This window comes from Anabas testudineus, chromosome 13 (genome assembly GCF_900324465.2).
Source record: "Anabas testudineus chromosome 13, fAnaTes1.2, whole genome shotgun sequence".
NCBI lineage: Eukaryota > Metazoa > Chordata > Actinopteri > Anabantiformes > Anabantidae > Anabas > Anabas testudineus.
In genome coordinates, this window is record NC_046622.1 from 19,254,030 (window position 1) to 19,524,154 (window position 270,125).

The 270,125-nt window shown below is 41.9% G+C and overlaps 10 protein-coding genes across 19 annotated transcripts; 2 read left to right on the plus strand and 8 right to left on the minus strand.

Moving 5' to 3' along the window:
* Positions 1 to 1,467: 1,467 nt before the first annotated feature.
* schip1 (schwannomin interacting protein 1) lies at positions 1,468 to 172,868 on the minus strand. Of its 5 annotated transcripts, XM_026379151.1 has the most exons (15): positions 172,831 to 172,868; positions 172,517 to 172,610; positions 167,094 to 167,161; positions 166,807 to 166,893; positions 164,768 to 164,909; positions 120,156 to 120,220; positions 119,934 to 120,005; positions 119,680 to 119,812; positions 34,624 to 35,409; positions 12,239 to 12,357; positions 10,536 to 10,653; positions 9,684 to 9,881; positions 4,390 to 4,513; positions 3,710 to 3,803; positions 1,468 to 2,361 (listed from the first exon to the last, which is right to left on the minus strand). In XM_026379151.1, exons 1-15 carry the CDS (start codon positions 172,851 to 172,853, stop codon positions 2,310 to 2,312), a joined length of 2,175 nt encoding a protein of 724 aa, XP_026234936.1. In that variant the 5' UTR covers positions 172,854 to 172,868; the 3' UTR covers positions 1,468 to 2,309. The 5 variants fall into 5 exon arrangements, with proteins under 5 accessions (XP_026234936.1, XP_026234952.1, XP_026234944.1 ...); XM_026379167.1 differs by lacking the exons at positions 119,680 to 119,812; positions 119,934 to 120,005; positions 120,156 to 120,220; ... (3 more) ...; positions 172,517 to 172,610; positions 172,831 to 172,868 and adding an exon at positions 38,272 to 38,666; XM_026379159.1 differs by lacking the exons at positions 119,680 to 119,812; positions 119,934 to 120,005; positions 120,156 to 120,220; ... (3 more) ...; positions 172,517 to 172,610; positions 172,831 to 172,868 and adding an exon at positions 37,193 to 37,401.
* A 492-nt stretch (positions 172,869 to 173,360) lies between these two features.
* On the plus strand, positions 173,361 to 174,353 carry LOC113171711 (P2Y purinoceptor 3-like). Its single transcript, XM_026374305.1, has one exon. The coding sequence runs from the start codon at positions 173,361 to 173,363 to the stop codon at positions 174,351 to 174,353; it is 993 nt and encodes a 330-aa protein (XP_026230090.1).
* Positions 174,354 to 174,757: 404 nt separating this feature from the next.
* Positions 174,758 to 184,687, minus strand: mfsd1 (major facilitator superfamily domain containing 1). Of its 4 annotated transcripts, XM_026339714.1 has the most exons (17): positions 184,459 to 184,687; positions 184,203 to 184,255; positions 183,913 to 184,025; positions 183,776 to 183,818; positions 183,624 to 183,691; positions 183,361 to 183,469; positions 183,143 to 183,245; positions 182,555 to 182,653; positions 182,173 to 182,284; positions 180,525 to 180,581; positions 180,028 to 180,184; positions 179,655 to 179,752; positions 179,419 to 179,531; positions 178,324 to 178,371; positions 178,148 to 178,214; positions 175,338 to 175,443; positions 174,758 to 175,103 (listed from the first exon to the last, which is right to left on the minus strand). In XM_026339714.1, exons 1-17 carry the CDS (start codon positions 184,622 to 184,624, stop codon positions 175,044 to 175,046), a joined length of 1,572 nt encoding a protein of 523 aa, XP_026195499.1. In that variant the 5' UTR covers positions 184,625 to 184,687; the 3' UTR covers positions 174,758 to 175,043. The 4 variants fall into 4 exon arrangements, with proteins under 4 accessions (XP_026195499.1, XP_026195525.1, XP_026195517.1 ...); XM_026339740.1 differs by lacking the exons at positions 174,758 to 175,103; positions 175,338 to 175,443 and adding an exon at positions 175,610 to 177,034; XM_026339732.1 differs by lacking the exons at positions 174,758 to 175,103; positions 175,338 to 175,443 and adding an exon at positions 175,610 to 177,037.
* Positions 184,688 to 187,456: 2,769 nt separating this feature from the next.
* Positions 187,457 to 190,694, minus strand: LOC113164281 (P2Y purinoceptor 13-like). Of its 2 annotated transcripts, XM_026363521.1 has the most exons (5): positions 190,485 to 190,694; positions 190,155 to 190,270; positions 189,373 to 189,574; positions 188,890 to 189,279; positions 187,457 to 188,455 (listed from the first exon to the last, which is right to left on the minus strand). In XM_026363521.1, the coding sequence occupies exons 3-5, from the start codon at positions 189,553 to 189,555 to the stop codon at positions 188,009 to 188,011; spliced, it is 1,020 nt and encodes a 339-aa protein (XP_026219306.1). In that variant the 5' UTR covers positions 189,556 to 189,574; positions 190,155 to 190,270; positions 190,485 to 190,694; the 3' UTR covers positions 187,457 to 188,008. The 2 variants fall into 2 exon arrangements, with proteins under 2 accessions (XP_026219306.1, XP_026219296.1); XM_026363511.1 differs by lacking the exon at positions 190,155 to 190,270 and having other exon boundaries at positions 190,485 to 190,693.
* A 1,318-nt stretch (positions 190,695 to 192,012) lies between these two features.
* Positions 192,013 to 193,268, minus strand: LOC113171720 (P2Y purinoceptor 13-like). The gene is made up of 2 exons (XM_026374317.1): positions 193,163 to 193,268; positions 192,013 to 193,022 (listed from the first exon to the last, which is right to left on the minus strand). Exons 1-2 carry the CDS (start codon positions 193,266 to 193,268, stop codon positions 192,013 to 192,015), a joined length of 1,116 nt encoding a protein of 371 aa, XP_026230102.1.
* Positions 193,269 to 194,827: 1,559 nt separating this feature from the next.
* Positions 194,828 to 196,985, minus strand: LOC113171726 (P2Y purinoceptor 13-like). Its single transcript, XM_026374331.1, has 2 exons — positions 196,929 to 196,985; positions 194,828 to 195,813 (listed from the first exon to the last, which is right to left on the minus strand). The coding sequence occupies exon 2, from the start codon at positions 195,803 to 195,805 to the stop codon at positions 194,828 to 194,830; it is 978 nt and encodes a 325-aa protein (XP_026230116.1). The 5' UTR covers positions 195,806 to 195,813; positions 196,929 to 196,985.
* A 588-nt stretch (positions 196,986 to 197,573) lies between these two features.
* Positions 197,574 to 199,754, minus strand: LOC113165670 (P2Y purinoceptor 12-like). 2 transcript variants are annotated; one of them, XM_026365374.1, is made up of 4 exons: positions 199,652 to 199,754; positions 199,251 to 199,335; positions 198,843 to 199,103; positions 197,574 to 198,675 (listed from the first exon to the last, which is right to left on the minus strand). In XM_026365374.1, the coding sequence occupies exons 3-4, from the start codon at positions 199,092 to 199,094 to the stop codon at positions 197,830 to 197,832; spliced, it is 1,098 nt and encodes a 365-aa protein (XP_026221159.1). In that variant the 5' UTR covers positions 199,095 to 199,103; positions 199,251 to 199,335; positions 199,652 to 199,754; the 3' UTR covers positions 197,574 to 197,829. The 2 variants fall into 2 exon arrangements, with proteins under 2 accessions (XP_026221159.1, XP_026221151.1); XM_026365366.1 differs by lacking the exon at positions 199,251 to 199,335.
* A 7,078-nt stretch (positions 199,755 to 206,832) lies between these two features.
* Positions 206,833 to 220,132, minus strand: igsf10 (immunoglobulin superfamily, member 10). Its single transcript, XM_026379104.1, has 10 exons — positions 220,021 to 220,132; positions 219,486 to 219,747; positions 218,412 to 218,541; positions 217,820 to 218,210; positions 216,501 to 217,268; positions 214,543 to 216,309; positions 212,973 to 214,457; positions 211,694 to 212,597; positions 210,525 to 210,891; positions 206,833 to 210,432 (listed from the first exon to the last, which is right to left on the minus strand). The coding sequence occupies exons 2-10, from the start codon at positions 219,686 to 219,688 to the stop codon at positions 208,882 to 208,884; spliced, it is 7,566 nt and encodes a 2,521-aa protein (XP_026234889.1). The 5' UTR covers positions 219,689 to 219,747; positions 220,021 to 220,132; the 3' UTR covers positions 206,833 to 208,881.
* A 16,210-nt stretch (positions 220,133 to 236,342) lies between these two features.
* On the plus strand, positions 236,343 to 242,716 carry aadac (arylacetamide deacetylase). Its single transcript, XM_026379116.1, has 5 exons — positions 236,343 to 236,713; positions 237,772 to 237,994; positions 238,489 to 238,558; positions 239,718 to 239,889; positions 241,218 to 242,716. The coding sequence occupies exons 1-5, from the start codon at positions 236,573 to 236,575 to the stop codon at positions 241,839 to 241,841; spliced, it is 1,230 nt and encodes a 409-aa protein (XP_026234901.1). The 5' UTR covers positions 236,343 to 236,572; the 3' UTR covers positions 241,842 to 242,716.
* Positions 242,717 to 247,671: 4,955 nt separating this feature from the next.
* On the minus strand, positions 247,672 to 250,323 carry LOC113172854 (succinate receptor 1). Its single transcript, XM_026375887.1, has 3 exons — positions 250,107 to 250,323; positions 249,358 to 249,447; positions 247,672 to 249,280 (listed from the first exon to the last, which is right to left on the minus strand). Exons 2-3 carry the CDS (start codon positions 249,358 to 249,360, stop codon positions 248,312 to 248,314), a joined length of 972 nt encoding a protein of 323 aa, XP_026231672.1. The 5' UTR covers positions 249,361 to 249,447; positions 250,107 to 250,323; the 3' UTR covers positions 247,672 to 248,311.
* Between the last annotated feature and the right edge of the window lie 19,802 nt (positions 250,324 to 270,125).

Here is a 270,125-nt window from a genome sequence, read left to right on the forward strand (position 1 = left end):
CTTCAAGATACGTCAAGATACCAACATTTCTATGGGGAAGGTGTCACAAAGAATTCATCATAAATGCCACTTACTGTGTGATCAGGTCTAGTAGCTCTGTACTCAAGTGATGTACTCGATTACTTCTACTCGAGTACAACTGAAATACTTCCTCGACGCACTGTCGTAGCCTAAATACTATAAAGTAGTTTGAATTAGCTCCAGCTACAAAAGAGAGAAGATCCAACATATTCAACCAGTGCCAACGTAAAGTTATTCCAAAAAAGTACAGGGTGGCAAAACCAGCTTCAGATTTCATATTTGCAACAAATATTGTGTAATAATACAGCATGTGGGCCATTTTACATAGTGACACAGGGGAGCAGAGCTCTGAATGTAAATAAATCCTGGACTCTTCATCCGCTGTCAGTTCTCATCCATGAAAATGCAATAAAAATGCACTTTTAGGTAGAAATAGTTGGATCTACATAACAGAGAGAGAGAGAAAGATCAGATTGTAAGTTATACTTATGTAATGTAATGTAATTTATAACCTCTGTGAGTGTGTCACTAGTTTTGTTGTGGTTGAAATACACAAACTAATTTTGTTTGGCAAACTTATGACAAAGAGTTTGGTCATTCAGCTAACTTCTGTTTCCAAGATCAAGGCTGAACTTTCATTCTCAGGTAGAGTTTTTCCTGTTAGTACAGTATGTCAAAAAAAAAAAGGTGATTTTTTTTTTCTGAGAAAGTCACAAAACTCCAAATGAGAAAAATGTGAAACCAGCATTGATTCATGAAGCATTATGTCATCCTCTCCTTACATCCTCCAGGATCTGTGATCTCCAGTCGGCGTGTTTAACTGACTTTTGTAAAAAAAGTGCACTCTCTGAAACTAGTGGTCACTGAGAAGTCAACAGGAGTTTCCTGGCCTGTTTCTGTCTTCACCACAGGACTATCAAATACTGAAACTTACAACTGCTCTTTTAATACAGCATATACTCAAACCGTTGACCCACGGGGGGGAAGGGGGGGACTTCTTCACAGAAACATCATATTTTACATGAAAATAGGCATCGTATTCATTTATGTACTGAACTTTCAAGTCACACAGAATCATTTCTCTGCACTTATAACTGACCAGAGTTAAATAGTGTCAATTTTCATGTGAAAGAAAAAATTCCTAATTATGACATTAAAGGGGTTGTCCAAAATAAATAGAGTCCCTTTAAGAGCCGTCCGCCAATCCTAGTTAGAGACAAGACGAGCGAGAGACAAACAATGTCGTGATGAGGCAAGACTGAAACAGAAAGTGTTGAGTCATACTGTAATGTGGTGATGTCTTGAATTCTCACAGCAGTCATGACCAGTGATTAAACTTCATGTTCATTAGAAAGAGGAAGTTCAGCTGAAAGAACAAATTTATCCCGCAGAGATACACAAATGCACGCAAGAGCCAACATATATGAAACAAAGTTTATTCTTTATTTTACATATCTGTACATAAACATTTCTTCCCTCAAATAAAGTTTCTGAATACAATAGGATGAAAACAATATTAACACACTTATTCATTTCAAATGACTCGTGTCAGAAAATCAACATTCACAAGATGTTGAAGAGCAATTAGAGTGAACGTATTACCAAAAGCTACGACTCCACTACAAGGCAGGCATGTTTCCTTTACACTCTTTTAGCACCTTCAAATAAACATTTCTCAGTTGAAAACTACCATTTGTGCAGAATAAAAACAGGTCAAAATACTTGAAAATTACTGTCCAACTTAAAATGGTCTGAAGAAGTTAGTTTTCCATCATTTTTTTATACAGTGTTGTTTTTTTTTTTCTCAAGACTGACTTTCTACTAAATTTTTCACTATTGTTGAATTTTTTTTTCCCACACTTTTTGCGTTTGAACAGTTATAATTTAGTGGCGAATGTAGAAAGTTAAAAAGAAACCATAGCAAAGCAAGGCCGATCACTGCACAGGAAGCTGGGGACAGAATCCATGACAACACACAATCAGTTTCCTTTTCTCCCAGGAAGAAGGAGAAAGTGCTCCTCCGCTCTCGGTGTTGGGCGAAAAACCACAGAAGCAAATGAAAGAGGGTGACCTTCTTCTGTGCTGCTGTTACTGCTGGAGTCAGAGGTTTGGACAGGAAGGTGGACAGGGCGAGACAGGGAAGCAGGAAGGGGGGAAAATACTCGGGACAAGTGGGCAGGATTTGGATTGACACAGGGCAGAGGTTTAATGGCCGGAGGGGAAAAGTCTGGTTTGGAGCAGGGACTAAGCTTGGCAGAGGGGAGCAGGGTGGAGAGAGGACGGGCATCTTATTTGGATAGGGTCCTCTCAGCCAAATGTTTCTGCTGGCTCTGAGCATGCCTGGAAAAGAAAAAAGGACATATGATCATTTCAAGTAGAAATCTGGCGACATTTTGGATTTAAGAATATTTCATGAACACAAATATCTAAATTTTAGATCTTCAACACAATTCAACTGAACATTTTTATTGTGAGAACTTGTAAACAAGTGTTCTGACTTGAACTTTATTAACTTAAAAGATTTGAATGAATGACTAATAAAAAAAACAAAACAAAACAAAAAACAAAGAAATAAAACAAATCTTTCAAAAATCAACAAAGTTCCTGGGAGCTCCTTAATTTAAGTGTTTCAGAGGAAAATGGAAATTACCATTGTAAATGAAGACGCTAACACATTTAAATCACATAAACAAGACTAATATTTACACAACAAAACTTTTTGACACAGCTGATTATAGATATTAGATTTGTTGGTTCAGTGAATTCACATTAATTCAACAAACTACTAAAAGAGTTTACACGAGGTAAAGGTTTACACTCCGATTTTTGAGTTGATATATTTTACAGTGAAACAAGTGGTGACCCCATTGTTAGTGTCCAACAAATCTATTGAAAACACATGAGCGAGCCACATCGTTGTACTACGGCAGCTTTATTAGCACAAAGACAGTGATTGTACTTTATATTTAGAGCCAATCTCTGTTATTTGACTAATTGTTAAAGGGGAACTTTGCTGATTTCACACATCAGAGTCTGTTTACAACTGTCAGACAGTGGAGTAACACCTAACACTTCATACATGGAAAAAGTTACTTCAGTATTATATATTGAAGTATAAAGGCTATTGTGACTCTAGAAGGAGTGGGTAAATTGCCTCAAGTGAGGATGTCTCAAAGGTTAGGGTCGGTAACTTCAGTTTGTAAATGGAAAGGCTGTGGTTAGAAAGCAGTGAGCTACCCTTCAATTCTGCTGGAGGCTGATGATATGACTGAATGTGGTGTTTTGGGTAACATAGTCAACAGATAACATTGGGTTTGTGCCAGATCTTCCAGCTATTGACAGCTCTGTATGAGTGCAATGCTTAACCAGTGGAAACCATAGCAATAGAGAGATGATAAAATAATCCTACTGGTGATTAGATCTTTTTATGATGTTTGTTGAGTTTATGATGCTTAGAAAAAGCTTCACAGCTCAGTGCCGATGCTAAGGGGACTGACTGAGGCTGAGACCCACAGACATGGAAGGAAAGTACTGAGACGTTAGGAGACAGACATATTATTGATTTTGGTCTATTTTCAGTTAATGTCTTGACAATAAGACTATTTCCCACATTCATCTTTTTACCAAGGAGTTCTTTTTTTCTCTAATACACCAGATGAGTAAAACAGTAAAGTCAGTAAATCATCACCTGGTGAGGTCCTCTATTTCAACCAACATGGCATCCTGCTCCATGTGTAGCTCATCTCGCATGAGCAGCAACTGTACAAGCTCGTCATTCAGGCCTGGAGTGAAGAGACAGGAGAGGAGACCAAATTATGTCAGACTATGTGTGTATCAGTATGACCGAGCAGGAATTTGTCCACATTTAAACAGCACAATAGCCACACAAAGGCATCGAAAGCATTATGAGTATTGACAGTCAGACCACAGAGGCCATGGTTGTTTTCAAATCACATGTTTCAGCTATTGTTCCTTCAGCATTGCCAGAAAATATAAAGCCCCAACAAAAGAGATTTTGAGGGGAAAGTCTGTTTTGTAAGTAAAAACTAGCTCATCAAATTGGACTCAAGGGGATTTTTGGAGCTTCTTTATGTAAGATGAGAGATTATTCATCACACAGTACCAGGATCAATGATCTGTACAGAGCAGTAACAGTAAATGCTGAGGGGAAGCATCCACTGTGCAGTTCTTTGAACTGACTAACATATATAAAAGTACTTTCACATCCACTGAAAAGGGTAGGGGTCAGTATGCATGTGCATGTTTTTCCCCATTTGCTCTGTTGCTCATTTCTGCAAAGGAAAACCGAGATCTGGGGCTTGGTATTTGTGTGTATATATTTAGTACTCTACTGTGTGGTCAACTTACTCTCAATCTGTGAGTGCAGGTCATTGACTATAACCTGGAGCTGCCCCAGCGTCATGTCTCTCAAGTCGGTAGGCTTCAGGTTTCTTTTCATTAGACACTCATTGATGTGAGGCATGTGCGGAAGCTGCCGAAAAACATTCAGAGAGACAAGGACACATGAAGAAAAGCACAGGTTCACATAGTGATATATATATGTATATATGTATTTATATGTACGTCTGATCATCAGGTATTTGTTTAATTCATTTAAAAAAAAAAAGAATAATTTACTGTTGAAATAATGGACATTAATAAATAAATAATAAGATTCAAAATCAGTGATATTGGCAGTGAGAGTTCTGAGAGAATTGATTGTAGTGACATAGATGAATCAGTCAACTGGCACCTCTATTATTGTCATTTTGTACCATGTAACTATTTACTCACTGGAAAAGAATAATCAGCGACTCATGAGTGCAATTGAAAATAACGGCTTGTTGTGGTCGTGAAGTTGCTCGGATACAGTGAAAATCCACGATGACATCGATTACCATCAAAAAAATTTGCAAGTGGTGCCTGAACACGTGGGTTGTTGGTTTTTCTGTGAAAAACAACTGCTTCTAGGTCTTATGGCTTCTTCTGATAATGCCCCTGATGAAACAAGGGAATGTCACCTTATCTCCGTCAAGGTCACTTAGTGTGGGGAGTCTGTAAAGTCTGGGGATTTCAAATTGGCACTGCCACTTTGTCACAGTTGACACGTCAGCTCAGTGACTGTGAGGCTTACAGCAGCTTTGTCCTCTGGATGCCTTTTACCCCACATTGTAGTTGATTTGACCCCATAATTTAACGATTTTCCTTGTACTAGTATTTTGTCATTTAGCACAAAGTCTTGCTAAAAGGAATATTAGTAAAACATGAGTTCTTTGTAATCACAGACGAATCACAGGTGGAGTCACAATAAAAACTGAGAAATTACACTGTGCTTTGTGTCCCAGTACCACTCCCAGTTGCTCTGTTGTTGTCAGTCAACCTCCGTTTTATTGCAAATGCAATAAAATGAAATCAATCGATAAACAAAATCGCACTGTGTGCGCTGATGATGTGCTTTTTGTTTATCTGACTTTCCCTCTGAGGACTTGTATCCAACCTGTCTGCATTCTTTCTCTTTCCCTCCAACGCCCATTTTCGCTCTCCCTCCCTCTCTCACCTTCAGTCTTGACAAACAAAAGGTAGGACACGTGCCTCGCTCTTGCCCCACCGTCGGAGTTTGCTCACTACGTTCTCACTCTTTCACTTTCACATGTCACAGATACAACTAGACTGTGTCAGTTTCAGTTTTGAGTGACTGGACTTGAATAAAAGAGAAATGTGAAGCACAACATGACTAAGTGATGGGAAAGATTGTCGATTGGCGTTTGATGTGACTCAACGCGCTATGATGCCGACCACAGTGTTAGTTTTTGTAGTAGATTGACAAAAGTAGCAATTGCAAGTGCTCAATATCTGCAAACCAACCTCCAGCAATGAGTCGATATCATATCGAGGAAGTACAAGCTCTTCTCTGAATGACACTCAGAGAGAATTGAGGTTTTACAGTAGAATCAAAATGTCTCCCATTGAATTTCTTGAGCTGATTTTCAAGCATTTCATCCTAATTCTGTTTATATAGATTGAGGAAAACCTATATTTTTAGCTATTAACCCTCTTGTCTTTTATTTGACAATTTAGGCAAATCATTTCATTTCTTCTTCTTCTTCTTTCGGCTTTTCCCATCAGGGGTCGCCACAGCGAATCATCCTTTTCCACCTAAATCTATCATGAACATCTTCTACCCTAACACTAGCCAACCTCATGTCCTCTGTTAAGACATCCATATATCTCCTCCTTGGTCGTCCTCTTGCCCTCCTGCCTGGCAGCTCCATCTCCAACATCCTTCTACCAATATACTCACTATCCCTCCTCTGAACATGTCCGAACCATCTCAGTCTGGCCTCTCTGACTTTGTCGCTAACACAGGCAACGTGAGCTGTCCCTCTGATGTACTCGTTCCTTATTCTGTCTAACCTGGTCACTCCTAAGGAGAACCTCAACATCTTCATCTCTGCTACCTCCATCTCAGCCTCTTGTCTCTGTCTCACTGCTACCGTCTCTAACCCATAGAGCAGAGCTGGTCTCACCACTGTCTTGTACACCTTTCCTTTGAGTCTTGCTGACACTCTTTTGTCACACAACACTCCTGACACTTTCCTCCACCCGCTCCAACCTGCCTGCACTCGCCTCTTCACCTCTTTTCCACAGTCCCCATCACACTGAACTGTTGACCCCAAGAACTTAAACTCCTGTACCTTCTTCACCTCAGCCCCCTGTAACCTAACGCTTCTACCTGGATCCCTCTCGTTCAGACACATGTATTCTGTCTTACTACGACTGACCTTCATGCCTCTTCTTTCCAGAGCAAACCTCCACCTCTCCAGCTGTTCCTCTACCTGCTCTATACTCTCACTGCAAATTGCATTGTCATCCGCAAACATCATTGTCCAGGGAGATTCCTGTCTGACCTCATCTGTCAGCCTGTCCATCAACATAGCAAACAAGAAGGGACTTAAAGCTGATCCTTGGTGTAGTCCCACCTCCACCTTGAACTCCTCTGTCTGACCTACAGCACATCTCACCACCGTCATACTTCTCTCATACATGTCCTGAACTACTCTGACATACTTCTCTGCCACTCCAGACGACCTCATACAGTACCACAGCTCCTCCCTCGGCACCCTGTCATACGCCTTCTCTAAATCCACAAAGACACAATGCAGCTCCTTCTGACCATCTCTGTACTTTTCCATCAACATTCTCAAAGCAAAAATGGCATCAGTGGTGCTCTTACGGGGCATGAAAACAAACTGCTGCTCACAAATCTCCACCTTCTTCCTAAGCCTGGCTTCCACTACTCTTTCCCACAGCTTCATTGTGTGGCTCATCAACTTTATTCCTCTATAGTTGCTGCAGTTCTGCGTGTCACCCTTGTTCTTAAAGATCGGAACCAGAACACTTCTCCTCCATTCCTCAGGCATCTTCTCACTCTCTAGAATCTTATTGAACAAACTGGTTAGAAACTCCACTGCTGCCTCTCCTAAGCACTTCCACACCTCCACAGGTATGTCATCAGGATCAACAGCCTTTCCACTCTTCATCCTTTTCAAAGCCTTCCTAACCTCATCCTTTCCAATCTCTTCTATTTCCTGCTCCACAACATCAACATCTTCCTCCCTTCTTTCCCTGTCATTTTCCTCATTCATCAGCTCCTCAAAATACTCCTTCCATCTTTTCTGCACACTCTCCTGGGTTGTTAGTACCTTTCCATCTCTGTCCTTAATCACCCTTACCTGTTGCACATCCTTCCCATCTCTATCTCTCCGTCTGGCCAGCCTGTACAAGTCCTTCTCTCCTTCCTTTGTGTCTAACCTGTCATACAGCTCATCGTAAGCTTTCTGTTTGGCCTTTGCCACCTCCCTCTTCACTCTACGCTGCGCTTCCTTGTACTGCTGTCTACTTTCCTCAGTCCTTTCTACATCCCACTTCCTTCTAGCCAACCTCTTCCTCTGGATGCATTCCTGTACTTCCTCATTCCACCACCAAGTGTCTTTACCTTCTTTCCTCTTTCCAGATGACACACCTAGCACCTTCCTACCTGTTTCCCTGATAAAGGCAAATCATTTCATTTGTTTTACCTAATTATTTCAAATGCTTAACAGAGTATTCAAACACTCCAGGGCTAACTATTTTGACTTCTCACTTGCAAACTAGCAAGTTTTAATGCACTAAAACATGTGTTTAAAAGGTTTTATATCTGACTAGCATACACACTATCCACAGTTTAATAGATCTCTGTTGTTTTGGTCATTGCAGGTAGCTGAAGTGTTAATATATCGTAATATTCACTGTGTGTTCAGTCCAGATGTGACAGTGATGTCTTCTGACTGCTGAGCGCTGCTACATCCCTGCACACAGAAGTCAATGCTTTCCGGCGTATGAATTATAGATGGGCCCGGCCAAGCTGCCCTTCTCTTCTCTGAATAAGTAAAGTGGCTTCTGCCTGCAAATCTGGGTGGAAATATGGTGTGTGTGTGAGTTTGACAGCATCGGCATGAGCGTGTCGGCGTGTGCGCTTACGAGGACACAGTGAGGCAGAGAAAAATTGATGAATTAATGATGAGCAGGAACGTCATCACCTTCCTTTTTTATAGTATATGGGGGCAGAGGAAGAGAGTGAACAGAGGCGGGGGAGTGGGGAGGCTTCCTGTGACACATCACAATATATACCATATTAACTTCTCCATTAGTGACACTGTAACTCAACCCACCCATTAATTCTCATGTATTTTGACTGAACTGAAATCTGGACAGGCGTACGTCCTTTCATGACGGTGTTACGTGGCATTTACTGACATTGTGTTCAAAAAGCAAATGACAAAATGTTACATTGTGAGTATTGTTATGATAAATTTAATGACCTTGTCATTTATAGGAAGTCGTAGAAACAGACAGAGGTGTTAGAAAACACAAAGTCCCAAAGGTGCTGGATTACTCAAGTGCATCAACTAGGTGGCTAATGTCACAGCACAACACAAACACTGTGAAGAGTAAAACAGCTTTTGTCATCAGCAGAGCCACTGTAGAGCTTGTGTGGTCTAAAACCTGCTAAGGAAGTGAAGTTGTTTACTTGAGTCTGAGCATGAGGTGTATGCTGACAGCCTGTGAAATCATCCGATCACACTAACTCTACTGAGTAATCAACTTTATCCTGCAATAACAGCAACATATCATTAATGATATATTACATACAGTCTTATGGTATTATATATAGTCTATGTTAATTCATATAGCGAGGTGACCAGGTTGTGTTTTTTTCAGCTGGCAGATTTTATCATTTCACTATCAGCAACTTTGTCTGCTGTTGGGTGCTGGGCAGGCAGCATGCAGCAGGCTGTTAAAGCTGTAAACCTGAAGGGAACTAGTCTGGTGATAACCGTCTCACTACAAGCCACCTCTTTCTAGTGAACCATTGTCAATGTAAAAACAGTGAGGTGCTTTGAAATCACTTTGGAAGCTCAAAACTGTAAATACCCTTCCCCTCTTCTACATTTTAAATATGGATGGATCTCTTGGTTGTGGTGTGTCAGTTTTTGCATGCCAACCTTACTACACACTGAACTGTCAAAAATATGGGTGTGACGTACATGTAGAAAACCAGTTTATGTTTAGTCATGCTACATTTAGTCATTTAAACGTAGCACCACAATTCTGATACTGACCAGATCGGCCACTGGGGACTTCTTGCGATTCTGTTTCTCTACCTCCACCTGCATCTTGGCCATGGGCTTGGCCATTGCCAGGGCTAGCCTCGCTTCTGCCTGAAGCTTCTTCTGCCGACTCAGGAAGTCCATGTCCTCTAGAGACTCCGAGTCGTCCTCTGTGGTGTCCCTGTCCGAGTAGGACGAGCTTTGCTTGGACTGCATGGAGGAGTTGGTAGGAGCAGGAGGTAGAAATAACAAGTACAGGAAAGGTGGGATAAGAAATAAATAAGAGGGTAAACATGATAGGAAATGAGGGAGAAAAATGTGGAGTAGGAGTAAAAGAGAGGAGAGAAAGAGGAGAGACCAGGTCAGAGGATTAATGTTTGTGGATTACTGGCATTCTGTGGATTTCACACTTTGACACGACCATCATTGTACATCAAGTGGGACGTGAGGAGAACGAGAATGAACATGTAAAAAGATGATAATTCTCTCTTTCTTCTTCTCTTACTGGTAAACGTGTCCAAGGCTGACAGGAGGTTAATGTGGCCAGTCATCCATGGCCACGGCGAGCGTATTCCAATTCACCTCTCATTTGCTGCCCGCGCATTAGTTAACAGGCCAGAAAATGTTCACGAAGCACCCAAACCACCAGCGATCTCTCCGATTCATAATGAATACTTTCGCCTTTTCACTGCTTTCACTCTTGTTCTGTCTCAGTCTTGTTTTTACACACAATCACTTTCACACTATCACTCCAGTATGTATCAGCAACACGCTTTCTGTGTTTTTCATTCTTGAGAATCTCTGGAGAAATACTATAATAACTCTGTGTGAGTTTCAAAGTGCATACATGGTATCAGTGCATACCATGGGAGACAAAGGCGTGTCCAGACTGGTCTCTGTCTTGCTGTCATCTGCATCACTGTCCTTGTCACTGCCACTGTCGTTGACAAAACAGATTTGTAGGTTCATCCCACTCTGCAGCCTGCAGGGAGAGACAGATATAGACAGAGGTAGATTGAAACTGAGGGAGCCAAGTTAATATTAGCATAAATGTCAACCGATTCAGAACGGGGTCAAAACAGACAGTCAACAGCACTGCTAATAATACATCTGACCTTTGACGAGTTCAACAAAGCGGAGTTAGAGCGCTGTGAATATTCACGTTGTACTAAAACGTGTTAACGGAAGAAGTAAGTTAAAAAAAACAAAAAAACACAAACAAACTCTCAGCCAACACAAGCTGCCTTTAAGGCCAGAGCAAAGTGCTCACTGAGGATGAAATCAAAGGAGGGGCTGTGTTTTTAATCATCTCTCCTCTTGTCTTCAGTATCGATCCAGAAAGGTCTGGTAGGTCTGATCCAATCTGCCTGCGAACTGGTAGGGGGTGATTTTGAGTCATGCAGGAACAGAATGTCACTATGCGTAGATCCAGCCCACAGTGAATCAATAACCTGCTTATTCAGTGCAGTAATTACAAACAGAGCTGATTGATCACACAGCATAGATCCAATCAGTCCCAATTAAAATAGGACCTGAGTGGTCGATTTTTTTAATTTTTTTATTTTAGGAGAGGCAGTATCAGAAAGCAGCCTGTAACTCCAACTGAATCCACTGTAGGAGCCACTGAAGTGCGAATAAGTGACAGATGGTAGAGCCGGATTGATACAGAAGACAATATAAACGTAATACATCTAATTAAAATTGGTGAACATGTCCGCTCCTAAGTAGCAAGAGAAATGCAAAGCAGGAATGTCAAAGACATGTTTGTGGAGTAAGTAGAGTGGAAACAGACATAATTTATCTACAGGAGAGCACTGACAAGATGTTAAATGTCCACCTCCATCCAGGGCTTGGTTTTTAATCTTTAAAAGGCAAATGTATGAGATCACTATAATAACTCATCCGGATTCAAAACTCAGATATCGACAATACCATCCACTTTATAAACCTGTCTAATCTGGCCCTGTTACATTGTATTTACTCCCATCTCAGTCGAGCGTGTCGACACAATTCTGTCATCTGACTATGGGCACTATAGTCATCCATGAAGAATCATAGTCAGTCACCGTTGTTTTGCAGCACTATTGAGAAATGTTCATGATTCAAATCACAGGGTTACAAACTGTATTTCTAGAGCATTTATTTCCAGTAAGTTAGTGTGTAGGAGGCAGAGTGCAAATGTACAGTGTCTTTAGGGAAGTTACGAGTGAGTGCTGATTACGATCATTTATTCACACCGCACAAATCCTCTGTGCTTCCTGTCAACCTCTCTTCTTCTGTGTCTTTCCTTTCTTCACAGGTAGCCATGTCAGGAAATCTGGACTTTTCGATTTACACCCGCTACCCTGTTGTTCAACCAGTTAATGTTATTATTGTTTATATGTATACAGACAAAATGCATGTTCTCATTACAAAACTAGTCTACAAGTGTATTCAGTGTGATCTCTGAGTAGGGTGCCCTTTCAGCACATCCTTCTTCAGGGAAATTTCATGAAGACCATGAAAAGTGCTGGTCACATGGTTGCTAGTCAAGAAAGAAGAATTATAGCAGCTATTTTACAACTTACCGTGAGGACAGGCTGGGTTTGCCGCTCTTGCTGCAGCTGGTGTAGATGCCTGGCCCATCATCAAAGAAACTGCCCAGGGCCAACTTCTGCCTGATAGACTCCCTCTCATTCTTTTGGGCCTGCAACAAGAGATTAATGAGATGAGATTTTCTGATCTTCTTGACCTTGTAGTTTGACAGTGAAGTTGGGATCTTGGCAACTAGGTGGATGCTTGTTGTCGCCGCACCTTAAGCCCAGGCGCTTATACATAGTTTCTCGACGCTACATCCCCCTAAAACCGTTTCCTCGCGACTAGCTGTATGCACAAATAGACCTGCTGTTGCCAGGAGCACTTTGTGACAGTGCAAACAATGGGTGTAAATATACTTCTTCTTAATTTGCAGTAAGAAGTTCAGTGCCATCTCAACAGGCTCATGCAAAGTGTGGAGTCAGCTGAAGGAACGAAAAAAAAAAAAAAAAAAAGAAAAGTGTGAACTTTTGAAGTGGGGCTCATTATGCTGACGCTACCAGAATTCACCAGGAGGTGGTGCTGTTGTCTCAAATACCAGTGAGTACTCCAACCCACACACACACATACAAAGCAAGTGTTCTCTTACAAGTTTACATATGGTAAACTACAGAGGAAGAACTGTAACAGGCGTTTCATACATGCATCAATCTACATTTCGCTACACTACACAATCCCAGAGTTGCTCTACTTGGCCTCATCCCAATTCTGAATTCCTAACTCAGCGCAGCTCCAGCATCGGCAGCACTACACGCACGCTTTCACGCACACCAAATCCCCGCAGGATTTCTTGTCGGCGCTGATAGCAGGTAAACACATCCAACTGTTTGCACTGCAAACAACTAATAAGTAACTGAGGCTGCTTCTGATAAAATAGGAAGAGTTCAATTCTCTGTAGCACTTTGTGCACATGCTACTGAGGCACACAAATGCATTAGAGCCCAGATTTGTATAGACTGGACTCAGGAAGGAGTTCGGTCTGTTACACACTTACTAAATATGAAGGATGGAAGGACTGGAGAGAGACTAGAGAAATGTATTTGGATTACCTTGTTTAGCAAAGCATTACATATTGATGCTGTCCAATGGGATGTGAGGAAGAGATGGACAACACTAACAAGTCATCAGACATGTCAAAACAGTGGAGAGAATCCTGTGGATTGATCAGGTAAGAACGTGGCCCTGGCCTGGAGTTTAGATTATCAGATCTGTCTTATTGCCATTTTTACTCTTCTACTGCTCTTATTCATCTCTGTTCCTCGCGTTCCCACGCGCTCTCTACCCAGCTGATTCAGCCTCGTCAGTCATTCGTCCTGGGCTCTCTTCCCCCATTATCCTCAATTCCCCTTCATCTCCCTCCATCTCCACTTCTCTGCGTCAGCCTCGGGCCTCTGTGATTCTTCACATCAACCTGTCTCTCTGCGGTTCGTTCTGTTCTTTCCATCTCCAAATCGCTCATCACACCTTCACCTCGCTCCCACTCATTTTCTCAACTCCTTCGCTCGCTCCTCTCCTCTCTCTCTCTCTCTCTGTCTGTCTCTCTCCTGACAATTATGTGCAAGCGTTGTTGAGGGTGCCTCCACCAAGGACAAATTAACATAATCCCACTCCACACAAGAGTCCACAAGACGCACTTGGCCCTGCCAGCACACACACTGGCACCTAGAGGAACGGACCTAGCAATGCTCCTTTGTGTGTGTGTGTGTGTGTGTGTGTGTGTTTGATAGGTAGCCGGAGGAGTCGAACTGAATACACTTGAGAGTTTCAAGTCACTGCTTCAAAGGTGCAACAGTAGCCTGTGCAGGTCAAACACATTTCTGTACAAATGCATCACTCACACAAGCACGGCTACAAGCCAGCTGACACGCTGTCAGTCAAGTTACACCACTGAACAGCTGCCCCAAGCAGATACAAAGACCAGAAGCAGCAGGTTCCCTGAGAATTGTTAGCTGTCTGCTCCCTTCACGCAGTGAGGGCTGAGAAAAAACAACAACAGGGGTTGTGCCGAGGTGCAGGTGGGAAGGAAGTGTGAGACATTCAGCAGGGCTTCGCATTAGAATGCTGAGTAATCAAACAGCATCAGCGTCACCATAAACCTTACAGCTCAGTTTGGAAACCGTTTGCATATACAAGCCCACACACACACACACACACACACACACACACACACACACACACACACACTGCTAGAGGTTTGTGATGAACAGTGGTTTAACTCTATTCTCTCTCACAGTGGATAAATCCCAGATAGTTTAACCTGGAGACAGCTTTATGTCCAGTGATCAGAGTTGAGAGCTGTTTGTATATATGACGCATTATGTCCTTGACTAACTGACTAATTATTTACTGTAGAAAATGGCAAAATCAGCAGTTTATCTTTCCAAGGTGACAACTTTGAATGTTGAGTTAGGTTGAGAATTTCTTTCGCCTACTACTACAAACTACCACGGGTCTGCTGTCTGACAACACAACGCCCTGTCTTAAAACAAACATCATCTGCATGTCATACGGCGTGTTTGTGCCTGTGGGTGGGCTGTGTGTGGTAGAACAGTAACGCAAAACCATTTAGAAAAGGTGTGGAATATACCACTGAGAGGTGGAGGTGCAGAATGGGTAGTAAATACAGAACCGCCTCTCCTGCCACTCCTACAGACTTCATTTACCATCCCGTTGTTCACCTTCTGTATCATAGTGTTTAAATTTTATGTGCTATGATATCAATCTCTAAATGAACAAACAGTGAATTCTTTCATGTTTTGATTATTTATTATTCTTCCAGGTGCAATGTTTACCTGTCATAGGCTGAAAACACACTTTTGATTGGCCCACTCACTCAAAATTGTGATGCATAAGATTACAATAAGATTAATATTAACATTTCAGGCTGCACGTGTGAATAGGAGAGAGAGAGAGAGAGAGAGAATGAGTGACAGTCCTAACCACCTCCTTCATTTCCTGGCCTTGAGCACCAGAGCCTCACTGTTCAAATTAGATTGGGAGGAATGCAATTGGGCTAATTTGTGTTTTCCCTCAAATTCACTAAGCAATTTCCTCTGTTGAAAAACGCTCATTGACAAAGACATTTTCTCCTTCACTCTGCACTACAACCATTTATCCCCAGGCCCAGAGGGTCATTTAGTGCTGGCAAAGGACGACAGGGCGCTTGTTTTGAGCCCTCAAATCTTCCCTGAAAATCTATATTAGAGGAAGGAGATGAATTTAATTATCTGTGCTAACAAAGCGCATCCTCCTTCTCCCTCCCTCAAATTGCAGGCTCTTGTGGGTCAGAAATGGTTTCGCGGTGAAGACCTAACGTGCATAAATGTGAAAAGGGAATTCGAGTGTGCATTTCTCAGCGTGGCTACAGATTCTGAGCATTTCTCTGATTTCTAGCCTTCCTAATGTATTAGTAAATTACAAAAAGTATACTAAAAGGAAAATACTTTAAAAGAATTATTAATATTTCTTCCTCCCTTTCCTCTTTCCCTCCATTCCTTACTAAGTGCTCTCTCACTCATTTTGCACAATGGAGGCTTTTCACTGAATGAGACCTCACTCTAGAGACAAGAACCCACTGTTCACACCAAAAATACCAGACATGTGAGCTCAGGCTACATGTATTTATAGGTACAGCGCTTATAGAGTGAAGGCACGATATTACAGCGCACCTGTAAATGACTAAGTGTGTTTGGAAAAGCTGCCGGTGAGAGAAGTTTTCACAGAGGTTGTACTGATTGTATGTGTATCTCTGTGCTTCTCTGTCTCTCTGTGCGGGACTGCTTCTCTCTGATGTGTTTTCCAGGCCTGACAGTGAACTGCTGCTGAGCTCAAAGCTCTGCAAACAGATACAAGGTCACCGTTTCTCATATGTGAGTGTTTTGACTGTGCTATTTATCTTCACATTTCACACAGATGCTCGCGCTTGCTTTGTTAACTTCCGTTACCTTATGACAGAGACAGGCTGGTTGTTTTCCACTGTTTCCAAGGCTGTATCTATGCTATGCTGACAGACAGGAGAGTCCACAAGATTATCCCTCTGTCTTTGGTGGATAAAAATGTATGTGTATCGTCTTGTGCTGTCTGAAACCCAGGCAGTGCAACATTCCATCCCAGATAAGAGACCTGACCTCTGACCCTTCATATGCTTCAGTATCAGGTCAGTGCAAGGCTGTTCCTGTCACTCGGAAGAGAATGACTCTGCAAGTGGAGGAAAGCTGTACATGAGTGTGTATGAGCGGTGGTAAAAGAAGTGGGGGAGGGTTATAGTGGGATAAAGGGAAAAAAGGGCGGTGTGTGTGTGTGTGTGTTTGGGGGGGGGGGGTTATGACAAAGGGAGCGCGGAGAGATGCGGAGCATGAAGTGGGTTTAGGCAGGACAATAGGTCTCCAAGTGACATTTGAGCTTTCGTCTGCGAAAAGGCCACACTATGGATTTGTGGGAAAAAGATTGTGTTTTTTCTCCTAAAGAATGATAAAAAAGGATAAAAGGCCTACTTACACGCACCATTATGTCATAGCTTTGCCCCAAATATCTCAGCGGTTTAATACCCAAACTTTAAGCATTACATCAGCCTAGGTCTTGGCGTGTGTCGCAGAATACATAAAAGGAGGAAATATGGAGCAATATGCTTATTTTGTTTGTTTCTGAGTGTTAGAGGAGACATATCTATGTCGTACGAAGCTTAGTTTAACTTCCACAGCCAATCAGCTACTTCCAAATGAAACTAAATCTGCCCAAAGCTCGTTAATTACCATGTAATATGTTGTTCTGCTTGAAGTAATAAGTGTAACAGTGATACGTGTTAAGGTGTGTAATGTGCTGGACTGTTTCTTGGCTTGGTGCAGTCACTTCCTGGAGGCTTGTAGTCTCTGTGAGATTGCTGCTTCTGGCCATGGAAAAAGTCCAGCACATATCCCACTGCAAGCTGACATTTTCGCACTTCTGGATGGCTCAAACACACAAGATATCACATGTTCGTGAGTGAAGTTTAGAGATGCTGGTAGAAAAAAAAAAGGAAAGTGTCATCTTCTCAGAGAGCCAGGGATAGAGGGACAGAGAACACTTTAAAAAGCTTTATCTTCATCTAACTCTTGGTAAGAAAGAGAAGAAGTGTAACTATTCCTTTAACTGAACAAGACGAGAATGAAGCAGCAAGAATGAATTTCACTTATTAAAAATTAATTTAGAAACACGGAATAAGACACATACAAACAAGACATGGTCCTTTACCTCTTTGTAGTCATCACTGAGGTAGAGGCCGGCCACTTCCCTGATGACATTATCCACTCCACCACATCCATCCATACTATCCTTTCTATTCCCCGGTGAGTAGGTTAGTCTCGACCCACTACCGAGGTCCAGCGGTCAACACGCATCATATTCTCGGCCAGTCTTCTCCTGCCATGGTCTGACACAATAACAGAGAAAAAATCTACTCCACTGGCGGCTCGTCTTTTTCTAACATGCTGTGACACAGTCTCTTTCACTTCTCTGCGGTGTTTGGATACTCCACTCCGCTCCCTCTATAGGCTTCCTGCCTCTCCCACAGGACTGTGAAAGCACAGTGCTCGGAGGTAAGACCCCTCTAGACCCTCCCTACCTTCCACCCTCTGGTTATGGTGGCCTCTCACGACCACAAAGAGCTCAAGAGAAGAGGGAGAAACTCACACTGGTGTTTTTTTTCCTCCCTGTTTTCACGCCCTGATGTGAGGATAGCAGCTGCTCACCACCCGTTTGGAAAGAGACACCTCAGCGGCGGGATGGCCGCAGTTTATGGCAGTGTAACAGTTCCGTGTGCATGTGTGGATTTAGATGACTTCTGGTCTGTCTGTAGCCACCATGGACACAATGTCTCTATTTATTCTACCTCTGTTACACCAAAAACCCATTTCTGAATATTTCATTTTAAGCTTCCTAAACAAAAGCATGCGATTGTGTGTGTTTGTAAAAGAGAGATTAACTTAAAAATGTAGATTAGTCTACATATTAAAGGCAAAATGAATGTGAAAATCTGTGTTTATGTAACAGAGGAGGCAGTGTGCTGCCTTCCTGTAAAAATAATGCCTGGTCTGGACTCCAAAGGCAACAGCCCTGCAGCTCCAGCCAGCTAAATAAACTCTGACAGAGCACAATGGACCATTAGTCTGACACAAACACACACACACACACACACACACACACACACACACACACACACACACACACACACACACACACACACACACACACTTACATACACACATTGTTTCTTATGTCAGTGACTTACATTTTCAATCTGAGCTCTCCATGGTGTGTAATGATCTCATCTTTGTGAGACACTATCGACCGGTGAGTCATATATTTGTCATAGCCGCCCAGACAGAAAATTATATCCGCATATGGCTGCAGAATCACACTGCAGGAGAACATGACTTCACACACACACACACACACACACACACACACACACACACACACACACACACACACACACACACATACACACACACACAACAACAACAACAACTGGTTACACGGAAAAAAAACAATAAGCATGACAAGGAACTGGAAAGCTATTCGCCTGTTCACGCCAATAGAAACTCATAATTCAAATGCACAAAAACACTGAATTACACTGCTTCCATGGTGTGGTGGGATGGAGTTAGTGTGTCAATGGCTTAATTGTGTACGAAATGTCTGAAAAATGCCACATGTCATAGTATTTCCAAATCCAGGATAAATATTAATTTAAAATATCATAAGATATACAAAAGCAGCACATCCTGTTGGCTATAGAAGGTTTTAGATTAATAAACATAACTGTTCAGTACTGTTTTGACGTTGGTACTAAAGTCAAATACTATAGCAGGTTGGAATAAAAAAAGTTAGGTGCTAGTTTTTGAACCATCAAACCTCCACCTGCAGACAGATTCAGAGGATGAATCATACTGTCAGGGATCTAAAGGCAAGGATATCAGATAAGGAATAAAATAGCCAGCCAAGGACAAAAGGGTACACGACGAATGAGAGGAGAAAGATGAGAGGGAAGAGAACACCAAGTGAAACCGATGAAGATGAGTCACAATCATCCTCATACGCTGCTGAGAGAGACAGAGAGACAGAGAGAGAGGGAGAGGGAGAGAGTAGACGAGAGTAAAACAAGAAAAAGGAGTCAGAGATGAAGGTAGGTGGGGAATAATGCATTTGCATGATAACATCAAAGAGCACACACACACATACAAACACACACGCACACAAACACACACACACACACTGGGGTTAAATGAGAAAAATAGGAAGTGCATTTGATTCAGTGTTGATCCCTGAGGATTATGGGTAGAATACAGTGAATTGTCCGGCTGTCTCCTGAATTCACTCACACTGGACTGCTGCTGCCGGGGAACAGTACAGGAAACACACAAACACACACATGTGCCAATAAAACTGGAGCTTGTTGTGGGCGAGAGCCTCCTGTTCAGTGGGGCGTAGGGTGGGGCAGAGTCATCCCTGTTGGTTCTCCGCTTCATTACTGAGGCTGACTTCATAGTTAAAGTGAAGTCACTGATGATTCGAGAGGGAGAGGGGGTTAGGAGGTTACCTGGGTGACGTATACATATATACAGAGAGAAGAAGACTACTGCTGATGTAGTCAGCTGCATATTTGAGACACACACACACACACAAATGCAGGTTAAATCCTCTAGTGTAGATGATGGCCTGACTGTTGGATCAGCTGAGCGAGCGACACACACACACACACACACACAGAATGGCTTATTGTTCCAACTGAACAGAGGGTGACTGTGGGAGAGAGGGTTCCTGGCACCTCCTGTAAGCCTGGGATCCAAGGCCGGTGGCGCTGTGTGTGTGTGTGTGTGTGTGTGTGTGTGTGTGTGTCTGATCTGTGTGTATGTGTACTCGCTCTTTTTCCTCGTGTTTGTTTAGAACGGGCACACTGTTCCTCAACGTCCATGTGTACGCTTGTGTGATATTGTCACATTTGCCGGCACATATTGGAGGCACACCCGAGAGTCAGATGTGATCTTACTTTGGTAAGAGGAGGAAAAGAACGGGGGCTGCTGCCATAGCAACGTAGTGAGTATTTCTCCATGGCAATGCTCTGTGTCCCAAACAAATTGGGCAGCGAAAGGAGCATGGGGCGGCCCATCAGGAAGCCCGCTAACTCACACACAGGCCACTGTTCGAGAGAGCTGAAGTTTTGACAAATTGTATTACATTAGGACAAAGCCCAGTCGACGAAAAAGAGGTTTGCCGCACATTCAAAGTGTGATGCGGAGGAGCCAAACGATCACAAGTAACATAGTAGATTACTGTGGTGAAAAAAGTCAGAATTACAGTGTCCGTTTGTCTGGATAACATTAGATGAAATGGTTTAAGAAACAGTTTGTTTGTTTGGGAAAAGTGCACATTTCATTTGTATTAAGGATATAACAATAATAATGAGCTGGAGCTGGGACACGTTTAGCTTCACTAAGCATAATGACTACTGTAGAGTAGAACACAACTAGCTTGGCTCTGTCCAAAGTGGAAGTGCTCTAGGTACAGTGCCATATGTCACAAACCATCAGTCGTATCTACTGTACTGCTCCTCCTCATTAATAATTCATCAGGCCACACCTTGTATACTGTTACAGTGACACTGGAGCTCTCCTTCTCAGCTCTTAAGCTTGTAGACAAGTTTATGTTAATAATGTTAGTATGCACATCCTTACAAATGAGGAGGCTCCGGATTCAAGTTTCTAACTTCCTAAGACCCTGTCGTGCTGATAGCATTCCTACGGCCTGAGATGACACGGTGATGGTGGTCAGGCTGATAAATCCTGCCTCTACCCTTCTCCACCCGGCTGGTTCTTCTGCTGCTGACGGCAATATGGCACAGCGAGATTTATAGACTTACATGGGTATCTGAAAACAGGATGACATATTAAGACCTCAGCCTCTAGTGAGCCCACGGAACAACAGCGTGCTTTTAGCTCACTTAGGCACTTAATGGAATGAAGTACAGCATCAGGATGAAGGAGATGGCTGCAGCACACGATTGGTTATTCTTAAAAATCTTTTCCTCTATTTGGCCAAAATAGCTAAATTGACATTGCTTAAATTGGTTGATGGTTTTGGATGGCTATGGGTCAAATCATTTCTTTGTTGGCTCGACGGGGGTCAGCCTGTGACTTAATTGGCTAATGGCTTCTGACATTAAGTGGGAGCTTGCCTCGGATGTTATGGGGTAAACAACCAGGCAAGACAAACCGGCTTTTGAATGTTTCCTTTTCTTCCCTGCAGCTTCTTTTGGCTTTTCTTTCCTCCTTTGCCTTAAACCATCATCAACCAAAGACAAAACGACCACACCCTAATTAAAAGAAAGAAATAATGGCAACAATCAAAACAGAGATGCAGGCTCCAGGACATGGCCTGTCCTAAGAAGTAAACAAGGACCAACACCCTTTTTTCCACTTTATCTGTTTAATCCCCGTCCGTTTTATTCCCTCAATAAACCACCTTACTCGTTCCCTCTTCTCTGTTCTTCCCCCCATTGCCCTTTGCTTCTTTCCATCCCTCGGTGTGTGTGTGTGCATGTGTTACGTGTGTGTGTGTGTGAGGGGCGCTGTCTGCCTGCTGGTTGCCAGGTTACCAGTCTAATTGAGGGGCCTCTAGAGAGTTGCTGTTATCAGAGCCTGAACTCTCTGTTCTGCTTAGTGCTCTCATTCTTTCTCTTATTCACTCCAGCTCTCTTTTCTGGTACATCTCCTGATATAAATTCTATCGTTCAGAAACTTTTTTTCCCATTTGGCCTATATTATTTTCATCTAGATTGATTTAATTAAGTGTTGAATTCTCGTCACATGTCATCTCAACTGCTTCAGACGGATGTGCACCGCTCTCATCCCTCTCTTTTACCCATAACACCCTTCGCTTTCCTCAGCCCGTGTTGTCAATATGTCTCCTACTACTGATAATCTCTACCTTTCATCCGCTGTCTCCACCATCCCTTTAGCGTCACTTCTCTGGTTATCTGCTGCTCTTTCCTTCCTTGCTGCCATCTCTGTCACTCCATCTAGCTTTTATCTACTACAGAACATGGCAGGAAATCCTTATCCTGTTACGCAACTGATCGCTCATCCACACAAGCGCAAATCAAGCCTGCTGACATGCGAATGCAAATTTGCAGAACCACGATTAAAGCAAATGTTATGTTCGAATGAATTTGATGATGAAGACCTTTTCAACAGGTGAAATACCAGACAAGAGCTGACAAGATTTCCCGAACACGATGTCAAACAAGAGAATGTGCAAGGAAAAGATATGACACAACAACGCGTCCTGAAACTGAGCCGTGGTCTTCCGCTGATCAACCTGATGAATGCTAGATTACTGTCACAGTTCAGTGCAGACACCAAAAAAAGCTGCTCCTTTAAAAACTAAAAGAAGAGGTTCTGATTGGAGGACAGGATTCGCATTTCTCAAGCCTCCCGTTTCAAGTTGCACACTGAAAAATCATTCAAAGTAGACCCGTGAGGCCCATCCATCCCTCTGCGACCCTCGTGATTCTTTCTCATCGCTTCCTCTTCAGCTTTTTGAGCACTACTCCCATTGCTTTTACACTTGCTTCACCCGATCAAAGCAGCCCCATCTTTCCTCCTCGGTGCTTCCCCCCAGCATGTTCAGCTCATCTCGTTTTTGCCTTTCATCTACCTCTCCACTTGTTCTCACTCTCCTTCTCCACTGCATTGCAGACTTTCCTCCGTAACAGAACTGTGTTATAGAAAATCAGATGTACAGCTGTGATGTGCTGCTTTCCTTTAATCACAACTGCTTCACTCCTGTCAAATGTGATAAAAGTGGGGCACTGCTGTCACATATTCATTAATCACATATACTCGAAAACATGCAAGCACACAAACACACAGCCCTCCGAGCAGCCATACACATTTCAATTCTTTTTATCTCTATGCTGTCTCCAGAACACACATAATTACCTGCGTGTTCAACAGGAAACTCACAGCTTACATTTGCATTGCAGTGACATTATACACTTGCAGTTGCATGCACACCTCATGCCTTCTTGACATGGGCTGATGAGGCTGGATGTGGAGGAGGTGGAGGGGAAGTACGAGATTATTCCCTAGAATCAAGTGTTCTCTTAGCAACCGGCCAGCCATCAGATTCATAACACAGTCATGTAACCATAAAACACAGAGAAGTACTCCTACACACGTCTGATCTCTGAGTGAAAGACTCACACACGCACGCACAAATCCCACACATGTGCAACAATGTCCTAGTTCTAACCTGACATGCGAGGATTTATCATAGAACTGATGAAAACCTGAGATCCACATGAGCACAAAGCTACCACCAACAACAAAATCAACACATTAGCCTGTGTCCGTCAAATTGCCAAAGAAACTATTACATTTAATTACAGCAATGTGTTGCATGTTATTTAGCTCTGGGAACTACCTGGTAGGAGCAGTTTTCCTGGTGGACCATCCTTCACAGCATCCTAGAGCGGAGTTGGCTGAGCTGGGGGAACAGAAGTGGGACTGGGATAGAATTCCCAGCCCTGCAGCGGTATTCCACGGGCGAGGAGACGCGAGGCGAGGAGGGATCCCGTCCCAAACTAAAAATCAATCCCTGCTTGCCTCTTCTTATCCGTCAGCTCCCTCTCTGCTTTCTCAGTCTCCCTCTCTCTTTTCGACTTGTTTTCTGGTTTGTCAAAAGAGAAGGGCACGGTCTGATCACTGCTTCCCCAAAGCCCACAGAAGGAAGGGACGGAGAGAAGGGAGGAGGGGTGTGTGTGTGTGTGTGAGAGAGAGAGAAACAGAGTGGGAGGGAGGGGAGCAGCGAAAAGCAGAGTACATCTCCGGTCGCCTTTCTCTGTCTGGCTCACACTGAAATGGGGGAGGAGCTGTTGGGCTGAGCGTATGTAGAGTTGGCCAGTGGGGAGAGGGGATGGTGGAAAAGGGAGAAGGCGGGTGGATGAGGGTGGTGGTGTGGGCCAGGGTCGGGATGTCATTCTGCTGTTTCATACGGAGTCGTGCCAGACAGAGAGCGAGGAGAAGGGCAAATGAGGGACTATCATTCCTAAACTTTAATCTTAATCCCGATCTGTGGTGCCTGTCATCAGAGACAGAACGCTGTGATACTGTGAATCTCAAACTAAAACCGTGAACTTTATCAAACTGTTTCTGAATTGAACCAGTCACTTTCAAGCGTTAAGACGTGCCACTTAATCACGCTTGCTTCGTCGTTAACTCACTGCATAGCAATGCATAACGCACACAGCCTCCACCTCGTTCTCTGTGCCTCTCTTTGTAGGATTATAATCTCATAGTGGCAGATGGCTGGCCTATAATCCACATGCAGGTCAACCTAATCAGATAATCTCTGCCTTCTCCAACTCTCTATTCATTCCTTCATCCTGACATCGACCGTTCCTGTATCCCTTTGTTTTCTGACTTGTCCGTTCCTTTTGACCTGTAGAAGTATCTAATTTGTAGATTTTCATGACAATTTAGTAATAAAAAATAGTGAAATAAAATAAATTATACTTTTTTCATTTGTTTATTTTGTTGAAATGCTATATTTTAAATAAAATATGAGTAAAAGGGCACTAGAGAATCCCACTTTTGAAGTTTCATTGTTTTTTTATTTAAGTCTGTATTTTGCTTGTGTTCTGCTTCTCAGAGCAGCTGAACAGCTTCACACACAAGCAGAGAAAGTGACATTCTTATCCAGTTATCTTATACCTCTGTTCAGATGTGCTTTCTTTCTTTCTTTCTTTCTTTTTTGGGCAAAGTAGCCTGCTACATACATCTCCTGTTATCTCATCCTTCCTCTTATGCCAGATCGCTCTATCCAATATTGATCTGTGCTGGGTGACGCTGCTTTTCCTGATAAGACCACTCTTTGGTTTAATGACCTGGAAGTAGATCGATGGGCTCCCTGCTCTGATCTCTCGGCTCAAGCCTGCGCATCACCAGCTGTGGGTTGGCTTTCTGCGCGGTCTCAAGCTGGCGCAGACTGGAAGAGTGCCCATCCTGTCACAATAACCTTGGATATAAATCTGTGCGTGACATTGGGAATTGTTTTTCTTACAGTGAAAGACACCAAGTAGCCTTGTAAATGGACTCTTATGCTTATCATGGGTTTACTCGGTAAGTAGGGTGAAACAGTAAAGCCCAGAAATGGTATCAAAGTAGCGTGAATAGAAGAGGAAATTTGATGTCTGTGCTGCAGTCTTTCTGCTGAATTTGTTAGGTTAACAAAATATTATATTATCCAGTGTATGTGTGCACTTGCACACTGAGGCAAGTGCACACATACACGTGGGCAAGAAACTTTGATGTCCAACATCTGTGAGCCATGCCTTAGTACAAGATACAGCAACCCCCTTTCCCTCTCCTCTATCACTATGGCAGCAGTCAGTCTGAAAACAGCTCCCGCTGACCTTCACACGGTTGTCAAGGTTACAATCTGAGTCACAGCACAGGTGGAGGCCGAGCCAAGCGAGTCTTTATCCACTGGAAATGAAAACAATAACTGACACCACCCAACCTGTGCTGTGTGTAGCCCCATTCTGCTCAAATGACAAATGTGTTAGTCGCAAAGAATCAGCTTCCAAAAGTGTGATTATGTAAGTGGACCAAATCAAAGACGATTCAGGACAAACATCATTTAGTGGAGACACACACACAGTCGGTTTAGCCTCCCACACACTGGACACATTAGGAGATATTCCTGTGAGTTGGACAGTGTAAATCTAACACAAGTAGCTGGCTGCAAATAGTGTTTCTTTTTTTTTTATATGGCTGTATGCTGATATTCTAAAAAAGCCCAAATTCAACAGCAGTAAGTCATTTATTCCTACACAGACTAGGAGAAAGCGCCGTTATGTGTGTCACAGTCTCTGCGAGGGTGTTTCGTAGTGTACGCTGAGCGCCGGAGCAGCTCCTCTCATCCTCGTTTTCCTCCTCTCATCCCACACATCAAAACAACACTCGTGTGTATTTAACTCTGCTATGTGAGGATATTTATAGATGCAAACAGGAATAATGAATACCTAATCATAAGTCACTGATCACAGGGTGAGTAGCATGGTGGTTCATTCCACTGTAACTAGTGGGATACAGAGAAGACTGTGGGTATAAATAAAGTCCATAACTCGCCCGACACCTCATGGAAAATACATGGTTCTCAGTCATGCTGCGAATCCTCCTTCCTTTCCCTGACAAACAGCTTGCCCTCTCTCTTATGAGCCTCTGTGCCATCTACCCCTCCTTCCCTCTCTCTCTCTCTTTCTCTCTGTTGCCTTTCAATGTAACTACATTTACTTTCTTTTTGCTACTCCCCCGCCCCATCTTCATTCTCCTTCCCTCTCTTTCTCTTTTGCTGCCTCCCTCTCCGTCACAGCAGGACGAAGGGAGCGCAGATGCTTTTAGCGCGCTGACATTTTGTGCCAGTGTAAAAACACTGCATAGCAAAGCAGGTTGGCTCAGTGTGAGGGCCAGATTCTGGCGGTAATGAGCTCGCTCTGACAGGGAGGAACTGATGTGGAAGGCCAGTGAGTTCATGTGTGTGTGTGTGTATGTGTGTGTGCCTGCTCTTGTGATCAGTCACCGGAGGTTGTTCTAATGAGGACTATATGTCTACAGTCGGTGGTGGAAAGGCTGAGCGTGCTGTGACCACCAGGCTGCATTAATATTTGGTTCACGTGTATTAAATGTCTCACAACAAATGTGTGCACCAACTGAGTAAATGACTAACTGACCACTAATTACTCTTGTGCAATGACACAGTCCTATCTGAAAGGAGCTGTGAGTCACAGTAAATATTATGTAGGTGAGACCGACGAGATGTTTTTGTTTCTTGTTGTCTTGACTACTGAGCTGGTCTAGAGCTTAGTCCATTAACCGATTACTGGATAACATAAAAGTAATATTTTTTCAAGCAGTGGAAAACTGTCTCTGACTCCAGCTTTCAAATATAAAGATTTTATGGCCCACTTTGGAAAATTGTTTAATTTAAAAATGTTTTTCATTGTATTTTCTAACATTTTTATGGACTAAAACAGTTTCATAAATTCGAGAAATGTCAACTTGCTTCCTGTCATGTTTGATTCTAGCTGAAAGACGATGTCCAGGTGACATCATCTGGAGGAGTTTTTCAGTTCGAATTAGGGAAGGAGCAGACTACATCCTCTGTACAGTGAGCAAACATATGACATCATCTAAACTAAACAAGCTTCTCTTCCTTTCAGAAGAGGGGACCTGTTTTAACAGATTGGGTTTAATACCAACCATATACATGTACCAACAATTAGTCTCAGTCCTATATCAGTACCAATCACTCAGAGGGTTTAAATAATTTTACAAGCAAATATGCCAAATATTTCTTATTTCCACATTCTCAAATGTAATAATTCACAACCTTTGCTGTCTTATGTGACAGTAGTTTGAGTTCTGGGCTCTCGACTGCTGGTTGCACAAAAGGAGCAATAGGAACATATAATGTCCGGCTTAAGGAAACTCAACTCACATTGTACAAACAAAGCTATTAAATGATTAGGAAAATAACCTTCATGTGCAGTCCTATTTGGTGTGGTGGAATGATTATTATTGTGTTATGACTATGTGAGGAGATAAAAGCGGATCTGTGCTCTACAGCAACAGATGAAGCTCTCTACGTGACCTGGCACCACATCATGGTCTCTCTCTCTCCCTCTCACATGCACACAGTCACATGAACATACTAACAGCTTAGATAACACAGCGTTTGAAACTTGGAGACAAAATTACCCCTGGTTTGTTTGGAGTGTGCGTGTAGACGTGATTTAAATGTGCCTTGTATTTTTAGCCCGGTATAAACAGACCAAGTCTCCAGCTCTTACACACACACACCCACACCTCCAAACACAGGCTCTATAATTAGGTGCAGAGAAGAACTGTGTTTCGTGTTTCGGCTCCACCTAAACGAACATACCTCTCCACACACACACACACACACACACACACACACACACACACACACACACACACACACAGGGTCTGACTCAACCTTTTATTTACCTGACAGGAGACAGCAGAGGTGATGGATAGGAGTTTAAAATCCTTCACTACTCGGAAAACATAAACTCTCTCTCTGTCATTTTCAGCTTCTAGCTCTCCCTCTCTTTTTGTTGCCTCCTTGAAATAAATCTTGTTTTTTCTTTTATCGCCTTTGGCCCTTCTCTTTCTTATAAAGCCAGCCTGTGTGCGAGTATGTGTTTGTATGTGTGTACTTGGCTCGACTCTGTAGTGACTGTGGAGCATGAGGACTGACATAGAGATATAACATTAGAGGCTGTCTCTTCGCTGCTACATAAATCCCCATTTCCTCCACAGAACGCTCTGCCACTCATGGCCTGCCCTCTTTGATAATTTTCATGGGGTGAAGAGAGGGAACCAGGCTGATGGGGGTGGGGGGTGGGGGGGTGGGGGGGGGGTCTCCTGCTGCATATTGGCTCTGTGAAAACATTAGGCTATAATGCCTGACATTAGGCTGACAGCTTAAGGAAGAGGACAATTAGCAGGAAACACATGTGGGAATAGCAGTGAAAGACATGGGATGTCTGGAACACAGGGAGAAGAAGAAGAAGAAGGTGAAGGTTTGCAGCAGCGTAGTTAAACAGGTTTGAGGTTTGGTATGAGCCAAATCTGATTTCATCGTTGCATATGTTACTCATGCTGACGAGGGATATGACCTTTGATGAATCATGGGTGAATAAATCAGAGGGAGGGTGTGTTTGTGTGAACCAGACAAGTTAGTTGTGAAATGTGTAGCTGTGGGCTATGCCTCTCCACTCAACACATCTCCAATCTCAACTGACCCTTTGCTCCACCGGCACGTTGAGCATCTAGCTGGGGAATGTGCCTGTCTGTCTTGGTTCATCTACACTACAGCCCCTTTATTACCAGCTCAGATGTAAAGATGCTGTATGCTGCACTTTGACAGCTGATAAGAGCAACAATACCACTCCTGCTGTGACTTTCTATGAGACTTGAACTTCTTAACCCACACCTACCAGCCAGCAGGTCAAAGTAGCAACAAAATGACGTGTATGTGTATGCATGAGCGCTCGCAATATGAAAATTAGTATGGCAACACCAGGGATGTCAAACTTACTTCACCTTACAAGTTTTCATCTACTTCAAATATAATGAGTTCAATAGGCTCACAAAGCTTCTAAACTTATATCTTTGGGGCATGACACACCCAGCCGACAAGTAGCTGCCTGGAGCACTGGCTGGTGAGAGAGAGCTCACTAACAGACTGTTCAGACTTGAGGATCACTGATTTTTCCATTTAAGGGAGTTTCTTTTATAGTTTTGCCTCTGACTTGTCTCCACTAGCAAAAGACAATTGGCTGGCAATGCCAGAGCAAACCACTATGAAATGCCAGCTCACATATAGTGTGTTATCTATAACAAGAACATCTGAGCAAGTTTAGTGCTTTGTTTTGTGTCTCTTTGTGTTTTCTTTAGCGAGGTGGAAGCCACGCTCCTTTTTTACCTCCCCGCAGGTACATGTGCAATCAGTTGCCACTCGGGGCGGAGCGCTCGTGGTGTGTTTAAGTGCAAATTTTAACACAAAACCCGAGGTGACATGAGGTACCCAGGGGCAACACAAAGCTCATTATTTTGTCTTTGTCGTCGTTCTCCCAGCTCGACTTGGTGTGTCATACAATCTTTCTGTGCACCTCGAGCTAAAGGAACATACAAAACAGGTGTGCAGCAAAACGTTTTGCTTATTTAAAACAGGATTCAAATACATGTGCGCTGCATATTTCAGGGCATTCGTGCTTTGCCAGAAAAAAGCAAAGAAAGGGCTACCAAGCAGTAAGTCACATATGGTCAGAGTCCTGACAGCATGAACATAAAAACTCCAGAGACACATGTCACACCAGAGGAATGCACTGCCCTGGGCTCTACTTACAAACTATTTATCTTCTGATTTGAACCTGAACTGAAGGTTTGTATGGTATCACATTTACAGAACATGTAATGTTGAAAAGCGTCTGACAAACTGGACAGAAAGTTTTACAGGAGGGCTTCAGCTTTACCTGAGTTAAGTGCCCAACTTGCTGTGAGGAATCCAAGGTTAAGCTGAGAAGAAAAAGTGTCCACAGAAAAAAAAAAAAAAAACCCAACAACGCTACCAACACTGGCAGACCGTCAGGATCCCATGAGAAAACAAAACCATCCTTTGACTTAGTGAGGTGAGTGTGTGCATGTGTGTGTGTGTATCTGTGTGGATGGACTAACAGGAGACGACTTCACTCGGCAGCCAGTGCAGTCAGTAAGGAGTGTGTGTGTGTGTGTGTGTGTGTGTGTGTGTGTGTGTGTGTGTGTGTGTGTGAGCTTTGGTGTGCAGAGGGCCGGGCGTGTTTCAGCTGGTACCGGCACATACATGTACACACACATAAAGAGCTGTGGTTAAGCCTGGAGGAGGGCTGAAACAGACTCCGGAGCCTCCGCCGGCGCTCTCCACACCTGGTTAAAGTCCAGCCCCAACACAGAAGCCTCCACCCACCTCCTCCTACTAATATACCACTATACATTGACTGTCTTCTCTCTATTTCCCCGCCCCTCCCTGGCTCAAACTGTAACTCTGACCCCACATTCTTCCCGTGTCCTTCGTTCTCCTCCACCACATGGTCCGTTTCTATCCCCACTATCTCCTTTTTCTCCTCATTCAGGACCTAACTCCAGTGTGGCTACTTGACATTCATTGTTTCTAGCTATTTATATCCACTTAAACCACACTCTAGACTTCGCAAACCCTACAATTTCTTCTCACTCCCACCCTCGCCCTCTCTCCCTCTACGTGGCACAGTCTGGGTGAAGGTAGTAGTTAGGTTGTTAGTGGAGGGCGGCGAGCTCAGCTCAACTCCTGAACTTGTACATAATCACAGAGCACAGAGTGGAGTGAGGGAGAAACAGAAAAAAAAAAAAAGCTCTCCCTGTCTTTGCTCTTTTTCTAACCTCTCTGTTTCTTTCTCATCCTTTTATTTTCCACAGCCCTTGAGTGCTTTTCTAGGCCAGAACGCTGCACACTTGTACAATTTTGTTTGGCTCTTGACCTTTTTCTGTTTATATGACATACTCCAGCAACACTTTCCTATTAAGTAGATATTCATTGACCTGTTACTTTCTTTGACAGCTGGAAAAGGACAAAGGTAAATTGTCACATTTGTCCCAAAAGTGCAGAGTTAATGCAGGTAGAAGTTGGATGGATTTTTAAAAAAGCAGAGGGGCTTTACAGACTTTTGGTTAAAAAGTTTCCATCCTCATAAACTATTTGTTCTGATATAACATCTACAGTTACTATTTTCCCAATGTGCTGATCCAGATGTGCAGAAATGGGGCAATTCAACTTTAAAGCAGTAACACGACTTGACTGTGAGCTCATACCTGCACTTTTTAAAGTAGGTCCTGCAGGTTTCAGCACATACCCTACGTTTATAACCACCATTTGCCCAGGGGGTGTTTTTAAATTGTGTGAGTAAGTCTGGGTGTGTGTGCTCTGAGGTTGAAAAAGATGTAGCCTGTAGCCATAGAGCAGCAGTAAAATGCACCCTGTAAATACACAGGTACATTTCTGAGTAGAGATATCCATCCATGTAGTCTGACCATATCTCTGCCTATTTCACCTCCACACATGTGCAGAAGAATAATATTATTGTTTACTTTTCAGGGGTTCAGAGCTAACTGGAGGGTTTGGGGTACTGTTACCTCTGGTGTACTTGAGGTCCCTTTGGGCCCCTCTCTGCCACGTGCCTTCAGAATTCATTAGAAACATATTACAAACAGGTCAGCATGCCCTTTGGTCTTATGAATCCTGCTGACCCCACACGCAGGCGCTGAGATTACAGCAGACTGAAACCACACCCTAATTAAACACACCTGTACATCAACATAACTACTTCTTTAAAAACTGAGCTATGGAGAAGACCACATGTATTTCAGCTGAAGCTTTTCGTAGCACAGGACACAATACAATCTCCTGGAGAGCCTATAGTGCAAAAATCGATAGCTCTCCTAATGGTGTTTAAAACAATTTAAAGCCACAAATGGAGCTGGTGTAATTTTTTGAAAGACCTGCAAACTCTCCTGCACTGTAATTTATCCCTGTCCTGTATCAGGCACTGAAAGGGAGACTGTTGCCATAGAGATGAGCACAAGACAACCAATATGCAGACTGTCTGAGACTGGGGAGCAATTGATTTTAATCCAAACTTTTTAAAAATATATATATTATACAAGCCTGCAGCCACTGCAGACTAGCTGAACCAGTCAGCTACACTGTGGCCCGTCTTCCTGAAAGCACAGATGCTTTTGAAGCTCCACCGAAGCATGAATATCTGTGTCCCACTGGAGCCCGGTAACAACCCAGACAGACAGACCGGTCCATACACTAAAACATGCACAGTCTCGCTGGTGGTGGGCCCCGCCTGAGTGGATGTCTAAATATTTAACAACATTTTAAAAGCACTGGCCCCCTTTTCCTCCTGGGTGTCTGCTAAAGCCTGTAAATTTGCGAATTAAGAAATTCAGATACCCGCGTCTCAGACCAGAGACTGCAAATGTCTTGTGGGAATGTCTCAGTTCCTAAATTGCCACTTGACTGCTTCTGTGTTCTTGTTAGCAGAGGGCCAATACTGGCATTGCTTGTTTTACCAAATGTAGAAACTCAGAAATAGAACTACTTTCAGTAATGGATTGCACTGATGACATCCATATGATGGGAATTCCTGTACAGAAATAGTAAGCAAGACTAGGATTTTCCAGGATATGGGCTCGCGTCTCTCGTCTTTTTTCGGTTTATGTCTTTTGCCCTCTCTGAGCTGATGTTACACAGTGTATTCCAATTTTTTATCTACACCAGGCCTGTTTTTTTTTCTGAGGCCTATTTTTTTCTTTGTAATAGCAAAGGCAGCAGGAAACTGTGGAACTTAATCTTCATCAGGACCAGACTATCTGTATCTACTGAGCCAGGCCAAGTCTACCTTCATGCACACACACGTAAGACACCACAGGAGCCAAGAATGAGCATGTGTGTGAATCCATGTGTTTGTGTGCCTGCGTGCAGAACATAGTGGCTGCATGTAGAGATATAGGCTCTCTCTTCAGAGATTTACTTCCACCCAGGTCAATTATATTACAGCCCACTGCCTAGGGAGAGGGAGAGAGAGTGAGAAAAGGAGAGATGGAGACAGAGCAGACTTTGCCCAGACTAAAGCGAATCAGGAGGTGACCTTCCTGTTTAAGATGGACAACAGGTAATGAACGTTGACACAAACACACAAGCCATGTGGCCCTGCACTGCCTGCTCCTAAAGATACCATCTTCCTGTCCTTTCCTCCCTCCTTCCTTGTTCTCATCCCCCACTTCTCCCACTGCATTCCTGACATGCCTCAGGGAGACAGGGGGGGGGGGGGCTCCAGGACAGACAAACAAAGACACACAACACACTCACAATGACCCCGGCTACAGCCATTGTCTGTGTGCGCTTAAGAAATCAAAAGGTCTTGGTGCCTGTGTTACCAAAAGAGTCCAATCAGCCTTTCTCAAACACACATTTGCTCTCATTTAGTTTTATGTGACATAACAAATACACTGGTTTTGTATGTGCTGTAAACAATTTTCTCCTGCCCCTCCCAAATGCTTTTTAAGGGTTACACCCTTTTGGACCCAGCTATAAACCATAATTTCTGGCTTGGACTGTGATTTACACTGAGTGATGCCATAAGACTCCAAGTGAATCATAACATAACTGGGGTGGTATTAAGAGCCTGCAGCAGTTCTGTGCACAATGTCAATGCAACACTGACCCCCTCTGGTAGAAGCATCACATGGCCACAACAAGATTTTTAAAATATTAGGTTACATACACACACAAATAGGTTAGCAACCAATGTTTACTGTAAACATGCTGTCCACAGAAGAAAAACGATGTGCTAACATAACTCTTATAACTCAGTACTAATCTACTCTGATTACCTCCAACTGCATGAATGAACACGTCTGCTGATATTAGTTTGAATCTGAACTTCCAGCTACCTGCAGCCTCCACTTCCATGATGGTCAGGTTGATAGCTGGGCCACATAGCTTAGTGCTACATTAGCCCACTAATCCCTCTTCCTTACAACAGCTACCCTAACCTCATGCATCCTGACCCATCCTGCAGCTGACCCATGAGTCCGTCTCCTCTGATCCAGTGGGAAAATGATGCGTAGAAAAATTGTGACGTGTAAGATGACCTTTGACACGCAGCAGCAGAAAAGCTCAACATCAAATAATAAACAAACAAGACAAGACCACATAAAGAGAAACTCACTGAGGTGTAGTTGGTTTTGCCCATGTTGTGGTTCTGGATGTGGTTGAGGTTCTGGTTCTCCTGTTCTCTGCACTGCAGCCCAGCCAAGTGCCTCTCCAGGGCTGCCCAGTCCATGGTGGGCAAGGGCTCTTCCTCTACACCCTCCTCCTCTCTGTATCCTCCCATCCGTCCCCCAGTCCCTCCACTGCCTCCTCCTCCTCCACCACCTTCACCATCACCCCCGCCAGTGCTGCGGCTCCCCCTGCCTTGACTGGAGTTGCGTTGGCTGGGCTTGGAAGTTCCTGTGTCCCCCTGTGGTGTACTGGAGGTGTGGAGCTGGTTGCTCCTGGGCAAAATCAGGTTGCCGTTCTGTTTCAGTTCCTCTGGGACGGCTGCGACTGATGTGGCAGTGCGTCCACTCGGGGCAGGGAGGGGAGCGGTCTTTACATCCTGGAATTCTTCTGCGAGGCTGCGAATGTTCGGTGTCTTCCTGTAGCCTTCACCAAGGCTATCAACCCCCACCACGCCTCTTCCGCCTTGTTCCTGACCGGGAGGTTGTGGAGAGGTGTAGTCATCTCCATATTCACTCTCCCACTCCTCTATCACTTTCTTCTTATACTCTTGGTAGTCCTCGTCCTCCTCATAGTCCTCTAAGGTGACCAGGTCCAGCGAGGGGGAGGATTTGTAATCCTCCAAAGTGGCCAGGTCAAGAGAAGGGGAGCAAGGTGTAACCTTGTTGGAGTTTGACTCTGAGCTGGAGCGACTGGATGCGTCACTCCCAAGGTCCATGCCATCCTCCCGGTAATCCTGCAACGACAAAAAAAACAAAAGAAAGAATGAGACAGGGGGTGGGACAGAAGAAGGGAGAGGAGACGAAGCACTACAACACAGAGCGAGCAGAGAGAAAGGAAAGGAGGAAGGACAAGAGGAAAACTTCAAGAGAATTTAGGGAAGTGTGTAGATTTAGATTAGTCACACCAGTGATGTGGTTTGAAACCGGCAACCACAAAGCACTTCCTGTCCCGCAGGAACTTCCTTTCTGCACAGAATTTTGCAGCCACTGTCTCTTAAGGACTCATTTTCCAGTCTTCTCCTCTACAACTGCACGGCTACAAAGTCAGCTAGTCATGCTAGACTGGGGGATCTGACAAACGTTCCCTTTTTACATTCCTCTGTGCTGCCAAATTTGCACATGTGTGGGCTTGTGCAACATTCGAAACACACAACCAAAGAGGGGTCTTTGTGAGGTTGGATGGGCCATAATAATATCCCACCACCCGTTGCTACATCTGCACCACAGGGACATAACAGGAAGGGTGAGAGAGTGAGTGACACTGACACGCCAATACACGACACACCAAACCATGACACGAACAGATGAGTCCAGAGTTGCTGTCTAACCTTGGCTGTGTTGCTCCTGTGGCGCCCGAACTGACTGATTAGTTCACAGCTAATGAAAACGTCCGTGTTGTTTACAGCCCTCCACAAAGCTCCACCTGACCCGAGTCTTCTCTTGCCGAGTTATCAGTCTTTTCTCCACAGGAGCGCATTATCATAGCGCCTCACACCACTTTTAAAAGTTAATGAAAAGCAAGGAGCAGCAAAATTTCTCTCAGGGAAAAGAGAAATTAACGACACATTCCTACGTGATCTGCATTATGAGCTGCTCTGGAAAACAAATTAATTATGCAGACTGCTGAGTACTGGTTAAGACCACAATGCTTTACAGTAGCTTAGCCTTCTAAGAGGAGTCTGAGGAGAAGGAAACTGTGATAAATACAGTAGCATCTGATTGGTACAAAGCTTTCTTGAATTATATACCAGACCACACCTGTGCTGCTGACGTCAAAGGACAATGCAGGAAACATCTATGTTGGGAAAAGCAAACAGGGATGTGACTCAGCATCTTGGAGACGAGGTGCACAAACTGCTGATGCGGTGTGGAGACGTACTGTACTGTGAAGCCACTCGGTGCTGAAGGGGGGAACTTGTATTTCTGCACGAAATACTAACTAACAGGGTGAAGTAAATAGAAGTGGAGCTGCTGCTGAGGATGGCTGCACAAAAGGGTGGAAACAAAAGCCACAAGTGCCTTGACATCATGCCTAGTTGTCATTACACGGTTAAATCAGTGCTGTAAAAAAAATAAAACCTTGGTGACTCATTACTTCCACTGGAGTGGGATCTGAAGTGTATCCACATACACAGTTACCAGTATTTACTCACACAGAAACTACAATCCACTACTACTGCCTTCCTGTAGCACTGTTTTGCTTGTTATCTCTCAGCACAGGCACCAATGACATGTAAATTCCCCTATCAGGTCAGTTCCTTGTGAAACCCTTCTAGTTGTCTAATGGATGGGAGAGGACTTAAGGACACACGACATTACCAGCCTACTACTGGCCTAATACCCCCTAAATCGCTTAGACTGGGTCTCTCAGAGCAAAATGAGTACGGTCACGACTAATGAGGATTTACCAAAGATCATGTTTCAGCTTTAAGTGCCGCCTTGTTCCTCGCATTTTGCCACACAATGTGTGAGTGGATCAGTCCAGCTAGAGACACAGACAGAGGGAGAACAACCTACCGACGTGCTCATCAAACGCGCTGGATCCCTGCACGGTCACCAGTGAACCAGCCTGTCATCCTGGCTTTGTCGCCTTTCTAGTGCTATAAAAAGCCCCGGTTCAGGGGCCGGCCGGGTGCCTTTTCCCCTCTCCAAAGTAAGAGGAGCGCTAAGTAGAGGCAGAGGATCCGAGCGGCGGTCGAGCTTCAAATCTCGGACGCGGATCTCGTTCTTGAAGTGATCTTCCAATTTGCGCCGCGATCACTCAACGCCCGGTTTTCCAGATATGATCGCGTCAACACACGACGGTCACATGAGCTGGATTAAAATAATACAACTGTTAGAAGTGTGTGTGTGTGTGTGTGTGTGTGAGAGAGAGAGAAAGAGAGAGGAAGGTGCTGCAAGACAGCAGGCTGGAGCGGTAAAGCTGATCCTCTGTGGGATTAGCCGAAGCGCAGGCTGGATTTGGCCAACAAAATACATGCAAATTGACAGCTGCACCGAGCCCCACTCCGCAGCCGGTCGGGTGTGTGTGTGTGTGTGTGTGTGTGTGTGTGGAGGGCGTTTAATTTATGTCACAGACTACCCTCACAACTCAGCCCGTCGTTCTCTAGATGCTTTACGAGGGGCATCATCGCATACGCCCAGTCTGTGCGTGAACCGAGCGCACTCCGAGTGGCTCCTGTGCACGCATGACAGTTGCATAATTGCATCTGGCAGCGAACAGGCTGTAGTTTATTTTAAGGTGGACGTTTGATTGAAATAAATAAATAAATAAATAAATAAAAGAGACATCATTAGGGTTGTAAACATCTTGATAATGCACAGTCATTGACAGGCTGCTCAAATGATGTAATGTTCCCAAAAAAGTCCCGGGAGGGAAACTGATATCCCCTCGGCAACAGCGGGGACAGAAACGCCCAAAACGACAGCACCACACGGCGGGTGACACTCAGCAGCCTGGCCGCCAGTCGACACGCTATCATCGGTCAAAATTCAAGTGGCCGCCTGCGAGAATAAAAGCTGACCCGGGAGACGAGCTAAAAGTGAAAGAAAGCCCGGCTGCACCGTCGGTGCCGTGTAAACGAGCCGATACTCACTGTCATCATCTCTGTAGCTCTCCCTCCCGTCTCAAGACATGGCAAAGTGTAAATCCCAGCTGCGAGACAACGGCGACGGTGCTGACTTGGTGGACAGCAGCTTTATTCTAGGGGCGGGTGGCGCTGGGGCTGGCTTCGCCGGAGAAATGACAGAAAGCCGGTGGATGATTCAGTACAGTCATCGCTCTGAGTAGCCTGTCCACAGAGGAGACAACCGGAGTCTGGAGTCCTGACAGAGAAAATAACATGGATGTCTTAAAATCCCAGCAGGTCAGCGCCGCGTCTCTCCTTTCCTCCCCGGCACACAGGGAGATGCCCAACCAACAGTTGGCAACGTCAGCTGGAAAATGATCAGGCTCTGAGGAAAGTGCGTCCTCTTATATTGTGGGCTTACGCACGATTCAGAGCTTCCACTGAGCCGGACGGCCTCTATCTCTCAAGTATTACCAAGGAACAAGACCTAAGAGCGAGCGCAAACCAAGCAACGCTGCTGCTGCTGCTGCTGCTGCTGCTCCACAGCCGGCACCGGGTTTGTGTTTGTGGCGACTCTCTCTTCATATAAGCCGGCTCTCTGTCGCAGCCTGCAGCTCCGAGGAGAAAGTGACGACGACAGAACACAACTAAAGCCCAACCTTCTGCACCCACTGACCTTGCAAATGGTGGAGAGGCTGAGAGGAAATTGTCCGAGTGAATTATTAAACATACTTCTGGTGCTCTCAATTTAGAATATTTCCAGAGCAGTTTTCTGTCTTGGACTCAGAACAGAAGCAGGATCCCTGTCACAACTCATACTTGGTCTCACACAGCACATGCTGCCATCTTACACCAGATACACCTGTACAATCTAATGCAATCCAGTGCAACAGGCCTGTAATAAAGCCTTCCCTCTTGATGGCTACAAAGTTAAGTTCGTGTTGAGATTGTGTGACACAGATTAAAGATTCAGCTATTTTATATTAAAACTTTCCTTGGCAGCTACAGAAAACTGATTCCACATACCATCAAAGGTGAGAATAATAATAAAGGTGAAGCGTGGCACAAAGCATATTGTTCTATAAATCAACTCCAGCACAAAGGGTATGTAGCTCATCAAACACCTACACATAATATCTCACATATTACTTGGAAACGTCTGTATTAGATCAACAGAGCAGCACCAATCCCCAGCAGTAGAGAGTGCAAGATGAGAGAGTATCTATACACCATTAAAGGCCATCCACTGCCTTTCTAGCAGCCTACACTTTAAGGGGAAGGGATGCAACATTACCGCAGTAATGGGGCCAAGTGCAAATGACCATAATCAACACATATCCTGACACAGTACAGACTGAAAGGCGAACATTATAACCTTTACTGTTAGAATGACGATTTAATACAGTGTCACTGCACTGAATTACAATGAAGCTAAACTATTAGATGATTAATTGTAATAATAATTAGTCAATTAGTCAATTGGCAGGCGACAATAACCCCACCATAATGAAATAAATTACATTTTGGGATTGAATAGGCTACCACATTTCTTATTAAGGTGCCTCAAATATAAATAATGTTCTGGTATTTGATTAGAACACTTTTTATTTCATTTAATTATTATTATTATTATTTTTTAAATGATAACTGTTGGATTAAAAACAGTCTAGTAGATATACGAGTTAACAAACACACACACATACATTCAGAGATGGCAGCCGCAGTGTCAGAGCTGAAGAGGGGTTAACACCAGCATGACATGATATGTTCATGTTGCATTCTGTTTCCTCTCACAGCAGCTGCTAATTTACATACTCCGCAATGGAGAAAGTTAAATGTCACCGATAAATCCGCCTCATCCAGAGCAGGAGGAAAATGTCTGCAAAGCGTTTGTATTAAGAAAAATGATTCATTATTAGGATTTGGTTCAGTATCTCGTGAGAAGTAAGCTGAAAGTGCCACAAAAGTGCCACGTTGTAGAGCAGTGGTGTTTGGAATCTCTCAGTGGCTCCCAACTTTCTCTGCTCTGTACAACCAGCTTGGCACAACCTAGTTTGTAGTTGCCGAATGTAGATGCGAGCTGTCTTCTGATATTACGCTTTGAATGTATAATGGCAGCACAAAGGAGTTCATTCGTGCAATAACAGAGCAGCACTTCAAAGACCCCCTGGCTAAGCCTCGCCTCACACTACAGCAGGGACAGCACTAGTGGGCATCTCCCCAAAGAGGAGACAGCAGGAGTCCAGCATATTTCCACCACTCCCACCACCGCTTTCAACTTTCTTATCAGCGCTGCCGCTCCTCCTCTCTGCCTTTACTCCCTAATTCCCCAAACATTAATCGGTCATAGTGAAGTAAAGTGAGGAGTTGTAGAGTTAACAGAATGCCTCTGAGGAGGATAAGCTACTTTTGGGGGTTTTATCTCGGAGAGAATGGGGCTACTATAAGTTTAAACGCTCACCAGGCAATTAACATATAATTAACTTGTCAACAGGAAGCCAGTATTGTTCAGGTCACATACAGGCCTGCACTGAATTTGCTTTCTTTGAAGTTTCCATTCCCCTTTAGCGCCAAAGCCTTTCAAAACAGTTTCGACATGGCATCCTTCCCCTCAGTGGATAGTCTCACATAACAATAAAAGCAGCAACAGGCTCTGAGTCAAGAGGGCCAGATGAACATGATCAGTCACATCAAAGCTCCACGAGTCACGTCTTCATCGTACCTGGAAGAAGAACGGGATTTTAACTTCACTTCTGATGGAGGAAGTGGTCAAACAAAGTTCACCGTGCAAGTTTTTCCCCCCGTCCTGTTACAAAGCAGAGGTGCGCTCTGTGTCAAACTGCCATTCAATGCGGATTTACCAATCTCCGAGGGGCACAAACATGTGGAAAAAGATCTACAGTATCTAGGAAAGCTTTGCTCTATCTGCCCGTCTAACAGTCCATCCACGGCAACTATCTTGCAGGGATCACTGAAGGCCCATTACTGACATAGAGATAAAGCCAGAAAAAAGAATGCCCCTCAGATAATACCGAAAAGCCGGGGAACATCTTCCTCTGCTTATATCCGTCTCTCAGGCGTTTTAAAAAACAGGGAGCTCCTGACAGTTGGTGGGAAATTGAAACTGTCTCTGCCTCGTCAGGAACTCACCAACTCTAACGGAGAGACACAGAAAGTGACCTTGAATGATTCTCACTCTCTTCCCCTCTCACTTTTTTTTCTCACCCTCTCTCTTTTTCAGGGGGACCGTGGGGAAGGGCTCACCTTGAAATAAGACTTGGTTCGAAGCAGATGACAGAACTGTAAGAGTCAGAAACATGACTGTGAAACAAGGCCAGACCTACAGATGGGAAATGTCCTGCCTGGTTATGAGAGACACGGGGCCACAGGAGGCCAGACAATAGACTTGACACCCAGGTCTCTCACCATGTCACATCTTCTTCAGATAAAGATGACCCAGTGCAGGCTGTCATGAAAGAAATCGTCATACTTCACTGCAAACCTTTCATATGAATCCACATAAACCACATGTACTAAGCTCTGACAAAAGTGATGCCTACATGTAAGTAAATGAAAAATTGTAAACCCTTACAAAAATGCAGTAGACTGGGGATTTCTCTGTTTCTCTCTTGGTCAGACCTGCACATAACAGATCAGAAAACCTGGCCCAGGATGAATCTCCTTAGCATGACAGGGCTTTACATGTTCTACAAGTCCATTTGAAGAGGTAACTTCGCAACTTTAGCTTCCACATGGAGCTAATACAGCCACAGTTATTAAAAAGCAATATCACAGTGTTCACCTGTGAAATTTGACAAATTTGTACCATCACACACCATACATCATTATATTACAAACCCTATGTGGACACACACCTTTTTTCCCACATTAGCTGTAGACTAAGTGCCACACAAAGCAGCCTGTGCCTTGAGAAAGCAGCAGCAGGATGCAGACTGCGTGATGATAAATAGAGATGTCAGGTGGCCACAATAGAAGTCGAATCCTTAACTGGCCGACTGACCCGCTGCTCTAAATAGAATGGGTGGCCAAACTATTGAGACTGGCCATCAATCTCCCTCTGCAACAGAGTGATGATTTACTCCATTCAAATCACTGGGTGAGTAAATAGCAGGAACAATGCAGAGTGTGTGTGTGTGTGAATTTCCTTGTGTAGCTACGCGCATGGATCTGTGTGCAACATATTAACGTGTATGTACATTTGTATTTTATATGCGTTTTCATGTGCTATGGTGCATAACCATGCAACATCATTTTTTTCATGTAACAGTATTTACACAACCTGTTGATCTCCAGCACGTGTATTGGATTGCACCACTAATACCTGGCTCTAATACATTGATCCTCCATTTCATACTGTATACCCAGCCAACAATTTCACTTGCTAACGAAGTGTGAAATGAATTGTGAGAGCAACATCTTGTCCAATGTATGTATACAAGCACTCACAGCTATTAGATTCATTGGAATGGGAAGCACGTCAGGTTCCAGTCTGCAACATAGCGTATGCGGCATACAGCTTGTCGCGCAATAAGGACTTACCAAATTCGTTTAATTTAGCTTGGTTTATGGAGGCTAAATGGATCATTCAGTGGAAGGCTGTCTTTTAGCTTAGCATTCATCAAGAAGTCTTAACTCCAAACTAGCAATTATACAAAAGACCAGAATATGTACATATGGCCATAACCATAAAGAAAGTGAGGGTGGAAAACAAAGAGCAATAAATGTGATAAAGGAGGAGGCAACAGTATTACTTGAGGGGGGGAAGAAAGAGAATTACAGTGTTGAAGAAGTTGAGGAAGATGAAAATGTTGCTGATCGTAATCTTGACAAAGTGATTACGGCCATGCTTGTGCTGATGAAAATGATAGTTTCTAAGACTATAGTTATGAGTGATCATGATCATGTTGACAGACATGAATAATCTAAACCAATTTAGTCTGGATACATCTGAAATTGGACAAAACAGGAACCGAGAAGCATTTTCAGTAACAGTTAGGAGCTGAGAAATGTGAGAGAGACCAATGTTAAATCCAAACAGAGAGCTTTATGCTGTCGGAGGCGGGGGGTGGGGGGGCTGGGGAGTGGAACCTGCAGAGTTGTTAAAAGTCAGCCAAGTCATTAATGAAGTTATAACCAGAGCGACTGGTAGGAGATCTTAATCGTCTGCAAGAGTGGAGGGCCGAGACCAACTCCAGACCCATTTAGTCCACGGCACACTAATGCTATAATGGGAAAGTAAAATGGAAGGTTTGTAATCTGTTCAATTAGGCCAGTCTGGAGAGACGTCCTGTGGGGCTGAGGAGAGATTCAGGCCCAGGACCGTGTGCTGTTAATGATCATTTTCACCAATCACGAGGGAGACACCTTTATATGACGGACATGGCCCAAAAAGTACAAAATAATCATTTTATACTGTTTTTAAATGATCACATCTCTCAAACAGGATATATTTTAGGTCAAATGTTTTTTTTCCTCATGCTCTCACTTCCCCCTTTTGCTCTTTCAGCAACGCAGCAGAAAAGCTCAGCGCCTGTTAAAGTGTCAGACACAGAGATGGAGACGCTGAGAGTGTGTCAGGTCCCAATCCCCGGTCTGTAGCTCTCCTCTAGCCGCCTGCCTTGCTCCCCCGATCCACAACAGTTTCTGTGCCCTGTCAGCAGAGCTACGCATCCACCCTCCCTGTGCTTAGCCCCGCACCGCGCAGAGTGTAGATGTCCACACAATTTACTGCCCACACCAAATTGGATCACTTCTCTGGTGTTTTGTGCAGGCCTCACACCTGCTGTCTCTCATAAATGGATAAACACTCCGAGATTGGGGGAGAAGAAAGAAGGGAGGCAGTGGGAGTTGATTTAAGGAGCAAATTAAACCAGGACGGACTGAATGAGATAGAAAACAGAGGAAAAAGGTTTGTGTGGTTGAAATGGAAAAGTTGACTTCTCTTTCATTTTGCACCTAATCCCTTTTTGTGAGCGCACACATCTGTGAAAAGATTCTGCCTTGGAGCACAGGGTTGAAAAATAGGCCACTGAAATCATACTGTAATCTGCAGGTTTCAGAACTGCCCCCACATCAACATGGCCACTGATGATCTACAGCTTGCTCAGTTTGACCTCAGAGGCGGCCATATATTCTGCCAGGTTACCAGAGTGTTTCTGAGGTTGAGCACTATTTGATGTCTGATCCGCTGTGAGGTGACAGAGTGACAAGTCCATTTTTATAGCTGAGTCGAAGGTGCATAGCTCATTACAGTAACAGGGGAAATGATGCGTGTGTCTATGTTTTGATAATATATTACCTGCATGCATGTTGACCCTGAGAGACACTTGCAAGTGGAGGCACACTGTCTAGATCAATTATTGATCCCTCCTGGACTGCTAGGTGTGAGATACTACAGCATCGCACTCAGACATGGTCTCATAATTCATCATTCCAGAGACAGCAAAAGAGCAGCAACAGTGCGATTGTGCCGTCACTCCAGGAGCAAACCCGATGCTGTGAGCACAAGTGTTTATTGTGGCTCGATTATGTTCAACGCCTTATTTACTTTCACTTTCAGGAAAGGCTGCTGCACAATGGTTCGGCATAGGGAACTAAAACTAACTTACGGAAAGGTTGTCTTAATATTTGTGGGTGAGCAAACTGTTGTCTCAGCATGAGATGTGGGATAAGTGGGATTTAGAAAATCTGTTCATCGTTTAGGTTAGGTTGTACAAACTATAGTCATTATGTAAAGTACAGTGTAAACACACGTGAATATGTGCATTATACATGATATATGTGTACCAATGTACAAATACATATCTCAAAGTTCCTTTAAGGCAGTGTTTTGTTTTAATTGTCTTTGTGAACTATTAATTTGCAGCCATCTGGCCTTCCTTAGTTTTTGCTGTTTTTTAGTAACTAAAGTCAGTAAAGCAGAAAATTGTCATTCAGACAGTGTAACTTCTGAAATTACTCTTCAATAACATACCAGACTGGACTTCATTAGCATCTGCTTTGTACTTTTACTGTAATCATATCTCTGTCTTTGAAAGAGGTGAGGTTTAATTTTTCTCTTATCTTTTCAATTTCCATAAATTGTTTTGCTTTTTCTTCACTATTATAGTATTTTTGTTTGGTGAGTATCTGCACTGTTTATATCCTTTCAGCAAATAGCCTATCTAATTGTTTCTTAGTGCCTAAAAGCATGCAAATCAAAATAATTACCCCCAACCTAATAATGTGCACAAACCCATTTACCACCCTCCCTGTTCTTTCTCCTCAAATGCAAAAACTAACGATACAGTAATTTCCCCTCTAACTACTAGCTTTGCTGCCATACAGTATAAAAGGACCAGTACTTCTTATATTATTTTAATCTCAAAATTCTCCATATTTAACACTATGTGTTTGGATCTCACGTGAGCGCAGCTCTCCTCATGGTGAAGGAGTTTTGCTTCTGCTACATGACTCATGCAATTTTATGTTGAGTTCAAATGCAAAAAGTTTTCTTTTCAATTTTATTTGCTACTTCTCGTGTCACCATATAGACTATTACTCAGTAAATGACGACTGTTACAGGCTTTTAGACTTCAGCATTTATCAACCTTTTTTCCTACAGGGGGCCATAAAGAATAAAGACATCATCACACAGTCAATGGTCCCTATCCTCATTACATACCTACCATACAGCATATGCCATTTCTACGTATTCAGTAAATGGTGGTTCTCCAAATGATTGTCTATATATGATCAGTAACATTTCTTTGCTTGCAGGACAGTGCAGAAAACTACTCTATTGCAGCGCATTCACACACGCACATTTTGCTTTAGATGGAAGACATACACTGAGATTAGCTAAACAATAAAGTCATCGAGGAGACGGTGAAGGAAATGAGATGAGATTATGGCTGTTTAAATCATAATACCCTACTTTTTCAAGTGGATTATATAATACAACAGTGATGATTAGAGCTAATCCAAACTACAGAGCACAGATAATGGAAGAATCAGTGAATAGATTGAGTGCAGTGAGTTTGTATGAAATGATGCTTTGGTTTGTGTAATCATACCATCATGTTGTTTGTTAAAACAAAAGGTTTAATATCAGACAGCGGCGCTGGCTTGGTAATCGCAGCTCTGCCTTGTTAACTAATTCCATTTGAATTGGCAAGGCAAATAAACAGAGAGCCCCCTTAAGTGAGTAGAACTGAAATATTAGGGATTGTAATGACGCTGACCAGAGCAGCGTGCAGGTTTTGTTCTCTTGAAATAAGACAAATTGATCCAGTGCACCTGCAGAAAAACTTACACTGGAGGGCTTGAACATTTTCCCCCACTGAAAAGCCATTATGTACAAAAGGCAATCCAGCCTGAACCACTGAGAGAGCCATAATGGTAACCAGCCACTCTAGAAGAGATGCATGCCCTGTCAGAGGTAGAGCCAAAAGCATCTGGAAGTAAAGAGGGAGGATGTTACCTCATCCATTTTGGCACAGGATACACCTGAAGGGGGCCTTATCACCTCCATCACGATGAGCACCCCCCCCTCAAATACTCACGTTCACCCTTTGTCACATCCATCAGAACTTCTCAATAAAGCACTCGTGTGCCTCTCCTTTTTTCCATTTCACTGGCCCGATTCTTCTCTCTTTCTATTCTTTTGTATTCTACATTCACCATGTCTCTTCATCTTTCTCCTCCAGGCTCTATGCACCATCTCTGATGCTCTATGCAGCATCTTAAATGACTGGTGAAGAGCCTCGAAGGTTAAATAGACATGAGGGCATCAAGCTCACAGCTCCCTGGTAGAGAGCAGAGAGGGTGGAAGGGAGGTCGCGGGGGATCGTCAGCAGAATATTGAGAAAACCACCCTGACAAAAGGAATCGGACAGCAAATGGACGCTGCAAAAGAGTGTGTTGAATCATTCAAAGGCTAAACAACAGGGTAGCACATCAATAAAGCAGCTGATAGGTGAATAGAGTGAATTCACAGGTGTTTGTGTGTGTGCTTGCTACAGAAGAACTGCAACTAATACAAAAGAGTTTCCTACTGCATTTGCAGCATCTTACAGAAACTCTGTACAATAAGGATTAAACTGTATGCTGATTTACACTTGAAAGTGCTGGTTGTTCATCGCTAAATAAATCGAATTCTGTTTGTGTATTTGCATGTGTACGTACGTATGTATGTAGGAGGGTGCGATGAGGTAGGAGGTAAAGACGGCGCAAGGCTGCGTTTGTTTGATGTAAACATGTTCCATTTTTAATGGACTCTGATGTCTTTAGGAACCCCCCTCTGTGGAACACACAGGAGGGACCACTCTTCAGGCCACTTTGATCCTTTTGAATCTGTCAATTTTGCCCAGCGTTTCCCGTCCTATACCTCTCTCCTCATCTTCCCATCTTTTTTCACCTAAAGTCTACTCATGCATGTTATCACTAAGCTGGCAGCAGTGGGAGGCTGCAGAAGAATTGTTATGGCCAAAATGCTCCCCCAGTGCCATTCAACCCTCCACCACTCCATCTCCATTTTTTACTGCCATCGCTCCACAGCTGTCCTCCTCTCTCACTACTGTAACCATTATGCCATTATCCTTTTCCTGCATCCAATATGTGTGTGCCATGACAAATGATCTCCTCTCCTCTCCTCTCCTTTCCTCTCCTCTCCTCTCCTCTCCTCTCCTCTTCTCTCCTCTCCTCTCCTCTCCTCTCCTCTCCTCCTCTTCTCTCCTCTCCTCTTCTGTCTGGCATATTGACAGTCTGGCTGTGTTCTCTGAGTTGGAAAAACTCAGTGATAAGCAAAGCGGAGTTCAAACAGATGTGGCAGGTTTGCATTCCTCTCACCACCAACTGACTCCTTCCCCTCTAGCGGAACCAAAAATGCTGCAGCTAAAATCCACAAACCTGCTGCTGGCATCCCATCATACGCCCCTGCAGTTACTGTGCCACTCCAGGCCTAATTCCAGGTATGAGCGTCAGTCATCCAGTGATTCTACAGTGATGATGATGACAAATCGGCGCTGCCATTCTACAGTTATGCTGCTCTGATTAATATCCACAACCTGGTAGAAATGAACATGCCTTCAGAAGAAACATGGTTGAGTGAGCATAAACAAATGAGCTTGTAATATTAGTGGCCTGTGCTGATAGTCATATCCAAGCACTTGCTACGCTCATTCATGTAAATTCTACACAATAAGTGCAAAAGGTTTTGGGAGATGGAATGTAAATCTGAGTATGTGGTAATCAATAATTATCCTCTCAGGCAGCAACATCACCGAAGCAGCTGTGATAATCACCCTGAGTGCATTTCCATGCACCTGCTTTTTTTGCACATTCTCAGTTTGTGCATTAAAAAAATGCTTCAATGGGAAAGAAAATATTAAATATTGAAGAAAGGTTCTTAAGTTTAACTGAGGTGGAAGAGTTGGTATATTGATAAAAGCAAAATGGAACAAGTGCAATGGAAATGGGCTTAGTGAATAAATCATGAATTACACATTCACTGAAACTTTTGCTCTGCTGGAGCGACAAAAACTTGCATGCAAATGAAAAGTGTCAGATTAGTGTGAACTGTTAGAGTTTCTCGTATAAATACATGAATTGAAATAATAAAGTAAAAAATAAAATAAAATAAATTACTCATCCTTCTTATTCCGCAGAAGGCTATGGCACCTGTAGTGCAACTGTTTATCTTAGTGATTCTTACCCCTAATAGTTACCTGTGAGTCGTGGAGCATTGATAAGCATTTTCTTTCTTCTTTAAATTTGTGTGAAATTTGCATAACTGTAGCTTTACTGGCACCTGAGTCATTCAAGAAAATGACACAGTAAATCACACACTGTTTTGCATGGTGTTACTCTAGTTTGCGGTAAATATACATTGAAATTAGCACAGAGCTCACGGGGAGATCAGAGTGCACTGGAGCTCTTTCAACCAGCAAAGTGATTTTGTTTTCTGCAGGTTCATAGAGGTGAGACGCAAACAGATGGCAAAACAATTACACTGCCAAAAGCAGACGATTTGGCTTTTAAAGTTGAATTTATAATTGAAAGTCTAGCTTTTATGTTTGTGATGCAATAAAGTGATTAAAGCTTGGCAATTTAAGCAGGAGTAAACGAAAATGAAAGAAACAGAGGGGACAATGAAAGATATGAAACACACAAATGTGGTTAGAGGGAAAGAGATGCATAACACTGAACCTCTGTGCATCTCTCTGCAAGCATTTTGGAGATTACTCAAGAACATGTCAGAGTTGAGTAAAACAGACATTTCTGAAATAAAAAAGTTGTCACAGATTTTACTTTACGCTCTTGTTCTTTCTAGTACTTTGTAACCTCCTTCAAACAGAGAGAGACACACTCACACACACACACACACACACACACACACACACACACACACACACACACACACACAGAAAAGAGCAGGAAATTTCTGCGAGTTTTGTGATACATAATCTTAAGATAACAGTGCAGCAAGAGAGAGAAATATAGAGGATTCTGTAACATGTAAAGATGGATGTAGCAATAATTTAAAAGCAAGATGCAGCCATGCTTGCAGAAAATAGAAAGAGGTTGAGCAAGTGAAAAAAAAAAAAAAAAAACATCAGAAAAGGAAAAATGCAAGCGAAGGGTGTTTCAGAAGTGTACAGCAGTGGTGGGGAAGAGGGAGGGAGGGGGATGCAGGAGAGGAATGAGTTTTGAACAACCTCCAGCATCCCAGTGCAGCGTGAACAAGGTGAGGTCATCCCTGGGGAATCTGGGCCTGAATTCTAATCACAACAAAAAGGTCAACAGAGTAATCCCTATCCGCCGAAATGTCACTGTTCCCCTGCTCCGACATGGCTCCCCACGCACGGCATCGCAACAACCAGCTATCGATCACACAGTAATTAGGGATGGATGAGGCCTGCAGCATGGTGTATAAGACACAAGAATGACACAAATGTGGACAAAACTGTACAAACGCACACAGCGGAGTTGAAACGCACGCACGCCTGTTTGTCTTACATACAGTCTTCTGAGACAGGGAGGCAGGTGAGTAATCTCCGCCTGAATTGAGCACGACCTAGGAGGAAAAAGGAGACGGCATTGCAAGACAAATGAACTACCCATCAGAGCTCCATTAGAAGGTCGCGCTGTCCACATGCACAAACACAGCAGACACTACAAAGGCACTTCAAAGCATTTTATTTGGATCAGTGTTGCTCTTGGGAAAGATTTGAGTGTGACTAACTAACAGCAGAGAGAAACTACAATTATGGATTTTCATCAGACTTTGATTAGACTGAGGACACGACCAGAGTGTGAACTGCTGCTACAGTAAGTTAAATGTTTACGTACGTTTTTATGATGCTTCTATGTGGTGTTTTGGAAAAAAGGAGAGGTAGGTGCTGCGTATTCTTTGATGCATAATGCAAACATTTGTAATCAGCTTGGCTGAAGCCGTTCAGAGGTGTCATATAGAGCCAGAGCAAATTCAAAATGCTTCGTCAGGTCACTTACATCATTTGAAACCATATATGACGTAAACATAATTGTATTTTCAGATATTTATTACCCAGTACATCATAATTAACAGGTGTGAGATGTTAGTTTAGACTGGTTGAACCAGATCACTGATAGTAAAAGAAATGTAGTATGCTCTGGAGTCTTGGTTAAACTCGATTGAAGCGACATCACTGTCATAGCAACAAAGAGTGGGACTGAAACACATCTGCTAGTACGTGTGTGTGTGTTTGTGTGCGTGCATGCTTTTGTATACTGTAATGTGAGTGGAAAAAACATGTGAAACGTTCTGCACAGGAGGCCTTGTCAAATAGACAAGAATTGAAGGAAGAAATGACAGCAAGTTGCAGTGCAAAACTGAAGAGGAAACGCCTGGAGAGGAGCAACACATTCAAAAGAGACAGGCACGAAAGCAGCACTAGAAGTCTAAGAGAAGGGGAGAATAGCAGTTTTGGAAAGGGAAGTATAAAGGGAAGGAAGTAGGAAGGATGGGAGAACATTATACTGTACACACTGAGATGTATGAAAGACTTTCAATTTGCACCGTCTGTATTCAAGTCAGCGTTATTGTATTCCATATGAAGCCATGATTGATGGGCCTGGCTCATCAGGCTCATCAAGGCTGTGGTGACATTATTAAACTGATCCAACTCATTACAATGTTAACTACCTGGATGGATTGGATGGAAATGCAAAGGGTTAGAAAAAAGGTGTATAAAAATGTGTTAAAAAGGAAAACTCGTATTCACACTGGATTGATACGTGATGTGCTAGATTTTGATTGTATTATCAATGTTTACGCTATTCCCAATACGGCTTTATCTTTCACCTCTATTCTTCTGTCTCGCCTCTCTCCAGTCAATTACTCTGAGCATGGTTTTATAAGATGCAGGGTGCCTGTCTGCTGACTAAGACATGCATTATCTATGCATCCACAGAGGATCGCAAACAGCAGCTTATTGCTCATAAAATGCAGCCAGGCTTTAAATCCCACATACACACATATACTTCACAGACACGCACTCCTACCTATGCAGGACCTGATTTTCATTCAATTATCAGCATGTCTTAGCAATCTAAAACAGCTTAGAGGAAGACCGAGCGCTGTATCAATGCGCTGTGAAATGTGGCCTCCATGAGCGCGAGAAACAGAAAGCGGTGGCGATCCCTGTAACACCGAGCACAATTACACCACCTCCGTCTGCCTGTGCCGCTCTCAGACAAGTGGATAGCTAGATTAGTTTTGCACTTGACTGGTTTTATCTGGCAGCTCCAGCACGTCCTCGTGTCACATGCCGGTGACAAGGCCACCACCTCTCCAGGTCTGGTCGCAGCTAGACATACTCATACATACATACTGGTCTACTGCAGGGTCTCTAAATGTCACCCTGCCTCCTGCTCATTGCAAACTGGTGAACATCTATGATAGAGACATGCAGTAGATGACACAACCATGAAGGGAAAGTTATTTGTAAGGAAGGTTGGAGCGATGGATGAAAAAGTGGATGTGAGGCTGGATGGTAGAGGAGGGTGGGGACAGGCAGAACTACGGAAAGAGTTGGTGATATGGATGCTTTGTCAAAGATAGTAGGGTAGGTTATTTTAATAAAAGAATAAAGGGAAATCATTTATAATAATTAGTTGTTAAATTGAACAATATGTTCATGGGGTCTTGAGTGAGAATGTATATTTTTGCTGCAGTCGGGCTTTTGTTTTCAGGACAATGGGCTCAGCTTTGGCTGCAGTACTTTTAGAACCAGGCATGTATCAAGCTAACACTGACAGAATAATGTAACATCCACAGGATCTGTTTTTTTGTAATTTCAAAACAACAAATAAAGGTTAGCTGAGCAAGTTAACATACAGCGTAGGACCCGTCGTCGCTTGCCTACAGTATCCTCCACAGAAGCTTCGAGTCTGAGGTGGTGGAGTACGGGGAGACAACTCTATCCAATATTGTGAATGTGGACTTCAGTGCCCCTCAGTGTGAGTGCGACATGTTGCTGGCAATTAGGTAAATCATTATAATAGTGCACGTGTGTGGAAAATAGTATCAGTTCCCAGTAAAGGTACTAGTGAGAGATTCTATACAGTAGGTATTTGTTTAAAAAGACCTACAACATATTATACCAAATACCACGGCATTAACATGTAGTGATATCCAAAACAGTGGCGATCATTATTGATGCTTCAGGAAAGATTCATCAGAAAGTTTTCATAGGGATTTGAACAATATGCATTCAGAACTATTGCCTAGTCAAATTATTCACCACAATCTAGAAATGTGTGAATACTTTAAGGATCCTGAAAAGGTAACAATTGAAAAGGGTGAAATGTAAATATTAATTATATTAATTATTAATTATTATGCAGTTGATTAATTGAAGAAAAACATGTAAAAAAGCACTTTCATAGAGAGAATGAGGACACAAGGAAATATTATCTTCCATCAACCATACCCAAAGACACCAAATGAGGGAATAATGTTTTGGGAGCCCATGGTGGCCCATCACTTTATATTTCACTTCTTAAAACATTGCCACCCATCCTGCCATTTCGATAGCCAATACCAGACTATAGCTAACCTTATATCATAGTTTCAATAGCATATCGATTTATTTCTAAGCTCTAGCACAAGGTAATATGATGATAAATGAATGGGAGGAAGACTGCAAGGATGTACGGACAGATAAATAAACCAGGAAGGCAGTGAATTAGGGAAGAAGAACAGGTTGATGGCTACACAGAGGTGGTGACAATGTATGACCATACACTGCAAATTCTCATTCAAGAATCCTGTAGAAATGGTATTTTTGAATTAGGTTAACATAAATATCTAAGTTCTGTATTTTCAAGCTAATTTAACTAAAATTTTTGAGTTTTTATTAAAAGAACTTTTAAACATTAGTTTTTCTGACTCAATGTCTTAACTCATAATTTAATTTAAAATTATGTTTTAATTGAATTATTTTTAAAGTTACTCAACTTCTTAAATTAATTTGATAAAATACAAAACAAATGAGCATATTAGTAGACTTCCCAGCATGCATTTGTTAAGGTTAATGCTCTTAAAATATTATTATATTATTAAATGCTTTTTAGTTAAAATAGTCATGATGGAAACTTACTGTGTGTCTTTAATGCACACACATATTAGATCATGGTTATTTATTTTCATACAAGTATATACTTTGTGAGCCAAGATAGAGGTCGGTGTTGAATTCAGTCCCTACCCCAGTATACTTATCGTTTTTATTACCATTTATTACAGCTTAACATGGTTGTTATGTACTCATTTTGGTACGTTGTGGCTCAGGCAGAAGCCAGCATATTGTGTTAGATGCAGTATCATGGTTTATTTACTCAATTTGAAGATTTATTTCTTCAAAGTAATTTCAAAGTAAAATTTTAGATGGTGTATAAGACAACAACACTGGGAGTATTTTAAATATCAGCTCAAACGAGACTGTTGTTCATGCAACAGATTTTTCAAAACAAGATTTTTAAGTCTGAACACCTACCTAAGTTGTTCAATTAACTAATAAATGTAAACCAACAAAACTAAGACATTAGTTTACACAGCATGCGACACTTAACTACTCTAACTACTTAATACTACTCAATATACTGTAACATGTAGTTGGGTGCAAATTGCATTTGTTGAGTTGACATTTAAAGCAGCCCAACTACATGACCCAAAAACTATGCAGTTTATAAGTATATAAGGGGTCTCTCTCTCTCTCTCTCTCTCTCTCTCTCTCTCCCCCTCTATGTCTGCCTTGGCCCCAATACAGACAGGTGTAGCTGCAGCCCCATAAACAGAGTAGCTAGAATTTTGGTGTCTTGCCTCCAAGCTAAGAATAGTCAGCCGTGTGTGAGTCTTTCAGCTCACACAGCAGGATCATGCTGCGTTACCCATGTGTAAACAGCATTTCTGTTTATATATACTTTTCATGCAGGTACACGTGTGCATGCATGGCACAACCCCCATATGTTTTGGTCATTTCACAGGCAGATCTGTTAGCATCTCCCATTTCACTCTTCAGGCCTACATGCATCTCTTCTCCTCCTCTTACCCCTACAGCAGCACCCACGGCCCCCGGGGGACAACAGGCTGCTGGGTTGTCAGGCTGCAGAGCCCTCAGAGATGGGAGGGATGACAACGAGTGTCCCCTTGGGGATTGTCAAGACACAGAAGGAAAGATAGGAGAGCAGAATTATGGGATGGAGAAGAAGAGAAAGAGACAAGGGAGCGTAGAAGTGAGGAGAGCTAAAGTGTATGATGTGATTTAACCCTACAAAGAATGTGAGCAAAGACAAAAATGGAAAGTCCTAAACCATTCTACCCGTGCCCTGAGTCCCTTTTCTTTAAAGTGATATATTCTCTGCCTGTCCCAGTGGATACCAAGCACATACAAGTGGTATCGTTCACTTTAATGTTATCTCCTCTACTATTCCCAGATGACAAAAAAAAGGACAATGAAACTTCATAGTGTGAAGAAAAGAGAGTTTCTGTCTGTCATGCTGCCATAGGCCATATTCTACCAGGCCTAAAGGCTCCATTAAATACACACAGACAGACCACTCGGGCGCTTTAGAGAAAAAAGCTGTGTAAAATAGTATAAATGAAATCACCATATCAAATGTCAACAAATCTATTCACAAGCTGCATAGTAAAATAAAACCATTTAGCAAAGTACAGTACAGCAAGAGAAAAGAATACTAACACATAAACTGTCATTCAGAAATTCTGCTGGTTGAAGATTGTGTAAGTGGAAAACATGTGACAGTAAACGATGTGTGTCACTTTATCTGTGTATGTGTGTGTGTGTGATTAGCCTCCAGCTTCAATGCTGGCCGGCCTCTCTCTGGGGCCCATCTGTGTAACCATAGTGATTGAGCAGTCTCCATCTCTGTGTGTTAATCTGGTCTTCCCTGTGGGCTGCTATATGTGTGTCTACAGCATGTGTGTGTGTGTGCTCCTGTAGTCTTTCCATAGGCATCAACACACCGATTGGTGATGCATTCATTACAGGAGCTCATTAATTTCTCTTAAACTGCTGCTAGTGGCTACCACCCACTGTCTGGAAGATATTTGGAAGACGTGGTGTGTATATGCTGGTCTGTGCTTGTGTTGGTGTGTGTGCGGTTATTGGTAGATCTGCGTCACTTATCAGGGGTGTGTGGAGAGAGCAGGGTGACATGCACAGGGCAGCTGCTAGTTAAATTGAGCCTGAGCAATGTGACATGTGAACACACACGCACTCACACACATAGTCAGATTTATTGAAGAACATCTTCTCTAAATGTATGTATGTTAAAGTGTGTTTGTGTCCACATGCATATATATATAGCATATACAGTATATATATATATATATATATATATATATATATATATATATATATATATATATATACAGTATATATATATACAGTATATATATATATATATATATATATATATATATATATATATATATATATATATATATATATATACACACACACACACATATATACAGTATATATAGTGTGTTATTGTATTTCTGTGTTTATGTATGTGTGTGTGCACTCTCAACCTCTGCCCTGTGCCAACAAGGCTCCCCTATCAGTAGAGTGTTATTCCAGATCAGCTCTCCTCTGCAGCATAGCTATCTGATCAACAGCAATGTGGGGATTCAACAGAAACTATTTCCTCTGTGTTACAGTGCAAGCAGAAGGACGTATCTGTGTGAAGCCTGATGTTGTCAGTCTGTGGTAGTAGATTAGAGGACAGAATGAAGGATGTGTGTGTGTGTGTGTGTCATGTTTAATGAGCAGGTCCATTTTTGTTTCTACTTCTATCCTGAAGGCTGTCTTTAACTGTGGAGATGAGAGGCAGTTTTGGTCCCATCTCTAGTCTTCTACCTACCTATGAGTCAGACAGGGTAGTCCACCCGCAGAGCATCTTTACAAGGAAAGAGAATGCCTGCATAGGTTTTCAACAGCGAACGGACGTGCTCTTCATCATCCCAATGACCGGTTCCAAGCGCCCTCTACTTTCCTTCTCTTTCACTTCCTTTGCAGCACTTCTTGAACAATTTATCCACTTCACTTTGCCTTTCATACAACTTTCCACAAAGTCCTCCTCCCTTCCCTCCTCCCTGGAGGTCTGTAACTAGAAAATGATGGACAGATCTGCCAGTCTCTGGGTACTATGCCTTCAGCTCAGTATGCCAGGGATTCTGAGGCTGTCAGGCAAAACACATTCTGCCCATCCCTTCCTCATTTACATCCAATCACACATGCCCATAGATACTTGTGCATGTACATGCTGAAAAGTGTGTGCATGTTTCTGCATGGTCTGACATGCAGCCCCATGTACAAGCAGGAACACAATGTCTATCTTTCTCTCTTACGCAAACACAAGCAGATACAATATAAAAAGTCCTTGTGTGTGTTAATGTGTCTGGATACATTTCTTTGACAGGCTGCAGGGCTATCAACTATGTCTGAGACAAATTGTAATTCTGCATGCCAGGTCCTTCAGTCAAAAACTAATAAGAGATTCAGAGACTGCGATGGCTAGGGACAGAGGAAGATAGAAGAGAGGGAAGTCAACAGAAAGAAAACATAGAGACTATACAGCAATATACATTTATCAACCTTATTGAGAAAGCTGACAAACAGACCCACAGACATTGTGCTCAACTGTCCACACGAGGCCCAGCAGGGTGAGAAGAATCCAGCTGTGGATACTGTCTGACAGATCAGTCATCCTTGGCCCACAGAGATGGAACCTCAGTGGTGTAAAGACCCAAGAGGTGACCGGCAAACTGCCTGACATATCAGTCGTCCGAGTCCTATGGGACAAAAATACCGGAGGACACAGGTGGCAGAAAGGCATATAAGCTGGTAGGTTCAGTACACACAGAGAGGTTGCCTTGACCCATGTGTTGAACAGGGAATGTAAAGTGGACAGCTTAACGTTTACGCAATGACGGACAGACCCAAGACTCAGAAAACTGAGAGACTTTGGCAAAGTTACTCTCCTAAACATTTATTTAAAATCTAAAAAATACACTTAAACGCATATGTAAACTCAGAAATATTCTCATTGGTCTAAATAAGCACATGTAAAATGTAACAGGCAGGTGTTCATCTATGCTCCTTGCTGTTCTATGATAGAGGACTCGCGGGGAAAGGAAATATTGGTAATCTCTCATGCTGTTCACATCAAACTCCCATGATTTTTAATATGGTTGTGCATTAATGAGAGAAAGAGGAGACAGAAGGACAGAGAGAACATGGTAGTGTCTGAGGGTGTATATTTACTGTAGGAGTATATAAGAAAGTGTATTGTACTAACAGATGAGCTGGCTGCAGTGTCAGTGGGAGCACACTATGATCTGACTCTGTTTGGAAGCACATACGTGAATGTATATAATAGAATTATGAATTTTCATATCAATCACACATTCAGACCAGTGTATCTGCGTGTCTGCCTCAAGTTCACATACACAGCATCTGTTTGGCGATAAAAAAATAGCTTTAAGTGTTCTCCCCCCAGTTTCCCTTGTTCCTTTCATGGGTCACAAACTTGAACTATTCGACAGTTGGCTGTTGTAAAGCTATGCGGCACAGTAGCAGGTTTCTTGCTTGAAGGTTTTCTGAAGAGGTACTTACCAAGAAATAAAACTGATGAATAATACTATATGAACATATTACACACAGTATCTGATTTTCAGGCACCTGTTGAATTGATCCTGTTCATACGAGCGTACAGCCTCATTAATTTATTTGCCTTTTTTCCCCTTTTAATGTGGAAAATGGAGGGAAGGTAAGTGTTAGGGATTACTTCTCAATAACAGGCTGGCATTATGGCTCCCAGTCCTCCACCCACAGAGGGATTAGCTAGGCGGGGAGAACCCCATGTTAGTGTTGTAGCCTAATAAAATAGCCATCATATAGAGAGGCATTTAGGAGCAATGAATACCAATGAGTGACTACAGAACACATTCAGCAAACTGGTAAATGAAAGCAATGCATCACAGTGACAGAGTATAATCCATCTGTTGGTTGACTGGAGCTCAGCTGGAGCTCAACATGTTGGCTTCCTTGCAGTGAGACATGTCTCACCGAGAGCCTTGGAGAAGAAGACCATTTTTTAGTGTGAACTGCAAAAGAGAGATGAGGAAGGTGAATGGTTTTGCACAGCGAATGTAAACAGCACTAAAGTCTCAAAACTCTTTGACTTGAGTGACTTGATGAGGAAGAGGTCTTGCGCTTCCGACCACCCACGCAGCTAAAAAACCCAAGAGCAGAAGTAGAATAAAAGAAGAGGAAGAAAAAAATGATAAAGACGGTCTTTGAGAAAAGGATGAAGACATCAGTATAGAACCAATATAATGTAGACTGATGAGAAATATCAGTCGTGAGATACAGGAGTGTTAACTCTCTGAAATTGCTCACTTTATGTATTGTTTGGTCAGGTGTGCAAAGCTTTCATTTTTCTTTCTAATACAAATACAAAGGCAAGGTGATGATACCTTTTGGAAGAGACCCATTATCACCATTGTACTTCTCTTTCTGTGCCTTCCACCTGTCTTTGAATGCACCTACTCTGACCATTTACCTTCAGATATGGTCTGATAGTGTGTCAGATGAGCTTACCATTTTAATAACCAGGATCTGTTTGATTAATGGTTTCTCCACTAGTAATGGAAAATGTAATGTCTTTGACGAATTATTTGACTGAAATATTTTAAATCTGTATTAGAGTAAATTAAAAGCAAAAGAGAGAAAACAGAACATGTGCTACATTGAAACAAACCAGAAAAGAAAGTGACAACTAGGTCTATTAAATATGGTAACGATTAATGGCACAAAATAATATGACCGTATGGTAACAAGTACTGTGATCTAACCATGTTCCATAGAATATTTTGTGCTCATCATGTGAGCTCAACACAAAACGTTAAGTCTTTGCTTTAGTTTCCCAGAAGCAAAACAGCTGCTGATATGAGACAAAGGAGAAAAGAGTGAGGACAAAACCGGGGAGAGTCAGAGAGCAAGTGAGGGACAGAGGCAGTGTGTGTGTGTGTGTGTGTGTGTTAGAGAGAGAGGGGGACAATGATGAGTGTGGTTTGGCTGTGTTAATAGTCCTGTCCTGGCTGGCCGTCTCTCCCCGCCATGCCAAGCCTCAGTGATTTATGGGCTATTTGGAGATAGCTGGGCTACTGAATGTACACAATCCCTCACACGCAGCTGAGAGGGAGAGAGAAAGGCTTGAGGTATATGGAGGAGAAAGCTGGGGCGTGGACCGTTCCTCACACATCCCACGAGAGTAAAAAGAGAATAAAAAAAAAAAAAAAAAAAAAAGAGGGAATTGGTGCTGGGAAGAAAAGGCATGCAGAAGAAAGAAGTGACCGGTAGAAAGGCAGAATCGAGGAGGAGGAAGAGGAGAATAGAGTAAGTGGTGATGAATGCAGGGAGGTGAGAAGCATCAGAGCAGGGACACTGATGAAACAGACAGCTGGATAAGAGAAAAAGTCAGAGGGAAAGTAGAAGGGGAGGACAGAGTGAGGGAAGGGAGGGAATGAGAAAGGAGAGATGAACAGAAGGATAAGAGGAGGCCAGCACTTTGATCTGGACCACAGAGCATTGGTATTCACCGCAGAGAGGATCTCTCCCTCTCCTGTCTGGATCACTTCATTTTACTTTTCCAGGTTTCTATCACTACATCCCTCACACAACTCTCTCCTTATGCTTAAGTGCGGCCGAGTTCTCTGCTGAAGTTGAGGCATGTAACAGCGATGTACAGCACGAAATGAGAGCTTTGTCTACAGCGGAAGTACAAGCGGGCACCGGAACGTCAAGACGCGTCGGAAAAGTCTGTTTCCATCCGCCTTTAAGGGATTTTTCCATTTTCAATATACACCAATATACACTCAACTTTTCCACGACTCAACCGAGTGTAAGAACTTCCTGTGATATTGCTGCTTTTTGTCAACATGATATCTCTTGACTTTTTTCAAATCTGAATTTTTTTAAATTTCCAAGTGAAAAAAAAACCTCTCTGAGCTGATCCTGTGAGAAGCTGCTGTTTGTCTGCCTTATTTCTCTCTCTCATTCCCCGTCTGCGTGTCTCTTCCTTCAAAATACCTGGATGCTCATCTCGGCTATGTTCACTCCAGCAATTACACGTATAATTTAAGTCATCATGGTTTTTGCCGCCGGTGTCTTTCATCCTCCATTTCCCTTTTAAGTAACACTTGCTTTCTGAGCTTTGGCTCACCTGAACGTGCCTTCAACTCTTGTCACTCCTTGACACAACAACACTGCTTCAGTAGCCACATCTTAGCTCCACTGTCTCCTCTTTGTCCTCTGCCATACTTTGTGTTTTATAGCTGTTGTGCTGTGTTTGTTATCACACCATACAAGATTTTGGTTCTCAAACAGTTACTCCAATGAAAAAGATGCACTGAGAATGCAGGTGTTTACTGTAAATTCATGTTTTTTTTTTTATGTTTTTCAGTGCAGGATCCAACCATCTTTCATTTGCCTTGAACAATCAATTGCAACCCTTTCGCTCTGCTCTATCATTTCGCCCAGCTGCTCACAGTCAGTCCGTCAAATGCATTGCACGATGAGCATGGTGACTCTTCTCCAGCCAGGAGTGTGACAAAAACATCAACAACAACAAAGCTCCAGAATAAAAAAAGAACACTGACCACGACAGCGGGGCAGTGAGGGATTCACCACCGCATACTCTCCAATAAATGAAGCAGGGTTTCCTTTCATGATCTCCTGGCTGCTGCTTTATGGCTTTTTCCTGTGCCAGGCACCCCTCTGAACAGCCAAACAGTAATGGCACGTAATGAGAGAGCAGCTAATCTGCTGTGAACCTTACATGAGAAGCCACCAAGGTGGAACACCTGTCATTTTTGTGTCTACTGTATCTTTGTGTGCATGCGGATAGGATGCTGTAGGACTGTAACTGTGACTGCAAAAGGATTTAGGAGCTCAATGATGAAATGTCTCGGTCCTTTCGTCATCCATACAGTGCATGCCACAGTAAATGCAGCTCCTGTACACTCATTGTTTCTGATAGCCTGATAAGAAGACTCACTCTTATATTCTCATATTTCCAACGAGTCATTTTCTCTTGGGGACTATTTTCTTTCACGCTTTGCACAATTTTGCTGGATGAGCTCTAATGCTCTGGAACAGTTCGAATATGTTCCCGAATCTTGTCCAAACTACTGCACATAGGTGTGGATTGTCTTTCTCCTAAAATACAAGTTAGGATAAAACGTGATATGTGGGTGGTGATTTTCGACATCTGGAAGCAGCCCAGATCATTACATAAAAATCTGCCCAATCTGTCAGACGTGTAATTGATTGAATCAAGCTCACTGGCCTAGCAGTACAACGGTGTATGAGAGTTGTAACTCAGCAGCTGTACTAGTGTGGGATGTGTGACTAACTTGCTGTCACATCATGTAATAAATAAAACATTTCTAATAAAGTGTATTAATTTATGTACTAGAATAATAATCGATTCCCACCTCGTCTTTGCTCTTCTCTCATACCGAATGCCAGTGGGCTTATGTGTGTGCTTATGTTTCATGTTACAGAGATTGATGGAGCTGAAGGCCAGTCGGTTGCACAGTTGTGTGGGTGTAAAGCCAGCAGCCCTCTGTCAGCCTGTCAGAAAACTGAGGCATGCCAGCCGTTGTATGTGTGTCACCTTCTGTGTGTGTGTGTGCGTATATTACTGTACATTTGTGTGCAAGCATAGTGTGTGAGCGCCTGACACGGGGACAACCTGGTCCGTTGCCAACAGCTCAGCGTGAACCATGTCTCCTCTCGATGTGACACCTGCTGGCCACGGGCAAGAACGGGACTATGTGGGAACGGCTGTGATGGATGGTGGCAACTAGGTGTATGTGTGTGTGTGTGTGTTTATGTGTGATAATTGTATAAAAAAAAATGTATCACACGTGTACAACCCCATTGTGTATTTATGAATATTTAAGCAGACATCTGTGTGTGCGTGCGTGCATAAGAGGGATGAGGATCCCAAAGAATTAACTGACACCTGTGCCGTAAGGCTAAAACATAGAGAGAGACAGAAGAGGGAAGCCCGAGGCACTGGAACTGCTGCCACGCAGATAAGTGAACCTGAATGTGGAGCCTGCATTGTTTTCGTCTGTCCATCTATCTCCTGTATACACTCTCTGGTCGCTGAACTTCTTTGAAAAGGTCAGCGTGCATTCCTCATAAATATCTTTGCTTCTTGAGTGTCCTCGTCCCATTTTCAAATCTCATCAAACCTTTCCTAACCTCATTTCCCCTGTCCTGAGAGGTGCCTTCTTTTCATTCCCATTTAATACCACCCATCTCCTATATATTTCCGTCGCTTCCTCCTTCATCGTTTCTCCATTCCCCTCCTCCTTCTTTCTTCTCTCATGATGTTTTTTTTTTTTTTTGCTTCTCTTGTCTCAAAGCTTGGCCATTATTTTCATTCTCTGTGCTAATCTGCTAGCAGCAGGCATTGCTGCACAGGCACATCGGCATACGCAATTGTACAACCTCACAAAAGAAGTCAGATGTGCACAGACACACAGACACACACACAGACACACACACACACACACACACACACACACACACACACACACACAACCACACACACACACACACACAAGAGCACAGAGTTCAGCAGTCCCAGACATGAGGGCTTAAACTGCAGTTAATCCTCTAGCACAGTGTTTCAGTCTTCCACAGAGCAATTTTGGGCCTGGTGCCATCCATCCACCTCCCATTCCACACAGACAAACAAACAGCACAGCCCTGTTAGGTCAGAGAAGGGCAATATGAAAGACACAAAAGCATTAATATCAATAAAAGGCAGCAAAATTTGATATGTGCTTTGGTGTATGAACACGTAAGGGAGACAGTGTGAACAGTGTTTCTTTAGGAGCAGACCTGATGATACAATCAAGTTATTAAAAACAACATGACACCAGGAAGTTGATGGGCTTATGAGAAACCAGATGAAAACCTCACGCTACATTGAGAATGAGGGGATTAAAGTAACTCTCAACAAGAGGAGAGGAGAACAGAAAACTGGAGAAAGAGACAGAGAGAGAGAGCGAGAGAGAGGAGTGAGGGGAGTAAATATGGGTCTTTTGAGTTTCGGCCAGGCAGACAGATTGGCTCCGCATCAGAAACACAGCACATGAAAAGAGGAAATCTGGGTGATTTCTCTATTTGCCACGGAGGAAGTCTGCACAAACGCAAACTATCATCCATGTGCTCAACCACCAACCCCTCTTTCCATCGGTTTCCAGGAATCCTCCATCCCTCCTGCTGTCTGTCTTTCATTCCAGCGCCTCATGCCAGTCTCCGTCTATACACTCCACCTCTACCTCTGTTGTATCTGTGGTGCCTTTGTCACCCGCAGATCCCTCTGTCACACCTTTTCTCGACTCCACGTGTTAATCTGTTCCTCCTTTTTCTCTCGATTTCATTACCGCTATCTCAGTTTTTCTCTCTCCCTCCAGCACGCAATCCTTCACCGGGCTTGTTTGGTGGGGGAATGAGGTGCGTTAATGAGTCTGTTCTTTCGCCCTCATTAGAGGGTGGACAATGATTGATGCAGGGAGGAGGTGTGAGCTTGTACATATGCAAACCCACCTTGACCAGATTTGCTGTGTATGTGCACGTGTTTGTGTGTGCATGCGTTCGTGATACTTCAGTGGAAATGCCTGCCTCACTACATCTGAGAGATCTGGCTACTTTGCCAGGGCCTGATGGGAAGAACAGTTGGTAATGATCAATTGGCAAAAACATATGCGAATGTGTGTGTATGCAAGTGTGTATGTGTGCGCATATAAGTAAACAGCAGTGCCCGTGGAAGGCTGAAGAGCTTTGTCTTGCACGCCATAAAGAGTTTGGGTGGTAGCATTTGCAGAGGATGTGAGCGCCCCCCCCTCTCAGCAACACAAAATACACATCCTAACTAACACTAATCTCTTATGTAAATCTACTGTACGAAGTAGAAGGGATGACAGCGGCAATGAAAAATGTGCAAAGAGATTCCAAATCAGTGATGAACTTCACATTATCATCGCACACACATTTGATTAGCCAATCAGCATCAGGCATCTCTGGGTGATGAAGTAATTACAAAGTGCTAATTGGATGTCATTATTATTAGCCCTGGTGAAAGGGGAGATGGAGAGAGAAAGGACAAAATCCCAGATCTTAGCACATGACAGTTCCTAACGGAGAAGGTAGACTACTGTAGAGCCTCAGATGAAGGCCTAAAGGGACGGTTTAGTAGTTTGTACAGACACTTAAGAATAACAGCAATCTGAAGATCTTCTTCTTTATTGTTGTTATTTTCAACATTTTATGTTTTTATTAGACAGCAGCAGCAGTGAGGTGATGGGAAATGAAATGAATGAATTAAACGAACAAACAAAAAAAATATATAAAAAATTACACTCAATAAGAAAGAACAATATTAGATGAGAACAGAAAGAAGATTATATACTAATGCAGTTAAGGGCAACCCAAACATAAACACAGATGGGATTGGAACACGAGAATTATCCTGCATTTGACCCTGAAATTCACAAATAAATTTACATAGATTTTTCATCTGCTTCAGCATCTGATCTCAGAGGAAGCTCCAATAAACAAAACCCGCACTCTGTGGCAGTGAGAAGGTAAGAGAGTTGGGTGGTGAACGTCTGAGAGACAGTCATAGAGGGAGCCGAGTCCGGCATCAGTCACTGAGATGAGAGGATAGAAGTGGGATGAAAAAAGGGGAAGACAGAGGGAGAGAAAGGCGAGGCGACCGGGAGTTGTTTGATGAGTTCATGCGAGTCAGGTCCTGGGTGGCCTGGAGTCAGGAAGTAAGTGTTCGAAAAAAGGCTGAATGGTCAATATTGATTGACACTTGGGCTTTATAGATGAAGGATCCTAGTTTTGCGTGTCCACGGGGCAGCACTCTTCACCTCAAATCTTTAAAAAAGCTTTAAATTGATCTGTTTTCCAACCTTGAATAAGTCACTTCTTTTAAAATAATAAAATAAGTGAATATGTAACTCTTTCCTACACAGGACACACAGCTTTCACAAAATAAGACATGTACACACACACACACACACACACACACACACACAGTCACAGCTGCAATATTATCAGTGCCCCGAGGACGGCAGCTGTGTGTTATCAGTTATCTCCAACATGTTTGCATGCTTGTGGCGAACCGTCACATCAGCAGTCATTCTCTTGCTGTGTCCACCTTCATCTAGCCTCTGTTTTCCCATAAACAGGTACACACAACATTTTATCTTTCTCTGGTTGTGATAAGTCTGTGCATGAACCTGTCCTGCTGGAGCAATGTCCTCTGGCCTGCTGCTTAAAGCCTGAAAGCACAGGATGACAACATTTGGTAAGAAAATGCTGTAGCATTTGTTATTTTCATAAAGCATAGCTTGGCCTACAGGCGACTAATGCAATACAAAGTACTAACTAAGGTTTATGCATGAGGACCTGAATCACAAAGAGGTGTTTCACCACCCAACAGCCAGTTTATATGAACACAAAATATGGTTTGTGTGGATTTGTGTGCACACAAAAGCATGTTGATTTGCAAATGAGTTCTCATGGGAAGATGATAAAAACGAGGGACTGAAGTGACCTGTAATCAATCACTAAAACAGATCAATGGCATGTGCTTCAGTGCAGCCAGCACTGCAGAAATGAGAGGCGTGGTGGATGAAGGAGTGTGTGTGTGTGTGTGTCTGTGTGTGTGTGCATGACCTGCAGGTATAAGAAGATGATAGAAAACATCTGAATGAGAAAGCGAGCGGAGAGAGAAGGTTAAATGAATTGGATCAAAGTAGGATGTGACTTCCATATCTGATGAAGAGCTCTGTGGAGCTGCAGCATGTGACACGCGGATGATCGTCTTTAAAAAGACGGCCATGACTGTGATGATGCCGAGTCGAATTGAAAAGGTCTACTGATAAGTAGTCACATCTGAAGCATGTGGGGAAAAACCACATCTATTCATTTTTCACTCCTCTTCATGCGCTCTGCCTTTTGCTCATACTGTGTTTCTCCAGACCGAAGCTCCAACTCGCTGTCCCACTCGTTCTCACGCTCCGTGAATAAAGCTCTATGTCTCTTAGCTCTTTCCATGAAATACTACACTGTTAATGCGGTTTAGAGGACTGCGGTGGTGCAGCACTACTGGATACAGACCCTCCGGACACCAGTAGAAACAGAGAAAGCAGCGCCACTACAGAGTCCAGTTTTCTTTATGTGGACATCAAATTTATGATTCCTTCTGTTTCCCTTCTTGCACCAAACAGTGTGACAATATGAATCCTTTTAGATCAACTGTGAAGTATTCTGCTTGCTGTAAAGATAAAGAAGAAAAAGAACAGAAAAAAGCCTTCATCAATATGCAAGGCGCTTACTTCACTGTTCAACTATGTTAAATGACCCTGAAAATCACCAAAATTCCTCAAAGGATAAGATCATAGGGAAAGAAATGTTACTTTTCCACCCTGGTGGGGATATTAAATTACAACAAGAAGCCATCCTCAGACAGGAATTCCAGGGATGGTTTGAAATAACTACATCCCACAGATATGATTAGTTAAAAGAATAAACCACATTAATGTCAGGAGGTACATGTAAGATGAAGCACAGGCTAGGGGTCTTGTTAGGGAGAAATCCCAGTGAAGTACATGGAATAAGTGTGCGTGCACAAAAAGACTCCAGACCGACTACAACTGACTGGACTGATCCTCGGTAGAAAATGACTGCAGAGGACGCGAAGTTATCTGCACACACGTGCAGACGCTCACATTGGGGAAGTGACGGAGCGTGCGCAGCCAAAGCATAAGCCATAACCTTGGGATGAACGCATGACCTGCATCACTTCCAGGAAGAGATCTACCACTGTGTGGGAAAAGACAGTGTGTGCACCGAGGCGCGTTAGACGGCACAGGGATGGAATGACTAAATGAATGTTGTATTGATCGTTTGCTGGATGTTTTTCCAGCGCAGTCGGTCAGGTGTGAAGTGTACAATACTGTGTGAGAATATATGAGACCAACGTGTTAACAGGCCACAGCAGAGGGGGAAAATGAGGCGCAATTAAACAGAATTAATGGATGCGAGTGAAATGCAGGCACTGACCTGATCCTGCTGTTCGCATTGTCACACAAATAAGCTCAGGAAAAAATGATTTGTTAAGTATTTTGTGAAGCTCATAAACGACCAACAAAGAGTGGTCAAAATGATCCACAGAGAACATTCAAAGAGACATAATTTTTTTAATAAAAGGTTAAATGATGCCTGTTTGTTTCTGACTACAGCTACAATGTGCTCTGCCGAGAGGGTTTTAGCATCTTTAAATTAACTGTCTTGGTCTTTGTTCAGCAAAAAAGCTTTGATAAACACGTTGTACCCTACTGTACCTGCCCAGCACCAAGTTTCCAACTAACTGGTGAACATAGTGTTTATTACCTACATGTCCACATGTATATATTTTCTTTTAACAGAAAATAGAATATTTAATTTTTCATTGGCGGTCACAACAAACACATCTGAAAGTGAATTACAATGCTGTGTTGCTCCATGTGCAATTTAAACAAACAATGGCTGGCTAATGGATAAGCCATATCAACATTATGCTATTATAGTATGTCAGTGGCCATAAAAATCAGTCAATACCGCCTTAATCCCTCACATATTTACATTTTCCTGACAGGCAAATCTTTCTGGTTGTGTAATGACTGTTTCCTGCTCAAGTAAATGGTGGTATGAGAGCGCAGAACATGCTCAAAGCAACGCTGTTTCCTAAAAAAAAACATAATTATGTTTTTGTACCTGCGCAATAATGTAACAAGTGTTGTGACGTTGGTGCAATTAAATGTACTGATGTTGTCGCATTGACTTCTCTTTATGATTTACTAAAGTAATTATAAATGGGGAAGTAGCATGATGTACTGTAATGGCAGAAGATGAATGTCTCTGTTACTGCACATCGTTCTCCATCAGAAAATCCCCTCATGGATTGGATGGCAAACATCAGCACATGCTGATTGAACATGGTACTTCTCTGGCTCATGAAATCCTTTCAAAAGCAGCTGGATTGTATAAAGAATACATTGTCTGATAGGCAAGCATGGATATTAAGGTATAAGGTTTTCACTGAGTCTTGCTTGTGATTTAAGGATGGTCCCCAGAGGAATGAGTCAATGGTAATTTTAGCAGTCAAGATAGAACATGTTTTCATAGCCTAACTTTCTCCTCCTTTCCAAAGGTTTTCTTGGCCTGCCGTTCTATCTGTGGAAGAGACAACCAATATCGATCTGGCTCTGACACATCACCGATGACTCACTGAGGAGGGGGGGAAAGATGGGGAATTTGTGTATCTGTGTGTGTGCGAGAGAGAGTGGAACAGAAAAAAAACGTGTGTCTACGCGGTGATCCCTGCAATCCTCTAACGTCCTTCAAAGAGCAGTCAGTGGGGAGAATTTCTCTTGCTCCTTTTCTTTCCTTCATGCTACAAATTGAAGTTAACAGTGTGTTCAAACCAATGACCATGTAGAATGACAAGTAGTCCTGGGACAGATTAGCATGTCCACATGGTCACTTCCTACAGCCTAAACTCTGCCTCAACATATTGAAACGTGGACTTCAACACATTAGAAAGCAGAGGTGAAAAGGTCGAGGTGATGCTGACCTTAAAGGAAAAGCTAAAGATGTCGAGTTCTTTTAGAAATGCAGGGTTATGCAGTACCTGCGAACAAAAAGCATTCAGCAAGACAAGAAACACATCAAGGAAGGAGCAGTCGTTAGAAGAAATGAATTAATGAAACTAAAAAAATAGGAGCAGAAACAAGAAATACGTCACCTGGACAGAGGAGCGAGAGAAAGAAACACAGAAGGAAAGAAAACAACTGCAATAGACACTTTATTCTCTCTCTATTTAAGAGTGTAAGGTGGTGCTCCAGAGCAAATCACATGCAGCCTGTGCATACTAATAGATTAATGCTCATTACTGCTACCGTCAGCACAATGCCAAATATCCCCCTTATTGCCTATCACAGATAACACTCCAGCTTTATGTTGTTTATGTGTGTGTGTCTCCGTGTGGGTCTCCATATTTGTTTAATTGCGGGGGAGGGGGAGTGGGTGGATATGGACTTAATTGGCTGCCACAGATAACAAAGCAGTGTCATGTTCCACTATTCTGCTCTGTGCCGGGTCTGAGTTCTTATAAATAAAGTTAAAGACAATAAAGAAAAAAAAATGACCATGATGCCCTGAATCTGAATAAATGAGAGAAACAAATGCATTGTCTGTTCCCCCTCACCAAACACTTAACTCAAGCATCCAGCCTTGTTTTCATTCATGAATATTACATAGCGTGTGATTGGCTGCCAGATCATTACGCTGATGAGAGAGAGCAGGCCATCTGGTGGCGGTGAGAGGGTTATCAAGACTCACTACTGCTAAGCAGACCACACTTGTGAACAGGTTTGCAACGAGCACAATGTGTTTCTGTGTATGTGCGTGCAGCTGTGTGTGCCCAGCTGTGTTGGAGAGTGCGTGAAAGTACAGTGGAGACGTGATCAGAAAGTCCCCAGCTTCCTAAATACAGAATGTGCCGCAAACGCCACCCCTCCCACATAAACACAATGTCTGGGATGGCTCTGGCTCTCCAGACGGGAAAGCGAGCGTGCAGGCTGTGTGAGGGTAGCCACGCAGCGGGAGAGAAGTCGTGACAGGCTGCTTGCGACGGCATCCTGGCCCCCTTTCCTGGAGCTCACTGCTCACACAGGTGTTGGGCTCAGGTGGGCGAGACAAGAAGAAACTTGGCATGCAGGTAGAGCGAAAGACGAGAGAGCAGGATCGTGGGTAGCACAGAGAAAACGAAGGAGGAGGGCGGAAATAGAGGAAGAGGAAAAACTGGGTACAGTTGGACTGATCTCGTTTAGCTTGCTAAGAAACTGAACATCAACAGGGATCTTTTTTTCTGCTTACATAAATCACCTTACACTAAAGGGTAAAAAAATCCCCTTCCCCTTCAGGTTCCTCTGGCTCCAGCTTCTTTTTCTGCACTCTAAAACAAGTCTTATATGAATCTCAGGGGAACACATGGGAATGAGAAGAGCTGAGGGGTACTCAGCGTCTCACACACACACAAACACACACACACACACTATGGATACATATATATATATATATATATATATATATATATATATATATTCACTATTTACAATCATTTTAGCGAAACAGAGACTGAGCCCTGAGTCCTCTGGTTTTTCACTCCACTCCGTCGCCAAGATGCAATTTCATGTAGTATCAGCTTGGGCCCCTCCCAATAGGCCATCTTTTCCTGTGCTCACTTGACCACCACCTAGTCGATGTGTTCCTAATTGAGCCTGAAATGAAAATGATGATAGTGTACATGTTTATTGCGACACATGCAATCCTGTGTTAAAAAAAAAAAAAAAAACACAAGCCAGTATTGTTGGCACACCATCAACACTAAAAAAGCCTTTTTGCAGAACGCCATCTCGCTAAGTGGGAAACACAATAATCATATTCCCTCCCATGATAATTTACCCCGCGGACAGCTTTAGCCCCATTAAATGAAGAGTAATCAGTCCAACTTGTCAAATGATCAGTGTTTATGAGCATTTAGAGAAAAACCATTGGAGACATCTGTCAGTTAACTAAATCACATCCATGCTACACAAAATGCAGCTATACCAGTAACTGCTGATTTAATATTGGGTGGATTGGTTCCTCAGCACCACCAGGGAGCCACTGTTGATCAGTCAGTCACTCTAATAACTTTCCAGTGTTTTAAAACCTTTATTACTCAGGTTCGTGATAGTGTGATTAAAATCCCCCAATAAGCAGAAACCATTTAAAACAGTCTGATGCGAGAGTGTATCCTACTGATTTCCACAGAGCCCTCAGGCAGGCCACCTAATCTACAAAGCCTCAACACTCATCCGCATGGATCAATGGATAACTAGGCAAATATTAGCACACATCTCCCCTCAGTTTGCCCACCTGACAGACTATCACTGAGTCCGTCTGTAATGAGAAATTTAATCTGCTCACAAACTATGTCCGTCTCCACTGAGCACCGTGCCAGTTAACCCTGACAGGCTCTTAAAAGTGAAATTTTACAAGAGGTGTAAATCTTTTACAAGAACAATAACTGAAACTGAATTTTGTCTTAGCCTAATTAAGTCTAACACAGTGAATTAAATAACAGCTCTAAAATTATTTATTGACTTTCATTCAAATCCCGTGGTGATGTGATTATGTTTTGCTACTGTTCCACAAAATGTTGCCAAACAAATGGTTCAAACTGTACTTTAAGCATCACAATCAGTAAACTCCATTTTTGCTTTTACACGTTTGCTGAAATGTCTGATATAAAGTACAGCTGGGGTCGTCGTAAGCTGTTTGCATGAGTATCCTATGGGGTCATTTTTAATGAGAAGACTGTATTGAGATGTGACCTTCAGACGTGTGGACAGGTGATATTTTAAAGAGGTTTCAGTGTTTATGGTAGTATAAGCTGCTAACTGCGTGCCTTCATATATAACCAAGACATGAGACAGATATTGATGGTGAAACCATGCCTCGTACACGAGAGTTTCCAGACTGCACTCACATTTTTAGCATTACAAATATGTATGAGCACAGATGGTCCAAATATTGTATATCTGTCTTCACTCTGCAGCCCTGTTGGCTGGGTAATTGAAGCATAGCTTGGGGAGAAAGGTGTATGTGTCTAGAAATGTGAGTGATTCTGTGGGATGTAGAATATAATGTGGAATTTGGCAATATAATCTTTCGTTGTTTTTGCGTGAGTATGCTTGTGGGTGGTGTGTTTTATAGGCTATAGGCGGTGTTGCAAATATATGGGAAGAGGGAGACAAATGGGTTTACTCTGCACTGATAGATCAGTGCCATCCCTCCTCACATCTCCCCATCTCTTTCTCTCTTTCCTCGCGTCGTTAGAGTTGTTGTCTGGGTTGTGAGGCCCTGTGGTGTGATATTGAACATGTTGACACAGACACACGGAGACAGGACGGCCGTGGCATAAAGATGGTGCATGTGTCAAAGTTCTGAATTACTGCAGGGCTGTCTGGGGCGGCAGTGCAGAGAGGACAAAGAAAAGAAACAGAGGAAGAAGGATGAAATGGGCTTTTCTATCCCTGCTTTAATTTTCCTGCGGGATACAAGAGGAGGGGAGGCGTTCAGAAGATCAATAGCAAAGTTCGTCTCTGTCAATACAGAGTTTGGCTTGAAATAGACGAGGAACAGGCAGATGGAAAGCATGCAAATATCTCCTCTGCAGAATAATGGAAAGTTCCTAAAAAACATCAAAGAAAGCTTTTTCAGGCAAACTTGTGTGAAAGTGACATATAAACAAACTACAGCACTAATGCTGATGTGGTTTTTTAATACACACACATCTGCAACATTAGTGAAGATATAGTGAAAATATTTTTTGGTACATACACACCTCAAGCCATTGCTCTATATGTTTTCTATTAGATGCACAACAACAATGTAGAGCACTTCTTTTAAACTCTTCATAAGAAACAAAATTAAAAATACCGTAGGTCAACTACCTCAGACACAAAACGAGTACGTCTGTCTTCTTGTTGCTGATTAATTCTGGCAAGCCATGTGGGCTTTGGCTGGGATTTAAGCTTGGTAGCCAGCTGCCTTTCAAATGAAGGGGTGGGCGAGTTAGATTCAACTTTGCAAACATTAAAGCTTAAAAGTTAGGGTCATTTCACCACCTGGTTGGTTTGTATGCTGTTTTCCAGCTCTCCCTGCCTGGGCCACTGACTGGAGAGACTGAAGTTTCTGTTGTGCTTTTTACAGAACACAGATGAGACACAGGTTTAAAAGCATTATATTGAAAGTAGTAGTCAATAGTAAATAGGGAGTTGTTTCCAAGGATACTGTCTGTTAGCACTTTTCTATTAATTCACTAGACAGAATTGAACCTGCTTGTTGGCACGCTACACACAACCATCACTGACAAAGCGTCTTCGTGTTCTCGTTTGACTGCACTAAAAGAACCAGTGAATACAGTCGCGCTCAAGGATTTAGGTTCAATCTCCTGTTTTAGTTCAGTCCACCATGTTGAAACACTATCACTGTCCGCTCAAGTGATTCTGCTCTGTGCAGCTCCTTAGAAAGTTCCCAAGCAAATAAAATGTATTTTATGTTCAACAGTATCCTCCAGTTGTACTGTATCTTTATCTGAATGTGAGATCGAGTGATTTATGTTCTGCCAAAAGACGGTGCAGAAACTCCGCTGCTTTTCTTGGTTTCCAAATGCCGCCACATGGTTTTTGACTGAATTCCACCCACCAAACAGCCTGAAGACTTGATTTGAACTCGGGCATGAGTGCAGCTCATTACTGTAATGTCACAGAGGTGGGGAAAGAATCAAAGATGATACAAAATGTAATTTACATAAAGAAACCTTGAGGTGAAATGTAGCAGCTGATGGTATTAGTCAGTGACTTAAGATGACACCGTCTATATTCTCTTATTTTCTCACTATCTTTGACTTTCTTAATCCTGTAAAGTCAAGGGTTTAGCTAAGAGAGATGGTCTCTAACATTACATGTTAGATAGCCCTTTCCTTTCCCTTCCTTTCCTTCTCTCCTGTCTGCAAGCCACAAGAAATCGATAAACCCAGCATCAACATTATAACAGCACTATATCAGTTCTGTCAGTGTAAAGTCGGGCCGATCGTTACCGCAGACATGAACACTTTCTGTATCTGTTTGGAACTGAAGCAGCTTTCTGATTGGCAGAGAGTGTGCCATTGATTTATCTATTACTGAGAGGAGATATCATTAGTGTTTATCAAACAGAGTTGATGTCCCGCCAGAAAGAAGTTAGGGAGACGAGTCCTATGGATGTGAGAGAGTGTACAGTGTGTACATGTGTGCATTTGTATATTTCTAGATGTGCATTTACGATTGCGCTTGTGCATGTGTGCATTGTGGACATGAATGTTGCTTTTAATTAAAAGGCATCTGACTGGTTCAAATGGAAATGGGATTCCCTGCCTGTGGCAAGATTAAAGGTCACACTAGAATTAATGTGTTATGGTGTTTCCGTGCTGATGGGACCTCATGGATATGTTTTAGAAGTAAATGTCATTAATGATTTAAAAGGCAATGATCTGAAATGAGTCTAACAGATCCCAAAGTCAAATCTATAAGTCTTATTGAAGAAGTGACAGGTCAAAGGCTAAATGTACCTTATATGTTGTGAAATAAAAGGTGATACTCTGAAACTGCATTGTCATTGTTACGTCCCATGTGTGTACAGTGAAGCTCTGTTTTGGAGAAATCAATTACAATAGCTAGTCCAGGTCCCACAACTAACAACCATTTTTCCAATTAAAACAAAACATTTGCATCACTGATCCTTATCAGGGAATCATGTGCCAAGCAAGCTAAACAATAACCATTCAGCATGACCATCACAGAATAAGCCACAGGACAATACCAGTACTGATTCAGCTTAACCTGGAAAACACAGAAGTAGATACTTCATCACAGGTAGGAGGTAAAAATAAAAAGTAGGTAAACAGGAGAAAACACCTGCAAAATGGGAGGCAGAGTGCACTGAAGTGGCAGCTCAATGGACACTTGAGGATTTCAGGACAGCAAATAGGTTGTTCTGGCAAAACCTTTCAGAGCTGTTTACTGAACTGACAGGGAAAAAACTAACTTGTTTGGCACATTTCCAGATTAAAAACAGCTCAAATTTCAGATAAAGGCGGGTAACATGATACTTCACCATGCAGTTTTTGATTATTAATTCAAATTGGTTGGACACATTTTGAAAAACAAAAAGACCTGAGAGTGGTTAGCTCATGTCATTGGCCATTTAATAATGACAAATCAGCATGTCATTTTTGACAGCCAGTTCCTTTCTTTCCATGCTTTACTCTGTTCAATCAGCTCAATCCAAACATCATGTGAACTGTCTATGAGCAGATTGGATTTGAGGCAAAACCAATCTGTTACAAGGCTGCAAGTGATCTCCAGAGACATACGGCCACCATCCAGTGCTTGACCCAAATTGTTCTGCAGCATAGCACTGGTGGAGGCCTTTTTTGTTTTTCGGGAACAAATAGGTGCTTTTCTTGTGTGTGTGTGTGTGTGTGTGTGTGTGTGTGTGTGTGTGTCTCTCTTTTAAGCAAAGGAAATGGTGTGTGTATGAAAACCCTGCCAGGGTTATTTTAGTCTGTATGTGCCATGGTGCTAATGAATAAGCTTATGTCCTATTATTTATTACTGAGCCTGTCACTGCATGCCCCGTATTAAGGTTCATGCATTGTGTCTCTGTATACATCCACTTGAGCCAGTGCTTAGCTGAGACCTTTGCAACAGAAGAGCACCACATCGTGGAGCCACCAGATGACTGAGGCGTAATTATGGTTTCGTGGCCTCTAACACGTTTGGAGCAATGGACATCATTGCATCAAATCCACAGAGCCTAGCGGAAATATTTAGGTTTTATTTCTGTACATACAGCATGGCTAAGCACAGATGGACACTCAGTTTATACTCATATAGCAGAATAATTAATTGAAACGTTTTACCGGATTCATCATAATCCTGCTACAAAGATAAAAATACATGGAATCCGCATTTAGTTAGACGACACCACAGGCAAAGAAGCAAACATAATACCTTCCAGAAATCACAAGAAAACAGCACAGGAAGTTCAGTAGATCTCGTGTTCATTAAAAAAGTCACAGGTATGAGAATTTTCATGAGGGAGAGGAACTGTTTGAGAAAGAAAGAGTGAGAGACAAGAAAAAGAGATGGTGACAAGTATTTAAAAAGGGAGGGAAGTTGTCTTGATGGAGGTCACACTTCAAAGATGCTTTTCCAGGGTAACGCTTTGACACCATTATAACGAAAGGGGATGCAAACAGAGAACGTGTGCAGGGCAGTGGATGTGCAGTGATGGAGTAAAGAAAAATCTAATTTCATCATCCCTCCTCCCTCTCTTCCTTCAATGCTGGTCTCTCTCCATCACCTCCTCTTCTCTCTCTGAAACGATCCTCCTTGTCCCTGCATAAACACGTTTTTGTTTCCACATCATCTCCTGCTCTCTCCCCCACTTTTTTTTTTTTTTTTTTTTGACAGATAAAAGTGTTGCTGCTCTTTGACAAGACACACTCAGTTGCTTCGTCCTCAGAGGGGGGGAAGAAAGTTGGTAAGTGAGTGACAGAGAGAGGAGGAGGCTGATATATGCAGGTACAAAAGTTCACTGCATTTATGCAGCCTTTGATCAGCTGAGCACCTGTCTGGAGCCCCAAGGGCCACCACAGTTCACAAGGTCAGCTGTGCAATCATCTGCCACTCAATTCTAGTACATTTGAAATATTGCAGCAGAGAAACTGGTACTAGCTAATAAAAACTAATAACTGTTAACTTTGCAAACCAGGGACAACATGGTCTTGATAATCTCCATATCTATATTTTTCTAGGAGGTGACCCTGTACTCCACAAGAGCATTTATATATATGGAGAAGTATTGTGCTCTAATTTGGTAGCAAGCTAGAGAGGTTTAAAAGGCCCCGGTCTGGGAGCAGCTTCCAGATTGAACAGACATTTTCTATTAAGAGGTGAAACACAAGTGCAGTAGAACGAGAGACACACGGTGACACAGAGGAGATGACTCCTTGTGTATGAACAGAGACTGCAGGAGGAAGGTGGGTGGAGGTTGATGGGGGTGGGGGTGGCGGAGGGCAGCAGGCATCCCTGACACAGAACTGCAGTCTGTTTGGATTATATCACATACATCTTTTAGACCCATTACCGCTCTGACCGGGAAGAAGGGAGGAGGTGGTAGCAGGTAGGGAATTGAGGGACTGAGAGCCAGAGGTGAAAAAAGGAAAAAAAAAAACAGAGAAACTGTGTGGGTGAGAATAGAGAGGCAGGGCATGGAGAAAGATATACAGTGGATAGAGAAGGAGGAAGAGCTACAAGAGGGTGGAGGGAAGTAGGGCGATGTGGCAGAGCAAAATTTATTATGGTTCCCTTTTCGTCGGAGAGAACGCCCAGGACTGAATCGCAGTGTGAAATATTCAGAGAGGGACCAGGAACAGAAACACCGGCTCCCGGTGACGTAACACAGCTGCAATGCTGAAACAACGCCCACAGAACCTTGTTTTTGTGTCCAGCTTTGATATTCATTTACCAAAGTCAGGAAACAATGAGACATATTTAGACGTACAGAGAAGTTTCCTGAGAAACCAATTCCAAAAATATATCATTTGGTGCATCTCATTAGACTGTTTGACGCATTCACGATGCAAATTCCGCATCGTGATTTCTAATGACTGTTGCAAACAAAGAATCAAAATGAATATGCAGATGCATGACAACCTTAAAAGCAGGTTTGCTCCTCTGGAGGCAGAAAAGTCCTAAGAGGCATCTTCATCCTCTGCTAGCAGCCATTTCCTCATGGAAAACATCTCCTCCTCGTTCTTCTCTTGAAGGACTTTTTTTTATTACCACTCTTCTCCCAGCCTGTCTTTCACCTCCTCCCAACCTTTAATCACACTCTTCCTGTCCTGGACTCTTGTCCCCGTTCCCATTCCAAGGTCACTCATCCAATCATTTCCTCTCTCATCCAGTCAAATTTACCTTTCTATGCCCCTGTCCCCACGGCCTCTGCTTCCAATGTGTCCTGGGGCAAACAGGGGGGAGTGTGTGCTTCTGTGTGTGTGTGTGTGTGTGTGTGTGTGTGTGTGTGTGTGTGTGTGCATTCGCTCCTGCACGCATTGTGTGTGTATGAAAGAGTTGTAACATTATGGATGACTTCATTTAGGGCCACTATTAACAGAGAATGTCCCTGGGCTGTGGACCTTTCATACGACTTCTCCCCAGAGAGATAACAAACCAAGAAAATAGAATGGAAAGCATTTGAGGGCATGCAGAGGAAAGTCACTGAATGTGTGATGTGTGTTCGTATACAATTTAAAAGTCAGATTTGAAACCCTGGCCTGAATAATGGCCATTATTTCCCGAGTCAAACAAATATCTGCTGTAAAAAAGTCCCAGGACTCCAGATTGAAGTGGTGTTACAGAATACACGATGAGATCCACGGCTAATATATGTATTCACTATAGTCTCCTATGTAACCTTGGAGGTCCACATGTGCATAAACACAAACAGTGCACGCCACCACAGTTTAGTGTATGCGTGTGAAGCACACATTGCTACATTATTCGGGGTAGATAGAGGTCCCAGAAGCCTCTTTTTACTGTCAGCTGTCCTGCATGAGCGATGACACTCATATTATCATGCTGATGTTTTGTGGCCATCAATCACGATCCATGATCAAGAGGCAAAAATGTACAGGGAGTGAATCATCATCGCCGTGCCTCCCTATACTCACAGTTTCTGATAGTTGTTGGAGCTTTTATTTGAACATTTGTGCCACAATTTATGTTCCGCTCTGCTGTTACTACGTGTTGATATACCGAGATACAAAATTTGTGTGTGCAATCTTTCATTTGTGGAGAGCCACTGGAGCCAAATTAGATGAAAAGAAACAATTATACGTCAATCTGCTGCATCTTCTCATGGTGAGGAGCGGCTCGGTTTCACACTGTCTTTGTTCTGAGGAAGATTGAGGTGTTGTTGAACAAAGCAGACACCTGTAAAACATGTCACACATAATATACCAAGAGACAAGTTAAAGGCCCAGGCTCCTGCCCACGCGCTTAATCGCTGCACCTCACAGTATATTACAGAAATGGTCAGAGAGTGTGTGTGTGTGTGTGTGTTTGTGAGAGAGAGAGAGAGAGAGGGGGATGGAGGTAATGAAAAATGTGTCATTTCTGAGACTGTGTGATATATGTTTGATAAATGAAAGGAGGAAAAAATGTGTCCTTTCATTCCCACTTTTACAGCAAAGAGGAATGCAAAAAATATACTACAGTATATAACACAGCTTGGTATAAGAGTTGGGGGAAGAGCGAACATGGAGCGCAAAGTAGATCAAGAGAGGGGCTCGAGGCGAAACACGCTACATACTTTCACATACTGCTTCCTCACCTCCCCGCTCAGTGGCAGCCAGGGAGTGGGTTCAGTGTGAGGAAACAGGCAGTGAGCATGAGCAGGTGATGTGTGTGTGTGTGTGTGTGTGTGTGTGTCTGTGAGGAAAAATCAGGTGAAAGAAAGCTCCCAAAGAAACAGAGATTAAACACCCATCCACCCACGCTGAGACATATGCGCTTGCAAAGTCCATGAATTTACCTCCAGCCGCTCTGTGCATGCGCGTCTTCATCGGCCCGGGCAGCGGCTAGTGCAAGGTGGGTGGAGTGGTGGCGGTAAATGAGAATCGATAGAGTTAAAGGGAAAAAAAGGAGGGATGCTTCTCTCCCTCTGCACTACTCGTCAGCTCCTCAGGGTAATGATCCTAATGTGTGGGCTCTGATTTCACACACAGAACAGCTTTAATTAAGAGAAAGAGTTCCTGCAGCCCACTAGCCACTCTGCAGCCATACACAAAAATAACCATCTGATCTTCATTTCTCTGCAATCAAACGTACGCAGAAGAAGAACGTGCAGCGATGGCTCAACATGGAACATGGAGCAAGCTGTTTTTTTGTTTAAGACCTGTGCAGACAGCAACTGACGCAGACAGCTACACTCCAACGGCTGACCTCTGACCCTGCCACGTGCATCTAACGTGACATTATTATCTTAGAAGCAAGAATACAGCATGGTGAGACAGGACAGGAAGCACACAGAGGCTCGATATCTTGTAGAACTGAAGAAAAGGGAGAGGAAATCAGAACAATCTGGCATGTGCAAAACCTGTGACCTCTCGGACTGGCAATCGAACACACGTACACACACACATACAGCGCAATCTACTGCCCTCATTGGTCAACACATCTAGTGACAGTTTCTCTTTAGGTCAAAGGCAGGAAATGTCAAACCAATTAACAATACAACACACAGAGTGCTGCTGTGGAGACACAGGGGAAGGGGATTTGCTGTAAACCTCTGTTTCTCTGTAGGAATATTAGGAGTGTCTGAGTGCTTTCTAATTTACTCAGTCAAAATAGACACATATTTTCCACGAAGCGTGTTATAGTTTCATGCAGTTGTCCTAATGTAAAAAACGGAGCTCATGGTACACAGCTGTAGTGAGGGGAATGAATAAATCCCAACAGAGGCAAACTAATGTTGACACTGGGGTGTAATGATTGAAAATGTCTCTCTCTTTGTGCTTCCATACACTCTCACCCACACAATAAATGGATGGAAATAAGAGGCAATAAAAGGACGAGATGAAATCATTTTCAAAAGCACTATATTTATTTTGTGCCCGTCTCCCTCGTTAAATGCTGCGCTCCGTCGACTATAACCAGCACGCAGACACACAAACGCGTGTGTGGGCACATGGTGAGACTTCTATACACACACACACACGGTAGGAGGCAAATAAACATAAAAACACAATATATATGGGTATATGTGGAGATTAATACTGCACATGCATTAACATATGCATGAAGTTAGAGACATAGAGATAAACCATAAACTAGATAGAAAACCCTCTTCAGTGACACACGTGTGCCAGACTTTTGATTAGAGGGTGCTGGAATATTGACATCCTGACTCTCTGTGGGTGCTACTGGTAATGTTAAACAGCATGAGGTACCCCCGGCCCTGTCCTCGCTACAAATAGGCACATTTACATACATACATGTCCCCGTTGCCCTTAACTAGGCTCCCAAGGAGAGCATCTGCCTATTAGCTGAGGAGTGTATGTTTGATTATGTGATGTGCTAACACGAAACTAAACAAAATAAAATGGGACATTTATAAAATGACATTGTCTGGGTTGTAACCACTTTTAGATATTAAGCTTAGAAAATTATGTGTGTAATTCCTACGTGTTTACTCTGAGGGTATAAGCCTTTTTAGGGCGGCAAAAAGTCACTTCTGCAAATTGTCAGCCAGCACAAGTTTGGTGATGAATCCGGACTGTATCATGATGAATTGATTGTCAGATGTGTTTGTGTCCAGAGGTCTAGGAGGCATCCCGCTGCCGAGTGATTTATAGAAGCAAACTCTGAAACAGAGACGCCCCTCTCACGGATGACAGCTATGCCACTGTCATCTGGTCAAGGGTGGACAGAGACGCAGCCAGTCTGCCTGTCTGTCAGCTGTGTTGTCTGAGTGTGTGTGTGTGTGTGTGAGTGATGTGTGTGAGTGTGTGAAACTGGATATGAAAACAAATGCACATTCAAGCTTACTAATATGTGAAATAGAAAGGATACAAGTGTTAGTTGTGCTGTACTGATGTGTGTCTATTAAAGGCCTAAAATGACATCGAGCACACTATTTATTTTAGTAGAAAAACACATTCTCCATTGACAATGACAACAAGCGCATGTACAAAGTGCTGCATTTGTTATTAACCTCCCTAAATATCATCGTGAGATTTAACAAAAACAAATAATCGACTCTCAGTCCCCGAGTCATTGTCATTATAATTAGTTGTTAATTAGTTTTTAATTGAAAGGAAGAAAATGCCCTAATATTTGCTGCACAGGCGAACGAGCAGCCAGTGATGTGAAAGCTGCTTTTCTCCAGGTGTAAATACTCAAGGTAGCTTGATTTGATGAGGATTACAAACAACACTATTCTCAACTGTAAAATCCTTCCAAATAACACAAATGCCATGATACCCAAGTGCCCCCTTTAGAAAAATGACAGGAGCAAAGGGTTCAATCAGTTCAGCATGTGTTCTATTCAGGAAACCACAAGGTGCTCCTGGAGACAATTAAAACTTGTTGACTGATTACTTTTGCTCTTCAGAAATAAGAAACATGATTTATCACATAATGACTGGTGGATAATGGTTAAATGAAGCAAAAAAAAAAAAAAAAAAAAAAAGGAACTCAGAGAAAACCAAAATCCCGAAAGGTGCAAATCCACACGAAGCATCATTCATCCTCACACACTCATGACATTCAAAACTGAAATGACTGCTCCCGTGAGTATTACTTAACTGTTGAGAATGAGAAACAACTGTCTCTTTTTGTGCAATGAGCCAAACTCTGTGTCCACTGGGCTCTGAAATGAGACACTGTAAAGGGAGCTGCGGGGGGGGATCAGGTGTGGAGGGGTGACAAGCGTTTGCATAAATTACGACATGAATCCCACCAGCCCCCTTCTTCCTCGTCTCCTAATTCATTTCCTTCCTGCCCTGCATCCTCTCACACCCCACTGCCTCCTTGCTCCTGTCCCATAAACATTGATCCATGAAATTCCTTGATAAGGAGTAACACACACACACACACACAACATATAATTATCCTGTATCACCTTATATATACTATAGTTTAATACTGTAATTAGCGCTGGAAGAGGAAATTATGTCAATGTTTACTTTCCATCTGAGATGAAATGTCAGCGAGGGCAGCAGCAACACTGCCGTCATCACAATTCACAGATCACAGCACACACACACACACTCGTAAACAGGAAACTTATGCTGATTGATTGCGCTCATATTCTCTCACCTCATTTACTTATGTATATGTGTGTTTGATGTGGAGGCTTTTCCTTGTATGGGCATTATATTTTATAATCATTTTGTAATTGACATAATGTCCACTGTGGTAAATTGGAGTTGTACTGCCGGTCAATACTTGTCATGTGCAGCAGTGCTGGCCGGACTCTGCTTAACAAGGAGCATCTGCTGGAGGCTTTCTTGGCAGCATTGATGTCAATGGGGTTATATCTTGTTGAGTTTGTTAAGGCTTCTATATCTTTATTGTTTTGTTTTTTTTTCGGCTCCACACAGCTCTAATATTCTCAAAGTCAGTCTCTTGTTGCCTCTCTTCTTTTGTCTCTCTTGTCTTCTGGCATTTTATTTTAGTATGCAGGACATTTAATTGGGTTGTGGCAAAGATTCTCTGTTTTGTTTTTCCCCTCTTCTCTTCATAATTAAGCAGATTTGGTTGGCACATGCTCTTGCCCATTACCCACCTGCCAGGATGCACCTCTTGTGTAGTAAAAGTGATTCTTTTTTGCTCTTTCATCAGCTCAAGACGTCTCACATATTCACAGATTTTTGTATGTCAGGTGTGTTATAAAACACACACACATGCAAATTTCCATTTATTCTCCACACTTGCATGCAAATGTTTTGTTTTTGACATATTTCTTTACCCCACAGATATTCTTACTGTACATAAGCAGGACGGACTGCTATGAATCAATATGACATCAGCCGTGCGGAAGGCAAGAGAAGCAATCTGTGTTTATTATTTGCTTAGACACTCAAATGTGCAAACAACCCACCACACACCCATTAACCCCACATCCTGCCCGTTTGACTTAGTCACAGTGACTTGATAAGTCATTAGTCATTCAGCATTGTGGCTTTAATGAGTCTCGTGTCGCTCTCTTTCCTTTTTCTTTCCAGGTCTTGGCTGTCCACTGTCTGCACTGACAGGGGCTTTAATGTAGCACACTATGGAGGTATTTTTTCAGCCATCGCGGCTGAATGCTGCTGCAATGTGCTGGTGTGCTTTGGAGTAAGCTCAGGAGAGCCTGGAGGTTTTGCTCCAAGAGAAGTTAGGATAGGATGAAAGTTTAATGATCCCTCTGGAGAAACTGGGTCATTGCAGCAGTAAAGGCTATGAAATATATACAATTAAGGACACGAGAACAAATTGAAAAATGAGTGTTTTTGTCACACTAATGCAGTGACCAACTTATGATAATTCATTTTTAGCTGCTGACAAATTGCTCTGTTTAGGACGGTTTAGAGGCATTAAGTGAAACTGAGCTACTTTAATTGTATGATAATACACATTCTATACGGCACCTTGTCGCTGCAAATAGACTCACCCAGCGTGTGTAGTATTAGTGAGAACGCAGTCACAGTAACTCAAAAAACATAAAAATATATTTTTTCAGATGGGTAATAGCATATATGTCAGTTTTCATGATTTCACAAATACGATTATATTTTTATATAAAAGGTATTAAGGTTTTTATACTGTGAGTAAACACTGCAGAGAAAAACTCAAAATAATGGTTCTAAGAGTTGAAACTGGAGTAAGATGCTTTCTCTAGGTTTGAATATAAATCTGTTGCTGAAAAGCTAAAGATGTTTGATAAGATTTTAAAACAGGTCTTGGCGTTCTGGCAGCTGGTTCCCTCTTCATAGTCTTTGCAAGCTAACTAGGTGTTCTAACTCACCATGACCCCTGATACAATCACAACACTTTGGTTCCTTTTTAAGTTCATGTGGAAGGTAGAGGCAAGTTCACACATTGGTATTTTGTTACTCTTTATAGCCACTCAGTATGAACATTTTCACATTTATAAAAAGTCCACTGTTGTCCTCCAGTTTTCAATTAAAATTACACAATCCTCCTCAGCAGATTTCTGGTCCTACAAAAGCTGATCAGTCAGTTCAGCCAACTCTAAGGTTTGTTTACTGCAGGTTAGCTTCATGGTGAAAGTTACCACGGTAAATTAATAATCTGAAAACTCAGCACAGTTAACAAACTTCAAGTTTTAACCTACAGGATGTGTGGAATTTAAAGTATTTACCAGTGGTCATGTCAAAAAATACACTAGGGCAACTAAAACTACAGGAAGCCTTTACTACAATCATTAAATAGTAAGAACCTGGGGGCAATTAATGACATCATCAAGTACTTATTAATTTGAGTGATATATTGTTAAAAAATAATTGGTGTTTTGGAGAAATAAGAGCGTTAGAGAGCTCAACTGACCTCCCCGTAATACTATCTCTACAAGTTTGGGTTCTTGGGTGGATGATAAAACAATAGGAGAATGGGATTGTGGGTATATGGGGTGGGGTGGGGTGGTGTGGGAGATGACAGCACACTGATGAAGTGAGACAGCAGTCATGTGTCAAATCACTGCTTCAGTCTCCTCTGCTCTGTGCAGCCGCTGTTGAGTAACCTAAAAACAAGACAGACAGGTATGGGCAGACAATTCCCCTCTAGTCCTCAGCTACAAGAAATCCACCTTCCCTTCTCTGTCCCTCCTTATCTTACACAGGGGATGGTTTGGTGAAATCCTTGTAAAAAGAAGAATAATAAAAAAGTTAGTTCCTCTTTTTCTCCACGGCTTCATCCCTCTGAATGACTGCCAGGCTAATTTCACCACTACAAAGCCAAGTCTGATTTGAATAATAAGCCTGATTTCCCTTATTGCAAAGAGGAGCGCATTCTTCCTCATTAATTTCCATTTGTCAACAAACCCACACACCTGCTTCTACGTGTACTGCGTCTGACTGGCGTGCGTGCCTGCGTGTTGGCCTGCACGTGCTCGGGGTGCCCTGACGGGCGCCGCGTGAACGAGAGCTGGACCGGCAAACTGACAAATAGAGCAGAGCTCGCTGCTGAAAGGAGGAATATGTAAAAGAGTGAGCGGGAGGGAAGAGAAGAAGAAACAAGTGGGACGGAGGGAGAAATAGGCCATGTGCAGTAGATGCAGACAATTACTCCTTAAAGTTGCAGACAGCTGTGCAGCGGGAGTGGGTGTGATTGTCCTTGTGTGTGTAGTAAATGTGTGTATCTGCAGTTTCTTTTTTTGAGCATGTGTGAGCTTTCTGTATTTGGGGGTCTCAGTGAGAGAAATAAAAAGAATAGATAATAATCTCCAGGCACACACACACATGCTCGTTCTGTCCTCACTTCTTCTTCATTTCTCCATCTTATTGTTGCCATTACTTATCCATGAGTATATTCTTTTATAACCTCGCTTCCAGTCCTTCATCATTTTAATGACCTGTAAAAGCAAATGGGCTTCATGGGCCACTAACAAAGGAGGGGGTCTACATTAATTAATTGATTACATGATCAATTATGTGCGTCTCTGGGCAAATGTAATTAAGGCTTGCCATATGTGCCTGGCTGATGCGACCGAATCCCTCACTCAGACGACTTGTCACCGCTGCTCACGCCGCCATTAGTTACCAAGAGAAAATGATGTGTGCGAGAGCTCATTCGAGACAGACTTCAACTCGGGTCTCTCATTCTTGTTTTCTGGCACTATTTGCGAGCGTCGGCGTTTATCTCAGCTGCATGCCAGACAGATCTGAATTGCATTTTTGTATGGTGTGAGGACATGTACGCATATTTGTGTGTGTGTTTGTGTGTGTTTGTGTGTGTTTGTGTCATCCCCTCCAGGCCTGCAGGCTGATAAAGACTTAAAGGTCAGGTGTTCCCTCTCATTTCTCTGCCTCTCCAGGTAATTACTCCCAAGCACAGTTCAAGGCACACAGAGAGACAGGAGGCAGGTACACACTCACCGCGGGGATCAGACAGAGGGAGGGAGCGGGAGATAAAGTCGCTTCTCTCCCTGTAGTCTTACCAGAGAATTAAAGACAACAGACACCCAGATAAAAGATAAAAGCCAAACCAAAAGCCCACAAAAAAAAGTTAGAAAAAGAAAAAGAAAGAAAGAAAAAAACATAAAAGCTTAAATAAAAGATGATTTGTGCGAGTTTATTTGCACAGGTATGTGTGTGTGTGTACTCATCAGCTGCATGGGCGCGTACACCTTTTTTTTTTTGTTAATGCTCGAGGGTGCAACAAATTATTCAATTCAGCCCATGCACGGAGCTTTATGGAACGTCTGGGCTCCAGGGAACTACAATGCAGAGAGCTTGAGGCTGTTCAGATCAATACGTCACACAGCGGGGCAAGGCAGGGCACTGCAGTAAGGGCACAGCCACGCGGAGGATGTTAAAGTAGAGACATACATAGAAAAGGATTGGGGTCAGCGTGAAAAAGGGGAACTGGGCCAAAAATGCAAGAAAAATCGGACGGCTTGTATCAAAGTTATTACTCTGGATATCAGAGTGGGCTAAGAATGAAAACACTGAATAGAATACTTTCTTCTCATCTTTTTTTTCTTGCTGTTTTATCATTTCTCTCCCTCTGGCAACAATGTAAGCTCACCCTGTGGGTGGTATGTGATGTTTTTTTTTTTGAAAGAATCTCTTAAATAGTTGCCTGTAATCCACACTAATAATCCTCTTCCCCGAATAGCAGCAGTGATAGCAACGGTGCCGATTACAGTCTCATACAAAATGCATATGGAGAAATCCTCTTAAGGCCGAAACATGCTGATCTAATTTAATCAAGGATCTGATACGGCGGATGAGGACTCAAACGTGATTTGCCATTAGAAACACAGTATGGGCGCGTCTCCGTGTGAGAGTGAGGGTCTGACTAATGTTTGCCGTTATCAGGGGACTTCTGAACAAATACACGGGTGCAAGAGCGTATGCAACAGTGTCACGACGACAAGGCTTAGCGCCGCTGTCAGTGCGTGCGAGTGAAGGAATCTCAGAACCTCCCTGTATTCCCAAAGAGGGGAAAAGCTCATTCCCACCACTCCCCTTCCCTCCCCTCCTTTATCCCATTTTTTACAGCATCCTTGATCCGATCACCAGGCTTCTCTGAGCTTCAAAGCACAGAAGAAAGAGGAATCCCTTATTCAAATGGGTCTCTCTCGCCTCTCTTTGTCTTTGCCCTTGTGTTTATCATTTGTTGCCTACAGAGGGCTTTGGTTCGTCTGACAAACAGCGAAAGCATCACAGAGATTCGATTACAAAGGCAAAGGACATGAGAGACACACACACACACAAGCACATATACACAGAGGAGCATTCAAAGGAAGCCGTGTTTGTAATAGGCTTGCCTTCTGAGAGCGATGCCCCTTTCGCTTTAGAGGGGAACAAACTGAATAACCTCACAGTATTGCATAGGTTCTGCATCCAAGACACAGGCGGAATCAGTTCTTTGAGAAAACACTGTGCTCAATGAAAAGATTTCAAGGGAGGTTTTGTGCCTACGTTTCTTGGGAATGCTTGGTTGAAGCCTTGTTATCTAGCTGAGCCCCAGCAAGCATGAAGATGACAAACCAGAGGGATTCAGGGGTGTGGGACTGGGAAGAAAGCATTCAAACATAATTTGTATTTTATCCTCCTTGCTCGTGGACACAGCTGCCTATAAGGCCACTGGCAGTTTAACAGCATCTGCCTGTATGTCCAACCTTAGCGTGAGAAAGTGCTTATAAGCCATCATAGACAAGGTGATACTGAAAACTGGTAAACCAAGGGAGCAGGCACACAAAGGCATCGAGAGATGATCTTTGTTTGAAGATCTGTGTGCCACCCTGACTTGATCTGCTGGGATTTGCGAGGACAGAAGTCAGGCGTGACGTCAACAGCACTGTGACAGCTTTCCAGCAGCTCCTTGTCATTCTGCAGAATAGTCAGAGCCTCACTGTGCCCAATTAAACCTGCTGATCATTGTTACGGCTGAAGAATGCACAAACTTTACCCACACCTAGCCCCAGCCTCAGGATATCAGCCTGTCAGTACCAGCTGACTGGAGAGAAGTGACCATGCATGAAGGGAGTCTATTGCCATGTGCGTCTGGATTAACTGTGTAAAAGACTACAAGTTGATAAGACTTATGAGCTGGCATGAAATTACAACCATTGAACACTGTGGCAGACCGACAAAATGAATTTCTGTGTTGCAGGGCAGGAGCATAAGCCTGAACCTCCTGGAACGCTCTGAAAGGACCAGGACTGATGGACACACACTGTAATCCATCACTTTACCATTCATGCATTGGAGTTGTGTCCACAGCAGAGCAGGCCAATAGACTATTAGCCCTGTAATTAGTCAGGCACTAGCACAGAGAGGTAGGCAGCATACAGAAACACTATCTCAGCCACAATTAGCCAGTAAACTTTAATTAGCATCGTGATAAAAGACAGAGAGGCAGAAAATCCTTCAGCAAATTCCTCAGCCTCCCACTCCCTACCAGCTCTGACACGAGTGTCCGGGTTGAGCTGCGTCTGCGTTTTTTTTTTAACAAATGTGTGTAGGCCTGTGGTCTATATGGGCTTAAACGAACGCAGCTCAGCACTTGAGGACACAGCAGCTGACGACACAGCAAATAGGGGACAGAGAGGGCTGTGCTGCAAAACAAGAGTATGAATTTGGTACAGATGCTAAGAAGCACACACTGTATGAACTACAAGACACAGCAGTATGGGCAGCCAGAAACAGCGTGCAGCTATACTCACGGAAATGCACTGCTCAAGAAAATAAGGGGGCACGTAATCATCACAGTATAAAAGTCAGCTCAGCTTATCAGTGTGTTCCTTCAGGACACACAGGTGATTGTGTATCAGCTTCACCTGTTTGAGTGGAAATAAATGTGACAACAGGTGACGTGAAGGTGGCACGAGGGCCGTGCAGCTTGATTGGCATTTGCCAGACAATTGTCAGGTCCGTCACTTTTGCCACGCTCTCTTCACAGATGAGAGCAGGTACGCACCGAGTACATGTCACAGGCATGAAAGAGTCTGGAGACACCGTAATGATGCTGCCTGTAACATCACCGAGCACGACTGGTTTGGTGGTGGGTCAGTGATTCTGCCAGTCAGTGGAAACCAGTGATTTATGTAATTTCTTTATGAGCAGATTATTTATTTATTCATCTATTGAATAAATAAATAATCTTTATTAGAGGAACACTCATTGTGACATGGGATGAGGTTAGAAGTAATCCACATTTCAGAGAAAGGATAACATGTTTTTCAAAGGACCTCAGAAAATGAAGATTGGATATTTTCAACAGAGGACATTGATGACTTCTGAGTCTAGCTGCTTTTTGCTTTATCCACTCTACATCTTCATCATCGACAAGCCTGCTGTATGTCAGGTAGGTAAAATTTACTTTAGAGATAAGTCATGACCAATTCTACAAAAAAATAAAAAAAAAGAAAGAAAGAAAGAAAGAAAGTCACACGGGGCCAAACTCAAGTGGCAGCCAGTGACACAGCCCTTTCTGCCATCACCACTACAGGTGCAATGATTCATGGGAGAACTCATCTAGGGATGAGCTGGTGGGCTATAAATCACCAGTGCTGCAAGACATCTGTATGCGCCAAAACCAAGCCTGCTCTTTGTCTGGGTGCCTGCTGAAGTTTAGGAGTGTCTGTGCTCATGTGGAGGGGTGTGGTTGAGCAGGGATTGAAGAGGATGTGTTTAAATGCTGTAGATCATTATTTAAATCTCTACCCCAGGATCCCTTTTGTGGATCCCTCTATGGCTTAGCCCATTGATTTGTGACTGAGCAGTGACATATATTTAAAACATGAACTGACACAACGCTATTTCCCGCTCTTTCTCTCTCCGCCACTTCCCCACTCTCTACTTGTCTGTCATGCATCACAGTAACTATGTGCCGTCAAAGCAGAGCTTGGTTAAAACTAAGTTGCTCTGTCCATCTATTTATCTCACACTGTTTCATTCTGCTAAGCCATGCTCTGTCTCTCTCCTTTACCTCTCCGCACTGCGGACTGTCCCTCAGCAGTGAGCTGGTCTTTAAAGCAACATGTTTATCTCTGCATCAATGACATCACCAGCGAACAGAGAGGCACAGGGAGAAACAGAGAGAGAGAGAGAAATAAAAAAGATGTGTAGCGTCCACTTGGATGTTTGTCTGGCAGAGGTAACTGTCTCAGAGGAGAGGACAGGGAGAGGAGAGGACAGGAGAGGAGGAGAGGAGAGGAGAGGAGAGGAGAGGAGAGGAGAGGAGAGGAGAGGAGAGGAGAGGAGAGGAGAGGAGGAGAGGAGAGGAGAGGAAGAGAGGAGAGGAGAGGAGAGGAGAGGAGAGGAGAGGAGGAGATGAGAGGAGGAGATGAGAGGAGAGGAGTGGAGAGGAGGAGAGAAGAGGAGAGGAGGAGAGGAGAGGAGATGAGAGGAGAGGATGTTTAAGCACAGAAGAGGAAGATGGAACATGTTGCTGTTTAAGTGTAAAGTATGGTTTAACCTCCATGTAACTCCGTGGAGAAATGCTGCTCTGAAATCTTGTCCTTCTTTCCCACTTTGCCACTGAGCTTGGCCTCAGGATAGTACAGGTGTCTCCATCCTAAACTAACTGCCCCTCACTGCCAGGGAGGGAAGGAAACACAGAGAGTGGATAAAAACAGGAGCAGAAAACAAGGAGGGTAGAGGATCAAGCCGTGGAGCCCTGAGGAATGCTGCTCTTAAACAGACAAGCTGACCTTTTTGCTTTTCAGTTTCATAGGAGTGGATTTGGTATGACTCGCACACTTCACTTTCACCAGCGAATGTGTGTGTGTCTCTCTCTGTGTCTTTTCCTTTGTCACCTACGCCTCTTATCTATTTCTCTTTTCTTCTTTCTGAATTCCAGTCTCTCCCTCTACCCTATTCAAAGCTTCTTTTGGTCCCAGGGTAAAGGGGATAAATACCACAGTGGCAAGCAAAGAGGCTTCTAATGGTTCCCACAGTACACACAATAAAATAAAATGTGCTTATACTCTGTGTTACTGCAGAGTAAGAGGGAAAGTTAAGATATGTGCACCTACGTCGCGGTGGACAGGAAAACGAACGAGGGCCACGAATGAAAGCTGTCAGAACATATCACAGCTTGTTGTGTGTGGGGCTGTGTAGTGTCCATGCTGCCCACTGTGTACCACAACATCAAAACACGGGGTTGTTTTAATGTTAGGGATTAATCATTCAGTGTATGGTGATGAGAATCTAAGCTCAGTGTTGTTTGGATTTACCTCTTCCAGTTTCTGCTAATTGTTTACATTTGTTGTTCAACAGCCCGTCCGTCTCATTATGATTCAATGTTGAAGAATAATTTGACTTCTGACATGTTGACTTCGTTCTGATGACATGTTTTGTGCTACTAAAATGCTATGTAGCGATATTCTGCTGGAAACTTAATGCACATCTATATTTATAACAATAAGTGAGTAATGGCTGCAAGCTGATTAACAAGCTTGTGATGGGAACTGTAGATTAAATCCATTAGATTGTGTGCTCAGTGGGAGAATTAAAGTCATCAGCTTTTGTACATTGTTAGTTGAACACAATTGCTCACATCTGATTGCTGACTTAGACATTGTGGACTTAACAGTCAGTCTTCATTTTACATGTCATCACTTCTTGTATTTCTAATTTCTTTAAATTATTTTTTATTTCCTGATTTGCTTGAAAATATTACAGATTTTCAACATGGCCTCAGACTTTTAAACCTCAACTTTTCATCCCAAAATCCCAAAATACTGTATCTTGTGGCTTCTATACAGCATCTTTCATTTTGCATTGTTGCACTGATGATTCCAGTTGGTTAGACGATTACTGCACGCTGCACCTTCCTGATGGACCTGCAGTTAGTTTAGAGACACAAGGTGTTTTGCACTCTTTAGGGTTTGAGGGCTGCAACAATGACTGCAGTACAATTAAATCTCCTAATGGGAAACAAAAAAGCAAAGAAAACAGAATCAAATGATAGCCGATAGTCAAATGGAGCACAAACTGTGCTCAAGTGTAGGGTAGACTAACAGAACAATGATTACTCCCCTGGTTGTTATGGTTACAGTACACGGGTAAGTGGACTGGAGAATATGTTCATGTTCCTTAATAAAATATGACTTGAAGAGATGAAGAAGGCGAAGAGGAGAGTGTGGACATGGAAACGAGGTGTGAAATTAGCAGATTCAGCCTGACTTCCTACAAGCTCTAGCAGTTATGACCCCTTGTTTTCCTCCGTTGCTTTCCTCTTTTCTCACACTCTAATCCTGTCGTCTTCCAACGTGTAGTCAGGGACATGCAGCATTGGCTGCTTCTCTTGTTTCTGGAAACAGCCAAGCCTTCCTCTGTTGGCCTTTATTTCGACACCGTATCAGCTCTTCCTTCCACTGCCTCTGCTCCCTCCACTTGTCCACTGAGTCAGATCCAGTTATTCACAGCTTGATCCAATGGCTCTTATCAGCCCGACTGTTTATCTGTTTGCATTTAGCTGTCTTATCTGCTGAGGTGTTGTCCATCTGTCTGAATCGACAAAACACTGTCTCTCTGTTTATTTTAAACCATTATTTGCCCAGAGAAAGTTGGCTGAGCACTTATCTTCGTTGCCAGCACAGCACATCACATTCACGCAGTCATACGTATTCACACCCGAGGCAACCATAACTGTTCGCTGTTGGCTGGTGAGCAGATCCACTGGGAGTTAAAAATACCCTGTTGAATTTTTGACCACTAGTGGTGTTATATTATGGAGCAAGGATGGGGGGTTTTGTTTTGTATGTCATACTTTATTCATGCACATGGGGATGCACACGTGTGTTCACAAGAAGTGAGTGATGCTATGCACACTGCTGCATATCCAGAGGAAAGTATATGGAAGCCATAAAACACGGAGATAATGATAAAGAAGGCAAATTGCCATGACAAATGAAACAGGCGCTATGACATAAATCAATTTCCTGTCGTTAACGTCTGTTTCTTAGTACTTTCTGACTTCCCCTGCCTGTGTGCAGCACTTAGCCTCAACCCCAGTGAAATAATTCATAATTATAGCAGGTCACAAGTGTCCCTTATACTAAAATGTTTCATATCTTCAAACTGAACTGAATAGAAGTGATGGTAATCTCCGCAAACACAAAATACAAGTTTTAAATTATAATTGTTTTTAATGAAGCAAAAAGGGTGGGGAAAAAAAAGCCAGTGGGAAAAAGTGTAATCCTTCAGGAGGGAATAATTTGACAATGAGAACGATCACCCATCCCATCACTATATGTATTTTGGATGGATTTAAACAACTTCTGCCTTCATAATCACCTTTGTTAATATGTCTGGAGAGAGGCGATGTATGTTTGTCTAACTGTGTTTGTTTACAAGAAAACACCACAGGGTACCTTTTAGTGCCTCGGCAGCGTGCACATAAAGGTATTTTGCTGTGAAAGAGGAGAATGCTGCTTTGTCATCCACTGTGGTCCATGAGGAATTAAGAAGGCTACGTACCCACATATCTAGTTTTTTATTGCCCTGTTAGCAGAAGGTTTCTGTTCATTTATGTTGAGCTGCTCTCTGTCTGTCTTGTCCAAAAATATACTGACTCTCCATGTTCATGCCACGTTTAGGTTTAATCATGGAGTGCACGCAGCACCATGTACTTGGTACACCTCTAATGGGCAACTCCAGTCTAGACTAAAGAGCTTATGTGGGCTAAATAGCAAACATAAGACATCTGTAGGGCACCATCCATTCAGTCTCCATTACCCCACAGATAGGCTTTCTCAGTCCCACACTAGCCATCATCATCAGTCAGTAACCAGCCTAAGCACCCATATAGACCCAGTGTTCTGTCTCCCAGCCAATTAAGTAGCAGTTATGAGTCCAGCAACACAGCTCTGATGGGACAAATGACAAATAATCAGACACGCTCAGTCCAAAATGAGCCTGAGCCTAATTGGTGAACATTAAGCACACTTGGACCAGACAGAACACTTGAGCCTGTAACAGTGTGAGAGCGTGGCAATAAGATTAGATGGAGGTGTGATGGCAAGCATTTAGAATTTACTGAGCTGCCATATTGCTCTCTATTTCCCTCTCTATCATTATCTGTTTCCACTGTGCTCTTCCCTCGTATTTCTCTTCCACACGCAAACTGCCAGCCTGAAGCACATCCAGATGCAAATAGTCGCATATCCACTTGAGGTGAGTTCTTGAACCGTGCAGATGAAGAAGAAGAAGAAGAAAAAGAAGGAGCCATACTTTGGAGAGCGAGCTGGCAAAAGAAGGAACACCAAAGGGAGGAGCTGAGAAATTCAGAGCATGAGGGATTGAACAGACTGCAACATTTCATCATCAAAACTCCAACAAGCAGCTATTGAGGAAAAAAAAAAGCCCTGAACTGTGTCAATTTGTTTCGGAGGGTGAAAAGCCAGCGGTGAGATCAAACAGCCCTTTGATATTTCTGTCATGTATAAAAGGAACCATACGCTCAGAAGATTCACTCGTGAACAAGCTCTTCTTATACTCACTGTTTATCTTATTCTCCCTGCCAACGTATACACAGCCCTCTGTGGAATCACTACCAAAATACACTTGCATATGGATACAATCCCTTGTGCTTTGGTATTTTTATGTCTACTATCATCCTGCTGTCTCCGAACCTTGGGAATCAATTCAGAAAAAAGGGGATTCTGGCTAAAAGTATGCAATGATAGATCAAATTACCTCGCCGAGAAATCATTATACATGAGCCACTAGGGCTGTCTGGGTTTTGGATTCATTCTCTTTTAAGGTTCAATAAGGCCAATAACTTACTGCATGAGCTCGGTGCTAATTGCGTTACTGCGTGGGTGTCCTCTCCTGTAATCCAATGTTTGATATATGCATTTTTTCCCTGGCTTGATGATGCTCCTGCTCATGAATGAACGTGCACACACGCTGCCACACACACACACACACACACACACACACACACACACACACACACACACACACACACACACACACACACACCCTCAGAAAGTTTCTGAGGGTTAAATGCCTGTATCCATTCTGTGTTACCTTACTGCACAAAGGACAGTTTGAAAAAGTGCTACATATCTGGGTGCGTGACTGTGTGTGTGTGTGCTCGTGAGTGTGTGTGACTGCCCTGACATGATGGAGGATGCATTGATTGCTGCTGTGCCGTCATCCAGATTTCATTTCCTTCTGAGGGAGAGGTGCATCCTAGCAACAATTGTGCTGTCTCCAAACATACATCGCAGCATTGCCATGTGACCACCTTCTCTGCCTTTCTTTCTTCTCTCTCTCTCTCACACACACACAGTGCACTCGCATTTCTCAACACATTGAGGAAGCTCAAATCTACTGTCTAATGAAAGAAAGTTTTAAATAACCTGCTGAAGCCTCATGAGTAGGATATTGTATAAACGCAGTCCCTGTGATTTATGGGAACAATGGTTGACCAGTGGGGATGATTAGGATGAGTCACCGACAAAGAGCCGAGTCATGGTCGAGCTTCCTGCACACCTTGAAAGACTTTATTATGATGCAAGACACGGAAATGTGTAATGCTCTAAATGAAACAAATATGTGGCTAGTGTGTGTTGGTTACAGTTGTACTGAGTTTTGCATTGTGCTACAACATTTACAGCATTTACTTGTGTACGTAAAGAGGCTGTGTTCATGGCTGCGTGCACCTGCAGCAAACAAGTCTCCATGGATATTGTTATGTGTACTGGATGTGTAAGTGTGATTATGTGACAGGCAGAGGGCATAGAGGAGCTGTGGCTCTTATGATGTGAGGCCTGATTATTTCAGAGAACCATTTGGCTTGTGCTGAAAGTGTCTGCTATAAATCCACAACTCGTGTTCTCTCCAGGCGAGCTCATTTTATTCTGGTAAAGGATGCGTCCTCAGTTCCTTATGGCAACAGAACAGCTGGAGCTTCCTCGACTTGACAAGGCGGGTCTCAGTATCTCAGACACAGCAGCACTGCGGTTGCACTGATCCAACTGCTTATCCAGGGAAACTGGACCAGTGGGAGACATTCAGGGTCTTAGTTGAGTGCCTCCCTCCTGTCTGCAGAGATCTGTTTTTGGAGGGCTTAATTGGAAGAGGGAGAATGATGTCCAAGGCAGGTACTCTGTGGTGAAACATAATGATCCTGCAAACTCCCCTCTTCTCCACAACCTTTCCTCTCTTACATTACTCTGTTGTCTTCATGTTTCACTTTTCTCAACTCTGCACCGCTCTGCTCTTGTCTTGTCTTTGCAGTTTTTTTTGCTCATGTGTTTTCTCACGTGCCTTCTTTTCTCTATGTGGGCTGACAGGGAAAAAAAGAAGAAGAAAATACTTAATGCTAAAGAATGAGAAGGTCCCAACCCCAAACAATCACTTCAGACTGGCTGACCTGACAAACCCAGCTGGCCAAATGCATTTCATCGCAGCACGGACGAACTGAAGCATCACAATGTAAAGCAAGACAAATAAGCATTCGAATACACAGCAGAGCTTATTATGTGGAAGCAATATGGGCCGAATAAAGCGTTGATACATAACTGCTCAAGGCACAGAGCCAACATTATTGCAGCTGGATGAAAAATGTATTGGAGACTGAAGTTTTGCCAAATTACCATATTATTTACATGAGTCTAATGGCTCCTCTCCATGCAACAGGAAAACACTAAATCTGAAATGAAACCTCCCTAAATACATAACGCTTTCCTCCAAAGCCCCTCGGCGGTTGCCACAAAGTAAATGAATGGATAGGGGGACAATAAAAATGGAAATTAATAAAAAGAGGTAATTACCTGTGGATTATCTCTGTCTAGCAATTAAACAGCACCGTCACATGCCTGACACTGATATGCCTGCAGAGCTTTATGAATTACGTTGGTGTCAGATCAGCATACAGCCACTTTGCTTTGCTCTGTCTCAGATACGGACCAAATAGCAAAGGTAGCTTTATATATACAGCATCACAGGCAGGTAAGAGGGATAATGATCTTCTCAACTACAGTAAAAAGTTGAATAAACAAGTAAAGGATATTTTCTCTAATCTACTGAAAATTACAGTTTCATTTTGAAAACGAACACTTGGATTTAAAAAAGATCAGTTTCTATTATATAGCTACAGCTGTTAAATGTCAGAGGGAGGACACATCTTTAATGCAACTCGATGCAACCTAAGCTTCTTAATCACTGCTGCCATTCCAGGCGATGTACAGCCGACCTATTCTCTAAACATCTTTGTGTAATTACACCCACAGCTCATTAAATATTGTGCCATACAGTCATGGAACATGAGCTGAGTGTTACTGGCAGACTAGGCTGTAGTGGCACCAGTCAGGCTCACTGTTAAACTTTGATATCTGTGGCCTATGCTGTTACACTGAAAGTGGGAACTGAAATATTTAATTTATTATAAGAGAGAAAAAAAAAATAAAGTTCTCCACTCTGTGCCCTTCAGCTGTTCAGGGACAGGCACGTATGGTCACGCACGCTTAAACAAACACAGACAGTGAGTGAGAAGGACAGACAGAGAGGGACGTTTCTCCCCTCTTTGGTTCCCTGAGTGGGTGTCCATCAGGCTAAATGAGAGATGAGAGGTTCAGCTTGGTACGACTTGGATACAATCCTAATGACTGGAACCTGGCTGACAGACGGACCAACCACATTCAAGCATATGGACAGGCAAAGGCAGACATGCATGTAAAAACACACATTCTTAAAATGCATGATTATCTGAAAATGCACACACACACACACACACACACACACACACACACACACACACGCACGCTCATATACTGCACCCACACAAACTTACAAACAAATGGGGTAAAATCCATGACTATTAGCAGCTGTCACCTTCAATTAAAATTATTTTCTCCAGGTCTGAGGGAGTGCTCTTCAGAGAGATGAAGCAAGGACAGATGTGGCTCAAAGACTCCCTTCATTTCCTTTATACAACAAAGCAAAATGCAGTGAAAGAGGAACAAAGAGTCACTTCTCCTGCTTGATTAAAGCCATGCACTCTAACAGAAGAGAGATTCCTTTAGGCAGTATTTATGGGGTTAGCGTTGTGATTAATGGCTGTGTATCTGGTAGATGTGTGCAGACCGCATAGCATGACCTCGGTATCCAGGTATTCTCACTAAGGCAGCAAACAAGCAAACACGCATACACACACCTGCCCACAAACATGGGCAAACACACGTTTGCCTCTGTGGACGTGACACTGGGAGTCATGGCAGGTACGGCTGATCCACCTGTACTTTAGCTAATGGAATGGAAGGGTCCCTGCTGGGTGTCGTTCAGCTTGATTTCCCCCGGCGCCACAGTCAGCCAGGGGCCGATACTGGATGATTATTCATGTCTTCACACACATAAAACAAAGTAAGAACATAGCAATGCTCATCTCTGCTCCAGAGAACATGTTTATGTCCTCTTAGTCTGTTTCATAAGACACTGTGTGTACTGTGCTGTACTCTCCTACCAACCTTGTTGATTAAAAAATGATGTCCAGATGCAACATTTGCAACAAATGAACCTTACATTTATTCTTACTATAATCTAGCTTTAGGTGATTAATTCACAGAATTAAATTAAATCAACAAGTTTCGATTTGTTTGTTTCTTATTTGTCATTTATCAAGTAAAATTACCTAAAACTCACATGTGACATAGGGTCGTTATGTATTTCATCCATGTAGAAAAATAAATGATTGTGTGGAAAAGCAATAAATGGGCATGACATGATTACTGTCAGACTTCTTATAAGACAATCCAGGCAGAATGACAACATACAATCCTGTTTCCAAAAATAATGTTCCTGACTGACTGTTATGGGGAATATAATCAGAGGCTGGCTCAATTAACTGTATGTAGCAGTGAGGATTAGAACTTAGTCAATGCTACAGGAAAGAAATCATTTACTGGAACTATGACAATAATAATGAACTGGTTTTAATTGTAGATAGAAAAGTGTTCAAATACTTTTCTGCCCCTAGATGACATTGTTCGGTTTAGAAAAGCGTTTTAGTTTTTATTTTTCTGGGAATATCACTTCATATAAATGTTTGGGAGATTAAAGTCAGGCTGACCCTATAACAAGGCAGGTTAATATGAGACTCTCAGTGATGCTTAGTGAAGGCTACGAACAGCTTTGATGTAGTTTCAGCAGCACGGTCCACAAATAGTGCACTTTACATGGCAGCTGTTAGGCTCTGACACCTGCACAGAACACTGCAGACCTGGAGGCCACAAGTAACAGTGGAGGTAATATTGTTTTTTTGAACTTAACAGACCTACTCTGAATTTCTTATTTCTTGTCTCTTGAAAGATGATTGGAGTCACAAATGCCACTGGAATAGGGAATGAATACCTCCATCCCCCCGCTGAGCGAGTAAATGGCTTGTGGGGCTCTGACTGCGCACTAGAGCTTGGAAATGACTGGGGCTTTAGTATATGCAAAGAGCATCACAGGCGAGACAGCGCGAGGTTTGTGATATTGAAGGTTTTGCTTAAAGATGAATTGTACGTGTGCGTGCGCATGTACTCCAACCCACGGCTATGTATCACTGTGAAGAAATCCCCGAAACAGATTAAGGCTTTGATTTTAAAATGCTTATTGAATGATGTATAATTGTAAATGTACGTATTTGTGCAAAACACTTTATCTTATCTAAATGTGGATTTGTCTCCATGATTAAGATTCAATATGAATGATGGGAGAAAACATTGTTTCATCTTTTCCGATCAGCCATAAATGACTATACCCTGTCATCCATTTCTCTCTCTCTCTCTTTTTTTTTTTTACAACTAAACAAACTCCTTCCATTTCATGTCTGATTGATTTCCCTTGTTTGTTTTAACATTTGTCTTCATGTTAATGCATTTAAGTTAATGTGTTGTCATGTCATCACCAGCATGATTGAGGAGTGGAGCTCCTTAGCTCGGCAAGTGAAGCTGACAACGTTGTGTTTTCTCTGACGACTCACTCTGTGCCGTTTCACTAATATGCTAACTCAGAGAACTCTGCAGCACATTTGTAACACCTCATCACATATCAGTTAAGTAAAAAGCCATTCAGACATTTGCACAGACACCATCTTTATGCTGCAGCCAGTAAATATAGTGCATTGCATAAGCAGTTGTGTAAAGGCCTGGCAGGAGGTAAGTTTCCACTATGTAATGGGGCCACAAAGGGTGGACTACGTTCTAAAAATGGAAACCATATGTCTGTAGTATTAGTAGGAGGTACACTTTGTTATGTATATGTTTGTAAATGTTTCATTGATTTTCCAGTTATTTCATATTACGCCTCTGTGCTCTGGGGACAGTTTAGTTTAAGATGGCACGTTTGGTGTCATAATGGCATTTCACCACTTTCCACCAATGACACCATTTGACTGTGAATTCCACATGCTGGCCTTCTGCTCATCTTGTATCAAAAGAATGCATATTTCTCAGTGTATTAAATCTTAAATGAATTAACATTTCTCTTTTTCCAACAATGTGAATTAATGTGGCCGTGGTATGATAGCAATGTGTTTACTGCTACTACTGCTACTGGTATATTGAAACCAGTTGGGAAAAGCAGGGTACCGATTAGAGATGATCTCTTTCTGCACAAATACCCTACATGCGCCCTTGGCCAATGCACATAACCATACCAGCTTCAGCAGTAGAAAATACAGTAACTAAGTACATTTACTCAGTACTAATTTATGCCTTTATACGACAGTGGGAGTGGCCTGTTGGGGGGGACTGGTCCATCACCTGTTTCGCTGTATGGACGTTGACCAGATCATTTAATTTGACAAAAAACTTTATTTGGTGATCACAACATTTGTTAACCTGCTCTGAAGGCACTGCAGCACCTGAGTGTCGCTAGGTAAAACAGATGTGATAGCCCGCATATTTTATGAAAAACATTTATATTTACTTTTTAAGTTACTTCACTAGATTAAAGGTTAACAAACTAAACCTGTGATGAGCTTGATGCTTGATGATGTTATCAATTAAACCATGGGTGGCTAATCCTGCTCCTCCAGGGCCACTGCCCTGCTCACTGCTGATTACCTGGATCATATGTATTTAGTCAATTAGATGGATGATCGGAAAACAAGCAGGACAGTGCCCCTCAAGGACCAGGATTGGCAAAGCCCCTAAAGTAAAAAGCTCTAAGTCAACTAACTGCAGCATTCAAATTCTGCATATACTGTATGTTCACTTTATTAAAATGTTTCTAATAATTGTTCTGTACTTTTACTTATGTACCAGTTTTGATTTAGGAGCTTTGGTAGTGTTTTCTTTTTCATTGATGGATTAATACTTTTGAAAAGGATCTGAAAACACTTTCCATTACTGCCTGCTGTGATTGCAAACATACAATAGGCAGTTTGTGATCCAACCACAAGTAAGGCTGGGTGCCATTCACAATTTTGTGTTGTTAATTCAACAAAACCTTTTGAACACAGCATGGGTTGTTGCTTTTTATTAAACTGGGAAATTGATGACTTAAATCGGAGAATTTCGGATCAAACAACGTGTAAACAAGACTGAACAAAACATTCGATGCTGACTTTAACAACCGACAGTTTGTGATGCTACACGTTTTACTGAAAAAGTCAAAAAGTATTGCAGTTCATTACTGGGAGCATACCATAAGTACTTCATGTTGCAGTTTGTACAGTATCAGAGGCAAAGCTTTGCTGACTCAGCATTAAGGCCTGATCGTCTCTCAGTGAGCCAAAGGTCATTTGAGTAAATCTGTAATCAAATACATCCAGTGGGTAGAACAAATAACTATATTAGAAGCACGCTTTGCAGTGATCATTTTAAAATGCTTAAACAAACAAGTAAAAACAAGTGGCAGTGAGACCTTAACTGAACCTCAAGGGTACAATCTCTTGCTGGTTTCTGGTTTGACATTAGGCCCATGTGGCATTAAAAGTCATTCTGTAACTGAGAATAGAGTGAACATGAGCCATTAACTGTTCAGCATACTGTGGTTTATCAGACACTGCACCTCCTACTGTGAACAGAGACAAAGTGAAAGTTTGAACAGTCATAAACTCTGTTTCTGTGGATTTTGTGCTTTTACAACAAGGCTACGTCTATAGGGTGTATGACTGATGCTCCAAAAGGAGAACAAGGTGGTGGCTGTGTCTCTCTGCCTTTCTCCGAGTAATTATCTTTTCTTGTATTTGGCGCTCACTGGGGTATTGTCACTTTGCCCGCTGCTTTCAGATGTGGTGCAGTTACGGTTCGTTTTTTACAGCACTCCATTCCCCACACATTAAAGCTAGAGAGCTGAACATATATTTCCTTGGCTTTAAATTGACGGCACTAAAATCTGTGGAGAATAGCCCTCAAATACACACACACACACACACACACACACACACACATAATATTAGCACTAACCAGACAGTAATTTAGTTTATGATGAATGCAAGCTGTGATAATACTCCCATGGTGGTGCATTGATGAGTTGCCAACAACAATGAGGATGAAGAAAGCAAGAAACAGGACAACAGAGACACAACACAGAACCAATCTAAACAGCAATGTTGCAAAAAACAGAAATAATAGCAGGAGTAAGGTAGGTAAACCAAAAAGTCAAGCAAAATCATTAAAGAGAAGCAAAAGACGAGCAATTGATTCTGGGAGCTGCCCAATAACACTCAGCTGCTGATCGGGCTGTTTTTTGGTGGCAGACGCTAAATGTTCTGTTCAGTCGTTCTCGGCCCCCTAATCCTCTTATCTGAGTTGATTTTAGCACTGTGAAGTCAGAAGTCACTATTTGCTACGAAGCTGTCGTTGTGGGAGAGCTGGGATGGCTGTCCGTCTTCAGCTCAGAGAGCAAAATCTCCAATCGGATAGATAGCGATAGCCACAAGGTGAGTTCAAATGAAAAGAGACATAAAAACATTTGACACGAAATTATACAGCGCTGCATTCCTTTGAGAATTACCTCTGTGTATCTCACGGCACTTAAAACCGTATTACCTGCTAGGAAGAAAAACTCATAAATCTTCTCTGTTATCCCCATTCAAGGCCATCCACCAAGGACTCGGTTAAATCAATGAAGGTCTGCTGGGATTTGATCTGGATTCAAGGACCCAGTGGTTTGACACTTGACCTTGCGCTGAAGGTCGCGTCTCATGTCATGTGTCTTGTTTAGACTGGGTACAAACTGCAGGTCAAATTTAATGGCGCTAAGATTTGCTGTAGAAAGCTTTTGACCTTGGTTTGGAGTACATGCAGGATAATGTGCTGCACTGGATAAGACTTCAGTGCTAATCATTTGAAACATCCTTGTATTCCATACAGTGACATTCACAAAAAGCACTCATCTCTATGCCACCTTTCCACCTGTTTTCTCCTAAAAGACACCTACAACTCTTCATTTTACCTTAGGAGAAAAGCAAAGCAATAAAGGATCCTGCTGCGTGTAAGATGGCTGCCCAGCTGATCAGCTCTACAGGACGCTCCGTGCTCTGTTAAAGACAAAACGCTCACAAGGATTGGGACCTTCTGACACGGACCACCTACCTGCAGATGTGCACACACACACACACACACACACACACACACACATTCAAGCACCTATAGGAATGGATCAGAGGGGGTATAACTGCACAGTGGCTGTGAAGAAAAGCCAGGCATTGTAATTACTTACTGTTTCGCTGACATGATTGAGCCGTTTACAGGAATTTCCAGCAGCACTTTGCTCATGTACAGAAAAAAACAGGGGCTTTTTCCCTTCTCCGCAGTGTCTCCTGCCTTCTGCCACTGATGACAAAAGTGATACAGATAATTTAAGTGTCTGATCTTCAACACTTGATGCAAATGTGCATCTTCAACTTGACTCTCACTTGCTCTGTATGTGGACGGAAGTAATGTGTGTTGCGTTCATGCATCTGTTTACTGAAGGAGGTGAAAGATTAACGATTTCTCTGGATTCCCTTTATTATACCATTTTGAAGCCTGGAATTGTGCAAATATGTCAGTTTATAATATCTGAACAAACACTATTTGCTTGGTGAGCAGATGTTTCTTTTGAGGTTAGTTTCATATCTTTTGCCAGTAATCTGATCTAACTGTAATGTGACTTCACATTTAAGCAGTTCATAAACCCTGTGACAGCCAAATGTAGACATTATTCCACCCAGCTCATATTGCACACGCTGGTATTGTAATTTCTCTCTGTCTGTCGTATTTAATTGGAATGGGCTCATCTCACTCATCTTATACTGAATGATGACCGGGCTCGGATGGAGGGGAAGATACCGCACGAGATATCATGTAATTAAGGCTGTGGTGAGATAGGGGCCAGTGAATTGATGGCTTCAGTATTAAAACCGGACAGAGTAGCTGTGATTTTCATATTTCAGCTGCGGGTGAAGAGTCGAAAATGTTCCCTTAGTGATGGATAGAGCTAAACTATGCAATCTGGCAGCTAGTGGTGTCATTGAGACTATTCATTACAGTCTTCATAACTCACATTTTCTCTCCACCCTTCGCACTTCTACTGTAGCTACTATGCAGAATGGTCTTGGGTGGAGTGGTGAAATACTTTGTATTGTGGGCGTCTTTTCCCATTTGTTTTCATCTCTGTCAACAGCTAGGGTTTTTTTTTCTTATACTAAGACAGCAGTCTACAGTAAAGGAGTCCATCAACATCCATTTTCTTTATCTGGCTTATCCTCCATCTGTCTGTCATGTGAACATCTGTGTTACTAAAGCATCCGCAGACTCTGCTACGTCTCATAACACAGCCTCAGTTGATTGACTGCAGTAAACCGTAGATAAGGACTGTAGCTGGGCACTGGGTGTACATGAGCCTCTACAAAGAACCGCAAGATGAGAACAAACTGTTATGATAGCAAGTGGTTTGGGATGAGACAGTTTATTCCTCCACATGGTATGCCCAGATGTTTTCTATTAGAGATAGATGGGTAGAAGATAACGCTGCAACAGTTCAGATGGAGGACGCCGTCTTATCGTGTTTGGCGTAATTAAACATCAGGGCTGATCAAAGAGACAAGTGTTGCTGAGAGGTGAGAGGGCTGGGATGCACACACAGAACACACCCACATGCCATCACACACTCAAAAGTGAGACGACGGTTGCGTCTTGTGATGGAAACTACCTCATTAGCATTCGGCTTGTTTATAGCACGGTGAACTCATTGTGCTCGTCTACACTCTCGCAAAAAAAAATCTCCCCGTGCGTGTTTGATTTCTACTGCCCATGGCAGCCAGTTTGGCATGCGCTGCCACACTCGCTGAAACGGATCCAAACAACCATGCTATGTGTTCTCTGCTACAGTATAATTAGCAGCACAGAGATGAACACTGCTTCACCGGTATGACAGTTGTTTATGGAAAATTCCTTGCAGGTACAGTTTCAAACTGTTAGGGACACCTGTTTCTGCGTTTAAGGCGGATCGTGCTTGTGAAATCACACCCGCTGTTGCTTTTATTGTAGTGAAGTGTCATGATGAAGATTATTCAAAGGAAAGGGAAGTAGATTTGTTGTATTGTTTGAAACAACCAGTCTTAGAGTGACACATGCTATTTCATAAAGTATGTACATTCATGGATTAAATTAATAGGAGATTTGTGAATGTGTCCACCATCCTATATTGCACTGAACATCATTTACATCCATGACCGTGTTTTGTTTTTGTTCGGCCCACATGAGAACCTGTCTGATCCAAGCCCATGCAGAAATCTGAACCAGAGCAATATAGATAGGCTGTCCATCATTACAGAGACAGAATAGAGTGCTGAGGAGAACAAATTGTTCTTCTGAGCCGAGCAATCTTCTTTAGTGAAAAGTGAACTAGCTAATCTTAGTGCATAACTCAAAGACACGGGCTGAATTGAGTGCAGACATATGGAGGCACGGTCCAGTGAGTTCTACTTAATATCACATACAGGCATAGAAGCATTCACACAAAGTAACAGCCAGCGTCTCTGCGCACACACTGGAGTTAAACACACGAGTACGAAGAAATATGTGTCCACTTGCCGTCATGTAATAAAGTTTGCTTTCTGTCAAACTCTTGGAATCTGCTCACTCTGTATTTGTCTATATACAGTAAGTCTTATAGCACAAACCGTCTCTAAGTTAAAGTCCTCTACCCTACTAATCCACACTTCTATCCCAAGTGGAAGTACTAAGTCAAAGTCATTAGGTTGAAGTACCTAATAAATACATGCTCTAAAATATACTTTAATTACAAAAGTACTCCACTAAGAATCTAATTTCTCTGGGCATGAATGGACTAAGTTCACTGTTCAGTGAATCTTTTCAATAAATGTTGTGAGTAAAAAGTACATTATTTACTTTTAACCTGCAGTAAAACCAAGATAAAATAGAAATAACTACTAAATAACTACTAAGTACTGACAGAAAAGTGTAAATGAATACATTTTTACACATAAGTGTAAATACAATTATAAAGTAGACAAGAGCAGGAGTCTACTTTTGTTGTGTCAGTGTATTATATATACACCTATTGGGATTTCTTACGTTGTTAGGAAAAACTCGTCTAAGTCATCAGAATTGATTTACAGTGTATCCAGAGTATTCACAACTGTTTCCACATGTCCTGATGTTACAGCCTTATTCCAAAATGGATTATATCCATTATTTTCTTCAAAATTCAAATTCATTAAAAATAAAAAAATAATCACAAACGTACATAAGAATTTGCGTTCTTTACTCAATACTCTTCCTCCTTTTTTTCTGTACACCTATTTCTAGGGAGTTTCTCCCATTCTTCTTCACAGTGCCTCTCAAGCTCCATCAGGTTGGATTTATCTTCCCCTCAATCTTGACTAGTCTCCCAGTTCTTGCCACTGAAAAACATCCCCACAGCATGATGCTTCCACCAGAGCTCAATTTTGAGTGTCAAGGCAAAGAGTGCGAATACTTATGGACATGTGCTTTTTTCGTTTTTTATTTTAAGCAAATTTGCAAAGATTTCAAACAAACTTCTTTCGCTTTGACATTATGGGGTTTTTTTTTTTAAGAAATTTTGAGGAAAATTATGAATTGAATAAATTTTGGAATAAGGCTGACAACAAAATGTGAAAACACTTAAGCACTGTGAATACTTTCTGAATGCACTGTAAAAGCACTTGACTAGAACTAGATAACCTTAATGACGCATTAAGACACTCCTGCTGCACACACTTCTTATGCACTTGGATGCACTAATTTATCAAATCATGTTCAACAAATTAGTGCCTGCTTAGTCATTTGTCACTTAATTGTGGCTGTTGACTGAAATTTAGCTGCTGTGCCTTCTATACCTCTATACTTCGTATGCCGAACAAGACTGGAAACTTGAAACCCTTGTGTTGAATAAGAATTTTTGTACTGCATTATGCATGCAGAGAGCATCCTTCCATTTAAAATGGTACTTGTAGGAGCACAATATTGAATTTGTAAAAGAGTCTGAGATATATGCAAATGCAAGGGATGGTGGTATAGAAGTGTATTAGATATGCATTGTGATTTATGTTGCGTGATTTCAATACATTTACTGTGCCAGAGAGACTCAGGTCATTTCCATATTGCAGCCTTTATGGCAGGGAGACAGCTGTCTACTGGAGAATGGAAATTATCCAGTGAAATATTTATCCACATTAAAGAGCAAAATAGCTGCTGTGCACAAAGCGAAAGAGACAATACATTTATAACACAAATGTAGGACATGAAGAAACATATGGCGGTAAAGTCTTGGGAGATATTCATTTGTAGAACTGCAGTTAATAAAAAACATAACTGGAACTGGAAAAAACTTCCGCGTCTCTCAACTAGTTAACTTCTCCTTGCGCGTACCCGCTGAACTTTCTACGTACCTATGCTACAGAGATCTGCTTACTGAAAGAGCTGTAAAAATTCCTTTGTCCTAATAGTGATGTGATCTCCGTTCTCCCCCAGGAGCGGGATGCTCCTGAAGAGTTGTACAGGAATAAGAGAGTTCTCCGAAAGACTTTCCTTCTTCTCTCCTACTCTCTCCCCCACATACTGCATCTCTTTTGCATTGCTTTTTTCTCTCTCTCCCTCTTTCTAGTCTTCTCAGAGTTCGTGAACTCAATGAATGACTGATTTTGAGACCGTGGAGCACTCCGCGAGGGAAAGAGTGTTGTCATATCAAAGCTGTCAGGCATTCTCTGCTTGTGCTATGAATCCTGCATGCATCATTTCCTCGACAGTTGATGTCAATATGCAGACATTGTAGGCTGGGACAATACCTCTGCTGTCATTCAGTATACAATGAGAGTACACAGTCAGATGTGTTTGAGGCAATATGTCCAAAATTACCGAATACACAAACAAAGAGGTTTGGATTACAAGATAAACTTAAAGAAGCAAACAGCAGTGCTGGTTCTGATAAAATGTACAACTCGATGCTCAGTTACCACTTCATCAGGTACACATAGCTTAAATGTATACAGTTTAATAAAAGCTCTGCTACAAAGCCTGTAATGTAATGCTCAGTTTCTGTTGAAACTGTGTTACGGAAGTGTTGGTCCAAACTTATGTTCATTCTGGAGGTTGTAGTCTGAGAGACCGCTGTGATGGTCGATTAAATAAAGGAAGAGGCAGCATTTACCGCAAGTGGTGCAGGTATAGACAAAGGTTAGTAACCAATGTGATCAGAGAGGTTACTGGTTGGACACGTTCAGCAGCTGTGGTAATGTGGGTAGACATATAACATGGCAGCAGAGAAGAAGGAGCCTAAACGTTACTGGGTAAATGTTCCAGTTCTCCATCTTAACCATGGACTCTGAGTTTACTGAGATGACTGGAGCAGTCGCTGAGGACGGTGACTGGGGAATGACTGACAGGGAATACGTCTCTTGGGACAGAAGCACGGTGATTTCCACTGGAGCAGCTGCTTGACAAGAAGGGTGGGGTGTGTGTGTGTGTGTGTGTGTGTGTGGGGGGGGGGGGGGGGGGGGGGCATAGGTTGTTTTCTGTGTCAAGCTTACACAGTGACCCCACTCTGTGTAAGTGGCTCCAATATTAATAGCTGAACCTTTATTTTTTTAACCTTTGCTCTGTCAGTTTTTATGCTTGGGTTCCCCTGTTTACATGCCTTATACTTCTCACCTCACTTACCACCTCACCCCCACATGGCACTTCCTTTCACCTTAACCTCCGTGCATCGTACAGAAAATCCGAGCCTGTCTTAACATCCTGCACTTCAAGAGAAATGCTTTTTTTTTCTCATCCTAATTACCATCTCTTCCTTCGTGCCACCGTTTTCCTGTCCCCACTCTTGACAAACTAAAAACACTTGGCTCTCCTTGCGTAATGTCGGATGAATGACTGGCTGTGGCGCGCTTGCTGTGAAGTCTCCCGTGTGACAGGCAGGTGCAGCATTGCTCCGTGGCTTCTGATCTTCCAGGTGCTTATCTTGATGATACTGTGGTTCACCCCCATTCCACCGCTCTTCTTACAACTCTTGTATTTCATTAGATTTTTTCCTACCACTCTACGCTGCTTGCTCCGCGTGAGTATGAATTAAAAACAAACTTTTTTTCTCCATCATCCACATCCCTTTGAGGCCAAAGTGATGCTCTGTAATATAACTACTCCACAAGAATATGTATATAAACTGCATCCTTATAAACTGATATCAGTTTATTGGGCTAATGAGGCATGAAGGAGATCAACACAACTCACAGTCCCATTCAATGTCTCCATCTGTACGTCTCATTTAAAGCTCTTAGCATTTTTATTTCCTCGTTTGCTTCGAACGCTGCTTCGTCACCTGCCTGCACCCTTTAATCACTCAGCCCGCAGGACTTGCTCTCGCTTTAAAGCTTACTCAGTTGATACCGCTTCGCTAAACTAGTGGCGGAAATGACGCCAACTTGTTGTAAAAGTGGAGGGAAAGTTAAGAGGACTGTGACTTTGTGTTTAGCAAAAGGTCAGGTGTTTACTCCACGATAACGCCTTATCTCCACTTGCCTGCAGAGGGGTTGTGTGATGATAATACTGTAGAACGTTTTTGTGTTGTTTTTATTGGCTGATTTCTCTCTTTATCTGCTCCCTAATCATTCCCTACACACAGACATCATTACCAAGATGGATTTTCTCGGGGAGAGAGAAAGGGGAACAGGAGGGGGAAAAGAAAGAGAGGGAGTGGAAGCCTCTTCTCCATCTTTTCATTAATCACAAATCAGTTTATTTCCCTCTGGAGACCAGACCACTCAGTGGTAAGGAGAATAGGCTCATTCGCCCCTCTTTTTATCTCTCTTGTGTTCAATACATTTCTCTCCCGTCTCCTTCCCTGGATTTCTCCGGTCTCTAAATGCCAAACCAATAAACCGAGAAACAAAATCCCCAACCTTCTTCCCTCCTTCTCGAACAGACTACAGTACATGTTCAGTATTTTAATAAAAATCGCAGCTTTGATGGTCACATCTGAGGGAGCGGGCGCACGCACGCACACACACACACACACACACACACACACACACACACACACACACACACACACACTCAAGCACACACAGACACGTACACAACAATCGACATCAAGTATGCGTGCTGTGTTTTATATTTCCAGAGTCGGCTTAGTGTAACCTTACTGTTCCGCGCCTCAGCAGCCACTGTGACTATTAGCTGGATCTCACAGGGTTGAATAAGCAGTAGGACTGTTAAAGTTGAATAACATCAGACGGAACTTCCCTGAAATACAGTTTCGGATAAGACAGTAAAAACTTCACAGAAACAGGAAGAATGCAGCAGTACAGTGCTTTGGAAAGTTGCAGATTGGTAGTGAAAACATTTGGGTAACTCTATCCTCCTTCTCTTTTCTCTGCAATTGTTATCATGGAGGGACAGCTAGCTGAAGCATGCTTAATGCTGCATTTCCTGCTACCCCTGGCTGTGTACACAGACAAATGTGTCCTCTCATAAAAACATACTGTATATATGACCTTGCTGTGCAACATAAACTACATTCTATTATGCTCAATGATGCGATATATGCATGCATGAAAGAAGACAATGAGTGAGTGCTTTTCCACTGGATGGCAGGGCTGAAACCTTAATCACATCCGCCTCTGTCTGTCCCTCCATCTCTCCATCTCTCCATACATACTGACACATACTGATACAGGCATCAGTTGTGTCCTGCTACGCTGGCACACACATGGACACACAAACGGGTGCACTAACTCACTGAGTCCTCTTTTAAAACGTTTTGAGTCGGGAATACTGTAGGACAAAAAAAAAACTAAAACAAAATGTTGGAGCTATTTTTAGTTTTTCTATTCATGTGTAAAAAAAAGAATGCTGATAAATAAGCATGGTGGGAAAGTGGGTGAGAGTTAGGCTTGTGTGTGTGTATGTGTGTTGATGTTGTGGGGTGCCACCTTGAGTCCCAGTAGAAGTGAAGGAGCGAGGGCACAGAGGAGAGAAGATAATGATCCTGCTGATAATAGAGGAGGGGAATCTGGTAAATGAGGCTGGATATGCACAGTGCTGCAGGCTGTTCCTTTGCACCCTGTGTCTTACACACACACACACACACACACACACACACACACACACACACACACACACACACACACACACACACACACACACACACACACACACATACTCCCACGCCCACATATCTGACAGCTCTTGAGGCATACAGTATGTGCAAAATCCTGTCACATTCAAATTAATGGCAATCCTCTTTTCCTTACCTTGTTCCTTCCTATGTGCCTGCGTGTGCACGTGTGTGCATGTGTGTGGGAGGCTGAGAGTATTAACGCTGATGACTACCCCATTAATAAATTATCGTCCCTTCCAGTACTTGTTATAAGAAGACAGTGCCTGTTCCACACGAACAAGAAGCGGTTTGTACCCTCGCCTTGCTCAGGTGAAATACTTCGGCGTCGCTTTAATGATGGCACAAGTGCACCGGTGAAGTTAATGAGCTACAGCAAAGTTTTCATTGTTACATTTTTCAATTAGGTAGATCTGGCTGTGATGAATGTGTTTAGTTCTAAAATGACAACTCCACTGCTTGTAGATACCTCTAGCTACCACACACACGGGATTGATGCTCTGTTTCTTACTTTCAGGAAGTCCTACTTTGATGTCTGGATGGGCAGCGACCTTATGTGCGGTCCATGCCCATCAGCTGCCATCTGCAAAATGTGCCTTGCATCTGATTGGTCATTGCATCGACAGTCAGACACTAATGATCAATTATGGCTACTGTATGTTGCTGGGAAAGTATGGATCACTGACATAATGTGGTGTTGAGGGATTGAACAAGACTCTCTTCTCCTCTGGTTTTTCAAATGACTACACTTCATCTCTATTTGTGGTGTATTTTGATGCACAAACAGATTTACATGATACGTAAGTAAAGCAAGTTGAAAAACAAACAAAAAAACAAGACAAAACAAAACAAAACAAAAGGCAAAATGTATATATTGAAGGTGTACTGGGAAAACCCAGCAGCTTGTCGACTAGTCTGACGTAATCCTCAAACACTTTAATATTTAATTGAAGAGTCATGAAATTAAAAGGCTCAAAGAGAAGAGGATGAAGAATATAAAAGAGAAAGATAGAGGGCCCTACATAAGCCAGTGAAATACCAAACAGCTGCTCACCTCTCTTTTTAATTATAAATATGTTGATAATGGGTTATTATGTTTGGAAGAAGAGGCCCTTGACTACCATTATCAGAGAGGACGAGCAGGGGGGAGCCTGCTGCCTGAGAGTGTCCTCTACACAACAACATCAAGAGTCCCCGCAGTTCTAACAACTTGGACCAGATTTCTGAAAGTGCACACATCAGGGTTTTAAGTCCACATTGATGCCATATTGATGTCCGGTAAAGAAGGAGAGGAGCACCCTCCAGAGCAGAGCTTGGATCCATTTTCACCGGGGCTCTTACTGCACCCGGACACCTCCCTGCTATTCAGCCGATCTGTTCCAACAAAGCAGAACAGTGACCCCCTGTGGATTCTGGTAGATAATACAAATGTAACATGACGTCACCCAGGAGCAAGAGCTGCCATCATTTGTAAACAACAGTCCTGGAAACATCTAGAGAGTTGCAGTGCATCACGCAGGTTTTTAGATCTGGCACTGGATGCGTCTCAACTGGCTTTCAACTCGGCACTCAGCCTCTGAAGGAGTAAAAGCTCCAGGGTTGGACTAATTAAGAGAGTGTGTTCGGCTCTACCCCCGCCCTTTCCATCGCATTCACACCCACATGCATCATGTCGAGCATGTCACATAGCCATGATGTGTATTACACACTTCAGAGAGTGTATCACACGACGTGTCCCAGGTGTGAAAGGGCCCGTGTTCAACGTGACACGCCACAGGCAGGTGATTAGCAGAGAGAGCCAGACCTTGCTGGTGCCCATCAAACGTTATGGCGCCGAAGGCTCCATCTTACTAATACATAATTATAAGAGTCATATGAATGTCCTTCACATGTCTGCAGGGTAGTCGAAGGATTTACAAAGAGCTGGGCTGCACAGAAAGAGAAAGCTGATATTCTTTGAGACGAGTTAAGCTGGTTGCAGTCACACTCACCGTAGCTTGCAGATCGACTCCACGTAAGGTGGTGATAGAGCGGTAAGAGGTCACTAATGATTCTGTCAATCAGCTCTGTGTGTCGCTGGTGTGTCACAGCGGCCTTCTTTACATCCTGCCAGGGCTGTCACTCTGCCCGGGCCCATCTCATACACAGCGAGCGAGCATCCAGCACACACACACACACACACACACAAACACACACCTGCACTGCTACCATAGCGTACGCCTCATCTAGGTGAGAGATTGTGACGAGAAGGATTCTGTCACTTGAATCTGCTGCGTGCAGAGGCAGACCCAGCATCCATCCTGAGAAAAGTGAGAAACCACGCTTAGGCTGCCTTTTCAATCAAGCTGTACCTAATGAATAAAGAAAAATGATTAAACACGTGAACTGCCTCCATAAGGCTTCAATAAACCCAAACGAATTTCAGGGGAATCCTTAATCGGCTGACCTAGGCTTTTTGTATTGTCCATGGTATTACAGTAACAGGATTGTAAAAGCATTGGCTCCAGTTACACCCATCCTCCAGTGACGAAGAGATTGGTGGGGGTTAGCATTAATTTCCAAAGCCTTATGTTGCATTTGCATAATTACCATAAATCATCACAGGGATGTTCTGGTCCACAGTAGAGGGGAAGTGGGAAAGGCTATTGGGAAATGGCATTCTTTGGATGGGTAACAGCATGCAGCAGCAGGGAATGCAATGATTATGAATAATCTAGTGGCTCTTCAAATAATGTTAAGTACACTGTAAGGCATGCCTTTGCGTCTAGAGCACTGAAGGTTTTTACGCAATCCGCGCTCTACATTATCTGCAGCATCAAAGGAGTGCTTATTTGGTTTTGCTGGCTGAGTGTTTGCAACAATGGATATTTATTTCAACGCCATATATCATGCCTGAAAGTGTGACTTTGGCTTCTTACGGCTTTGTAAACAGCTGCGATAATAATGATTTGTGCAGTTCTACAAATTTACTAGGATGTTTACCGCACTTCAGAATATTACATTTGCTTTGTGATTTCCTTTTCCAACGTGGGAACATTTTTCAGTTTGCTCTTTTTAGAAAATTATGTTGGCAATCGTTATTTGGGGTTTGAGAAATACTAAAAATTTAAAGTGACACTAAGAGTAATTATATTGTACAGATGCATTCTTTTAAAATACTACATATATAAATGTTGCTCAATACTATTACCTTACTATGATGAGACTAGAAAGAAACTGGATTGAAAGCATTTTCCCTTCCAGTGGTTGACTGACTGGAGATTTATAAGCTGCTTGCTTGTCTACCTATCAGTGAATGGTGCACCATGAGGTTAATGTACAGTAAACACAACAGAATGGGGGCACTGTGGGCTTGAGGCAGAGTCACTTGTACAATAACACTGTTGAGGCCTAAGTGTAATAACCATTCAACTGGGGTGACACACTATGTGACCTTTCATGCTGTCTTCCATCTACAGTAATACAAGTTGGCTTGTGCACTGAATGGAAGAGACTGCGAGGATCAAAATAATGCGAGTTCAGTGACAAGGAAAAAAAAACTGTACTGCGCATTGGATTAAATGGGAGAAAATGAATACGAGGAGTTAAATGCTTTAACACAGGGTAGAGTCTGTGCAGCATGCTGGCTCAGTAATCTGCTGAAGTTCCATTGCTCTGCACAATGATGAATTTGAGTCAGCTACAGTAAAGTCACTGGGTTATTTCAGGACAGCTCCAAGCAGACTCAAAGACAAATGTGGGGACCTAAATAGATGTGCAGCATCACTCAGTTTCTCTTGTATCTGTAGAGTAAACTACCTGAACTGTACATGCAGGACAGGTACGAAAATACCCCAAACTTTGTCTAACCTCTTTTAGGTCTTCTGCCAGCTGTCGCTGCCGTTGCATGACCTGATAAAGCCAACTGAACAGTAGGTAGGTGATAAAGAGACTGAAGCAGAGACCCAGAGCAAGAAGGATTCAGAGACGCTCTGGAAAAAAGAGCGAAAAACATTAAATATGAAAGGGAAAGGCAAAAATAAACTATGACATGGCAGAACAGGGGAGGAGGAGGGGAGTGTCAACAGAATATTGATGGAGAGGACAGAGATGGAGAAGCATGACAGCTGGCAGACGGGGGGAAAGGAGGGTGGTGCTGCTTTGCTGGGCCCACTCTCACTGCACCTTAGCAGGCCAGATGGACTAGGCTGCTCCTGTGTGCCCTTGACTAGCCAACACACACACACACACACACACACACACACACACACACACACTTCCACACTACACACACACACACACACACACACACACACACACACAGAGATACTATAAAAAACAAACAAACAAACAAACAAAACAAAACAAAGAAAGTGACAAATTAGTCCCTTTGTCTGTTTTTTACATATTAAAAGACACAAAATAAGCAGAGCTGAGAAAACATTGAGGTTGTTTCTTTTCCAAAAATGTCAATGTGTGTGTTTGCTACAGCTGGTCCAAATGCTCTCCAGAAACAGTAAATAAATGCAGAAATAAATAAATAAAAATAAATAAAAAGCCGCCCACGATGGTACAGTATCTCCCTCTAGTGTCTAAACTCTGCTACTACATCACTACAGCATATCTCTGTAGATCAGCACCGAGGCAATGGACAGCTCCCAGATCTAAAATCAAGCGATGGCGTCAAACTGTTCGAAAATGTAACAAATTAAATAATGAAACCACCTCAAAGTTTAAACAATTAAACAGCAAACACGTTGAGCAGGTTTCTATCTTCGCTCTATGTTTTGTTTTTGTCTGAACTAATTTAGTGGCAATCCCGCTAAAAAACATTCGGCCGACCCCCAAACAGTATTGATTGATGCGTGGTTATAAAAAGACATCTATCATCTCGACAGTCTGAAATTGAAGCTGTAGTGGTCTGTGTCCATGCGCCTGTGTTTGTGTGCACGTGTGTGTACTGGTAGGGGGTCGTGGGGGTGGATGCGTGTTGATGCAGTTCTGTATTGTGAAACAATAAAAATTTAGACAGTTGATTCATATCTGGGCATAAAAGCCCAGAGTTTTGTTAGGTTCCTCTTTAATGAAACCTATAATTTCTGCCTCACACCATGGTGTTGCTATGGAGCACAGGGATCGATCATAAAGAGAGATATCCAGAGCCACTCTCCTCTGCAGGATTACCATGGCAATAAGTGAGCTAAATTATAGTATGAAAGATCATTTACACAACGCAGTGTCACATGTCAACCATGACTCCGTCACAAGCTGCTTAGAAGAAAAAAACACTTAATAGCTTGTTTACAGAAACACATGCTCCAAAAAACTCAATGTATGTTTGATGTAGACTTAAACATACACACACGCTGCAGGGTACAGGGTAATGCAGCAGGGCTTTCTCAAAGACTCATGTTATGGGTACAAAGGTTAGAAATTCAATCACTTTAGAGATGGCTGCCACATCACTGTGTCTCAGGATAATATGACTTCAGTGTGTGTCAGTGTGTGTGTGTGTGTGTGTGTGTGTGTGTGTGTGCATCCATGAATGTAAAGACCCCGCTGTGGATTGAGAATGCATTGCTGGGTCAACAGAAACCAAACTGCTAGAAATTCAAAAAGGGCGGGACCTGTCATGTCCGTAAAAAAGGGATTAGTTTAAAGAAAGGACAAGCAAGTAAAGGCAGAATGGATGGCAGGAAGAGGAAGTGTGTGACGCCAGAGTTAAGATAATAAAACAGTTATTCTGTGGTCTGTTTGCCACAGAGGAGAGCGAATCCACAGCATAAGCACATTCAACCAGTGAACCGACATCTGGTTTTCATCTTCCTTTCCTCTCTACCTCTATTTTCTTTTGACCTTAAGGTATAAATGTATACACAAACACACACGTGCGCGTGCACGCTCACTTTCTCTCAGAGTTGCTCATCTGCCCTTGTCAGCAGGTCTGAGACACTGAGCTAAGCATTTCCTTGATATCCCAGTGGATTGAAAACACCCCCCTGTGTTTACTGTGGGTATGTGTGTAACCTTATAGAATTCTTGACGACTTCATCCACCGCCTCCTTGAGCTGCATCCTGACCATCGGCTGCTCACATCACGTTCTGTGTTAAAAACGACTCGAAAGAGAGCTCACATTCATTTCAGCCTCTCACCACTCTCAATTCTCTTCACTCCTAACCCAGGCGACCCCCATTTATCCACGAGAATCCGAATCAAACAGTCTTCTTCAGCATAAAAGCTTTTCTCTGTAGCGATTGAGTGGACAAGTACCACCTAAGTGTGCTCATACACAGAACTCTCCCAGCCGCCTCTGAGATTTAACCTGCCTGTTGACTTCAGGCTCGGAGATTAGTAGAGAAGTGTACACACACTTGCGATTCAGCCAGAAGCCAGGGGACGTCAGTATAGAATTATAATGACCAGAACAGACGCAGTAGGGAAAATCCTAGGGATTTACTGTGGTCTGGTTAAATGAAGGGAAGATGTGTTGAATGAGAATGGCTGCTCCACTGATTTCAATTCGCAGTTAGCCTTGCAGTGAGAGAGAGAGAGAGAGTATGTATGTCAGATCAAATCCACATATATTTACTCTGTGTGAAGAGGCTGGATGTGAGCGTGCATACTGAAGACATTCACTGAGAGATACTGTCCCCTTCTGGACAGAAACAGGACTTTCTTCACAAAACACCAGCACGCATTTAAAAGAAAATCTGTTTGTCCATTACCGGTACACACATCCGCTCTCACACACACTCACACACACCATCAGCCACCGTGCAGTCTGAAATGCGTGACTAATAAAGACTACGTTAGGCATAGGCGTGACTTACAGGGGTGCTGCCATCTGATAGGGTCATCATGCTGATTGACATGCTCATCTTGTCAGAGGAGAGAGAAGGTGGGGAGGGGCTCCTCTTCTCCACTTCCTGTCTCTGGAGGAAGTCACGCCAGGCCCGCTGAATACTGCGTGTAATTAAGACGATCTAGTAAATGTAATGCATGTAACGTCCTACAGACTGTGTGCTGTCAAAATATAGGCTGCACAATTGCGGCTTTTTAGCTGCAGATAGAAAAACGTACTCACATCAACACCTTAGTCTCATTGCACGGCATGTTGATGTTGATGTTGTTGTCCAGATCCATGGTCAGATGATTACTGAGAAGGTGAGAGAAGGTGATATAAGGGACATTCAGAGGACACACACACACACACACACACACACACACACACATATTGTGCTTTTACAGGCTGCTTTGCGCTGTGTGTTAATTGCATGCGCACATGCGTGCACTTGTGTGAACCCACTTCTGCAGCTGGAAACCTCCATCATTAACATGCTTGAAGACACTCTGGGGGCTCTTCATCTGCTCCTGTGTGCGAGAGAGAGAGACAGACAGATGGACAAAAAAAAGAGAGACAGAGAGTAAAGAATTAGAAAGCAGCTGACATCTTAGCTGCGCGGCTTTGGTGCAGACACACGGAGAAGCTTTCGTAGTGAAAGATATCCCTACGGTGTGTGCGTGTGTGTGTGTGTGAGAGTGAACGATGTGTGATCATTGTGCTGAGCTCAGGGAACCCTGCAGCAAGTGGTCTGGCATTATTTTGGCTCCGTTAGATGTTTTCTTCAGAAGTCAGTGAGGTAAGCGTGGCAAGAACTTGGCCAAATTACTGCCTCAGCACTTTCCAAGCATTTAGCCCCAGAAGCACAGAAAGCATCGACAAAGAAAGTCGAACTGGGAGAGACAGGTAAGGCAGAGAAGTCGGGGCAGGACGTCGTCTGTGAACTGTGGCAACAGTGTTGTACAGACGATGCAGACACGCTGGAGATTAGGGAGGTAAACTTTACACTAAAATGTCTTTAAGCTCGGTTCTCGCTCTTCTCGGCTCCGTCCTTATCCTTTAATAGCGCCGTGTAATGATTACAGGCCTGCCTCTACATAATTGAGCAGACTAATTCAATTACAAGGGAGCAACAAAGTTTAAGTGGAGCAGTTCTTCCTGATGAGCCAATAGGGTCACATCAGGGCACTAAGCAGCCACCAGCTACATCAGGTTGTACTTTGTGTGTGTGTGTGTGTGTGTGTGTGTTTACAATTTATACTGAAAAATAAACGTTTTGTTTAATTGCTCCATTACTGCATAGTAAAGCATGCATGAAGGAATATATTGAATCTATTCGATGGCAGGTTGGCCTCTGAATAAATTCACACTAAGAAATATCTATCAGCTCTTAGATAAAGTCTCATTTTGAAGTGTAACTGAGTACATCTAACTGAAACAGTAAAGATAAACGCCCCGCTGAAACGCGTCAGCACCATATGTTCCATATTTAACTCAAAAGGTCTATGCTGCCTGGCTGTTTGCCTGTTTTCACTGTATCAGGCAGTGTTGTTTTTCTCATTACTCTGCCTCCCAGAAGGAACAAGCAGCTCATTAGACAGAATCAAGGACTTTCACTAGTGATCAATGACGTCTTGAAGGATCTGTTTTTCAGCCCTTTCCATACATGTGTGTCAGTCCCTCTTAAAGTCTCCTAGATGAAGAGAGAACTTGTGAAAGCATAATTGTGGCTCAACTGTGGATCTGTACAACCCAAACGTCTCTGAACTCTGCTTTGAGAGTCAATGTCACCTCAGTCTTTCCAGACCCACCCTAATGCTATGTCCAACAGACAGCTGTCTCTCTCTCAACAAAGTCAAGGACCTTTCGCCATCGGACAGTGTTGAGACAGACAGGAGCACGGTGGGCAGGATACAAATACACTGGAATAGTAGAGAAAAAAGATTTAACTTTAAAGACACTGAAACGACTTAAAGTCAATGAGATGTAGGAGAGAAAGAGACAGCAAGAGACAGAGCAAGGAGCAAGTGGCAATGATGGAGAGATAGGCCAAGTATAAATGAGGAGAGCAGAGGAGATGTGAGTGTCTGTGTGTGTGTGTGTGTGTGTTTGATTGTGAGGTTCTGGGTAATGGAGTTGCTGGGAGACTGAACGAGCGGATCATTTCAATTTCCCCATAGAGTTACTGATGGCCCTGTCACAGGCCTGGCCAGACAAACTATTAGTTCACCTCAGACACACGAGCACACACACAGACACACTTTAAAGGAAGCAAGCATCCAGAAGCTCACATATACAGCACAGTCCTGCACAAAGCTCCTTAAAAAATATTAGAATACAGAAGTGTTTCCAAATATGATGAGGGAGACTTAGCCTCTTAATTAGAGGAATAATTTATCTATGGTAAATATCGACGTGTTACATTAAACAGAGATGTTAGTTAGTCGGTGACTGCGTGCAACAACACATAGCAATGGTACTCTACAGGCACACCTGCATCTCCACAAATACAGTACATTCAGGCAATATGCAGATAGTGATCACTAAATAAGAATAATTATCTATGTGATGGGTGCCACAGTTCACAGTTCTACATGTGAATTTTTTTTTTAAAGGTTTATCTAAAGACAACCATCCAAATAACTCACGTTAAATTCACATCATCCAAAGTTCCCTTTTTAGGAAATCAGGAAATTAGCATAAATACACATTTTAATCAATTTTAGGATGGACAGGAAACTGTGGCTGTTGCTCCCCCTCCTCATTTCAATTGAAAGGGCTTAAGAAAAGGAGGAATTAATGTCCAATATGAAAAGGTGGAATGGCTACAGCAAGAAAAAACATCTTTGAGTTTTTATGTGGCGATTGACTATTACTATAAAACATGCTTTAAAGTTTGTCAACCTATCTCATTTTGTCTTTTTAGTGTCTGCGCGATGTGTTTGCAGAACAGAAATTCTCACAGTGATATACAGAGCACATTATTTCCCACTTAAACAAAACTCTGACTTCAGCAGGACATTTACAATCACCATAATACATGTTATTGATTCATAGCAGTCTATAGCAGTATGCGTTTTGTAATTATTGTTTACCAAACCAAAGCTGTTATCAAAAATTGGATTTAGACCTGGTGTGTCTTGCTGTTTTTTCCCTCTGTTATCCACACCTGCATCTCTCTATCCCTGCGTCAGTAGAAAACCCCAAACCCGTGTCTGGAGCAGAAATGCTAAAAAAGTACAGGAGCATAAACCAGAGGTTTACATAATTTAGTGGCAGAGTTGACAGAAAATCTATAGTCATTTTGGGCTTTGGCAGTGCCAAGCAGGCTTGTATTGATTGGTATGTGTGTTTATGTGCGTGATCGTGTATGTGTGTGCAAATACGAGTGTTAGTGGATTTATGGTAGACTCAGGCAGAGCAGGAGAGAAGGAAGCAGGGAGGCAGAGAGATTCTGATAGAGAGGGGACCTTGAACCCACAGGTCAGCATTCAACAACAGAGGAAATAGAGCCACTGACAGTCAAATACACACCACAATCCCCTTTTCATTATCAGTCCTCTTTCACCCCCTTCTCAGTCTCCAGCTTTTTTCTCCTTAAGAACTCTTTTCTTCTCTTCAATCACAATTTACTGGCCTTCCTCCTGGAGTGGTGGACAGGAATGAAGACAGATAGAGCACAGTGGACCATTATGTTCAGTTTTCCTTGTTATCTGAGGGAAATAAGTGGTGGCAGGAAAGGTGCAAGGTTAAAAAGTCTGCAGGATCCAGCAAAAAGATCTCCGGGCTCCTGGCTGCTGACGTTGGTCTTTCACCAATCCATGTAGCAGGAGTCTGTGGATGAGGCGTCCAGGACTGTTTACTCTGTACAAGCACATCTGCCCAAGCTTACTGGTGGATAGAAGCTCTAGGCCACAAAGTACTCTGCAGCTGGTTGGAAATGTATTCCTTCACAAAGGCTTTACTATTTCCAGAAGACTGCCTTTTCAACAAAAGTCATTTTAGGTATTTCATAGGTACCTGGATGTGTTAAAGAAGATCAGTCCCATTTCAGGGCTTTATTATGATGCTTTAAGGACATCAAGTGCTGTTTCTTCAGTGTCCACTACGACAGGACTGTGGTTGTGCCAGGTGCCGTGTCTTTGGCAAATTTTTTTTTACCTCTCTTAGTTTTCACCATTTACTTTTATTTAAACAACATATAAGATTTCAGAGGAACTGTAGGACACACACAAAGTCATTCTATACTGACTAATCTGGACACAGACTTTAGGGCACGCCGATAAATTGCCTGAACTTTTGTGCACACCGTGTTGTTATTGGTGTGGTGAATGGAGTCATAGCTCACGCTCATTAACAGCAGCCCTCCCTGCCTTTTCTTTGCACTTTATGCTGCCATACTTCTGATATGCTGTTGGCTTTTAATACTGTTTATTGTTTTTTTTATGTTGTTTTTACAGTGGTATTGTTTTCACTGCCTATTTGTTTTTATCATTTTTATTGTCTTACAGTTATGTGAGGTGTCCCCTCTGTCTTATTGTCTTGTTAATATACTGTTTTATAAGCTGGCTGCACATCACATTTTCTATAATAGAACTATAAAGAATGACTTAACCTGACTTGAACTGAAAGACAAAAATGCAACACGAAAAAAAAAAAAGGATTTATTATCTTGGAGTTTTTTTTTGGACAGAAAGCAGCTCGATCCATCATCAGCCCTGTAGGTGACCGAGAGAACACAGGAACCAGTGTGCAGATTCATGAATGTGGTCACCTACTTTCCAGTATGCAAAGAATTAGATACAGTATCAGGATCAGAATAACTGCATGTTACTCAGTTTAAGCATGTTATTATTATGCAATACGCAGGGTGCTTCACACGATGATCAAGTCAGGGGACTCATGTGGAGGAAGGTTAAAGGTTCATACAACAAGAAAATCGCTGGAGTACAGTAGAGAAACACAAGAGACAGAGTCAGAGGGGGGCAAAGTGATTGACGGTGTGAGAGGTTAGATAACTCAGCTGTAGGGGACAAAGGGCAGGGGGAAGATAGAGAAGCAGCACTTTGCAGTTAGACAGAAAATGATCCAGTTGAGAGCTGGCGAGGGAGTTAAAGGAGAGGAGTCTATGAAAGCAGGCTCTTTGTTGGAGGCAAGAAGAAGGGATGTGGAGGTGAGAGAACAAGCCTGTGGGCTTTGAAGAAATTAAACTGGACCAGTGCCAGGAAGCCAGCCAGAGAAACGCGGAAACGAGAGAAATGGCCTGCCTGGGAAATGGCCTTCATCTCCCCCCGTACATGGGGCGTAAATCTGTCCCTTACACCTCCAACTGATCCACACACATGCATGCACCAACACTCACACGCATGATTTAAATAGCTCTCTGGTGCTCCTCTAAATGCCCCCTTAACTCAGTTCAGGGACAGAGTGACAGACAAAGAGAAGAGACAAATGCGCAAACACACACACACACACACACACAAAGTCGTCATCAGTTACTCTTATTGCTGCACTAAAGTTTCAACTCTGTTGCTCTTGTAAGGTCACTATTTCTCCACTTCTTCGTGTTGACTTCTTCACTCTCATCACTTCCACAGTGTCTGAGTCGAAGTTGGATTTCCTCTTCAATACTTGATGAGCTTCCTGATGCGAAGTGCTGGCATAACGGATTCCCGCTCGTCACTCTATCATCCTCCAGCACCGTAGAACACTGGCCAGCTGTGTTTGTTTTCCCGATGAACTCAATTAACTTCGGTACACAAATGTATGTGGAGCGCGCACACACACACAGACTTGAAGTCCTTCTTGCTGTGAGGCCACAATGCTAATCATTACAATACCATGCCGCCAAGGTGAAAGTATACAATCTTTATCATATATATATTCTGAAAATATGGAAACCAGTGCCCAATTATTACTGCTGATGTATTTAGCATTTTATTGCTGTACCTTACATCATGTGAGGGCGATAGATCATTTGTTATGTATTTTAATTTGTCTTTGTGCAAGTGGCTCATGTTGCACAATGTACACGCAGCACTACGGCAGCTCTCACCAAACAAAGAAAATCAGCCAAAGAAATGAGCCTTTCCTCTCCCAACCTTCATGCATCATTTCTTGCTAACCACCTGCTTCTCCTAACCCAATATTGGTTTAACCTTGAGTCTAGGAGTTCTTCCAATCACCTTTCAGCCAAAAAGCTGTCATGACCTGATCCTTCGCTGATGGTAACCTAACTGGTTTTTGCACCATCATACCATCTGCCATACTACATAGACCTCCCCCCCCCCCCCCGCCCACACACACGAGTGCACATGCACTATTCAGAGGGCTTGGAGGCAGCCTCTATCAGTCAAGCCTCCCTAGGGTCCCTTGGCCCAGCCAGCCAGCCGGCGCCATCTCTGCCATCACACTTACATCCTCGTCGCTCTCCTCAGCCACTGGGACACAGAACCTGTCAGTGCACTGTGTGTTGTGTGTGTGATGGCAAAAAGTGTGGAAAGGTGCTGTTATCTGTATCCATTTCTGTCCAGACACTGTGTCTTCTGGCACCTGACTATGTGTATGTGTGTGTAGATTTGCTAGTGTCCATTGAGATTCAGAGTCCAGACACGGGAAATGTTGTCCCTGAATGACCCGGCAATCAAGAGGCTGGCTGGCACCCTCACTTTCCATCGCGCTTCCTCATGCGCACACACAGACACACACACACACACACACAGAGACCTTCTTCCTGCTCTGGGGGTTAGCCTAATGACTGACAGTGTCAGAGACAGAGAGAAAAAGAGCTGCATACTGAGAAAGAGGAAACGGAGCATGGAGTAACCGTAAAAACAGTGGCAAGCTGAAACCCAGCATTGAAGAGAAGACACAGCGACACATCGCAGCTGCAATACCATAATTAATAAATGACGTCTTATTATTATTTATTTATTGCAACAACAAAATGATAGTATCAGGCATTTAAACAATGATTGTGTTGCTCTGTGAATTGGCTGTGCTTAACAGTGTAGAACATCATATTTAGAGGAGAGAGGGAGCTTAGAGGAACTGGGCCACTCTGTGAGCTAGGCCAGCTGTAGGAGATAATAGAGTAAACACATACAGTACACAGTACATACACAAATACACACGCACGCATATTTCACAGGTCCCTTGTTGTCCAGGCAACAGAACGAGCATCTATGTGGTGTCAGATCGGAGCAGAAACTGGTCCGCTGTGGAGAAACTGAACTCTGTGCACGTTACCTGAGCGTGTGTGTGTGTGTGGGTGTGTGTGTGGGGGGGTCTTATCAATTCCATGAAGTGTTCAGCTGTGAATAAAATCTGGAGCAGTTGGAAAATTAAAAACTGTCAATCGTGCTCGTCAGTCTTTACAGTTTTTCAATTTATAATCAGTCTCATGTCAGAAATAGCTGCAAAACACTAGAAAATTGTGAATTTGTTGTGTGTATTCCTGCAACAATAAGTGCAGTTCATTCATATTTTAAAGTTATAGCTTTTCACATACTAACCCAGGGATATGACTGAGAAAGCCAGGGTCAAACTTTTCAGTAGCACGACGTATTTGAGCCCAGGAGAAAACCATAATAGGGGAATCTTTTAGATTTTCACTGTGAAGGCATCCGCACCCCGAGGAAACATATGTTACCATTTTCCTCTGTCCTCTTTGCCTGCAGCATTTTCTCCATGTAGTTAGCACTCCCTGATCCCCTGGTGGGCCATAATCTGAGCCGTAAAGCCTGCCGTTAACATGCCAGAACAAACACACAGTAAAGCAGCTCCTTTTACAGCACCACTCAATACTACCTGTCCTCCACAGCAGCCATGCAGAACAGCACTGTACTAACGACTGCACTGCTGGCTGGAGAGCAATATATATGCAAAGAGCTGAAAGTAAACGTACGCAACTATGAAGTCTGCTTTATTGGGTATTATGGTCAAAGTGCAGACCAAACACACGCTCCCTGAAGGGTTTTTAGAATTCAGTAATTTAAAACTTTATTCTGCCTCTGAACAAGTTTTGTTAAAGACCTCGAAAGCGTATTAACCTTTATTTGTGCCTTTGCTGGACCTCTCAGACAAAGTCCCTCGAAAGAGGTTTAATTGCATCTACTAATTAAACAGGTGCAGTTTAGTCTTATAGGACTCCTTAGGTTGTTTGGTATGACACCTAGAGCAGCGTTAGTGAACCTGCAAGAGACACATTTTAATGAGTGTGGTCAAATCGACATTGCCAGAGGCCACAGGATGTTGAATTTTAGTGCATTATAGGAGTAAAGCTGCAAAAACACCACACACTTCCTGTCTGTGTTGTACCCTCTATTACTATTAGATTGATTTTAACAAGAAAAATTAGAGGAGTAACCGTCACCATGATCACCGTGGTGTTTTGTATGTGTGGAGATACATATGCAGTACTCACTCTCAACACTCTCACACATATACAAACAACTCTAGCCAGGGTTGAGCTGTGAGTTAGACCTGAGACTGTCCATTAGCAGTGGTCCATTGCTGTTTCAGGCTTAATGAAGTATAAAGCCGGAATTGAGAGGACGCCGGCAGACCTGATTAATGAGACGAAGAGAGAGAGAGAGACCGAAAGAGGAACAGCGATTAAGACAAAGGGGGGTAGATTAGAGATGGAAGGTGGAAAAGAAAATGATGAAATAAGACGGGAATGGCAGGGAATTAGAGAGGGAGGGATTGGGCTTGATTTTGAATTGATCCATGTAAAGCTGCAATGTGAAAAGCACTTACCTAGTCTTAATTCCTTCAGTCACTCTACTAAACAGTCTTCTCTCTAAGATATCACTCTATCTAGACTGCAAGTCTTTTGAAGAATCTTTGTGTCTACGACACAGCTTAATGCCCTGGAAACTCTGCCTTACCTCTTCTCAGCTCAGCGGGAAATGATTAAAGTCATGGTCCAGTTAACTGCCGGTCGCCCTCGGCTCTGTGGGCCCTGGGTGGAACCACCCAAGAAGGGACCTCTTAAAACCACAGCCACACATACCAATGAAATCTGTCACCTGTGCAGGGGCATGCAGTGAGCGTCAGGCGGTGGGCTCCGGCTAAAGCTCGGCCACGCTCTGAGAAGCAGCAGCAGCAGGAATGGCAAGGCAAGCTGGCGTTGCAGGCAGGCAGAGTGGGTGTTCATTAAAAACACCAAGCACCATTCACATGGAGAAGCAAGGCCATAAAAGCAATTAATCAGGCCATAAACAAGCCATTCCGGCTGTCCAACACACCCACAAACACACGGGCACCACCACAGTGAGAGAAGTGAGGAGGGGCGGAGGGGAGGCGAGCCCTCTTGTTCCTCCTGGCTCTCGTTCTCGTTATCTCTCTCTCTGTCTAATTCTCTTTCCCTGAACTGCTCAGATAAATCCAGAGATCTAAAGGTTTTTTTTAATCTAAAAAGTGTTGCTATCTAAATCCTGCAGTGCTAAGTTGCAGCGATAGATCCAAAATGAAGATGGGTAAAAAAAAAAAAAGTCTTCAATTGCACCCCCGCTCCAGATCAGCACACTGAGCTTCGATGCAGCAGCTCGGCCCGGATGTTGTCAGTGATGTCACCTCACTGTTTTGTGCACTGCACAGTCTTCAATTGTTTTTGTCCTTATTGACGGATGTGCACCAAATTCATTGTACAATGTCAAGAAAAGCCTTTTTTCCCCCTTTGATTAAGAATAAGATTCTTCATATTGTTTTCAACATGGAAAAATTTCACCATTCAAAAAAACAAACATGACTAGTGGTGTAAAATAAAAGAAAATCATAAGTGATGCATCAAAATATGTTAAATGTATGAATAAATAGATAATGAATGATCTCATTTATAGTATGTTGGGTGTTAAAGCTCTGAATAATGTGGAAAGAAAACTCTTAACACAGATAAAGAAACTAAACACATGTAATACGCTATTCTAATTTTTTTACTTGATGGCTCACAGTTGTATTTGTAGGTGACATGTATGTGCTGCAGTGCTAACCTGCATCATCTTTACAACAGCCAAATTGTGTATTTTCCTCCTGTATTTTGTTTCCATCAATTTTTCTCTATCCTTGAACTGAAGCTTCTCCACAAACGACCAGCAAACTCAAAACTCTGCTGCACTCCTCTTCTTACGAGACTGAGGGATGTCGACAGTGACTGATGATGGCTGGCAGAGAAGTGGCAGTGGTTGCATTGTCAGAGATCAGACATGAATCTGATCTGGGACCACTTACAAAAAAACGGCCGAGATCGTTTTTAAAAGAACGATTTAGTTTCTTCACACTTGAAAAAATCTCATCTGAGTCACTTGGGGGCAAAAAGATCAGGTTTGACCTTGATCTTATATAGTTTATCTGCCTGAGACCTCAGGTTGTGTTTTTAGGGCCCAAAGCAGATGCTTACTCAAATTTTGCCTTAAGAGATATAGATAAATTTTCAGCATGTATTTATAAATAGGCACTAAATAAATATAAATAAACTGAAAAAAACTATATTTAAGTAGAGTGTGTTCAGTGTGTTTGTGTGTGTGTGCTCATGTTCAAAGTGTGTGAGTGTGTGAATTTATTGCCAGGGGCTGTACAGATGATGAGAGATGATGAATTGTGTGCCTCCACTATATTGAGTAATAATGATAGTGCTGCGATAGCCTGAGCCAAGAATAGCAGGCTGATAGTAACTTTAATTGTGGGATTGTCTCGTGCTATCCGACCCTACAGCTCCACTGTAACTGTAGATTCATCACTACAGGAATAAATGTAACAATCCAGTAAAGCCTACAGAGTCAGAAACGAACGCACGTGCATGTCCAGAACATGCCCTAGCTGTTGGGCACACAGGTAATTGAACACGTGTAGAAAACAGATATTGAAATGCACAAAGACGCTGAAGGACAGGTGGAGTCAAAGCTAGGCAGCTGGAAATGAGGCTGGACCATTAAACACTGTAGCTCCACCAAAGGTCAACTCCAGAGTTTGGAGCCAAAACTCCCATTCCTCCATATTCCAAACATCCAATTATCTTTCATATCACTATCTTCTCAGCTTCCCTTCAGAAATTCACTCACTGACTGTCCTATTATTTCAGGAAACCACCGTCTTTTTTACCACTGACTTTCTATAATACATTCCAACATGTCTCACACATGTTTTTGCCCTCCAGGGCCATCTATGAAAACAGGGGTACACGAAAGCCCATAAGTAAATATGTTATTGTGCTGCAATGTCCCCCATACAGGATGGCTGAAGAAAACATACAGTGTAATTCCATGGGTCCACTAATTTTACAATATGTTTTCCTGTCTCCTTGTCTCTTTTTCTTATTGGCCATCAACCAGAGCCAATCTTGTGGAAAATGAAAACTGTCTAAATATTCCTGGGGAGGTGAGAGAGCGCTGTGGGCCCTCCAAGGACCATTTCAACTGCCGGCTCCACGCTCAGCTATTGCATGACTCGTCTTTGCTCTCCAGATTGCAGCGGTAGAATGAAGTTGAAATTAGTTCTGGGGGATATAAATAAATAAATAAATATATGTATGTGTGTGTGCGTATGCATGCATTTCAAGTGCAAAGACACATTCACACCAGATCACACACAGATTTAAATAAGTGTACAACTGTGCGGGACTGAGGTGAAGGATAAGTCATGTCTAGCGCACCTGTCTCTCCACAGGACCTGCATTGGAATGAAAACAGAGAGCGTTGGAGCTCTGCCATGAGAGCACTGGACATCATAAACAGAGAGAGAGAAGACAAGCTAGATTACTCTTGTTTACTTGCTTACTCTTAAGAACAGATACAATTAATAAATCACAAGTTCCCTCATCCTCAAGCAAATGTAAACACATTCATACAATATTGTATATACATAAATGTATAAAAGAAAACTTAAATGTGAAAATGAACAAATGTCCCAGTGCAGAGGCAGAATACATAAATATATATACACAAATATATAATAATATATTTACATACAAAATAAATATCACTTTTCAAGTATTTCATATATATATATATATATATATATATATATATATATATATGAAAAAAGTAAGTATTCACCAAACTACCCACCTGAGACTCTGAGTGACAGGTACATGAGTAACTGTCACTGGTAACAGCTAATGAATATTCATACTGTTATTCTTGTTGCATTATTCACACACACACAGCCGCAAGCCTGTACCAGCACATCGGGATACACGCACACAAGCACCAATGAAAGGGAAACAGACAGAGAGACGGTCAGACTGATTTCCGAATTTCCATTTTTGCTGCTCACAACCGTCAGTATGTGACCTGACAACAGGGAGAGAAATGCAGCCCCGGGGTCAACCTTGACTTTAAACACACACTCAGTTCCAATAACCCCACACTTCCTACAGAAGTTGTCATTTTTCTTCTTTCTGTTTCACTCTATGCCATTTGCATACGTGCCTGTCATGTTGTCAGTGAAAAAGTTTGACAAATTATGTATAGTTTTGATTAGTCTTCAGGTTACATATGAATCAGACACCTCCAAAATGCTGCAATGCCCAATTCTGTCTTTTTATATATTCATCTTCATAGATACCTGAGATCTCAGGCAGATGATCAGGAAGACAAAACAAAGTTTGGCATCATGTCATGTCCACCACATCATATCTAGTAAATTTGAAATATATCAGTATATATATATATATATATACAATAACCCAATGCAGTGAGTATTTGTAAACTAATAAAAACATAGCAGCTTGAGATGACTACGTGAGGTTTGTAACTGCAGGTTTTCTCTTGATTGTTCTTGGTGTGTGCATGCATGCTGTCATTTCTGCACACAATAACACCTATGTATGAGTCTGTGCAGGTAAAGGTCAGCTTTAATTACCATACCCTTTGCAGAATGAGCAGAGTTGAAATGAAGGTGAAAGCAGAATGAGGGAGAAGGGGGAGGGGGGAGGGGGGGTGGCAGCAGTCAGATTGGGTGAGTGTTTCCTTTTCCCTCAACATTTTTTTTATTTTTCAGAGAGCAGTGGTTTTAATAGGATATTGGGGAGAGGTAATTCCATCGGAGCACCAATCATTTCTGCATTAGGGGGCAAAACGAGTTCCTGCAATAGGCTGACTGTTAGGGAAGGATATCTGACTCCAAGTGGCCATCAAAAAGGAGGGGAGGGGGTGTTTAACAGCTTATGTCTACTCATCTGACCATCTGCTGATGTACCTCTGAGTTTAAATGCACGGGACCAAGGTGATTTTGGCGTACATCCATGTGCTTGAGCTTGCACTGTTTCAGCAGCTACCATTGTCCAAATGGCTTGCTACTGCACCAGTGCACACTGCTGCATGTGCTGCTGTCATACGTCGGGTGTCGAGAATGGGCACATGAGTTTAGTACAGGTATGGTCAGCAACCACCTCCAGTGGTTCAGATATTAATATTACCAGATACTATAGGAAGATAGAGTCACATCTTTTTATTAAAAGATTGGTATGGGCTAAAATTGACTGGGGCACACTGAACAATTTAACAGTGGGGTGAAGGAACTGAACACAAAGCTCTTTGTCAGCTATACTGCTGCTACCTGAATGTGTATGTACACATATTAGTGCAACTGAAGCTACTTGGTCACTTCTAAATAAGTAATTAACTAATCTAACATGCACTTTATAGACTACCAGGAACTGTGCGATCCAACAAACGGGTGTAAAGTTTAGTTTTTGGTTTTGTTTAAAAAGAAAAACAACAACAGAAAAAGGTGCACTAAGGGCAAAGAGCCAACAGGAGGCAGTGGCTTATAGCAAAAACAAACCATTAAATATTGTATTGCACCTGTAGCTAACCTTATATTAAAGCACTATACCAGCAATAATGAAAATGTTTTAAACACACACACACACACATGCTTGTGACTGTCAGCACACAAACTCACACACGGATAAAAAAAAATCCACAATATGGGCATGTTGCAGGGGTAATGGACTTGGTAATTGCTTAGCAACAGGCAATGGCACCACCACCTGTCTACCAAGGTACCCACTGAAGGTCAGTGTGCATGTGTGAGCGCTAATGTGTAGGACACATAATGTACCTTAATGCAGGACACAAACACCCACAGCCACACACTATCGCTGTCTTGCTTTTCCTCTCTGAGAGTCTTGTTAACTCCCCGCTGGGTCTGCTGTAGCTCTCCTGCTGGAAGCCGTTCTGTCAGATACATCACATTAAAATATATGACATCACAACAATGCTTAAGCTTTACTAAAAGCCTTCCTAGACCGACATTTACACACATGACGGCCCCGACCTTTGCCTGTGTGTGTGTGTGTGCGGGTGGGAAAACGTGGGTGGTCTTTGTGTTTCGGTGTGTGCCACTGTGGTAGAAGGATTACTGTGTGTGTGCGTGTCTGTGTGTCTGTGAGGGACCTGCTGGGTCGCCATGCTGCGTGTCTTTCAAGTGCCTCAGATGAAGATGGAGTGATCTTTCGGTCCCAGGAGAGAAGGTGTGTCACCACACTCTGCTTTTACGTGCTGTGTTTCCAGGCAGTCCTCTCTTTATCTCGTCCTTTCATCGCCTGCCTCCATCCCTCCTTCATTCTCCATCTCACTCTGTCACAAACCCTGCTCCTGAGTTATGTCACATGACACACACACTGAGGCGCCCTGTATATCACGCTCTGACTTAACTGTGTAGGACCCTATTGCTTTATTTTGAAAGTTTTAAAGATAGAGGTGAGAGAGAAGATTGCTGTGCATGTTATTAGTGTGTATGTATGGATGCATTTGTAAAATGTGCACATACACGCATATATATAGTGCCTACAAGCAAAGCAGTAGACAGAGTCAGGGCTGCACTGCTGCAGCAAATGAAAAAGGAGTGGGCCTGCCACCAGCGTTTTACTGTAGAGAGGCAGGCACTGGGTTCAAATCAGATGCAGGACTAGATCACAGTCACAGGGAATAACACATGCATTTCATATTCATGGCTGCCTGTGCATTTCATGAATACCCTGTGAGATGGCAGAACTGTTCAGGGTTATATTTGCCATCTATTGTTTAGCTAACGGCAGCAAAGGAAAGGGACACAGAGGAAAACACTCCCACCATTAATGCATCTGCTCTGTTCAGTACAGTTGTAATGAGAATACTGGGTCTAACAGTACACTGTGCACTAGCACACACTCAGGCAGTTAACATGGAAAAAAATAAATATGTCAACAGACAGTGCAGGAGATGTGCAGTGTAACTGTCAGAAAATGGAGTTTGTGGAGATGGAGTTTACTTTAATATGTGGTGATATGTCAAAGTGGGGCATTTTACCGTCTGATGAAATGTAATCACACACACAAATTAGAAAAAGAATGCAGCTCTCAGCCATGAGAGAAATGAAGTGGCAGACTTGCTTTGCTCACTGGCAGTTGTGTTGATCATTACTGCACCATAAAGTTGGCGGCTCTACGTTTAGTTAATGCAGGGAGCAGCACCTCGCTAATGTGCGGAACAAGCAGAACTCTTGAAAGATTTTCCTGGACCGAAAAGGTCGGCGTCACAATATTTGTGCATGTGTCCCAACTGAGCAGGTGTGTTAAATAGATGGAGTCCTAAAATGTAGATGAGGCTTGTGTACTTTCTTAAAACTTTCAAATGAGACTTAAAACATTCAAATCAGAGTCCGCTGTGGTGAGGATGAGATAGCGTAACCCGTTTCATGTTATTTGCTGTTGATTCAAGTTTGTGTTTACATAATCTTTTAAAATTCCAAATGTACTCTTATTTTTAATGTTAAAAACTCAACTACACTTCATAAACTGTTAACAATTCAGAACTTACCAGACATTAATGAAAGAAAAGCTTTAAATTGGTAAACAGTTGGTAACTAGCACTTAGGGGCTGCATTTAACAAGCGTTTAATTATGTAATGGTTATTTTGCATTCTGAATGAATTTAGCTTTGAGTCACCGTTGCGAGGACTGCCGGTTTCAGCAGTTGAACTCCAAATGCAAACATATTCTGTTAAATTGTGTGTGGGAACATGTTGACACAAACAATCACAGCATATCTCAGCAGGACTGTTCTTTTTGTATGAACAACAGAGAAAATTAGCAGTTTTTCACCCAACACGTGTCTCATTGTCCAGTTCAGTCACTGCCATTTTTCTCATCCTCTTCCTCCCTACACTGGGTTTCTCCAGGCATTTTGTTTTTCATTGTTTGTCTCTTGGTGAGGTGACACACGGCACATTGTCGAGTCTGGCCACCCTGGGGGAATACTAATACAGCAGACTCTTGAGCAAGTGAGTCAAGGAAACAGAGAGCGACAGAGAGACTGAGGGTGAGACAAAGATGGGAAAGTGCAAAGAGATTGTCATCAAAAGAAAAAGAAATGAAGGAGACTCTGAGCGGGACAGAGAGAACATCATATGATGGAAATCTAAATTAAAGAAAAAGGAAAGAAAAAGTGTACGCCGCAGTGGACCATAGAAAGAGGGGGTGGAGGGGGGGTGAGGACCTGGAAGGGTCAGATAGAGGAAGTGGAAATGGACAGAGAGAGGATAAAAAAGAATACGTAAAGAGGCGAGAGCGAGGAGCGAGGAGAGGAGGTGGGCAGGAGGGAGGAGTGGACATGAAAAAGTGTTGTGTTTAGTCAAACTGAAAGGGCAGGGGAGCCGGAGAGGAGGAGGAATGGGGCCGAGGAGGATGAAAGAGTTCTGCAGCCCGAATGAATAATTTAATCGTAAAAAACAAGGGATTCAGCAGAATAAAGTTTTCCATCTACACACCCACCCACCCTCACACTGTCATAGTCATCCAGTGCATGTATGGACATATACATGTACTGGACATGACTGTGTACATACTGTATTAGTGATGCTTGTTTCAGGTCCCTAAACAATACATTTCCATGTACCATCTTTCAGCTTTCATCTCTAATGTGCCCGTTTCCTTCTGAATCCCAGCAGCTGTACCGTCTCCTGCTATTTTTCTTATGCTGCAACATGCGCAACAAGCTCTGGGACCACACGTGACACACGAGCAGGTCCTAACCTGGCTTTCATTTAAATCTCTCAGTCTCACGGCCCCCTCCGGCGTCACACCAGTCGGCCTTCTTCTTTTTAGATCAGTAACTATAGCAACGCTCAAAAGCAGACCAAGATGCATGAAAAGCTGGGTGAGACATGTACGTTGAAGGGGAGATAAGGGGCTAAAAACAAAGCTGGAGGGACAGCGGTGAGCTCAGGTCAAGTTTATTTATAACGTGCTGTTAACAGGTTTAATTCCATCTTGCCCTAAAAGAAACAACAGATAAATTCAACAGGGCCTGTGTGTGAGTGTGTGTGTGTGTCAAGGTAGTTAGTATGGGACTTGAGGATGTAATGTTAGCCAGTGCTATATTTTCAAATGAGTGGGCCCCTGTCTTTGGGCGTTGCTTCATTTATTGTGTTGTGCTTGGATTGCAGCCAGTCACCTCACACGTAAATATGTTCCACACTTCGCTGCTTTGCCAAGTAAAGCTAAAACAACACTGGGGGCGATAAGCTGCGAGGGAAGCGGTAGTAAAATGGATTTCTCTGCTGATATATTTATTTCTCTCCCAATAAGTGTATCACAAGCCGGCCCAGAATGAGAGCCACGCTTGTTTATACTCGGCTGTATTGATATCAGGCCGTCACTACGCACGGTTAATATCGAGTTCAGGTGATGTTTAGAAGTGCGCCGCCACAGGATTGCTGACCCTGTCTTTCTATCACTTCATCTGTCCATCCATCTTGACTGCACCCACGGCTCCCTCCTTCCTGCTGGCTTCTCATTTGTTCCTTAAAATAAATCTTGTAAAGGTGACTCCTAAACAGGTCGGGATCGTCCTGACCACAACTCCACTGCGCTTGCACCTGTGCACACGCACAATAAATAGAGGAGAAGTGATCTGATAAATGAAGAACTACAAAAAAAAAAAAAAAAAAACACCGTGCACCATCGCTTTGCTAGATTTTTTCCTCTTGCACTCATCCTTGTCAGTCAGCTGGCACTAAAACTAAACTTGTAGGCCTTTCACACTCGCATGTTCTCTTTTCCTGTGACTCCCCCATCATTACTCCTTCTCTCGTGTTCTCTATCTGTCCCATCCACTGTATCTGGAAGCTAATCTCCTTAAAACAGCAATCTCTCCCTTCCCTCCTCATCACTCTCCCTTTGTCTCTTCCTCTCCACAGATTACCGTCTGCCCATCACCAGACCTCTCTGTCTTCCCGCCTGTCTGCCTGCTCTCCTCCTCTCATTTCTCTAACCTCACACCTCCACCCATCATTCTTTCCACCCCATACAACTCTGCTCCTGTTTCTCTCCGTCTCCCCCTGATGAATAGCTATTTTTGCTGTCTGCACCCGTCTTACCCAGCACATCATATTAGCCTCATTTCAAGGTCAGGTCCGTGTGAAATAGATAAATTTCCAATCCTGCAGCTAATTTAAACTATTAATAAAGTATTATGGATGAAGCAGCCAGCAAACACCCACCTCTATGCTCAGTGTTGATCCTATAACAGATCAGATAGGTTGAAAGGCAGGGCTATGTAAAGGTCAAACAAATTACCACAAAACAATTGAGCTACTTAAAGTCCAAAGACCTCTCTCACACACACACGACTGATGTTTTCATTAGCAGAGGAGATAGATATTCAAAATGCAGAGATTAGAAAATGAGGTAAGAAATGTTTGACTTCCGAAAACACTTAAGATGAATGTGAAAAAGAAATGGAACATTTAGGAAATAGGTCAGGAGACTGTGGAGAGATGAAGCAGCAGCTGAAGGGAAAGTGTTACACAGTGCAGTGAGGGAAATGGAGACAGGTGGCAGGTTGGGCTACTGGTGATTGACTGATGTTCAGGGCAGGAGGAGATTAAAGCCGAGCCACGAGGCCACCTTAGGCCACCAACACACAGAGGGACCAGTGAGAGGAGCGGGAGATAAAACAAAGCAGGTGACGGAAAAAGAGAAAGTGAAGCAAGGGTTTGCTTTGAGTTATGATACACAACATGGCAAGTTAAAGATGAACAAAGGATTAGTTTGTTAATTCATACATTGAGACAATATCAGTAGTTTGGATAATTAATTACTAAATTCCTGCTTCCAGCTTGCAGAATACAGGGATTTGCTGAATCATTCAACAACAAAAAAAAAAAAAACAAATGAAATGTTATTGGTTGTGGACTCACATAATAATCATACAGATGGCACCATTCGTTAATGTGGAATCCATTCTTTCTAAACCTGGTCATGTACATGGGACAAAATACTATAAAACAATGAAACAGACGATCCAGTACAGCTACAAGGGACTTAATGGTCATCATAACAAAACCTGGGGCCCAGGGGCAGCACGCGCTACAGTTTTCACTGCTTAAAATCCATTAGACAATTTTACTTGCAACAGTCTATTGTCTCAAAGCTTTTTATTTCAAATTAATGGAGAGCTATTCAGCAGCACATTCAAGATTCAAGATTTGAAATTAGGTAGCAGGGTTTGATTGAGTCCAAAATGTAATAGATGCAGATTTAAACAGATGTAAATGAAGACACAGTGAGGCCCCAAGCTACTATCAAGAAGCCACAGTAAGATCTTACCTGCTTCTGCTGTGTTAAAAGGAAATGACATTCAGAAACAAGCTTGTCACGTAGGCTTCTTTTATATCCACTAATGCCGTATATACACGGCAGGAAAACCTGTGACTCTAGGACAAATTTAACTGAAGCACTCAGGTTTCCCTGATCCCCTACACTGATTAGAGAAACCATGTTTTTCACATAACAATTAGGAAGTTCTCCACTGTAATCGAGTTCTCGAGTGAATGTGTATGCAGCTATAGTGAGAGTGAAATGTACCTGACTCTTACACAGCAAAGATCAATTAACCTGGTGACGTTACAATAGAAGAGACTGTATGACGGCACTCTCCTTCACTGAATGCCTCCCAAAATCAAAAGCATAGTAGTTCATTACAGTGTCACAGTAACTCGTTTAGATAGAGAAGCAGCATGCAGAGAGAAATACAACTGAATCAAATGTAGTTATTTATCAGTTACACCTGTGCTTTCCCAAGATGACACGTTGGAACAAACCGCCACTCCCTGATCTCAAACTGAAAAGTTTTAATTATGTAAGTAAGTAAATAAGAACGATTAGTTGAATGATTGACATTAAATGACACAGTTCAATAACTGTTTAGATTTTGTTAAACAACTTGCTGTGTGAGGTAAACCTCTATTTCTGAGTAAACATAGAAAAAAATCTCAGAGCTGAGTTAATCTTATGATTCTTTGGCCTTTTATAGAGACCTGCTGTCCAGTAAAATACTATCTATCTGGGTTCACATCAAAGATTTATTCTCTCAGGTAAGGGCAGAGCAAGGGGGGTGGATGATAAATGGTCCTATGTTGAGATGGAGGCAAGAAAAGGCACAAAACCAAGAGCAAAGTAGTAATGGAGAGAGGGGAAGGAGGGGTTCAAAACAGAGAGAAAGAATAAGCAGTGGAAATGGAACGCACCAAAGGAAAGTGAAAGAAAGAAAGAGCGCCGCAACAAAGACTGAAATTGCTGCCTGGAAGAAAAGGAGAGGAGAGAAGGTACAAAGAGAAGCCTGGAGAGAAGACAGCATAATGGAAGTATATCATCAGAACGAAGGAAAAAAGGATACAAAGAGGTGCCATATAGATAGGAGGACAATGGGGGAGAAAATATGGTGGAACAAAAAAAGGTGAAAAATAGAGAGACAAAAAAACATGTTAAGAGGATGGAGGGCCTAAAAAAAAGAAAGAAGAATGAGCTGGCTGGGGGAAGAGGAGATGGTCAATGGGCCACATCGCAGCCCCTGAAAAGCCCATCTCACCCCCAGTACGACATCTTTCCACTCAGCGACTCACAGGTGGAGGGACCGTCCACACATACATGCACTAACAGGGCTGCGATAGAGTTTCAGAGCTCGTCTTCTCAGCTGTAGCTGTACTGAGACCTCAGTGCGCTGGATAACAACCCTCTGTGAGACTGCGCCAGGAAGGCAGGGAGAATAAGCGAGCGTACGTGTCCGTGTGCTGGATGACAACACTGGAACTGACATGTGCACTACTTCAAAGCCTTGCATCCAATTACTGCGCATTTGCTCTGAATGAATAATAGATGCTCGGGTGTTGATTTGACTGATATGTGTTACAGGGATTAGCGGCTCAGTGAGACTGTAGATGTTGAATTCAATCATTTGTTTCAAGGCTAATCTGATGGTGCAAAATAGACTTCATAAAAAAAGTACTATTCTAGTTGAATGTATTCATACTTCATGTTGACTGTGATGTGATTAATGCGAAGGTAAAATGGGACATGATGGAAGAGAAAAGCTGGAGTCTGTGTAGAGTTAGTTAAGACAAAAACAAGAGAAAAAGGTGCATCATGAGGTATTTAGAGTCTAATGTGAGACCCTGTGCGTCGAGATGGAATTTATATGCTATGCTGCGTCACATCTGTATTATGATCTGACGGTTTCACATGCTGCTGCCATTTCTGCATGAGGTCATGATGTATGATTAGTCAGTGCAGCATAAGTCCAGAAAATCAGTTCCATGCTTGCCTGCTTGCACAAATAGGAGCCAGACCATATGCAGCAAGTGATACAAGTTTAATACAGAAGGCTTGAAATGATCCCTTTAATATTTAGTAGTGCCATCTGTAGCATTAAGATTTCTGCAGGCTTATGTGTAGAGGTACCGTAAGAAGGGAGAAAAGAGATTTATGCAAAAGCCTGCAACGGCCCTTTAATTCTGAACTCGGCGTAACCCGTCTCACCTTCACAACCTCTCGTCATTATGATTACGGGCACTTTGCCAAAGGCACCTGCAACGTCTAAGTGGCTCACACTCAGCTGCCTCTCAGTAAAGAATATAATCTCTGGTGTAATTGCTACATTGGTGAACTTCCATATCGCAATATGCTGTTACAGAGCACGGCTAAAGCCAATAAATGAAAATCTTGGAACATTCACTCCCCTAATTTGGATGAATCCGTAACGGAAATAGGATTTTGAATTGGAGCTAGTGTATACTGTGTCTTTAGCCGTGTCGGTGAATGGGTCATTATTGTAAAGCAGCGAACATGTCTGACCACGCTGCCTCTGCTTCATTGTGCTCACGCGTGTGCTGTGAATGTCCTCATTGTCCTGTGCTACGGGAGCGGGCAGGTTACTTGGCTGCCGTGTCTTAGCCTGTGCTCCTCACTGATAAGCTCCAGAGCTTATCTCCATGAATGATTGAGCAGCATGCATGGATGTGAGTTAGCGTGAGAGAGATTTGAAGCCACTCGAGCACAATGTAAATACACAGGAGCAATTTTGTGAGAGCACAATTTGATTGTAATATTTACCATCCCACTGTCCAAGTAGACATGTGGCCGTCCTATGGGAGTAGATCCGGTGTTGGGTTAGTGCACATTGCTTAATAGAAGTGGGATGCTGTCAGTGTGACTTCTGGTTCATACTCTACCCATATAAAACTGTCGGCTAACTCAGTTTTCCCCCCTTAGCTTTACAGAGCATTTTAACACCCTTTACTTCACGCTTCTGGTTTTACTTTACTGTTTGGCTGAGTCATTAACCTCATATTCATCTATTGAGAAGCACTGTCTGATGGTTCACCCTGTGGGACGTTATTTCTCCCCGAATGGAAGTGACGCCATCTAAATGTCACAAAGGAACTGAAGAGTCAGTTGAGAGAGGAGGACACACTTTTTACATAGACACACACATATGTGCACACAAATACAAACACTGGACAAGCAGTTACATTTTTTTTGTCTTTCTTTTCTCATTGATGCCACCAAAAGTTGGCTGAACAACTGTATTTTTCCATTTGACAGACACTGAGATGCTGTAAATCAGCTGTCACATTAGGTCACATCTGCATCCTAACACATTTCTGACATGAGCCCGGAGTGACAATCACCAGTCCTGATATTTGTTGATATAATGACTAATGCTAGCCAGGTAATAGGAAGGTTTCTCTGCTTCTTATCAGTTCAGGAGAGGTGGGCTAATATGGATGGAAATTACCTCACACTATTACCACCACAAACAGGGTTGTTATCAGTGTAATATTCGTCCATTAGTCATGCGGCTTGATGCTGGAGTTAATGAGGCAGTGCAATGATGGGCAGTAGGACAGCAAGCACAGAGTCGTACTCAATAAACAGAGGTGTTGCAAAAGCAAAACTCCTGCTGCTGTCACCTTAATTTAAAAAAAAAAAACAAACAAAAAGCACAAAACTGTGGCTGGTCTGTACTGAAACGACTCGCAGACATCGTTCTCTCCTTCTTTACCCAATCACTCTGCCGGTATCACTATGAGGCGCACAGCCACACAAACAGAGAAAAGGCAACGGTGGCATCTCTAATCCTGTAAAAGCAGCAGCAGGAGGGAGAAAGCCTTGTGACGGCAGTGTTGGATAGAGAAAGCTTGCCTGCAGCGATGTCTCAGCTTTTGGATACACTCCGCTAGTAGAAAATCAGACAGCTACAAACACTGTGCGCACACACACATGCCGGAAAACAGACACGCATGTGAGCACGCACCATGCACACACACACACACACACACACACACACACACACACACACACACACACGCCGCCGCTTTGGGGTTTCAATATTCTCTGCCTGCTGTCCCACCTGGATGCTCATGCAGCCTGAGGAGCATGGAAAAGAAAGGCAGCGGGCAGTGAAAAGCATTTCACCTCACTGTGGGAGAGGGTGACAGGGCTCAGCTAGCACACACTGGGGCCCTGTCAGGTAGACGTGCATGCTCACACACACACGCACACACACACAGTGGCATGTGAGCAAAAAGAACTATCTTTCCCGAACCTGCATTGCAGTTTGAGTATTCCTTGAGAAAAGTTTAATCATTTTCCAAGGTCCAAGGCAATAAAACGGGCTCAATGTTCTGTTCACGGCGTGCAGTAAATGGCAGTAAATTAGTAGTCATGCATGAGATTATGTACAAATTAAAATAAAACCAAACGAGTAGTAAACACGGGGTGCATCAGCCCTCGCGCTTGTTGTGGGTTTAATTGCTTACAGGTTTTTGATGGCAGTTATGTTCCTACGGGTCCCTAAACTGTGCCGTAGCTGCGTCTCACATGGCTCTTTGGATACAGTCTAAATGTGTTTGTTCATGCGAGTGTCTGCTCATCTCTCATTCTTGTCTAACCGCTGCGTACAGCTCAGTAAGGAGCGCTGCAAAGTGTGGACACCTCCTCTGATTCCCGAGGTGTGCAGCTGAGCAAGCTGTGCTCTTTGAAGTCACACGGAAGGTAAAGTTTTAGGTACTGCTTGTACAAACTGTAACACTGCTTGTTAGAATATATGAGTATATGTATATTTATACTATACTACCAAGTACTGCGTCAGCTTTACAGTCTGTTGCTGTGAGACCTGATTCCACATCCCAGTGGAACGTGTGGAACACAGGAAATGGCAACTGTCCCTGTCGGCAGACTACACGCTTTGTCGACAACACTCAAACAAGGCTACATAATGTTACATGTCAGAACAACTTGATTGCATGTTAAACAATATATAAGTAATCTGACACTGTCGGCACAGAAAGATAACACATCTCATCATCGCACCACAATTTCACAATTTCACTAGCGCATATGTACAGTTTTCTTTTAATGAATCTCTAGGTCAGAGTTAATATGTTCACTGTCTGATCTCAGGTCAGGATGATTACTAGCAGACCTCAATACTCAATAAGAGTTCGAGCTGATTCTTAGTGGTTTTAGAAAGTTAAACTTAATGGGATTCTGCAGCGGTGCTTATAGAACCAGCTTAGAAATGATAAAGAAAAAAGTTGAATACTTAGTTTAGAGGTTGAGATTTCTTGCAGGCCAGAAGCCACACAATGAACTGTTAATGAAAAAAAAAAAAACTAAAGAAAATGAAGTAACAATGAACAATTACAACTATTTTGGGGCACAGGAGTAAAAATAAATGATGCCACAGTCACATACAATTTCTGCATGAAAAATGCTAACAGTTTTTATTGTAGCTTTGTTTTTATGTCAGCCCCAAGGGAAGACAGAGTCAGCTAAATTTGGATCATTCTTTCATCTCCAAAGGAAAAGTAGTCAGAAACAGTTTACCAGGTAAGTGCAAGACGAGGATGGAGAAGAGGGAGGGAGAGAGGATGGAGGTGAGATGACGAGTCATGAGCATGAGCATGAGCACAAAAGAAGAAAAGCAGGCAGATAAGATTATACATTAAAAAAACTCAATGGGACATGCTCAGTGCTACATGATTTAAGTTAATTCAGCAATGTAACCTTCAGAGAACGTGATTCTGCCCTTGTCATTGTCATTCCTCCAGTATAGGATCATATTCAGCAGAGCAGTCAATCTGCTCTTTCTATCAGCTGGGCGATGAAAACCCTGCTCCCGTCTGAAGGCTCGGGGTGTTCTGCTTTTACCCTCTCGTCCTTTCACATACTCACTGTTGCTCTCTTTCACCATCTCCCTCCGTCGCAGACTAAAAGGATAGAACGGGGGTCGGGTGGGGTGGGGGTTGTGTTGAGAGGGAATCCAAAGTGTTCTTTCCTTTGTGCTATTTCATCCAATTTCTACTCTGCACTGCTGCAAATGGATCCTCCACAAGTCAGAGAAACCTCCTTCACAGCGATTCTCCAAGGAAACTTTTCTGGAGTGTGTGACGCGTGTGTGTTTGACTGTGCACACGAGAGACAGAAGAAGGAAGTTTCACATAAGAAAATTTACCACACTTAAAATTCCAATCTGATGTCGATGTCAGAGTAGTTCTAATAAATCTGATTATAAAACCTCCTCACAGTTTCAATATTAAGACGGTGTCACTCCCATGTTCCGCCACCTCCATCCGTCCTCTCCCACTCGCCTCACCTTTAGCAAGCCCACCTCCTCCCATCTTTCACACCATTAGCACCAATAAAGGTGCCACAATGCTGGGTAAATGAAGAGAACTATGTTGTTCATGATGGTTCAGTGGTTTGATATAATTTTAAATGGACACATAAACGCTGGAGTAAATAATTGTCAGGAATGGAAGTGGCTTCTCACTGGGTAGTAGAAGAATCCATGTGGAGAGAGGATGGTAACGTGCACTATGTTAAAGTTAGTTTATTAAATGTTATTTTCATTAAACACATATTCATATAGGTGCAGTCCATGTACTTATTTACAGCATATAGGCTGTCTATCATATATTATATAATGGACTAAAGCCTCCAGTAGAAACACAGGCTAATTTCAAGCTGTGTATTAGCAAATGAATATAAACATCAAGTCTCAATAGTGTTATTTTCAGGACAGATGATAATGTACAATCAGGTGCACTGATTTCAAAGAAAATCTGCAGATTGCAATAGTCTATTTATATGATGTCCATTTTCTGTTGTACTGGAAGAAGTCTCTGTATTTGTATTTTACACCCAGTCATATCATTTTTATAAAGTCATGTAGGATGTACAAAATGTTTGGAATGAATAAAATGACCATAAATGATTAAATTAAAGGTTTTCCCTCAGAAGGAAGGTGATAATTTGATGGAGGCTTCATTTGAAGTGGGTAAATCTCAAGTTAAATGAGCGAAACTCCAAATTAAAGAGGGAATTCATTATCTTTACAAGAAATCTGCCAGTTTTTATTTTTTTATAGGTTGTGGTCTCATCTTTTGAAAAGGAGCCAACTAATGTAAAACTGCGGACTTGATTATGCAGCGCACTCCTTTCTGCAGGTGCCCTTGTTATCTTCTGAGTGGGTATCCTGTTGCATCACAATGTGTTGCAGCCTTCCAAAGTGCTTTTACGACGGGAGCACGGGGCATAGTAACACCTGGAGCATGTTTGGCTCTTTAACAGCTCAAGAACATCTACATAAAACTTCAATTACACAGGCTCGTAAAAACTCACACAGGCTATGATATATCACCACCTCTAAACTAGATTGATGAAGAGTGGAAAGGTAGGCATATTTCTAAAAGCGCACGGAGCAGCCTGAAACCGAATGCATCAAACTTTGCCCCCCCAGCAATTCTTGACTTCTTGTAATTAAAAAGCAACATTAACGCCATCTTAATGTGTATCAGCACATGCACTTCCCCACACAAACAGAGGGAGAGAGAGAGAGAGGAATTAAATCATGACGTCAAATTTATGTCCCGGCCATATTTACTGCTTTAATAAGAGTTGGGTAAGCGTAGAGAACCGCTGGAGGGCACAGAGCCTATGTCAGCAGATATTCAAACACACACAACCGTGAACGCACACGTCCTTGTCAACGTGACCTGTTTTACATATCAGTCTCTTGAACCAACCAGCAGTCATTTAAATTGTCGGCCTTTATGCAGCTGCCATATTTACACATTACAGGCAGATGAATATGTGTGCACATACTTATACTCACCACTTCAACCAAGCCCCCAAGCAAACCCCCTGTGTGTCCTCTGTTTGTGTGTCCTGTGTGTGTGTGTGTGCGAGCATCTTTTTGTGAATGACTTTGAAAGCGATTAAGAGATTAAGAGACTCAAAATTAAAAAAGAAGAAAGATATCAGAGAGACGGAGGACAAGTGGGAAAAATGGCCAGATCTAATTAACTGCCCCTCAGACACGAGTCCCCTGCAGAGTGACTCACTGATAAAAGCACTGTGGCTCCATCTCTATTGTAAACAAAGCCTTGTATCAATATCACTCCCATCCTCGCTTTTAACTCACTTTACCATTCACACCTGCCTGCACACAAGAAGGACAAGAAAACATGAAAACATACGGCAGCCTGTCATTCATGTAGCTCATCCCCCACCATGAAATGGTTCATTTGATGACAACGGTGGTGGCGGTGTGGGTGAAGCAGGGGCGAGGAGCCGGCCACCCCGGTGGTTTGCAGGGCTCAGGAACAGGCTGCGATATTTTAACTGCTGGGTTCGAGGTGGGAGGGTGGAGATGGAAGTTGGAGGCTGTGGGAGGGGGGGGTAAAGATAAAAGTCCACTCATAAAAGCAGTGGACACAGAGCACGGCTTGGTACAGAATCTCATTCAGCACATGCTACAAACCCTGGAGAAAAAGGGTGGGGGGCTGTGTTTGTAGTGCTTAAACGCGGTATCTGCAGTAGATGGACAACTGTACCATTGCGTTATTACAGCGTGGGCAAGCTCTGTCACACATTAATTAACACGCTTCACAAGATTATGTGTGTGTGTGTGTGTGTGTGTGTGTGTGTGTGTGTGTCGCATGTTAATGTTATTGTCATACAAATGACAACAGCATCATTTCCACATTAACAAACATAATCCCACTAAAAGGCCACCCACCGCCTTAGAGACTGCTCTCTTCAAACGCACATCTGGTGAGGTCTCGTCACCAGCTCGCTGGGACAAGGTCTGTGACCCCACTGTTAATGAGCAGCGTAACTGCATCTGGACGCAGTCTGCTTGGTGTTAGAAACATGCTAGATTGAAGGTTCTTCTAACTGTGGACCAGCTTATCAGCAAAATCAGAACCAGCCCTTACAGATTTATTATATTATTTTGGAGTACAAATGTTTGCCTCTCTCTTGTGCTCTCTATTTATTACTGTATTCATAGAATAGAGCTGAAACAGTTATTCAACATCATTTATTTCAGGGAACAATGTCAAAGACAAAAGTGAGGATCTGCTGTTTCCTTTGTTACATCTATTGAGAATATGTGTTTCAAGTGTGTAACCAAAGCCAGTACATAAAAACAAGACTTATTTATGGGTTCATGTTGTCGTAGAGATAGCAACTTCTTAAAGGTAATCTAGGAAGAAAGATTTAAACATAACATAGAGCTGACAAACACACTTAAAGCTCCACAACGCTAATACTAAATGCTAATAAGCACATATTGAGGCAGTTCTTTTTTCCCTCTCAACTTTTTGAAAGGTCAACAATGAACTTTCATGCTTCTCATCTGAGTCGAATGGATGCTTCGTCCTAACAGTTTAGTCTGTCAGCTACAGCTAGAGCTTGTTTGTTTGCCTTCCTGCCTTATCAACTTGAAGCTTAATAATGTGTGAAAATTATTATTTTCATCCTGTCAAAGATGAACACTTTATGCACATGTGCTGCAGCTTTATATATTTGTTCCGACCAATCAAACAAGTTGAAGACAGGACATTAGCCTTGTTGTGATAGACTATAAAAAAGGTTGGTTTTACACAAATTACAACCCAAACACTTCAGCACTCTGGGTCTGTACGTGTGACAAAATAATGCCGTAGTCATCGGTGTTGGAGAACCGTATCTACCTTTAGGATTTCTGCCTTTTCAAAGTGACAGATCCTTTAATGTCATGTTTGTTTAAGACTTAAGATTTTCAAATTGCTTAATGTACAACTGATGTTGAAAATGAAAATGAAGCTTTGGCCACTGATACCTTCCTGGTGTTATCTTAAAAGCAGTTCAGTGTTGGAAAAAGTGCAGTCCTCTGAAGACTTTACCCTGAGCATCACCTTGAAACTAAATACTTAACCCTACCACTCACCTTAACCTAAATATAACTGTACCCTGAGCACTAGAATAAAAACTTCATCCACGAGCTGGTCAAAGGGCAAAAAATGTCCCAATGATCCCTTTATACATGAGGAAGAGAGTTATAAAAGTACACACTCATGGACAAAAAACAGTTTATCAGTCTGAGAGCACACTAGATAAATATCAGTCAGTGACCCTGTGTCCCACTGGACAGGGGGGGGGCACAGAAAGTTGGAGAGGAACAGAGAAGGACAAGAGGGAGGTCTGACCTGTGGCTGTGGGAGCTGCCCTCACAGTGACAGATGGCACCAGCAAGGGAATGAGGGTGAGAAAAAAGGAGATGGATGGGAGACTGAGAAGTAATTTCTCCTTGACTTTCAGGGTAGTCAGTGCGCCTGACGTGGGAATAGGCTCCACAGGACTGAAAAGAGTCCTCCAGGAGGGACATCACACACCATAATAATATGCTCTGGAGCTCATAGACATTGCTATGACTTTGTGTGTGTCTCCGGGCGCGGTCAACATTAGAAACAAATGACAAACACATTCCTTGATGCTGCACATCAACAAGTCCTTGCCAGAAAATCGAGGTGTGCGTGTGTCTGAGCACGATCCGCACCAGCAAACTGTGCAGCAACATTGCTGTCTTCCCTCTGCCTTCGTATCTGTCTCTCCCTGAATCAATAGGCCTCTGACTCAGCTCTGTCACAATCTGACCAGAGAGAATGAAACCAGAGAGGAATGGAAAGGACAGCAGTGCCGAACCAGGCTAAACCAACAAAGGAGCTAGAGCACCCACACGTGAGCAGGAACTGGACAGAGTAACACAGGGACACGAGAGTCGATAGACTCCACAATCTACCTACACTAATCTCTCTTTAACAAGCGCAGTCTGTTGGCTGTTTTATTTATTGCCACAGTCTATATAAGAAATCAGATAAGATAGTTCATTTAACATAGCATTATTCACGGTGGGCTCTCGTTTGCAATAGAAGGAGGTCTCCCACTGAGCTTGTACTGAGCCTGGATGTCACTTGGAATTCAACTAACCCATGCTAGGATATTCTCACCATGTAGCATGTGTCGGCTGCAAAACCAAACTAGAAGTAACAGAGGCTGTGTAGCAAAACAGTACATGCTTAAAATGTTAGATTTATTGTGATTACATGTCACTAAAGTGTCCCTGCTCTGTCTTACATGTCTGACCTCGTTAATTCCCCATATACTGAAGTATTCTGTTACTGTGAAATAAACCCAATCAGGAACATGAACAGAAATATGCACAATGTCACTGATGATTGTTTCTGACAATGGGAAGAAAGAAAAAAACACCCTTCATTGCCCACTTTCCTGCTCTTGTTTCATCTATATTTATCTGGCATCTTGTGATTGGTGGAGAGCATCAGATATGGAAACAGACAACGAGATATAAAACTAGATTTTTAGATTTTCCATGTGTGGATCATGTGTGGACGTTTGTTGATAAAGTAGCAGCCAGCACAGTCCATTGTGAAAGATTAAGAAACGGTATGTAACTCAAGGCAAACTGACTTCCCTTTCCATCTTTTTGAGTTTATTTTTTTTGCATTTTTTGTTGTAAATGCACTGTTGTGATGACGTCTTCTGAACATGTGGGGAAGAAATCACACAAACTAAATCTTGTATCTTTGTCGGCTCTGTTCACGCTGTTGTTCTTTTTCTTTGGTACTGGTTTCTTTATCCAGTTCAATGCTCTAAAACGCATCTGGTTGACTTTATCATACTGTAAAGCCACTTCAGGCAAATTATTGATTTGTGAATTTGGGGCTATATAAATTAAAAGTTAGATTTGAGCTTAATGTTCCTTCAATGAAATATGCATCAAATCGTCACTAAGAAAAGCCAGTAAATGTATCAACATTGTGTCCTGTTCAAAAATATATACTTATACTTATACTTGGTACCATAGGTTTTCCTGTTGATGTCAGTGTAGTCTACTGTATATTACAGCACGTCACATTAATTTCAGCGTTCAGCTGTGGAGGGTCCTGTTTCTACTCAGTGCTAGAGAGCAATCACAGGTGTTGAGTTTTCTATAGCTCTGTAGTTTTGTGTGAATGTTTGCTGTTGTGTGCTCAGTGACAAGCTGCAATCTGCTACAGCCTAACCAGCAGGGAAGCCTATAGCTAAGAGGCTGCTACTTCCACGTAAAGTGTCAGCAGAGAGCCTCCTTACACATGTGGACACACACGTAAAACACAAACTGACCTGCACAGGATTCAGCTAATCTGCAGGTGTAAAGAACCAACATGCAGCAACTCAGAGAGAGAGACAGAGAGTGTAGAGAACTTAATTTAGAAAGCAAACAAGCTGTTCACAGCTTCCTCATCTATAATGCAGAGAAGAAAGCCCCAGTGTTTCAGCAGCAGCAGAATATATATGAATATATATCTACAGCTGTGTATTGATGTCATACTGTGCATGTACTGTGCAGAACCTGCAGGTATAAAAGTATGCAGGATGCACGCGTCGTTTTGTGTCTATGCACAGTCTTGTGGGCATATGTAAAATTCTTGTGCCTATTTGTGGATTTTGCATCTTCATAAAGGATGTATGGGAAAATCAATACCTTAGCTCAACTCACTTCCTGCTCACACAGACACACTGTGAGAGAGGGGGCTTTGGAGGCAGGATGGAGAGTCTGATGTAATGCAGCTTCAAACACTTTGTGGGATCAGAAGGAACATCACACACTGTCACAAAAAAACACAAACCCTCTTTCCAGCACTCATTCTGCGAGACAGATTACTGAGGGAGCCGAGCTCTGGGAGAGAATGAAAGAAGGTAAAGAGACAATACAGGTGAGGGGAAAACACAGAAGAATTGAAAAAGTGGAGAATAAGGGGAAATCTAGATTTCTTATGCTGCAAGTAATGCTGGGGTGAAATAAAACTGACAACCTCGGCAAAAAAAGAAGACTATCATTACACACATAGTGGTAAGAAATACGGAGCTCATATCTTTAGTTTTGTTGGGGACAGGATGGCATTAACTGTTCCCAGTTTCCACAGTTCTCACCAGAATAGGCTGCAGTGCCAGACGACTGTGTGCTCAGAGAGCCGTCTGGGAGACAGGGAGCTAAATATAACCAACACAGAGCCTCTACACATGCTACTAGAACCACCAGTCCTGCTGTCACTGATACAGTCAAGCTCCTTCCAACAGGCGGCTGATTGATCTTGATTTAGCTTAAGTGTGTTTGGCTATGCAAACACATTGACTTGGAAATATTGCAGATGTGTTTTTGGATGCTGTCGACTTTAATGCTGCAGCATGTTTCCCACCAATGTAGATGATGAGCATAGTTTTTTTTTTGCTTACTAGTTTTACCACTCCTGTCATCTAACTCTCAATAAGCACATTTCCCAAAAATATCAGACTATTCTGTCAAAGAATGACTTTAAGATGCAGCCTGTTGCTAAAAGAACAAATTCAGCAGCGTCACCTCTAGCACAACTGATAATTAGCTCAAATCAAGCTCTCTGCCTGTTGTACCTTCAGAGCTAATCTTGAAGCATCAGTGTCATTTAGGGTAGCACTGTGTTGTGGGGTATTCAGGTGCATGTGAAGTTGTCTTTGAGTCACAAAGACATAGGATATTAGATCACACGCACAGCTCATCGCAGGTTAATGAGGAGGCAATTGGCACTTTCGTTGGTGCAGACATGGCAACATTGGAATCCAAGCTCCATGAAATCACAGATCACACTACCCGAGCTCTGCACCCTGCATAAAATACGTCGAGCTGTCTGTGTAAATGTGTGTGATCCACATATCAGTATTCTGACCTTGTCCGGCAGTGCCACAGAGAGAGGTGTGAGAGGCACCCAAAATGATTTAATAAGGTCGCACACTTTTTTTTAGTTGAAGTGTGAAGAGGGAAGAGAAAGAGCGAGGGAATAAAATGAAAAGAGAATTGCTTGGAAATGATCTCGACTGAAAAAGCTATCTGACTGTCTGTATAAGTCTGTCTGAGTTTCTACTTATTTTGTCAAGCCTGAGGTTATTCCAGGTTTCCATTCCTTAAACTTCACATTCTTCCGGTTTAAATCAGTCGATTTACACATGCACATATTAGTTTTATCAAACTATAATATCTCCTTTTGAACCAAGCTGCTTTACGTTCTCTTTGATTTCGTGCAAGTCGATCAAGGGACTTGCAATAAAAAAAAAAAAGTAAAGCAAAAAGCAAATGTATATTTATATTCCTCACACACCACAGAGAGAAAGATATTTGGGGTGACAGACAAGCCAATTAACAGTCAACACACAGAGAGTGAGACGAGTGGGAGAGAAAGAGAAGAGATGGAAAAAGATAGAGAGTCTGTAAGATGAGAGATAATTAAAACTGAGTTTATAAGCCAAGTAATTCTTCCTCTGTACGTCTTGTGTTTTAAATTGACTTTCTGCTCTCATGCAGCCATTAGCAGCACCGGTAGAGACGGTTAACCACTGCACCAATTAAAGGAGGAAAAAAAAAAAGGACTTCTTGAAGTAAACTAGCTGTCTGTACTGCTGAGTAAATAAAACTCAACCGGAGGAAAAAGTGGATCCTCCGGATGCCATTGAGGGTTAGTAATTAGCTGTTGTACTGTAACAGTGCTACCATACAGTATTTAATTAGTGTAATATACACTCTCATTTTATCCTCGCTTTAAAAAGTTCCATGTAGCCATAAATTGGAAAAAGAGAAATAGTTTTATGAGCCATTTTTCTTCCTGAAAGCTGCACATTACGGTTTTAAAGATTCATACCCCCATGCTTCACCTAAGCTTTTTATCTCTGCCAGCCAAGTCTCCTATGACTCGGAGCCAACTTCTAGTTGTATGATATATCGTGTTCTTTTTATTTTTTTATTTATTTTTTTATGCTCAAACAACCTGCACAAAAAGCAGTGAAGCTGCATCATATTCCTGTTAAAGTTGTGTCGGGAAGGGGTGAGCCCAGCCAATATGAAGCAAGCTGTGACGCAATGTGATGCACCTGTCCATCGTGGCCAGCATAAGGAGAAAGTTTCCCCATGCTGACTTCTGTTCATCCCAACATTATGGGATGGACAGAGGTGCTGTGGTGCGGTGTAGTGTTTCAAATACCACACAATAATCAATCAAATGTTTACTTATTCACTCTAAACTCCAACTCTGACATCCAAAAAACATCCACATGAACAAAAGACTGTACACTAGTAGAAATCTGGACTTTCTAGAGGAAACTTGTCCAAATGCTGTATAAATACCACGTAGCAAACTTTAATGATCACAAAATTGTACGTCTGCAAAGCTATGGCGAGCTCAAAGGCACTCATGTTAAAGTGCTAGTGAGATATTAAAGTTTTTATTATATTGTGGTGATACATGGAAAATATAACTGCCTTATTATTAAAAAAGAAACAGGAGGAGAAAAAAAATTAACTGTCTCCAAAAGAACTCTACAGATACTTTTGTTTGCCAAAGACATGGGGTTTGGCTCATTCGCCAACTGTCACTGCGGAGACCTCTCCAACAGCTAACGCCAGCCTGGCCTCACTGTTTCGTTTCTCTCTCTCTATTTCTCTCTTTCTGCCACTTTCCTCCTGGTATTTTGGGTTTACTACCAGCTCTGCTCTCTCACTGTGGAGCAGGAAATAGCATCTACTTAAATGGCTGCAGGAAGAACATTTGCAGCTGATGCATGATATCGTTTTTCAAACTAAATGTTTTACTGTAAACATTAGAGTAAGCCTTTCTCTCTCTCACACACACACACACACACACACACACACACACACACACAGATCCAGAGTGTTTCCTGTTTGCCATTACTGATCAGACCTTTGTGAAACTGCCGCATAAAGAGGATAACTGTCGTGTTTGTGTTGCACGTGGAGCCATCCTAAAGATTTATATAAGACAAATAGTGCCCAATCCATAAATAAAAACCGGCGTGGATCTCAAATGTTTTTACATTATTAGCCTGGTCGGTTTTGAAACAAAGCTATCAAAATGTTATCAAAATGAAGACTTTCATCTTTATTTTAATTTTAGGTTTCACCATAACATGGTATTTACTGGTTAGGAATACCATATTATAATATTATAATTAAATAACATTAAACACATTCCAGTACAACTCCACCAACCACTGTGACCCTAATAATAAACACAAAGCTGAATTATCAACTTTCAGACAGTACTGATACCCCTGTATTAGTACAATTCATGGCAAAGCTACCATTTTGAATTACATTAGATTGTACAGATGTACATAATAAAGTGGCCAGTGAATGTAGATTCTGTCTGTGCTGCTGAAACACTGGGGCTTTCTTCTCTGCATTATAGATGAGGAAGCTGTGAACAGCTTGTTTGCTTTCTAAATTAAGTTCTCTACACTCTCTGTCTCTCTCTCTGAGTTGCTGCATGTTGGTTCTTTACACCTGCAGATTAGCTGAATCCTGTGCAGGTCAGTTTGTGTTTTACGTGTGTGTCCACATGTGTAAGGAGGCTCTCTGCTGACACTTTACGTGGAAGTAGCAGCCTCTTAGCTATAGGCTTCCCTGCTGGTTAGGCTGTAGCAGATTGCAGCTTGTCACTGAGCACACAACAGCAAACATTCACACAAAACTACAGAGCTATAGAAAACTCAACACCTGTGATTGCTCTCTAGCACTGAGTAGAAACAGGACCCTCCACAGCTGAACGCTGAAATGAATGTGACGTGCTGTAATATACAGTAGACTACACTGACATGAAGAAATAATCACAGTAAATACAAAGTGAACAACTGTAGCCCCCTCTTCAGATCAGTTATTCTGTGTTATTAACATGGTTTTATTTGATGACTGCTTTAGATGATATTAACCATATATACATTAATGTGGAGTTTGCACTGTGAAAAAACATTTCTCAAACTTCCACAAATCAGTGTTGGGCCTCCTCTATCCACTGGGAATGTCAAAGCTCACAGTGTCTAATATCGCTGCTGAGATTGGACGTGGTCAGAGCAACTGCTGTGGGTGTCAATTATTGCAGCAAGTAGATTAACATTGGAGTCAATGGGACACACTGCGCGTCTCATGCCAACGCCAAAGGGTACCTTTATCCTTGGTATCATACGTCAAAGGGCTTGACAAAAGCAGAAAATGAAAACGGGTTGGATATGCAGTATAACACCTCCACCATATGCTGGGCTTTAGCCCAGGGTCTCTTTACAATAGGGTACACCTAGAACACCTCCACAGGGGAGCAGACAGAGTAGATGAACTACTGGAATTGGCTCTTTCGAATGCAAAGGAGCAGCAGTTCTGCTCAGTTACTTTTAGATAGCCGCTCATACTGTTTCAAAGGGTCAGCCCAGGCACCGGGCATCAGCAATCTCATGCTTTCAGTAAATAAAGGTTGGGCTGGCTCTCTATACTGTATGTCTGCTTTACTGCCAGTGCACCGATGTGCCCCCGGTCTGTCAGCCTCATCTCACCTGAGCTCAACTGACTCACTTAAACTCTTTCAATTAATTCCAATTCAGTTAAATCCAACTCAAAGGGGGTGATCCAGCATCAGACTTGTGATCAGTGCTATACTCTCATCCCAGATGGATCCGCCAATAACAGACAGATCAACAGATGATCTTTTGTTATACCATTTGTTATTTTAACAGCTTTATATTGAAACAAACTGAATATTAAAGCCAGAGATTAGCAGTGTGTTAACAAACTAAAGAAATCTGCAAACAAATCAAGGTGAAATGCTGGTGGGGTTGCTTGAAGCCTGCACAGACAGTGCACGCGGTGTAGCAGTGTTGAAGCTGCAGCTTCAACGACTTTAGGCGGCACCTGACGTGCACCGAGACAAACTGAAGCTCGGTGACGATTGCGTAACTCGGGGTTAAGATTGACAGTTCTCACCTTTTCCAGAAGAATTTTTACAATGTGCTCAGGATTGTGATTGGCAGGTCGGAGAGCTGCAGGACATCATTTGCATTAGTAAATAAGGACATCCTGAGCAAGTTCGGTTGTTGCCATGGTGATGGTAGAAGATTATGAGGACACTTTGGGCCAATGTTTAAACCGCTGCAGGGGCAACCAGACAGGTGCTCTGTACGTGGGTGCACACGACACACATGCCCATACAGCACCTCTGCGGTTGATGTAAATTCATATGCTAATGCTTCCACGGGGGCTTTAAAGATTCAACAATCTATCATAGACAAAGGCCCAACTTCAAAGCAAAGGCTCTTGGCTGAGGAGAGTCTCCGGCACGCTAAAGCACACTCGCAGCCAACAACACTAACGCAGCTCTTCCACACGAGGACCGCATTAGAGAAATTCCCAGCATCCAGCCCACAGCAATCTTCAGTTATCTTTTCACTCCATTAATGTGTTTTCTTTTCTTTGTGGTGTAGTAAAAGAACAGATACTCATTACTCACCGACTCATAGATCACAAAGACACGAGGGAGGGCAGACAGAGATCAAATGTGCCTGTGAGAAATCTGGCACACACTCCACAGCATCCATTGATATATCTAACACACTTATCCAATATTACAAATGCACTTGGGAATACAACAGCGCACACATCCAAAACTGTGGATGAGAGGTTAAAGGTTAGCTTTGCAGAAGCCAGCCTAAAAGCTCACAAAGTCAGATTTCAATATCTGATTTTATTCTCGGTGAGAATCGCCCTGCAGCTGCAACCCCGATCAAAAAGTAAACTCAGAGGAGATGCCTCATAAATCTCCTCGCCCAAATCTTTATCCATAGCATTGTGGAAATTGCACATATTGCCAGTCTGAAATGTATTTGTGGTGTGAAATGTGGGGAAAGCTTTGACAATTGCTGCAGAGAGTTCACCATATCCATCCAAATAAAAACAAAAAAAAAAAAAAGGAAAGGAAGAAAGAAAGGCAAGTGGGCAAAAATACAAATTCACTGGGCTGCTACTGCAAAACAAACAGGTGAAATACAACCACTGTTGCTTCTGAAATATTCATTTGCATGATTATTTGGTATAGGCAGAGACAGATTTACAAATAAAGAGATAGACATACAGACATGAGTCTTTTTTTACTTTAGTTCCTTAAACTGTAAATACATGATCAGACCTAGATATATAATAATTTGCCTCATTTGCTCATCTCTCCTTTCTGCAGAGCTTAGCTTCCATGTGTTGGATGGGAGGAGGACTAACGTGAAGGTTGTCTTTACCAAACCTAAATAACAGAAGGGAGGTTGTCACTGAGAGAGGACGGTGAAGTTTTAAAGTTCTCCTCGGCAGCTGGCAAAAGCAAAAGCACAACTGTATAAGAGACATGAGATTTGTAGAACTTTTGTTTTTACAGTATATCCACTTGTCTCAGGTTTGAACAGCAGAGGAGCAGTGAATACCTCATGGACGCATTGCACAATGTAAGCACTGTAACGTGCTTTACAGCGTGGACTTTCTCTTTTTCTGCCATCTTCACTGTCCTCTTATGTATGAAAACGTTTTATTTTACTCTACAAGCCCGGTTCTTTCTCCCTTCTGAGGATAGCTGCCAGTGTCCCACCTACCCCCACTCTCCAATAGTGCTGTACACACAGCAGGAATGCTGTCAGAAGAACATTATAATGCCTCTGATCTGGTTAATGGACAGTAATGGTGGATGACTGATAAACAGGGAAGGGAGGAGGAGATGGTGGGGTGATGGAGACAAAGAGAAAGAGGAGTAGTCATAGTGAGAGGCAGAGTTTGAGGAGGTGGGGGTGAAGAATTCCAGAGGTTTCCTATCTTGGGCAGGGCAGAGACACCCTCAGCTCCTCTCCTCGCTTCTGCTGCTGCTCTTTACACTACTCCTCTCTCCTCCAGGGAGCTCATTATGGCAGACTCACTGGCCATGAGGACTGAGCCTATACTGTATGAGTATGAGATGGGCTAAAGAGGGGGACGAGCCCTACATGGAAGACGAAGGGGTGGGGAAAGCTGGATACTGGGAGACATCGGAAAAGAGGGCAGAGAAGAGAGGAGAGAAAAACCAGAGGCTGTAGAGTGTGAAGTGAGAGTAGATAACATAACTGGAGGGAAAGTGGGAATGCAATACCACAGCAAAGCATATAGCCTTAGGTAGCAGATTGTTATTGCTGCTGCAGATGGTTTGGAGACGCTTCCAGCAGATTTATGGTTTGTTATAGTACTGTTTATGTGTATATAGTATGTGTCACGTTCATGTCTGCATGCGGCTATATGCTTGTTTAGTTTAAGTAATGTCAGCTAAATGACATGTTTTCTAGATAAATAACCAATTAGAGGCTCAGGGGGAGTTTGCAGTGAGCAACTGAATCCAATCAAATCCCCATACGCCAGCTGTAAACTATCAATCTCTCATCGAAATGCAGCACACAGGCTGCTCTAAATATCCAACCAAGTGATTCAGGTTCCTGTGCTCAGAGAGAAAAGTAAATGCCATAAGGCGAGAAGGCAAGAATAAGCTGGAATGCTTGCTACCGCTTCAACCTCCCCGTTTCTTCCCCTCGTGCGTTCATCGAGATCAATCGGGAACCTCTGCTCCTTTTCACTTGTCAGTTCTTCTGCATATGTGTAACAGCTTTCATTGATTCTTGCGAGGGTCACAACATGCTCTTAATGTGTGCATATGTGTGAATACGTGTGTTAATATCTGAGTACATGTGCTGATGTGAGCATGTAACAGTCGACACTTATCTTCAACAAAGGCAACGTGTCTGCACATACAGGCTCTGTCGCACAACCACACGAGTGGAGGCTCCAACGCAGTGTAATTATTCTTATGCACACCTCATTCCACCACATCTTGTCTACATGCTGTCAAAATTGAATTGAATTGAAATTAAAATTACAAGCTAATGTCTATGACATGGAGCTAAAGGTTGAAGCCACTGTGGAAGCATCTTAAAGCACTCCTGTGACCCTTGAGATGACAAACAGTTAGGATAATGAATGGATGGATGGAAGTTAGCGTTCAGTCCAAGGTGGTGGCAAAAAACAACATCCAAACTCTTTATGTGGAGGTTCTGGCTCCTGTTGATCTGGAACCTCATATGTTGAAATTGAAACTAAAATAATATCTGTGGCATGTACAACATAAACAACAAAATGCAGTGTAGAAAACATGCACGCAGGTGTAATTGTTGATGCCACAGCAGCTCACAAACTACATTCCTGCAGCACTAATTCCTTCAGTCACAACAGTTTCTATTTCTACAAAAATCAGTCATTACTTCTGAAGACACTTCTGCTGCTGTATGTGCTACATTGCAGGTGTTGTGTTCAGTCGGCTACTGTCAATAATATTTCCTTCCAGTAAAAAATTAGTCAATTAGAAGCAAACACAAACCTTGGCTGCTATTTGTAAAAGTACAGCGTTGTGAGTGTGTGTTCAAATATGTTTATTATGTGCGCGTCCATAGCTGAGTTTACCAGGACTCAATATTCCTCAGGAGTTTATATTTTGCACCAGTGATCACATTTTCTTTCCTAACACATACAAATGCGAGAGTTACTGTCTCTCAGGAAGCCAGCCGAGCCCGGGCCTGTTTTGACAGTAAATAAGCTAATAGGCAAATGTCATGGCTATTAAATGAGTTAAGCCCGATCGATGTCAACTGCGGGCCAGAGGTATATAAATTCATTTCAAATGGGACACCAACTGACACCAATAAAACAAGTAATCTGTTAGCATCTGTCTGCAGAAACGGGGGATCTGTGTGTGTTTGTGATGTGTGTGTGTGTGTGTGTGTGTGTGTGTGTGTGTGTGTGTGTGTGTGTGTGTGTGTGCATCAGGAGGCAGGAGGAGGAAAAGCGAGGGATGACATAAAGTGAGGGTGGGAAAAAGGGATTAGGGAGGGAGGGGGGGAGATGGGGGGTAGAGGTGTAGGCATGGATGAAGCAGTCACTTCGCTTTGTGAGACTCTTGGTGGTGAGAGATGAGAGAATGATCTCCCACGCATGCTGCAGGAATGCTTACTCCAACACTTTCCCTCCCCCTGGGCCCCAGAGAAGCAGGGAGAAAAGTGCAAACATGTCACAGAGATAGGAACAGATCAATGTCCACAAACGCTGTTTGCAAACAAACACAGACACACAAACCTGTATTAGCACAGCCCGAGCACAGATGATGTAATGCGTTTTTATTTCTCTCTCAGCTCTCTGCCGTTTCCTCTCGTTCGCCGAGAGTCCTTCTCTTTTCTTAACTGTCCATCAGCGAAGCCATTTCAACTGTGATCAGACAGCCTGGCTACAGCATTGGTTTCTTTGTAATGACGGGCTCAGTAGCTAAGTATTTAATTGTCTTTCAGATCTCCAAAATAAAACTCACTAAACCATCCCTGAGGGCCACACTCAGCTGTGAGTCACAGGAATCCACTCGAGCAACATAGTCGGCATGCACGAGCACTCGCATGCAAACGCACATTTATAGACTTAAGCTACGATTCACGCCACATTACAGAAGAACAGTTTCAAAACCAAATACAGAGCAAATTGTATAAGGAGGCTAACGATAATTGACGTTTCTGCTAATTGTATGCTAGAAAGCACCAAGGAAATCCAGCTGGTGGTGTAGCAGCTTGCAGATCTTCATCTGTTGGATTTCACTGGTTTAGCCTATCTGCTGTGTTCAGGATCAGCCAATCAGTTCACAGTTAGTAGGCATCTTTCTCAAATTCAGCCGGATAAGTGCACGTGTAAAATGTTACGTTTAGCCTGGAGCTAAGTTACAAACATGGCTTCCACTACTGCGAGTGCTGTTTTTTTAATGTTTCATCTTAAACATGTTTAACAAGCATTTTGGTGAACATCAGTTTTTAAAACTGCATTAAAGCCCTGCACGCTAATTTAATACATAACTCCACGTGTTTGTGACTCTTTGGGTTTTTTTTCAGACATAAGAGTCGTCTCAGTGGCGGGGCCAATTCAACTTTATTTACTGTAACCTTATATGAACAAATGTAGTGTTTACAGCCAGAGGAGCCATTTTGATCTATTTATTGTCACAGTACCTCTGTTGATAATACTTTGGATCACATATCTTTTGCTTCACATTCCCCGTGTTATTCGTCTGAATCCCACGTCTTAAGTGTATAGCACAAATAAAATGGCCTTACCATTTTAATCTATTGGGAGAGGGGAACTGTAAATATTCTCACAGTGACCTTGTTGTTACCCTTTATTTAGGACCAAAGTGGACCAGTGTCATACGTAGTCATCAGCACAGCCAACCAAGTCAGCCAACATACAGCGGCAGTGTGTCCAGAACAAGCCCAGTGATTTACAATCGACTGGCATGGATAGAGCAGGATGGACAGGTCTTGATCCGTCAGTGTATAAATAATACATTTAGGTATAGGGTCAGAGCACACTTGAGCCCACTATTTCTAGACAATATGTGGAAGATGCACACACAGAAAGTCAACTTGACATCCATAGAAAACATAGCTGAACCCTTTTGTGAAAGTGAGAGTGTGGACTGAGCATGTTTTCACGTGTTAGAGTGGATGAGGCAGAAAATCTTCAGTGTGTCCTGCAGAGTATTATCGATGTTTGGGCGTGTGTGGTATTCTGTATTACAGCTCTATCAAATATGAATGAAGTATGTTTGAACCCTTCCCCCCTCTCCTACTCCCCTACAGACCAGTAAGGACATTCCTCACATATATGAATTTGTGAGGCCTAAACGTCCTCACAACAGTGGTACTGCAACCTAATAGTAGCCCACACAAACAGGTACAGTGTGGTGCACCTGGTCCTGACACTTTATCAGAGAGCATAAAAGCCAGAGTGATACAGTGTGAGCGAGGACAGACAGAGACAGCATGACAGAGAAAAAGTGTGTGTGTGTATGGAAAACAAAAAAAAAACAAAAAAACTGGAGGCTGGAAAGTGTGTTGTGGGCAGAGGTGGAGGCGAGAGTGAGCGTGATGCAAAGGAGTAGAGAGGACAGAAAGTCTGTACTGGAAAACAGTGTCTGCTCTGTGTTACACTGGGGTAGTGGTATAGACGGAGGCACAGTACCAGCAAGTAGTGATGTGTTGTGTACCCATCGTAGAGTAGGGGTGTTTACTGTGCACCCTACTAAAAAGTACTTAGGGTGTGTACATGTCTGCAAAGCTCTGATGTTCAGTGAAGTAACTATCAACTACACCTGCAAGATCAATGTGACAATACAGAGTAAGAAATACAGTATTCCTCTCTGAAATGTAGCAGAGTAGTAGAATTAACTACCTTACCCACCTCCCTCCCATGTGAGGGAGCAATGAGTTTTTCATATCATCTCCATACTTGTAATCTATATTTCAAATAAATGTGATATTGAAGAAAAAAAAAAAAACTAAGTACAAAGGAAGAGACGGGGGGGGGGGGGGGGGGGGGGGGGAGGGGTGCATATTTTTTTTCATCTTGGCTTTTTTAGTTACAGTAACTTTCAAATTAGGAAGACATTTGCTGCAGTGCTAATGAACAAATGCTTTCAAGCAGAACAAACAATCTAAAAACAATGCACACGCACACAGACGCACACACACACACACACACACACACACACACAGAGTCTCACCAGGACACCAACCCATCTGTTTGCTAAGGGTATCTTGCCTTCCAGTAGCAGTGCTTAAAAAGAGAGTGGGAAAAAAAATGCATCCCACACACACACACACACACACACACACGCGCGCACACACACACACACACACACACTCACTCACACACACACACACACACACACACACACACACACACACACACACAGTTGTGAGTATGCAGACATGACATCATATTTTTCTGTGCCGAGTCTCTGCAAAGAGCGTGGGCAGGTGTGCGCGGGTAGTTTGTGTGTCTCAGTGTGATTACTACACTGCGAGAGCCAACACAGACTGAGAAACAGCAGTGCAGACTGAGCCTATGTGTATGCCTGGGTGTCCTTGTCTGTCACTTAGAACTTGAGGCGATCTAAAGCCCCCCCCCCCCCCCTACACACACACACAGGCACACACCGACACACACACTTTGTTTCGTTCTCCCTCCTTCTCTTCTCACTGTTTATCTGCTGCTCAAACAGACTTTTTTTTTCTCTGGCTTTTGTTTGGCTGCCATGCCCTGTGAGCACTGTTTAATTCTCCCCCGCGCTCCCTTGGAAGAAAAAGGGGGTGAGGAGGCGGGTGGCGGGCGACTACAAGGGCAGAGACACTTCATTAATCAATCAACCAGCTTTGAAAATTTACCTAATTAACAGCTAATTACAGATCTGGGCACAGATCCAGCTGGCATCCCATCCACCTCCACCAATGCAACCCCTGCAGTCCCCCAGATGACACTAGAGGTAAACACCCCTCCCTCGCTCCCTCCTTTGCTGTCTTCTTTATTAGTCTACGCATCCATGCATCCACTCACCCGTTCCCTTCTGGTCCTCAGAAGAAACAACAGATCAAACTGGACTACTGTCATACGACAAGAGTTAACTTAAAGTTATCGCACCAGCACCATATGTCTGTCCGTTTGATGTCTTTAATGCAGTCTTACCACAGAAATACTGGGGGTCATCACAGTCTCCTCCAGGCCCCCCGAAGGCACCGTCTCACCCCAGCGATGACTGATACGGTTCTTGTCTCGTCCCTGGCAGCCCCCCCTGCGGGACACGCTTGCACGCCAGGCACGCTGGATCCTGGGAACACGAGGAGACAAAATGCAAATATCAGTGACATGTGCATTTCATAACCAAAGTGGAGATAAATTAAAGTAGAGGGTGAAGTGTGATGAGTCATTTGGTGCATGCAGGATTTTTAAAAGTAAAGGTCATGTTCATTTTCTGCTTGAAACCGATTGGTGACTGGCTGAATGAGCCAGTAAATTATTAGTACATACGATGAAACAACTATTTATTGTTGCTGTACATATGAAACATATAGAGCCAAGTCCCAAATTCACATTTCAAGTTAAACAGTACTATTGTTAAATTACTAAGTTGACCACTGACTGTTCTTTGCTGAAAATTTTTGAAGAAATCTATAAAATAACGACAGGTTTTATAGAGTAAACCATTGAAACAGTGTGGTTAGTGATGTGACCATGAACCCTCTCTCATTTCTTTTGTACCTTTCCTTACCTAGTTGTTATTCTTGGTTCATGTTCATCCTCCAACACTGTTCCCTCAATATTTGCTAGCTTTGCCTATTTGTTCCCCCTGTAAATCCTGCTTACATACAGTGGCAAGAAAAAGTATGTGAACCCTTTAGAATTTAGTGCTTTTCTGGATTAATTTGTTATAAAATGTGATCTGATCTTCATCTAAGTTTAGAGTATTAACAAATATAATAAGCCTAAAGTAATAACAAAAAGCATTCTGATCTTTCATGTCTTTATTTAGAACAGCCATAGAATAGTACTAGTGACTAATGACCTCCAAAAAGCTAACTGGAGTCAGGTGTTACTATATCTGGGAGAAACCACTAACTTTTTAGAGGATCTACAATAAAGAATTGTTGATTTACAAAAAGCTGGAAAGGGTTACAAAGTGTTTTATTAGACTTTAGAAATTCAGCAGTCTAGAGTTTTGCAAACAATAATAAATGGAGACACTTTGGGACTGTGGCTACTCTACCCAGAAGTGGGCACTATGGGTTTTTATGGTTGTTCTGAAATAATAATAAATAATAAATAAAGACATGAAAGATCAGAATTTGTGTCATTATTTTAGGCACTTTGTTAAAACTCTTGACTTAGTTGAAGATCAGATCACATTTTATGACAAATTAATGCAGAAAACCACAAAATTCCCAAAGGTTCACAAACTTTTTCTTGCCACTTGTATTTACTTGACCGCTCCACACGTCTTTCGCCCCTCTTCTAAACCGTCTCTCACCCTCTACCTTCTCGCCCCAGCACCAGAGTCTAGGATGGAGCGTAGGATCAATTATCCAATGGAGAAACACATTCACCTCCAGTGAAGCAGAGAGCCAGCTGAGCCAAATGGAACAAATTGAATTAAGCCATAACTCCTAGGTCCAATACCTCTCCCTCCCCATCCTTCTCCCAGGCCTATTGTCCTCACTTCTATTCTGTTTTGCGTATTCTATCTCTCCATTCCTGCTCCCTCCCTCTCTCTCCATGTTTCCTGTGCCTCTGACGTTTCTGTCAGTTCAACTTGACCTCTGTCCATCTCTCTCACCTTTTTGCACTCCAATCTTACCATCTCTGCACAGGAACATTGGCTTTCTCTTCTCTATCCTTGACTTTTAAGGCAGTTAAAGCCTGAGGCGAGAGCTGTCTTTCTCTGTTACACCTATGAAAGCATGGGCCAATGTGTAAGTAAAATAGTGTTAGATGGCAGCCTACAGGGGTTCAAGCACCCAAGTGTGCACTCTGACCTCCACTCTGAAACCTAATGGAAAGTAATATTGAATTGAAACCACAAGTAAATTGATCTCTCCTACGCAACATATAAAATGCACTTCTAAAGGTCACAGGTAGAGTGCTGTGACGCTCCACACGACTGATTAAAAAACTGAGGAAAGCAGCATACATACATACAGATACACAAATAAGCCACGAGCGATACTCACACGATGGCCTTGATCTCCAGGTTCTGCTGTTGCTCACGACGATGGGGGCTGTTGTCATCCACCTCCTCGCTCCTGCGAGGACGACTCCTGTGATGTTAACCAGAAGTGAAAGATAAACAGAAACGTGTGGCCGGAAACAACAAAACCAGCACAGATTGTTTGCAACTCATCTTATATGTGTGCATGTTTAACACTATGAGGCACCGTACCTAAGAGCCTCCTCTAATTGTAGATTGATTTTTTTTTCTTCTATAAGACAGTAGGGACACCACCGTGCAGCATCTTACCTCTCCACCTTGGGAACTGCTTGCCCTGCGCTGTGGTTGCAGTAGCGATGATACCTCTTCACTTCTTCCTGTGGAGTAAATAGCACCAATATGTCAACAGTGTTTCTCATTCTCCACGCTGAGGATGTGACACAGGAGGAGCTGCGCTTCGATGAGATACAATATTAAATCTGCAGCATTTTGTTTATGTGTAATTGCTCCTCCACCCACGCATACTGTCGGCCTGGCATAGCTGCAAAACAGAGGAAAATGGCTCTTCTGTTCCCGTTATCTGTTTATTAACCTTAATAGTGGCAGCACGCCTGACTCTATTAACATAGGCATAAATAATCATAAACACTGAGTGGTGGGGAGAAACCACTGCTACGCTATTGCTAATGCATAACAGCATGTGTGCGCTCTGCAGGTGCCAACCAGCCAGACGCCGGCTGGAGGCCAATGGGGGGGGGGGTGACGCCCACCTCAGGCAGCTCCAGAGCTGTAAAGTTCAATGGGCCTGGGCAGATGGACGCGCTTCCAAAGCAACAAAGCAGCCCCGCTCGGTCTCTAGGTTTGGCTCATCTCAGGACACGTTCAGCTGTTCACGTGTTGGATCACATCGGATCATTTGGGGGTGCTCGTAATGTTTGGTCCCATTCGTGTATTTGGTTCCACAGCTTGTGTAGGTCTACATTTGGGTGCATCTATAAGTGTGTTTGCTAGTTTAGACACTGCGTACTGTTGGCATGTCAGTTCGCAGCAAAGTCAAGATGTTGTGATATTGATATTGTGATAATTATTTGTATTTGCCTTTGGAACATGGCATTGACCTTTCTACATATGTTTATGAAACACAGTTGAAATTTGAAGTGAAGAATCTCAGTGTAATATTTGGCTGTGATCTGTCCTTTGAATCCCCGGTTAGATATACTGTATAATTAAAAACGCACTATATCATCTTTGTAATGTTTCAGTTCGTCTCTAAGGAAGATCCAGAAAGGCGTATTTCCGTTTTGTTTTATTTATTTGTTTGTTTTCTGAGCAGGCTGCACCATTGTAATGATTGTAATGTAACCCTCCCTATGAAGTCTTACATCAAAATGCAGATGCACATGGCCTCACCATCAGAGAAGAACACATTACCCCTGTTTTAAAGACCTTTCATTAGCTTCCTGTTCGTTTTAGGATTCATTGTTAGATTTTGCTTTTAGCTTTTAAATCTCTTAATGGATTAGCACAAGACTATGTTTCCAACATGCTGGTTACATGCCTGGCTCTCTTGAACAGAGACCAGCTTTAAAAGTAAGGGAGCAATTCTAATCCAATGACAGGAGAAACACAGTTCTTGAAGCCTTTACTGGCGATGATGTGACAATCGGAATCAACAGCCCAGTTCTTGATTGGATAAAAACCAGGATATTAGCAGAACCCTCCTCTGCTGGGCACGTAAACAGTTTAATCACATTGTTTTCAATATCAAAATAAGGGTGATCAATAAACTGAAAGGCTAGGGAAGGTGAGGGTGGACAGTAATTAGTGTGATGTGGCTGAAAAATGAGAGAAGGAAGGAGAGGAGGAAGGAAAAGGAGAGAAAACAACAGCACATAGCAGAAAGTCTGCTGCTCTTTAACCGATGAGTTATTAAAATCATAATTTCTCAGAGTCCTAGTTCTATCACAAAGATCGATGGCAGGCGTAGCTGAATGTCCAGCCTAACACACACACACACACACACACACGCACGCACACACGCACACACGCACACACACACACACACACACACACACACACAGCTTATTCCCTGCGGTATGTGAGAGATGGTCAGTGGTTGGTGCCTTTCAGTCTAGTGTGCGCTCTCAGTGAGAGCTGCTCCCACATGCAGACACACACACCTGACTGCACTGAGCGTGCCAACACCTAAACACACACACACACACACACACACGTATGTGATGGCAGAGGATTTGATTGCAGCGTGGCGATGCCCTGAAATGTCTGCGTCAGACTATTGGCTGTTTGGCAGTTCAAGTTTGCACATCAGCCGGGGGAAGCCTCCAATCAGGAGCAGGAGCTGTGCCGATGGAGATGCCTGTTAGTCGTAACATTGGAAATCAATTTACATGCGCAGCGCGTCCGAGGAGTAATGTGGAAGTCAACATTTACTCTTTCGCCTGACTTCCCGAGTACAAAAAGAAGATGTAGGTGTTACTGATGTGTTCTTGTGACTACATGATTTGAAACGCTCTCTTCTCTTAGTGTTATGGCTGTGGGGTAAAATAAGCTCTTTCTACTGAAGGCTATTGATGTGTTTATGTAATTTTGCTGAAAGCTTTAAATCCTATTTGAGGAGAGAGAACAAAAGTGAGGGAGACAAGGTAAAACACAGTCAGATTCAGTAAGTTCAGTAAGGTTGTAAATCGACAAAGAATAAAAATGAGAAACTTTTACTGAGTGGATAAGAGCAAGTAGAAACCTGTGCCTTCACACAGCTCCCAGGGCCAGTGGGGTTACACGGCCATCAATAGCAGGCTGGGGCAAGCACTGTAAACTGATCCGTGTAAGGCAGTGATTAAAAACAAACAGCAACAAATCAACATGTAAAGTTAATTTCAAATAATATGTCATTTAATTAAGCTATTCACATACAGACAGGTTTTGGAAGCCATGACTAAAAACAGACAGCTCCCCGAGCAGACCCGTTTGGAGCAGTCACAGTACATTATGGCTACGCAGCAGCTGAAAAGTATCCAATTAACAATGACATAAAGCCGGAGATAAGCATCAAATCATCACATTTAGAAGCTGCGACAAGCTCAGGCTTAGCGACTCCGCTTGAGAAATTATGATTGATCCATTATCAATATCAATACCAGTGCTGATGAGGTTTCTGCTGATTGTGACTGAACTGAATTAATCAATCACGCGAGCGCTAATGCACGCAGAGTCCGTACAGTGTGTGCCCGACGCTGGCGCAGAGCAGAGTGTGGAGTGTTTAAAAAGGGACTGAAGAGAGAGGGAACCGGGGATGTTCGGTGAGGGATGCAAGAGGGCATCAATAAAAAAAAAAATTAAAAAAAAGAAAAAAAGAACAAGATTATTCTCAGATGGAAGAGGAGAAGAAGACATTCTGAGAAGTGTGGAGGTGGGCGAGATGTGACGAGCAGAGATGAAGGAGGTGTGAGAGTGAGAAAATGATCATACGGTCTATCAAAATGCAAAATGGAGCGCTTGGGACTATATTCCCCATTCCTCCCTGCTACTATTAACCAGTAGAGAGCGGCTCTGGTTAACATATGGAGAGGGAGGGAGAGCATGCATCTCTCTCTCTCTCTCCCTCACACACACACACATACACACAGACACCCACCGGTGTGGGGGCTTCTTTCAGTGATCAAAGACTAAGCTCACTTATTTCTACCAAACCAGTCTTCCAAGACATGGTAATAGGATGGGATGGAATGGAAATGACTACAAAATTGGCAGGAATATTTGTGCATCTGTGTGTGTGTGTGTGTGTGTGTGTGTGTGTGTGTGTGTGGTTACCCGTGTTCATCCATGCATGCATCTTTCTGTTTGCTGTAATAATATAATAATATTTTAATCAAATAAATAAATATCAATGATGAATGATAAATAAATTATAGATGCACCTTTTTTTTGGTGGCACTGAACTACAACACACACACACACACACACACACACACACACACACACACACACACACACACACACACACACACACACACACACACACACACACACACTGTCTGTGCTGGCTCATCTCGCTCCCGTGCAGGTTATTACGACTCATATTACAAATCGCAGGACGTTTAAGTGAGCTGGTGCAAACAGTGCCGTCTCACTGGGGAGGGGGGGGGGGCAGTAATGCACTTCTGAAATATGACACCATCATGGCACCACACTCCCACTCTGTACGTCCTTCTCTATACGTTACAGATCGCCCCTGCTGCTGCTCCATCCTGTGATCCCATGACACAACGTGTGCTGTATGTAAGAGTTCTGCCCAAATACAAACGTGCTATTTACTTCATGATACTGAATGATTTTCAAGATTCAAGAAGCGTCCCCTATATTTCCTGCTTAACCCCAATAACCCCACCCCCGCCTTGACTGCTGTTTAAATAAGCTCTGTGTAAAATAGTTAACAACACGCGTCCACGGCCGTAAAATTCAGCTGTCCCATTGATTATGGGGTAAAAGCCGGATAGATTAATGTGTTTCTCCGAAGGGGGGGGGTCATGCCTCAGCAATAAATCTGAATCACTCACACGGACACAGCAAGTGGAGCAGCCTCCATATCCAATAACCTGCATTTCTATCCTCACTCATATTTCACACGCCAATTACTGGTGAGTCCTCAGCTCAGAGAGCTTCTTTGTGAAGCTCCTCTGACGCTGCATCTCACAGAGTTAGGCTGGATCAGTCTGGACATTTCATTTTTGGAAAAAGTCATAATGAAATTCCTCATTGTGTGTGTGTGTGTGTGTGTGTGTGTGTGTGTGGTGGAAATGGATTGGAACGAACCTGTGGTCGAAATGCAACGAACAACAGTTTGCAAGCATCATAATATACTGCAGAGTGAGTCAAAAGCTGTGATGGAACAGAGCTTTCCGAGCTCACGCGCTCAATATCCCCTGCTGCCGATAATGCTGCAACACTACATCACTGGCATTAAATATTCAGGAGCCCGATGCAAGCAGGTGAACTTGTGCACCTTCTCTCACCCTAGCACCACGTCACACACTTTTGCAGATGACTCGTGCAAAACCGGCTTCATCATTGAGTCGACTGCAGCGGCTGCTCTCCCCAAAACGAGCTGCCTGACTTTCAAATAACATGTTTAATGCCTCTGTTCAAGTTCTGGAGGAGGTGGAGGAGGAGGAGGAGGAGGGCATGTTGAGCTTTGCTCCGTCCCTTCCCTGCTGGAAATGCAGTGATTTAAAGCAGGAGGTGCCATGTTTAGCATTAATGAGACCTTTTAAGCTGCTGGCATGACAGAAATCTTTAAGTGAGCTCAAGCCAAAACATAAAAAAAGCTATGTGACAAACCACACTGAATGAGTTCTGTAAGAGCTGCTGTAGCTTTACAGAGGGTAACTTTCACTGTCCATGGTGCTGATTGGTCTCTGCTCTGTGTCCAGAGGCAAACAGCTGCCTAACTGTTGTCCTATTGTTTGTGCTGATTATGAGCTGTCTGGTTTCTGTTAGGATCCTACTTGCTGCTGTGAGCCTCAACTTGCTGCTCTGCTCAACAAAAGAACCCAAAAACTAAATGACATCATTGCTGAAATGTTCCCTCACCAAAAGAAGAAGAAGATGCCGTCATGTGCTGTGGACGTTTTCCCAAAGGGGACAGACTCTCATGTACAGTCCACTTGACAGTCAGGACATACACTCTAATGGGCTGTCTTCTGCCCTCTCACCTGGTTATTAATGCACAGGGCAAGGTGCTTCCTCTCCCGAGCCACGACCGCGCTCCCGCCGCGCAGCCTCGCCTCCTCTCCCTGGTACATGTTTCTGGAAGGACACGAGTTAAGACACACACACACAAAAAAAAACTCTCAAATATGAAACCGTCTTCAAGCCCCTCAGCCTGTGAACAGCCTGTACTGTTCGGCGTCCAGCTGCAGACAGCGCCGCTATGCGGGATGCTGTCACCCCTCAGAGCATGTCGGTGCTGGAGCTTCTGAATAAAACCCTGAAATGACTGAGAGCAGTCGCTGCGTTTGGCACTGACCTGTACAAGCCGTTCCTCAGCATGGCGAGCTCTGTCCCCGCGGTCACCCTGCAGATGAAGTGAGCGCTTGGAGTCGGCGGCAGCGGAGGAGAGAGAGAGCGGACTTGGACCTTTCTCGCAGCCAATGGGATTGCGCGGTGGAGCATGTGCGCCGTCAGAGCGCGCGTCCACCGTGCGATTCAACTCGACAGTCCTCCTCTCTGATCCCGGCACCGGTTTATCTGCACACGCTCTCCGTGTCCGAGCGCGTAACAGTACAGCTGAGCCTATTGTGCCTCGCGCTGTGTGTGTTTGCTCGAAGTCTACATATGGCTCTGTAATGGTTTGCATTGCACCGGTGTGGGCTGGGAGCACGGGGGTGGGGTGGATGGGTGGGGTGGGCACACACAAGTTGAACAAACACCTGCATGAGGTGCTTTTTAAACGAAGCACGCGTCATCATTAGACGGCAGCTAGGTGAGATACGGACAGGTGAGGAGCAGCGCGCCATCTGGTAACTAGAAGTCCAGTTTAGTAAGTGCTCCGAGTTAATGGACAACTTTTACGTGTGTCCAGTGTCTAGCTTCTACAAGAGGATCCTCCTGCCGGTGTCCTACAGCCTGGTGTTCATGCTGGGCCTGACGCTGAACGGCGCCCTGCTGTGGTGCGTGTGCTACCGGACGCGCCGCTGGTGCAGCACGGTGATCTACATGACCAACCTCGCCGTGGCGGATCTCCTCTACGTGCTGTCTCTGCCACCTCTCATCATCAGCAACGCCATGGGAGGCCTGTGGCCTTTCGGCAACGTCATCTGCAAGTCCGTCAGGTTTTTCTTTTTCGTCAACCTGCACTGCAGCATGATGTTCCTCACCTGCGTCAGCGTGCACCGGTTCCTCGGGGTGTGCTTCCCCATCGCTGCTGTGCGCCTCAGGACCAGAAAGCTCGCCCTGTTCGCGTCAGGCTCGGTCTGGGTCCTGGCCACGGCAGAGATTTTCCCCACACTGGTGTTTGCGCACTCGGGGGTGATTTACAACATGACCGTGTGTTTCGAAATGACCAACCCGAAGAACTTCAACGTTTACTTCCCATATGGTCTGTTCCTGGCCATAGTGGGCTTTCTGATCCCGTTCCTCATCGTCGTCACCTGTTACTGTTCCATGATCAAGGTGCTTTTCTGCAGGACAGCGGGCAGCATCTCCAGAGCCAGGACAGCACGTCTGCGCAACAAGTCCCTGTCAACCCTCCTGGTCGTGTGTCTTATGTTTGTGGTGTGCTTTGTGCCCTATCACATTGCTCGGACCGTCTACTTGTTCGTGAGGGTCTACATGACCGGACACTGTCACCTACTGAACGCGGTGATGATCTCTTATGAGGTCTGGAAACCAGTGGTCAGTTTTAACTCCTGCGCAAATCCTCTCCTCTACTTCTGGGGCTCCCGTCGGTACCGAGAGAAGCTGCAGGCCTGGCTGTGTTTGAGGAAGAGGAGGGTCCACCCCGGCCTGTGCCTGGTGGATGTAGGCAGCACAAACAAGTCGGGAGGTTAAAGAGGATTTGCCAGGAGAGTAAAAGTGGATTTAGGTACGACTGAATGGACAGTCACGACTGGAAGAACTGTACCAACACACTGTCCAAGCTGTATTAATAACTGGATTTATTCAAGTATAAAAATATAGATATTTGATAACTCAACAGGTCACAAAGGCCTCTGACATATGAGACATGTATTTTCTACTCTAGACTTTATTCTAGTAGCTTCCTGACCCGTAAAACCTGGAGGACCTTAAAACGCACTGTGGCCACAAGCGACTCTCAACGTTTGAGGGGACTGCTGCCCTCTGTCGATGGCAGATTGTGGCGTCTCTAAAACAGACCATAAAACAGCATCAGTGCATTAGCCCCAATTTTATATGACACGATTCCCTGGAACAAAAAAAAAAAAAAAAAAAAAAAAAAACACATCTCATGTTGCTTCTATAGAAGGTAACAACACCTTGAGTGCTCAAGTGTGAGACACAAATAAATACTGAAGATACATCCAAAATGTCTAATATGGTAATGTGAGGGAACAGGTGCCCATCTAAATACAAAAAAACAGCACGTGTGAGTGAGGTATAAAGTGTGGACAGGTCTCGTTCAAAAAGAGACACTGTGTGAGCCTCCTCTTCGGCTAGTGAACGCTCGTCTGGAGCCACAGCGCTGCAGTGTCAGGGGAGCAGGCGGCTGGATGAAGGGTATCATTTCAGAACACTCCTGTGGGCAAGTGATGACAGATGGGTGGAGCAGTGGTCTGGGAGCTGAAAGCGGAGAAGACAACACAGATCGAGTTTAGAGCAAAAAAATAAAATAAAAATCTATCAGTTACAGGAGAGGAGTTACTCGTGTCTATGTGGCTGTGGTGGTGCAGTAACAGCACCCCTCCTGCCTTGTGCAAAGAAAACAACTGTCACTGTTTCATATGTGAATGAATAAAGTGATTTCGATTTTGAAATGCGAAAAATCATAAGTGGTGTGTGTGTGTGTGTGCATACCTGTGCGCCCAGCCTGGAGAGGTACCGGTTGCGTAAGCCAAAAGCGGACATGGGTGCTAATCTCGCAAGATCACCCTCTGTCAGCTTACTGCGTCGCCTTTTAATCCTGCGTGGGGGGAAAATGAGGTGTCCACCTTTATGATCTCTCCACTAACACTGACAACAGCTATGTATTCATTATGAGGAAGATTAATAACTCACAGTCTGCTGGCAAAAGCAGAGGAGAAAAAAAAAAAAAAAAAGGTGAACAAAGAAGTGCAGTGACAGAGAAGTCCAGAGCTTTCAAACATGTTCATTTAATCGTATCAAATGAGATTTGGTTCTGCGAGACTTCAGGTGATTTAGTTCCTTAAAGTCTTTGATTATACAATGGATTTTCCATCATTTCTCAATCAGAGACCAGTAACAGTGAATACTTGGTATTTTAACACAGATATTCTCAGTTAAGCAAAGACTACACTACTCCCAGCATCACTCTGCGAAATGAATGACACACGAGGTGAGCAGTGCGACACAGTGGTCACTTACAATAAATGTGCAATCAAAACAGTTTCAGTTTTTGCTGCTGCTCATCTTCTTACAAGAGTTGACAGTTTTGTTAAGAATTCGATCGGGACTCATTCGTCCAACTGAGGTAGCGAATGTACATCATCCACAGGGAGACACATCTCTTTTCAAACTATGGGACTGGTGAGAGCTAAGCAGAGTGGATGAGTATTTGGTTGCACTGCTCAGAGGGAGCAAAGCAATACATTAAAAAAAGTTAATTACCCGAACTTATAAATGAACAACGCACAATTTCAATGTAGATGGGTGATGGGTGACCTATGAACAAACTGAAAGTGTGACTTTCTATCTTCCTCATCATTATACTTATGTAACATTTGATGATGCAACAGAAAATTGTTTTTTATGAACTTGCAAAACCAAGAGAAGAGCAGATAAAAGAATTAAGAAATAAAATAATCCATTAATAAAGATCTAAGCACTAAAAGAGCTATGCTCTTTTTGAGATTGGATATCATAAAAGGTCAGTGATGCATATGATTAAAACTGAGTCCAGTAAAGAGGATTCTGGTTGGCAATTCTTGTGAGTGCTGACATATGATAAGCACATAAATGAACCGCTGAGTTGCCTGCAATTTGGCAAGTGACACAGTCCTGTTGAAAACAGTTTGTTAAGAAAAGTATAAAAAAAATATTTCAAAACATCCACAAAGTTATTCTTATGTACTGTACATCTAAAAAATGAAATGAATATAGGAACCCTATATTATAAGTGCCATTAGCAGACAAATTAAGCTATGATTATCTAGTAATCTAACAGGCACATTTCCTGAGGATGTGAGACTCATCTTAAGCTGAACAATTCAATGTTTTTTATCACTTCAAGTTATCTAAACGTCTGGAACCGATGAGACTTCATGCTGACGTTTGACTAACAGCGGTCAGTGGAGAGTGAGATAAAGTCAGTGTCAGAGTTAACAGTTCAAACTGGATTAGTCTTTTGTCAGGGTTATGGTAAAGCCAGAGCCAGACAGTCAGTTCTGCTGGGAAGAGCCACAGATGAAAGCACTGGGCGGAGTCAGTAGCGCAGTCCCGCCCCATGGGAGTTGATTGACAGCTCTGGGGTGGACATTGCAGCCTGCTGGCTCTGAAGCCCGGGACCATTTGTGTTCCCTCCTCATCATCATCATCATCATCTGGAAAATTACAATTACAGCACAAACCAGAAAATGTTATTCAGTCAGTCATAAATAACATGGAATTGAATATTTCAGTGCACAGAAAAGATTAGCAGACAGTTAAGGAGTGTTACAACCGCCATTCCTGCTCACTACGTTTGTGCATAGCATGAGAAAGAAACGTAGTGAGAACCACAAGAGAACTGGTGTTCTTTGTTTGAATGCTGCAAAGGTCGAATAAACCAGCTGCAGGTGGTGAGCTACAGACGTGCACAAACTGTTGTAGTGAGGGAAGCTGTGTTTGATTAATGTTTTCCATGAATAATAATAGCAGGTGCATGAGCACCCTTAACACCACCCTTCAGGACGCAGTGAATAAGAAGAGCACAGTGAAGCACATCACTACGATACCTTCAGTCATAACGTGCAAGTCTTCATTTTCAGCATCATAAGAACACCCAAACTGTCCAATAATCACCTCAGAAGTAGTCCACATTACTAATGTTCACAATATATTTTGTTATAGATGATGGAGAAGCATTAACTAGCCAGAATTAAAACAATAATTCATTGTTTTCTTTTAAATATGTTGGCTATGTTCACACATGTGACGGGGACAACTTTCCTTCATTTTCACTTTGAATATTTGAAGGTAAATTACCTCAGACACACTGCTCTTAAAGAGAGCCTCTTATTACTGGCTGGGCCGCGAGTAGTTTTGCTGGAAACATTACTCACGACTAAAAGTTCAACCAGCTGACATGACAATCATGTGAAAATCAGCTCTTTACACCTGAGCCTTGTAAACTTACACTGGTCATGTGAATGAAGGAAAGAAGATGGGATCAAAGAACAAATCCATAAAAAGACAGCGTGACTGTCACTTAGTCGGGTAAACACTGAAACCAACAGTATCCATCACACTGAAATCTCAGACTCAGCTTGTTAAATCATTTAACTAGAGCTGAGGACACATCCCGAGTGATTTAGTGCAAGAGCTCTTGAGAGTGTTCCTATCCAAAGTACACCCATGCCACTTGATTGCATGAGCAGGCTGTTACGTTTCTCAGATGTTTGTCTAATAACCGTGTAAGGAAAAGAGACAGTGGGGTCAAAACTACTCACTCTGCATCTGCGGTGCCTTCCTTCTGGAGTTTGGCTCTGGCTGAGGCTGACCGGTTCAAATCTCCACCTGGAACAAGAGATGGGGGGTGCAGAGATTAACTAGTGAGTGGGTCTCGAGGGCGACAAAAGGAAAAGTGACTCAGAGGGAGAGTTCAGGGCTTCAGTTTTTTCCTTACCACGGAGATAATCCACAAAGTACAGCATCACCACTGCCATCAGTGCAACTGCAATGAAGAAAAGAAAAATGTAGGAAAATCACTGAAAGTCACTCAAACAGTAATGGGAGTTTAAATTAGGTTATGTCAAAGACATTTTTAGGATTTACTCTTGATGAGTATATGAAAGATGAAGCTGCTATTAAAATGCTGTCGGATTCTAATGGGACAGTACTGGGGTCGGTTATAGTGAAGATCTTAGTCAACTTCCACTCAACTGTTTGTGGTTCTCCTACAGTGAATTATGCTGCAGGAATATGAGGGTTTCAAGAGAGTAAAATGTGAGATGCCATTCAGAACGGAGCTATACGATGTTTCCTTCCATAAATTTGCTCGCCTCTTAGCTGCTCAAGGAGGGATGGGCTGGGTGCCTGAATCAGTGAAGCGTAAATGTGAAGTGATAAGACAGTGGAAAATATGACAGAAGATAAGATGACTAAACGGGTTTTACTTTGGACTAAATCAGACAATTCTCCATGGACTGCCGAGCTTCACTTCATTATGGAGAACACTGGTTTCCAGTATATCTGAATGTATCATTTAAGGTGTAAGACTGATATAATTACAACTCAGATACTTAAATTGTTTATGCCATAATGCGCTAAAACATGTAACGCTGAAGACAAAATTACCAACTGATATTCAAACTAAGCACTCCTATGATATAGACCGTTATGTTCAATCACATTTACCAGGCAGGAGGACGACAGGTTGTGTGAGCTGTGTGATGAGGAAAACTGAGAATCACACTTTCCTGTGTCTGATCTCTGTTGGGAGTGTATAACAAATTCTGTCTTTGGTTAATGTGCGAGCAGGATTCTAGATCATTTAGAAGCCAAGATGATGAAAATCTCTTCGGTGTTTTTAACACCTGGAAAGGAGGAAGCTCTTTGTTTGTTTAGCTGTGGTGGTGTGATTCAAATGGGAAGCTGGATCTGGCTGTCTTTGTATACCATATCTTGTAAGCTCAGATGAAGTGGACATTTGTAAATGCATCACACAATAATAAAAAAAATATCTCACAAGCACACAAACAAACAAGCAGAAAATACTGACTGCAAATGCAGGCACAGAAAAACACCTCCAACACCAGGTATCCTCTGCTGTCTAGGATGGCTCCTGCCGCCATGGCAATCAGAGCAAGACCCAGGTTTTGGATGGACTGCATGCTGGTGGACAAAGGAAAGTAAATGTCAGTGTCAATGATGAAAGACATGTATCAATTGGTGGATGGCTTAAACAGGGAGAACATCCACAACGGACTTGATAACGAGGTCATTACGGGTACATACAAGCCATAGGCCGTCCCCAGCTGGTGCTCAGGCACCACGAAAGCCACCATGGGCCACAGTGCACAGGCCAGTAAGGAGTAGGACACACCAAGCAGAGACTGGAAAACAAGCAGACACACCCATGCTCTCATATTACTGTGTCTCACATCATGCTTCAGGGCTTTGCACAAAATGTCTAATGAAGATTTAAAAACATATTCAAAACAGACTGGTCAGTAACTCAGCATCCTGTTGTGGAACTCTAATAGTACTAAAGAAAAAAAACAACAGTGATACAGTATTTATTAGAAATGATGAGGTTCTACCCTCCTTACATGTGTGTAAATATGCAAGATTAAAGTAAAATGCAAAAGGTGGCCGGGTTGGGCACTACCATGGCGATCCAGGGGTTCCAGAAGGTGAAGGCCAGTATCATGTGAGAGGCGAGCGTGGAGATCACTGCGATTATTACCCAGACCACGTTCCTCCCTGTCTTATCAACCATAAAGCCCAGAACTGGAGACGCAGGAGCTGAGATGATGTACACAATGCTGTGAAAAAGCAGGGAATGGCATTAACACACATTCCACAGTGCAATGCTGATGACTGCTGTACTTGTGAGTGGGACTACGTGTGTGTGTGTGAGAGAGAGAGCTGATTAATGAGAATTATCTGAATGAAGACAACCTAAATCAGTGTGGTTTTACTATGTTCCGAGCTTAAGGAGGTTTAACATTTCTCAGCTATCAAATTTCTCTGTTGCCGTAGTAGAAATGTAATTAGACCAGTGATCCATGAAAAATGCAGCCCATGAAGGCTGCAACAGAACATTATAATGGTGTTCATATTATAAAGCAGATCGGTCTGAACAACCTGTTACACCTCAGTTACCTGTTGACAGCTCTGGCTTCAGCCGGGGAAAAGTTGAATTTCTCAATGAAGAAGACTCTAGGAAAAAAAACAAAAAGACAAGATGATGGCTCAGAGTACAGAGGGCTCCTTAGCCGTTATGTTGATGTGAACACTGGAGATGAGAAATCGAGTTGACCCCTGCAGCAGGTAGCTCTCAGTCTTCAATACATTGTTTTCTGTCCCATTTGCATAACAACTATTTGCTCTGTAGGCACCGACCCTGTGTGGAAAATCCATGTCAGTTGCTAAGTGATTTGAGAGTGCCTTTCAGTGGAGGAAATTCAGGACGCGATAGTTTCAATTGGTTTCTTTCATGGCAAACCCATTTGTCAAACCGCCTTCCATTTCTGACTCCCTCCCTTTGTGCTTCGTTGACTTAGCATTGTGCTGTCGCACCGCTGAATCTTTCCTTAGACACAGGCATTGTACTAATTTAATAGAGGTCCACCATTTAATTCCTACTACGCAATCTAAACATAATACCATCTTGTTTAGGAGGTGACTTCTTTCTTTACCCAGAGACAAGTAATGATCGTGAGGTTTTGTTTGTTTGTTTTTTTTTTTAATCACGAACAAAAGCAAATCTTCAGTATTGAGTTATGTAAATATGATTAAAACATCTTTCCATTTATTCTGATTTTTTTTACTGATGCTTCTAGAAAGATGACACAATTCTATTAAAAGAGAAATGACACATAAAAAATGAAATCAGCAAAAAAACTAATGCCATTAACAATGACCATACTGACTAATAAAAATGATTTTTCTGTCCCACAAACACCGTCCACCCAGCACACTTTGCTACCTTAGTGGAAAGACAGGTGAAACATGCCTCCTGCTCCCTACCAAGTTAAGAAAATGTAGCTCCCTGCTAAATGTGAAGACACAGAGTTGTCTTAGATAACAGGAAAGCCAAATGCATCTAATGTGTACCATCAATGTCTGTCCAGCATCTTATTCTAACCAGTTCATCAATGAGTCCAAGTTCAAGTGGATGTTTGTGCCAATTTCAGAGAAATCAAGGCATTCACAGTGATGGATGGACAGACAACCCAAAATCATAACCCCTGCATACCAGCAGCAGGCGTCAACACTAAAAATACCATCTGTACACCAGAGAGAGAGAGAAAATTAGCTAGCCGATTACCCACTGGTGAACTGTTTAATACAAATGTATTGCATATACCCAGAGAACATTAACATTAGCCAACTTAAAGAAACTACGCTAATAGACCAGATGTCATAATAAAGTCATGTTAAACTTAACAAATCATTCTACAATTTGTTTAGTAGTAGAAATGTCTGAGGAAAAAACATTAGGCTCTAAAAATCAACCTCAGTAACGAGCAAGGAGCTGGAGAGAGCACTGGGAAAGGGAATCGTCAACCAGTGCTTACAGAGCAGACATCAGAGCCTTCTGTAAGACGACTTGAATTAGTATTTTGAAAAGGAAGTTGACTCTTTTTAAATAGAAGTCAGTTGGAATTGGAGATATAAATTATAAAACACATTAAGGTGGCCATCATTCTGCCAATTTAATGAGAAACACACCAACAGCCTTGAGTCACACAGACAACACAATGTACTGAATGCACTAGTTAAGAGATGGCACTGTTGTAATACTCACTGTCCCAGTCCAATAAAGGGGAAAACGGCAACATAGTAGCCCACGCAAATGATGAAGATGAGCCACAGGGGGAAGGGGAAGTCTTTCACATCTCTCAGCTGGATCACCTCACCTAATGTGGAAGATGAACAGACATGAAGTTCAGCCTGAGAGCTAATTTGTTTTCAACTGTAAACATAAACAGCACTTCAAATTAAACTACACATTACACTGTGTAACCCCACTGCATCCAAATGGTGAAGCCAGTAAATTGTGCAGCTAAAGTGTTACTTTAAAGGGAGATAATAAATAGAAAATGTGGCCTCACAATGACTGTGAAAGGCAAACTGAAAACCAAAAGAATAATAAATAAAATAAATAAAGTTAAGTTAGAATGCGTCACCTGTTTTGCCTTGTTCCTTGTGGAGAATTTTCTCTGCTCGTTTGTCAAAGAATGCCAACACTAAGGCACAGATTAGTGAAAACAAGCAGGTTGCAGAAGCTAAGGAAAGAGAAACAGACATCAATACATATTGATTAGACCAAAAAAGGGAATGGAAGCTTCAGTTGTTAGTTTGGTGATAAGGTTATCAAGGAGTTCAAGTTAAGATACCTGACAACTGCTGGCTGACTCTATTGTTCATGTGATTTTATCTCAAATGGTCAGAGTCAAGTTTCATTAACAGAACATAAAACCAACACACTGCAGAAGTGAAAGCACTTTCAGAATAACCAAGAAGTAGCAGTGACACTCCTCCTAACTCTTGTGATTCATCCGTGTCAGCGACCAGTAGCACTTTTAGTTCTCCAAAGCACGTCACTCTGTCTCTGCTGCCTGTGCAATCTGAGATTGTTGGTTACAGAGAAAGGGTCCAGTATCTCAGACACAGACAGAGACCAAGCACCTGTAACTCTAGTCTTGAGACTTTAACACTTATCGAATGGCAAAGCAAATTCCCACCCAGCTAAAGCTTGGGTGTGTAAAACGTACCTATCATGAGTGATATGCCTAGAGCAGTGTATCCAGGACCACCGACGAGGGCTGCGATTTTGTTGTACACCCAGCCCATGATGTTCATGTTCACTGTGCTGCCCTTGAGGCAAATAGAGATATGACAGCGAATGAACCTTGGGTTTAAAAGCTCCTTTGTGGTGGCTACAGTTTTTTGAAAGAATGTGAATTTCTTTTTCCATCGGCAGGCTCCTTACCAGTCGAGCCATGCTCAGCTGAAGACCAAACACCAGATTGAGCTCCTTTCCTTTGAACCAGTTCACTGCATACGTGTTCTGGGCTACAGCCAATGACTCTCCACCAATACTACGCAGGAAAAGAGAACAGGGAGAAGGAAGCATCTGAACCCACTGACTGAGCTTGTCAATTAACCCGACATTAACATATTTGCAGCTCTATGGTTAACTGAATACAGAGGAAAGAACAATATGTGTGGCAAAAATAGCAGAATAATATTTACCCAAATACAAAACGCCCTAATTCCATCAGCCAGAAATGGTTCGTCCAAGCTCCAGCAGCAAAAATGACCTGTGTAGAAGTGGAAACAATCTTAATGCCATCTATTTTCTCTCTTTATTTACAAGTCACTTTTAGATTTTGGAGTGAACATACCTGTCCAACACAGACAAAGAGGGAAAAGATGATGGTTCCCAACCTGTTAAAAAAACCAACAACAATGAAAGACGATACTGGCACAAAAACAAATGCAAAAGCTCTTTTTAACAGACGTGACTTATTATTCTCTGTACCTGATGCCAAAGACCCTGTCGATCATGAATCCCCCAAAGAAGCAGAGGATCACATTGGGCCACGAGTACCAGGCATACAGCTGCATGAAGCTTGCAGTGTTCAGGTTCAGATCCTGGTGCAGACAGGAAAGAAACACGTCAGGTGCCTGTTGGTCACTTCAGCTGCTTTGGTTTTAAGAGTCATCATTCAAATCAAGGTGTGAACCACTGAGCAATAAGGACTGGCTTAATGTGGCTGCTCCTGCTGGAGTTTTAGAAACTATGTGGAGACTTTACAGAGTCTAAATTACCTGGAGGACCTGGGTTTGAAGTGCAGCAGGGTTGTCATAACAGAAGTAACTTCCTGGAAAATGAATTAAGTGCATTAAAGGACAACATTATACTGGATTTGTTGAGCTAAACGTTACATGAGCTACTCCGAACAACAACACTGCCAGCTGTCTTCAAGTCAAAAGTTATTTTCTGGATTTAATTTGAATTTCCACAACGAACCAGGGTGGTTTACTTTAGGGAAGTTAGGGGGTTTTACTGAAGTGAAACACTCACCGAATCCCAGAAAGCACATAAATAGCAGGACGACCACTCGGTGAAGAAGGTGGTTGGGGTCGCATATAGCCGGCAACGGTCTGCCGGGGCCTCTGGAGGTCTTTCCACCGGGGAGCGGCTCGTCCTCGTCTCCCAGCAGGCTGCGCTGCTCCTCGGATCCCGCCATGTTCGTTCGTTTGGGAGACGCAGAGGGAAAAGTAGCCGGCGCGGAGGAAGACGACTGCGCTCGATCACATGACCCGCCAGGCGCGTCATGTGGCGTCATGGCGCGTTCAGGTCGTCTCGCTAAAATTGGTGAGCAGAAAGTTTCGATATCCACTCCGCATTCAGGACAACATTTGAGAATGGTGTTGATGTAACTGTCAGTGGTTCATTAGCAGTCAGTCTGCCAACTGTTCGTCCACATGTCTATTGAAGTGCTTTTTAACAAGGTGTCGCTGTTCTTGTAAGGCTAACGTAAACGGCATCCACCTAGCAATTACGGCGGTACACTGGTTTAAACACTAAGGCCTGAATGCAGCATTAGCCGGTTAGCTTGTTTTAGCCGCAAGTGTTTGTGCGTCCGCGTGCCCGCTGAGAACACGGGAGCGTGCACGATGATGTTTTTAGAGAGTTATAATGACGGTGATAAAATATAATGTATTTATAGATAAATACATAAATAAATACACTACACCCTGCGGTTGTGCAGGTTGTAGTGGATTTATTTATAGATAAATACACTAAATAAATACACTACAACCTGCGGTTGTGCAGGTTGTAGTGTATTTATTTATAGATAAATACATTCATAATGAAATAAATCCAAGCACCAAACAGAAACAAAACGACCACAAATGAAGCTGCCGTGTTGTTTTTAGTACTTTTACTGGTGGGGGGACAATGATAATGTTCTTTATCATCGCATTTTACTCCAAATGTTTATTTTATGTCTACATATTGTATTTATGTTCTTAACAGTTTGATGTTATTTTGTTGTCACATCTATTTTTGTCTCCTAATTGTGGTTATTCTATTCTATATTCACTTAATTTCCTTTAATTTTAAACTATGAACACTCCCGTCATATAAAGGCCCAGGGGTCTTTCAGGCCCCAATGTTTGACCTGCTCTGTGATGCATCTATGTCCAGTGCATTAGAGTGAAGTCACCTAGAAAAACTGTTAATATTTGATCTAATTATGAGAAAAGTCACCAGGGACAGAATTTTTATATTTAAACTGAATCTTGATTTTACATGTCAGAGCGGTTGTGCAGGTTGTAGTGTAAGTGAATGGTAACTTTGGCTCCATTAGCTGCTTTCAGATCAATATAACCGAATGTCTGCGTGAAGTGTCAGTGTTCACTTTGCAGGTACGAGAAGAAAAAGACACGAGTGAGCAACGAAAAATGATGCTGCATCAAGCTTTACAGTTACAGATAAACCTAAAAAAATACTTTCTACCACCAGTTTCCTGTGCATCCATTTGCTTTTCTTAAAGCTTTTATTTTTACCACTTTATTTTAATGCTTTGTTTTTGTATATCAGCCCACACATGTGTCACTGCAGACATTTTCATCAAGTGTCTCACTGTACTAATTGCTTAGCAAAAGCCAAGTAGTATTTTGGGCCCTTTTAAGTTACCATAGCACAGATGCACTGTTATTTTAGTTTGCTTCGAAAATTTGGTTTATATGAGTACTTGTGGTTTGACACTATTATTATTATAACTGCTTTGTGGTGCTTTGTATATGTAGCATATGGACAGTATTTATTAATGGGACCCCTTCAGTTACCATAGCACAGGTGCACTGTTATTTTAGTTTTTACTTCCATTTTGTACTTAGTGAGTCAGTGCTTCAAAATTTCGTCCATATGAGAATCTTCTTAGCTCCATAATGCTTAAAAAAACTGATGACTGCTTTTTGTATGCCTCAGACCTTTGCTCTCAGACCTGTGTTGAGTTCCAGCTCTGTTTGTGAGTTGAGCTTACAGTTCAGTTGTGAATATGTGATTATTTCAAATCTGCATCCCAGTGTTTGAGAAGAGAGACGTAAGCCTGTTTCATCCCTGTTTTTATTCAGTGACAGTTTGAACAATTGAACAATGTGTCAAAATGACTTGTTAGACCTATGGCTTACGTCTGAAAACATAATAAGCTGCCTAAGATTCATCTCTATCTAGGGAGTCTTGACACAAAACCGTTTATAAACCTCTGCTGGCATCGCCGAGTAGACTTGACAGGTTTCTCTGTCATGTAAGCTGCGCCACGTTGTTTCATGAGGTCCACCACTCGCAGCATGTTTGTGTGAAACTATCAGTCCCCACCTCAAACTGCATCCTTTTTATGTGCTTAGTCCCCAGCATGTGTCTCTGCACAATACTAGGCAACACTATCTCCTGCGTTTATTTAATTTCTATGAATGTCATATAGAATTTCTCATAATTCACCGCTGCAGGGTCATCTGTCAGAGGATTTGAGCTGAGGGTGACAAAAGGGCCTTCCCCCAGCTGCAGTCACCGCACCAACTGTTGTGTAGCTCATTAATTTCCTGCTCAAACCTCGACCTGTGTCGAAGGCGGCAGAGGGTGGGATGGAGAAAGATCATATTTCATTATTACATCAATCAGACCTACTTGCAGACACGATTGTAAATCTAGGGTGACGTAAATCCTGCAGAAGTTTGTGAATGTCCCGAAAAAAGAAAATCTTCAGGAAAAAGGCTATTTAATCAGGTTCTGCTGTGTTGTTTTTTTTCCTAATAGGTTGATCCTGGTTTTAACAAGAAAACAGAAAGTAAAGCTCTATGTCAGAACTACCAGGGAAACTGGCTTATTTAGTTTTCCTCTTTGTCTAACACTCTTATTTTATTCTTGGTGAATACATACAATAATGTGTCTGTGTCATTACATAGTAAAGTTATAAACTCCATTATTAATAATAAAACTTCAACTAATATTGAAAAACCACGCAGTTTCATTATGAAATATATTAATTTTATTATTATAATTATTCTCATTGTTGTTATTTATATTGCACAGAGGTTGTAGCTGTAAGCAGTGTCGACTGCAGTCCTTTGTTCCCTGCTCATTTTGTTATCATTCAGCCTCTGCTCACATTGTGGTGTGATTGTTGGGGAATATGTGCTGTCAAGATGTTTGCCCTTTAGCCAAAGTCTTGTGAAGGGAAAGTGCAGTTTGAACGAGATTAGGGAGAAGGAAGTAGAAAATGACAGCAAGCACAATTAAGGAAATGTATTGGATGACTTAGCAAACAAGGGACAGACGTGCTCGGTTAGTACAGTCAAAAATAACATTGGTGGCATAGCTTCATGACCACTGCATCACATGTTTGACTTTTTTCTGTTGTCCAGCATTTTCCATAAAACATATAATCATCACCATGTATTAATTTTAGATTTTTTACACTGTCGTCATCAAGATAAAATACTATTTACAATTGAAATACACTGAAAGAAGGACTTACACAGAAAGAACAATCTGCCCTTAATTATTACTGTTATTTCCTGTGTCCTATTGTCCAATGCCCAGCTTCATACAGTATATTCCATTATTTCACATTGTTACTGTGGGCTAGTTGTGACATCTCCAGCTGAGTCGATGTGGCCGTGGAAGCCTCCATGGTGCCCTTAGGGAATGGCTTGCGACAGAGTGTAGCGGTGAGCCTTTTCCTGAACACCTTACACAGGAACACGTAGATAAGCGGGTCAAGACAAACATTTGTGGTTGACAGCCATAATGTGGTTTCCTTGGCAATGTAGAGTGCCTGGCAATGACTGGTCGCACTGCGCGTTTGGGTCAGAGTGTAAGGAACGCGTGCAAAGTGATAGGGGGCAAAGCAGATGAAAAACACCCCCACCACCACAAAGACCTTCGCCTTGGTTCTGCGACTGGCTCCCCGCGATTTGCTCTTAGAGGCTTTGTATGACTCATAAACCTTCTTGCTGATGAATGTGTAGCAAACCACCATCAAGGCCAGCGTGCCCCAGAAAACCACCTGGAAACATATGTAAACATAGCATTAGGTAAGGTAGTTGACACAAGGTTTCGTTACAACCAACAGGTTGTATGTGAAACATCGCTGTAGTAAGAGTCTAGTATCTAGCTTTGTAATGATTATGCAATCAACAGTGCACTGTATTTAAACATGCTGCCATCACAGTACAGTAATTCTATTGTACACAGAAGTCTTTGGATGGATTAATTAAATAAGGCCTTAATTCAAAGTGCTAATTTTACTTTTACTAGAGCCGGGCTGGCTGTTAACCCTGTTTCAAGTCTTTAAGCTACACTAAGATAACCTACTGCTGACTCCAGCTTCATATTACAAGGACATGAAAGGCAGTGGTATTGATCTTCTTAGCAAGAAGGAACTGTTCTTAATTATTAATAGGAACATGTTTACAGTAGATAGTTTTGTTCAATATGTACCTGACAGAAGTAGTTGAATCCTTCATGCCACAGCAGGCCTACTTTGCTCTTCAAGGAGGTACACTTCAGTCTGCCTCCAGAGGTCTGCACTGGCTTGTCACTTAGAATAACGTTGGGTAGTGCTAAGGATAGCATCACCACCCAGACAGCCGCACTCAGCACCTGACCAACACGAACCTGCCGCAGGAAACTTTTCCCAAAGGGCCGGACTACCTTCAGGTAGCGGTCCAGGCTGATGAGGCCCAGCAAGAGGATACTGATGTACATGGTGATGTAGAAGAGAACCGCAGAGTATCGGCAGTAGAAGGCGCGTAGATAAAAGGAGCCCACACCAGCATCACTTAAGACTTTGAAAGGGATGGTCAGGGTCATCAGCAAGTCGGCCACCACCTGTTGTTGGAGGATCATAGGTTGTTTTTTTTTGTTTTTTTTCTGACATCTTTGCTTGCTTTACAGTGACAGCAAAATGCCTCCATGTCTTACCACGTTTTTTAGAAAGACCACAAATGTTGAGGTGCTGGGGATGCTGAAGAAGATCCATGCAGCCAGGGAATTCAGGATCAGGGCCACTATGAAGAGGACGCTGTATAGACAGGGGAAAACCACAGCTGTAACGCTGGTATCCCGCACACACTTGATGGACGTGTTGGACATGGTGTTGTTCATTTTCACAATCTTGATGGACCTTTAGAAGGATGAGAGAGAGAGAGAGAAGAAAGAGAGAGACATAGTTAATTAAGCTGGAACACTGTCATATGCTGCTTAAGGACATGTACAAAGGCAAAGACCACAGTATCCTGTCTGTTACTATCATTTTATGGATATCCCAGAAATTCCTCAGACAGACTGTAGCTGGAATCCCACAGCATTTTACACTTATGATATGACTACATTCACCTCAAGTAAAGCATAACTCCTGCATTTTACCAAATGGGTGTCACTGAGTAGAGCTGACTACTCTGACAGTCAGTCATAGTGATATGACAGCCAAAGATAGACTCAATACACACTGATGAAGGCATCTGACAAAAAACGGTTGCACTTGTTCATTCTGAATTCACAGCAGCAGTTTATGTGTCTGGCGTGTTGGATTTATGTTAAAGACCTAAACAGCTTCTGCAGGAGCTGGAGCAGGAGCTATGGCAGCCAACACATACGGTCCTAGGAGCTAACGTGAATGTGTGAAAGTGTTTCTCACACAACTTCTACCTTAGTTACAAGCTTGGATCCGTATTTTGTCAAGAAGAAGAACAATCGAGTCTTACCTTCTTAGTGTGTCCTTCTCATCATCGGACTGAGGGGCATGTGTAGAAGAAGCAATGACAAGCTCCACTATTTCAGAAGCAGGAAGAAGTAAAATATCTAATTCCTCTTCTTTGTTCTTACCCACAAGATGAAAATGAAACAAATATAAAAAAAAAAACTAAGAAAGAAACAAACAAAAAAACTAATTGCAAACCTCTCGTGTTACTTTATCTATTTAATTCAACACAGAATACTATTTGTGACCTCAGGAGATTTCAGTCTCTGCCTCTTTCACTATTTTCGCTCTCTTTTGAAATGTGTGTGTGTGTGTGTGTGTTTGATGCTCTTACAATGGGTGGTCTCTGGAGCTACTGTGTGGCTGTCTTGTCACAATCCCTCTGAGTTTGCCAGTCTCCCTCCGGGTGAAAGACCCTTTCCTTCCTTGCTTCCTGTTCCAATTGTCTGCTGAGAGGCTTGTTCTGCCCCGTGCCAGTCCCCCTGCCTCCGCTACAGCTTGCGTCACTCTCAGTAGCTGTTGACAGACAAACTCCAAAGCCACAGACTCTTTCTTTTATTTGACACAGTTTTTAGAGACCTCCTGCACTTCTCTCCACCCTGCGGTCTATTTACCCCACCTCTGTCTGTGTGTTTTCTCATCATGATGCTCAGTTAAACAGAAACAACCAGAGCTGTGGTTTTAGTGAGCAAGAATGCCCATTATAATGCAATACCGTCTTCTCAGTAGTAGGTTATTTATGACTTCCTTTAACTTGTTTATCATAAATACCACAAATACCAGCACATAAAAGGCATATTTGTTTATTTTATTTTGTCACATGATTTGAATACACTTTAAAAGTTACATACACATATTTGTTCGATATTTTGTATAATCAGTAACTACCATCGAGTGCAACAAGAGCAATATAAGTGATTTATCACTTCCTTCTCTTCATACCTCAATCATTTTTGCCTTCATAGAGTTTTATTCCCATTTGTGCCTTCTTATAAATAGTTCATGCTGAGAACAACGCAGCACGATTTCCTGTGTGATTTTGCTTGGATCTGGTCCAGGAATTCTGACCGATGACGTTTTAGAAATGTGTGGTTTCCAGCACCCGCATGCTCTGTAAATTCTAATAAATACACACAAAATGGCAATGATCAGGTAATCGCAACCTCATTTTTAATGTCTGTTACTTCACACTCTATCAGAAAGTCCCACATAACCATATTACCCAGCAGTCGAGATGATAACAAAGTCGTGAAATCCTTTAGAAAACAAGATTCACTATATATTTTACAGCAATGGAGAAAACGCATGTTTACAAATAGACAAATGTAGGAATACAGCAAAACTGACTTGGTCCTTTTTGCAAACATCCTTTATTCTTTGCAGTAAACTCTTCATGTTAAGCGCAGATTAGCACACAGCACAGCTGATCACATCTGCAGATAGACACACTGCATATTTGCAAAACTCCCTGAAAGACCTATTTCACTGTTGCCACAAACATTGTAAAACTTCACTGTGTGATGCAAATGTTAGGTATAGTTACTTAACTTGTTTTGCATAACTTGATTCACAGTCACTCTCCTCGAACTATATTTGCCCTCGGATTTTCTGAGCTTCCAGTGCTACTGTAAATTCATATCACTGTATAATTCATATCACCCTCTTATCTCATCTATGCTTATTGTATTTCCTGTTAAGGGTTTATAAGCCGCAGTATTTTTACAAGACACAAAACATTGCAACAAAGCACAGCATCGGTGTGGATCGAACAAGTAAATGCAGCAATTAGCAAAATGTTCAAAAAGAAATGAAGATGAATCAGATTCTGTAACCTGGGCTCATGGCACATTGTATTAAGGACCTCAGAGTCTATTCTTTGATGAAGTTGCTTCTGCTTTGCCTGCTGCAGCTACTTTAAACGTAGTCAGAACATTTTTCGTCATAGACGTGAGCTTCTCCTTGAACTCGCGACACAGAAAGACGTAGAGAAGGGGGTCCATGCAGGTGTTTGCGGTGGCGAGCCACAGGCTGAATTCCTTGGCAAACTTGGCCATTAAATAAGAGCAGCTGGTCATGGAAGAGTAGCTGACTTGTTGGAAAGTGTACGGGATTCTGACAATGTGGTATGGCGTGAATGACACAAAAAAGACGAAGACAACCAGAAAAACCCGGAGTTTGATCTTCTGCTTTCCCTGGTTGTTATTGCTTCCAGATTTTCGAATAGAGTAGAAAACCTTGTTTGCAATGCAAATGTAGCAAACTGCAATGATCACACTGATGACCCAGAATAAAACATTCAGGGAAATCACTATTATACCATGGAGCTGAATTCCATCTGGTCCTTTCAATATCATACAAGAGCTGATATCTGTCGTATTGGCTGCTGATTTGTTAGTTAGAATGATATTTGGTAAAGCTGTGCCACCAAACAGTATCAACCAGACGAAGCCTGATGTCACTTTGCTAAATTTCAGACTAAGGAGCTTGTTCCGTGGTGCCATGATCTTAAAGAAACGGTCCAGACTGATGAAGCCCAACAAGGTGATACATGTGTACTGTGTGCTGTAGAAAGTGGTGCTGAAAAAGCGGCACGAGAGTTTAAATAATGTTTTTGGCGCATCGCGCAGGTCGCTGGCAGCTTTGAGTGGGATCAGCAAGGTTAAGATTAAGTCAGCAGCTACCAGATTTTTCAGGTACACCACAAAGGTGGAGGTGGACTTGAGGTGCAGCGACACCCAGGCTGCCATACCGTTCAGGAACAGAGCTAAGGGGAACATCAGGAAGGTGAGAGCTGGGAAGACGTTCTGGTTGTAAGTGAAACTGACACACTGGGAGTTATTTGAAGACGTCTGATTGAGTTGCATCGCTGTACCTGAGGACGATGAAAGAGTTTAAAACACACATGGGAAGCAAGTCGCCCTTTAAAACACAGGATTGCTACATGTTAAATAGTAACTCATTTAAATACACTGTATTTGTCTGGCTTAATGTTTTTCCTCATCATCTACTCACTCTGCTGGCTCATATCAAAGGCAAGGTCCAGCCATTCGTCCATTCTCTTTTGATTGTCAGAGTTCAGCTGCAGGTTAAGCAAAGCAGAGAAGCAGTGTGTTTTCATGTTGATGTTTAAACCGTCATGCCCTCGACTTTCTTATCTAAAATTCTAAAATACATATCTATACATTTTAACACAAACTCCGAAATGGCAATGGCTCCTAATACTGTAGGTTTCCTCATCCTGGCTGAACAAACAGTAGAGTGGATGAAGAAACAAACTAATTTCACAGAAGAAGGCGTTAAAGGAATGAACAGAGATGAAACACTGCATTGTGAACTAATGGTAAGAATAAGATGCATTTTGACAACTTACATTAGATGACTCGACTCACTCTTCTCAAATGCAAAGTTGTGAAATGGAACTGTGTGCCAAGTACTGATACATTAAAGTGTTTAAGAAACACTGTTGATTTTCCTAGCAAACAAATCACTATTTCAGCTGTGATGAGATGGCAATTAATCATGTCATATGCAAAAATAGGGAAAACTTACTGGGCTTTAGCTGAAAGAAAAACAGGCGTCACACAGCCAGTTGACAACACCAAGGTGAGACTGGATGGGTGGAGGCTCGCATCAATCTTGTTTTTGTGCACATGTGAACCTCAGACCTCAGTTATTCCGTCTCACCTTTAAGATGGGAGCACATGTGTTGCTCAACTCAACTGTATGTTGATGCTATAGCCATCATTGTCTGATTCATTAGCACATCAAATGTTCCTAATATTGACATGCACTTCGCTGCCAGCATCATTTGGAAGGCTTAATGCACATTTGCACAAGTTATTGCAATTAATTAATAAGTTGGTTCTGCAGCAACTGGTGCGGAGGCTGCATCTAAGCAAAGCTTATGAACTAAAAATATCTTATTGTCTACTTAAACAAAGGAAGGTCAGTAGCTGCCAGGAAAATGTATTTTACTCATGGGATCCAAAACTAATTAAATACATTTGGTATATAGAAATGGTGGTTGAAATTATTATTGAAATGGAAGTATATTTATTGTGCTGACACCGGTATTTCATTTTAGTTTTAATTTTCATTTTCACTGTTTGACACTGAGGAAGATAGAAACTCTCTGTTCTGCAAATACAAATTTTATCGATATTGTTGTTGTGGGACCCAAGACTGAGTGACATTATCAGTGAGGCAGTTGGCCGTGAGTTAACTCCTCAGAAAAACAAAACAAAAGAGGATTTCACAATCAGCTTTACTCAGGTAAAATAGCTCTCACAATGGTTAGCACCTCAGAATGGGATTAAGTGTTGCCTGAATGTATTTACTCTACATAAATATATACACATGTACCTATACATGTCAAACACACAGTATAGTCTACTGTACATGACTGTGACTGGAAATGGAACCTGTGTGCTAAAATGACTGAATGCACTTAGTTTCAAATAGATGATCACAGTGCATTTTAATAGCGTACGTCTGCACATTTTGATGTTTTGAGTTTGGTGTCAATAGCTGTTAATCCTCACTGGGTCACTAGAGGGAGATGCAACCTAAAATGTAAAAATGTCTGAAGGACCGCTGAGTCTGCGATTCCAAAGAACAACACCACAACCTCAAGTTGTTTTAAGGTTCTTATTTTGATGACGAGTGGTAGAAATGTCCCTACTTTGAAACATCTTCATTTTCAACACAGATCCCTCCCGCCTTCATCATGTCCACCATTTTCTCTCTGTACTCCCTGCACAGGAAGATGTAAAGAAGAGGGTCCAGGCAGGAATTGGTGGTAGAGAGCCACAGCGCTAAGTTATGAACTACAAACACCCACATTGGAGTGCAGACATCAGTGTTTAAGACCTGGTACAGTGTGAAGGGAATGCGCATGATGTGAAGAGGCACAAAACACACAGAAAACACGAAGAGGATCAAGAAGACCCGTAGTTTAGTTCTCTTCTTTCCGTGGCTGTTGTTGCTCCCAGAGTTTCTGAAAGACTGCAGGACTTTCAGGGTGATGCAGATGTAACAAAACACAATCAGTATGGTGACAAACCAGAACAGGATCTCCATGAAAAGAACCACAAAATTGTGAACAGTCAAACCAGCTGAACTTTTCATGGACATACAGTAATCCCCTGTCACATTAACAGGGTACTGGTTAGTTAGAGCTATGGTTGGGATAGCTGTGACCCCGAACATCACCACCCAAACTGAGGCACACATTACAATGCTGAATACCACATTCTGTCCTATAACCTTTCCACATGGTCTAACAATTTTAAAGAACCGGTCCAGACTGATAAGACCCATTAATGCAATGCTCGTGTACAAACAGCAGTAGAAAATCACGCCAGAGAAACGGCAGACGAACGCCCTCAACACGTCTTCTGCTTCAGGGAGCATGCTGGCTGCCACCGACGGGAGTGTGAGAGTCATGAGAAGGTCTGCAGCCACCAGGTTTTTAAGATACACGATGAAGGTGGAGGTGGAGTGCAGGTGCAGAGACACCCACGCAGCCACTCCATTGAACAGTAATGCAACTGGGAACGAGAAGAAGAAGAGGTAGGGGACAGCCACATTTATGCTGTTCAAGCTGACAGGATCACAGTCAGGGGGGGACAGGCTGGATATGTTGCCAGGCAGCATCGTGAAACCTGAAATGAGAAAACACAGCCATGAAAGAAAGAGAGATTTTTATTGCATTGGTGTTTCAACGTCCCAACAAAAACAACTGGTTGCATAGATTTGATCAATTATAATGTTGTGGAGCAACATTTAGTGAAGTAAGAGAATGGACTACTCAGAGATCCCAGTCTGTGAGGGGGGTCTGAGGTGATGTCCACATAGCAGCTGGAGAACTGACTCCTGCCTAGTACCTGAAATGGAGATCTGCTGATACAGCTCACAAATGTTCCAGCCTGCACAGTGGGATTGATCTGATTTGCCTTTGTCATTGTAGACATTTTGACATTTGTCACTATGGTTTAGTTTGGTTGTGTAGGCTCAACCAGAGAATTTGAATGCATCCTGGATACTAAACCTGATAGCTTCAGTTTTGATACTGCACGAGTGACATTTTGCAGCTGTATACATTTTTAATGATCTATCTATCTATGTATCTATGTATCTATGTATCTATGTATCTATGTATCTATCTATGTATGTATCTATGTATCTATGTATCTATCTATCTATCTATCTATCTATCTATCTATCTATCTATCTATCTATGTATCTATCTATCTATCTATCTATCTATCTATCTATCTATCTATCTATCTATCTATCTATCTATCTATCTATCTATGTATCTATCTATGTATCTATCTATCTATCTATCTATCTATCTATCTATCTATCTATGTATCTATCTATCTATCTATCTATCTATCTATGTATCTATGTATCTATCTATCTATCTATCTATCTATCTATCTATCTATCTATCTATCTATCTATCTATCTATCTATCCCTGCTTGATGTAAATCAACGTGAGAAAGAGAGGAGAAAAGAAAGAAAATCAAATGCTTCTGAGCAATTAAATAAAAATTTAATTGTGCTGTAGCACAACTGAATTTTATAAAGCATATCCTCACATCATGTCAGATGTGAGGATCAGACGGTTACATTCGAAGAACCTTGGAGTCCTGATTCGCTTTTCTCATTCACAGAAACAGTTAATTAAACCAAACCACGTCTCATTTTAATCTGTTACACCGATTTATTTATTTTTGAGAAAGTTGAGACAAATGATACGAAGCCACTCACCGAGAACGGTTATCCCCTTAACTCCACGCCGTGCGATCTGGTGGATGAAGACCTTCACAGAAGAATTTACAAATGTGTGTCAGCCTCTTCAAACAGGGAGATGCAAATCTCCAAATACTGAGCTGCTGCGGGGGGAAAACGGAGTCAAATAACATAATTTGTGGTAAGCCATGTGTTTTCAGGCTACAGTGGAACGATTCCTAATCAACATTGCTCCAATTCATTTCCCTTTCACCAAATGTGTTGAGGAGGCGTATCAGTAATGGTACATTAGATTTTGAGATCTGACAAATGATGTTGGTGACTAGAGCTCAGTAAGCTTTTTATTCTAAATATGTTCCCAGAAAGACATAACATTTAGTTTATAGTTAAATATATATTATAGTAAAACCAGTTTTGGTCATGTAGTGGCAATGATTGTGTACAACCCATGCAGTCCTTTGGAAAGCCCCTGTTCTGTAGAGTCAACTACTTTCAATTTCCATCTGTGCTTCATTGACTGCGTTATATCTATGGACTTATAGCCTATGACAGTTTCACGTGTATTCTTTTTAAGCTGAATTAGCTTAAGAAGGTAGAAGAGAAACTTGTTTTTATCACGTGGAATAGAGAACAGAAAGAAAAACATTCAGCAAGTCAGTGAATTTGGGTTTATTCATTATACATTACTGGAAATATACAGTTTTCCACACAACAGACGCTGATTACTGGTATTAACAGTGGTAAATCTGTACATTGGAATTAGTCACTATGTGACACAAATATGTGCTGTCGCATTTCCTGTCACGCTCTAGGACAGACTGCAGTTCCCTTTAACATGTCGACGTACATGTACACTCAGATATAATAAACTACAACCTAAACTGGTGCACATTCAGGTAACACAAGCATTTTTTGGTGATCAGTGGTTTTGTTTACAGACAGAGTCTCTTGTGTTGACTGTATCTGAAACTGACCCTTGGCCAGTTAGCCAGTTACAGGTACCAGGAGGCACCTTCAGGGTCTTGAATAGAGTGGTCCTGAAGGATTTACAGAGGAAGAAGTAGATGACGGGGTCCAGAACAGAGTTTAGGGATGTGAGAAAGAGAGTGCTCTCCTTCAGCTGAAAGAAGAAAAGCTTGAATTTACAGTCAAACAGAATCTCTCGGGTCTGGCTCATGGTATAGGGCACACGGGCAAAGTGAAATGGCACAAAGCACACAAAGAACACTGCCAGAACCAAGAAGACATTTGCATTCATTTGTCTTTTGGCCTGCTGGGGTTTCCGAGCCTTTGCTCCACTTGATGCTTGACATATAGTCCCTCCAGCAGCGAGTGACTTAGTGCGGGAGTAGGATCTGTACAGCTCTCTGGTGATTAGGGTGTAACACACAATCACAGTCGCCAAGTTGACCCAGAAAATAACTTGACAGACGTAATTTACCACCTCGTGCCAAAACAGTCCAGCCCCCGTCTTCAGGTCGCTGCACTTGAAGTATTTAGAAGTTGGGGTTTTACTCGTGAAGATCATGTTGGGTAGACAGAGAAGGAGCAGGAAGGTCCAGATGGCCCCTGAAAGGAGCTTCCGACGGACCAGCCGGGCTTTATTAGTCCCCCTAAAAGGACTGAGGGTCTTTCTGCAGCGATCGATGCTGATGAGGCCGAAGAAGAGGATGCTGATGTACATGGTGAGATAGAGGAGCACAGAGGAAACTCGACACACAAATACACGCAGCTCAGTGGATGCCATGTTGGAGTCTGATAACACCTGGAGAAACACATTTCACATTTATTGTTTCAAATAGGTTCCAATTCAATTTTTTTATTCAAGCCACAGGATTGATTTTGAAGTTACTGATCGTCTCATAAAATAGTTAGCTGTACTACTTGGCTGTGTCTTATAAGTGCATGTAAAATGAGCCACTTTAACCGCACCTTGAAAGGGAAAGTGAAGGTCATGATCACATCCGCAATCACAATATTCTTCAGATATATAATGAAGTGAGACCGTGAAGGGATGCGAAAAAACACCCACACAGCCACAGCGTTGAGTGACAGGCCCACCAGGAAGAGAAAGGAGTAGAGAACAGGAAAAAACACCGTCTTCAAAACATTGTCACGGGAACAGCTGCTGTTGCTCTGCGTGTGGTTGGCAACAAACAGCAGCAAAGTTGTGTTCCTCTCCATGAGGGTTGTCTAAAAAAAAATAAAAAGTTGTTCCTTAGTATGTTCAGAAAGTTGCTCAACAACGAAACCACAAAACACTTAAACCTACTTTTAAACCATACTTTCCAAGAATTACGTCTTTTATATGATATGAATTCAAAAAGATCTGACCAACACCTGTTGGAACCAGCACAATCGAACTCTTGTATCCAGCAGGAATCAACCAATAGTCCACTTGCAAAACTGCAATTGTGTTATTGTCCTAAGTTACCAAATGATTAGAAAATGTAATTATAAGAAAAGAGGAAATTGACTTGTGTTTACCAAAATACATTTCTGTTGGTCAGTGAAAACAAAAGCTTTAGTGAAAATCTTTTCTTTGTCACAAAAATAAAGGTTAAAATGAATTAACAATTTGCATATTTTAGTTTGTGATATTGCATTTACATTTTTTCTGGAAATGAGGATTCGAACAACCACAACCACAAAATAATTCATGCCTTAATAATAGAATTTAATAAGTCAACTGTCTTGAGAAAAATCAGCAGCATACTTAAAATCAGTGTTTGGCGACTTACCTGGTAATTGTTCTGATCTGTGTCAGTCCACGTGCACTTCTATTGGGTTCTTATTGCTTCAGTACGACTGCGATCTGACAGTGGTTTTCTGCCTGGGTTTGTGTGTGGTTTGTTAATACTTAAGATACAGGAAGACGCACTCTTTACCCTTCTCCTTTCTCCTTCCTGTTATGTGGGAAGCCTGAACATTACGTTTCAAAATACCCCTGAATGGACATACAGAATGCAGCTCAGGCCAGTTAAACACAAACTGTCTGAATACTTGACTGTTATTCATCTGCACTATAATGAGCTACTCTTGACCTTAACTGGCAGCTTGATGCTCTGTGGGGTCACTGAACACAAATCCATCCCAGCATGCAGTGGTCGAAAAGCAGTTTGACAGGTATACTGGAACTTTATACGATATCCCACTCATAAGGTGGCACTTGATGTACAATATAATGCCATTACGGTAATAACAACGAGCTTGGAAGCATATGGAAGTAATAACATCTACTCCAGGATGGAAAACAACATGAAACAGCTTTTGGCTGATGCCTAACTGATATTTTCCCCTGTGTTTGCAGAGCTGTTCAGGTTTTAAACTAAATGCCTTCTCCGGTCATTATGGCTGTAACGTCTGTAGTATGGTCTCTGAGCAATGCTCCATTGTTGTGAAATAGACATGTGTGACCATTTAACTGGTTTCACCGTTTAACCTACTTTCTTGCAGGCAGAATAAAGGCCCTTCCTGACACTGGTGCCTGTTACGATGTACTGTATGGCAGGCCGGGCCCAGTCCAGTGCTTTTCATGAAAAATGCAAGCGAAGCAAACATCACTGTGGCTGCTGGGAAGTGAGAACATCAGCAGCTTATAGTGTCCATTGTCAAAATCTACAATTACTGTGAGCAAGAATAGAGAATAAGCGTAATAGAGAAGGAAAAGATTTATCACATATTCAGTGAAGCCAGGAGGAAGTCTGGAGTGTTTCATAGAATCAACAATATACACAGCGAGATGAACGGTGAGCTAGGAAGATACATTAGCAAGTGGAGCAAGTCAGATCCATTAGATCTTGGATTATTTTGGGGGTGAATAATTTGTATTAAGTGTGTTGATTACACAGAAGCCTTAGTTGTATTTTGGTTAGTGCTGCGTTTTCAGAATGTTCATATTTCCAGGTTTATTTTTTATTGTCGCTATTTTAGACCAGTTTATTGTTGATATTTATTTCGTTCCACTGATTTCTTTATTAGGACAAAGCAGATGAACCAACACGCCGTTTGGGCGGCTGGTTCATTTTCTGCTGAAGTCCTTTGACCCGCTTTCTTCATCGCATAACCCTGATGATGCTCTGCCCTTTGTTATATCGAGTGCCAGCAGGCGAGGGTGCAACTTCCTGTGTTTGGGGCAATGCTGACACAGTCAGCAGCATTCACTTCCTACACAAATGCCCATCTGGAGTTTAGCGTGTGTATGCGGCTTTACATTTACATGCATTTGTGGTTGCCCCTCTCATAACTCCTGATGTATATACTGTACTGTACATGAGGTTATTTTTTCAACCCTCTATATTTACATGCAGTCATGTTTCCCACAGCTGTAATCTCTGCACATCTGGGTCGGATCAGGAGTGCACAAAGCACACTCGCTGCTTTTCAGTTAAACACCAGTCAACCTGTGCATCTTTCTTTTTGCCTATTTCAACCTTGCCTCCTTTCTTCTACTTCAGTCTATCTGGAGTTTCCATTCATGTCTGACAGGAGTTAGCCAAACAGTCCATCCCTTTTTTTATTATATTTAAATCCCCCTTTTTTTTCTGGAAATAAAGCTCTCAAATGAACTCCAGGACATGGCAGGTGTAATCCAACCTCCCGCACCGATGTCTTAAATTTACATGAATCATTCTCAGAGAGGCATAGTCAAATAGTGTGTGAATGCACAGTTGCAGACGTCCGTGCAGACACAGGCAAAGCTGCGCTGTATTCGCATGCAGTAATCCACGCCAGCTCCCTCTCAGACAGACAGGAAGCGGGGAATGAGGAAAGGAAATAAAAAGTGAGTAACACAAGACTTCACTGAATTTCCATTTAAATCCCCTTGAGCCTCCTCCATAACGCCCCCCAGCACACACACACATATGCCTTTGAATCTCTGTAGGCGCACTTCTTTCCTCACCTCCTACCTCACCCTTTGACCTTTAGGCCACCACTCACCGCTCTAACCTTCTCAATCTGCAGAGCAAAAGCCCACACTCGGCGGCTACCGTCTTTCCAGCAGAGCTGGGATAAACACTTCTTTTTCTACCCGGTGGTGATAATAAAGCCGAAGGGTGGAGGGAGAAAAACCTCATCTCCTCTCCACACATGTGGTACAGGCTGCATTGAGCCCATCTGTAAGTGGCCTTTTGAAGAGGCTTTTATCACAACAGCGAGCATGAGGTTAGGGAAAGGTGACGAAAAGAAACCCTGGTGTAACAAGCACAGCTGTAGCAGCTGTTCCTGGATGATCTGGGGGCAGCATGAGGTTGGACTGTGAACCCTGACCCTTAAAAGCGGTCGAAGGTTGATCCTTACGTCACGGTGACAGGCAGAAACACACAAGAAAGGAACTTCTTACACACGGAGTGAGGAAAACAAATGTTCCGGGTGGTCCTTGTTTGTGGTCTGCTTGTCTGTATGGATGTGTGTGTGTGTGTACATTTCGTCTGGCACGTTCTTAAATCAGTTTCTCCTCACGCAGTTTAAATGTGTGGCCCACACATTGTTTGGACAGTGTCAGGTTTCTTTAGCTACTGCTGCTGCTTGTGTGCATGTTCCAGTGTGTCTGCCTCCCATGTGGTTATCTGCACGTGGAGGTGAAGGGAGATATGAGTATAGTAACTACCTCATGCTGCAGTGTTTCTAATGATTCAACAACCTGTCTGTCATGCGCTAATAATATTTAAAAGATCATTATAGGTTGATTCTAAAATAAATTCACGGACTAAACAGAAAGCTTTGGAAGGACTCAGTGTTGGTAACTGCTGGCTTAAGCATTCCTGCATTTCCCATTGGTCCCACACATCAGTTGGTCCAACTGGCTCTACCGGTGAATGATGTCGTTGATTCCATGCTGAGCTCCAGCTCGTTGCTCACCTAGAGTTATTCCTAGCAACTGTTTTTGTTTGCATTATGCTACAAATCACTGCTCATCTCTTAGGTCTGGAGTATGCATCAGTGGCTGACCTACCAAACACTACCTGGCCTTTACACAACAGATCCTTTGATAAATGCATCCATTTGGACTTAGGCAAGACTATCTCTCTGGGAGAGTCGCTCACCTTGCGGCTAATAAAAAACGATGACATATGCGTTCATCCATGTGGAATGAATTCAGCGCAAAGTTTATTTCGCTACAGCAGAGTGTGCCAGGTTTACAGAGATATAGCCTTTAATATCCAGTATTCCAGCCTCACTAATCCTCCAAACAGAGGGAGTAAAAGTTAATTTCTTATATTTTCATTATGGATAACCATTCCTTGGCCCATCACACCTCACAAATGCATAAAATATTTTTAATAAAATTTTATTGAAGATGGACTGTTAAAAAATGTATTGGTATATTTTTTCTTTTTTCTTTTTACTTTACTAAAAAAGATTTTAACATTGAAAATATAAGTCATGTTGATTCAAAAGTAAAAATGATGGATGTTAGATAAAAAGAGTGCAGTGTTGTTATACACAAATATAGCAAATTACAACTGTGAAGATGAAGATTACTGATGGCTATGATGGTAATTACAGTATAATACTGTGCCGTACTGGAACTGTGTGAATATTTACTGTGTCACACTTTGTACCTGGCACCTGCCGGCACTGGCATTCCTTCTTTAATTTCTGATTGTGAAATCATATCTCACCACGCTGTCTGGGAAAGCACGATGCAAAGCTGTGGCTTGAAAACTGGAAAAAGAGGGACAACGGCTCCTTTTGAGAGATACTGGTCAGTCTGGAATACCACGAATATTTGACAGGGTGTCTCTATATGCTCAGCGGAGACCTGAGTGGAAGCAGAGGGCAGAAGATAGACCAAGGGACAGGTTTGATTCAGCTGTTAACCACATTGGTGGGGTGTGCAAAAAGTCAATGTCATGTACGAACTAGGACAGAAGACAGATGACACATTATTTATACTGAAACATTTTGAGTCCAAACTAAGACATAAGTGAAGAAATATGTCATCAATATGCTCGATGAAGACAACAAATGAAGGCTCTACGCAATCAAAGGATGTGATATAAAGCTGCTTTAGGACGTGTTCAGAGCTGCTTTTATGGGTCAATTACCAAACTTGACTTCAGTAGTAACTGGTGACCTCAGAGCTATAACGAGGGACCGTGTTCCTGTGATGTCATTGTGGTGTCCCAGGTTGCTAGGTACTGTAAAGACACAGACAACAGGTGGTTGTAAAATGACTTAACTGCTGCACTTGGTTTAAAACTAAATCTGTGAGGCTGTTCTAGATTTTACTCTATTTATGTCAGCATCTCGTAGCTTCACAAAAGGTCTGTGTAACACTTGAGTACTGAATATATATTTCATGTTTGCACTGGTCCCTCACACAGAACAGATGTAGTGTGATGATTAGAGACTTTGATGCCATCTATTGGTGGTCCGGCAGGATAGCACTTTCAGGGAGGAGCTGGCTGGGTGTGAAATCTTCACCCACTTAATGTGAATAGTGTCAGATGTTTTCTGTGTTTTGGATGAATCTATTTTTTGTTTTGGTGCTGCTGCACACTCTGACTGGTTTTCTAAGTATTATATGACATTTCATATTTACGAAACATCATTGCTCCCTGCATGGACTTACTGACATATTCAGAACTCCCCTAAAGGATGCTTAAATGATCTTTGCCTTATTTACAGTATGCCCATCAGTCATCACCACATTTCTACAAGAATGTTTGTCTAGGGAGCACGCATATATTTATGTCTTACACCAGGGAAGGCCTCTACACAGTATAAAGCTGTCAAAAACTTTAGCTCCTTCCTCATATTTTATTTAGAAGTGTTTGGTGTTTCCTTCGCTGTGTTACAGCTGCTCTGGACTGCATCTAAATTACACACTGCCTTTACTGCAGAGTGGTAAATTAAACTTTATTTCCCGAAGCACAGAGGAAATGCTGACTGCGGACTATGTCTGAGTAAAGGAATGTAATTTGGGAGAATGGCTCTCTTACGCAACAGTCCTCTGACTTGGCTTTTGTCTATTTTATCCTGGAAACAATGAGTTTTCAAAAGAATATTGGAAACACGTCAAAAGGGAGAAATACAGGAGCATAAATGCCTCTCTCCCTAACGATGCGCAGGGTTCAATGAAATTCTAACGTTTGGAATAACACAACTACAGACTGCTGCTTAATGTACCAGAGGATGAGTAAAAAGCGAGTTATACACATTAATGTTGAAGAGTCATGGTGAAGGTCTGGACACTAGAAGTTTCCTTATACCTAAGGTCCAAATGAGACCCCCCCACTCTGCTAACTTCCACTACACCATAACTTTTAAAAGTTTCTGGGAAACCTATCAGACAGAAACATCAGCCTGTGCTGTGTAGTGGCAGTGCCACTGTTGATGCAGCCTAACTGGGTGAGTAGGACTGGTATGTGCATACTTTCTTTTCCCTTACTACAACAGCTCCCAGGAAGACTAAGCTGACAGTCCTGAGAAGAAACGTTTTGAGAAATGTGTAGTTTCCATCACAGCATGACAGATCCTAACCTGGAGGAAAGGTCCAAAGATGGATCTGTCTTATTTGTGGCTGGAAGGTGGAGGTGTGGATTCTATAATGCTGGTGTTAAATTCCTGCATCATCACAGGTACTGAGCAAGATGCCCGTCTACTGTATGAGAAACAGAGTGTGCATTCACAAGTACCAAGCGTGTACTCGAAGGGCCCGTTTTAAAATGTTAAAAAAGGTTTTAAAATATTGAGATGGATTATTTTAAAAAGGGGAAGCAACTGATCCCCATCTTTCTCACAGGACCTTGTTGGCAATTCTACAGCTTCAAAGACATAAGCTGGGCTAACAGAGGAGTACTTTCCAAGACTGCTCTTGGTTTGCTCCCAGCAAGCCTCTCTTAAGATCTCTAAGATCTCAGTTTCCATGTTCAGGTTGACAGCATTCTAGTTTAAGTATGGAATTTATACCACAGACCAAAAGTATGCCTTGCCCTTCACAGGTTTCCCTTGTCTATCCACTCTGTAGACTTTGTATTTCCACTTTTTCTCACGCAGATCCAAGTTTCCTGTTTACTGTTTCAGACAGTTTAACTGTCTGTCATTATTCATCTGTCTTCCTCTACAAACACAGATGTATGACAACATGTCAAGGGAATCCACTTTTAAAATTAGATACTTTAAAGATCAGTGCATTACACAATTGTTCTCTACCAAGTGCAAAAGCAATAAATGCAGACTACATTTTTCATGTAGTGATTAACTTTTTAATTCAATGCCATCTAGATATTAGATCAGAGAAAGCACAGGTGAGATTCAAGACATTAGCATCTATTTTATAGCAGTTTTCACAAGTAAACTGATCACATGCACTCACCCGTCCACATTATTTGAAAGAAAACATGATTCTTCAGACCATTTTCTTCCATTTGAATTTACTCCGCCGTCCACTTTGGACACTCACATGACCATTGTAGGCACGTTTTAGTGGTGAACAGGCATTTTTCAGCTGCTGCCTAATATATCCCAGTCCTTAACAGGTAACAAGATAATTAATGTTTCTCACAGTAAACACCTTTACACAGGAAAACCCATGTTTTATTAACTGAAGATGGATTTTTTTAAGTAGAGACCCCCATTTCTTAAGTGACTGAACAGATCAAGCCTTTTATAAATTCCTGAAATGGAGATGGACAGCCCTGCTGAGGGATGGAGACGTGGTGCAGACTGGAAGGTAGGAATTTCTGGTTTAACAAAGTATCTCTTGTTACATGTTCCTGGCAGTTTAGCCAGTTTAGGGAAAAACTAGATGGAAGCAAGTTGGCAGCTGAAACTAGATAAACAGTAGAGATAAATAATCAAAAAGCTTCTTCCGGGATATTGAACTGCGATTGTGCGTACTACGCATTTCTTGAAGAAGGTAGACTGTAAAGTAATTAGGACAACTTTCATTAGGACAAGTTTTGTTTTCCATTTTACTGTCTTTAGGTTGGTGATGTGGCCATACTTTTATCTATCTCATCTAGTGCAATAACAGGATTTCTTTATCTGTCTTGTGATATCCTAGACAGGTCTTTATGTTTGCTTATCTCTTTTCAACTGCTCTGACCAATTGGTTTCACAGGTATAGTTTATTTGACCTGTTAAAGGTGAAATCTGCAACGATTGAAAACACAAACACCCCCTGTCAGTAGCTTCTAATAACCATTTTAAACAGTACATGTTAGACTTCAACTCTATTTCTTCAGACACCCAAGAGGAAAGGAGCAAATGGGAAAATCATGTTTAAAATACTCATAAATATCCAAGTCTGGGGAAGGTAAATGTCATCATACCTCAAACACGAGCCACAATACCAGTGCTGAACAAATAAACTCTTCCCCGTGCACAGAGGGCTCATAGTGTGAGTGATGAACACTGTCTTTCACTGTGAAAAGCCCTACATAAACAATATGTGGTGCTTTTCAACTACGTTAAGGTGTCTTTGACTGTCACAGAGCTCACATATGCAAGCACTTTTCTTTCAAATCTTTGAGCAAGTAGCCCACATTCCAAAGTTTATGGAAGACAATTCCCCCATTGCCCATGTATGCCTGGGTCATATCACACTGCAGTTCCCTGGCTCTAACCTTTTGGAAAAAATAGTTTTGTAGAGATCTTAAAAATTTTTTTTTATGGTAGGATGTGTACTTGCACTCTTTTTTAAGTCTGTTAAAATGCAGCTGTTCGATATTGGAAGCCACTGTACATTAATCATGTGCCTCAACCTGTCCTTCATAATCCAACATCAGGAAGAGACTGTGTGATAACTCTTTATCATCTGTTTAATAGCTTTGTACAGAAAAATGGGAAAATTATAGTATAATAAAAAAAAATGTTTTTTGATCCAGTTTTCTTGTTTTGCTAATTGTTGTTAAAATAACACATACTTCAGTACAAGTCACACTTTTATAAGGCCTTGTATATTTTGATGTTTTAGTCTTTTAGATGATTCTATAATGTTTTAGTTGCTGCCCTTAAGAGAATGGTATTTGCTTTGGTTCAAAATGTGTATAAAAATATATGTATCTGTTATTTTTTTGCCTCAACATCCATTGAGTTATTTATATTAGATATATTTCATAATAAATGTCTGTGCATTAGCTAGTAAAATAAAACAAAAAATGGCCATGTTTTCTTTTTAATACTGTTTGCTCTTTCATACTTTGATAAAGTAGATACTACAAATATATTTTATTACATATTATACAATTGTACAACATGGCTGTAAAGACTTGTGTACAAAAAACATAGATGTGAATAGACATAAAGAACATTTCCTTGGATAATTGTGTCATCTCTCATCAAATTATAAAAAGTTAAATAAAATCAGATGTGATTCTGGTCTGAAAGCACTGCACTGTCCATGTATCCAGTGTAAAACAAACCTATTTTCTTCCAATGTGAAATTCTAAGGTAAATATACTCTTTTTTTCATGCTGTTAATCTACAAAACAACATGTCATGACAGCAGCAATTTCTGGCCAATGTCTAAAGGGAAATAAAAATACAACCCTCTCGAAAGCCTGTTTTTTTTTTCCTCTTTCACCATGTAACACATTTTTTTCTCCCACTCTGTACATGCTGTAATAATATCCCTATGTGTGGCCAGCAACGCCCACTCAAAGAAATCACTTTAGCTTTGACTCTATGCACTGGCCATTTTGCTCCCATGAGAACCACCTCAAATGAGAACCACCTATGAATTTCCAGACACCTAGTTCCAAAGTTACAAAAACAACTTTCTAGTGCCAGGCTGAGTTTTCTGGTTAGAAAAACATTTTCCCTTTAAAATGTCTGTTCCATTTCTCTTCTTGAGCTATTTATTTTTAATCCAAATCTGTCAGTTTTTAAAATAATATTCCACAGGTAGTGATCTTCACAAATCCACATGTGAAAGCACATACCATACCTTGCACACAACTGACTGTGTTAATTTTACATTTAAATATGCCACCGCACCTCCCCTATTCACATCTTTTTCTTACAGTACATTTAAAGACGTGACCCTTGAGTGTGTACCTAGTTGGTTCTTGGCTATGCACTTGTATGTGCCAGAGTCTGAGGGTGTGGGCCTCTGGATAATAAGTGTGCCCTGAGGGTGGAGCAGTTCACTACCCATAGGCCGACCTTGTTTTGCTGTTGACAGAACCGAATGATCAGGCAGCTCCCAGGTGATCTCTGGCCTGGGGATCCCAGTGGCAGCACAGTTGAGCTGGATAGGTGTCCCGGTCATGGCCCTCACATTGGGAGGTGGCCCTGTTGTGACCCGTGGAGGGTAGCCGATGATAATAACAGGAACAGTGACCACAGCCTCCCCAGCATCGTTCTGAGCCCTGCAAATATAGTTCCCTTTGTCAAGGAGAGTACCATCTCGAACAACCAAAGTACCATTCTCTAGTAACTGGTAGCGCCCAAGGATTTGAGGCCGATTGAGAGTGTGGCCACCAGGAATAGTCCAGTAGATCCTGGGTCTGGGACTCCCTTCAGACAGACAGTGAAGGAAGAGAGGTTCCCCATAGACACTGCGTATAATGCCCCTTGGCCTTGTCAAGATGTAAGGCTTCTGTCCAACATCCAAAATTATTAGCTTCTCTATGTAACCCATTACATTTTTGGCGCCACAGCGGTATTTCCCAGCATCCTCTTTGCGAGGGTCGTAGATGACTAGAGTACCATCAATGCCTAGGTGGTGGCGAGAGCCATGGTCATGTCCACCATTAAATTGTTTCCCATTAGGCAAAGTCCAAATGATCTCTGGCACTGGGTGTCCATCAGCTGAGCAGTTCAGGACCACGGTTTTCCCAAGGCGAGATGAAACCCGTTCGTTGAAGGGGTTCTTAAAGATTGGCCTTTGGAGCATACTGGTTACCTCCAGCTGTACAACCATCACTGCCTCTCCTCCTTCATTCCTCGCCATGCAAATGAACTCTGCTGTATCAGTTGGCCGGACGTTACGAATCTCTAATGTCCCATTAAGGTGAACATTAATCCTGCTCCCACTATATGGTGCTGTCAGGAAGATGTTGTCAGGCATAATCCAAGTGATACTAGGAGTGGGATTGCCCTCAGCTTTACAGTCTATTAATTTTCTGGAGTGTTTAACAGCTACATCTTTTGTTACAGTCCTATTCTGGCGGTAGCCATTGATCATTGGTGGATTCCCATTTATATCAAGCTTATAGACTTTTTGTGTTTCCCCAGCAGGGTTGCGAGCCATACAAACATACTCCCCAGCATCAATAAGCTTCACATTTCTGATATCCAGAGAACCATTGACATGCATCAGATAGCGTTCATTTGATGCTGCAATTGCATCTTTAGTGGGAAGCATCCACAGGATCTTTGGTTTGGGTTCCCCAAGTGCTTCACAGTCAAAGCGAATGTTCCCTCCAGGTTTCACCCTGGCATAGGTCTGGTTGGGAGGACGTATCCTGGGGGCAGCAGTCACCACAGTGATATGTACATGCATCTCATCCTTGCCCACCTGGTTCTCAGCATAGCATGTATAGTCCCCTTCCTCTGACATGCCAACCTGGAGAAACATGACATTGATGTATAACTTGTTAATATGTTTTACATTGCACGTATCATGGAGGTTTGTGGTTTTGTGTATTTCAAGCATACCTGGTTTAGGTAAAGGGTTCCATTGTCAAACAGAGTATAGCGTCGTGCTCGTCCTCCTCCACTGCTGGCGTCAGACTGTAAAGCGCTGTTGACCAATGTACCATCTGGCAGACCCCAGGAAATGTCTGGCTTTGGTGCTCCTGAGGCTTTACAGTCAACCTTCAGATCTTTACCATAGGTAACCTGCTTCTGCCCTAAAAACTTGGGCTCTATCTTGGCTGGTAGCAGGGACACACTGACCCTCATGAGTTGGACATCATCGCCAATCTTGTTTCGTGCAACACAGAGATAGTTTCCAGAATCTTTATCACTCACTGTGTTTATGACAAGAGTGCCATCGTCCAGGACGTGAATTCTGCTTCCCATCCTGGAGATATATATGACAGAAACTTAGAGTGATAAAGAAAGAGTGGCAGACAGAAAAAAACCTGATAAAACATGTAGAGTGTTCTCATTTACTAAAGTGTGGGGCAAAGGACCCAACCAAATACTTGTAGTATGACTAAAATACTGTACAAATTGCCACTGTTGACTTAAAACCAGTTCTTAGAAAATCTGGCAAATAGTGTAATTCTAGGGTCATTTATCTGCAATAAGATAAATGAGCATAAAAAAACACAGAACACTGTGGTTGCAAATAACATTTTAAAGTAGTTAAAAACAAAACCTCCATAGCAATAATCCTCTTTGTCAGAGGATAAATATTTAACAAGTAAACTATGCCAAGGTTTCAGCAGTGAATTGAGCATCAGCATTTCATTGCCATGTGTTTGTTGAGAACACCGTTCTGTTTTCTTTCCCCTTTTTTTGCATTTCTTCTGATGTTAAATCAATAAAAACAAGTCATTCAACTGTTAAGGGATAAAGTATACTAAGAATAATGTAAGCTGTTGTTACATTACTCTCATGAGTCTTAACTGGTGTTGTCTGGTGTAGAGAATATACAATATTTATTAAAACTGACTGTTGCAATTTGGCAAACTCCTATTGTAAGTATGACTACAGTACATCTTAGGTCACAGGCACTTGTATTTTGTAAAGCATAATTCCTTAACACAGTGTTACTTCCTTATATCTAAAATGTTTACAGTGATGCTGATGTGTTTGCTCTAAATGCTACCACCTGTTCTTTGCAATTTTACCACTAATGACATTATTGATAACGTTACCTGTGTCTTTGATCTACTACAGCTTTAGAAGGTAGCCTCCAGATGATACTAGGCTTGGGGTCTCCTGTTGCCGAACAGTTTAATCTCAACTGATCCCCAAAGGACAACTCTGTGATGCGCTCGGATGTCTCCACAATTGCAGGTGCAGACTCCTGCCTCTCTACTGTCAGAGTCACCACCCTTCGCTCTGAGCCAGTAGAGCTGGTAGCAATACATTCATATTTCCCGCTGTCTGCTGGAGTCACATCCTCAATGTGGAGGGTTCCATTCTTAAACACTGACATCCTGGAGGCACTGGCAGGGCTGCCAGACTGTAGCCTTAACCCATCATTGAGCACCCAGTGAACCGTAGGCTGAGGGCTGCCTTGGCCAGTGCAGGGAAGCCACAAGGGTTGGCTTACTCTTGCTTTCAGTTGCTCCCGTTTCTCCTCCACAATACCAGGTGGTGCTGCCACCACCTGCAGCCGAACTGCAGCAGTATCAGCTCCCGCTAGATTGCTGGCAATGCATTTGTAATGACCTCTGTCATATACAGACACATGTTCAATGGTCAGAGTCCCCTCAGCAGATACTGATACTCTTCCCTTTTCAGTGTTATGACCCCTCACTTGAGTCCGGTTGGCCAGGATCCAGGATATCATGGGTGTGGGTCGACCCTCTGCCTTGCAGTTCATCTCCACAGTATTTCCTGCATGAGATTTTATCTCACGCATTTTTGGCTCTAGGATGCGCGAGGGGTAGGCCACCACAAAGAGGGTCACAAGAAGTTTATCTGATCCATGGTCATTCTCAGCAAGACAGAGATACTGGCCACGATCCTTAATGTTGGTATTCTCAATTAACAGCGTGCCATTGCTTAACACCTCAAACTTGCCCATTTTTCCTGCAATAGTGATGGTACTTCCTGAAGGACAGAGACAGACAAGTTAAAAAACATTAAATAAAAACATCATCTCAAAGCAATTTACTTAAGCTAACAATCACTTCATCATATTTGATTATATGTTTGATTAATTTATTAGCATTTATATTTATTTCATTGATTTTTATTGAGCTTCTTGCTGCTGGAAATGTATAAATAATATAGTAGCCTTACTAACTTTCATTTTGATTTACAAAGCAAAGCATTACCATTCCTTAATATCATAGAAATAGATACTGGTAGGCCTAATGCAGTTTTCACACAGCTTTTACATTTCCCCTACAGGTCAATCCTTTTAAAATCATTTGTATTTTTTAAGTAGTTATATGAATTAGGATTAATAGAAATATTTTGCACCTGTGGTTGAGGAGAAGCGTTTCCAGGTTATCACTGGCTTGGGGTTTCCATTAGCTTCGCATGGCAGAAAAGCATCTGAGTTGGACAAAACGGTAAAGCTGGCTGCATTGCCTCCAACTATTTTAGGTTTGTTTGTCAAAACCTGTGTAGTGGTTTCAAAAGCAGCAATATTAGCAGTCTTGGTGTTAAAAGAAAGGTCTTTATCTGCTCTGCCTATAGCAACACTGCTTTGCAAAGTAGGTCCGACTCTCCTCAGTGGTGGATGAGGAGTAATATGACCATTGTTCCTTTGGTTGGGTAGTTTGCTTTTGACCCTGGACCATTTTGTTGTAGATGGCATTACTGTAATAGGGATATAGGTAGTTAAGATGGTCAATGGTGTCTTGGGTGTGCTGTAGGCTGGTAAACTGCTAAATGTCCTCGAGTTGAATTTCTCATAAAATTCAGGCTCCTCCTTTGATGTTTTATTAATAGAAATATCAACTTTCATTCTGTCATCTTTCCTAAATGGCATGTACAGGGACATGTAGGGTGAAAAAGTCTGTTTAGGAAGTGTGGTTGTCTCCATAGTAGATTCTATAGTTGTTGCCCCTGTAGTTGTGGTAGTAGGACGTACTCTAGTCATTCCAGGTTTCCTGGAAGGTCTCCTGCCCCTGAGGGGCCACCTTCGCTGTCCTTGCCGTCCTCTTGTCTTACCAGGCCTCTGTCTGATCCAATTATTTGGGAGTCGACCAGAACCAGATGATGAAGCTTCATTAGGGGTTTCAACTGAAGGGGGATTGACAGTAGGTGGGGAAGACAGAGACTGTGATTCTGGTGGTGTTTCAGCAGTGGTGGAGGACCTGGAATAATAGGATAAACTGGTTGTAGTTATATGGGAAATGCTAGGTCCCAATGTTGTGAATTCAGTATCCGCAGAAGATAAATCTCCATAGTCATTTTCTAATGGGCTCTCTTTGCCCTCTCTGTGTCTGAACGGTGACAGAGTCTGAGGTTCAGCCAATGAGTTTGCAGTGGTGGGGGACACAGGTGCAGGGGTTGCAGTCATTGGCAGTACTGTAGATTCTGCTGTAGTTGAAGTTTTTGGAGTGACAGAGGGTCTCTTCAGGCGGCCTAGAATTTTTGCCCTTTCTCTTCCTCCAAACAACCTGTCCCAGGGAATTCTTCCATGAATAACCTTAGATCTAGTTGCAGTAGTGGTTGAAGTGGAGACTGACGATTCTTTGTGTATACTGAAAAAGGGATCAACAGTAGGGTCAAACTCAGGGTCATCAGCAGAGGTTATGTAGCCACTGGCAACCTCTGGCTTAGAGTCTGTATGGGTAAAAGGGACATCTGAAGTAATATAATCGTTTGTTAAGAAAGCTGTTGATTTTTGTGTAGGTCTCTCTGTTCTGTGTAAAGATGACCTAGAGGAAGCTGTTGGTGTCACCACCTGGACATCAGTAGACACTGTCTTCTTTTTGTCTTCATTACAGTCACAGTCTGAGAGAAGAAAAAAAGGAAACATAAAAATATGGCTAAACAATTTTAAAAAGTTCTATTTGCTTACAAAAACAAGGTTGTTTACCTGTAGTCAATTCAATTCTGTAGGACAATGAGCCATTCGCTTCCTTCTTCACTGAGGGTTGTTTAAGTTTACTCATGAAGGACTGTATGTCAGTAATCCTGTTGGGTTTAATGATTCTCCTGCGACCATGGAAGGTTCTCCTGCGTCCTCCTCTTCTGATGTTTTTGTGTGGGATGATATGAATCTGCTGTCGGGAAATGATGGTAGATCCTGCAGGCAGATGTGGGGATTTGATTGTTTGGGTGGTGTGGAAGGTAATCTCGTCGTGCTTTCTCTCTGTGGTGGTGACAGCTGTGAATGTAGACTGGCTTTCTGGGTCTGTGTGGACTAGCTCCACGGGGTCTTGTCCATCCCTCACCAGACTAACATTAGGGACTGTGGTAAATAAACGTCCCGCCCCTGTGGATGTCTCTGGATATGCAGGATGATCTCCTGAAAACTGAAGCTGAGTTTCTTGTGAAGTGTCTGTCACAGTAAGCTGGAGAGTGACTAGGTGCATGTCCGAGGGTGGTTCTCTGGTTCTTTCTGAGTCATAAAACTTGGTTTTATCAATAAAACTTGGACTATGTGTAAATGTTGACTCAATTGGTGTAGAATCTGACTGCATATATGACTCTGTTGTTGGTGTATATGTATTTTCTGGTATTTTACTTAAATCAATATGATTTCTTACTGTGGTTTCCATGCCAACAGTTAGATGTGCCCCCTCGGTCTGCTTGTGTTGCCCAAATATTGTACTTTCTTGAGAATTATCAGTAGTTGATGTCCCTAACCTTGGCACTACAATGACATGGTTTTCAATATTAACCTCACCAGAGCCAAATTCACCATCACCAGAAAGACTGCCTTTCAAGTCTTTATGTTTTACCTCCTCTTTCTCTGTTTCACTTATAATACTGGACCCATCTTGAGCCTTTTTCATTAATTCAGCAAATTTCTGTGGGTCCACTTTCCTGGAAGCTTTATTGAAGACCCTACTACTCCACATGCGTCTGTTGCCGACTGACCCCCTCCGTCTCTGTTCCAGTCTAAATCTAGAGCCTACTCTGCCCTGTGACCTGAGTCTGGGGAAGGGTCGACCTGAAGTGATGGTTCTGGATTCCTGACTGGTTCCATCATATGGACTGGACGAGGGGCTCTCAGTGAGGGTGACTGTCTTTTCTGTCAAGCTAGGTTCCTCCTCGATTTCAATATTCATCCCAGATGCCTCGATGTCCAAAGGTGTTATCGTCTCAGGTCTTTCTCCAGTCAGTGTCACCTGAGACACAAGCAAGTCAACGCCCAGGTGATTAATAACTAAACACCTATAAAATCCTCGGTCTCTTGCTGTGAGACCCTGTATCAACAGGGTTCCATTTTTATACACTCTTCTGTTCCCATAAGACGTGTCCAGTACTGAGTGATCAGGGAGAATCCATTGCACTGAGGCCTCTGGATTTCCTGAGGAGCTACAATCCAATACCAAATTTTCACCCAGTCGCCGTAAGAGATCAACACCATTAACGTCAGCTTCTTCCACATCTGGGGACAGAACTGTCACTCGAAACACAAGGATATCAGCATCCAGGTAGTTTGTGGCAATGCACCGATAGAGGCCTGTGTCGGAAGCATCTGCACCCCGTAGAGTTAGCTTTCCTTCTGCAGTGATTATGATCCTTCTGTCATCACTAGAATAAGGAGCTCTGACCTTGCTTCCATCAGGTAAAATCCACTCGAGCAGAGGTTTTGGCTCACCCTGGATTTGACAACTCAATTGTGCCACGCCACCTGTGTCAACAAAAATGTATGTATTACATTAATTATTGCTCCCAAATATTAATATTCACATCCAAAAATGTGATAAATCTTGTCTTTGGAGTTCTAAAATACTCACAGTTCTTCTGTTTTGGCAGTTAAAATGCTAATTTAGTGAAAGCCATATCAAATATCAGCTATTTTTATAAGCAGTAATCTCTCACCTGCAAGTACAGCATGCTCAGTCTTGGTTTGATTATCTCGCTTGATCATGGTCCAGGAATAGCGATCCCTCTTAGGTGATGTGTTTTCCACACGCAGATTGACCACAGACTGGTACTTAATGTGCAGAGTAGAGAAAGTAGTAGTAGTGCGATCAAGCTGGAAGCTCACTTCTCCTTGCATCAACCATGCAGGGGAAGTTTTAATGTCAGCAACAATATCTGTGTGAATTTCTTCCTCACCCTCGTTTGTTTTCATCTGTCTATACCTGTACACCATTTCTGGGCTTCTGGCCAGCATTGACCCTCTCTCTAGTCGCATGGGGGAGTCACTGTATGTGGCAAGGATCTGCCACAGCTGCTGGATGTGCTCATAGTCCACGTTACACACCAAATATGTAGTTATGGCAGTGGTAACCATGGTAACATTGTCTCCGTTCTCCTCTTCCAAGGTTTGTGTGAGGTTCTCGAAGGCAGAGGGCCTCTGGACAGTGCAAGATAAGCTAACATCACTGTGAAACTGGTCAGTCAAGTTCATTTGTATGGAACCTAATGGGGCAATGAAATCCTTGGGGGAAACTGGAGTGAAGTCCCCCTCATCCACACTAATGTTTTTGTGCTTTAGATAGGGTTTGATCCAGGGTTTGGAACAGGTGAATGCATCACTGGGGAGAAGGTCTATTTGTGTGTGGTAGGAAATGGCAGGATTTTCACACACAGGACACAGCTGGCCTCTCGGATAGCCCCTGCCCCGCTTGCATTTCAGCACACCTGGAAACATTTAAATCAAGTGCTGTAGCTTTTAGTTTGTTGCATGTGAAAAAAGAACATTTACAATTTCCACTTTAAACCAAAACCCATCCAAACCAAAACTCATCAGTAGAACTTGTGAACCAGAAAGGATCACCACCACCATACAGAACATTTGACTTTTGTATTAGGATCGAAAAGAAATAACTTTTGCTATTTTGTGTAATTTAGTGGCTTCTGTAATTCTCATGATGATGAAGAAGGCTCTAGTGATGCATCTGAAATGATTTATATGTTTCCCTTGGATGTGCTTTTTCTTACTTGGGATATAATTTTAGACATTACTGGTTTGCAGGAGAAAAACACACTACTTTAAAAGTATGACTAGTGCAAAAACCTATTAAAGTAGAAGATCCAGTTAGGAACTTTACCAGATGAAGCTGCTAGCAAATATGTGTTTTCAAAGGTTTAAATCCAAGTTTGCATGCAGACAAAGGAGTTAGATTGAGAATGATTCCTTCATTAAGAAGGAAGGAGTTATCTTCATGGTTACAAATCCATGCACTCCTTACCCGAGTTTCTTTGTGCCCACCCTGGGAACCACTTCATACGGCAATCACATGTCCAGGGGTTGCCATGGAGGAAGACGTTCTCTAACTGGCTGCAGCCTGAGAAAATATCTGCAGGCAGACTGGTGAGGAAGTTGTCTGACAGGTGGATATTTCTCACTGAAGACAGCTTAAATACCTGGCTGTGTCTTAGTGTAATGAATGTGTCTGGGTGGAGCTGCTGGAGGTGGTTGCCCTCCAGATTGACCAACTGTAGGTTTCTAAGGCCGTAGAAAGCCTCTGGGTTGATGAATTCGATGTGGTTGTGGTCCATGTGGAGCCGCAACAGACTGGACAGGCCTTTGAAGGTATCTTTTTTGATTTCCTTCACTTTATTATACGACATCTTTAGGACCTGTGAGAACATGATTGACAAATTGGAGATATTTGTTAAAACAGCAATATAAGCACTGAGGCTCATGTCTCATAATCGGCATTCTCTGTTTAACTAGTCTCCTCGATCCAAACAAGAAACGTGTCGTCACTCCCCGGCAAGTACATGGGCAAGTTCAAATTTCATTAGCTAAGGTGGACGTGGATTTTAACGCGGTTTTACCTGCAGTGACCTGAGGTCTTGGAAGGATCTGTCTTCAACGCTGTGGATAATGTTGCTGTGCAGCATCAACAGCTCCAACTTCTCAAGTCCTGAAAGATCATTTTCCCTCAATGCAGTTAGACTGTTGTACCTGAAATCAGACACATGAGGTGATTCTTTAGTTTGATTCAAATTTAATACTGACATATTAACATATGAGAGGACTAAATGGATTAAATTACCAAAGGACTGTTAATAAAGTCACAATACCATGGGTGTGTGCCATCAATATGTCACCTATTCTTTTTTAAAAGGTGCTGAAAGCTGTTTTAGAATCAGGTAAATGTTTTAATAGTAGTAATAACTGAGGGTGGCACACTTCTTTCTCCACCAGCCACGGTAAAGGTAAGGAAAGGAGTTTCTATTATCTGGTGCACAGTGTGGTATGATAACTTAACATACTACTGAATTACTTTGAAAAGAGTTCGCAGATGCTGTCAGAATATATTTTATTCATTTATATCTTGTCTGTATTAACATTTACAACCCCAGCTCCGTGGGTCAGGTTAATGAGACACTAGCTAACAGCTAAGAAGCTAGCTACAGGACAGGACAGCGGGTTTGGACGACGGTGGCTAATGGTTTTATAATCTTTATAATCTCCAAAAAATCAAAAGTGAGCAGCAAACTACCTGGTAGTTGTTACATCTGCATTTTAAATCAAATTTGTCAGGGTTAGCTGCTTAAGATAGCTGCTAGTTATAGCTATATTTGACTAAATTTTCCAAATCAACTTCAACATTTTGAGCTATGCTAACATTAAGCTAGCTTCATTTGCCTGATTCACAAATTGAAGGTAACATTAGCTAGTTTAGAAAGTTGCACTAGCTGTTGGGATGTTTTGGGGAATAAATGAAAAAAAAAAAACACTTTAAAAACTTTAACCGTGTCTTATAGTCAGATAGCTAAACATCTGACAAGGTGAGTAAATGTAGTTAACACAGCTTCCCTTCTTTGTACCGCCGTCCGTCTGTGGTTCAGCGTTTACACAGTCTGTCCATTTATGGACCTCCTCTCCAGAAATCAAACGCTCACCCGAAGTTGATTTTCTCCACAGCTGGCTGGATGTGCTCGGGTACAGCGCTCAGGTATCTGAAGGTGCAGTGCACCTCGGTGGGACCGTGGCAGACGCATGGTTTCGGGCAGTCCCCGCTCGTCGGCAGCGCCGCAGCCAAGAACAACAGAGCCTGGAGCAGCCGCCCCGGCAGGTAGGAAGCACCGCAGCCGCACACGGTCATGGTCGACGGGGACGGGGCTGAGGGGAGAGGGGGGGTCCTGAACCACTAACGAAACCCACCTGCACAGAGAGGCACAGCCTGCTGTACTCGATCCAATAACAATCAATCGGCAACTTACTTTTAACCTCTCAAGTCATATTCCTAATTCTTTTTGTATTTCATTATTTATAGATAAGATCAATGCAACCTCGTGGAGTTACTTCATTACTTACTTATTCAAGGCGACAACAAATATTGCATGCAAAATCATACCAGCATCACAACTGTAATAACTTGCACACGGCGGCATTGTTTAAAGAATATGCATCATTGTCATTTTCTCTTTAACTCACCGTGCTTCAGTAGCTGGAGCCCACGGGACTGCTGCAAGTGTAGGAAAGTATAATCCCGATGACAGTGGAAAAAGGTCCACATGCGCTTTGATTGCTCAGATGAGGGCACTGTGTGTGAGGAGCAGGGGGACGGGAGTCATTGTGTGCGAGTGCCTGTAAGTGAGCGCTCACTTTGGTCTCCTCCGCCCCCCCTTCACCCTGCAATCTGCTGTAATATAATCCTACAGCAACTACAATGACACTGTGAAATACTCAAGCAAGTGGGCTGCTTGAAATACCCTTGAATGCCAACAAAAGCACAGCCTTCCTCAACTACAATCATTGGGGACAGAGGTGAAATTATTTATTGCTGCCAGGACAATAATATTTGACTTAAGCTATTATGTTTCATAAGTCATCAAAGTCATAATATTGTTTTGCATAGAAAGCAATTTCGATGGAGAACACTTTTTTTTGACTCCCATATAGTTTTCTCACTTTTACTCAGACAGTATGTTATTGTGGAGCTGTTCTGTCAAAGGCTTCTGTGAGCCAGCGTCACTGAAACAGCTCTGCAGCGATGCAGATATGTTCTCTTCTCTTTTGAGGAGGCTTGCCCACTCAAACTAATCCCATTTTATTTCTAGTTAGTAAAACTGTATCATGCTGATTTCTTGTAATTTCGTAACGACTGCACGACTAGAGCAGCGTGGATTGATTTGGAGTCTCATTGTATCACCAGCTTGTTTCCCAAATAATCATACTGTAATTTTATGTGCCTCAAACTCTGGTGAAACTCTGAAAACACAATTCAGTCACAGCCTTCGTCAAGGACAAATTATAACTAAGTATTTGACTTGCTTTTTTTCTTGGCGCTTTGAATCTTTCTTCTCATTTTTGTGTTTTGCTTATGGTCATAGCCACAAACCAATCATCACTCTAGGGACTCAGTTTTCAAGATATAGTTTTTCACCAATTTGTTGAATAACAAGACTCCCTCTGTCTGCACATCTAGAGACATAGACTTTTCTTTCACAGTCTTCTGTTCATATTATGTGCATCTTCAATGATTACATGTCAATAGATAGCAAAATTTGAACTGACTGATCCCTCAAATGAAAGTTTGCATGTCATCGGTTTCTGGGTGACTCATTGTGACTGTTACTGTCTAAATCTCTGAGTCACGCACTTGTAAACAATATTCATGAAGCAGGAACCATCAAACCGTGATCCAAGTCGCCTTTAACTTTTACCATGTGTGTTTTGGCCTCTCAAATATGCTCCCTGTCACAAAGTTGCTGGTTCACCACACTGACACTGTTAAAAGTCAACAAACATGCAGGCATTTGTGCTTGCACAAGAATCACACAAGCAAACACAGATAGTTTTAGGGATTTTTTCAGAGGCCTGTTTTAATTAATGTGAGCTGTCTTTAGAAACACAGGACACCTTAAGTGACTTGACTTTCAGTTTTATTTAAACCAGAGTAAGTTATACAAGAGATCAGATCATTTTATCAAAACGTGTTAGTGGTCAGGTCTGTTGGGATTTGTTTTTTTGCATCCTTTTCACTGAGTTTTTTCAGGTCCCAGGCAAGGTTGGCATGTTCCACTGCTTGTGTCATCAGTGTTGTTTACTTGAACATCTGGACAACACACCCAACACACGTGGACATCAACACCTTCTCTTCTCTTCTCTTCTCTTCTCTTCTCTTCTCTTCTCTTCTCTTCTCTTCTCTTCTCTTCTCTTCTCTTCTCTCAACATATCATGTTTCTCATCCAGAAACCAAACTGTGTAATAGGTCTGATGTAGCTGTGGTTGTTGTAAATGAAGAGTAATGCAGCTGTCACTGTGTGGGTAAGAGAGTCTTGTAAATGTGTCCATATGTTACATTTGATTTATGAACAGTGTTGAGAGAGCCACTGGTGTTAGTGAGGCTCTACATTCATCTCTCTCAGGTAATCTTGATACAAACAGCACTTAATTAAATTACACAGGATTTCAGGCCTATTTCTAAAGCCTGATCAAAGTTGGTTTAATCTGCTAACAGAACCGAATTTTTCTTCTAGAAAGACTTGCAGTGGAGTTAATTATGCCTTGATCCATGTCATAATTATAACAGAGGCGTTAAGCCTCTTCTTAGAGATGGCAATTGCAGTGATAAGAGGCTTAGAGGGTTGAGGAAAGGAAACGATGGGAAGAGCGTAGCTTGCCACGGGTTTTGTGTGTGCATGTTTGCCTTTGCAAAGCTATGTGGCCAGTACAGTGTGATTTGTTTATGTGCGATTCTGCTGATCACAACGTTGAGTCTAATCCATCTTTTTTCTGGCCAAGGAAACTGTTTGCTTTTGGCTTTAATTCGCTTCAGATGATGAAGTACTACAAAGCTGTATTATTTTTTTAACTACAACACATAAAATCTTGCGGTCATGAAACTGGGGTTTCTGATTTTTCTGCTATTTAAATATCTTTGTCTCTGCAGCATGCTATTTGACTTCAAGCCATTTCTAATTTTTGCCTGAATGCTTTATACCTTTGCTGTCTGGCTGATTGCAGGAAACACTCAGGTGATAATGCTTTCTTCTTCTCTCTAAATTCAGTTTGTGCTAAAGAGTGTGTGAAGGAGCGGGTTGGCCGCTAAAAGTCACAGCTAGCTGGTAGGCTGTGAGGAATCTGTAGATACATACAGCATTGGCCTCTGTTCCCCACACTCTCTGCTTGGTCCTCACTGGGGTCCCACCCCTGTGGGAAGGAGGTGAGTGACAGGAATAAAAAAGTTTGGAAAAGAAATATAACCTTATATAAGGGTATGATGTGGAATTTTCTCTTGATAATTCTGTGCATTTTATGTTGTTCTATGTTGTGTGTTAAAGTAGGATTACCGGTACTTGTATTTGTATGTATTAACGCTTTAGGTTAGACATATATTTATTTGTAATCTAGAAACTAGTTGCCCTGTCTGCACATCACTGAGGGTAGGTCTAAAGTGGTAAATCATAATGTCATTGAATTTTATGACTGTAAACATCTGTTTAGTGGTGTGCGACCTCCAGCAGTGTTTTTCATGGAGTGGTGAACAAGCAATAGTACCAGAGAACAGAAGCATCAAAGTAACTTATGCACTTATGCACATTCTGTCATGCATGAAGGAGGGAAGAAAAGATTTATTCTGTTATTTGTAGAACCACATGTGTGGTTTGACATAGGCCAGTTATTTGTGGTTAAAAAGCAGGAGCTTTTTATTTAGTTTTTACTTTCCTTTGAACGTTGATGCAGGAGAATTGGCCAGTGGGGTCCAGGATGGCTGCTACAATTTGTTTTTTTGGATTCAGTATGGGCTGAAAGTTATCCACCTACTGTCTTGTTCAACTTTATTATTTTTCATTTGTTCCTTCTGCACAAATAGCAGCATCAGTTTTTGATGGATGGCCCATGCCTAGCATAGTGACTCTTAATATAGTCAGTTGTCTTTATTGAGTTGTTCAAGATGTGCTCCACTCTGTCTGTCAGGACTGAAATCTCTGTGTGTTTCATATGTGGGGCACGTGTGCCATGTTCAGCAAACCTAAACTCCTTTTTTTCAGCTTTGATCTATATTTTGAGTGCTCAGTTCTTCTGTTATGGTGAAATCCAAAGTAACGTCAGTTGTAAAAGACCTTTATAACACCACTTTGTTGTTGATAGTTGCAGCCACGTGTCGCATATCACTAATGTGTTTTCAGAACCTCATTGGCTGACATGAAGTTCTACAGTAAACTGACCCAATGAGTCCCGATTACACTGATTTACAGATAATTGCTGCATGTATTTGTGCTTCTAATGAAATGAAATATGACCTGTCTGTGTGTTTATGTGTAGTGTAGTATTATTAGTATGTGTGAGTTTTTATGCAGTCTAGTTCCTGGAACCCAGTTCTGTGATTTCATTCCTGCACACACTCTGACTCAGGTTTCATAGACTCTCAACAGTACTGGTGAAAAGAAGCCCAGTTCTCTCGACAAGTCTGATTAATGTGACACGAGTCACACATGTTAACAGCTGTCTGTCATGAGTCTGATGTGACCTTTGGTCTTTTAGGGCCAGACTGTTAGTTCAGAATATGCTTGGCTTAATCAAACACATGTTGGGCATTTACCTCTCTTTTGAAACTCTTTTAACACTAATAATGTGATTTATGCTGATACAGCAGGCACCAAGATTGATGATAAGACAACAGGTCACTGGAGTTTGGTTTCTGAAGCAGTTTAAGTTCAGTGGCTTGATGAAAGCAACTTCAACAGCAGCATTGTGGTTGTTATAAAGACCGACCATCTTTTGCTTATTACTCATTTGAAAAACTTGTTCAATTAACCTTGTTATCATCTCTCTCAGATCTTCAGAATTTATCATTATATCTTTGCCCCAAATCATGGTTGGAAACTTATTTTACAAAACAATATGTTAATTTATGTTAAAAGCTTAATAAGTTTTAAATACCCACTCACAATCACACTTTAATAATCAAAGCTGTTATTTGTGAGCTATTTGAGCTCCTGGAAGCCCGCCCCATGAACCTCTATCTCTGGGACACTGAGCTGGGCTGAAGCCTCTTCTCTCCATTGGCTTCAGATGCCATGATCAGAACCATGTGTGATGATTTTTGTGAACAAGGCCTTCTGTTAGTGTGTGAGTGGGTCTATTTAATGCCTCACTTATTTTGTTTGAATATGTTCCATTACTGTAACAAATGTAGATATGAACCACTTGTTCCTAACAAACCTACATCATAACAGCTTTTTTCCCCAAGATTCCACTAATTTATATTGTAGCTTTGTAATACGTTTTGACCAAATTTGTTGATTAGACACTTTTATTAGTTTTATCCCATATGCACAAATGTTATGTGAGGCTTCTTTGAGCTTTCAAAACCATGACTTCGGACATTCATACTCTTTCACACTTAACATTTTCATTTTTCTTGTTAACATGAATATACATATGTGTTTAATTATGTATGAGCAGCATCATACATTAAATATATTGAGTATGAATGTATATACTCTGTGTGTATATGCACATACAGTAACTCTGTTTCTATCTCTGAAACTTTCAAGTGGACAGTCAAACACATTCCAGGGATTCAGGAAGCTGCTCACTTTGTGTTATTGATTTGAGAACTGGATCATGTTTCAAAAGAGGTTTCTTACAAGTATGGATCACCTTCTTCTAATAAATTTGAAAGCTTGTTTGGTTAATTAATTGAATGATCAATCAATGACAAATTAAGTTTGAATGATTTTATACAGTATATTTCTTTATTATTGTCACTTCTTATTTACAGTATGAGTTACATTTTATAAGTACATGGTAACAAGGGATTTGTGGACCATACCTGCACTACAGTATGTCATGAAACTTGCTGCATAGATAGATTTGCAGCTGAGGTCTAGTTGAGGACTTTCTGCTCAGCAGTTTGGAATTTGGAGATATTTTTACTCACCAATGTTGTTGGAGCGCTTTGGCATTGACCTAGTCACTGCTGATTTATAAACATGTCACTAGCTGAGCATGTAAATCATACCTTATGTAAATAAGGTAAATAGACTTTTTGCGTCATGGAGCAAGCTCATGATAGTGAGCACATGCTGGGGGTTTGTGGTGGGCTGCTCAGTGAATTGAGGGAAGTGTGTTGAGGAGACAGTAAGTATAGAGTGCTTTGTCCTTTATAACGAAGACAAAGTAAAATCAGATTGTTTTGTCCCCATAAGATCCAAGTTTGAAAAAACTGGAGTGAAAATGACACATATCATTAATTTTCAGTTCAGAGCCAGAGGACTGGGACTGGAGCATAATGATGACAGGGTTCACCACCTTAGCAATAGGGAACGGACCCAAGAAGCGACAAGCCACCTTCCCAGACTCCACCCGGAGAGGCTGATCACTGGTGCACAGCCATACACATTATCCCAGAGCATACTGGGGGCAGGAGACCAAAGCTTGTCAGCTGACCTGGCGTAGCGCTGTGAGGTCCAAAGAAGCCACATCGGCAGATGAAAGCTTGGACTGATGGGATGCTGGACTCCTTTTCCTGGGATGGAAAGAGAGGGGTCTGGTAATCATAAGCCACCTGGAAGGGGGAGAGGCCAGTGGCGGATGAGGGGAGCAAGGTGTGAGAAGACGCCACCCAGAGGAGACACTTGGACCTGTACATATAGAAGGCTCCTGGGGGCAAAGACAGCAAATGGACTTTTCCAACTCTTGGTTCATCTGCTCTGTTAACTCAAGCTGACTGTTGCACCCAGAAAACTGACCTTTGCGATAGAACTGCTCCCACACCAGAATCTGATGCATCCACCTCCTCCACGAACTGTCTCTTGGGATCAGGGATGGTCAGAAATGGTGAAGTGATGCTTTAGGTTCTGGAAGGCTTGATCTGCTTTGGGAATCTAGTTGAAATTGACCAGATTGGTTAGCCGGTGTAGTGGGGCAGCGATGGAGCAGTAGCCTCGGAAGAACCTCCTGTAAAAGTTGTCAAATCCCAGGAAGCGTTGTAGCTGTTTCCTGGTGTTGGTGATGGGCCTCTCCGTCACTGCCCTGCTCTGCTCTGGATTCATCTGGATGCAGTTGGGTGAAACAACATAGCCTTGGAAAGTGGTAGATGAAACATGGAACATTTCTCTGCTTTAACAAAGAGCTGGTTTTCCAGAAAGCCTCTGGAGGACACCACATACATGAGACGCGCTTCTGTGGGTTAGAGAAGATAAGGACATCATAATCAAGTACACAAAAACCACTAACCTCCTTCCCTAATTCTAAATGACTGGGGGCTGACACCAGGACAGACACAAGGATGAAAATTTGGGGGGGGGCACCCCAAAATGGCACCAGTTCACCAATCAATGTGGGGCTCTCACTGCCCCTTGTGAGCCTGAGTATTTCAATAAGTGTCAGTTTTAGCCGCAATAAAAACAGATTAGCTCTCAGCCAGCATTGTTCAGGAGACAGAAGAGAACGGCTCAAGTCCATCGGCACAGTGGATTCCACTGGGGATGGAAGCGGGTGAGGATTGGGAACATGGCCACCGAGCCCAAGATGCTCAAAGTGAGTGGGTGCATGGCGCCCTCCTGGCTGCGCTCCGCCATTCTTTCGCTGCTGGAGAGTCAGGTGTTGTAACTGCAGCGTCAAGGGCTCCAGCTGTTGTTCGTGGGACCTGATTACCTTTGCCTGGGCCTGTAGTTCACCAGCCATATTAACAACGTTTGCTGGGTCCATGTTAGTCAGTCTGTTCTGCCACTTTCTTAGTGTGGAACCAAAAGCACACTGAACACAGGCTGGAGCAATGAGTAGATTCTTTAATGTTCAAGAGTTCATACAAAGGAGACAGCGGAGACAATTAGGCACAGGTGTAGGAGATGAGCGATGATGACGTGGGATGAATCTGCAGGGGAACATACAGGGAGAGACCAGGCAGAGGGAGCGGCAGCATCTGAAATGAGAAGTGGACAACTGGTGAGAGAAAAACAGAGAAGGAAGAAAAAAACGCATTATGCTGCAATAAACCATGACACTTCTTTCATTTCCTGTATGGCAAAAACCTTCTATTTGGCTCAGTTTGAATTTACTGGCTTCAGTTGTCAATTTCTTTTTAATGTTATTTTGTCATTTTATTTCTGGCTCTGGAACTTGGGTTCTGTTATTTGGTGAATATCTGGATCTGGACTACACTCTTCCTCGTGTGTGTGAAAGATTAGTCAGTTCACATTTAATGCTAAAAGTAAATTTCTTGTGTTATTTATTGTAACACACTCACACTCCAGAAGATGCTCACATAGTAGACCATTTACTCTTTGTTCACTACCTTCTTATAAATGCATCCCTCTTTTATTACTGCCTGGAACTTGTGAGTCAGTTGGAAAAGAAAACAGATCAGTTACTTTTACGTTTTTCATTCACCTTTCTCCCTGTCTTTATTTTGACAAGTATCTTACCCTCGGTGAAAATGTTGTAATGTGTCTAAATGTGTAATTTGAGAGATGTAAACTCATGTTTACTACTTTGTTTGTACCTCTAATTTCAGTGCTCAGGTTACCACATGACTATTTAAGAGTGCCACATCGCACACGCTGCCCTCTGCCCAAGCTAACATACCGACATACAGGTAAATGCTCACATTATGTATGTTGGATGCTGGTTTTTACTATAACTGTGCAAAAATGACTAACACTAAAACACTCACTACAAAAGACTCACAGTGAAAGAAGTTACACTCATTTAAAGAGTATGAACTGCATTCGGCTAGATAGTGTAGGCAAGACCTCCATACGCTTAGCTTTCATTGTACCTTGTTTCTCACTTGTAAGTTGCTTTGGATAAAAGCGTCTGTCGAATGACTAAATGTAAATGTAAAATGTAATGCATTCATCTATTTTAATCTGCAATACTAAAATGAGTCACGTATACAGTAATCAGTGTAAGGTAGAAAATAGTAAAACATATTTTTTAAACAGAGTAGACAAAACTTTGACAAAACAGAGGATGTCAAAACTGAAAGCATGTGTGATGTGGCTGGTGTAATCAGATGCTGTGGTGCACATTACCCACCTCTTATTGTCAGGGGTGAGTGATTCTGACATACAGAAGCACCAGGCTCATCAATGTGCCTTGAGCTTCCTGTGATGTTTAGCTGCTGTAACTCCCAGTGTTTTTAAAGGCTATAGCAGTGCGTCTCATTGACTTAACATGAAGAAAACAGGAAAGCATATGTTTCTGATGTAATGCTCCAGAGCATATATTGGGCGACCTAGGACAATGTAAATGAAAATGTTACATGCCATTTTTTTTTACCCCACTTAATGTCCATGTCTAATGGTTTTTTGGACTCTAATGTCCCAGTAAAAACAGGGCATTCCATTAGATCCCTTCTCTATTTATTATCATCTGCTCTCTTCTGCACGTACATCAAAACACCACATTGAACACACATGTGAGATAATTCATTGAAGCTGAATGTCAATAATGAAAAACAGCTCTTCTCACTTTCTCACTTGCATGAAATTAAGACTAAATGACCTAAATGTGTGAGAATTTAACTTAAGTTCTGAAATTAAAAGTGAGTCACTAGGAGTGCAGCAGAGTTCAGATCAAGTTGAAAACACATTTGAAAACTGTTCCATTTCTAATCTTTATAACAAGAATGATCTGCACTTCCTGACTAACATAAATTGTATGCTTTAATGACACCAGTTATGTGACTAATCTCTCTAGCCTGATTCGCATCGCTAAACATAGAATGGATTCCAGGAATAACATCCAGTCCACATTTGCTAAGCATGTGCAGACATGATGTTCAAAAAAATATGCAGAAAGTTAAAAGGCACAAAGATGGACAGAGATGTATTTTGATCTGAATTGCATTATGCATCTGATGACCAGGCTAAATACTTTATGAAATAACATTTAATATGCCACTTTGACACATTACATATATATTGATGTGTATACATTATATGTTTCTAATAGAAATAACAAAAGTAGGTCAATAAAAACTGCTTAAGATTTCCATTCCTTTTTTACAGTTCAAACTACTGCAAAATAAAGCTGTAATGTGAATTTAGTGCTGGAGTCTTTGGCAAAATAGACTACTCCTAAATGTCTATATAAAGGGTCTGTAAATTAAATCATCCTTCTTCACTATTGTTGTCAGCTGTCTCCCATCAGTCCAAAAGCCCATCAAAATCAACATGTGGCTCAGTGATCTCATTCAGACCAAGAAGGTCTTCCAGTTCTGTGTTCTCAGTGCTGGCCAAACCTTCTCTGACAGGAAGAAAAGTGAGTGAGCTTTACAAGTTTTACTTACACCCATCCAGAATCTCTCAAATTTAAGTCTAAAGCCGATAGAGATCAGTCAGTCAGTTATGCCCTATGATCTCATTTCATGCTGAATGTTAAAGCAGTACCTATCTGTTTGGAGCAGTGCATTAAAGACACAAACAAGCTGCAGATGTTTGAAAGCAGCAACATTTAGTTTCTGATACTGCAGCCTCTTAATTCAGTGAGCCCTATACTGCAAGGAACTCACTACTTTAGAGATGATGGACTGTAAAGGTCTACTGTCACTGATTATTTACATATAATGCAATATAAGAAATAGATGCTATTATTAGAAGTAAACAAGCCTGAAAATGCTCATCAGAACCGGGATTAGGAGAGGTTGGGAAGTGTTTTATTGTACTGAATGTGTTTAGTTTTTCGTTCATATCCCATGAACAGGAAAGGAAAGGAACTTGTCCCAGGGGAGTAATACTTTAAATCACTTTGATTTATCTTCTCAGTTATGGCCTGAATAAGCTACCAGACTAAAACAAGCTCCTAGTGGCCTTTACTTATTACTTATTCAGTTTGGAAATCCCGGATTTAAGACATTACATGAGTTCTGTTTTTGTAGATGCAGTATACAGCTCAGTACTTAAATTTGGTGAATTATGTAAAATGTTTTATTAAAGGACATATTAAAAATGCAACGACTGCTTGAGTATTTGCAAAATGCAAGCATTACAAATGCAGTAAAGTTAAACAAAGGAGTTATATGAAAAACCAGCAGGTAGAGCTGTTTTACACATGCACGTGTGTTTGATCCAGTGACTCTCAGCTTTAAAGTTTCATGACTGGTTTTTCCATTTGCTGGACTCAGGAACAGAACCACAGACTGTGAGTATGAAGCAACATTTAAACTGAGTATAGAAATGTGAATCAGAAGTTGGGGCTTAGGGAACTATATGTTACATGGTATGGCAAAGTCATTAATGGAGAACATTGCTTACTTACCCAGCATGCATCTTTGACCTTTCACCTCTAGGGGTCAGCAGAGCCACACACCACACAAGCTTAGGGACCAGCAGAGGTCATTGTACCGGAGGATAGGAAGTAGAGGAAATAAACACATAGTTCAAATAGCATTAACAAAGATGGAAGTATATATAACTTGATATTGTTTTAGATTCTGTGACTGGAGGACATATACAGTAATCTAATATAAAGTGATGTTATGACTTGTCCACCCACTGGTTAACCTTGTTTACCCAGCAGTATTAGCCCAGTGCCTGGATGTGCAATCTCTTTATGCTAAAATGATTAAAATAGTGGCTGAGTTGGTTAAAATGTTAAATAATACAGGGGCAACAGTAAACATGACCCATGCTGTAGACATACCGTTATGGCTTATTGTGCCAACTAGTTATTTCTCTTTTGATTCTGTTTAGAACAAAGGAACAGACAAAAGTGGTAAAAATCACTCTGGGGGTTAAGTTGATTCATGGCAACTGGACTTCCTTCTTAGTCCAGTCCAGTCCAGATAACTGCTCTTGAATGACTGAGACTCTTCACCCACACCCTGCACATACAGTGTTTTGTCACTGGTAATGTTAATGTGGTGGTTCACCTCCTTCAGGTTTCTCCTTGAGCTGAGACAAATTTTCATCATCCTGGTTTAAGAACACCTCTCTTAACCCTGTTACCCTGTTACACTGTTATTTGACCTGACAACCACAGTGTCGTAAAATAGAAGTACTGACATGTTGCAGCAGTTGATTTGGGTTGTACCACCATCTGCTGGAGACTTACAGATGGACTGATCTAATGTTTAAAATATTCTCGCTCTGCATTTGTTTCTCATATTTTTCTGTAAAGTGTTCTAATAAATGCCTTTGCTTTATAGTTTGGGATAATAACCAAGACAAAAATGGAAACTATGAAATCAATGTAGGTGTTGTGCAGATAAATACAGTTCTGTCCAGGAATATGAACATTTATTCATTATCTAGACATTAAGGAACTATGAGGTTGAAAATTGTCCTTCTGAGAGAAATGTCTCTGCAAATATTGGATGGATTGTCCTATAATTTCCTACAGATGTCCGTGGTTATTACGAGCATGATGGCATGCTGACCTAAGCATGTAGTCTTAAGCGGTACTGTGCTTACATACTACATCCTCACAAAGCTGCCAGCATGGCTGTAGGCTCTTGTTTGAATATCTCTAAATTGATATGATCACCAAGCATATTTCTCAAGTTTAAGCCGTGGTCAGCTATAGCACCATACATTTCTTACAAACAGATCATCTTAGACATATATTTACTGCAGCATAATGTAAATGTGTTGTCTTGTCATGTGTAACCAAATGCACATCCAGTACTCTGTGGTATTCTTGTTACTGGCGATAACATAGAAGATTTTCACGTGGAATGGGGTGAGAGGCCAACATTCCTTATGACAGAAGTGTTGCATAGGCCATGACTGATAAAGAGCTTATCCTCTTCTGTCCCATGATCATGAGGCGCAGTGTAGAAATAACAAACCTTAAGGACCTTTCTGCTGGGTGCGGACTTAGTACTGTATGTACATACTAGTTCGTGTGTTTCTTCAAAAGAAGGATTTTTACAGATTATTTTCATAACAGACTTTGTTTTGAAAAACCTTTGGCACAGTTTACAGTTTGGCACCGTAGCTACAACATTTTATTCTTGTTAAATCAGCCGCATTACCTCATCTCCTCACTACCTTTGACAGGATGTGCTTTCCATGTGACTAATTCTGCTTTACTGATGAAATATCTTGTTCCACTCCTTTGCTAAATACTGTCCTCAGGTCTACTAGATAAGATGTAAACATGGCAGGATAATCTTTATTTGACTACCAGCTCAAATAATAGGCCAGTTATCTCTCAGCTATGTACACAATAAATGTATTGTCTCAAAAGAGAAATATGTAAAGGTTATTGCTGGGATAAACATGTTTTTGTGATGGATACTTTTCATCTTCAAATGTTCACTTTGAGGAAGTGTTGCAAAAGTCCGTTGAAACTTCAACTACTACTATGACACATATGTATGTCATTAACTTTGCCAGGTAGTAGTGTTCCTTTTTTCATTCACTTATCCACCTTCATACCATATATTTTGATGTCAGTTATTTAGTAATTGCTTTGTGTGCATGTGTTAAAAATGGTCCATATAAGGCCCACGCTAACACACACTCCGAGTTGGTAGGACAGAAGAACAGAAATGGTGAAAAACAACCACAGGCATGAGAACAGGAGTAAATTGAGATGCATCATTGCACACTATTTTGGTTGGACAAATGACAGCAGGATGGACCAACAGTACGAGGCATCCTGCCAGGCTCATAATTACAAATGGACAGGTTGTGGCCCTGTTTCTGGCCTGTAGCTTGAAACCCAGTTGGTTTATCCTGTTCAGCCACACAGGATTACTGTAAATAAATATAATGCACTACAGGTTAATGTGCGTATCGCTCTCACCGGAGCTGAATAGATGATATGGAAAAGAAGCATTTCTGTTCTGTCCTTCTATTATACCGCAGATCAACTGGTAAAGGCACTGTAACAGATATTCAGGGGAATTACCCGAACGTTATGTTTCTGCTTCTACTGTGTTTTTTCTCCACCCAGATACAGTTTTTTTGCACATGGACATTAACTGCTAGGTTTGAAGGAGAACCTTGATCCCAAATGTGTGTTTTGCATTCTGTCATTACTGTTTGCTATGACCAAGCAGTATGGAAGCACATTAAACTTCATCCATATATCCACTGGAAGACACAGCACCGCCTACAAGATTGTTTTGGCAGACAGCCCCAGTGCGCTGCTTTACTTGCACACGATGCTGTCTTCTAATTGCGGAAATGCATATCAAGTGTTCCCTTTACAAAAGGCCAGTGTACTGAAATCTTCTGTTTTCACTCTTCATCTTTTAAAATGCTGAGGTCAGGAAGACTACGTGCATTTACACTAGCACCACATAAATGCACGTGTGTCCACATGGATTCAACAGTTATTTCCCCTGTTCCCAACAAATATTAATGAGGTCAGTGTTAACAGCTTACAGACTCACATGGAAAAGTTTGTGTTTGAAACATATGTAGGGGAAAGTTTGTTTTGCATGCAAAAAGAGACTTGCCATTGTATATCCTTAATATATTTACAAATATCAAGTTCATAATAGTTTGCACATTGGATAAGATTCCCAATTTATTGAAAAAAAGTTCTTTCAGTTGCTTCTTGTTATGCAGCACAGCCATGTCTCAGCAGGGGAACTGTGAATTAAAAAGTTACAAAGTTTGTGCTCATACCTTTCATCGGCAGTAGAGGTCTGGAGTTCCTTAATTATAAGAATTTCATGTGCCTCTCTAGATGTGTTTAACTCAAGAACCTGCATGAAAGGAATGAAACGTGGGCTGTTTGTATGGACACATGTATTCACATGCATGCACACGCACGCTACGTGGGCTTACATGGTAAAGCACATTCACATACGCATGAACCCACGTTCACACATCAGTACTCAAACTCCTGGAGTTTGAGTCTTCAGACATTTTTACATCTGCTTGAGCTGCTGCCACATGCAGCGGGGTGGCGGCCTCCACGTGGCATAGCGCTGCGCAGCATGGCTCTAAATAAATGAAGACAACATCCCCACCCACACACCTTCCGACTGACTGACAGGCGCTAAGAATGAAGAGAGCGAGATGAAAGATTTACCAACCAACCGAGGTGGTCTCCCTTAGAAGCTGAGTGGATGAGGGTAGTTGGAGGTGAAAAGCAGTGGGGAAATTCCAGATAGAATCCCTGAGTGTCTGAAGTGTGATTTTGTATTCAGAAAAAGAGATTTAGCATTCTACTTCTCAGCCGCGATCAGTCTCACAGAGGCTTTCACCAAGTCTCCGTTGTACCTCAGTAGAGTTTGACGGCTGATGGAATGAGACACTTGCCTTGCAGAGGTTTAAAAAGATCATAGAGGGTAATACAAAGTCACATGGAGACATGTGGTTCAAGTTTCTGACAAGAAACCTGGCCAAAACTCTAACTCGTCCTAAATTACCTCTCCTTCACCAAAGCTTTTGATTATTCCTTAATATAGAAACATGATTACGTGAAGACTCATTTAGAGGTTTGAACCTTTCTCTTGTTTTAGCTGCTTTTGTGTGTGTGTGTGTGTGTGTGTGTGTGTGTGTGAGACACTAAAGGAGAGTTTTAAATAAAATAGCACATCTCTGTGGACACACTGATATCAACACGTCATATGAGAATGCTGCATGCGTATTCATTTTCCTTTTGTCAACTTTGATATGAATGTGGTTTGTCAGTAATTACTAAACTAAGCTGCCCGTGTGACATTTGAGAATTGCTCGTCTAAAATACTAGACTCACAGGCTGCCTGGGGGAGCCTGACTGCTTCCTTCACAAAGGCAGCAGCTGCAGTTTCACCTCTTGAATGAAAATGTGGACATACCACCACCAACGAAGTACACAGAGGAAAACTTTCTCTTTAAACCCCTGCGTAACTAACACACTTCAAATTCTGCCCCGTGCTTTAACATCGTATCTGAGAGGGTCATATTGCTTTGACAGCCCTGCCTGCCAAGAAAGGAGACATCTCATCTTGCTCTGTCACCAATAATATAATTAGATTATCCTGCCTTGCAGCCCTCCCTGTTTAGCTGCACTACAGAGTCATTTGTGTGGGTCACCTATCTTTTCTTCACCCATTCATGCGAATGTGACACAGAACTTCTATCCAACAAGACAAACAAACACACTCACAAAGAGTGAACGTGGAGTGACTTCCCCCCCAGTAAACACTACAGACCTAATGATGCACACTTTAAACTTTTATTACACCTTGCAGCTGGTTTTGAACGGATATCTGTGCACTAGTTGCATCTTGGCGTCAAGTTCTGTCTGCGCAGGCGCATGAGGCACCTGAGGCGTTTGGGTCCGGGCCAAGGTGGGATGGTTGTTCCTCGTGAGTGCGCGGCGTGCGCGCTCCTCTCTCCGTGTGCCTGAGCCTTCAATGAGTACAGACGCGCGTCTCTGGTAAAGGACGCATCTCCCGGTGCGAAGTGAAGTGCAGAAACTACACGTCTCCCCGTGGAAATAGAGAGTGTTGTCATGTAAAAACTACTCTACTGATGTGGACTACGTAGAAAATAATGCTAAAGAGGGATTACAGCCCATATGTTTTTACTGAAAGGCCAGTTTAACTCTATTTCCCTCTTATTAGTTATATTTACAGAATGATTAAACATCTGATCCTTTTTTAATCACTTTCTCTAAGTGTGTAAGAGCAGTTTAACGAGTAAAGTGCTGTTTTACACAGACCTACTGTCTGTTTCCACTGGGGTTCACTCAGTGTGTAGTTTGTACACTGTATGTGTAGTTTGTACACTGTATGTGTAGTTTGTACACTGTATGTGTAGTTTGTACACTCTGTGTAGTCGCAGTTACACTGGGGGAGTCTTTTACCAGGCTGTGCGCGCTCCCGCGGACGACAATCACTCAGTGGCGGAGAGTCACTTTTTGGCACAGCTACGCGCGCATCGAGGAGAAGCCCCGGACGTGCGCGCAGATGACCATCAAATGACAGCAGACACGTGTTGTCATATTTAGCTGGTGTGGTGCGAACTTAATTCCGAGCTTAGGCTTAGTCGCGCACGGGAGCAAGTTGTTAACAAGCGCAGCCAACAGTCCGTTTGGATTTGCGCGCTGCGGTCGTTTGCTGGGGACGCACGGTGCAAAAATGAGGCTGGGAAGCGTGGTTTTATTTGTGGCTTTCTGCTCTTTTACCGCTCATTACATTTATGAGCCCATTCCCGAGGAGATCGAGGAGAGATGGAAACTCATGCTGACCAACTCCTTCTTCAGAGGACTCAGCCACCTGGTGAGGATAAATTGACAGATCCTTACTTTGGGAAGTCAGTTCTTAAAGAATGGGATATATTGGACTGTAAGTGCATGTGCATATATGTCTTGTCTTGTCTGAGCAGGTGAGGTGGTGCAGTAGGGTAAAGGTTATTGTATTTTGCTGATGAGGATATACATGCTGGTTACACCAGATTATTTCAGAAGCTAATCCATGTGTTGTATAGTCACCCGCTCTAAAAATAGACCCTATTAAGGAAACTGGACTCTGTTTATGACCATATATCCCTGTAGTTTACTGTAGTTTTGGTTTAAAACACAATTAGGTGATCAGTACATGTTTGTGAATGACATTACATGCTTGCATAATCATGAATAGTGTCTCTATCTTGCAACACTTTAGCTATTGTCACTTTAAAGCATCAGTTCATTTGAACAATATCAATATCAATAACAGCTTATCATTATGCAATTCAAACCACCTATTCCACTAATTTATATTGAGTACAATTCTTCAGAGGATTGTACTTGAACCTCTCTCTTAGTGTCTCTCAGCCTTTTAGCTATTTTACTGAAGCAAATGATCAGTTTTGTTCTCCGAAGCAGAGAGATTGAGATAGAAGACTCCCATTTTACTAGTTCTCCGGGGTGTGTCTATAACATAGACCTTGGAGTGTTGACTCTTTTATAAGTCTATTGTGGTATCAGTAAAGGAGCATCAGCTGATTAGCCCCATGCCAGTGTATACTTTTAGAACTTCTCTTTTAGTTGCAGCATCTCAATCTGTTTAGTTTTGAGCAGATAACATTTACATATCTATAGTATCTTAGAGTTTCCGTTTTCCAGTTAAAAACAAAAAAACAACAAACAAAATGAACAAAGTCTCTCTCTGTAATATGACCACAGTAAAATAATTTATGTTTTGAATATTTTCTATGTTATTATTGACTGATGATTGTTCACATTGAACAAATTGTCTGCAACAGTGAGCATGTAATGTCTCACGTTTCACTAACAATCACAAATTCTGTTATGTTTGTGTTTGTATATATCACCCTGCCTTTTTTTCTTTTCCAGGCAGACTTCAGTGAATTACTCGGGCTAAAGGACTACATGGGCGTAATGTACTTCATTACTCTGCTTGAAAAGGTAGTACCCCTGTCTGATGAACATGTCAGCGTGACTGAGGAGAAGTTTGATGGAGTGGAGGTTGTGTTGTATCAGCCAAAGCAGGAGGGTCATGAACTCAGGAGAGCTGTCATATACCTGCATGGTGGTGGATGGTGTCTGGGGAGTTCACGTAAGTTGATGGGTTTTCCTGAATTATAAGTAGTAAAAGTATTACTCAGAAAATTCACCATTTGATTAATGAATTACTTTGCAGCTTAATGCAGACTTCCTGTGATAGCTATTATGACAGGATCATAAATAATAAACAAATTGCCAAATACAAGCCACAGCTTTCAGATTTTTTCAGACATAACAGCAAACCGGCTGTTGAAACAGTGAAGACCATATTGGGTGATTACCCCTGCTAATCCAAAACCTCAAGACATGACAGGCAGTTTGATGCGTCTTGTGCTGCTCTGTTCAATGGCTGTAACAGTTACAGCAACATTCATTTTGCCAGGAAGCATTGCTACACTAGGCAGGTTTATCTCTGTTACTGCAGTGTTACATGTACCTTTATGCAAGGTCACATATGACGGCAAGAATAGATGGATGGCCAGTTATTATGATGGTTTTGTGTTATTTTAGAATTAATGTTCTGATCTGTCTTCTCTGTTAATGCAGGGATGAGTCCATATGATCTCCTGGCCAGAAATATAGTCACTCAGCTAGATGCAGTGGTTCTTTCCGTGGAGTAAGTATTTTCATGTTTATTTAAATTTATTGCACATGCTACAAAACTTAAAAGTTCACGCACATGCATTCATTGCATTATGGATAGTGCTACTATTTACCCACCTTGGGTCTTCATCTCTCACATCCAATTTCCTGTTGTCATATGTGCCTGTCCTGCCTGATTAATCACAGGCTAGATGGAAGTGAGGGTGCAGTAGAGTGAAGCTAACAGGTTTTCATTTGGGTCTCACCCGGCCTTTCCCTGTCACAACTCTGTTGTGTTTTGGCACATCCGGCTGTATCTCTGTCTCTTAGTACAGCAACTTTGCCAAGATTTTTTCAGTTCTCTAATTTACTATTCACAATGTAAAAGTATCTCTCTATCCATGTTAAAGTAGCTTTAGTAAGTGGTCAATTGTAGTTACATAAATTAACTGTAAATTAAAGTAATTACTTATTACTATGTTATAATAGGACACATGATATGATATGATGTGATATGATATGATATGATATGATATGATATGATGTGATATGATATGATATTACATTATATTATATTATATTCATAGGAACACAATCTGTATTGGTGCCAGAGATCACATCATGTATGGACTTTGTACTTAATGGGTGTCATAGATTATTAAAACTGTGGCAAAGTAAAATGCTTAATTACAAAGTAAAATTACAGATAAAAAAAAAACAACAACAAAAAAAACAAACAAACTATTTAGTCAATGTAATTCATTTGGGTCGACTTGACTTGTGTACTGTAGAGAATATGAAAATGGAAGTTAGAGTCATATAATCGTTATTGAGAATGTGGTGTTGTCTGATATGCCTTATTTGCATGCTTGGCTTCAATTTGCTAAGCACTTGTAATAAAATTTTAAATTCTATTTGTGTAGGTGTAGGTGTATGTGTTTTAAATACTGAAGCCAACATGTTGAAATACTTAGAAAGCTAAGGATTGAGCTTATGCTGACAAATTTAATAAACAGTTACGTTGCTCACAATCAGCTGCCCATATTTTTCTAATTACAGCTTTTCCACTTTGATTTAGATTTTTTTCTTCACTCTATACATGTCAAAAAATGTCTTCTCTGGCTCTGTTCTATGCACAGAGCCTTCAAAATATATGTTTATTTATGCTTTATTTTTAACCTGGACTTTTTCAGGTATCGCCTTGCCCCTCCTCACCACTTCCCTGTCCCATATGAAGATGTATATCGTGTGGTCAAACACTTCCTCCAGAAGGGGGTGCTGACCCAGTACTCTGTAGACCCAGGACGCATTGCTGTGTCTGGGGATAGTGCTGGGGGGAACCTGGCAGCTGCAGTCACCCAGCAGGTAGTAAATTAGCTTTTTATTTATAGTATCAGCTCTCATTATTCTTTCCCATAATTTTAGTATAGTTTCATAAACATTACAAAGACTTTCGGATGACAAGACTACTGTACAGTTGCAAGAGAAAGGAAGTGACTCCATTTTCTGCTCTTCTGCATGAATTGGCCTTGAAATGTGATATGGTCTTTGCCAAAGTCCCAAATTTGAACAACTACAATATTTCAAAGCTGATAAAACACAAATATTTACAATCCTCCATGTCTTTATTGAACACACCCATTAAACATACAAATTGATGCTGGTAAAAGTAGGTCAAACACAAATCTTATGATTCAACTCAACGCTGGTTGGAGTCAGGTGTTAGAAAAACTGGAGTTTAATCAATGGAATGAGAATGGAGGTATGGTTTAGAGCTAAAAACAGCCAAACAATGTCAGTGTGCTATTCACAAGAATTATCAACTGATGTGAGCTATGCCTCAGATCTCAGAAGACCTACAATGAAGAGTTGTTGATTTTTATCTAGGTGCAAAGACTTACAGACTAAGACTTTAGATATTCATCAGTTCAGACATATTGTCTATTAATGGAGATGACTTGGGACAGTTGCTACTCTCCATAAAAGCGGGAGCCAGACAAAGAGCACTCCAAAAGCACAATGAAGAAATGTTTCCAATTCATGAGATGCAAGTGCAGGATAACGACAGAAAAGAGTTTTTTTGCATGATGGTGCAGAAGAGTTATGATTTTAGCAGATTTTTGAATATTTAGAGTGAGGCCGCTGTGCATGCAGAGCTTGGTAGCTCATTCCGCTATCATGGGACCACTGAGCTAAAGAGTTTTGCTTGGGAACTTTTGCTGTGTGGTGAAGAGACCACAACACATCAGTTGGCAGAGTGCAGTGGGCAGGAGGGATTGTAGACCTGGAAACAGGAGTTCAGGTAGGCAGGCGCTGTTGAGTTGACCACTCTGTAGGCAACGGTCAGAGCTTTGAACCTGATGGGGCAGCTATAGGAAGCCAGTGAAGAGATCTGAAGAGTGTTGTGGAATTCAGCTATGCTTTTCAAGGACTGCCTTTAGAGGATTACATTTTCACAATGAGTGATACACAAGGCTGCAGCAGAATGTTGGGTCAATCAATTAGCTTACTTGATACACATGACCTTATATGACCTTTTGTCACATATCAGTAAGTAAGCACACAGAGAAAAAGTACAATTGCGGCACTCACACAGGTAGTTAAACCATGGAACAGGTTGTCGGTTCAGATCTAACTGACTTGATACTACATTTCTTTTGACTATATGTCAATCTCTATGTCATCCTTCACAGTTACAAAAAGAACATGGACAGCAGTTAAAAGCCCAAGCACTCATCTACCCTGTGATGCAAGCTCTGGATCTTAACACACCATCCTATCAGCAGAATCAAGACATGCCTATTCTGCCTCGCACCTTAATGGTACGTTTCTGGAGTGAATACTTCACTAGTGACAAGGCTCTTTTTAGAGCCATGATGGCCAACACACACAACAATTATGAGTCTTCCAACCTACTGAAGTTTGTAAACTGGAGTGCCTTTCTGCCAGAAACATTTCATAGAAAATACAACTACAGTGCTCCTACTGTGGTAAAGGGAGATGGAGGGAAGGATGATGTTGGGATGGATGGATCATCTAGATCTTTTGCTGACCCAAGGGCATCGCCCTTATTAGTTCCTGATACAGCTTTACACTCTTTACCCAAGGCCTACATTCTGACATGTGAGTATGATGTTCTTCGAGATGATGGGATCATGTATGTCACACGGCTCCGTGCTGCTGGCGTTGAGGTGACGCATGAACACTATGACAAAGGATTTCATGGAGCAATGATGTTTACCGTATGGCCAACTGATTTCCTAATAGCACGTCGGATGACAGACAATTATATCAAATGGCTTAAGAAAAACTTGTAAAAACTCCTATCTTTATTCATTCCACTTCATTCCAGACAATGCACCACTGTTTATTTATGTGCAAAATGTTCCCATCTGTTGTGAAACCTTTTGTTTTCCTCTTTTCTTTTTTTGGGTATGCTATTTTCCTGTAAATATTTTAACACATATATTAATTACATGTATTTTTCCACATTCCGCATACATTTTACCACGTTATTTACCACCAGTATTTATTTACAGTGTTATTTTATTATATTCAAACATAATACAGAGAGTTCTGAGGGGGATATCCCAGGATATTACAATACAGTATCCAAAAAAGTTTGTGTTTCTTGGATGGTTAATAATCTTTTGGAATTTTATGAATCTAGTACAACTCTTGGCAAGAGGTTAGGAAGAATTATCACAACAACAAAACAATGTGTAAAGCGTCCTGTCTGTTACATAAAGACCAAGTGGCTTTCTGTTAAATATATTATTTTTTTATGAAAGAAGTAGCCCTTTGTTTTCTAACCCGTACAAATGTGGCACACTGGGAAATGCTCGCTGACATGGTAAATTACTTGTAAGTCAGTAATTTTAAATTGAATAAGCCACTTTCTTCACCTCAAGTATACACACAGTTTGTGATTGAGCTTAGCTGAATGTGGTGTAGTAATATGGAAAAGATTATTATTATTATATAAATAAAATATAATTATTTTTTGTAGCATGAGTAAACAGTTTTAGACTTAGTTATCTAAAAAAGTGCAGTCATTTGAGAGTATATATATGTATATATACCACTGATACATTCTCAATTGTAAATATGGCTGTTTTTATTTTATTTTGGATTCCCTCTTGGAGAGTATACAACTTGCATTATTTTTAGATTTAATGATATCTGACAATAAACTAACTTGACCTTTCACTACTGGTTAATTGTAATTTATGCGAGTATGAAGTGTGTTATGAGAGAGAGGCATACATAGAATAATACATATAATAAAGGATGTTGGTATAGTACATTGTGACAGTAACTTTAAGCACTTCGCTGAAAACAGAACTGTTCAGCAACTTTCTCTGCACTTAAGTCTTAAAAAGAAACCAAAAAAATCTTACACCTCATGAAATGGAAACAGTTCTTCCTAGAGCACTTCAATATTTTTCTCCTTGGTTTAGATATTTGTTTGCCTTGTATCTAACTTGTAAGTTGCTATTGATAAGCATCTGCCAAATGACTAAATGTAAATGCAAAGAATCTGATATTCTATGGAGGATATCCTGTGTCAATTGAGCCAGGGACACTAATACACAAGGAAATACGGTATTTCCTAGAACAGTTGTTCTGTAAAAATACCACAGTAAACTCTTATATACAGTGGCAAGAAAAACTTTGTGAACCTTTTGGAATTTTATGGTTTTCTGCATTAATTTGTCATAAAATGTGCTCTGATTTTCATCTAACTCACAACAGTAGAAAAACACAGTCTCCTTAAAATAATACTACACAAACATTATATGTTTTCATGTTTTTATTGAACATACACTTGTAAACATTCACAGTGCAGGGTGGAAAAAGTATGTGAACCCCTAGCCTAGCCTAATGACTTCTCCAAGAGCTAATTGGAGACAGGAGTGAGCCAACCTTGAGTCCAATCAGTTTGATGATACTGGATGTGTTGCTGAAAGCTGTCCTGCCCTTTAAAAACACACACCAGGTTTGGGTTTACTGGTCTCAAGAAGCACTGCCTGATGTGAACCATGCCTCGCAGAAAAGAGCTCTCAGAAGACCTATGATCAAGAATTGTTGACTTGCACGAAGCTGGACAGGGTTACAAAAGTATCTCCAAAAGCCTTGATGTTCATGTGTCCACGGTAAGACAGACTGTCTACAAATAGAGAAAGTTCAGCACTGTTGCTACACTCCCTAGGCGTGGTCGTCCTATAAAGATGACTGTAAATGCCCAGCGCAGAATGCTGAATTAGGTAAAGAAGCATCCTAGAGTGTCAGCTAAAGACTTACAGAAATCTCTGGCACATGCTAACATTATTGTTGACACATCTACAATAAGAAAAACATCAAACAAGAATGGAGTACATGGGAGGACACCATGGAGGAAGCCATTGCTGTCCAAAAAATAAATTGCATCACGTTTGAAGTTTGAAGAGCTCCTGGATGTACCACAGCACTACTGGCAAAATATTCTGGACAGATGAAAACAAAATTGAGTTTTTTAGAAAAAACACACAACACTATGTGTGGAGAAAAAAAGGCACAGCACACCAACATCAACAACAGAGGGAGCTTCATGGTTTGGGGCTGCTTTGCTGCCTCAGGGCCTGGATGGATTGTTGTCATTGATGGAAAAATGAATTCCAGAGTTTATCAAGACATTTTGCAGGAAAACGTAAGACCATTTGTCTGCCAACTGGAGTGGCCCAGTCAGAGCACTGACCTTAACCCGATTGAAATGCTGTGGCATGACCTTAAGAGAGCCATTCACACCAGACAACCCAAGAACATTGCCACACTGAAACAGTTTTGTGAAGAGGAGTGGTCCAAAATTACTCCAGATCGTTGTGCAGGTCTGATCTGCAACTACAGGAAACGTTTGGTTGAGGTTATTGCTGCCAAAGAAGGGTCAAACATATAATGTTTGTATACTATTATTTTAAGCAGACTGTGTTTTTCTATTGTTGTGAGTTAGATGAAGATCAGAGCACATTTTATGACAAATTAATGCAGAAAACAATTAAATTCCAAAAGGTTCACAAAGTTTTTCTTGCCACTGTACATTCTAAAAAAGATACTTGAAAAGGTTTGGATAACAGGTTAGTTGTCATTCTGTAACCTAATTGAAATTGCAATTGATTGACAGCATTTGGATATACAGATTCTAACTGGAGCTGACTGTGTGTATGTTTGGTACATTTGACTGGTACAGTACCATCAGACAAGGCATTCCATAGTCTGATTTACAGTATAAACAGCTGCAGCCTGGGTAAGTTTAAAAGTGACTGATTGCACAAATTGGTCAAAACAGTAACATGAAGTGGTGGTTTGGTCTTGTGGTTTAATTTTACTGTTGACTCTGATCTACAGGTGTCAGAACAACATGCAGCATCACAGCTGCTGAAAATTAGTCTCCTAACAATTATGCTTTTATAGGTTACAACTACTACACTAACTAACTACTACAATCACAAATATGTTTTTGTATGGAACATTTTCTGTCTGTCTATCCATCCATTTTCTAAACCGCTTGTCCACTCAAGGGAGTGCTAGAGCCTATCCCAGCTTCAGGCGAGAGGCAGGGTACACCTCTGACAGGTCATCAGTCCATAGCAGACATTTCTGTAAAATAATAGTAATATGTCCAAAATGAACATAAATGACACATGACAAATGCATTGATATTAATTAAAAATACACTGGCAATTTGTTTTTGTCTTTATCTGATCTACAACATCTCATTTTGTTTTACACAAAAATATCTGATCTTGTGACTGCTGTGTTGAAGTTATGGTTGGGTTGAGACGCCCAGCACTGCTTTAAGAAAACTAGACTGATCTTGCAAAAATAAGTCCATCTCGTCTTTATACATCATGGATAGATCTTGTCTTAATTTTTGTTATAATTCAAAATATATATCATTGATACAATCAAGTTATAAAACACATCACGACTCATTCATCAGTAATGTTTTGAAATTGATACATATCTAATGTCAAGGGTGTCAAACACGGGGCCAAAATTCAAAGCACACTTGAGGACATGGGCTATACGGCATAAATATTTATTGAACAGACTAAAACTAAACATTTTTTGAACATAAATATGAATTGAAATAGACAGGATACAATATTTTTGCCAAACAAATAACCTTAAACTTAAAATAACTTAAAATATTTTGCTTTCCATAAAAATATCTCCTGTCAAAATTATGTGTTATTATCAAAATGAACAAAATATGAACATGCTGCAAAAAAATAAAAATAATAATAAATAAATACAATTTTTTGCTTTTAAGTAAAAGTTTAAATAAAATAATCTAAACATTCAATTTCTTAGAACATATTCCTTAATTACAGCCACATTTGCGCCATGAATAAGACACACAGGTTTACCGGCAATGTCAGTAAAAATATACCTTCCTCTGGATTTGAAAGGCTCTGTTTTCAGAATCAACTTTTCTCTTGACCATTGTTAGGCACGGACTTTGACTTGAAATTAGGTTTGTATACATCAAAAAACGCTTGATTGACTTGCTTGACTGATTAACTGACACAGGAATATTTGCAGACAACCTATCGTTCCATGAGCTGTTGCGCTCCATTATAGGACTTGTACTTTGTACTCTGTGTTATTGGTGCTTCATATCACCAGGCCATTAAAAAAAGTTATGTATAAAATTATCTTGCTGGGCCGGATGTTGTCCGTGGGCCTTGAGTTTGACACATATGTCCTAGGTGCATGTTGTACATCATGTCAGATGTCCTGTTAAATGTAACACCTATGTAAAACAAACACAGGAGCATCTACTGTATGTAGGCCTAATTACTGTAACGCAGAAATGGATTAACCTCAGATAATTCTTAAAAAACTGTTATTAATGTCTAGTGTAGTACTGTATATTGTAGTAACATATATCTTCTATACTATAATATACTATAGTACTATACTAGTACTTCTTTACTATAGTATAAAATTTGCACTAGTACTTTCTCATACAGAAAGTGTATATTTCGTAAATGACGAAATACACAAATATAATATCATGATCTGCGCATGCAGATATGAAATGTCAGTAATGTTAACATACAGCAACCTGCCCAAAGGACCACATGCTCTATAAGGCCATTGTGTCAGTGACCCCAGTTATCTAAACTGCAATATTGAGTTATCTTTCTAAAGTAATATACATGATTAGGTTATGTGGAATATAGAGCTCAGGTTTTGTATTTGTCCTCATATTTGCTTAAACTCTTTTTTTTCCTCATTGGCTCTGTCTCAATACCTTGCTTCAGGCTTTTATTACGAAATGTGAAACAAACGCACATAATATTGCCTAATATTTTGTTCTTGCTTCTTTTTCTTTGCTCATTCCAGGACAGACGCCAAAGTAAATGAAATGGTGGATCAAGGCTAGTGTGATTAGTTATGACTGAAAGAAAGCACCTGATCCTGTCTGTTCTATTAAAGCCCTATGACGTTAAGTGTGTTTAATGGTGATTCAGTGCTTCTCAATCATCACAGGTCACTTACGGTCCAGTATGAAGGAGGCTTTTAGGAGAGTTAAGACCTCCAGATGAATCCTAGAATTGAGTCAATGTTTTTCATACTCCCAGCAACACTGGGAGTATGAAAAACATTTTGCTGGGCTTCCCAGCAAATGATTTTTTAAAAATAGGAATAGAATTATCTTGTAATTCTATGTCCATTAATATATATGATATTTTTAAAAATGAGAAGATATAGCAGTTCATTGATAAATCTTAAAAGGATAAACATTATATGCTACAGGGATATAGTGCTCATACATCTGTGAAATGCACACCCTGCGGTTTTCTTTTCCTAGCATCTGTTAACCACATTAACAATGTTTTTAAAGTTCTGACTCTGCTCATGGCAAAAACAACAAGGGGCTTCTCAAAATGAAAAGAGAAATCCTGTTGATAAGTTAAAAAGGTTAAATTCTAAGGTGTGCATCAACAATCAGGGATCAGGTAAATCCAGGACAAGCATAAACAATAGAGATCAAATCATAAGCAGATTTCCTTGACAGATTTTTCTATCTATGTTTTAATGCACAGTATGTTCATGTTTGAGTTGTAGAATATACATGTACATATAAAATATGCAATAGGGAAAATACATGTAAGTGCTGATGAACAAAAAAAAACAGCCAACAATTCTCAGAAATTCTCACGAATAATTATCTACAAGAGTTTCACATTAAATATGAAAAGTCTGAAAAAGATTCCTCACAAGCCAAGTTATTGGTCAGCAAGTGCAGTATTCTTAGGGGCATATTAATACAACCAGTATTAATATAGTCCCTAAAGCATTGATTAGAGCTGTGTGATTAATTAGAGGTGATTAAGTCAACTACAATCAATAATATACATATAGATAGTATTTGGCATATTGGCTTTCGCCTAGTCAATTCCATATTATTATTTCTCCTTCCAATGAATCATAGCCAATTATTATTAGATGAGATGAATTGTAGTTTATTGCATTAAAAATGATATAATACAAAATACTATTAACAAAAATAGTAAGTAATAAGTAAATAGAAAGTAAATAAAAGAAAAATAAGACAAAACATGATATCAATACAAATTCAGTTAGAAACTCTGTGTGCACATACCTTATATGCATATCCTTAGACATACTGAATAAAAAAAAGATCTAAAATCTAAAGCTCTCCTAAGACCATAGGTGTCATGTAATATTATTAATTCTAGGCAGTTCGTTATCAGATGTGATGACATGATGAAGTTCAACTTGATTGTAAGTCTATTTCCCTTTGCTGTTGTGTCCTTCTGACCAGTTTTCTGAGTTTAGCAAGTAGGAGCTTTCTGAACTTGTCACCCATGAAGAAGTAGAAGATAGGACTTATGACACTGTGCAAGAAGGCCACTGGTCTGGTCAAGATGTACAAGTCTTCGATGTACGCCAGTCCACACTGGTCCATCCCTGCCCAGAATTGCCGAGATGCTATTCTGACATTTCTCAGCACATGGTAGGGAGAATAGAGAACCAGGAACATGACTGCTGTTGTTGCAACAACCTTAAGAGGCCTCTTGTATGATGCTTCTCTGAGTGTTAAAACTTTTTGCTGAACATGTAGCAGATGAGCAATTTGGTAAGAGAAACCACAAAGAGCTGCAAGCGGGAGAATGTAACCAGTTATGGTTAGGCCCAGACTATAGCCTAATAAATTGATATCACCTTCTAACTGTAGGCTGGAAAAATCCTTGCAGATACTAGAATTTCCACTCTGTAGGTCGCGGCTGATCAACACTATCATTGGAGCAACTTCGACATTGACTGCTAACCAACTCAGTCCTGTCACAATTAGAGCTGTCCGTACCCTCAGCAGGCAGTGGTTTCGTGTCGGATATTTTATGAGCAGAAAGCGATCCATGCTAACCCAAGCTTTAAAAAGTATGGAGGAGTAAAGATTGACATGCAGGATGTAGCGGTTGATAATGCAAGTAAAGGGCCTGGTTTCTGATTGGTTATTTGCATAGAGGTAAGAGAGCTGTGGAAGTGTGCAGAGGAAAATAAGGTTGGAGACAGCCAGGTTGAAGAGGTAAATATTACAGCTCTGCCACTCTGGTAAGCAAAATAGATAACCAAGTATAACTAAAAGGTTGCCAGGGAAGCCAATGCAGAACTCAATGCCATACGTTGGTGAAAGATAGTACCTCTTTAGCACGTCAACCAACTGTGTGCAATTGAGCACCTAGAGAGAAGAATGGATGAGAGTGTGAGTCTAACCACATTCAGCACAACAAGAGACAGTGTTTGGTTAACACTTACCATGATGTAGTGGTCCTAGCAGTGGCTCATAGTGCAACTAAAGAATGTAACCAGTGCGTGGGTGCAGCCACAGTCTAACCTCTGGAAACCCTACACACAGACACGGATACAAATTGCAGAGTAACAGTGGTATTGTAAAACACAAATTCAACCAGTAGGTGATAGTTAGTGTTTTAACAGAATAAACAGTATAGTGCAGCACGAAAAAGAAGAAGAAAACCTTTGTTAGTCCCAATATTGGGGAAATTGCATTGTTATGACAGCAGAAGTACAAAATATCAAAAAGGGCACTCTGACCAAGGAGCATTCAATTAAATACTAAATTGGACTTGCCCAGTTGCTAAGTCTGTTTCATAAAGTCACATACAGTTCCACAGAGCCAGTATCTTTAATGCCCTTTCCACATTTTCTTTGCTTGACAGTAAGTGAAGCTGCAAGTGTTATTTTACATAAAGGAAACTGATTCTTAAAGTAGCCAGTGGCACCTTCAAGCACATTGCTTAAACATACTATCTCTATATAAAGAAACTGTCTGTGCTTTACTGTCAGTGCAAACTTTTACATGACATTTTACAAAAAAATACTGTAGTTAGACATGCTACAAATGTAGGAAGGCATAGATGAGTTAGGCATGCCTACCTACAGTTTAAGTATGGACATAGAGAAATTAGCAGTTAAAAAATGAAATTAACTGCTAAGTAAGAAATGACTGACCCCGTTTGCTAACTTTATTCTCTAGTTATACTTACACTCTCCTTAGCTGAAGAAGGCTGGCATCAATCAAAAAGAAAAAAACAAAAAAAATGCACAAAAAGAATAAAAACAACTATAGAAGCAATATTAATAAAATAAAAAAATTACGACAGCATTAGTTTTTCCTCGAAGCTGTCTAAGTAGCACTGCACTCTTCTTTTTCTATCGACAATTCTGTTCTCTGCCCTAGAAAATAGTTTCTAAGCACAGAGCAATGACCATTACTTTTCAGTCTGACTACTTGCCTAATGGTAAGAGTTTATATACGCACCTTATCTTTATTTAGATGTATGACTCATGAATTTGTTTATCACTTCTAGCATCTTTTATTTCTAGCTTGCTATGTTCCATGAACACTTTATAGTTCCTCTTTTTACATTAGTCTGCTAATGCTTGCAAACATTTATATCTGGCTTTGGTCCGTAGCATATTTATTTAATTAGCTTCAAATAGGCATGTTATCTTTCTTACTAGTCACTCTGTTGATCCTCTCAACTTAAAAGTTCATTTAGCATGTATAATAATTTACACATTTTCTACCGAAAAGGTTTAGGGATAAAAAAAAGCATCCCTCTCTCTGTAACAGGTTATACAGCATCTGTGTGATCTATTTATACAAAATGATGATTCAAATACCAAAGGTCAGTCTTGTACATCTAGAAATATCCCGCTTCCTCTCTGATTGTAGAGTGTATTGTTTACTTGTAACAGTATTCTTATGTATAGATGTGTATGCAGATATTGTATGCACATATTTTCCCCTCTTTAAATGAAATGGTGGGAGCTATGCAGACCTAATTACATGGATGTGTAAAACCCTATGTGTAACACAAAAACATTCTTTTTATGTTTTATTTGTAGAATGTCCCACTTCAAAACTTGAAAGAGAAAGGAGATATAAAAATTCAGAAAAACACCTACTGTAGTAGTACTGGAGTACTCTGACAGAGATAGTCAGCTATTGAAGTTTAATATTACACAGGACATTCGTCAAAGCCAAGTCACTGGTAAGTGTAAGAATAATAACATTTCTGTGATTGTAGAAGAAGTACTCTATTTGGCATTTAGGTTCTCAACTTCTTACGCCTATCACTTGCTTTTGTCACTAGCAGGAATATAGTTAATAGACAAGTAATTTTTGAGTTAAAATATAGTTTATTGCATTAAAAACTGATTCAGTGCAAAATTGACTTTATAGTCCATGCTAGCCCAAGCTTCAAAGAGTATGGAGGAGTAAAGATCGACAGGCATGATCTAGATGTAGATAACCAAGTACAACTAAAAGGTTGCCAGGGAAACAAATGCAGAACTCAATGCCATACGTTGGTGAAAGATAGTACCTCTTTAGCACGTCAACCAACTGTGTGCAATTAAGCACCTAGAGAGAAGAATGGAGGAAAGGAGGGAAGATACCATCAGAGGAGAACAGGACAAGACAAGAGAGGGTATGGGAGGAAATAGATGAGGAAGGAGGTGAGAAAAAAAAACAATAGTTTAGTAATCATAGTCCAAATGTAAGCTTTAAAGTCAATTTTTAACATCATCCATAGATATGAATTTTAGGTTAACAATGAAACATATAATCTGTATTAGGATAAGAACATGTTGTAGTTGATCTAGTAGTTCCATGAAACAACACACATTTCACACACACAAAAATAAAAACAGCCGAGTAACTATGACATTGCAAGATAGTGCAATACATTCATCAGATTAGTTAATACTCATTAAATAATATTTTAAACAGAACAGACTTTAGTGTTAAAATGCTAAACAAATCTTACATTTTGATTATTCTTCTTTAATTTAGTTATTTATTTATTTATTTATTTATTTTTCATTTTTCATAGTAACAACTACCATATTCATCTACACACATAAACTTTACATTTACATACTTGCATATGTATTTAGGATATATGCATATGCATAAGTAGGTTAAGCATTTAAGATGTGAAAAGGAATATTAAATAAGATCACTTAACTACATTCTGACATTTTACTTACAGTCTCCTTAGCTGAAGAATACTGTTACTGGTATGAAAGACCAAGTGCTGTAAGGATTTCCTGGAAACAGAATTGGGATTTCTGTGTTAAGCCACAGGCTGTATATTTGACTATAATTTGACTGCATCCTTCACAGAGACGTTTGTAGATTACATATTGTAGTTGAGTTGTTTTAGGTATATATAGCTGATTTAGTTCAATTTGTAATTCTTATTTGAAAAGTTTGTTTTTAATAAACTATTGAAATTAAAAGCTATTTGATCATAAAAAACGGGGCATGTCTTGGCAGGTTTGACAACTTTGATTGACAGGTAAAGAGCTAATTCATTTACATTTTCATTTGTGTATTCGTTATGGACATTACAGATACAATGCAAAATTTGCATTGAAGTAATCATGGGGTGCTTGAAAACAACAAAACAACAGTAAATGCACTCACTACTGTATAAACTCTTAACCAAGCGTTTGGCAGAAAGATGGTCAAAAGCACTATTGATTGATACTGTAGTTTTTCAGAGAGCACAGCACACTTTTAAATTTCTTGTGACATTATAGGAAAAAAAAATCTAGTTCTTTGTAGTTGTCTTTTTCAATATAATGTAATGAGATATCTGTTTTTTGTTTTTTTTTTCTTGTATTTGGAGTAATCAACCTAAATGGTGAATGGTCTGCACTTATATAGTGCTTTTCTACCTAGCTGGTACTCAAAGCGCTTTACACTGCATCTCATTCACCCATTCACACACACACAGCAGAGCTGCTATGCAGTTGACCTGACTCACCAGGGACAACTAGGGGTTCAGTATCTTGCCCAAGGACACTTTGGCATGTGACGTGTCAGCTGGGAATCGAACCACCAACTCTGCGATTGGCAGTCAACTGCTCTACCTATTGGGCCACAGCCACCCCTAGGTGCAATTCTCCGGGATAATGCTAATTTCTCTGCTATTTACACACATAACAAGGTTTAGAATTGGCTTTAGGAGGATATGTGCAGGACAAAAGCCAAAAACACCAGCAGAGTTGCTAGAACACAGACATGTCTGTTTTTTTCTCATCTCTCTATTAGGTGCAGCACACATGCAAAGTTGGGACAGAAGTATGTTTACCACTTTCATTTACATCATCATCTTTTTAATTACACATTTTGCCTGGAAACTGAAAATACTACCGTCATTGTTGCACTTCTCTGAGAAATATTTGCCCATCTGGTGGATACAACTGCTTGTCAGTCCATCACAGTTATTGACTAACACTTTTTACTGATTTCCCAAAAACAAACTGCAACATAGACTTGTCTGACCACAGAACATGTTTCAGCTGTCTTTTGGTCCATCTGACATGGGCCAGAAAACATGCTCATGCATTCAGTGGTTCCCGCCCATTTTCTTCTGTTCTGCACTGAAAAGTCCCTCAGTCATTTCACAATATTAAGTACTGTAGATTGTCAAAGACCTTAATAAATATTATAATAATCTTGTGTTGAGAATTATTTTCTGATTGTGCCAAACTTCCAAAACTCTAGGAAGATCTCTTTCCACTTCATCAGGTGTAAGTGTACAATGTTTAGTTTTTTTTTTATTAATATTTAAGTGCAAAGAAAGTTGCAGAATATGTGCTTATATTATTGAAATTTGCCGGTCAGTCAGTTTTATATATGGTTATAAATATATGTTGGTTTATTAAGATACATACTGTAAAGGTCCAAATGAATTGACAAATCTTTCAATACTATATTTTAGTTTTGACTGCATTTTCGAAAAAGAACACACACAAAAAAAAAAACAATCCTAACTTTTTAAAAATGAATTTTAGAATAAAAATCAAAGGAAGAGAGCATTTATTTTTACATTTCCTAGGTCACACTTAAACTGAGCTCAAAGTGGACTTCATTTAATCATTACTTCACCAATATGTCTTTGTTGTGTGATCTGTACTACAGTCACACAGTCAGAAGAACAAGATCACTGTGAAAATATAGCAGTGTTTACAGTGATCCCATGTGTGTTTCCGAGTAGTACTGTACCTTGGTGTTTTGTTTATTCTGGCATTACAATGAAATTAAGAAGAAATAGGTGGCTTTGTATTTTTAGCTGTGCTTCATGGTTATTACACAGAAAACACATGTTTCCAGGTAATTACTCAAACTCTAGGTATTTGATTATATCTGACCATGAAGTCGAGTAGAAAGAGGTAGTTTGGCATTCCCCAGCTCTTCCTAGTTATTACAAATAAACTACCAGAAATGTATCTCCCAACAGTAGGCCATGTGACAACAGAGCCATCTGAGCCCAATGCTCGCTGATGCTCGGGGGAAGAGAATGGTAATCTTTGTAGCACAAATTGGTGTCCAATTCAAAGCACTGAGCACATGAACATCAGAAATAGACCATAGAGCAGTGCAAGAAGGTAGCCTGGTCTGATGAATCATGTTGTGTTTTGCATCACATGAATGGCTGGACCCCTCATTTACTTGGAGTAGATTTCTGTGGGATAATGCTGATTTCTCTGCCATTTCAACGCATAACCAGGTTACTAACAGGCAGGTAGTTTAACTAATTGTATGGTTTTACAGACAGTTACTGGCTTATTGTTAGAGGAACCTGTTAAATCATCATGGCATTTGCAGTTGTTGCTTTTCTGAACTAAACTTATGCATCTCATCCTCTTTCCACCCACCCAACTGGTAGAGGCAGATGGCCGCCCACCATGAACCTGGTTCTGCTGGAGGTTTCTTCCTCTAAAGGGGGTTTTTCCTCTCCACTGTTGCCTAAAGCTTGCTTAGGTTTTCTATTTAATTTTCTATACACTTGTACTCTGTAAGGTCTTAAAACTTACACTGTGAAGTACCTTGAGATTACTTCAGTTGTGATTTGACACTATACAAATAAAATTTAATTGAATTATTGCTCAACCCTCAACAATCAGGGAATGCATCTGTAGACTAAACCAGATTCCCTTTGTGAATGTTGTGGACATACAGTACATAAAACATATTCTTTGTAATTATTTTAAATTTACCACGTCTAGATCTATTAGATCTAAACTGCTTACATAAATTGTGATGGCTACCATGAGCAAAGGTTCATGTTTGTAATGCAGTAAGCTTAATGTAATTCGTTCATTCTTTGGAATATATACAGAAAACAGTGTTGTCTTTTCAATGATCAGTCTGTGGTTCCAAGTGCCTTTCCTGTGGTTGCACAACACGCTCTGATGTTGATGATGTTGATTACGATAGGGAGCCTACAGTATATTTTGGCAACAAAGCTTACAATGTTGGTCAGCCTGTAGGGAGCACATGACCTGCTGCTGAGAGACATGTGAGACAAAGTCAGGGCAGATTATTTTTTTACCTTGCCCTGCAGTGAAAGTAAGCTTGATATAATGGAATGGCCATGTCCTTAAGAAACCTGTTGCTGTGGTTTATTTGGTTATATTACTGCGGGATCAAGAGTAATCTTTCAGCATTCCTCTGCATTAGCAGTACTAGGATTTGTTCTAGTAGAGGCCAAACAAGGGGCAATGACATAAGTCTATTTTTAACATTGACATGGGATAGGCTTGTTGACAGTTGATATTTTTTAGTTTATCTAACTTATAAAAAATGTGTGAACATTTGTGAAACATTAAATAAACTTGTTCCAGCCCACATGAGACACTAGAGACACTAGCCACTAGCAAATTCTTAGACCATTGAGCAGTGCTCTGCTCTTCTATCAGGTCAACACAACAGGAATCCTGTGGTTCCAAGCTGTACAGCTTGTCTGAGAAGTGGTGTTAATTTCATGTTATGTTGTAACACATCATTTGCTGCAATACGATTTGAAAAAATGCTGAACATGCTTCCAATTTCAGGTTGCATTGTCAGTATGCAACGCTTTGAGAGTATACATTGGTATACTCTGAAAGTGTTTTCTTATTGTTTTTTAACATGTAATGTATTATACACAGTAAGTTTGCCATTTTCTGTGCTGTTTTACCTTGTTCAAAGTAAATTTTACATTGTCAACTTTACCTATGTTTGGGAGAGGGAAGATTAGATCACTTTTGGTGGAATTAGACCATAACAATCTAATAGAATACACAATGAGTCCCTAAGGTTTTAAGGTTATTCAATAAAGTAGGAGTAGCAGAGTGAAGTGTTTTTGCCATCATATGTAGTGTAATGAGAGTGCCCTCTGGTGACAGACCACAGGAAAGGGTTTTCACGGTACTAACTGCTGCTAAAAAGTTGTTACTTCACATATTACCATTACGGATTACAGGTTATTGTATTTGTGTGCTTGTCCTGTGCACATGGAGTGGAGACTTTCGGAGGTTCCTCTAGTTTAAAGACTTGACATGTGCACCATGTGACCGGCCTTATAAGTGCATGACCTTTGTATAAGAGTAATGAGATGCAAGCAACCTTCTTATCTAATTACAAAACAGTGCATTTAAAAAAATATATAATTATTTATTTAGTAATTTCACTACATTCATGTTCCTCATGTGATACAAAAATCATACAGCAGAGGGGGGTATTATCCCAATGCTCAAGTACTGGGCAAAAATGAGCTAAAGCAGTGTGCTAGCTTATCTTAGTGGGAAATGACATTATTTACCAAGAACAATAAAATAAACCAAAAAAACTATCTATCTATCTATCTATCTATCTATCTATCTATCTATCTATCTATCTATCTATCTATCTATCTATCTATCTATCTATCTATCTGAGCCATGTGTGATGTGATGTGATCAGCATGTCACAGTGCTCTTGAACCTTGTGAAATAAAGACATGGAAAGGTGATGGACTGAATCAGCTAGTTTCCTCTTACCTCCCCGCAAAATTGACTTCCTTGATTTAATTCATGTTTTCCCTCACACACACACACACACACACACACACACACACACACACACACACACACACACACACACACACACACACACAATGAAAAAAGGCAGAAAGAGAAATGATTGAGTGGCCTTAAAGAAAGACCAAAAACATTTCTGCTGTTAAAATGAGCCTACAAGTATATGAGATTATTTGAAGTAGACTGTCATGTTAACACGTGAGTGTGTGTTTCGTGCCCGGCCACTGTGAGTGATTGCTCTCATTAGCCCCTGTAGCTTACATTGTCCCAGTTCTGGAAGGTGACACATTTAGAGCTTTATCACTACGACTCTGCACTAATTATCAACATGCTTCACATTTGACAGTGAGTTAATTGGATCAAACCCTCGTGTAGTCTGAGGGCTTATGAGATTTTTAGTATTCATCAAGTGAGATAAAGGCAGAGAAAGACAGACAACTAATGGAGACTTTATAGCACAGGTTTGTTTAGTTACAGCTAAACGTAGTAAGAGCCACATAAACTCCTAAAGATTCTCTGTGCTCTCTCCATGGCTGCTCTCTCCTCTTGTTTGTCTTTTTAAATTGTGCTCTCCTATCTTGCTTTAGCATCATGTCCACTGTTGCTCTTTTTCAATCCCGCCCCCTTTATTTTTATCCAAATATCAAATTCCAGTGTATTCTCACAGGCTTGAGTCTGAGTTTTTCAGTAAGGTTTCAATAATTCATCCAGTGCTGGTTTGAGCTTGGTCAAACTGGCATGCTCGGACTCTGTTGAGATTGAGGGCTCCACCTTTATTGAGGTCACAGCCAGGATAGGTTATGATGAAAACATGTCCTTAAAAGTCCCCAAACAGTCCTTGTGTTCATTTTTCAATTGTGCGTGGTTATTCTGTCCCTGGGAAACATGGCCATTAACTCTGAAAATATACTGCAAAATTTGTTTTATTACCAATTTATAATTTCACTTCATTCGGAGAGCCAGGTTACCTCATGCTGTTTTATCTGTGTCAGACACACAGTCAAATCAAATGTCTCCTCCTCTTTCTCCTGACTGCTGCAGAAAAAGGACAGAAAAACCCAACCTAGTTTACAAGGAGTCAAATTGTTGTCCCTGTAAAGTCACAAATTCTCATTCAAATCTATTATAAATTTCAGCATTCATTTTAAATGATTTGTGCACTGATATTTCTCAAATAAAGTAACTAGATTAATTTCCCTCACAGATTCTCTAATGTTGTTGCTACTCTCTCCCCCTCTGTGTTCGTCTAAATTCACACAGAGCCTGTTAAAATTGCAGCTATGTGCACTTTGGCATTTTTAGAACTTTTCTGGAGAAAAACATCTTGACTAGTCAACTGTCAAGTAAGAGCATTGACTTTGACAGAAAACTGAATTAAATACCCAGGGTACCCACGTTCTACTCTGTGGAGTCTTACAGGGGGTCTGAGACCTTTGGCCCTTGTTCCTTCTCCACGTGTCTTTATGCATTCTTTGCCCCGCTCTGGATCTATTTCATTTTCAGTCACGGCAGCTCCGGAGGCTTGTTTTACACACTCTGCTGGTGTATGCTGTGTCAGGCTTTCTCTGCGTTACTGATATGATTGCCTCTGCTGTCTGCTGGGGCATATAAATTCAAAACCACTGTCAGGTCAGCTAACCGTCAGCTAATTGCTACGCTAGTCACTGGACACGTTGCACAGCTTAGATGTCCTGGCCTCAGCAGGGGCTCATATCTAACCTCGCCATGTTTTCAATTCAGCCTCTGATAGCCAAGTCTCAGTCAAGCACAACTAACATCGTGCTGCATCTGTGTTTAGATTCTCCACTTTGGTATGAGGAGCTTGTACAAAATCCCTGTTTTAATGCTGTCCAGTGTTTCTTTTGGTATTCATGAATAGTTAGCATACATATTCATACTTTTTCATACAGTATAGTGAACTATCAGCAATATAGTGAGCAGCTGCCTGCTTTTAACTTTCCTAAAAGGTAGTGTAGAATGAACCTTTTTTCATAAGCTATGAAACTTGTTTCCCGCATTAAACTGGCAGCTGTGTGACACACGTGTGCTCCAAACAGCAACATCTACGTGCGATTTGCCTGTTGCGTCCTTGTCAGACTGAGTACTTGTGAATGACTATCATTTATTTTGTTAGGTGACATTTAACATTTTCTACAGATAATTATTTTCCAAGTGCGTGCGCACACATCCACACATGCTCACAGATGACACACACGTCAGGGCCTTTTCACAGTCTTCTCTTGTTTCATTACTGGCACCGCCGGGTTTTACCACACCGCGCAGAAAATAATGGACCTCCTGTTCTGTGTCTTGACTTGATGACATCATTCGTCTGCTGCTGGGGAACCTGGAAGCTGTGAAACAAGCTATAATGTGTAAAACGGTTTAGCAGAGTTAGTACAGACATTTAGCATCATGTAAGCCTCTGTAGTAATCGTAAAATGCCGTCCATTGCTTTAAACAGCGTGGGATGGGAAAGTACCCTTCATATTTTACATTTCCCAGTGCTCTAACAACAACATCAGCTCTCCTGTCACTCCTCCTCTGTGAGGTCTGGATTGGCAGCTCTGTCAGCTGACAGTCAAGTGTGGGCTGACGACAGAAAATGTCCCTTTGCAACACTGACATCAGCCGTTCTTCTCTACCTTTCAACCTCGACTCAGCTTTTTCTCTCCTTTTTCCCTTCCTGTCAGGTTTCCTTTCTCCCCCATCCACATTGTAATTCTCTACACTTGTCTCAGTTATGCCCCGTCTTCCTTCCTGTAATATCAGACACAATGAAACAAAGTTTTTTTTTGTCAGTTACAGCATTTGGACCAATGGCTTGTCATATCCTAAGCCTCCTAATTGGTGTCACATGGTGTCGGGGGAATGGGAAATCTCACAGCACCATGGAGCATGTCACTGAAATTTTCACTCAAGAAAAGAGTTTGCAATGTGCGACCGAAGGTTATGAGCATAGCTTTTGCTCCCTGAAAGTGAGCAGCGAGGTACAACACATACTAATGGGAGATAGCGTCCTTGTTGAAGACTCCCCTGTTAACACCTTAAGGCATGTGTGGTGAAAACCCCCATAAGCACAGATCTCTCTCATACTGTATATTCAAAACCAGAGCACCTACGACACCCAGGGGCAAACCTCAAATACTCGCGCATCATTGTGCACTGTGGACCCAGCAGAGAGGACAGAATGATCATTCGTGGACCATTCGTCCACTTGGTTCCAAAACAGTGAAACTACAGCAGTGTGCTCTGTGAAGGCCAGCTAGCTGCTGCAGGAATAGGGTATTAACCACAGATTCCCCTTTAAACAATTCCCATGATGCTGATGTAGCCCCGCTTGGATGCATCCTCACTCCCTAAGGCACTGGGACACCTTGCTGCTGTAAGACAGGAAGGTAGCCTTTGCGATCTAAGGAGAAAGTTTGTGCAGTGCTCGTGCCCTTGACCAACAACATCGGTAACATACACACAATATTAGAGTGCACATGCACACAGGACACAGGATCTACACCTTGCTTCTCAGCTCCAAAAGCTTGTCACTCCGAGACTGGGAGTCTATATGCAATGTTGAGATAATATAGCTAAAGCATTTGGCCAGTGTAACCTTCAGAACATTAGCAGCAAACTGGTCACAGACCAATCGCTCCTTATTCTTCCTTTGAGAATGCATACACAGGGAAATGCAGACTAGTGCGGGTCTCCAAACATATCCATCAAAATCAAAACATGTCACATTTTTGGCAAACAGGTCTCCGTTGTGAACGCTATTAATGAAGAGCAAATAAACTTAGAAGTGGTTTCAAGTCAAATTCCTTATTTCATAGTGCCCAGTTTTTAAATCCAAAATGCCTCCCTTCTGAAAAAAAAGTCTTATCAACAGACTCACTGAGTTCAGATAGAGGAACACAGTGCACCCAGTCTTGAGCATTAGACAACAAAACCCATCATAGAATGCTGGCTCTAACCTATAGTGTGCCACCAGAAAATAGTGTCATTCGAATTACTTGGTTTATTTGACTTTTCGTGTCTAGTAGAGCATACAGTTTATTGGATTTAGCAAGTGAACATTCTCAGTATTTACACCTGAGATACGTTTACACACCCAAGTTGGACTTACTGTACAACTTAACGCAACAAAAGTGTGTTTGTGTGCGAGGAGCAGGAATTGTGCTTGGGAAACTGGGAGTTTACCGTACCACTGGATGAAAACATGGACTTTCTGGTCTTTTTTATGGGGTTCACCTCTCAACCTGATGATGATAATGATGTTTTTTTTTACAACCCTGTTTTTCAACACTGTGTTAAACATATAAAGAAGTGAATTGAATAATAGTGAATTGTTAATAATTTAAAGGCTACATTTGATTGAACACAATATCTGGTGGATTTATTGGCAATAAGTCTGTATTATGATTGAGTATGAATAGAGCTTCCCAGAAAGGTCTTTCAGTAGTAAGAATAGAACGTGGTTCAGTAGTATGTAAAAGCCTGAATGTGCAAAGTGTTCAACTTAAGAATAACATGTCTTCATGTAAAGTAGAAAAGAATTTGGGGATTTTATCATGTGTGTACATAATATCACGCAGAGAATTCAGCTAAATGTCTGTGCTGACAAAGCCGATGAAAATGTCTGAGAGGGGTCAAGTAGACACAGTTCGTCATAGAAGCCACATAATGCAAGTTAAAACTCAAACTGTTTCAACATTTAACATATTTTCTATCAAATATACTGTTGCAGTTAGTCACATTATATAGATCACAAAAGGTATAAAGTATCTAGTTAGAGCAGAGTATGTAAATTATATAATCATTGCAGTACACCCATGGGATTAGCAGAGATGTCTTCAGTCAGGACACACAAGGCTGTCATGTCCCAAATGTGTTGTACTGTACACCTAGGCTTAAAAGCAACAATACATTGAGCAGTGTCATAACCTGAATGTACTTCAACATGAAAAGTAAACTTTGACAGCTTAGTTGACAATAAAGAAATGGAAACAGTCCATGACAGCTCAGATTCTAAATATTATTTGATCTCAGGTCACATGATCAGAAGTCAACAATGAACTTTCTTTGTGGGGTCTGTGACTTTCTGGCTTGTATGCGTTGGCACCAAATGACGGAACTCGGTTTGCCAGCCATTGTCAAAGTGGTCAACAGTTCTCCTAAATAACACAACCGCAGGAATTTACCTCAGACTGCTTGGTTTTAGGAAAATAAAGAAAGGAAACAGGGAGAAACCATGTTTGGAGATGCTCACAAGACTGGAGAAACTGAACCACCAAGGTTTTAAATATTTGTGCTGTGGTCCAGGAGGATTATCCAGTTTGTTTTTACATATGGATAAATCTGTACCATAAATACCACAAGTCTGTAATGTTTTTGTATGTGTATGTAGTAGTATTTGTGTTCATCCAAGCACCTGATCCAGTATTTACATCCTCTTATAGACTGTGTTCTTTTCTCTCCCTCTATCTCGGATTTTTCTCTTTTTCCACATCGGTCAGTTGCTCTGTCTCATTCTAGCCTTCACCACCTCCTCCCCAGGTGGTGATTATGAGTGGCGTGATACTAACGCCTCAGCGTCGTGCTCTGCTGCACACAGACAGGAAAAGAGTACCACTATCTCCTTTCTGCCATTTCCACTCTCATCGCCCCTCTCAGCAGGTAGGCAGAGTGGAGGTCAAGTGCCGTGACATCATGGCTCTCTGCTTGTCTCATGGCGGCTCAGACATCAGTGCCACAGATTAGATTAGGTTCATATTGACTGGCTGACTGACTCACTGTCCTTGAGTTATGCTGTGCCATGAAGGGAGCCTGCAAGGGTATGTGGTCAAGGAGGGATGGCTCTAAATTAGATTTTTGCTCAGATGGAGATAGATCTGAAATGAACTTGGTTCCTCATTTGATTTGTAATTTAAGAAACTGCATTGTCTTTTCATAAAGGTCTAATCAAAAGTTTCACTTAATGCCTTTGCCTTCTCAAATGTCAGCATTTTTATGCCATGCCAGTGACACGCCAGTGCTTAGTGCCACCATGAGATGGACATTTGGGTGGGACTGAGACACCTACACTATTTGAATGGTCTGCCATATTCGGCGAAAACATCCATGCCCCACTCAGGGTGAAAGGTTTGTTTGTTTGGTGATCCCTGCACTTTTCATCTAGCGCCATCTTCAGGTCAAAACATAAATTTGTCCAACAATTTGGCTCATGACTTGCAAAACTAATGGCGATCCCTTCAGCCTCAGCTCTGTTTCTGTTTAGTGCTAATTAGTAAATTACAGAATTATGCTAACAGGCAAACTAAATTGTTAGCATGCAAACACTGTCCTAGAGCTGTGCCTCACAGAGCTGCTAGCTTGTTCCCTCTATGACAAACAATAATCCTTGCACTTTTACTCCTACACATGCAGCTATGTCTTTCATGTGTCAATTATTTTTCTCTCAACACTGACACTACCATTGTGATTATATTACACATATGATATGATAGACATATATGATTCCTGAACTACCGTATGTAGTACTGAACTGTGGAGTTGGACCCGTGATTTCTGTGAGCAGGTTTTTTTCTATTCATGTTATCCATGAGGATGAAACAATGGTATGACATAAGTACCCACTCTGCCGCTCTCAGCCGCTTCACTGGACACAACCCAGCATTTCAGAAAAGAGTACCTCTTACTTTATTATAAGTTAGAAACCTGATTTTGTACACTTGCAGATTTTTACTACTGATTTACTTAGACTTCTGTCTTTAAAAAATATCAACTCAGTAGCTATGGATTGATCTCTGTTTGGTAATGACACCGAGGTTGAGAAACTACAAAGCATTTCTTATAAATGTTGTATATCTATGTATGTTGTATATTATTGGAGCATGTGTGTACGATTTGGATACAGTGATGTTTAGAACAGATGTGCTGATAGGTAACATGAAGCAAAGAGGGTGAATGCATTCTGCAGTGGAGATTGAAATGGTAGGTGAGTGCAGTGAGGCAGGAAGGGCTTTGATCCAATTCTGATGAGAGCTTCCCAGATTTCATTAACCTGACACTGCATTCTTATGGAGAAAGTAAAACTTGTTCTCAATGGACAAACTGCCCGAGACGTCTCTTTATAGGTACCATTCTTTTCTCTTATTCTTTTATTCCCATTCCTCAGTTTTCTTCTTTTCTTTTTACCCATCACTACTTTGGCACAGCTCCAACCCCTAAGCCTTTTCATTGGCCTGCTGACTCTACAAATAGCTTTACAGCATTCCTGAGCAACAATCCTGCCTCCTTCTCACCTCTGTGTACACAACTACACCTTGCCCCTGAAAATCTCTGATAACCTTTACAAAGACCTCTCCAGAACATCCTCACCTTTGTTTTGCTTTATTCCTGTTCTGTATTTAGCCACAAGCCTCACAGATTGCAGCCTTACCTCCTGGGCTACATTTCTCTATCTGTTCTGTGTAAACACTGTGTACACATACAAGTGTGCACATGGTCAGCCACATTCTGTGTTTATACAAGGGAGGATCGAGGCACGCCGGCGGTTTAAACACTGTAAACATGTCTTAAACGGATGTCTGCTGCACAGTGTGAATGATGTCATTCTGTGTGAGGCGGGAGCCAAGTTCAACATTCTACACATGCAAGCGAGGAAGAGGGTCGTCGCACACAGGAAAACATATGACCAAAAAAAGGCAATCCCGCATTGGCTGTGGCATCAGTAGTCTGGAGCAAACATCATTACGCTAAGAACTGTGACTAGCAGAGCAAAGAATTGAGTTAGCTCAGACAGTCAGCTTTCATCTAGACTCATTAGGTTACAGCTCATTCTTAGGCCTCTCACAAAACTGCCTCTGGTTTTAGTCGCCTTCCTTTCCCCTTCATTCCTTTTTACCATCCTGTTTGCCGTCTTGAGTCTACATTTTTTTCTTTCTTCTCCCACACACACCGAAAAAAAATAACCAAAAATGAAATCAAATATTGACTCTACATAGTTGCATGATTACTATCACACATCACAGATGCTGTGACAGACTACAGACTTTTTTTAAAGCAATACCTCACTGGGAGCCATGGTTAACAACTGAGAAATCAAGAAGCAGAGCGGTTGGCAGGATGGTTAACAGGGGCTGGGAGGATGGAAGATAAGTCCGCTTCTGGTTGGTTTGCTGTTGCTCTGCCTTAGAAGGTTGTGTTTGGGGACAAGGTTTGTTTGCACTGCAGTGCTAAAGGACTGTTTAGATCTATCCATCTATCAAACCATCCACACATCCTATTTCTCACTATATGCATAAAGACCCCTACCTGTACATGCACAGGAACACACATAAGCAGAGGCACCAACACACACAACACATATCAGTCTGCTCTGTGTAGAAATGAATAATTCAGGAACAATGCAGCAGACTCAAACCACAACAGGATACTGGTTCAATCTGAATTCATTTGTTAACATAGTTTCATGTTGTTGATCTAAAACATGCACACATGCTTTGCATGTGTTTTACTTTTGTTTGTTTTTGGAGAAATTTTCATTCATAATATTTTTAGTTTTGTCACACTGTCATTACAACTAAGACAAAATTAAATGACAAAAAAACTATGTTAGAATAGAAGAAAATGTTCAATATAATTGCTGGAGGAATTCATACTAAGTGAGCTATTATGTAGAAATTAGAAATACAGCGATCCTGCACTACAATTACTGAAAGCTGTCTAATTATCTGTTAGGTAAACAAAACTTACACTCTCTGAGCCATGCTCAGGGCTTCTCCAGTGGTGCTTTTGAACCCCTCTTTAGCATGGTAACATACTCTCAGTGACAGTTTTAGAATCAGGACAGTGCCCTGTGTCTCTCCTGGTCACCCCCAAAGTCAGATTGGCCCACCGTTGGATTATCAAGAAAAGAACCTTAAGCACAAAGAGAACTGAGCTAATTTGAGGTTGAAATAAATAATTCTTAGTACAAATATTTAAAAGTTAAATATAGAAAACTAGTTTATTATATGTTTATGGTAGAGTCATACTTTTTTGTAAAACTGGATGTTTTACAAAAATGACTTTTTCTTGTCCCCCCAGTTGTTTATTAGTAGTGTTAATTATGTATTTGTTAATATTTCAGAATATAGTTGTATATTTGGCATTTCTCACAAGACTTTAGTTTAAACGAGTACATTTTCGTATATAGTTTACTATATGCAAAATGGGTTTTCAAAATAGAAATGTAACACCTTTTTAATCTTTTTTCTCTTTAAATGTTGCTGAGATGGTTTAGTCAGAACCAAAATGATGGATTAATCATCTTAGAGATATGAAGCCCTGCTATTAGTGTGTCAACTGCTAGGGTCAACAGTTATTTCTCTTTTTCTGTTTCCATGATCTTTTATATTCCATACATACTGCTGCACACTTACAGACACCTGAGTCATAACACAGGTCAACTAATGTTTTGGGTTTATCTCTATGTAACTCTCTTGATTCTGGCTTTTGCTGATCCAGCCACTACCCAAAAGCACTCTGCTGTATTTATTTCTGTCTTTAAGTGCAACCTGAATATGTTAAACACCTTCCTCTTAATCTAATCTCTGTTTATTTTACTTCAACCATTAATAACCTGCGCAACATGTGTGCATTTCCTGAGGCAGTATGGGTAGTGTAGTCTTCCAGAGTGTCTGTCTCAATGTAGGTCTGAGCTCTGTGCTCCCTGTCAGGGTACTAAGGGGATTGGATATGCTCTGCTAATGCTATTAGTGCTGCAGCTGGGGATTACTGTCTCAAAAGGAAAGGGCAAAAGAGCGTGAAAAGTAAAAAAACGATTGCGTTGGTTGGTAAGTGCGGGGCACAGATTTGCATGTTCGTGCATGAAACGTCTTTGAGAGAAAGCGAGAGATTAAAAATGGGATATTCATGCAAATTAGTGAACACCAACAGAAAACCTAAGTTACTGGCTCTAATGCAAAGTATGTGTGAGTTTTGTTTTTTTTTTCTTTTTAATTTAATTAGCCTGTAACAGTACTCGTGGGATTTGGGTTAATTAGTCTATTAAGATGGCCAGCACCTCTTAGAAAAAGACTTATTTTTAGCTTAAGGAGAGATACATGTCTATATTATTGTTTTTCCAAGAAGGCACAAGCTTCAATCTGATACAGAAGCAGAAGGCTGTTTAAATTGCTGTGTGCCAGAAAAGCCTTTTAAAGTAAGGAACCGTAAAGCACTGTTGTAGCAGCATTGTCATTACAAAACATACAGTATGGGATGCACTATTTTTGTGCAACAACTTTCTCTGGCCAGAGTACGTGGTATTACCAAGGTCAGTACGTACATAGGTTGAAATCCACACTAAAGGAAAATGAGACTTGATCAATAAAGTTTTTGTCAGAAGGTTGAGCTGAAGTTCCAGTTTACATCACCACTGGAAGAGAAAACACACAAGCTAAGCAGAGGATTACAGTGTATGTGGTGCACCGAGTGGACATGATCTGCGCTGCCCAGCAGGATTTCCCCATAGCTTGCTCTCTGGCTTGATCCGCTCTCTGAATTGTGAATTCTTACCAGCTGCCGAAGAAGAGTGTGTGCCTTCGGGGAAAGCTCGTCAGACTTGAAGAAGTGTTCTAAATCATTAAATACCACACGCGTCATCTGGTGAATACCATAGCATCATGAATATGTACAGTGCGTGCTGAGGACTCGCATTGACCACTCGCAATATTATTTCATGAGCCATTTGTTTGTCCAAACCAATTGCCTGGGGGCTTGCTGCAAGTGATTTTTTTAAGGTCTTCCCACTTGAGCAAAAGTCACAATTTGGTATTCCCAGGTCTAATATCTGATGCAGTCTGAACTATAGACATGTGTCTTGTACAGCATCATGTGTTACAAATTCAACCCTATTAGCACAGAACGTCAGAGTGAGTGTTGCATAACATCCTCTGATAGTTTTGTTCATGCATCTCTAATCAGCTGGTACTCTCCGCATAAACAAAGTGTTGTTTAGTTTTGTTTATGCATATTTCTAACTACCAACTAGTTTGAGAGCATATGTTCCAACCAGAGCATTTCAGTTCAGAGTGCCGCGTGTCTAAACTACCCAAACCAATAATAAATGCAACGTTTCTGTTTTGCTCTGTTCTCCTACTCCGTTCTCTCTCTGTCTCTCCGTCTCAACATCTGTTTTCCCCCTCTGTCTCACACGTCTTTCCGTTAGCTGCACTGAGTCTAGAGATTGTCTTTATGCATATTTACCAACGCTTCGTTACCGAGGGCAATCTGTAGAGATTATTCATTCCTATTCTGTTTGTGTATGCATGCGTATGTCTTGCAGGTCTCAGATGGTGTGTGTGTGTTGTTGCTGAGCGCTCTGATTCTCCTCTAGGCAGGGTCAGGCATTTGGACCAAACCCCAGAGTAACCTATGTTATCACAGATGTCAACATCTCTCCCACACACAGAGCCTGACCCGCTGCAGATTTGTATGCAGAGTCTTTTAGTGTCTTCATATCATTATTTGTTTTTCACTAAGAGAGAAATTAAGTGTAGCCAGCATTCCTGTGGCTGTACGTTTAATACCTGTATGTATGTTAATAATAATGACATACTTTATTGATCCCATTATTGATTATGTGTTTGGACTGCTGCCAGACAGTACATACGGTGTCTTGTCCAAGGACACCTTGACAAGTATCTAGAAGGAACCAGGAATCGACCCACTAACCCTGGGGTTCGTAGACGACTGCTCCACCACCTGAGCTACTGCCGCCCCAACGCCCCAACGTTGCACTGGTTTCTGCACCCCCAGCAAAACACCACTACAAACAGACAAGGTTGCAGCTACATTGCACCATTCTCTCTGAGTGGCACTAACAAGGATTATTATTTATTTATTTATTCTTTTCAACAATTCACATTATTGCTCTCACAATAAGAGTGGCCTTCATCTGTGGAACGCGGTGAGGTGCAGCAGTGCTGAACTGGTTGTCAAGCAGACTGCCAGAGGATGATCAAACTCAATAAACAGATTTGATTAAATGGCTTTTAATTGGAACAAATAGGGGTTATGGGATGTGTATTGAATGCTGATCTTTCTGACTGCATAGTTTACACATTGTTCGCATGCAGCCTGCACCTTGGCACCACACACACACCAGCAGTCTGATTGCTTGAAGAAAAGCAAGCGGTAGTACCGTAGCACTAGTGTGTGCACTTTTCCATATCCAGCTTTCGTTTTTACCTTTAATTTTTTATTATTCTGACTCTTCCCATACTCTGTCAGATGCTTTCTGTTTCCGTGACCTTGTCACCACAGAAGGTGATCTTCATTACTGCTGCATGGTGGCTGCTTGGTTTATCAGACCCAACAATTTTCAATTTAAGGGTAATAGCAATATTTTGGCATCAATGTTTAGTCTGCAGCCTTTACAAGAAACAGATTGTTTGGCAGGCGTCTCTTTAAAGCATTACTGCACTTTTTGGTTTGCTGCACAGACAAATAAAATGATGTTTTTTGTAAATGTTTCCCTGGTTAAGAGGTGAAATTGCGATGCTTTTTTTTTCATTTCAGTTGCACCTACATATACTACTGTCATTGCCACTATATCTAGTAATATTGGTGGGATGATATTAAAGAGAATGGCAATAGTCTGCATGTGAGGAATTATTAAAAAGAAATCAGCATTCTGATGGTTGCCCATTCTGTTTGGTGTGAGTCTCTGTGCGTGAACAGGCTGATTATAACACTGAAGTCCTCAACCATCCCCACTCCATCTTTCAGATAGAGATAAAGGATGATGTGTTTAAAAATAAATGGGTAAATATTATTTTGCTGTCAGATGCTCCATTTGAAAAGCCTGTTCAACCTGCCACCAGTAAGTGGAACTCAAACCTTTAATACTGTGGTCTGATCACACTGAGGAGCATGCTCTTAAAATGCAGAAAGAGAAAAAGAGTCATTTAGTTGCAACAACAGTCTGAGCCCTTATTTCTATCTTAACGTAATGGAGATAACAGCAATAGTTAAATTGCACCATTTAGACTGTCCAGGTTGTCTGCATATGTGAAGCCATGAACCTAACCTAACTTTTACTTTGCATCAAATACAACCTATTTTATCAAATGCATCTATTTTATCCTGCAACTTCTTCAACA

Coding starts and splice junctions, on each gene's coding strand:
- LOC113171711 (XM_026374305.1), top strand. CDS start 173,361: ATGGACAACTTTTACGTGTGTCCAGTGTCTAGCTTCTACAAGAGGATC.
- LOC113164281 (XM_026363521.1), bottom strand. CDS start 189,555: ATGAACAACACCATGTCCAACACGTCCATCAAGTGTGTGCGGGATACC. Junction 189,280..189,372: donor TGGTCTTTCTAAAAAACGTG/GTAAGACATGGA, acceptor CTCCAACAACAG/GTGGTGGCCGACTTGCTGAT. Junction 188,456..188,889: donor GATTCAACTACTTCTGTCAG/GTACATATTGAA, acceptor ATATGTTTCCAG/GTGGTTTTCTGGGGCACGCT.
- LOC113171726 (XM_026374331.1), bottom strand. CDS start 195,805: ATGCTGCCTGGCAACATATCCAGCCTGTCCCCCCCTGACTGTGATCCT.
- aadac (XM_026379116.1), top strand. CDS start 236,573: ATGAGGCTGGGAAGCGTGGTTTTATTTGTGGCTTTCTGCTCTTTTACC. Junction 237,995..238,488: donor ATGGTGTCTGGGGAGTTCAC/GTAAGTTGATGG, acceptor CTGTTAATGCAG/GGATGAGTCCATATGATCTC. Junction 238,559..239,717: donor GCAGTGGTTCTTTCCGTGGA/GTAAGTATTTTC, acceptor GGACTTTTTCAG/GTATCGCCTTGCCCCTCCTC.
- mfsd1 (XM_026339714.1), bottom strand. CDS start 184,624: ATGGCGGGATCCGAGGAGCAGCGCAGCCTGCTGGGAGACGAGGACGAG. Junction 184,026..184,202: donor TTCAAACCCAGGTCCTCCAG/GTAATTTAGACT, acceptor TGTCTGCACCAG/GATCTGAACCTGAACACTGC. Junction 182,654..183,142: donor AGGCATATCACTCATGATAG/GTACGTTTTACA, acceptor CTCTTTCCTTAG/CTTCTGCAACCTGCTTGTTT.
- LOC113165670 (XM_026365366.1), bottom strand. CDS start 199,094: ATGGAGAGGAACACAACTTTGCTGCTGTTTGTTGCCAACCACACGCAG. Junction 198,676..198,842: donor CCTTCACTTTCCCTTTCAAG/GTGCGGTTAAAG, acceptor GTGTTTCTCCAG/GTGTTATCAGACTCCAACAT.
- igsf10 (XM_026379104.1), bottom strand. CDS start 219,688: ATGACCGTGTGCGGCTGCGGTGCTTCCTACCTGCCGGGGCGGCTGCTC. Junction 214,458..214,542: donor CAGAATTGAATTGACTACAG/GTAAACAACCTT, acceptor TTCTTCTCTCAG/ACTGTGACTGTAATGAAGAC. Junction 212,598..212,972: donor ACGCTTCTCCTCAACCACAG/GTGCAAAATATT, acceptor TCTGTCCTTCAG/GAAGTACCATCACTATTGCA.
- LOC113171720 (XM_026374317.1), bottom strand. CDS start 193,268: ATGAAAACACACTGCTTCTCTGCTTTGCTTAACCTGCAGCTGAACTCT. Junction 193,023..193,162: donor CTTTGATATGAGCCAGCAGA/GTGAGTAGATGA, acceptor CATCGTCCTCAG/GTACAGCGATGCAACTCAAT.
- schip1 (XM_026379151.1), bottom strand. CDS start 172,853: ATGCTGAGGAACGGCTTGTACAG. Junction 9,882..10,535: donor ACACGCCTTTGTCTCCCATG/GTATGCACTGAT, acceptor TCCTCCATGCAG/TCCAAGCAAAGCTCGTCCTA. Junction 3,804..4,389: donor CCTGCACTCACAGATTGAGA/GTAAGTTGACCA, acceptor TCTTCACTCCAG/GCCTGAATGACGAGCTTGTA.